A 288,358-nucleotide genomic window follows, 5' to 3' on the forward strand; every position below is an offset into this window, starting at 1 on the left:
CAAAAAAGGAGAAAAAAAAGAAAATGGTATGTTGAAGTTAGTCAAATGTATTTTGTTAAGTGGATTTGATTAGACTTTATGAGTCTTGCAGTGAAGAAATGTACATTTTGCAGCAAATAAGTTTATGAAAGTAAGAGAAAAGGAAAGGAAGAAGTAGAAAAACAAAATACAGGACCTGCTGTAAAGGCAGCCTCTCTCGCGGTGCTACCTTGAAGTCAAACAATAAATAAATAAATAAATAAATAAATAAATAAATAAATAAATAAGGTGACACAACACAAAAGACACAGGCAATCTTCAATCCGAAGCATTTTCTACACTCTTTGTTGCATGAAGCAGTTCTAGATGAAAGAGGAGAGGATCAAAACGTCCTTTTCAACAGTGGATCAGGGACGTCATGGTGAAATGTGCATATCTGCTACAACTCAAGTTTTGAAAGCAAACACGAAGCTGTGTCATCCATTGATGAAAAGAGATGATCTGACATCTCCTGTCCCACGTAAATCCACTTCAATTCTGTGCTCTGTGCTGACGCTCCTTTCTTCTCATCGCAGGCTCCTAGAGTCATGCATTCATCCAGCCGCAGACTGTCCAACAGCACCGACCTTTCCGCTGAACAAAGCGGGGCTGTGAAAATGCGGCCCATTACAGGCGCAAAAAAAAGCACAATCGCCCCAGAGCTGTCCAGCGATGGCAGTCTAATGCAGGGGTGTCAAAGTCATTTTTTTGCCGCGGGCCACATTGTAGTTCCGGTTTCCTCTCTGGGGCCATTATGAATTTGTAGAAGCCATTAGAAGGTTTTATTCACTCATCATATCACATATGGAGCGCACAACAAATTGATAAAAGACTAGTTTTCAAATTTGAAGTAGAAAATAATGACTGTTATTCTGGTTGACATGGGACAATTTAAAATTTTGGTTGGGACTTTAGTTAGCAACATGAAATTTCACAAGTTAGATTTGCTTTCACGGGCTGAACAAAATGGTGTGGTGGGCCGGATCTGGACCCCGGGCCTTTACTTCACCTGTGGTCTAATGGCACCATCATTCCCCCCAATAAAAAACAGCGCTGGCATATTCGTGCTGCAGAGAAGGCGCAATGGCTCAGCGCGGTTTCCTCCTAAATGAAGGCCGTGGCCAAAAATGGTTTGACGTCTTCAGAAAACCACAGAACGCACTGAGATGAGCTGATTGCACAAAGTAATATCATCTGGTTACGGTTCCATTTTAGAGTATCGTAGATGTGTAGTCTGCTTCAGAAATGTATCTAGAGGCAGATGATTTAATTGTGTACAAGACAAAATATATCTGTCAATTCAACAAAAACCTTTTTCACGAAGCAGCAACTCAACTCAGTGGATATGAACCACTTTTTAAAATTGTGTTTGTCTAGGATTACCAACTTTATGCTGCTGGGTGAGTGAGTGCAAGCATAAGTCACATCATATTTCCGGTTTACCAATGGTCACACTGGGCTATCAATCCTTTTTTCCACAGTATGTTCCAAACCCAAGAGACAGCACATGAAAGACGACGTGAACAATCAAACCACATCCTGCGGCGGCCCTTAATCCTTCAACACCTGCGATTCCACGCCTGCTGCCTTGATGTGTCAGGGTCCGCGATGGGGGGGTTTAGGCTTGGCAGGGCTTCACGAAGGTTCACGTGGCAGGTGTTCAACCACAAAGCTTGATGATGATTGATCTTATTAATTTCTGGGATAATTTGTAATCTTTTTCATAAACAGCTGTTTTATAAAACTGTATAAAAATTGGTTGAACTTGTTCTCACTTGACACGGCGGGGTAGTGGATAGCTACTTTCATTCCTTTCATCACTTTGCTGCTGTGAAATGTAATTTCTCCACTGCGAGACTAATAAAGGCATATCCAATCCAATCCAATTAATCTAGCACGCATATTTTTGAAATGTGGGAAGAAACCAGAGTAACTGGAGAAAACCCACACAAGTACGGATGGGGACAACACGCAAATTCCACACAGGAAGCCCTGAGCTGAAAATTTGCTATCTTCAAGTGTGGGCCAATTGCAATTTACATTCAAATGACATCAACAGATGAGAGAAACATGTATTGTTCTGCAGTATCTATTGTTGTATTTTTTTACTATTGATGAAATAGCTCTTATTGTGCCCAATGAGATAGCTCTTATTGTGCACATTGTTCTCCCTGTTCGAGCATGCACGTGATTGCATAGAAACTTGAAGAGGGAATGTAACAATCTTACTTTAAATATTACAAATAAAATGTGCAGGAGTTGGACTTTATCAAGGGTAAAGATTTCCACGTTTATTTTCCCAGAGTAACACTGCAGCAATGAGGATTATGTCACCGTGGCTTAGTGACAAAGGACACCATAGGATTTTTGGATCATTTTAACTAGCACTCACTGACCATGTTGTCCTCTAGCAAGAAGCAAGCTTAGTGGACAAATTTGGCAGCAAAATAATGGAAACAAAGACCGGTCGAATCCCTTTTCCATGAGAGTGCGATATGAATCACTGTACTGCTTGATGGCAAAAGATCCAAATACAATACAGCATAGTGTCATAGAAGTAGATGTGCAGAATGCATGTAGGGGCAGTTAAAATCAGTGATTGGACCTGGAGTTAATTATTATTTAATTGATTAAATCAGAAGAAATTCAATACTAATAGTCCAAAGTGTCGTGTTGTCAAATAAGGCACACGTGAGTCCAGCTGTGCGTTAACGTGGGTAACTCTTTATTTCGCCTCCAATGCTGTGCTTCTTCCCAGTCACTCCCCCTGCTGGTCCTTGGCGCCTCCTGCTGACGTCATCGCCCAGCGCCACTGATCTTGTCAACAATCACACCACATCTCCCCTTTCTAGAATCATTGGATAGACTACCAATGATTCAACAGACCTTGAGGATTATTCTGCCTCGTGGTTGAAAGGTCTGCTCGTCCCTCAGACTGTGACAAGGGATCGCATAGGAAAAACAAACATATTTGAGACAATCCATTTGAGAACAATAACTTGATGGTCCATCATAACTGATCCTCCTCTATGCTCTGTAATGGGCTGAACATTGTATGGACAAACAGAACAGCATGTACAAGTACATCTCAATATTCGGAATACACCCACCCCCGTTGTTTTTTTTTTTTTTTTTTTTTAACGAACAACCCTGCAAGCAGAGCCTGAAAGTAGGGGGAAAATGGGTGAAAAAAAAGAAAATCACAAGTCCAACCTGGTTGGTTTCACCACGACTCTCCCAAACCTGGTCTTGGTAGTAGGAGTGGGTGGTGGTTCTGGAAGATTGTGCTGTAGTGGTCCCGCTGATGGACTTTCTGGATCGCTTCCCGAAGACTGCTCCGCTGCATCACAGCCACTCTGCTCAGGCGAGGACCTCATTGGGATGAGATGACGCCGGTTTCGTCTGATGGTCCCGTGAGGTCCCTCTACCAGATATGATCGTGGGGAAGCATGTCTTTCGATGATGGCTCCTTCCGCTCCTTGGTCCTTAATCCACACACACTGTCCCGGGTTGAGTCTGACGAGGTTCTGTGCACGATGTCGCGTGTTGTAGCGTTGTGCATCTTTTGTCCTCTTCTCATCTTCCTTCTGGATGATGGCTTCTCGGTCGGGGATGGCTGGGTTAAGCAGGACAGGAAGGATGGGAACCCTCGTGCGGAGTCTCCTCCCCATTAGAAGCTGAGCGGGGCTGTACCCGTTTTCAAGAGGGGTAGCCCTGTACGCAAGCAAGGCCAGATAGGGGTCATCTGCTTTTTTCAAGAGGCTTTTGATCGTTTGAACTGCACGTTCTGCCTCGGCATTGCCTTGAGGGTATCGTGGGCTACTTGTAATGTGGCGGAACCCATACGACTCCGCAAACTCTGTGAAGACTGTTCCGGAGAACTGAGGCCCTCCATCCGAAACCAAAAGGTCCGGGATCCCATGGCGTGCATATATTGATTTGAGGTGGCGGATTACCTCGTTCGATTTTGTGGAGGCCAACAGAGCTATTTCCACATACCTTGACATGTAGTCTACAACCAGCAAGTAGGTCTTGTTTCCGAGCATGAACAAATCTGCTCCTAGCTTTTCCCATGGTCTTCCTGGGTACGGTGATGGAATCATTGGCTCTCTGTGGTTCAGTCTCTCCTTGCAGCATGTTCGGCAGTTGAGAACCAACTCGTTCAGCTGTTGGCTTAGCCCAGGCCACCACACCGCCCGCCGCACTCGTTCTCTACACTTTACCACGCCCTGGTGACCTTCATGCAGTTTAACGAGAACATCATTTCTCATGGTTGAAGGTATGACAATTCTCTGTCCCTTCAGTAGGATTCCGTCGTGGACTGTGAGGAATGCCTGCTCTGCTCTGTACAGCCTGAGTGCCGGTTCATTGGGGCCTTGTTCAGGCCAGCCTTCTTTGCACAACTGCATCACACGTGCACACACGCTGTCCCTCTGCAGCTGCTCTCTCAGCCTTTCGAGGTAATTGGTGGTTGCCGGGAGGTTCTCCATCACCATGTCGATGTAGATGTTCGTATCTTCGAGCAATTCTTTGTCATCTGGTGTCGCCTCCTTCTCCACTGGAGCTCGAGACAGTGTGTCAGCTGTCAACAGGCTTTTTCCTGGGACGTGAGAGATGGAGTAAGAGTAGCGCATGAGTCGCATTCTGAAGCGTTGTATCCGTGGAGGTAATGTATCCAGGGCTTGGGACCCCAGGAGACTCAGGAGAGGTTTGTGGTCCGTCTCCATCAAGAAATGCTTCCCGATGAGAAAGTTACGAAACCTCTCGCAGGCCCAGGTCAGCCCCAGAGCCTCCTTCTCCACTTGAGCATATCTCTGCTCCGTAGATGTGAGCGAGCGTGACACGTAAGCTATTGGTCTCCATTCTTCCTCCCACTTTTGGAGAAGAACTCCGCCCAACCCGTACGACGACGCATCTGCAGAGACTTTACTTTCTCTGTTGGGATCAAACATGGCCAGCACCGGTGTGGACGTCAGCGCGTCTTTTAAATCTTGAAAGGCTCGTGCCTGGTCGACGCCCCACACCCAGCAGTTCCGTTTGGACAGGAGGTCTCGGAGAGGCTTGTCTCGATCTGCCAACCCCGGCACAAACCTCCCCAGTTGGTTCATCATTCCGAGAAAACAAGTGCAAAATAAATAAACAAATAAATAAATAAATAAATAAATAAATAAAAGCACCCAACATCCATTATAAGTGAAAAAACAAACTATAACTCGATAGTGCCTCTTTCCAATGTTTTGTGATGATACGAGTGCTGCGTGTTCTACCGCAGACAAATTCCTTGTGTGTTCTACATACTTGGCAATAAAGATGATTCACATTCTGATTCTGATAAAACTACTGTGAAAATAAAATTTCCCATTAAATACACTACATGAATATCATACAATGGAAGGTTGACCCTCATTAAAATCAATGCTTCAACATTTCCATATAGCTTGCAAAGAGCAGTGACTTTTCTCCTTCTGTTTGTGTGTTGCCGTGTTTAACACAGCAAATTATGTACGCATTGTCTGCCTCTCACAATTTTAAAATCACGGTCAATCGAGTTACTTTCTGCGACGGGAGCAAATGATTCACTCCTAATTTGACAGTGTACATGGCGATATGAATCCCCATCCTTTGTTTAGTATGGAAGCAGTCAACTCAAATTAGCTTGGAATCAGACATGAGGGGAGGAAAAATAAAGAGCATGCAAACATTTTCAATCATCTTGAATACAGTAATTGTGTGGATCAAAATAAGACTTGCAGGCATATCTTTTGAATCACATTTTCTCATGTCTGCAGCACTGCTATCTAATAACAAATATAAAAATAGGATACAAGACCATAATGAAATAATATTTCATTTTATTTCATCCATTATTCGAAATGGGTGATTATCGACCAGGTTGTAGACACTTTCGAGGAGCGGCCATCACTCATTCACTTCCAAAAAGAGAACTGGATGATAGTAATCGAGGAAGGATGTAACATTCAAGTGTGTTCTGGTCATGAGCAGTCTTGGTGATCCGTTTGGATTGCTTCATGTATCATGACTTCTGTCTTCTGATATTTATCCACAACTATGTCAGGCTGGTTGACTATCACAATTTGTCAAGTTGGATCTGGAAATCCCGCGGGATTTTGGTTGTTCAGTGTCTTCTGGTATGTTTCTATACTTCAACAACTAGCTACAAAAAAGGAGAAAAAAAAGAAAATGGTATGTTGAAGTTAGTCAAATGTATTTTGTTAAGTGGATTTGATTAGACTTTATGAGTCTTGCAGTGAAGAAATGTACATTTTGCAGCAAATAAGTTTATGAAAGTAAGAGAAAAGGAAAGGAAGAAGTAGAAAAACAAAATACAGGACCTGCTGTAAAGGCAGCCTCTCTCGCGGTGCTACCTTGAAGTCAAACAATAAATAAATAAATAAATAAATAAATAAATAAATAAATAAATAAGGTGACACAACACAAAAGACACAGGCAATCTTCAATCCGAAGCATTTTCTACACTCTTTGTTGCATGAAGCAGTTCTAGATGAAAGAGGAGAGGATCAAAACGTCCTTTTCAACAGTGGATCAGGGACGTCATGGTGAAATGTGCATATCTGCTACAACTCAAGTTTTGAAAGCAAACACGAAGCTGTGTCATCCATTGATGAAAAGAGATGATCTGACATCTCCTGTCCCACGTAAATCCACTTCAATTCTGTGCTCTGTGCTGACGCTCCTTTCTTCTCATCGCAGGCTCCTAGAGTCATGCATTCATCCAGCCGCAGACTGTCCAACAGCACCGACCTTTCCGCTGAACAAAGCGGGGCTGTGAAAATGCGGCCCATTACAGGCGCAAAAAAAAGCACAATCGCCCCAGAGCTGTCCAGCGATGGCAGTCTAATGCAGGGGTGTCAAAGTCATTTTTTTGCCGCGGGCCACATTGTAGTTCCGGTTTCCTCTCTGGGGCCATTATGAATTTGTAGAAGCCATTAGAAGGTTTTATTCACTCATCATATCACATATGGAGCGCACAACAAATTGATAAAAGACTAGTTTTCAAATTTGAAGTAGAAAATAATGACTGTTATTCTGGTTGACATGGGACAATTTAAAATTTTGGTTGGGACTTTAGCTAGCAACATGAAATTTCACAAGTTAGATTTGCTTTCACGGGCTGAACAAAATGGTGTGGTGGGCCGGATCTGGACCCCGGGCCTTTACTTCACCTGTGGTCTAATGGCACCGTCATTCCTCCCAATAAAAAACAGCGCTGGCATATTCGTGCTGCAGAGAAGGCGCAATGGCTCAGCGCGGTTTCCTCCTAAATGAAGGCCGTGGCCAAAAATGGTTTGACGTCTTCAGAAAACCACAGAACGCACTGAGATGAGCTGATTGCACAAAGTAATATCATCTGGTTCCGGTTCCATTTTAGAGTATCGTAGATGTGTAGTCTGCTTCAGAAATGTATCTAGAGGCAGATGATTTAATTGTGTACAAGACAAAATATATCTGTCAATTCAACAAAAAACCTTTTTCACGAAGCAGCAACTCAGCTCAGTGGATATGAACCACTTTTTAAAATTGTGTTTGTCTAGGATTACCAACTTTATGCTGCTGGGTGAGTGAGTGCAAGCATAAGTCACATCATATTTCCGGTTTACCAATGGTCACACTGGGCTATCAATCCTTTTTTCCACAGTATGTTCCAAACCCAAGAGACAGCACATGAAAGACGACGTGAACAATCAAACCACATCCTGCGGCGGCCCTTAATCCTTCAACACCTGCGATTCCACGCCTGCTGCCTTGATGTGTCAGGGTCCGCGATGGGGGGGTTTAGGCTTGGCAGGGCTTCACGAAGGTTCACGTGGCAGGTGTTCAACCACAAAGCTTGATGATGATTGATCTTATTAATTTCTGGGATAATTTGTAATCTTTTTCATAAACAGCTGTTTTATAAAACTGTATAAAAATTGGTTGAACTTGTTCTCACTTGACACGGCGGGGTAGTGGATAGCTACTTTCATTCCTTTCATCACTTTGCTGCTGTGAAATGTAATTTCTCCACTGCGAGACTAATAAAGGCATATCCAATCCAATCCAATTAATCTAGCACGCATATTTTTGAAATGTGGGAAGAAACCAGAGTAACTGGAGAAAACCCACACAAGTACGGATGGGGACAACACGCAAATTCCACACAGGAAGCCCTGAGCTGAAAATTTGCTATCTTCAAGTGTGGGCCAATTGCAATTTACATTCAAATGACATCAACAGATGAGAGAAACATGTATTGTTCTGTAGTATCTATTGTTGTATTTTTTTACTATTGATGAAATAGCTCTTATTGTGCCCAATGAGATAGCTCTTATTGTGCACATTGTTCTCCCTGTTCGAGCATGCACGTGATTGCATAGAAACTTGAAGAGGGAATGTAACAATCTTACTTTAAATATTACAAATAAAATGTGCAGGAGTTGGACTTTATCAAGGGTAAAGATTTCCACGTTTATTTTCCCAGAGTAACACTGCAGCAATGAGGATTATGTCACCGTGGCTTAGTGACAAAGGACACCATAGGATTTTTGGATCATTTTAACTAGCACTCACTGACCATGTTGTCCTCTAGCAAGAAGCAAGCTTAGTGGACAAATTTGGCAGCAAAATAATGGAAACAAAGACCGGTCGAATCCCTTTTCCATGAGAGTGCGATATGAATCACTGTACTGCTTGATGGCAAAAGATCCAAATACAATACAGCATAGTGTCATAGAAGTAGATGTGCAGAATGCATGGAGGGGCAGTTAAAATCAGTGATTGGACCTGGAGTTAATTATTATTTAATTGATTAAATCAGAAGAAATTCAATACTAATAGTCCAAAGTTTCAATAGTTAATGTGTATGAGATCAAATCAGACAATAACTGAGATTTTAAAATATCCTAAATACGGTTTGATTGAAGTGTACTCTGTAGTATCCATTGAGCAATCGATTTTCTCTGTACGGCACGTAAAAATATGATATATTTCAACAGCATAAAGTAGATACATAGATTAATATGTTGTTTTGATCCAATAAAATCTTTTAAAATGGGAGATTGTCTTACGTTTAAGAAGTACAGCCAGCTCCTCAAAGAGCACACTGAACACGACATGATGGGTGGGCTTTGCATGGGGCCCACTGGGCGTGACTTCACTGTTGTCATGGCAACAGAGTTAACGCTGCTTTGAGTCGTTTGGACCAGTCATATAACTTGTGCACCGCAATTGCCCATAACATTCCGAGAAAGAGACGATTATATGGTGGCAGAGTGAGAGTGTCTCAAGCCCATCACTTGGATTGGAGCCATCCTGGCAGCACTCCTGCACTGCAATAACTGCTTTAATAGGCTGTCACTGTTATAAAACACAAGGCTAAATAATATTACTGGAATGGATATTCAGGGAGGCGATGTATGCTTTAGTGTGATTGCATCAAGCGTCTGAACGGAACACAACCCTCTGGAACCCTCGCTACTCTGGAGTGAGGTGATCTGCTCCACACAGTCACCTGTTATGAATAAATGGGAATTGAAAACATAACAGTTTGCGTTATAAGTACTTCAATGTCGTGGCAGCTGGAGCCCCCAGCATAATATCATCAAATAAAAGCTGAACGTTTCACTATTTTGAGTGGCTTTATGTAGGGCTCTTGTAGGGCGACAGACAGAAGCACTATAGTTTTGATTATACGTGAAATGTATTATTATTATTATTATTATTATTATTATTATTATTATTATTATTATTATTATTATTAATCCAAAAGTGATGCTTTAGCATTGCATGATTTTACCTGAAACCCATTGTAGAATAGTACTGTCTAAGAAAAACGTTTTTTGAGCCGTCAACGAGGACAGTGGTTGAAACGAACCTTATAAAATGCTACCATCTAGTGGTTCATTTCTGTATAGAAGGCATGAATCTAAGCACTGGAAACTTATATTTAACCCTCCACCCTGTTCATGTTTTGCATATTTATGATAAAAACATGCCAATTATATACCCAAAGTCAACGAGTAATTTAACCATACATAGGAAATAAAAATTCAAAGCGACAACAGAAGTGTTCAGGTTGGAGACATCTTGAAATTACAGTACAACGTTCAAAATGTAACAACGGGTTTTGTCACTGCATATGAATGAATAAAATGAAAAGTAATTATTAACGTGACCTTTCAAAAAAATGCATCAACAAGTTTAATTGAATACTTGCGTTGGTTGAGTCAAACAAACGAAATGCAACTTTTTTCTTCCTTCCTCGTTTAATAAATTAATGTAGGTTGTTGACCTGTGTATGATTTGCCTGAGGTATTTTCTCTCGGGAGCTAGTGCAATTTTGATTTCAAACGGGCGTTGCAATGCCCAGTCAATAAGTATTTCTCAACGACGTTCAGGAGTTAGGGGCGGCGTGTTCGGCAGTGAGGTAGGCGACCAGCCTGTAGCGCCTCAACTAACTGACAGACACCCGATTAATTTCAAGTCGTTGATGTAGATATGTTTGCAAATATGAAGGCCTGGTTTTCAAGCAGTGTTTCACAGTCACGTCGGGATTTTTGGCGTAAGTAAAACATTAAGAGTGGATATTTACACGCAAAAACGTTAGCACCGTAGCTAAAGGTTGTGTTGGTTATCCGTAGCTAAAGGTTGTGGTGGTTATCCATGTAACATCGATCCATCAGATGTTGGATCGATGTTTACTGGTATGTAATAAACTTTTTAAACAAAGGATAGAAACATTCAAATATGTAAGTTAATTTGGGGGTTTTGTGCCATTTCATTTCGGAAATTGTAATTATCACTACTTATCACTACTACTTACTTGTAATTATCACCTACTATTAGTGTGGACATAGATATTTGAGTGAACAAATAAAACAGTGCCATAACAACCATTAAACGCGCCATTTAAAACGCCATCGATAAATGTAAACATTTTCATTAGCGCGAACAAATTGGTGACATTTCATTTCCTTTTAGTCGTAGAAAATGGGATAATTACAGGTTGGAAAACAGCAGATTATCTTTTCAGTGATGATGCTCAACACCCCGACACACTCAGGTTTGTCACGTAATTGTTACAATATCGATTCCACCATGTTCGGTCGCATACTAAAGTTGTGCTCTTTTTGCAGGGTTTTTCAAAGCATGGAGTACGTTTTAGACAAGCTGACCGTTTTTCACAGCTTGTTCCTGAGTGTATGTGAAAAGCGACAGAGTACAAAGTCAGTGAGCATTGGTCACTATGTGATGCCCCCAGTCCCAGTGCAGGATGGTAAGGATTCTCACTCAGATGTTACTGTATGCCCTTTCAAGTCCCAAAATGAAGGAATAACCAAATCACACATTAAAACCACAGAAAAGAGCAATCAAAACAGTCCACTGGCTCAGTTATTTGAAGCCCCACCACCCCAAAAGAAAACAGTAATCCTTTTAGGATGTGGACCACATTGAATCAAGTCACCAAAACCCTTTGTTGATGAAATGCAATTCTACCACTTAAAGGACAACCGAGGTCTCCGAACAAGTTGTGTCCATAATTTGTAAAATGGCTTCAAATGACTTCTACTGGGTGTATTTTACAAAGAGTTGGTGATGTTTGGTGATGTTGGTGATTGTTTTTGAGTTGGTGATGAGTCCGTACGTGACGTCACTGAAGGAACAATGCCCCTGACCGAAAAAAAAGGACACATTGTAGCAGTCCTTCCATCACGTCAATGCTTGTTTGGTCTAAAAACCTCGTGTTGCGCCAGAAGAAGGCGTCCAAGCTTGATATAAGGAATTTATCAGCCGCTGGAAACGCAATACACTGTCATCTCTAGAAGAGGTCGTCATTTTCTGCCTCTTTTCTGGGAGGCTACATTGCAGTCCAGATGCCTCAAAATAACACGGAATAAATTCTTTAATCGATTGCAAATATGTATGCTTTCCTCTTCAGAACTATTTCAATCATATTCATAACTGGATGTGTAACAAGAAAGCATACTCTCCGAATCTGAAGCCATTGTTTTGATTCTCCAGCAAGATGTCTTGGCGTGATGTCACAAACTGGGGGCGGGACTTTCTAAAAATGCCCAATTCGCAGCTCATTTTTTTGCAGATTTTTGACACTAAGTCATTTTTATTGGTGTTTCGCATTTGAATAAAAATATACTGCGTGTTTTGGGTATTTTAGATGATATAAAACGTTTTTCTGACGTCAGTTAGGAAACAAAAAGTGACGTCGGGTGTCCTTTAAATGTGTGGTGCATTGGGTAGCACATCTGTCTCAGGTTGTGGTTTTGAACCGGTCCTGGTCGTCCTGTTTTCTCTGTGGCTTTGTTGTTTTTTCTCTGTTTCCTCTGACAGTCCAAAAACATGCATGGTTAATTGATTGAACACACAAAATTGTCTTTAGGTCTGATTGTGAGTGAACGGTTGCTTGTTGATGTGTGTCATCCAACATCCCTGCAGCCAGTTCAAGGTATATGCCATTTGATGCCCGAAGATAGTTGGCACCGTTTCCAGTACGCCCGCCACCCTTATGAGGAAAAGTTGATTCAAGGATAAGAATTTTCCGCCGATCGGCGGATTTCCGACTTTTTCAAAATGAACCTTCTTGAGACAAGCGCAAATCTGTTGAGAAAAATCAGGAGTGGGGAGGGGGTAGGGTATGGGCAGTGTTCCAATCGCCCGCCTTCCACGGAGTCTCGGTTGGCGTGTGTGTAGGAGGGGGGACTCTACGTTATAGTCTAAGTACTGGCACAAGCACAACTATCATATACTGTACTTGAGCTCATCGTAGTGTAAATATTGCGTTTTGTGACATAAACATGAAAACGTGTTTGCGGCAGATGACTCGATTGTACAACTGAGTTTTGCTGTATAATAATAATAATATATTTCATTCATAAGCGCCTTTCAAAACTCAAGGACACTTTACAGTCACATAATTTTTTTATGACACTGTCGGATTAGCAGTAAATCTTGCCATGCTTTCGGTTGCTATCGGTTTTCACAAGCCGTAGTGTAACTCAACAGTTAGCTGCTGGTAATGGTGCATGAGACATAGGTAGATAGCGCGAACTGCTCATACAATGGCGAAAGTCTTAGAAAAGAAGGATGAAGGTCGAGCGAGGGAAATTGACAAGAGTTTTAGATGGGTATGGTACTTTTATTGTTCTGAAACTTTGTGCTTTATCTGTACAGTTTTTTTTCCTCTTTCGAGCATTTACATCCTTGATCCTATGATACGTCTGTGTAAGCTCTCAGTCGTACAGGAGTGGTCCATCGATGAGAAGGTTTCTTCAGCCGTCATCTGTACAAAAGTGAAGGTTTCGGACGTTTCGCCTCCTATCCAAGAGGCTTCGTCAGCGAACTAAAGTCTGACTGGTCGTATCGGCCCTATTTATATATCCCTAATGTCCAGACATGGTGGCGCCGGACACAGCTATGATAGGTCCCTACTCTCAGGTTGGGGGGGCAGAGGACCCCTCCCTGTGGCCCCACTGATTGTTCCTACATTCAATGTAGAAACGTCCGAAACCTTCACTTTTGTACAGATGACGGCTGAAGAAACCTTCTCATCGATTGATCCTATGATACAATATTATGTTTAAATTGACAATATAATGATATATACATATTGAAGAATGAAAATTCATTCAGAAGTGTCGCAAATGGTGAAACTCTTACATAAACTTTACCATGAACAAATGCAATACAGTAAAGTCTCGTTATATCGATATCGGTTATATCGATAGTACTGCTTAGTACGATACTATTTCTATGAACGCAAGGAAAAAATTTACATGCCGCAGGATCGGATATATCGATAGTCCGGTTATATCGATATTTTTTCCGACTCCCGAGAATATCGATATAACGAGACTTTACTGTATTTGAAGCATGGCAAAAAATGAAACTGATATAACATTTTTGCCATACTGGTAGCCCACTAAACAAGGGACTTTATTTTCACAAATACAGTTGAATTTCAGTGATGAAATTAATGCCCCGAGAACCCCACCTTTTTTTCAGACTTTTTTTCTCATTTGACATTCTCATCCACATTGAGTCAAAGTCAGCTTTATTGTCAAATACGCTAATATGCATGAAATAGAGCACAGATGAAATTACTGTCCTCACGGACCCAGCATGCAAGGCACTTATAATGACTTTAACAAACATGAAAACGCCAATTTGCCAGGAGAGGGGAGCCGCTGCGTGTTCACGCGCCGCCATCTTGGGGGAAAAAAAAAGCAAAACAAATATGACAACACAAAAGAACATTTTGAATTTCATCAACAAAATATAAGTCAAAGTCAGCTTTATTGTCAAATATCCTAATATGTATGACATACAGCACAGATGAAATTACTGTCCTCTCGGACCCAGCATGCAAGGCACTTATTACTAATTACTTTAACAAACATAATAAACATGAAAACGGCAATTTGCCGGGAGAGGGGAGCCGCTGCGTGTTCACGCGCCGCCATCTTGGGGAAAAAAAAAAAAAAAAAAAACATAACAACTATGACAACACAAAGACACAGAGTCATTCATTATTCAGGACTTGCTGTACCCTCTTTGTGATGACATGAAGCAGTTCTAGATGAAAGAGGAGAGGATCAAAGCATCCATGTCAGTAATGGATCAGGGACGTCATGGTGGAATTTGCACGTCTACTACAACCTAACTGTTGAAAGCAAACACGAAGCTGTAGCATCCATTGACGAAAAGACATTGTCTCACATCTCCTGTCCCACATAAATCTGCTTCAATTCCAAGCCGCGACAGTTCCACATATGTATCGGCGCTCTGCGCTGACGCTGCTCTCTTCTTATTGCGGGCTCCTCAAGCCATGCATCCATCCAACCGCAGACTGTCCAACAGCACCGATCTTACCGCTGAACAAAGCGAGGCTGTGAAGATGCTGCCCATTACAGGCGCAAAAAAACCACAATGGCCCCAGAGCTGTCCAGCGATGACAGTCAAATGGCTCCGACATTCCTCCCATTCATATTGATTGGATAATGGATGAATTACTATAACATATTTAATTGTTTGTGTTTTCTGAAACAATGACGAATAACCATGATTAAAGTAAGGTGATATTGATCAGTGGATAACCCTCTGAACAGTCAGACATAACTAAGGGCTAATATGCACTACTTGGAAGAGCAAAATGTTATATAGCTTAGTTCTTCGCACGTCAGTGTACCTAATCTAGTGTGGCCATGATTTGCGGTTGTCACACATCTTTTCATTGTGGTGACAAAGTTGCAACATGTTCTGAGAAAAGTAAAACAAAAATATTTTGCTCAAATAGGGGGTGGTGGCTGATGCGTTAGCACGTCTGCGTCAAGTCAAAAGCATTGAGATGCAAGGGCGCATTCAAGGCTCTGATCTTTCTGTGTGGAGTTAGCATATTCCCATGCCTGCCTGTTTTTTTTTTCCCATACAGGCCTCTCATATTCCAAAAACATGCACGGCAGGCTAATGTTACATTTTGGGACGATCTTTCATGTGTTTTTTACCAAAAGTAAAATTAGTAATTCATTCAAAGGTATTTGATGGTTAAATGATTAACAAACAGAGATAAAGTACATATCTTTACATAACATTCCTTCAAAACACCAAATTTAGGAGCTGATGATGATATTGCATGTACATTTCAATATAATTAACCAGTTAAACAGTATTAAGGCTGTGACCCACTGTTTGTCCCAACTCACCAGCCACGTACAACAAAGGAACCACAAGCATAATGCTTATGAGTAATTGTTGTTTTTCCCTAAAGCAGTGAGAAATGTGATTGGAAGGCTTATTTGGGAGCATGACCAACCACCTATACTGGTATGACCTATGACACATAGTGATGATGTTTTTGATCTGTAAAACTCAGCCCACCTTAATTAATCCGATTTCTGCCTCTTTGTGTCCAGAAGAGTTTCGCCGATCAGGCTGCCAGCAACAGCGATTCCTCTTCTAGCTGGAATGACTCATTTAATACGTGTACATCCGGTATTGAACGGTGCATATGTATCGATTTAAAGGATGACCTAAACTGTGACACTGCTACAGGTGAATTATTTGTTTATCTTTTTTTGGATTGTGATTGCTGAGGTACGTATTGGACTTATTTTGTATCTTGTTCACTTAGGGATATGTCAGCATAAACACCCTGCAAACGTGTGCTGGTGAGACACCACCCAAGTTGTTTTTCCGTGTTCCAAGTATAACACCCACAGATGCACAACAAACTCATCAGACAGCAAATTAATGTAATTCCCTGAAAAGGAAATGCTTTTTTTTTAAAGCATCAGCATGTGATCGACTTTACACATTCACATGATATTCCTGTAACATGATTCTGATATGGATTCCACATTGTTTTGTGTCTCACTTAATATAATTGATTTTATAGTGACAATATAATGATAAAATAAAAGAGAGAAATGTTTATTGATGTGAACGGTGTTGAAAATGAACAGACAGAACATCTTTTGGTGAAACGACAGTTTAAATTAGACATTAGCTATCTCATTTCACCACTACTCAACAGACAAACATGGGATTTTGAAACACTTAAAAATTCCCCAGTATGGCCTGGGCGGGCAGCTCTGGGTGGTAAGAAAGTACTAAGACTACTATGTAGTGAAGTGTTCACCACACAGTAGTAGTCATGTGTGTGGATCTTCCAAAGCATATGCACCCAATTCAAGTGGGAGATGATGTCATAAAGTGTTACCCATGAAGACAACATAAAGTAGTCTGCAAAGGACTGGGGAAACGGACAACACCAGCAGCAATTTCTTCTGCTGTCTTAGGGTTTTGGCAGATCCACTGACCGGAGACTCTTCTACTTTCTTCACACTAGTAGTTGGTCGCTGTTGTTTCAACAGGCTTCCGTTTGGAATGACCTCAGCCCCAGAACACTTATTTACAGCTAAGGATGATACGAATTCTGGATGGCTGTGATGGCATGGTGTTGGCATGTAATGAAATTTTAGTTTAAGGCAAAGACCAGCTTTAACAAGATACCAGACTACACCAGTTGTTGAGGCTTCGTGGGGAGGGTCTAACTTTGAATAAAGAATAAAGTGTAATTTTGGAATGGAAAGGTCGGTGCTGTTGGACAGTCTGCGGCTGGATGGATGCATGGCTTGAGGAGCCCGCGATAAGAAGAAAGGAGCGTCGGCGCAGAGCGCCGATGCGGATGTGGAACTGTCGCGGCTTGGAGTTGAAGCAGATTTATGTGGGACAGGAAATATAAGACAATCTCTTTTTGTCAATGGATGCTACAGCTGCGTGTTTGCTTTCAACATTTAGCTTGTAGTCGACGTGCATATTCCACCATGATGTCCCTGATCCACTGGTGAAAAGATGCTTTGATCCTCTCCTCTTTCATCTAGAACTGCTTTATGTAACAAAGAGGGTACAGAAAGTGCTAAAGAATGAATGACTCTGTGTCTTTGTGTGTTATATTGTCTTTGTGTTGTCATATTTGTTTTTTTTTTGTTCTTTTGACTTCAAGACGGCGCCGCGAGAGTGGCTGCCTTACCAGCAGCTCATGTATTTTGTTTTCTACTTTCATTCCTTTTATCACTTTGCTGCTGTGAAATGTAAATTGCTCCACTGCGAGACTAATAAAGGCAAATCCAATCCAATCCAATCCAATCCAATCCAATTTTGCCATTAGCAAAATAATGTTTCTTAGACACATACTCTCGGCAGAATGTTAAGCCTAATTCAGGCAAAGTAAACCATGACATCAAACCCCCGTTTCCTTTCCATCCTTGTGCATTCAACTGTTTCTTCTTTTCATTACAAAGACCTGTAATAGTATGTGCAATACACACCTCTTGCATTTTTATCCTGCTGCATCCAAAAGTTGCTACATTTTCGATTTTATTTTAAAACCATGAATTAGCATCTCCCTTTTCACAAACCTTGGTATTTACTTGGCTATCATTGGACCTTGACGATCACATTTCGTGCTACATTATGTTGAAATCTGTTGGTATGACAGTGAAATTACTTGAATTGTTGCTAATATCGTGTCAATTTAGGAACACTTCAATGTATTTGTTCAGTTATTTCCATTTTCCACGGCCTTTTGAAATGTTGATTTATATAGCGCTTTAAGAACAGCTGTAGCTGTAACGGTCCTGAACATGGAAAACTGTCATACACAGGAAATAAACTAATCGCAAAGATAGGAGTAAACCTAAGATCAAGATCAACTCGACAGAGATGTTTAAAGGACAACCAACGTCACTGTTTTGTTTGTTAACTGACATCAGAAAAACATTTTATAGCATCTAAAATACCCAAAACTTGCAGTATGATATTTTTAGTCAAATGCAAAACACCAATAAAAATGACTTAAAGTGTCCAAAATCTGCAAAAAATTGAGCTGCGAATTGGGCATTTTCAGAAAGTCCCGCCCCCAGTTCGTGACGTCACGCCAAGACATCTTGCATCGCTAGTGAATCAAAACAATGGCTTCAGATTCGGAGAATGTTTTCTTGTTACACATCCAGTTATGAATATGATTCAAATAGTTCTGAAGAGGAAAACATACATGTTTGCAATCGATTAAAGAATTTATTTGTGCCATTTTGAGGCAACATTGGGGGGAAATCTCTTACCCAAAAAAGAGGCACAAAATGGCGACCTCCTGTGGCCACCTCCGTTTCCACAGGATGATAAATTCCTAATATGGCGCTTGGACGCCCTCTTCTGGCGGCTTTTGGGTGCAACACGAGGTCCCCAGACCAAACAAGTACAGCAAAATACATTGACGTGATGGAAGGACCGCTACAATGCATCTTTTTTACGGTCAGGGGCGGTCCTTTAGTGACCTCACATACGGACTCGTCACCAACTCAAAAACAGGACTTCCTCAATATTCAGAGTCTTAAAACGTCAAATATCGCTATATGCGGTGGAATCTTTGTAATATATGCTCAGTAGAAGTCATTTGAAGCCATTTTACAAATTATGGACACAACTTTTCCGGAGACGTCGGTTGTCCTTTAATTGGTTACATTTTGGCGGGCACTACGACCAGGCATCTCACCCAGCAGGTGCACAGCGGGAGCGTGTTTAGGATGAGAATATTTTACTGCATTTTCAATGTCCTATGTTAGATCCACTTGTTAGCAGTTGGAATAAAGACGGACTCCATGCAATCGTGTGTTCTCCTTCCTTGTCATGATCTGGTTGGCGACCAACGGGTGGCGCTGTCGGCCCCGCCTGCACCTGCACAGGTGCTGGTCGTCCCGATCAGTAGCGGACTGGCAACCAACGGGTAGTGACGTCAGCTCTACCTGCAGCCTAGCAGGTGCTGGTCGTTTTAATCAGTGACACCTAAAAGGACTCCCGGCACGACCATCCGGTGTCGGTTCATTGTTTGTTGCATGCTTTCTCTGCAATCACAGGCATTGTATGCTGTGCATGTGTTTGTTTAACCTTGGTGGACTTTTACACTTGGTTTTCTTTTGATACTTTTTTTCTGTTCAGATCATTTTGATGATTTACATTTTGTTCCTGCTGACCTTTATTTTAATACAATTTGTCAAACAACCTCCTGCCTGCTTTTTGGGATCAGCACCCGCCATCACCACCTTGCAAAACGTGACATTCCTCAACTGCTACATTTGAGTTTTAAGGGCTGTCATCAGCTGTAGTGCATTAATTAAAATAATATGTTCTTGATAATTTATAATGAATAACGTGTGCAAGATAGTTTGAAAATGATGCTTATCTTTTAATATGGCAGTCTCGTTTCTAGAAAATGTTTGTTCTTGTCCGCCATGTTAAACTGAACGAGTCTACCTGACTGCATTTTAAAGGGGTAATGTCTATAACCTAAGGTACTAAACCGCATTAAGAAAAAGCAGTCCCACTTGCACTATGTTTAATATCATGTTATTTAAACACGTGAGGATTAATAGCATCGATAGTCGCAAAAATGTGTCTGTTCTATTTACATAAATAAAGCCATCGACACCTTCACAGTGGACTGCGCTACTCAACGTCAACCAATCACGGATTTGTTGTCGTTCCAACCCCCAGAAACTGTACTTTAAACATTTCAGGTTATGATTGTAGTTTACACCTTGGGCTGTGTCACGACTTCTCTCCACGCGCGCGACAGGACTGAGTGTGTTTTGTCATGGAGCAAGATAATCTGTCCGTGGTGCTGCACTCCAAGGGAGACCTCAGACTGGTACATTCTCACAATAGAAATAGTTTTTACTTGTTTTTGAAAAGTGTGTGTGTGCATGCGTGCTTGTGTTTCTGTGTGTGTGCGCGTGTGTGTGTAGGTTGGGGGGGGGGGTGCGTACGTGCGTGTTCTTAACACCGGGTTGTTCTTGCCTGTCCCCCAGGAGCAACGCCCTACCCCGGAGCCAAGTCCGAATGGTACGAAATTTCATCGCTTGTGTCCTTTAACATGTCACTTAGCTGTACGTAACCCATTAAAATGACCACATTTACTTATGTGTTTGCATGACTCTGACAATAAATTATTCATTTGTGGCGGCACTAGAACCAGGCATCTCACCCAGCAGGTGCACGGGAGGGTGCGGGTTTATGTCTCATATTTTGCATTTTCTGTTTGAGTTAGATCCACTTGTTAGCCGTTGGAATAAACACGTCTCCACATTCAGTTGTGTGTGCTCCTTCCTCAACGGCTACACATGTTGATTTCATTTTTCGCGGTGTTGATCTTGATTTTTAAAAGTTGAACTGGCAATACCGAATTGAGGAACGTATTACATTCCACCCGTCGAATTAAACACATACAAAACACAACGTCAAGTTTCTGAGGGTCCTGACAGCAAGTCTAAAACAACAGGAAAAAATGGTTTTATATATACTGAAGTATTAAAATACAAAATACTTTTACACGCTAAAATGCCAGCCCCAAAAATGGCCATATTGAATATCAAAGAAAATGGTTAAAATGAAATGCAGATATCATTTTGTAGGTTTTTCCCTATTGAATACGTGCTTTCCTCAAAGTTGTGTCATCCTTTGCCCTCAGAGGTTTTGCTCCAGATACACTCCGTTGGTATCTGTGGTTCCGATGTCCACTACTGGCAGCACGGCAGCATTGGGGACTTTGTGCTGAAGAAGCCAATGATTTTAGGGCATGAAGCAGCCGGGCGGGTGGTCAAGGTTGGCTCTGCAGTCAAACACCTTCAAGCAGGTGAGTAAGCCAAAATGGGAAATACCACAAATAACATTTCCCACACTCTGAAGCAGTGGTTCTTTTACTCGTTGGAGGTTCCAAACCCAACCAGTTTGTCTGCACATTCACTGAACCCTTCGTTTGTGAAACATCAAAATATGATTCAATAATTGTTCCTTCAGCTGGTGGGAGACTAGTTTTGCTAAGGCAAATTATGCAGATAAGACGCGGAGCCCCATCATGTTCTGTGATGCATGTGAATCAATGTCGTACACATTTGTCCTATCACTTTCTTTTAGTTAGCATTTAGTACTTTCTTTTAATTAGCATGTATTAAAAAAATCATTACAGTCACACATTGATGACTGACTAATGACATTTCCCACAGCAATGATACAGCTTTCTTGTCACGATTGTTTTACTGAATATTGAGGTGGGTGTGTCTTAACCTCCAAGGCAGAGGCTCCATCGATTCACCGAACCAAGTTTGAGAATCATTGCATGGAATTTGATCCTAAAAAAATCCCAATTTCAAAAAGTATGACAAATAGATGCTTCCATATGAAAAATATATTCGTTTACAAAACTGTTTAGAACTGCTCGTAAAGTTTTTTTTTTTCTGAGCAAAGTTAAACCGATATTCAACATCAATATTCGCAATACGTTTCAATTTGAACAATATGTGACAGAAGCACTTCCATAATTCTTGATGTGACGTCAGAAGCAGAACCAGATGCCAAATTCACTGTTTAGTAATGTGGACAAATAAATGTTGTACACTGTTAAGTTTTGTTCAACTTGGATCCGGGGACATGCCATTGCATAATCGCATCAACACAACAACACTCAAAAACTATGCTGAATGGGTTACTTTATATCCTCAGTAATTGCTCATTTCAAAGTCAAAAGTCAAGTCAAAGTCAAAGTCAGCTTTATTGTCAAATATGCTAATATGCATGACATACAGCACAAATGAAATTACTGTCCTCTCGGATTTCTTACTCTGTCATTGATTAAAATGGTACAGTGCCGTGCTGGCTGGTGATTGGCATGTCACCAGCCATGAACATATTTTTCAAAAACAAATTTCCCAAATTGTTCTTTTTCCCTTTTAATTTCACAAATAATTGTCATATATGTATTGTTTGTTTTGTTCTAGTTTGTTTTGATTGTTTTGTTTCTTTCTTCTGAAATTTCTCTGACTTTAAGGCCTGGAAAACATTTAGAATGTGAAACCAAGAACAATGCGCGGGTTCATCTTCCACATTTCTTTGTTTGAATTACAGGTGACAGAGTGGCCATCGAGCCAACTGTGCCCCGAGAGATGGACGAGTTTTTCAAAAATGGACGCTACAATTTATCTCCGACTATCTTCTGTTGCGCCACCCCGCCCGATGATGGCAGCTTGTGCAGATACTACACACACAGTGCCAACTTCTGTTACAAGTAACGCATTCAGCTTTGCACCAATAATTACCAAACGCAATGCTCTTTCTCAATCTTTAGCCACATCTTCTTGACTTTGAAATGCGTTTCTCTTTCTAGGTTGCCTGATAATGTGACATTCGAGGAGGGGGCTCTGATTGAACCTCTGTCCGTGGGCATCCATGCCTGTCGCAGGGCCGGTGTGGCCCTTGGGAGCAATGTGCTCATCTGTGGTGCAGGTATTTGGATTGGATAGGATTGTATTGGATTTACCTTTATTAGTCTCGCAGTGGGCGGCCCGGTAGTCGCAGTGCATAAATTTACATTTCACAGCAGCAAAGTTATGAAAGAAAGATGAAAGTAAAGAAAGAAGTAAAAACAAAATAAATGAGCTGCTGGAAAGGCACCCACTATCGCGCTGTCATCTTGAAGTCAAAACAACAACAAAAACTAAATAACAAACCCTCTATAATAAGACAATAAGATAATACAATAATATTATAATCAGTGTTTGAAGTAGCGTCTGCCCAGTGGCCCGTCTACAACTTTTACGTCGGGCGTACAACTTTCAAAACGTCTCGGCCCTAGTGGCCAACAACTTCTTCTCTCAATCAAACGTTTGTTTTATTCAATAAAGCAAAGGCTACAAACAACCCGCTACAAGCCACATGGACTCCTCTTTCTAAGCGGCTTTCAAAACTCTCAAGTACACTTCTCAGTCATGGTGTGGTCCGAAGCACGAAACTTTTGATTGGCTGCCGGTGCCGAGTATGCAAATTGCCATACAAATGTTTATTTGGCAATTTGAGGAAGCTATGAAAACATCCACACTGCAATGTATTTAAGTCAAGCGCATTTTGTTTTGTGGTTCCACCATTTCAAAACTTGTTTCCGTCCATGTATCTTGAACAGTGGCAGCGGCATGTGACTTGTCGGACTTTGACCTCAAACCATCTCGACGATAACATGTTTCACTTCTCAAGCAATAAAATGTCCTTCATTATGAGAGTGACTAATATGACTGAATGAAGATTCAAAACAGACCGCTAAAATGTAAACTAAAGGTGTTTGTTGGTTTACTTTGAGACACATTTCCATTGGGACGCTGATTGAAATGTAATTTGCAAAAATTGTGTTACATTAAGTCTGTCTTGCAGGTCATTAATTTAATAGTCAAACATCAACTGAAGTGTTAACGTTTTATCACTCGTGATGGCGGTGGGTAATGTGGTTGTTGCTACTTCTTGTGTGCTCATTTTTTTTCTCCCAGGGCCAATTGGGTTGGTCTCTTTGCTTGTGGCCAAGGCAATGGGTGCTTCACAAGTTGTCATCACAGGTAACATGACTTTCATCAAAATATCCTTTTTACAATCCCGTCTACTTTTATCTCATCACCTTCCTGTCCCATTTAGATTTGTTCCCTGAGCGTTTGGCCATGGCCAAGGTTTTGGGTGCAGATTTCCAGCTCACTGTGAACCAAGGGGACGGACCTCAGCAGTTGGCCAAGAGGGTGGAGAACCTACTAGGTGCTCAGCCTCACATCTCTATCGAATGCAGTGGCGTTGAGAGCAGCATTCAAACATCTATCTATGTACGTGCCGTGCACCGGTTCGCACTGTGTTGATGTTTATGCAGTAGGCGCAGGGAATGATTCACTGTTCACCATAATTTACTACACACAAAAAAATATATAATACTGTATTTTCCAGTGTACAAGGCGCACTGGAGTGTAAGGCGCACCCCAAATGGATGCTGTATTTTCGAACATTTTCCATTTATAAGGCGCACCAGACGATGAGGTGCATCTTCAATGAATGAAAAAAAGTGATCTAAATACTGTCTAATAGAAAAATATGTGAAAGCTTTCCAAATACAAGGAAAACCACATTATAAGGCACTTGAGTAGAGGCTGGGGTAACACACAACTTCTCTACAGGGGCCAAAGAGTGTTGGTGGCTGCTTACAGTAGTTGCCAGATCTGTTGTTGCTCAATATTACGTCACATATAAGGCGCACCAGAGTATAAGGCGCATGGTCATCTTTTGAAGAAAATCAAGGCTTTTGGATGCGCCTTATACACCGGAAAATACGGTATGTTTATGTCTGCCAGAAAAATCTTAAGACTACAGGCCAAGCAACACTATCATATTTACATATTGAGAACACTTCATTGGATGAACACACCAATACTATGTCCCAGGCCACCCGATCGGGAGGTGTTGTAGTTGTGGTGGGTCTCGGATCAGAAATGGTCAACATTCCTCTCATTAACGCGTCTACCAGAGAAGTAGACATCAGAGGCGTCTTCCGCTACTGCAACACGTATGTAAAACATTTGATTTTGGATTGTCAATTTTCTCGTACTTTTATTCCCGAAACAAACACAATAATTAAAAGGAATGTTCATGTTAACTTTTTTTTTACAGTTGGCCCATGGCCATCGCCATGTTGGCATCAGGAAAAGTGAATGTGAAACCTTTGGTGACGCACCGCTTTCCTCTGGAGCAGGCCATCCAGGCATTTGAGACCACACGTCAGGGTCTTGGGATAAAGGTCATGTTAAAGTGTGACCAGAATGACCAGAATCCGTAAACCCTCATGCTCAAATATTAACAACATTGTGATTGTGCAATCATGTAAACACCTGCAAAAACCCAAACAAACCGTATGTAGGGTTTACCACACACAAAAAAAACAATAAGACCCTGAGTTAACCTGAGTATTTGGTTCCGTAAACATGTTTCGTAATATATACACACTTGCTACTTCACGGTTCAATTATTGCTGCTTCCCTTGATTGGTGCTTTTCATTTGCATCGGTTGTAGTTTTTTCTCTCCATAATTTGTGTGCATTCTTGATCTGTTTTTTTTTTTTACTTTTACATCGCAGTAGTCAATAACATTTGTATTTGTTTTTGTTTTTAAGGGAAATTTGGGTTAGAAAAAATTGAGACCATGAATTTAAAACAGTTCGTCGCCCCCTCAAATCCCTGATGCCCCATTGTGGGTGTGTTCGAAAACGGATGACTTTCAGGACATATGGTCCAGGAGAGTGACACAATAGTCCAAAAAATAAATGTAATCATAACCAGGTAAAGATAAATATGTAGTTTAAATCACTGCTATGAATAACCACAGATTGTGTATTCGCTCTTTGTTCAGAAGAACAAGCCCAATCACATCTCTGATACCCGCAGCATTTTGTCGTATTTGGTTGCAGAACACACTCCGATTAACTCTGTTTTGTCTGCATTTTGTAGTTCAACAATTTCATATATTGCACAGAGCTCGCGTTGAGTAACGTGGGAACAATGTGGATGGGCGGGTGGTGGATTAATGTTGGATGAATAGAGGCAAGACAAATTCCCCACCCAATGCTTAGAACTCACATATTGCAGATAATTTTGGGCACATAAACCCCACGATAAACAGGGACCATACATGGTATCACGACTTGAAAAAACCTACATAGATGTTTCCTCTTCTAATCAGCATATTTCATCACATAACACCACATCGGAATACCATTCAATGAAACTTTGTGATTTGTACTCCACATGCTGTATCCACACGGAATATTGGTCCTTTGAGCACAGGAAGCACAACAAAACATGAATACCTCAGCACAGCTCAACACATGTGGCAAAAATGAGATGCAGCACATAACCTCACTTTTGGAATGAGGGAGAAACAGACTACTTTATTAGGGTATTGAAAGACATGAATACCATTTTCTTCATTGATGCCTGTCAGTCAGAAGCGGTCATAACTTCTATTTGTAGTGATATATGAGTACACCCAAATGTCTACTCACAGCTGTAGCCAGCAGACAAACCATCATTCGTTGCCACTGTTACTGATCACAGTTATTATTTTGCTGAAAACACTTAGAAGTTCATGTTTTACACTAATCTCCTTGTATGGAGTATTGAGAGCCTCTCGAACAAATTTCAGTCTTTGCATTGATCATTTGTATATTTATCTCTGTATATTTGAGCAGTACTCTAGAGATGCTCATTTAAGAGGCAATTTATATTCATATTCATGGCAACTGTCTCCTCAAATGAGGTTTTTAACGTTTTTTTTAGAAATCAGAATGTTCACCTAATCCAAATATTAACATGTAACTGCAGTGACTGCAGCGTTGTCAAAAACATCCAATTGTAAAACTTTGAGTGGCATTCTGATATGATTTATCTTAGATATAATACAAACTGGTTTCACTCCCAATTTTTGACCGTTTAAACTTTTAAAAGCACTATGTATTTTTGACCTGTTAATATGCAACAACTTCACATGCATTTGTTAGTTACTGCCAGAAGGGGGAACCAGAGCACACATTTCAAAACGACATGAATGGGGGATGTTCTACCCTTCCCTGAAAGGCAACTAAGGCGAATTGAGCAAATAATAATGAAAAAAAAAAACAATATTTGGGATCATGAGTCCAAATATCAAATTAAAGTTAATCTCTTTGAGCATTAAAAATTCAGTCTGTTTTATTATATTGTTTTTTTAAGCAAACTGCACAAAAAATATTCACCTGCTATACACAAAACAATCCATTGAAAAGCAGCATGCACAGCGTGCCGATGTATTCCTATGGTGTAGTTTAACACTCGCCTACGTTAAAGTCAGTGGCGGGCCGTGCATGTCAACCCTCGACCTTCAATAGTGCTATGTCTGAATCACGACATGTCCACTAGAGGATTTGACTCGAAGTCTTCTTTTCCTTTCGGCTTTCCCTTCAAGGGGTCGCCACAGCGAATCAGTGTCCTCCATCTTCAGTGGTTTGATTGACAGGGTTGTTTTGGTCAAGCTTTTACATTGGATGCCCTTCCTGACACAACCCTCTGTATTTATCTGGGCTTGGGACCGGTCTCCTTGTGGCTACAGAATAAGTGTAGGGGGTTAGAAACGACCTCTGTTATTGTATGTTAGTCGATTAGACTACCAAGTCAGGAGAGGGCGCTACGCGCCTGTGAATGGAACAGAGGAAGGCGATGTAGGCTCAGCTCACGCATGCGCAGTTGTCATAAATGCCGTTGTGTGAAGCTGATTAACACGGTTGTCTCGTGTCGTCTTTCCTCGTCGTTCACAGGTATTCAAAATAAGTGTTAGACATTCTCAAGAACTTAAAGTAATTGGGGACTTATTGGGCGATGCTAGATATGAAACCTTGTTTGTGGCTTTGATGAATATTTTGTGGCTTTGACAAATTTGGATTTTTGGATGTCAATTGTAGTTCCCAGTACAACACACACGAGCGGGCAGACGTGCATAAGCATGTGCGAATGTGGAGGATATATACAATGTATAGATGTTGAATGTATAGATCTACACATGAATGTATTCTGATACTGAAATTGCTGAATTGATGTTTTGATGGGTTGTCATAAATGCCGTTGTGTGAAGCTGATTAACACGGTTGTCTCGTGTCGTCTTTCCTCGTCGTTCACAGTGCTACCTGCCTGTGACGCGTTTGAACCGACTCAGGTATCCCCTAGGCCTGAGGCCGGTTACATAAGCAACACTGTCATTAAACTGTTTGAACTTTTACTATGACTGTGTGGATTCATGATAACCTCATAAAATGTAAGGTAACTGTAAAGTGTCCTTGAGAGTTTTGAAAGGCGCCTATAAATGAAATATATATTATTATTATTATTATTATTATTATTATTATTATTATTATTAAAATTGCAATATTATTTGCTTTTTTGCAAGCTTCGGAGCTGTCCAACCTTTCTTAATGATGTCCATCTATTCTTGAGTCTGTCTTGAAAACGGCTTCAACAGTATACCTGCAACCAAATCAATTTCTTCTCATCCTTCAGCGATTTTGGGTTGACAAAACCGCTATTAAATGGACACATTAGATTTGCTGATGCAGCTCGCTACAGCTACAGTGTGCTAGCTCGGGCCAGTATGCTCTCATCACTAGCGATACTCTGATTGTGTAGTGACTAGCCAATCATAGTTTACGAAAACTGACGTTTCCAGCGCCTTCCAGCATGCCTTGGATTGCCAACTCGAACTCTGATTGGTTAAAGCAACAGTCTTTTTTTTCGTTGTCAAAGGTGGGTTGAGTTGAACAGGTCATCATAATCATTGCCGGACTCTGCAAAAGTGTTTGACATCTCTCTTTGGCAACCTGACTGTTGCTGTTGTTCTCATCATTGGATGGAAAATTGTCAGACTTCTGCTCCTATTCACCCCCCTCCAAAATAAGCGATCCATGCACACCGTAATTGTCACAAATAATCTGAAACAGAGGTGATTTATTCTTGTCTACTCTTAACATGTTCAAAAATACATGACATTATCTTCTAACAATTAAACACTAACAATAAACACTTCTCTAAACACCCTTTTTCGATCATAGCCCAGTCTATTTGGGTTTACAAATAAAATACAATAAAGGTATGTCTGTGTAAGTTCTCAGTCGTACAGGAGCGGTCCATCGATGAAAAGGTTTTTTCAGCCGTCATCTGTACTTCTTTGAAGGTGTCGGACGTTTTGCTTCTTATCCAAGAAACTTTGTCAGCAAACTAAAGTCTTACTGGTAGTTTAGGCCCTATATATATCCATACTGTCCAGACATGGCGGTGCCGGACTCTGCTATGATAGGTCCCTGCTCTCAGGTTGGGGGAGCAGAGGACTACTCCCTGCAGCTGCTCCACTGATAGTTCTTGTCGTTCTGACTAACGACTGGCCTGATTGCCCCACTTCGACCTGTATCACCTCACCGCCTAAACTACCAGTAAGACTTTCATTTGCTGACGAAGTTTCTTGGATAAGAAGCGAAATGTCCGACACCTTCAAAGAAGTACAGATGACGACGGCTGAAGAAACCTTTTCATCAACAATAAAGGTATGGTACAGTATGGATGGAGACTGAACTTAAATGCACCAAAGGGGAAGATGAACAAAGAAATAAAAGAGCAAATCTCACTGTTTTTGTTAGAAAATGTTAATGGAGCGGTGCCTCCAAATATGGTATGGGATGCAGGCAAAGTGCTTTTAAGATGGAAAATTGTCATAAAACTGGCTCACAAAAAAACCCACAGTGGTTCATGAAATTAAGGACTTGCAGGCACCGACAGCCCACCACTGACTAAAGTAGATTAGAGGAACCCTAAAAGTAAATATAAGCATGAGAACACCTTAGAGACCATAAATCCAAATCATTCAGTGACGTGCGCTGAGGTTCATGACTGGTGAGGCACTGACATCATCATAGTCAGATTTACAAACATATAAACTCCACAGAGTAGCGTATTCACCATTTGATTGGCAACAGTTAACGTGTTTTGTTTAAAATGTCATGTCAGCATTCTTTATATATACAAACTGTAGCATCGAAAAAAATAATTTAAACAAACGTTATAGTGTTACCTTTTCTTGTAAATGAAGTCCATGCGCCGCTCCTTCTCAAGAAAGGCATTGATAACATCTTTGTAGAAGCCTTCCTTATCTTTCTTCAGTTTTAAAAGTCTCTCTGTCTCAATGGAGATCACTGCCAGTGAAGAAAGTCGTCCTTGACCAGTCCTGTTGCGACTGTATGTTTCAGTCTTTTCAGTGCTGAGATTGACAATCTCATCTACTTCTACAGCAACAAATGGGGCTGCACCAATCTCCTTTTGAATGTCATTTCTAATGACATCACCAACTGCTTCAATTAAATCGTTTGTATTCTGTTTCACAGGCTAGAAAATACAGTAGATGTCCCAAAATGACTCGCTAGCCTGTCATCTTTCTCAGCGAAAGCATGTAATAGTTCAACATAGTTGCCACGATGAGCAGAGCCTTTACTTTCATCATTTCCACGAAATGTCAGCTGTTGTTTGGCTAGGAAGCAGGTGGCATTGATGAGATCTTTTAAAATCTCCTGGCTCTCCTTTACCTTAGCATTGTGGATGCTGATGTTAAGTCTTCATCCAAAGCCAAGTCGAGCGTGGACATTCCGAATGTTTTTAGCGCGTTTTGACTTTGGATGTGCACGGTGTACCGCTCATGTTTGATGAGGCTCCGTTGTAATTTTTTTTAGGTCGCAATATCCCATTTGAGTCCAGACATTGTCATAAGTTGAGAACAGAAGGCAGGAAAAGCAGAAAAGGCGGTTTCTTGCTGGACATCCACACAGCCAGTCTTTTCGTGTGTACCAGTCTGTCTGAAAAGAGCGAGTATTCTGTCCCGTTGTCTGAAGCAAACCTTTTAGCTCCGGTGTTGGTATTCCTTTAATTACTATTTCCTGCTTCGATTGAAAGTCCAGTTTAGAAAATTCTTTCAATTTAGATATGTAATCCTCCATTCTGAAAATGAGGCCAAGCAACACGAAAAAATGACTGGAGGGTTTCACTTTACTTGCTAACTGTTTACTGTAGCTTGCTTGCTGTCACTAATTCTATTATTCTGCAGCCGTGGAGTCGCAAGTATCTCTGGAATCACATGCGCCCCCTGTCATGAGGCGGGAAAACTCTGTGCCTCACCTACGCACAGTTTTGACAAAAATAAAATAAAATAAACACTGTAGTACAGTGTTTATAATGTACAGTGACTGTACATTATATACACCAGCTAAACTGTAGAAATTTAGTTCATATACTAAACGTGTTTGAACGCTTTAATAGCGATATGCAGAGGGACAGCAATGTGGTCTCACCGCAGAGCAAGCCAACACAGTTAGCATAGTGATTGTTCAATCCATGGTGAGGCTCAGCCGGCTGCTGCCTCACCGCTCGTCTCTACTTAGTATTTGAACGGTAAATGTGAAAATTCAGCGATTTTGAAAAAAATCCAAAAACGGTGAAGTTAAATGGACAAGAACTTTAAAGTACAAATCACTAAATACATATAACTGTTTATTTTTTTTTTCATTTGATATTTCCATGACAGGTTTCCATGATGACAGGTGAGGCACTGCCTCACCTGCCTCCCCTGACTGCACGTCACTGAAAACATTCTAATGAATAACAATGAGCCTGTCTTCTTGGTTCACATATTTTCTCACGAGTGAGCAAAACGTATTAAGAGTGCTCATTTCATATTTTATTGTGATCTCAATGTTACATGTCAGAGCGCTGGCATTCATATGCCGCTGCTCACCCACAGAAAAACTTTATCCTGTGACTGTAAAGTGACCTTGAGAGTTTTGAAAGGCGCTTAGAAATGAAATATATTATTATTATTCTTATTATTATCTGGCTGGTTGGCTGGCTAGCTATCTAGCCAGCTAGCTCACCCACAGAAAAACTTTATCCTGTGACTGTAAAGTGACCTTGAGAGTTTTGAAAGGCGCTTAGAAATGAAATATATTATTATTATTCTTATTATTATCTGGCTGGTTGGCTGGCTAGCTATCTAGCCAGCTAGCTCACCCACAGAAAAACTTTATCCTGTGACTGTAAAGTGACCTTGAGAGTTTTGAAAGGCGCTTAGAAATGAAATATATTATTATTATTCTTATTATTATCTGGCTGGTTGGCTGGCTAGCTATCTAGCCAGCTATCTATTGGCTAGCTATCTAGGTACCTGTCTATTTGCTATGTAATAGCTCGCTAGCTTGCTTTTAAATGAAATGTATTATTCTATTATTATAAGCACCGAGGGGTAATTTGACAAGTTAGAAACGAAGAATTCGGTCTTGCCATCAGGGCGGCGGCGCGGCGTATCAACGTTATCGCTCCACTGCGAGACTAATAAAGGCAAATCTAATCCAATCCAATAATAAACATGAAATACACCTGTTTTATTTGATTTTATCATAGTTACCTATCTGTTCAAATACGAATGGCCTGGTTATCCAGTGGTTAACGCGTCAAGCTCACAGAGCAGAGATACCTGGTTTGCAGGTTCTCCAGGGGCTGCGTGGGTTTTCTCCGGGTACTCTGGTTTCCTCCCACATCCAACAACATGCACGGCAGTCTGATTGAACACTCCAAAGTCTCCAGAGGTGTGAGTGTGAGTACAGGCGGTTATTCATTTCTGTGTGCCCTGCAATTTGCTGTCAACCGGTTCAGGGTGTCCCCCACTTACTGCCCAAAGACAGCTGGGATAGGATCCAGCCCCCCCGTGACCCTTGTGAGGAGGAAGCAGTTTGGAAAATTTTTATTGGTGTTTTGCATTTGACTAAAAATATCATACTGCGTGTTTTGGGTATTTTAGATGCTATAAAACGTTTTTCTAATGTCAGTTAGGAAATAAAAAAGTGGTGTCGGTTGTCCTTTAAGTTTCCGTAACATGCAAGACAACAACATGCAAATGCCACACAATCAGGAGTCACCTCAGCGACCTCCGATTGTGAAGAACACACGTTGCGACGATCCACCTATCCATTTTGGAAAGTGCATCTCCCTGTCAGAATACCAGGTGAGTTGGCGAATGAGACTTTGGTAAAGACGCAAGATACTCCCTGGACTGGTCACCAGCCAATCAGCAGGCACATATAGGCAAAACAAATCATCACTTGATAATTAAATCTAGTCATCGAGCCCACACGTGCACAGATAGACTCAATATAAAAGATGCACATAATGGTATACACAGCACCACACTTTATTATGCGCCCCTGTCAGATACAACCAGCCAAGTTTACTTCTGATTTTATTATCTTGCCACAATGACATGAGACAACATTACGAGGCATGCACACCAATAATGTTCGTGTGGTTAAATGGAATACAGTGTGTTGTTGAAAGCGTCACTCTGTGGTAAAGCGCTTCCCGTCACAGTTCCATTCAGTTTGCTCTTTCCCTCCCAGGATCCTAAGCCAACATTCGAGTGGATGGGTGTAGGGTGGGGTCGATTGCAGTCGCTAAAATGGGGAGTTTCACTATTTTCTCTGCAGATGATGAGCACAATACTGTACAAAGCACATTTCTTTTTCAAGCCAAATCACACAAATCAATGCGACTTGACTTTTTTTATGTACAGACATTCTGATACTGTACTTGGTATGGCAATGGGGTAGCTCACACCACACGTTACATTCACAGTCCTCTCATTGTTTACATGAGTTTCTGTCAGGAACACCAAAAGATCAACATACAGAAGAGGAAGCAGACAGAAGAAACCGTTTTTTTCCCCATACAACTGATATCAAAAGCGTAATTGATTCATTTTGCTAGTCATGTTATTGTTATTTAAATATTGTGGGTTTGTCCATGAGATATAGAAAAGTCTTCAACCTTAGTGTGTATTGCCATCCAGTTAAAACCAAAGTACAGTAATATGGCATTGCTCCCTCCATTTGGAATGTACAAACCACGTTCATTCACATTTATAGATTAGATTCATTGGTCTTTTTTAAATCACAAACATCTCTGCTTTTGCTGGCAACCATTGCCATATTCTGTTCTTACCATGCATGCCTGTGAAAGCTCCTTATATATATCCTTCTGTCACATTTATAATGAGACGATTTACAGTATATGCGCAATACGTAAACAACGGAGTCGATACAAGATATACACAGTGTTACAAATGACGATGCAAACCATGTTTTTGTCCAATTTTTCCAGCTAATCTGTGCAAATTGCACTCAGAATGATTTCCAAGTCAAATCTCAGATAACTGGTTGTTTTGAAACAAAAACTGCCATTGACAACAGCATTTTTGTCAGAAATGAAAAAAAACTTGCATTTTGATCAACTTTTCAGTTCCAACTTATTATGCACAACAGTGTTCAAAACGTAAAAACAGAACAGGAGATCTGAGACAATCTCTTTTAGTCAATGAATGCTACAGCTTCGTGTTTGCTTTCAAAACTTAGCTTGTAGCAGATGTGCACATTTCACAATGACGTCCTTGATCCACTGGTGAAAAGAAGGCTTTGATCCTCTCTTTCATCTAGAACTGCTTCTTGCAACAAAGAGGGTGCAGAAAATGCTTAGGATTGAAGACTGTCTCTGTTTTTTGTGTTGTGTCACATTATTTGTTATGTCGTTTTATTCTGTTGTTTAGACTACAAGATGGTACCGCGAGAGTGTCTGCCTTTACAGCAGGTGCTGTATTTTGTTTTTCTACTTCTTTCTTTCCTTTCCTCTTACTTTGAATACGTTGCTGCTGTGAATTGTAAAATTCTCCACTCCACTCATGAAGTCTAATCCTCATGTGAAGTGAAGTTTTTATTTTAGAGAAAAAAATATCTGTTTCATTGGAAAGTGTGTTTAAAAAAAAACATCTAAATGATAATGTAATTCGAAAATCGTGCTGAGTGCCATTTGCATAAACTATCAACAACTCAATAAGAAAACAAGATTTGTGAACTATTTGGAACACGGTGTGTGGTCAAATATATTGCACTGTGCATGACTATAAAACCAAATTGGAACTTCACTCAGCACCTGGACATCTTTCCAACTCATGACACAACAGTACAGACCAGACAAATAAATAAATAATGAAAAAATTAAAAACATCACACCGTTTGTTCAGCTCTTCAAATGGGAAGCCAAAAAACAAAATGGCTGTCGAACAAACAATGAAAACATGGGGAAAAGAATCGGCTTTTGAATTTGAACAATTTTAGATTTTATCGACAAAAACAAGTGACAGTCCATTCCTCACTTTATAAGTACATTGGCGTCTCTTGTCCGGTGAGTAGTCGGAACATGGCTGCAGGCATAGTCTTCATGTGTATCTAAAAGTCAAACAAAGGAAACAAAAGGCTCAGCCATGTGACGCGTACACGCGCGCATGCACAGTATGTGTACGTGTGTGCGCATGTGTCACCTCGCCAACAGAGTTTGAGAGGGCCTGGACAATCTTCTCATGTGCTGTGGCTACAACACTCTGCCCGTTGATCTCGATTATCCTGTGGCCCACCCGAACACCCCCTCGCTCTGCGATGCCTCCTCGCATTAGACTGCAGATCTAATAGTCAGAGCAAAAACAAAAGAAAACATTTTATCGTTGCGCATTAAATATGTGCAACCACCTGGAAAAGCGTTTCCAGGCTAGCAAAGACTCGTTTTACGATGAACTGATGGCGCTTCAGAAGATGATGCAATTTTTTTGGACTGCCCATTTACATGCTGGCAGTATTTTGGCTGACAAGTCTGGGACGAGTGACAGAAAAGTCAAAACAAATGACAGTAAAGCTGTCGTTGGGACACCTACGATGCCATTCTGCACACTGAATCCCAGCTGGTACTTGAGGTCAGGTCTTTTGATTAGAACTGTCGTAACAGGAGGGCAGCTGACGATGTTCATTTTCACCTGAACTTGATTCTTTAAGCCCTTGAACACATAAAGGCATGCAATGAAACGTTGACAAAAACACTCTTGCTTTCATCGGTGAGTCAAGTGTTGTATCCGTGTACCTTGATGATTCCCTGACAAGTGGCGAGTGGCAGCCCCACAAGGCTGGTGTTGTTGATGGACATGATCTGGTCTCCTATACTGAGCTTGCCCGAGCGCGCCGCAGGACCGCCGTTCATCATGTTGGCCAAGATGACAGTGGGCAGGATGGAGCCCCAGCCGGACTCCACGATCACCACGCCGAGGATTTCGCCTTTGCTCTTCTCCAGCTGCAGCTGTGGAGGAGGATTCTCTTTTTAGTAGTCACACATTCAACACGAAACAACATGCCCTTAGACATTGTCCTGCTGGGACATTTATCCATTCACTCATAATCATCTTGAGTCTTATTCCCAGTGGTGGACCGACAAGGCCTGCAAAGCCTTCTCTGCTGGCCTAAAAAAACCACAATCACGGACTGATGTTAAGTATATTTTGTTGATGAAATTCAACATTTTATTTCAGCTTCCGTTCATTACTTTTCCTCTGTTGCGCTGCTTCCAGATGTATGTTTTTGTATTTAAGCCTTTAACCAGTGTTTGAAATAGCGTCTGTCCCGTGGCCCGGGTTGTACAACTTTTACGTCGGGCGTACAACTTTCAAAACGTCTCGGGCCGGAGTCATAAAGGGTAAATAAAATGGGGTAGAATCACTAAGTAATTTGGATATCATGTAAACAAGTTATCTATCATATTTGAAAAGCCAAAGTGAGGCCTTATATTTGCATCCTTATGCATCCACAAGAAATGAAACCTGCCCGCCAATTTATCGTAGTATTTATACAATACTTCGGGAAATGTAACAATGAAATTCTAAAGACGTTGAGCCCTATATACACATGTCCTGTGCGGTATGTGACTTCAGATTGCTCTAACCTAAATGATGTCGTCATCTGAGCGGAATGGTCACAATGTGCTCCTGCAGTTGTTTACAGCACTCGATCCATTGACCGGAAATGAAGCAAGTTATTGAAGGAGGCTTAATTGCTCGGCATATTGCCTGTGGCCTCAAAGAGAAATGCACATGTGACACATCAGGTGTTTGCAAAGTGTCTCTGCCCATACAGCAGAAAATGTATCACTGTCATGGAAAAAAAAGTGAGGAGATGACACACGTTGACCTGATTTGACTGAATCGTCTGAGATTTATAAAGAAGCATCTCCAACATCATTATACGAGTCTGATTGTATCTCTTTCACAAACTGTCAAACAATGAGAATGATGAGTACAGGAGCCAATAACAGTCATATTTTCCTCCTTCGCTTTTGGAAAAATGTTCAAACCTTACTCACCTCTTTGCAGTTGTCAGAGTTGGAAAAGTGGATGAGATCATCGTTGTACATCTCCTGAGTGTTTATGATGTCACTGTACTCCTTTTGACTCAGGTCCTCTGGGTTGATTCCGTTCGCTCTCAGGAACTCCTGATAAGCGACACTGAAAGCCTGGCCGATGGACTGCGCGATGAGCTGAGCCTGTATCCAACCACACAATAAAACATCGTCAACAAGGTCACCCGGCGGAACCGGCGATGCGGGAGACCGTTAAGCAGGTGCAGGTTCAAAGTGCTGTTGTGCGTTGTGGGGAACGGATTGTTTTTCAGCATTTTTGGCCACACCATTCATCAACGTCAATTCATTCAAGCACTGTGATGAGGGGTTGCGTCTTTTCAGCAGCAAGAATATGCCAGCACCGTCTGTCAGCGCTGAACAGCTCTGGGGTGATTGTGCTTTTTTTGCGCCTACAATGGGCAGTATTTTCACAGAGCTGTTTGTTCAGTGAAAAGGTCGGTGCTGTTGGACAGTCTGCGGCTGGATGAATGCATGGCTTGAGTAGCACTATGAGAAGAAAGGAGCGTCAGCGCACAGCGCGGATGCGTATGTGGAACTGTTGCAGCTTGAAATTGAAGCGGATTTATATGGGACAGGAGACGTGAGACAATTTCTTTTCATTAATGGATGCTACAGCTTAGCGTTTGCTTTCAACATTTCATCCTATCTATCTATCTATCTATCTATCTATCTATCTATCTATCTATCTATCTATCTATCTATCTATCTATCTATCTATCTATCTATCTATCTATCTATCTATCTATCTATCTGTAACGAAGCGCTTAACATGGACAACCATTATATACAAGAAAATAAAGCAGTCACAAAGATAGTAGGAAGCACCAGGGGGTGAAACCAAGATCAAGTTGGAATTATGCTGAGTCGAATGCCAAAGAGTACAAGTGAGTTTTGAGACAGGTTTTAAAGATGGGCAGCGGGGGGGCTTGCCGAATGTTTGGTGGCAGGTCATTCCAGAGAGTGGGACCAGCAACGGAAAAGGCTCGATCCCCTCTGACCCTCTGTTTAGTTTTTGGCCAATACGTCTGTGTAATGTAAGCTCTCAGTCATACAGGAGTGGTCCATCGATTCTTCAGTTTCTTCAGCTGTCATCTGTACTTCTTTGAAGGTGTCGGACGTTTCGCTTCTTATCCAAGAAACTTTGTATATATATATATATATATATACAGTAAAGTCTCGTTATATCGATATTCAAGGGAGTCCGAAAAAATATCGATATAACCGGGACTATCGATATATCCGACCCTGTTTGCATGTAATTTTCTCCGTGCGTGCATAGAAATAGCATCGATATAACCGGGAATATCGATATATCCGATATCGATATAACGAGACTTTACTGTATATATATAGTGCCGGACTGTGCTATAATAGGTCCCTGCTCTCAGGTTGGGGGGAGCAAAAGACTTTTGGCTAATAATAATAATGTCTGGTCAGCAGACCAAAGACGCCGGGAAGGTGTGTAGGGGTGGATGAGCTCAGAGAGGTAAGAAGGAGCGAGGCCATTTAAAGATTTGAAAACAAATAATAATGGATATATGCCGATGGGTATGTGGGGCCAACATGGCAATGACAATTATTCTTCAGATTGAACTGGCAAGGGAAACAATAACACTTACGTCTTCAGACTCAAAGACATGGCATATCATCTTGTACTGCTTCTTTGCCTCAGGTGCTCCCGGTGTAGTTTCAATGCAGTCTTGAGACGCTGTGCGTGACATTCGACGTCTTGCCATGAGTACCACAATGTTTCCAATGTCAGCGATGTAAGATATGGTGCGCAATGCATTGTCCATCATTGTTTCCTGTAGACACAGCCACAAAAATAAATAAATAAGACGGTGACGATGTATCTAATGCGCAGCAAATTATTCACACACACTCATTTTAGAAATCAATGGATGTATTTTATATGTAAACACAAATAAAGAGGTGGGATTTGAAAGATACGTATATGTATTTTTTTATACTAACTGATGCACATGAAGTATTCATTGTACTTACTCAGTTGAACACATGGCAACACACAATGAAAATGAGTATAAGTAGTTTTTTTTAAAAACCCATTTCAGAATCAGAATCAAAAAAACGTTATCCGTCCCACAATCGGGAAATGTGCAGTCCACAGCAGCAATTTGAAAGGGGATGGGGTGGGCGGTGAAAGGATAGAAAACAAGATATTCTAAGCATAGTGAAATAAAAATTTCAACTATATACTGTACATTTCAGTGATCTGTTAAATTGACAATGGCAGTTCCTGTAATCACCTACATCATTTCCATCACACTCATTTAATATATTGCCTGATTTGTATGATTTGTTTTGGAAATATTATCATTATGTGTAGGTCTCAGAAAGCCCATTTCATCTGCTATGTGACAGTTGGAATCCAAAGTGGATTTTAAAGTGCTCGGATAATTTCAGAATACATTGCGCTGGCTGAGGAGACACTGCATTGGAGCACGCTAAGCAGACACACGCAAAGCCTCACAGACAGGGCCTGAAAGATCAATTTTTCACCTTCATTTTATTGCGCTAAAAAACAAGAATATTGAAATACAATGTTCAGGGCTTTATTTATTCTTGAAATGGACAACCTCATAAAACTAAACGTCCTAACAGAAGAACTGAAACCGCAACCAGATTTCTGGCACAGGCCGTGTTGAGGCATCCTGCACGCACAGATGTTTGTAAAGCATTTGGGGTATTATGAAGTCTGCTCTAATCCTCTGTCACGTCATCTAAAATCTGCAGGGGGATTTGAGAAGGAGCTACGACGCAATCACTTACCCTCCACTTGTTTGAAAGGACACAATGTTCCCTCTTGAGGTGAAATGAAGCAGTCGGAGAAACGTACACACCTGTGAGTCCGCATTGAGGACTTTGATTCTCTGAGTGGAGATGAATAAATCAACTTCAGTGAGGGTTGGAGCATCTCCATCTTGGCTCTGCAGAAAGAAAAAAAAACGCTTTTCACATTTCACAACTTCTCTATGTGATCTTTGCCTCACAGTTTAGACCAGGGGTGTCAAAGTCATTTTTTGTCTCGGGCCACATTGTAGTTATGGTTTCCTCTCGAGGGCCGTTATGAATTTGGGGAAGCCATTAGAATGTTTAATCCCCTCCACATCTTACATATAGAGCGCACAACAAATTAATGAATAACTCATTTTCAAATCTGAAGTCAAGAATAATGACTAATTGTGGTTTACATCCAAAAATATGCAATTTTGCTTAGGTTTTAGCAAGCATCATGGAATTTCACAAGTATGATTTGCTTTCGCGGGCCGAAAAAAAAGTAATGTGGTGGGCCGGATTTGGCTCCCGGGCCTTGACTTTGACACCTGTGGTTTAGACAATGAAAATTGTAGCATGTAGTTGATAATGATGCACTTGTAAATAAGGAGCTTTGACAGGCAAGTCATCTCCTCTCATTCCTCCGACATAACAAAAATGAAACACAGCAACGAGGACAGCTAAAGCTGACTATTAGGTGACAATGACAGCAAAAATGTAAGATGGAAAATATGAACTATCCTGTCACAAAATTACACAGAAGTCCACTATATGGTGTTTTAACATTGGAATAATCTAATTGTGGTTGAAAGTTTCACACAGGACATAAATATCCCCTTTAACCCTTTCAGGGACAGTGATTACCACAGTCGACAGTTTATCATGTTTTCAGATTACAGAGTGAATGGAGGGTGAAAGAAAATTGGACACATTTAAAACCCAGTGAATAAAATAGTAGTCGGAATGTTCAACCTGCCCATGGGCGTGAAATGTCCATGTTAGAGCTTGCCCAGCATCATTTTACCCTTCTCAGGACCAACAAGATACGGATACTTTTGCTGTTATGTGACCGAAAAAGACCCCACCATAGGCTCGTGTTCAGCCGAAGAAGACACAAAATAAAATTACAGTCGAGGAGAAGAAGGAGATCATTGAGAAATACGAACGAGGTGTGCGTTTGTCTGATTTAACAGCCCGGTACTAAGTCCACCATTGCTTCCATCATTCGCAAGAAAAAAGCCATTAAAGGTGCGTGAATAAAGCAAATATATCCGAGAAAGCACGGCTAATTCAGTCTGATATCGTCATGCGGCAACCTGGTTTGTAGTTTTAAGGCTTATTTAGTTGAAAATTATATTTTATGGAGACTTGGGAACGGATTATTCTCATTTTAATGATTTCATATGAGAAATTATTTTTTAGGATACACACTTTTCGCCTTACACACTCTGTCTGGTAACCAATTAAGTGCGTAAGCCAAGGTCCAACTGTATTGAGTTTTCGGACTACATAAACTTTCAGCATAAAAAACCTTCAACTCTCTTCTGTCATCAGAAAAAAAGCTTCTCGTTTTCATTTGACTCTAGAGTTATCTGCAATGGAAATGGGGGCAGCTGTACAAAAAGCAAATGCTGCCCCCTCACGAGAGGGAAAAACATTGCCAGAGGTCCGACCGAAGTTTGAAATGCACCCCTGCCCCGCAAGAAAAACACAAAACCCGAACAAATTTGGGAATGGCGCTCCACGTCATGCTTTTCAATTCCCAAATACATTCGGGAATTGCAATGAATGAGTTTAATGCATCAACCAAAGAAAAATGTGTGGTGCTTTATTTTGAAGCATGCATTCCGTATTGTAGAAAAAAAAAAACATCAGAAAATGTTTGATTACAACAGAAATGATCATATAAACCATACACGGCATTGGTGGAAAGGCACCTCAGACCCCCTGAAGCTCCTCCCACCACCCAAAAGGGAAAAAGAATGGAAAAGGTGAAAGGAGATTGAAGTGTTGAAGACTTCTTTTTGCTGTATTTATTACACACCGCTTTTTTCTTGATTTTGGCAGCCTTCTGTACCCTCTTGCAGGCAGGTGGTCAAGCAGAAGTTTGGATGAGACAAGGTCAGCAGATATGGGAGCACAAAAACAGGGGGGAGGGGAATAAAGAATGTAAATAAAGGGTAAGACAGCAAAGTCCGAAACCAAAAACAGCCGTTCTTTTGCCTTTTTTCAGAATAGTTGACTGTGGAGATAGCCGAAGTGCATGCCTTTTTGGTTATCGAAGAACATGAATTAAAACAGTAATTGCAAAGTAGAGTAGAGTAGCTTATTCACAATTTGCCATCATTCTGAAGAATGGCATCAATAACTTTCAGTTATTGATGCAACAGTTTTAAAAGTCTCTCTATTTCTTTCAATTTAGATATGTAATCCTCCATTCTTAAAATAAGGCAAAGCAACACGAACAAAATGAGTGGATGGTTGCACTTCACTTGCTAACTGTTTACTGTAGCTTGCTCTCACTAATTCTATTATTCTGCAGCCAAGGAGGCACAAGAAAAATGTGTAATCACCAGTGCCCCCTGTCATGAGGCAGGAGAACTGTGTGCCTCACCTATGCACACAATTTTGATGAAAATAAAATAAAATAAACACTGTAGTAAGTGTTTATAATGTAAAGTGACTCTACATTATATACACCAGCTAAACTGTAGAAAATTAGATCACATACTAAAAGTGTTTGAACACTTTAATAGCGATATGCAGAGGGGGAGCAATGCGGTCTCGCAGCAGAGCAAGCCAGCACAGTTTGCATAGTGATTGTGCAATCCATGGTGAGTCTCAGCCGGCTGCTGCCTCACCGCTCGTCTCTACTTAGTATTTGAACGGTAAATGTGAAAATTCAGCGATTTTGAAAAAAAAGTTAAATGGAAAAGAACTTTAAAGTAGAAATCACTAAATACATCTAACTGTTTAATTTTTTTTTTTCATTTGATATTGCCATGATGACAGGTGTGGCACGGCCTCACCTGCCTCCCCTGACTGCACGTCATTTGCTCCCAGTCCATCATCAGGAGTCAGTCTTTGTTCCAACTGCAGAATTAACCACACTTGTGTCCCGACAGCACAAACTGTTTCCATGCTGCTTCTTTTGGATGTGTTCCCCATGAAGACCGTAAAAAGACATTTCATGTCCTCCACCAGCTTCACACTTTTTTACGTGGCATCGAAGAAAAGTAGTTAATTGTTTGGAAAAATAGATAATGGGAATCAAAGCACACTTCTTCACCCACACCGGCGTCAGTTTCAACGACACAGGTGCACATGCCCTGTTCGTGTTAAGAATAGAAACAGGGGGACAGTGAGAGAATTGAATTTCTTTCTTACAGCACATTTGAGCACTGGGAGTGAAAAAAAGAGAAATGAGGGCAATGTATTACAGTTCAAGGCATACTAATTAAGCTCAGCTAACTGCTCTATTTATGTTTTCTTTTAATATAGTATCAGTTCACTTATTTTTTTTAAACTAATTTATTTTCTTTGGTCTTGTAGACGTGATTGTAAATGCACTGAAGAACAAACTAAGTAAGACACATTTTTTGGAAGAGTGGATGAAATTTTATTTCTATACTTTTTTTAAAGCCTCAAAAATAAGAGCCCCAAATAGAAGATGAGTCAATATTTACTTTGGAAAAATTGACTTTTGAATATTTGGGTTGGTTGCTTTGAATGATTTCGGTCAGATCTATGCAGTGCAACAACATTCTGATGGCAAGAAAAAGAAAATAACTCTTAAAGGCACTGATAGAGTGTTTTTATACATATCCGTAAACATCATGTTATATCATGATTAGTCTAGTACATACTATGTTATTTGCATGTTAGTTTAGTATATATGGATGTATGTAGCTTATTAGTTAACTAGTTGCGTATGCAAAGTGTAACAAGTATCAACTTTCAGTCTAATGTTCTCCCAACACTTGTCCGTAGCTGATTGGACAACAGATCACTGCTGCGTGAGTTTAAACTAGTTTGAGGCGGCGGGCTTTGTTCTCTTGGCTTCCCGCTTCCGACGAGAGATGTTCTCCTTTTGTTTTACGAGAATAAAGTAGTTTTTTCTGTTCACCATATATCGTCCCCGCTGGTATTTCATCATAAAACTCCGTTGAACTCCGAACCAGAAGAGAAGCAGGAATTAGACTCCAACAGGCACATTATTTGTTGTTGTTGCTTTGATGATCTCTGATGTTTACCATTAAAAATCATTTTGTCTGGAATAATCTTATGTAATGATTTAGTTACTATTGTGATTTTTATATACACCTGCAGGAAACATGGAAGCTTTGTCTCCCCTGCCCACACGTCCCTGTTCAAGTTGACCTAATTATTCCTTTCAACATCTACCAATAACCAAAATTCCCTGTGAAAGTCACTTTTGCCCGGGGTTCAACTGGCAAATCTATATGAGCACAGCTAACATCATGAAGAAAGTCTTTTTAATCATGCTTTTTATCATATTTTAATTTTAATTTTTGTTTTTCATCATTTATTCTTTCCACAGCTTCTCTGCTTTGGAGATTTGAGCAAGGAGGAGACAGGCAGCTGGAAGGAATGAGTGAGGATAAAGCCACATAAATATTGCATCAAACGGTAAGTACCATACAGAGAAGAGCTGCATAAATAACCTACAAAGGCTTTGGTATGATTTACAGATGATTTATTTCTTGAAGCTCAGTGTGGCTTACCACACATACACACATGTGAATGTATGATATGGCATAGTGAAAAATATGCTTGTTGAATATACAAACACAAACGCCCAATTCTAACACAACACACTGTTGCGCTTTGCGTCACTCCGTCTCATGTCCAGAGAAGGCACCGCTATTTTTGGGTGCTGTTGATATATGGCTTTCACTGTTCACTGAAAAGTATTAACTAAGAACTGTGTTAACGGAGAAGGGCTGTCTGTGTTCCCGAGCATGTGTGGCAATATGTTTTCCACATTTTTTTTTAATGAAGAGCCTCCTGAGGACTCAAAGGTTACAGGCATACAATATTGCTTTTTAGGCTTGCAGAGATATTTCTCGAGTTTCTTGGACTATATGGTGAAAAGAACACTTTTATCCTCTCCTCTTTATTATAGAACTGCTCGATACAACAAAGAAGGGGAAGAAAGTGCCTCAGATTGAATGACTGTCTGTGTATTTTGTGTTATGTCACATTATATGTTATTTATTTTTGTTGTTGTTTTGACTTCAAGATGGCGCACGAAAGTGGCTGCCTTTACAGCTGTACTTTGTTTTTCTACTTCTTCCTTTCCTTTCCTCTTACTCTCATCACTTTGCTGGTGTGAAATGTAAATTTCTCCACTGTGACACTAATAAAGGCTAATCCAATCCAATCCTTTAATGGTATCATGCACATCACTAATGAAACACCAAGATAACTTTAAAATATTTGAAATGCTTTGGACTAGAATTTGCTCTCACGGTTGTTGACAAAGTGGCGAACCTCATCCTATCCTTGTTTGTGAGCAAATGAGCCTTTCGGGGATGCGACCATGACGACACTTACCTGTTTCTAGTTAACCGCTTCACCTGAGGGATTTTTCAAACAGGTGCTTTTTATCGCATAGATGCACTGATATCTTGCCCTGTCACAGCTTTTTGGGAAGGCTATATATATATATATATATATATATATATATATATATATATATATATATATATATATATATATATATATATATATATATATATGAAGACTGTCACACAAACGCCCAATTCTAACACAACACACTGTTGCGCTTTGCGTCACTCTGTGAGACTGTGTGACAGTCTCTCCTGTTGGCTTCCTATATATATATATATATATATATATATATATATATACACTAAAGTCTCGTTATATCGATATTCAAGGGAGTCCGAAAAAATATCGATATAACCGGGACTATCGATATATACGACCCTGTTTGCATGTAATTTTCTCCGTGCGTGCATAGAAATAGTATCGATATAACCGGGACTATCAATATATCCGATATCGATATAACGAGACTTTACTGTGTATATATATATATATATATATATAGCCTTCCCAAAAAGCTGTGACAGGGCAAGACATATATATATATATATATATATATATATATGTATATGTGTGTGTGTGTGTGTGTGTGTGTGTGTGTGTGTGTGTGTGTGTGTGTGTGTGTGTGTGTGTGGCGGGCCGGATTTGGCCCGCAGGCCTTGACTTTGACACTGTTAGGGTAATTCGCCATACAAACATCTCTAAACATCGCTCTGTAATCTTTGTTTACATTTTGAACTTCCTCGTATGTCATATCCTGCCTTCCTTTACACGATGTCGCACTTTTAGTACGTCACATCCTGTCGCGTCATTGCTATGCACCGCATAAATACTCCTGCAGCCCGTTCATCTCTCTCTCTCCATGCTCGCTCTTCCGTCCGCACCACAATGCCCGTGCTCTCCAAATTAAATCAACTTTCTGTTCAAGTCCTAGCTCCCTGATGATTTAACCATCGATCTCCATCAACACCCGTCAAAGCAATGAACCAAGGGCGAACGATAAAAAAATAACCCAACATTCTGGTGCCAAGAAACCCGCGCCGGTTGGGTCCGAAGCGCTTGAGGGGTGCGTGATGGGAGCGCCTCTTCATTCTGACCTGACCACACGGTTGAGTTTCACGGGTGAGTGCCGCTAGCATGCTGCTATGTTGGGTGAACGAATGTGGAATCCTTTGTGGCCAGAAGGATTTCTTTGCGCGAAATCCACGTATCGAGGCTACTAACGCGACTCTATTGGAAGATATCGTCCGATTATAGCCCATGTTCAAACTATGGGTTCTATTTCTGATGATCGGGCCAAGGCGGGTCCCCATTTGAGTCGAGCCTGGAGGTGTATTAAATATATACGCGACAAATCGATCCTAATATTTATCGAGATGTCTGGTTTACCGCGCCCTGGCTGCCGTACTGTAAGACCAGAATAATTGTAATTATAATATTCACAAGGGGTGAATTTTTGGAATTCACTGTGCGCGAGGGCCGTGAGTGAAATTGGGGAATTGAGAGATTTCACTCCGGACGTTTTTTGTTTTAAATAGCTGCAGCTATAATGGAGGTCGACAAGAGACAGAAGCTCTTAGCTTTTGGTGGTCGTCTGCTTGTATCCACAAGAGCGACGAGGGACCATTCCCTCGGCGAGGCCTGCTTGTTGACGCGATATTGTGGATTACCGTAATTTCATTTAATTCACCAACACTAGCACATGGTCAACAATGCTAGCCATTGCTACGGGGTTTCCCAGGGAGTTTCATTGTCCAGGGGGCAGAGGGTGGTCGGCTGGAGGAGGGGGGCGTTAGGGGGAGCAGTCCTTGTGTGTGTGTTCTTGTCTTCCCTTTTCGTGTTTTGTCTTTCGTCTTTTTGTGCATGCATTGTGTGTTTTTATGTATTGTTGTGTATGTACGCGCGTTGTGTACACTTCGCTGAGTTAAAAAAAAGAGGTAATGGGTGGTTTGCCAGCAACTGATGCAGACAGACCCCCCCCCCCATCCTTCTTTCCCTACCCGTGAGAGAGGGGTAAGGGGGTGAATTCACAACCACATTCTGAGATTGGCAAATTGATTCATTCGCGAATAAGTTAATAAAGGAAAATAAAATTAATAAAGGGCTGCGTTAACATTCACAAACATGTGTATAAAAGACATTCTTCCTGCCGAATTTGATTCTGCCGCGAGGCCTCTCTTCTCCACAGAACCGAGGCGCCCTTGTCATCACAAGAGAACTCGACCGGGTGCCATGGAGTGGGCTGTCCTGTCTCATCGGGAGACCTGTCCAACCATGCAGCGAGGAGACTTTCGTCTCCGCTCGACGTCCTCATGAATGACATAACACTGTTTCTTTTTCCATAGCTTATTGATGAATGCCGTCTACTTGGAAAAAAAAAAAACTGAATTAAATAATTAATTAGACTGAGTGAGCAAATAAATGAAGACAGCGGACAAATGAATAGACATAAGCCGAACTACAGTGAATTTGTAAAATTATCAGCGTTGAAATTGTGCCACATTGTTCTCAAGAGCGATTTGAACATTGGCCATTTGCGTTTTGGAGTTATTTATGACTGCTGGGATCTGGCCTGCTGTGTCTCAAAAACTGGGGGATGGTGTTTAAGCAGTGAGACCATTGCATTCCTTAGGATAACAATCATGTATGTTTTTGCTCAAGTTTTTCCTCTATCACGGTTCAATTGAGGAAATAAGGATGTTTATCTCAAATTGAACTGAAATCAGCAAGATAGATGTTGCTATATTCAATGATAAATGATTATGATTAATTCACTCTTTTGAAGCTACATGCCCTTTTCCATGTAAGACAAATCATTTTGAAATCCTGATTTGGGCAAATGCGAAATGAAATGGAAATTGTATAAAATGACAGAATCAAAGAGTGACTTTATAAAATTATGAGTTTAGTTTGTCAAACAGAGCTGAACCTTGTTCTGTACTTGTTCAAGCCATTTGAAACAAGCCAGAGTTATTTACGATGCCTCTTATCAAGGGTTTTTGTCAGCACAGAGCTTCAAAGAGGGGTTTAAAAGACCCAGAGAAAATTCGGAGGCCCTGCTGGCTCGTAAACGACGGTTCAATTGGAAAAAGTAAATAAAATGGTCAGTAAATTGGGCTGAATAACAGGAACATTTATCTTGAATTGGATGGAATTGGCAAGGTAAATGTAACTAAATTTGCTGGTGATTAAGTCCTTACAGAGATTCACCAGTTGATATTGTTGGACATTTCATAGAAGGAAAGTTATAGATTTATTAAGATAATGATTGTGACGTGATCATTACACTGGTTTTGACCTGACAATTGTCATCCCCTGAAATCAAAGAGCAGATGATTTGATTCATAAAAACGATAAATTGAATTTGATCGGATGCACCTTTATTAGTTTCTGAGCAGAGAAATTAATTTCAAAAGGAAAAGATGGAGTTGCAAAATTTGATGACTGAACTTTTTTCATTATGCTTTTTGTGCAGATGATGTGTAAAGCAACAATTCGCAAACAGAGCTGGGATGATGGTTGAGAAATTGTTCCATTTGCAGGATGAATTGATGAACTGTGGGGTGCACAAGCCATTTGCATCCACCCATCCTGTCATTTTCATCCGGACTATCATCCGAACCGAATTTGCATTCTTGGTGTTTTTGGAAACAAAGTTTAATCTCTGCTTCAGTTGTCATAGGACATCCAACAAAGGAGAGGCCGCAATGGCTGGTGGGATGCACCTGCAGAACTAGAGTTGGCACACCCACCTGATGATTTGGGATCGATGACAAAGTCCATATTGAGAATAGTTTTGTTTTCCAAAAGCATAATGTGTGGCATTTATTGTAATGCATGACAATTTTTATTGCACATATTTCTCATCCAACCATCTAGCGAGCAACGAATTGTTACAATTAGGCTTGATTGCATTGAAAGTATTCAATGTTGGAGATGCAATGGAGGAAATCCAACGTTTATTAAGACAGCATGCAGATGCTAATTTATCTTCTGGCTGCCTTTGCGTACAGTGATGACATTTGTCAGTTCAAAAGTAGTTTATAGTTACGACTAAAAGTGCAGGATAACCTGTCAAGATTGATTTGATTGTGAATTATTATTATTATTATGAATTGGATGCAGTGCACATTGGAGTAATTGACGGCAGTGCACATTAAAGGAATTTCTCGCCGGTAAGAATGAAATTGGCAAATGAGTTGAGTGGGCACCGATGTCAGCCAGAGATTCAGGCGAAATCAGATATATTGTGTAGGGCTTCCACGCTAACCAGCTTCTTTCAGAATTGAGAGAAAGAGATCCTTCAGAAGGGGAGGACTCCTGCGGAATCCGTGCCAGGGTGGCCGCAGATGAAGCTGGGTTGTGCGAATGGATGTCCTACGCAGAAGCGAAACTGACTGTCAACTGGTGCCCTCCAACTGAGTGACAAAAGGCGAGTACGAGATGACCATTTACACAGATCGCCATAATGTTGACGACCATGTCAACTTGTGCAAATTGTAGAAGGCTGTCCTCCACCCATACAATTTGGTGACATGCAAATGTCCACCAAAAACACATTTTTTGCAGAGATGATTTGCTTGGGTGCCAGAAAAGGAGTAACAGCAGAAGAAGCTGTGCTCAATGTACAAAAATTCCGTGGTACACGCTACATGAATTAGTTCTCATGCAGGTGTTGAGAGACATGCCAAAATTTGGACTCCAAATTTTTTGACCAATGATTGACAAGCAGTTTTATGCAACTTGATGTCTGTGTAAGCTCTCAGTCGTACAGGAGTGGTCCATCGATGAGAAAGTTTCTTCAGCCGTCATCTGTACAAATTTGAAGGTTTCGGACCTTTCGCCTCCTATCCAAGAGGCTTCGTCAGCGAACTAGGGTCTGACTGGTCGTATTGATGATCTGTGCAATGTCCAAGAGGGATCGTGTTCCGCGCAAACACGTTCCCAATTGGCAAATTGAGACTTTTCATGTCTCAACAGGGGGGAATGGCAATAGCCTAGGTCATCATTGCCAAAATTTTCACTTTTGGTGTTGAGTGATGTTAGCTGCAATATCATTCCCACAAGAAAGTGGTGCCCTCCAGAAATGCAGACTCACTAACAACTAACATACACTAACCAACTAAAATCTAACAATAACAATGTCTGCCATTTCTGTGAGAGAATACATTGCAGAGCCTAAACGATGAGACAGATTTTGATAGGGAAAGAAACACCAAGAAAGGGTCCCTGTGCAGAATGAAACCATCCCTTTGACATGTGACCTGGCACAAGTCTCCACAGGACAGAGATGCGGTATGAAGAAGATGACGTGGGCCACGCCAAAGTGGGATGGACCGGTTGCGGAGCTGCTAGCCGTCTTAGCAGCTACAAGCTTCGTCTGGACTCGCGAGGACACCACACCGTTCGTCAAGAAGATTCCCGATGCACAACTGGAGCCGAAGATCACACACCTTTTCCCATTCACCAGCTCGTCGTCTGTACCACACCCTTGGGCCTGCTTGCGACAAATGCTACAAACGATTTTGTTCCTACTCGTCATCCTGGTGATCACCATCCAGGATCCCATGAAGATTTGACTATTGTAGCTAGAGAATGACATGACTTTGATTTGAGAATGTTTCCATTATGATTTTCTTTTCTGTTCACCTCGACCGATGTTAAAAATGTTCGTCAGGGGGGAGATGTTAGGGTAATTCGCCATACAAACATCTCTAAACATTGCTCTGTAATCTTTGTTTACATTTTGAACTTCCTCGTATGTCATATCCTGCCTTCCTTTACACGATGTCGCACTTTTAGTACGTCACATCCTGTCGCGTCATTGCTATGCACCGCATAAATACTCCTGCAGCCCGTTCATCTCTCTCTCTCCATGCTCGCTCTTCCGTCCGCACCACAATGCCCGTGCTCTCCAAATTAAATCAACTTTCTGTTCAAGTCCTAGCTCCCTGATGATTTAACCATCGATCTCCATCAACACCCGTCGAAGCAATGAACCAAGGGCGAACGATAAAAAAATAACCCAACAGACACCTGTGGCATAGAGCAAGTAGTCCAATAACATTCCTTGGTCGATTTACAGCAGTGCGGATCTGTGTAGTGTGAGTCGCCGGTTTAAGAATTGTTCAGCAATGAACATACGTCTGTTTGACACCATTTAATCAGAGCATATCATACGGTGTGAAATGTTGTCATTCGCCATATGGACAAAATAGATATTTTTGATGCTGTTTTCTGCTTTCAGTACCTTAACTCTGCTGACTGCCTCCTGGGCTTGCATCATACGGATATTCTTGGAAGGGTTCCTCTCAGACAGCAGCTGAGTGGAGCCCAGGTAGTTAGCAGCAAAAATGATTCCATCAATGAGATCTTCTGGCTCGCAGGGACCCGGAACTATGGAGAGGAGAAAGGATGAGTGTTGGTAGGAAGCCAACAGAAGAGACTGTCAGGGTTTGGTGTCACTGTGGTGAAGCAGAGCCAAGCACCACAGCGAGAGAACAAGAACAGATTGTGTGAGCAATGAGATGGCTATTGGTTGGGAGCTGACGGAGGCGTGATGTGTAAGGAAGCTTGGTTTGGGAGTAATCTGTCTGTGAGATGTAAATGTAGACAAGCCAGCCACTCTGGGCTGTGTTTCACTGTCACAAGCCAAGGAAACAGACAGGCCGCTAAGCCCCTCACTCATCACTTCATTTGAAAGAGCACAGAGTGAGCTCAACCAGGCATTCCGTGCACTGTCAGAAAAAGGGGTACTTGTCGAGGTCCATTTATGTACGACAGAGCTCAATATTGAATCCCCAGGTACAAAAAAAGCCCAGTTTATGGTTAAAAAGGTATATCAATGGTCCAAACAATCAAATTGGTCGAAATTTGACCATATCGGTGCATGGTTGTTCAAATGGAAGCATACAGTGAGAAACCATTCCAGGATCTTGCTACGTAAAGAAAATCAACCTTTGTCACTGCTGAATATTGTTTAAAGAATGTTTTTTTCCAGAACTATGCTATAAAATATACTCTATAAAATATATTTCACTAATTTGGGCAGCCCTGTGGTCGATTGGATCATACGTCAGCCTCACAGTCTGGAGGTGGAGTGTGGAGTTTACATGTTCTCTTTGTGCCTGCGTGGGTTCAAAATTGTCCCTGGATATGAGTGTGAGCATGGATGGTTATTTGATTATGTGTACCTTGTCACTGTCTGCCAATTGTCCCTCGCCTACTGCCCGATGACAGCTAGGATTTGCTCTAGTATCCCCGTGACTCTCATGAGGGTAAGCAGATCAGAAAATGGATGGAAGGATGGACGGATTTCTCTCCTTTCATGTTTGACCAGTGAGCAAAAATGTGGCTAAATTTGTCCCTGTGTGGGTCCAATGGTTTGTGACTTTGCCAGTACCTTTAAATGAACACCATTGTATTCCTGAAACAGGGTACATATCACCGCCTTTACATATATCCACACGATTGTACCGTAACAAATTTTTTGGGCCCACCAAATATTGTAAAATCACTTCAAATGACTTCTCCTGAGCGTATTTTACAAAGATTCCACGGCATATCGCTATATTTTACGTTTTAAGACTCGCGCTGAATATTCAGGAAGTCTTGTTTTTGAGTTGGTGACGATAGCTATCGTGACGTCACGTCTGGAACGCCCCTGATCGAGAAAGCGACACACAATGCATTATGGGTACTTTGTTTGGTCTGAAAACTTCGTGTTGATCTGTGTTAATGGCGAAATTAGAAGGAAAACACATACATAACGCGATGGTGAATCGTGTGTTGCACCAAGACTAATGGAAGCCATTGGACCTGAAAAGGTACTAATTACAACAATTTTATTCTGACAGTGATGGACAGACTGGAGCGCAGCACCTCCCAACATACAGCAGATCATTTACAAACAGATGAACTTACCATCAACAAAGCTGGGGAACGCCGCAACTTTTTTGGTAGTCTAGAAAACATAAACATAGTGTTATGGCATGAAGAAAAGGTATATTGAGCAAAAACTGCTTTTCGTAAATTGTTGTGGTCACTGGGATGTCCACATCATGTAATAGTTCTGTTTAGCTAAAATAATGTTGTCGTCAGTCATGATCAGGCTTTCAATAGAAAATGGATAATTGATTCAAGAAATGGGCTTGCTACATGTTGCTCATTAGCACTGCAGAAGTGAGTGTAGCGACGCTATATATAAATAATGCTGCAGCAAATTCTGTAGAAGCTCAATAAAGATACTTGCTGTAAACAAGGAAGGAAGAAATATCGGGCTGTGACCTGTGACATCTATTCTTATAAACCTGCTCTGATAATCCAAGGACATAAGCGGTGTGTGGAAAATGATATGAAAATAACCATCGCATCTCGATATACACTATATGGCTTTCATAAAATCAGTCAAGTAGCTCACTTCAGAAAAAAAAATCATCAAAGGATAACCAGAGCACATGCTGAGGTGCAATTTCAAAAGGATCCCTTTGTGCAATCACACACACACATTCTATATCCAAACAGAAATAGCACTATTTAAAAGTGAACTAGAAGTACTATCAGACTATCAGAGAATACATAAATGGGGTACAAATCTTACATCTGTTGCGTTGTTGTTCTCCAGAGGAAGGTTCAGGTCAGAGCGTTGCTGTTTTCTAGGCTGCTCTGCACCATTTTTCACCTGGCAGGGCTACACATACAAACAGATGTGAAAAGAGCAGAGGAAAGCACACAGAAAGCTTTCAAGGAAATACCTGAACCTGGTAGAAAAAATCCTTAGACAATGGAAAACCGATGAAACAGATGGAAAAAAACAGAAGGACAACTGATGAAACTCTCCAAACTGGTCAAGAATATAACACAATTGCCTCGGGATGTGTCGAAAATTCCTACATTGTTCGGTTTGAAAAAAGTGACTCATGATGTTTTTCACTTGATTCAATTTTGTATTTTGTCTCAGCTGCCTATAAATAGTTGGTTAGCAGCAGGACAGCCAGCACACAACCACACTCCGAGGGGATTATCTTTACTCCCCGGGATCCATCTCGCTCGCTGCGCACAACTGCTCATTAGCATTCTGCCATTAGTGGCATTCTTGCCAATAAACGTCCTCCCTGAAGGGAGGGCAGAGATGAAAAGTGGAAACGTGACATTCAAAGGCATTATTATCCAGCAAATGTAGCTGGTATCAATAGCTATACTGTGTGACATTAGTGGCCTTCTTTGCAAAATGAGATCTAAAGGCCTGATTAGTATTCACGGTGTTCTGTAACTTGGTTGTGCAAACACTCCTTAATGAGATTTCTATTATTCAGTGGGGTTTGATGGGAAAATTCTTGTCGTGCCACAAAACTGGATATGACCAAAACACTGTTCTGTGCACGCTTCAGTAACATCGTCACCATTTGCATAATGAAGGCACCCATCTAAACAAATGCTTGCTTTATTAATCACAAATAATGTGAAAACTAAAAATCTGATGATAGTTATTACAGGCGCCATCTCACCACATTATTTTAGAACCCAAAACCCATATGAAGTACCCACAAGGCTCAACCTAAATGCTCAAATATACTGTATCATGCAAATACAAATGAAACTGGCAAATGTATGTACAATGCGATGTAAAAAGTAGAAATCAATATTTTACAATGTATAACTGTTATCCAGACCTTATAATGAAGCGAGCATTCCATTTAAAAATTGTTATTAATATGGCATCCATTCAAAACAATGCTACACATGCCAAAATGCTCGGTTTTATCGTCACGTTGCCTGTACTGGATTTTATGAGGTCAAACACCAAACGTTGTTGGACACTGTTCAACTGTTGAAGAAGCAATGCAGTCAAGATGCAACTTTATCCAGCGGACTGTGTTACTTCAACATAAAGCAAGATGAATTGCAACCTAATACATGCACAACCAAGTACAGTATTGTACAATCATTTTATTGTACACTGAGGGGGGCAAGCTTTCTCTATAGCCACCCGCACCCTCTGGAATGCTCTATCACAACACATCCGCATCTATACCAACCTCGAATCCTTCAAATTAGCGTGAAAAAGTCTCCCATTCCGCAATGCTTTTAAAACATTTTAGTCTGTTTTACCAATGCTTCCTTTTAGATCAATTTTGATGTCAATTATGTATGCTGGTCTTCAGGCGTACATTTTATTTTGCATTTTACGCTTTGTAAAGCATCTTTGTGATGAAAAGCAAATTAAATGTATTATTATTATTATTATTATTATTATTATTATTATTATTATTATTATTATTATTATTATTATTATTATTATTGTGTTGGGGAATATGCATGTATGTGCGTTACTGCGTGCATATGTGTGTTCTTGCGTGTCCATATGTGTGTGTGATTGCCAGATATAGTATAACAATGCACTGTTGCTAAATCGTGTGTCCGTGCGTGTGTGCGTGTGCGTGTGCGTGTGTGTGTGTGTGTGTGTGTGTGTGTGTGTGTGTGTGTGTGTGTGTGTGTGTGTGTGTGTGTGTGTGTGTGTGTGTGCTTTATATGTGCATTTATTCTGCTCAAGGCAGACGGACAAGGACAAATGGAAGAACATGACGGGAGAAATGAGAAACATTTTTCGTGAGAAATGAGGAACATTTCCCCTGTATGTCACAGACTTCCTGCTATGCTCTCTTTCATTATATTGTGCCAGAAAGCCATCAAAAAGAGGGCTTATGGATATCATTTCTACAAAAGTACTTAGTGTACATGCTACGTGTTCAATCAGTTAAACCAGGCAAGTTGTTTTGTTATTTGAGACTGATGTGATAAAACCAGAAAGAAGCTGTTGCTTAATTGAGGTAAAAAGTCTTTCAGCTCACCTGTTCCTGTTGCCATCTCTGCCGATCTTCAGGGGAATGTGGTTGGATCTTGAGGCCTCTCTGGAGGTCTGGGTTGTTACGATGCACAGAAGGCAAGTTGAGGGATTTGGGTCTACTGTCATGGCGATGGTGAGCGAGCGGATACGTGGCCATGTTGGGCTTGGCGTGAAGGTAGTCACCTGTGGGCGGATCCTGGACCAGTTCTTCTGGACTTTGATCAGTGCCACTACTGAGGCTTCCCATGCTCATACTCATCTTGATTTCAGCAACTATTTGGTCAATGTCCTCCTCTGCTTCCTCACCCGTCTCCCCCTCAACCACTAACACCCTCCGGCCTCGGAAGGGAGACACGTGCACAGAGTTGCCATTGTCCTCTGAGGCATAGTAATCTCCAGTATAGGCCCTTTCACGTGTCTCGTGTTCATCTCCTTCCTCTTCTCCTTCCTCATTTGGACCATCCTCTTCGCTTTCTTCATCATCCTCCTCCTCTTCACCAGGTCGACAATTGTGGTGGGCATCCTGCATGGCAGGTAGTTGTTGATGGTGATTGTGGTGGTTATGGTCCAAAATGGGTTCTGGTCGTCCATTGTATATCTGTTCATCTGCATCTTGCTCCACCACCTCACAGCGTACCTCCCCTTCGCTCTCAGCCCACTCCTCGACTCTGTGCCTCTCATTACCGGCCCACTGCTCTTGCCTTCCTGGACCCTCCTCACGCCACTCCTCGTTACCCTCTTCATCGCCTTCCCTCCATGCCTCACTCATACCTTCCTCTTCTTCATTCCATTCTTCTTTGGCTGCATTGTCTTCTTCTACTTCGTCATCATCCACCCACTCCTCCTCTCTCACCTCTGCTGCTGCCTCCCCCTCATCAGCCCACCCTTCAACTGCCTCTTGGCACTCGGTGTGGCCTTCACCTGGCTGCGTAACACAAGCCCGCTCATGGCCATGTTTGCAGTCTCCCTGGCTGCTGCAGTCCATACCTTCCATGTAACTCTCATCCTCAGGACAATAGCGGATGTAGTAAGTTGCACCTTCATCCTCCTCTGCCAATCCTGGAAAGGTGAATGATCACAAACAATCATGTTTATCATCCATGGTGCATAAGAAACAGGTGAATGATACAAATTATGAAGGCACGGGGTAGCGCGATCTGCCAAGCATAATTTAGACCAACAATAAATCTGCACCTTTATACAAGGAAAATAAAATATAAAACTGGTGTTCAGGATGGGGCGGTTTGAGGGCAAAATACGTGGTGCAGGTGGAGGTAGCGGAGTGAAGGTGGACCCTGCCTCTTTGGTCGCAGCCAATTGGCCACGCTTCCTGCACAGCCTTGATTTTAAAAGTATGTTTTTCTAATGACCTCTCTCTATGAAAAAGGCTCACCTTTTGTGCACGGTCTGGATTGTATCCACAGAGATAATAATAATCATAACTTGGATTTATGTTGTGTCCTTCAAGGGACCAACTGACGCCTGTGGTTTAAAAAAAACCCGAAGCAAGAGAGTTGTAACATTTTAAAGCACATTTACTTGAAAGGAACTAAATGCAACAAATTAAATGCATATTCCTAGATGAAATATGAGTGAAAAAAAAAACAAACAAAACAAAAACAGCCTTATAAAGTCATACATTTCAGAATATGCCCACCTTTGGGAGAATAAATTATGAAATCAATCATTGAGGCAGAGCTTGGTGACAGCCCAGATGGGTGTGCAAATCGTAACTAAGATGTTATGGTTGAATGTCTAATAATCGCTTCAAAGACTTGCATGCCTGGGAGCAGAAAATATTAGACTATTGGCATGGGAGAAGAAAATAAATTACACCGGAGGTCATGGGAAGTCCGTAGATACAAATTCAAAGATGTTTGACTTTGGCCATGCCCCACTATCCTCCTAATTTTTCACAAACAATTGAAGTGTTTGTTGTTGTTGTTGTTTTTGGTCTGTTTTAATACAAAGACTCATTCTTGCTTGGAAGCCGGATCCCTCCAAATTATGCAAAACCCTTTTGAAATATTTCAATCAGGTTATTTGATGACGGAAAGGAAAATAAGGAGTTATGCAAAAGAAACCATCCCTGATTTTTTTTCTTGGCGTGTTATGTAGAAATGGGTGAAATACAAAACGATTAAAAGTTTATATCATTGATATCAGTATGTGAAGTTCAAACATAAAAAACAAAGCAACTGGAGATCTTTCTTGTAGTTCCCTAAGAGTCTGTGTGAGGCCCAAGACTATCCATAATGTATTTAAATTATATCTGCTGTGTCTCAAAACTACATTGAAGTGTTTTATTTATGATACAAATCCCTATGCTAGAGACAAACAGTTTCAGAGAACTGTGGAGAAAAAAAACAATTGAACATTATTTAAAAAAATGGTCTGACACAAATAAATTGTCACACCCCCCAGACAAGCTAAATACCAAGTCAAAATGACGGTAAATACAATTGTTTCCAAGCTACACAAAAGAAAAAATATACCAAAAACAAACGTGTGTTTAGGTGTTAGGTGTTATTTTGGGAAGTAATTTCAGAACTGACATCAAAAGGAATGTATGAAACACTTGCTGTGTTCAAAAACATCGTCAAAAGTAGCTTGTCTAGATAAGGGGTGGCCAAAGCTTTTTGACCGAAGATGGTCTTTTGAAGAGACTACCCTCATGTGATCGACCCGATCGTGTCGGCGCCCAACCATGTACACTCAGGCATATGCGTGCACGCGCAAGGAGCAACAGCCGTAACAGCTCCTTCAAACATGAACAAAAGCGAAAGGACCACACACAGAAACCTACAAAACTGTTTTTCCCCTAATTTCCTCCTCTTACATTTTATGCTCGACTTGGGACCAGTCTGCCGGCTTCCAGCAGATCGCAATCGACATATTGGGAACCCCTGGTCTAGATTGTCCACGAGTGTAATTTTAAGTGTGCATATTTTAAATCTCTTTACTTCATATGAAAATGTTTTTGTTATTAGTATGTTCAATAAAACAGACAAACTAATGAAACCACTCACCGCCATCATAGTCCTCCTCATCCTCTGAAGTGTTGTTCATGTAGTCAGAGCAGGAGTCATCATCCAGGCTATCATCGCCATCATGAAAGTCTGCCTGAATGTGGCTCTCTTGCTGATGCTCATGTTCTGGTGTTGGGGGTGTTTCAGGTCTCTGGTCCTCTAATTCTAAATCTGCTTGATTGGTATATCGCTTCAGTTCTGTATCAACATCCACTTCTGGACAGATGGGAACCTCATCTTCCCGCTTGAGAGATGAATAATGTCCCTTACAGGAACGGGAAAGGGGATTTGGCACATGTGATTCCTTGGGGTAGCGGGTGGGACGCTGGAGAGGATGGGTAGCTTTCAATTCACATGATTCTGGGTGATGAGCTGTGGGACAGGAGGTGGTGACTGGCGGAGCCACACCGCGGGTCCCTGGCCTCTTCCTTTGAGCCATGGTTGGTCGTTTACAGGCTTTGCATTGTTACCGTTTGCTCCTAAGCAACACAAAGACACAGAGATGCAAATATATGACCTAATTCCACTTGAGAGATGCAGAAAGGTTTTTAAATGAACATATAAACAGTTACTTGAGAACTATGTGTGCAACAGAAGCATGTGAAATCAATCTGTATCGAGAGAGAAAATGCGAAAGAGAGAGAGAGACAGAGAGAGAGAGGGAGAGAGAGGGAGAGAGAGAGAGAAAGAGAAACATTGAGAGAGAGTGTGAGAGACAGAGAGAGAGAGAGAGAGAGACAGAGAGAGAGAGAGAGAGAGAGAGAGAGAGAGAGAGAGAGAGAGAGAGAGAGAGAGAGAGAGAGAGAGAGAGAGAGAGAGAGAAAGACAGACACAGAGAGAGAGATTAATCCCATCAATTGTCTCACTAAAGTCTGCAATATTTTTTATGGAAGTTACCAGCAAAAAATCTTGAAGAAACTTGACATAATTGTCCCAGTTACAATAAAGATGACTGCTTGAGAAGTGACAATAATGACTAATGCCCTGTACAGTTTACCAGACACACAATTTAAGTTGCCTCAGAAAAGACAGCTGCAAACAGTTATTGAAGCTATAATGCACAAAAAAGTCATTTTTGTTTGGCTAATTTTGTGGGTCAGAGATTCTGTTTCAGATAAATTATGGAAAGGTTCCACGAGAAATAAGAGATTTGCATTGGAATGAAGGTGCATCCACAGCAGCATGAATCTTCATCAACTTATGATCCTGTCACCAATCACTCTTCAGCTTTCTGTCAATCACACCCTTCAGTGCCCCGGGATTTATTGTCAGGATCCTTTTGACAGCTTTCAATTCACGTATTTGCCTGTTGCAATCATTAGTGATTATAGGAATTCATTATCTATGAGCCAGCCAGTTCAAACAAATCACTCAGAAACACAAATACAAAAAGAACATACAGCAACACTCCTCAAGCTACGCAACATTGTGAGCATCAGTGACAGTGACTGAGTGGCTGCCGCATCGTGTACAAAGAATAACTCGTTATTACTCATTGGAGATGGACGTCTTTGCAAACTGAATCAACCTCTTACCTGGGGTCTTGAAATTGGATGTGGTGTACAATAGCAGTGGAGTGGCGGTAACAACAGTCCAGTATTTCCTCTCTTCGGTCTTCTGTGCTCCTCCCTTCCCCCTACCAGTCACTGCACAGCAAGCACCTCACTGACTCCACCTCGCCCCATTTTGATACATTATATTCTAACATCCGCTTGTTGAAGCACAGACCCTCCTGAGTGGAGAGTAAGGCTCAGTAACTATGGGTAACTGCATCCCAGGGGCGGGGAAAGCTCCACTTTGACCTCCTCATTGTTGAATTCCAATATTGAGAAGCTCTTGGATTTTGGTGTGGTTTTCCCTCATTAAAGTATGAGTGTAATCATATACGTATAACCATTTGAAATAGCAGTTACTCACAAATTGTGTATTAGATTAAATCAGCATTTTCAACAGCGTCAGGACACATTTAGAAGTTATGTTTAATAAATGCAGTGAACAAGGGCACCCTTGTCAGTACACAAGTCTTGTCTTCACTTGATGCATATCAAGAACTAACATATATATCCGCTCATGTATAACAATATATTGCTTTATTCCTCTCATCATTATGTTAAAGCATTTACCCCAGAGGGAACGGTCATTTTTAACCCATCAGCATCTAATTGTCATTCACCCAAATCTGCTCAAAAATATACTGTGGTTAAAACATTTAGTTTTAAGAAAGTAAAAATGCTTCAAAGAGAAGTCACATAACACAGCCAGGTATTAGCCAGCCGACAGAATCCCAACTGGTTGCTTTGAGTAGCACCTTGGCAACAATTGAACCAAGCTATCATCTCCAGCAAACCTGTTTCTGTCTGCCACAAAATGTTTTCACTCAAGTGAGATGATGTTTTAAATGATCATCAGACACTAGTGTAGTTTAGCAGGTACATGCAAGCAGTGTGTTGATGTAAGGTTGAGGAGGGGAGAACGAGTGAGAAACAGTCGGATCGCAGTAGATGACAGAGTGAATGTCCGTGGAATACTAATTTCTCGGCTTGAATTTTCAGGATGACCTCGAGTCACTCTTGTGAAAGAAACCACGATTTATTGGACAAAATCACTTTTTTTTCATAGTTGCCATTAGAATACCAATGCAATCTTTATTATATAGAAACTGACCTAATAATGTAACTGTATATAGTCTATACTGTTGTATTATAGAGTCTATACTGTTATATTATACCATATAAAGTATATGCTGTTATATTATAGTTCTGTTGTTTGGCCATTGCTGAAGCAAGTTTAAAAAAATAACATTGTGGCAAATAATTTATCAGAAATGTTGATACAGGTCAGTGTCTATATAATAAAGATTGCATTGATATTATATACTATTGCAAATTTCCTCATGGTTAGGCTTTCTGATTCTGATATACACCTTCACTGGTGCTTGGAGCAAAATTGGGCGGGGTAAAAAATGAGTTCCACGTTTGTTTTTGTCCAACTGTTCAACTAATTCTAGGGTGTGTGGACATTTCAACTCAAAATGAAAACAAGCAAAAGATGTTCTCAGCTGTCCTCTGTTTTCCTACGTAAAACATACAAAACAGTTCTTTTTTTGGGCGATTATGACTGCTTCATCATCACCGTGCAAACATGCTATGAAAAAATATTACAAGTTCATCAGTCTTTATTTTGGGGGTTTAATAAATTCCCAAATTAATTTTCATGGGGGTCAATGATACATAGATTTTGGTTAAAACTGACAAACGTTTTACTCATTTTGCATACAAAGCCATCAACACACGTTCCCAAATATTTTGGGATAGGAGGATGCTTAAATGTGTTATATCTCCTTTGCTTTCACACACACTGAATGAGCATTTGGGTAGGGAGTACACTAATTCTTTAACTTTTGTTTTGTGGGGATGGAGGGCGGATTCAGTCGCTCAATAGGGACTCCATTGTCACATACTGTCTTTGCAATGGGAAATAGAAAAATCTTCTGTAGCAGAGCTAGGGATTGGGTAGTTTTATTTACGTTTATCCATGTGCTCCCGGGAGGAGAGAGCTCAGGAGAGGGATGGTCATTGAGTGTGTGTGTAGTAAAAGGAAAATGGTGATATAACACAGAGGTAAGCATGCTCCAGCCGACGGGCCACATCCCATGTTCAAAGTGTGGTGGCGTCGGCAAAACTGGAGGCTGGAGGAAAAGAGCTGCACTGCATTTTTCACATCAAAAGTAGATTATCACTCGGCCGTCTTATTGCTTGGAATGACTACAATATCTGTAATACGTATCAGGATTCCGTTTTGTTACTTGCACATGAAGAAAACGGTCCCGAACAAAAACAGACTACGCTTGAAAATGAGTTTTTCCCGAACAGTCTCATTGAGATTCAGCATTTGTTCTCCTCAAAGCCTGCCACTCACTTCAAGACATCAACTAGGGAGCGTTGCGGGGTTCAGGAAGAGGAGAAAGACAGAGTTAGTTTGCAGTGGTAATGGCACGGGACCACAGAAAACCATTCCATGCTCGCCTGCCAATGTCCATCTTGCCACCTCAAGTTCAACTACCCCCTTGACCGTTTCCACAGCAACTCCTGTTTTTTTATATATTTTTTTTTAGCACAGACTCTCTGAGAAGATTCTAAGCCAAGTATCAAAAACACCCTTACTGAGAATGAAAACTTAGCATTCAAATAGAGTTATTGTGCTGACGTCAGCTATTTAGGCAAGTTTGCAGACTTGCAATCCCAACTGTCTTCCTTTTTATGTGTCAATGCCCAGTATCATTGACATACGATATTCAATCGAAAATGAAAAAAAGCAGATAAAACGCATGTCCACGTGTATATTGTATATTTTGTTATAATTGCATCCCTGCCAATGAAATCCAACATGGACAAAAGTGAAATTCTAACAGGCTGACAATAAGAACACAGACATTGACAAGCCTTTCATAGTCCCACGATGTGGAAATTTGCAATCTAAAGCAGCAAAATTGAAAGGAGTGGTGGGGGGGGGGGTCAAAAGATAAAAGAAAGTGTTCTATGCACAAAAGAAAATGTCAGAAGACTGAAATGTAAAACTGCAAAAAAAAGTTACCTGAAAAGAACTGTACATAGTGCATAGTATAAAAATACAGTATAGTATAAGTATAAAAATAGTATATATAGTATAAAAATACAGTATAAAAATGTAATGTAACTGTACAGACTCGACATAAGGTGGTTGTGCGATTTACAATGCATGAGTTTTTTTATGAGGAAAATTTCATTTTGGTCCAAAGACTAAGAGAAAAACTAAATTAAAATGTATTGTCAAAAGTAACACCGACATGCCCCTCTGGTCAATCTGGAGGTAAGAATATTAGGAGGTGTCAATTCATGTATCAAAGGACTATAGCCATGACTCGAGTTATTTGAGCAAATTAAAACACCAAATTCACAGGTTGCCTCTGATGTCTCATGAAGGTCAAACATTTGATTCCTTTTTGCATCACAACAATGTGACTGTACAATCAAACCCTTGCATGTCTGCTCATCCTCAGATGGAGTATGAATACAAGTACTGTTTTTGTTTGTGTCCCTATCACCATTGGCCAGATGACATGCAGGAGAGCAATTGTGCAGTCGTTGACTGCTCAGAGCACCGAGAGAAGGAGCTCCATACAAATGAAAGACGTGCACAAAGAGGCCTGCTGTTGTTTGTCAGTCCCGTCCAATGTTGTTGACATTTTCCTTTTCTGTGTGTGTGTGTGTGTGTGTGTGTGTGTGTGTGTGTGTGTGTGTGTGTATGTATTCCTGAACATTCTATTCTTTTCGTCATATCATGTGAAATTTAACCCTCTTGTATTTTTATTCTGTTACATCTATTTTTTTATGCATTGCGTCTTTTTACACATTCAAGCTTTTTACAAACATAGTGTGTGCCTTTGAGTATTGTTGTATTATCTGTCTGTAGGTGTTCCTGCAGTGTTTGTGTGTGCGAATATTAATTCTTGGCGGAATGTCACTGCTGCTGAAAGTTGATGCGAATTTCTATTAGCATGTTAATGAAATTTTACATTGATTTTAGCTTCAGCACGAGAAATATTTTTATAACAAAGCTTGTTGTACATAAAAAAAAGATTATGTGCAATAGTTTTGGTTGACTGTTTAGTTTACAGTAAATGCCACTCGGGGTATCCTTAAAAAGCTTAAAGCCTTCTCAGGGAGAGCCTAATCCCATACACGTAACAAGCAGCATGGTGCGTCCAGGGTTGTTTCACAACTTGTAAATACACCGAACCGTTAAACACAATGATCGTTTTTCTTTGATTGCAATGTTTTTCAGGTGAGCATTATAAGCCTTAACTGCCAAGCCAACTGAATATACACATCCTACGAATTTCGGCCAATTTGACACTGTGTTAACATCTAACAATGTCTCTCACTGTTGCATCCCAATGTAGTGTGTAGTGTATGTGCTTCTGTGTGTGTGTGCGTGTGTGCGTGCACGTGTATGTGTGTATGTATGCGTGTGTGTGCGTGTGGTGCGTGCGTGTGTGTGTGTGTGTGTGTATGTGCCCGCATGTGTGTGAATCTGTCACATCAATCCTTGTGAAGCAGTGGCAGGTTAAGCAGGAGTTGCAACCTCCAAGCATCCTTCATGCTTTACTGAACCCGAGGGAAACACACAGTCAGACTGACACATACTTGAGAAACAGTACTCCATGTTGTATGTTTTTATTTTTCATTCCACGCCAACTGCTGTGTAATTTAAATATCAAAACACAATGTACCATTATGTGCTGTGTGTGATGTTGTCTATCCTGACAAGGTTTTTTTTTCCTTTAACAGCATTTGCTTTTGAGAGACACAGATGCCGAAACGTAGTCCCACAATGTAACTTTAAAGGACAACCGACATCACTTTTTGTTTTTTTAATTGACACCAGAAAAACGTTTTATAGCATCTAAAATACCCAAAACACACAGTATGATATTTTTAGTCAAATGCAAAACACCAATAAAAATGACTTAAAGTGTCCAAAATATGCAAAAAATTGAGCTGCGAATTGGGCATTTTCAGAAAGTCCCGCCTCCAGTTCGTGACGTCACGCCAAGACGTCTTGCATTGCTAGTGAATCAAAACAATGGCTTCAGATTCGGACAATATGCTTACTTGTTACACATCCAGTTATGAATATGATTCAAATAGTTCTGAAGAGGAAAGCATACATGTTTGCAATCGATTAAATAATTTATTTGGGCCATTTTGAGGCAACATTGGGAAGAAATCTCTGACACAAAAAGAGGCACAAAATGGCGACCTCTTGTGGCCACCTCCGTTTCCACAGGCTGATAAATTCCTTATATGGCGCTTGGACGGCCTCTTCTGGCCTTCTGGCGGCTTTTGGGTGACACACGAGGTCCCCAGACCAAACAAGTACAGCAAAATACATTGACGTGATGGAAGGACCGCTACAATGAGTCTTTTTTACGGTCATGGGGCGGTCCTTTAGTGACGTCACGTACGGACTCGTCACCAACTCAAAAACAAGACTTACTCAATATTCAGAGTCTTAAAACGTCAAATATAGCTATATGCGGTGGAATCTTTGTAATATACGCTCAGCAGAAGTCATTTGAAGCCATTTTACAAATTATGGACACAACTTTTCCGGAGACGTCGGTTGTCCTTTAAAGGTATGCTGATGAAATCAGCATCAACATGACCTGTTCCACAACTTCATCGACTTTAAGAAAGCCTTTGACAGGGTGTGCCATGAGGGGATGTGGCAGGTGCTCCGAAACTACAACTTCAACAAGAATCTAATCCAGGTCATTCAGTCACTCTACATCAACTCAAGCAGTGCAGTTCTCATGAACAACACCATGGGGGAACTTTTCAAAACATCTATCGGTGTCCGACAAGGCTGTCTTCTGTCCCCCGTCCTATTCAACATCTTTCTGGAAAACATCATGGATGAGGCCCTGGAAGAGTTTCACACCTCCATATCCATCGGAGGAAGACCCATCTGTAACCTCCGGTTCGCTGATCACATAGATCTGATGGGAAAAAGTGAAGCCGAACTCCAGGAGCTTACCACCAGACTGGAAAAGGTAGCGAGGGGTTACGGTATGCAAATAAGCGCAGAGAAAAGCAAGATACTGGTCAATAGCTACAATAAAACAACACCACCAAAAATCACAATGAACGGGCAAACCCTAGAAGTGGTGAAGGATTTCAAATACCTTGGGTCCTTTGTGAGTGAGGATGGCAGCTCCACAAAGGAGATTAAATAACGAATTGCAATAGCAACATCAGCCATGACAAGACTGGCCCGAATTTGGAGGAGCAATACCATCGGCTTTGCAGTGAAGGTCAGGCTGTACAAGTCTCTAGTACTCTCCACCTTGTTATACGGCTGTGAGAGCTGGACACTTACAGCAGACACAGAGCGCAGGATCAAGGCGTTTGAGCATAAGAGCTACAGAAGGATGCTCAATATATCTTACAGGGAACACCGGACAAATGACTACGTCAGACAGCTAGTTACCACCCTTTCTGGAGAACAAGAGCCTGTACTCTCTATGGTGAAACGTCGTAAAATGGCCTGGTTTGGCCACGTTATAAGGCATAACTCACTATCCAAAACCATCCTGGAGGGGACAGTGGAAGGGAAGCGGAGAAGGGGAAGACAGAGGAAGTGCTGGATGGACAACATTAAGGAATGGACAGGCTGCAGCTTCCACACCCTGCTACGAACTGCTGAAGACCGAGAGCGCTGGAGATCTCTGACTGCCCAGACGTCCATCATGGCACCCCTACGGCCTTCTAGACCATGGGATGAGTGAGTGTGAGTGAGTGAGTGAGTGAGTGAGTGAGTGAGTGAGTGAGTGAGTGAGTGAGTGAGTGAGTGAGTGAGTGAGTGAGTGAGTGAGTGAGTGAGTGAGTGATGAAATCAGGGCATCTTGCCAGATGTAAGTTTGGTGAAAACAAGTACACAATCACAACAGCAAGTGAGGGCCGGTCTGTGAAGTGATTTCTGATGCAAAATCAATGGATCAAGAGCCGATACAGATGTATGATGCAAAAGCTATTTTAACAGTTTTGTGCTAACCCTCCTTCACAATACATTATAGAAACAGCAAATCGGCAGGATTGTAAGCATCGATAGCATAATAGGATCCTTCTCTTTTCAATGAGAAAATAATATTATCTCCAGTGCAGCACGGTGTTAGCACATCCGCTTTACAATGCCGAGGTGAAGGGTATCCTGTGTGGCATTTCATGATGAATAGCTTTATGCTTCAAAACAACTTGCATGTGCTCAATACTGGAGACATGATAGTGAATTTCACCAATCATCCTTCAGCAGAATGGCCCCTTACAATGGACAATTGCCCTGTGTTCGTCAGAGAGGCTTTCAATTCCGTGGAAATTCCAGTATGGACATTCACTTGGAGACCAACTCCATCTTGAAAAAGACCCAGCAATGGATGCTCGTTTTGCTACTTCTGGGGCTAGCTGTTGAGACAGTTCGATGCAGAAATCAGTCCGGTGTTCCGATGCTACATTATAGTCCGGTTTGCTACTTCCAAAAACAAACAAACAAACAAACAAACACATTTAGGACAGACCAAAATATCATCAGTACCCTCTTACGCTCCTCTCGGACCCTCCACACCTGGGTCATCACCTCTTTAAGCCCCGTACCTGAAGTAGGTGTTTTTGAGCGATGCACCCAAAATAACATATTTCGTTTTGCTTCCAGTGTTCAGTGTTACTGTTAATTTAAACCTCTGTGTCACACTATTGTCATAATTGCTTGATTGTTTTAGCAATGTCTGCGTCACTCATAAAACTCAAGACTAATTACTTGCGTGTTGCATGTTTTTTTTTAACTTGGCCAAGAAAGACGACTGAATTGAAACAACATTGACTTGTCAAATGTATTCACTCCAAGGTCAATTCTGAGGAGAAATAAATCAATGACAAAGATGCTCGTCAACAAATACAACACGGTGTGTTGAATTCTAATTTAACAATGCTGAGGATTGGAGCAGATGGGATAGAAAGGACATAGAATGAGAAGTGAAAGGCCTCAAAAGGCCTATCCCACCAGACCAAACTGAGCCGACAATGGAGCCAATCCTTTGAAGACAGAAATCAGGATTATCAGATCTGTCGTTGAATCACCTTACATCACAGCACTGTCACTTTGCTCTAAATACACACCTTAGACCTTTGCATCGTTCATGATACGCCACTATTGAGGCGAGGTAACCAATCACATACATGTAGTACTACTATAGCATCAACCTCTGGAAAGCTACAATGAAAATAAGGACACATTATCCCAAATTTTGTAGCGTTTTTGAAAAACGTCAACAATAAAATTACATGTCTCTTCATGCAGGCACAGCCAAGGTCTATGATCACAATAAATGGTATATTTAGCTATTTTAGACCTTGGAGAATGGGAATAATATCAGTTTCCATATGTTTGAAGAAAATTGTCAATTTTGAAGAGGTCTAATCAGAATCAGAATCAGAATCAGAATCAGAATCATCTTTATTGCCAAGTATGTAGAGCAAAATTGTCACTAGTATCGTTGTCAAAAAAAACTGCTAAGTGGCACTATACAGTACTAATGTAGTAGTGTCAATAGAAAGTAGATGTTTGGCTGCTAAAAAAACATCATGTCATTGAAGACCAGACTGTCCTTCATTTCTATGATATGCTGCTATCAGTTGTATTAACAGAAAGCAGTTGGATATTGAAAAAGAATCACAGCAATGAGCCAGGTCATGTTTCAATAGAAATGTAAAATATTCTGCAATGTTGTATTTATTGACAAAACCAAAAAAAGTGAAAAAATGAAAGGTTAGAACATGAATCTCCATGAGTGTCATGGCGATCCCACCCCGACGTGAGCAAATGCATGAATGCAATTTCCTGAAGGTGCATCATATTGTGGAGCCTTGAACAAAATATGCTGCTCCCACTCACTACAATATCATTGCCACGAGCAAAATTAACAAGAACCAACAACTAACGTAGGAAGTGGCTGAAGTGGTTTATGATGGATGCTATTCAAGCCACTCAAGTTATGAAGGTTGTGGTGAAGTGCGAGGATGAGAGAAAACTCTATTAATTTCTCCCCCACTCAAGAAGAAAGAATATTATTACAAATTAATAAAATCTGAGTGCAGAAAGAATTGAGAAGCTGGCTTCTGTGGGTTTCCCTTGTCAGTCACAAGTTTCTTTACTCAAGCCCTTGCCTACGACACAGAAGCTTTTGGAGATATGTCTTTATTTCACACATTTGTTTGATCTAAAAATGAATTATGTGCATTTAAATTGAATTAGTTTGTATTACATTTGACCTTAAAATTCCGAGTAATAGGGTAAATGATACTTACGACATGAGTCAGAGTTCAGCATCTAATGCAAAAAAAAAACCAAGAGGGAAATGTGCAAGGAAAGAAAAAACAATGAGATTTGTACTTCACTGGAAAATCATAAGGGATTTGGGGTGTTGGTGTGGTGGCAAAAGGTGGAGCCAAGTACAGGGATAAAGGGAGGCTAAGCGAGGTATTTTATTGTTAGATACAGTATTTGTCTTTGTTTCATGTAAGCAGTATTTTGGTTTCTAATTGTAGTCTCGTGTTGTGTCGCATGTAATTAGGTGTTTTTCATGACAAGCATCCATCCGCCAATCTATTAACTGATCTGCTTGTATTAATTTGTTAATCAAATCATTCAATTCCAAACTGTTACTAGTGTACACCCATTGTTTTGAGTGGAATGCATCCTGCCTCGATGGCAGCAGATGAATTCCTCCGCTCATTTCTTTTATTTGCTCCACATATTGGATGTTAACCTTGACATTTAGCTTCTCACGATGAGCGTTCTTGTTACCCAGTCCATCCTGTTCATTTTTCAATTATAAGGAGAAGCAACAAGCAACAAGACTGTGCACCGTGATGCTGTTATGTTGGGTTGTATATGTATTTATGTTTGTCTACTGTATCTTGAGGTTCAATTATATTTTTGGGAAAAATGTGTCCTGTGTAACAATATTGACTTCACTACATTAATGCATCACAATTTTGATCATGTGCTTGGATGAACTCAAATTGTGAAGTTGTTAATTCAACAGTTTTTATTAAATTGTTTTTTTAAGTAGAAGATGTGACTGTTGTGGCGCTGAAGAGGATGAAGGGTGGAAAGGCACTCGGGCCTGATGGTATACCAATCGAGGTATGGAAGTGTCTAGGAGAGGTGTCAGTTGTGTTCCTGACTGGTTTGTTCAACAAGATATTAGATGGTGAGCAGCTGCCTGAAGAATGGAGACAAAGTGTACTGGTGCCCATTTTTAAGTACAAGGGAGATGTGCAGAGTTGTACTAACTAGAGATGAATAAAGTTGATGAGCCATATAATAAAACTATGGGAGAGAGTAGTTGAAGCTAGACTAAGAGCAGAAGTGAACATTTGTGAGCAGCAGTATGGGTTCATGCCAAAAAAGAGTACGACAGATGCAGTGTTTGCTTACAGAGAAGGTCAGAAGGAATTGCATTGTGTCTTTGTAGATCTGGAGAAAGCATATGACAGGGTGCCCAGAGAAGAGTTGTGGTATTGCATGAGGAAGTCTGGAGTGACAGAAAAGTATGTCAGAGCGGTGCAAGACATGTATCATGACTGTAAGACAGTTATGAGGTGTGCTGTCGGTGTGACAGAGGAATTTAAAGTCGAGGTGGGACTCCACCAGGGGTCAGCTCTGAGACTATTCTTGTTTGCGATGGTGATGGGCAGGCTGACAGACGATGTTAGACAAGAATCTGCTGGACCATGATGTTTGCAGATGACATTGTGATCTGTCGCGAGAGCAGAGGTGGGCGAGAAACTAGAGAGGTGGAGATATGCCCTGGAAAGGAGATGAATGAAGATCAGTCAGAGAAAGATAGAATATATGCCTGTGAATGAGAGGGATCCAAGTACAAGAGTGATGCTACAGGGAGAAGAGATAAAGGTGGAGGATTTTAAGTACTAGGGGTCAACTGTCCAGAGCAATGGAGAGTGTGGAAAAGAGGTGAAGAAGCGTGTCCAGGCAGGATGGAACGGTTGGAGAAAAATGTCAGGTGTGATGTGTGATAGAAGGGTTTCAGCTAGGATGAAAGGAAAGGTATGTAAAACGGTGGTGAGACCAGACTGGTGAGACTGGTGAGACTACTCACCGTCCCTCCAATGTGAACACGAGTCTTGGAAAATATCTGACAAAAACAAATGACTGCCAGAGAAGTATAATTAAAGTAACATTTTGACCAGTTTGCATTCACCATGCTTGAACAATAAGTAGCACTGAAAATACAGACATTTAATGTATTTATTCACACGCAAAGTGTCCCGCCTGAGCAGGACATTTCCATGACGCAAATTCCCCTGAGCAGCACAGCAATAAAAAGCAGCAGGTGAGGTTCTCAGCACATCTAAATGCTAATGTTTCTTCCTCCTAAAACAAATGCTGGCACTAATCAACAGCATTGCCAAGCTCAGCGTCAGCAATGGAGATAGCATCCCGAAGGAGAAACGGAAATACATCAGAACCGAACATGTCAATGTACCGTCGTGTTTTGCAAACTAAATTGGAGGTTGCAAATGTTTAATCGATTAACTGACTAATTCATTGTCTAATTGACATTGATAATCGATTATTAATTTAGAGACATTATTTAACTCATTTGCCATACACAAATTTATTCGGGTATTGAAAATATGATGTAGAGTGCCATTCCCGAATTAGTTTGGGTTTTGTTTTTTTTTCTGGGTTTTGAATGGCGATAAAGCGCTGGTCAGATCTCTGACAATGTTTTTTCCTTCCACAATGGGGGTAGCATTTCTTTTTTTTTTTTTTTTTGTTCCATGTTAGCGCTTTGTTCCAGCTTCAGCTGTTGTTAACGCTATAAAATCCAATATGTAAGTATTGCATTGTATTTTGGTCAGCCACCCTCATTTCAAGTTCACATAGATGTCCAGACCCATATAATTTCGGACTTAACTATTTTTTTTCCCATGAAAGTAGGAAGTATAAGGTTTCTTACACTGCATGGAATGTTTATGTAGTCCTAAATCTCAATATTCTGTGGGTCCTGGAATTCAAGTGACAATGACAAAAACCCTGGCAATGCAGTGGAAACATTTTTGCAAGTCTGGCAGTGAATGAGTTAATTTAAAATTGTCCAAGTCATTGACATTTAAGCCTTCCATTATTAACTAATTACTGGCCAAATTTCTGTTCCATTAAAGAAGATGGGATGCGTCCTGTTTCCATGCTCAACACAATTCTAACGAAAACCACGAAAATCTGTTAAATAGTCCTCAATTAATTCAAGTATGTCACTTCATCACAGCCGCAGCAGCGATTAAAATACATAGTGAGAAGGTCAACTTTAAAGGAAAACCTACCGTGACAAATAATATGTGGACGTCAATGCCTTAGTACTTTAATTACTTACGATATTCCGAGTAGCGTGGCGGTCGTAACGGCTGAATGTGATGATATCATGGTATACCAGACTGTGGTTGCTATCAGAAACTATTGCTATCCATGTCAACAACACAACCTTCTGAAATAACGTCTGTGTAAGCTCTCAGTCGTACAGGAGTGGTCCATCAATGAGAAGGTTTCTTCAGCCGTCATCTGTACTTTTTGAAGGTGTCGGACGTTTCGTTTCCTATCCAAGAGGCTTCGTCAGCGAACTAAAGTCTTACTGGTCGTATCGGCCCTATTTATATATCCCTAATGTCCAGACATGGCGGCGCCGGACACAGCTATGATAGGTCCCTGCTCTCAGGTTGGGGGGAGCAGAGGACCACTCCCACTGGCCCCACTGATTGTTCCTACATTCCTGATTAACGACTGGCCTGATCGCCCCACTCCCTCCGGTATCCCCTCATCAGCATTACGAAAGTTGCCTAACCTGTGTTACCTAAGCAGGCTATTGTATGAACGATCCAAATTGAACCTCACCCCACCAGACCGGTTTAATGAAGGATTTAGTTGTTTTATGAGAATCGCTTCTTTTACTCCCCTTTCAAACCATCTATGTTCTTTCGCTAAGATTTTGACCTCATTGTCTTCTGAAATAATGAATTAAATGACATTGAATTGTAAATTAGGGGTGCTACAAAAATGAATGTATTACACTGACATTATCGAGTACGGCATCTTTAGCGGCAAGCAGCACTCAAATGTTGACGAGAGCCATCGGATTACTTCTCAAAGGTAATCGAATGGACATGAATGACCTCACAATGTAGAAATACAGCGTTCAATTGCATGCTCCGGCCTGGGCTTTGTATGTTGCTTCCATCCCTGCATAGGTTTTCTCTGGGATTTCACCCACATTCCAAATACACGCGAGGCAGGTTGATGAAACACTAAATTGTCCCGAGGTGTGATTGTAAGCATGACTGGGTGTTTGTATATGTGTGCCCAACAATTAGCTGTAAAGTAGTTCAGGATGTAACACGTCTACTAACAAAAGAGAGCCTGGGATTGCCTCCAGCATGTCAGTGACCTTTGCGAAGACAAAGAAGACCGGACAATGGATGGATGGATAACGTGACAAACCTGGCTTGATAAAGTGTGTAGTTTTAGTTGGTAAAATTGATTGTAACTTCTAAACTTTTATTATTTCAATCTCGATGACCAAATTCTGCGAGAAGAGATTTGTCTAAAATGTCATTCATGTTTGAAGAGAAATGTTATGGTTGTCTCTATTTCAACTTTTTGATAAGAAGTAAGACAATAAATAAATGTGAGCCAAGCTTTGGTCAGAAATCTGCCTGTATGCAATAATCATTATAATAATAATTTGCTCTGAAACATCTAAAATACTGCAAGTTTGCCTTGCCATTGCATTGCTCTTGATTGGCTGAAGATTGCCCAAGTTTATGGCGCAAGGAATCTAACAATAATTTCAAGCGACGAAACATTTCTGAAGACTTGACTTATTTCATGTAAATAGTTCCGAAGCACTGTCAGGGAAGGAGAGGAGATGTTATAAATAATGAAGTGCAAAATCACATTCAAATATTGAGTGGATTTCAACAAGGGTCTGGTGAAAAATGCAAATTTACATGGGCATGTAATGCTTTCAGAGGAGCCCCTTCAAATAAATAGCCGGTGGAATTTTCTGAGCCACGGTTGACGGAAGCGACGAGAAAACATCATACTTTGTTTGCCTTTTCTGGGTTGTTTACTGCTTTTTCATTGTATAACAATTGCTTCTTTAACCATGAGATTAGCATATAACCTACGGTACACACACTGGACCCGTTACTGAATTAAAAAGTCAGATAAAAAAATGAACACAATGTCACATATGCTATGTACTTTGCAAGGTAACAAATGTCTAAGCGATTTCCCCTCTCTTGTTTGGACTTCATAATCTGACCTTAATTCTTGCATGTTCTCAGGTCATACCTGCTTGTAATAATAACTAGCCATATTTCGGAGCAGAGTGCTTTGAGTGAAAAAACAGCATCCTCATCCTCATTCACCAGCTCTCAAACATGCCACTTTCTCTCTATATTTTTTTACAAAGTTAGCCATGGAAATACTGTTCCCAAAGCAATCCAGAACCTTCCTCAATTGCTTTTGAAGATCTGTGCATAAAATGGTTGACTTAAATCTCTCAAGATTTCTGAATTGTTTCATTTTGAAATAGGTTTTTGTAATTGGAATACTGCCTTTCATTTTGCATGGGCATTCGGAAGGGAAATGTCAAATCAAACAGCTTGCGTCTGACCAGGTTCTTCCCAGGCAGAGTTTAATGCATGATAAAGTACAATGTCCAGATCAAACAAATTAATCTGTGTGCTTTTCCAACACAAATCATGAGCAAAGTCAAATTATTGTTATTATTATTATTTTATTTTTCACTCTGACAATACTAACTCTGACCGGTAATTGCATTGAGTGTTTCGAGTCTCGCAACATCAGACACCCTCATCCAGGCGACCCAGCCAGTGTCAATCAAGTCCCGGCTTGTGTCCCTGTTAACACCCACGGATCGGCCCTCTTTAGCCACAACCACCTTGTGGCTTTCTCTGCTGCTTCACCTGCAGACTGAATGGCCCTCTTCTTGGCCAGCCCTGTGATTCCCAGGCGGCCAAAGACTTTACAGAGGGAGCGTCCTGCGAAGCCACGACAGCCAACTTCTAGGGGCTCATAGAAAGCCCTCCAGCATGGTCAGGTGTTTAGAAACCTCTGAGAGGATGATTATGTCGCGCTATGTGTTGGGGAAACCTCAGTTGTTTTCCCACGTCAATGGATGGATGGATGGATGGATGGATGGATGGATGGATGGATGGATGGATGGAGACGTATATTACAAATTGCTCATCATGTTTCATTTGGATATCAGAGTTGGCCGTTTGCCTCCTCGCCTGGAGTCCAATTTAGCATTCCTCGGCAGCAGTCGGGATAAAATCCCTGCAGCCTGCTGGTGTTTGTGTTTGAGTGCAGGTACTGAAAACTATCGACTTAGTCGGCGAGTCACAGATTCTCAAAGGGATGCTTTAGTGGAAGTGAGGAACACTATTAGCAGAAAATGTGGGAAGATGTGAGAATGACCCGATGGGATCCAGGTGGAGGATATAACCTCACAATCCACTCTATAGCCGCACATCAACATGTGTCTATACCTCCTCCCTTATTGGCACACACCTCAGGTCTCCAAACACATCACTTTCTCACGCTCCCCCTCTTGTACTCTCACTTGAGCAATGCACCACCATTTTCACCCAAATCATGTGGACCGACTCCTTGTGACATACACCAATGTTCAGATTTCTTAAACAAGCATACCAACAGCGGTCTTCATGTTTAGCTTTCATTTAACAGATAGGAATGCGTCAATTGGGTGTTACTGATGTACAGTAGGCGCAAGTCTTGGCTCATGTATTGTCTTTCAGGAAACAATGAAGATTTTATTTTTTTGCCAAGTCTACACAGACAGAATTTGTTGCCTATCACTGGGGCCTGAAATATAATAGGCAAGGACAAAAAGGGTAGACAAAACTTCTTGAAATTGCCCTGTGAGGTACTGATGTGCGTGGTGGGTTATTTTTTTTTTTTCTCACATAAGTGGCTTTTCATTTTGATTTCATTTTACTGTTAGCGGTGGATCTGTGTAAGCAGTGGTATTTTTACTCTTGCGGCGACCGCCCAACTTGGGGACTGAAGCAACACCATCGGCTCAATAGTACACTGCAGTAATAAGCCCTTCCAGTTCACAGTCAAATATAGAATCAACTTTTAAATTCTTCTTTATACATTTAAAGCTATCCATAATTTTGCACCCCCATACCTATCTGACCTTCTATTCCCTCTCCTTCCCTCAGATCCTCTTCCCCCCCTCCACCTTTGTGTGCCCCCTGCCCATCTCAGCACGATGGGGGACAGAGCTTTCAGCAGCTCAGCCCCCAAACTCTGTAACTCACTTCCTCAACATTCGTAACATTGATTGTCTTCATTCCTTCAAATCCCATCTCAAAACCCACCCCATTTTCTGGTTTTATTTATTATTGTATCTGTTGTATTCTTTCTATGTTTGTCTGTGACTGTAAAGGGTCCATGAGAGCTTTGAAAGGCACTTGAAAATAAAAGTTATTATTATTATTATTATTATTATTATTATTATTATTATTATTATTATTATTATTATTTATAATACCTTCTTATTAGGATGGTAAGAAAAATCTTTATTTGCAAAAAGTACCCATATGTTATACATTGTATCCAGTGTCTGTGTGTCTGTGACTTCAATATAACGTCGCGAGAGTGGATGCCTTTACAGCAGCTTCTGTATTTTTTCTACTTCTTGCTTTCCTTTCCTCTTCCTTTCATAACTTTGCTGCTGTGAAATGCACATTTGTCCACTGTGAGATTAATAAAGGTTAATCGAATCAAATCTACTCTCATGCAATTATCTGTAATATGTTCATATTCACCCTTGTGAGGGTAAATTGACTGGAAAATGGATGGATGCATGGATGGATGGATGGATGGATGGATGGATGGATGGATGGATGGATGGATGGATGGATGGATGGATGGACGCACAGATGGATGGATTGATGGATATTATTAGTGCGCATCCAATATAATCGCAGTCAAAATAGTGTGTGAGAAAATGTATAATTTGTTACAATATCACATCTGCTCTTTCTTTGCGAATTGGTTATTTCGACTGTCTGTTTACTCAGGTCTGCCCCTCCTCAGAAGTGCCATTGACCAGACTCGTAACTGGGACAGCGGTGACTCGGAATTTCCAAGCTGCCGTCTACATTTGACAGAAATTGTCTCACTTGAATGACCATTTGAACATGCAAGGATGGCAAATACGATCACAATTATCCTTCTGGGAAGAGACCACGTCAATTTATGTACTGTATATATTTGCCATGACCAAAGCAGCGTGAAAAAAATCCAGTTTCCACAGCTTTATCCTCAACACATTTTAATGACCCAGGTGCAAGATTGCATAAACAAGATAATGTTTTTGTCGTAATCGTTCTAAACGGTTGTCCTATTTATTGTAATATTTGCTCTTCACTGTAATACAAAAACAGAATATTGTTGCCTTATACCTTTGCTAATACTGTATCTCTGTATGAATTCAACCAAATATTAGCTTGCAGCTTTAGAACAAGAATTATTGTAAACCTCGATGTACGAAACTCATGTTGCCTCTGACTCACTGTCCTCACACAGATTGGGGTGGAAACATGCTCTGAAAATAAAGATGAGGACAAACACCCTGGATGTCACAACTCATGATGCAAGACAGACTCTGCGTCTGCCTCCCATCCCAAGAACACTGAAGATCAAGCCCGAAAGTGCCTCCCATCCCCATGTTCCCAAGGGAGCTGACTCACTGAGTGACACCAACAGCCAGTGGTAAACACTAATTTATGATTTTTTTTTTAATATGCAAAGACAAGTCTCTCCATATTTCTGTTTACATATCTGTCTGTCTATCTGTCTATCTGTCCATCCATCCATCTATATATCCATTCATCCAAACCCACCCGTCTGTCCATCCATCCATCATCTATTTATCCATCCATCCATCCATCCATCCATCCATCCATCCATCCATCCATCAGTCGTGAGGGAAGTGTGTGGGAGTGTGACAAATGAAAGGAAGCCAAATGGAGGGAGGTGAATGAGCTCATTATGAAAAAGAACTCATGAAACAGTCGTTTGATTACGATGTTACAGGAAAAGGGTTATCTATATAAAAACGAATTTGATCGACATCGGGCCGTCGGAAAATAACGCGTGCGTTTACCCCACAGGGAGACGCTCACGATTGGATCAACGTAAAGAATCGAGCTTGATGGGAGCATCCAAAAGCATATTTTTTCCGGAGTTTGACTGGTGCTTTGATAGCAGTGAGGCCAGCCTCCCCATTGTTAGCGCAGATGCAGAACACTTATTCACTGGTTTAGCAGATCAGCATCCACCGTACCCCGGGATGCCCCGGAGAAGAAACGCAGATGCCTCAATCTGCAGAGCGCTTCTCAACGCTTGGACACGTTTAAACTCTCTACAATCGACGCGGCTCATTAAAACTCGGTCCTACCTGGGTAAGGTTGATGGTGCCGAACAATTCAACTGCCTTCGAGAGCAGCGAGAGCTGGTGTTGGCAGGCCGATCATCCCCCCAGCATGTCTCAGCGACAGAAAACGTACCGAGTCTGTCAGAAGCGACGCCCCGGAACCAGTATAGCAGCAGACGAGTCCACTGCGGCTGTCTGGATGGCCGCGCGAGGGCTCATTTTCACGCCCCAACATCGGCTGGCAAATACGATTGCAACGGGCAAAATAAATAAATAAATAAATAAATAAATAAATAAATAAATATTTTGAGAGAGTACATGAAGTCTAATGGTCATGCTAGACCAACAAATGGACTCCTGTATTTTTTTCCATTTATATTTAGCACACACACACACACACACACACACACACACACACAGTCTTGGCTCATGTATTGTCTTTCAGGAAACAATGAAGATTTTATTTTTTTGCCAAGTCTACACAGACAGAATTTGTTGCCTATCACTGGGGCCTGAAATATAATAGGCAAGGACAAAAAGGGTAGACAAAACTTCTTGAAATTGCCCTGTGAGGTACTGATGTGCGTGGTGGGTTATTTTTTTTTTTTCTCACATAAGTGGCTTTTCATTTTGATTTCATTTTACTGTTAGCGGTGGATCTGTGTAAGCAGTGGTATTTTTACTCTTGCGGCGACCGCCCAACTTGGGGACTGAAGCAACACCATCGGCTCAATAGTACACTGCAGTAATAAGCCCTTCCAGTTCACAGTCAAATATAGAATCAACTTTTAAATTCTTCTTTATACATTTAAAGCTATCCATAATTTTGCACCCCCATACCTATCTGACCTTCTATTCCCTCTCCTTCCCTCAGATCCTCTTCCCCCCCTCCACCTTTGTGTGCCCCCTGCCCATCTCAGCACGATGGGGGACAGAGCTTTCAGCAGCTCAGCCCCCAAACTCTGTAACTCACTTCCTCAACATTTGTAACATTGATTGTCTTCATTCCTTCAAATCCCATCTCAAAACCCACCGATTTAAAATTGCATTTTCTGGTTTTATTTATTATTGTATCTGTTGTATTCTTTCTATGTTTGTCTGTGACTGTAAAGGGTCCATGAGAGCTTTGAAAGGCACTTGAAAATAAAAGTTATTATTATTATTATTATTATTATTATTATTATTATTATTATTATTATTATTATTATTATTATTATTATTATTATTATTTATAATACCTTCTTATTAGGATGGTAAGAAAAATCTTTATTTGCAAAAAGTACCCATATGTTATACATTGTATCCAGTGTCTGTGTGTCTGTGACTTCAATATAACGTCGCGAGAGTGGATGCCTTTACAGCAGCTTCTGTATTTTTTCTACTTCTTGCTTTCCTTTCCTCTTCCTTTCATAACTTTGCTGCTGTGAAATGCACATTTGTCCACTGTGAGATTAATAAAGGTTAATCGAATCAAATCTACTCTCATGCAATTATCTGTAATATGTTCATATTCACCCTTGTGAGGGTAAATTGACTGGAAAATGGATGGATGCATGGATGGATGGATGGATGGATGGATGGATGGATGGATGGATGGATGGATGGATGGATGGATGGATGGATGGACGCACAGATGGATGGATTGATGGATATTATTAGTGCGCATCCAATATAATCGCAGTCAAAATAGTGTGTGAGAAAATGTATAATTTGTTACAATATCACATCTGCTCTTTCTTTGCGAATTGGTTATTTCGACTGTCTGTTTACTCAGGTCTGCCCCTCCTCAGAAGTGCCATTGACCAGACTCGTAACTGGGACAGCGGTGACTCGGAATTTCCAAGCTGCCGTCTACATTTGACAGAAATTGTCTCACTTGAATGACCATTTGAACATGCAAGGATGGCAAATACGATCACAATTATCCTTCTGGGAAGAGACCACGTCAATTTATGTACTGTATATATTTGCCATGACCAAAGCAGCGTGAAAAAAATCCAGTTTCCACAGCTTTATCCTCAACACATTTTAATGACCCAGGTGCAAGATTGCATAAACAAGATAATGTTTTTGTCGTAATCGTTCTAAACGGTTGTCCTATTTATTGTAATATTTGCTCTTCACTGTAATACAAAAACAGAATATTGTTGCCTTATACCTTTGCTAATACTGTATCTCTGTATGAATTCAACCAAATATTAGCTTGCAGCTTTAGAACAAGAATTATTGTAAACCTCGATGTACGAAACTCATGTTGCCTCTGACTCACTGTCCTCACACAGATTGGGGTGGAAACATGCTCTGAAAATAAAGATGAGGACAAACACCCTGGATGTCACAACTCATGATGCAAGACAGACTCTGCGTCTGCCTCCCATCCCAAGAACACTGAAGATCAAGCCCGAAAGTGCCTCCCATCCCCATGTTCCCAAGGGAGCTGACTCACTGAGTGACACCAACAGCCAGTGGTAAACACTAATTTATGATTTTTTTTAATATGCAAAGACAAGTCTCTCCATATTTCTGTTTACATATCTGTCTGTCCATCTGTCCATCCATTCATCCAAACCCACCCGTCTGTCCATCCATCCATCATCTATTTATCCATCCATCCATCCATCCATCCATCCATCCATCCATCAGTCGTGAGGGAAGTGTGTGGGAGTGTGACAAATGAAAGGAAGCCAAATGGAGGGAGGTGAATGAGCTCATTATGAAAAAGAACTCATGAAACAGTCGTTTGATTACGATGTTACAGGAAAAGGGTTATCTATATAAAAACGAATTTGATCGACATCGGGCCGTCGGAAAATAACGCGTGCGTTTACCCCACAGGGAGACGCTCACGATTGGATCACCGTAAAGAATCGAGCTTGATGGGAGCATCCAAAAGCATATTTTTTCCGGAGTTTGACTGGTGCTTTGATAGCAGTGAGGCCAGCCTCCCCATTGTTAGCGCAGATGCAGAACACTTATTCACTGGTTTAGCAGATCAGCATCCACCGTACCCCGGGATGCCCCGGAGAAGAAACGCAGATGCCTCAATCTGCAGAGCGCTTCTCAACGCTTGGACACGTTTAAACTCTCTACAATCCACGCGGCTCATTAAAACTCGGTCCTACCTGGGTAAGGTTGATGGTGCCGAACAATTCAACTGCCTTCGAGAGCAGCGAGAGCTGGTGTTGGCAGGCCGATCATCCCCCCAGCATGTCTCAGCGACAGAAAACGTACCGAGTCTGTCAGAAGCGACGCCCCGGAACCAGTATAGCAGCAGACGAGTCCACTGCGGCTGTCTGGATGGCCGCGCGAGGGCTCATTTTCACGCCCCAACATCGGCTGGCAAATACGATTGCAACGGGCAAAATAAATAAATAAATAAATAAATAAATAAATAAATAAATAAATAAATAAATAAATAAATATTTTGAGAGAGTACATGAAGTCTAATGGTCATGCTAGACCAACAAATGGACTCCTGTATTTTTTTCCATTTATATTTAGCACACACACACACACACACACACACACACACACACACACACACACACACACACACACACACACACACACACACACACACACACACACACAATTATTAGGTCCAATCCATATTTACATGAATCATTTCTTTACATTTATTCCACCAGACAATACTCCACTTTCTGTCCTGCTACTGTCACTGTATTTAAATTGTTGCACTGTTCTCCTCGGGCCCGTTTGGGTTTCCTCCCACATTCAAAAAACATCCATGCCTGGTGGATCGACCACTCATAATTGGCTGTAGATGGTTCGTCTGTGTGTGCTTTGCAATTAGTTGGCAACTGGTGTAGTGTGTGATGGTAGCTTTACGGTATTTGGTTGTTATACAGATGGATAGCTGACTACACCCTGAATTGTCACCAGTCACTCGCAAGGCACATGTACAAACCATAAACTGATTGTCATGTTCTGCTCTGTCTTTGTTTTCCGGAGAAGCTGAAATGTAGGGTGAGCCATTTCATCAGTGCACCTGTTTCTTGTTCCTCATCAAGCCTTGCCAAATATCTAAGGACTACCAATGTTCAGGATTATTGAACTTGCTTGCTGTTATCCTCCAGGGATAGTTTGAGACTTCACACTCACCACTTTTCTAATGGGGCCTTGTTTTCCAGGTACAGTATTTTGATTTTCCAACTATTCTTATGTATTTGGGCCTTTGCTACTTCATTCTGTATTTTGGAGTGTCAAGCAAGCGCATATGTAGTTTTCCTGGCTCTTTGTGGCCAGCGATTTCTGTATATACTCTGTCAGTCCTTTTTATCCTAAACACAATCTTGTTAGTTTCTGAACATTTTCTTGATCCACAAAAAAAATAACTTGCCAGTGGGTCTGTGTGAGCTCTCAGTCGTACAGGAGTGGTAAGTCACTGGTAAATCACTTATTGCTGCCAACTATGGGAGAGACATTCTTAGCTTAGAAAAAGGTCACTTTTAAATTAGTTAACTATGACCGATGTCGATCAGATTCGTTTTTATATAGATAACCCTTTTCCTGTAACATCGTAATCAAACGACTGTTTCATGAGTTCCTTTTCATAATGAGCTCATTCACCTCCCTCCATTTGGCTTCCTTTCATTTGTCACACTCCCACACACTTCCCTCACGACTAATGGATGGATGGATGGATGGATGGATGGATGGATGGATGGATGGATGGATGGATGGATGGATGGATAGATGATGGATGTATGGACAGACGGGTGGGTTTGGATGAATGGATATATAGATGGATGGATGGATGGACGGATGGACAGATAGAAAATACAAAAATACAGCAAATATGTATGACTTTTATTTTTTAGTCTAACCAAATATATTGTGTTCTCTATTTCTGTAAATTTCACCTGCAGTCATCAGTGAGCCTGTATTTTGACAGAATAAGTTGAAAATAATTTTCAGATGTCATTTTTAAACTGTCCGTAACAATAGTAAGACGTTATCAATGAAATACTGTAAATACAGTACTCTAGTAAAGTACAGGAACAATTTCCTAACTAAAGAAGTATATTTGCTCTTATTTTCCACTATTCGGATTCTTTAAATGGTTTATACAAGAAAAATACATCTTTGAAGAGTTAAAATGGCTTTCTGTTAAAAAAAAAAAAAAAAAAAAAAAAAAAAAAAAACAGTGTACAGTAACAGTAACAGCTAGTCTCACCAAGTGTTCCCCACACTCGGCAAAGTTCAGCTCAGAAATTACATTATCCAATATTAAAAAAGATATTTGTCTCCAAAACGTTTGTTTCACCCACATACATTTAAAACAAATACTGCAATGTTTAAAGTTAAGTTTTAAGTCAATATATTATGTTTTAGATGACACCTTCGTCTTCCCTATTACATTAATTTAACCCGTTTCAAAGTAAATTAGAAGAGACATGAACGTGAGAAATAGGCGACATTTTCAACTGCTTTAACTTTGTATAAAAACATCAATACTTCCACCTCGTGGACACATCTTAGCATGACGGCCAAGGGACTGCTAAAAGACAAACAACTAATGGGAAAAAAAGCCAAGAAAAAAATACAATTTACTTTACGTAGTATCATTCAGTGCCAGAAAGTCTGCACTGAAGAACAAATTTCGTGCTAATTTCATCTTTATACTATTTGTTTTGTCTCGAATTCATCTTCAAAGGGCGCTGCCATGTATATTATACAGTCCATTTGACTGGGTAATACAATGGAATGGGGGGAAACAATTATGTTCAGTTAATATACAATACAATAGATATTGATTTATATTGTGCTTTAAAAACAGCTGAAGCTGTAACAAAATGCTTAATATGGAAAACAATGATATACAGGGAATAAAGCAGTCACAAGGATAATAGAAAGCACCAAGGAGTGATCCTGGTCTGTATCAATGACACTGAGAAAAGACATAGCAATGACAGGTTTGGTGTCACATAGCCCCATACTAGCAGGTGTTGCGCTCTCCACTATAGTAAGGGAGATGCGGTGTTGTGGGATCCAGAAAAAACCACAAGACAAGCAATGTGATACGTCTTGACTCAACAGTGGTTTACTTCGAATGCCCCGATCTAATGCAAACGTAGCCGCACAACAATTTCCGGTCCAACGATCTAAATCGGTCCGACACGAAACACTAACCGAAGCAGGCGTTCCATGTTTAAATAAACATTTTCGATATATATCATTTGTAGACCAATAGAACTACGCGAATGTAACCAAAATAGGAAATACGATAATTTACAACCTGTCACATACTCCCCCTCAAAATAGATGTTGTCCCCAACATATGTACTAGTAAATACATAAATGCGCTGGACGACGTGCCCAAAACAATGACGCACGGTATTATGAACTGCATCCAAATATGAACTATAATAATGAACAGTTTACAGACTGGAACTCTTTTCATACATTCTGTTTACATTATAACAATCAACAATTCACAGACTGGAACTCTTTTCATACATTCCGTTTTACTTATACAGGGCTCATCGGGGTCTTCTTGTTTCCATCTCACTGTTCTATTAAACCGAAGTGTCGATTAACCATTTCTGTAGTATTTCGTGGCATAATAGGGGTGTGCGCCATACATCCAAGGCATTGTCTGTTCACCATGATATGGTACTGTCCCTACATTGTAGCAAGATGGCGAACCAAGGCGATCATACGTGAATACCCTGTGTTCTCGTCGTGGCCGTTGATTTCCCCCAATATCAGGATTACTGGGGGGTGGCTGGGGAAAAGGGGGACACACTGTCACAGGCGAATCATTTTCCGGACCAATGTTGCCCTCCTGAGATTGGTCAACTTCCGCAGCTCCCGGCTCTGTCCCCGGCAGTTCATTCCCCAGTTGATTGTCATCATGGTGGGTTGTCTCCACAAAGCTCACGTCCCGCGGTTCTGGTGAGTCTGGTCGGGTGCTCTGGCGATGCAACACTGGATAATACTCATCCTCCTCATCATCCTCTTCCGGATCCATTTCCGGCATCTTGTTCGGTCGTTGCCGAGTGGACTTTTCCTTGGACTGGGACTGTAGTGAAGTCTCTAATGGCAAATGATCACATGGCAGCAAGAGATTGCGGTGGAGTATCCTAGATCTGCCCTTCCCCCTCTCAGGTTTCAGCTCATAAACTGGAATGTCTTGGCTGACTTGACGAACCACTGTATGAACAACATCCTCCCAGTGGTTTCTCAGTTTGCCTGAACCTCCGCGTGGGGTTAAGTTTCGAACCAGAACACGATCACCGGGCAACAGGGTAGAATACTTTAGTTTACTGTCATATAGTCTCTTACTCCTGGCAGCAGCTTTGTTGTTATTTTCTTGCGTGATCACATACGCTTCCTCCATGCCCTGTTTCCACTTCTTCACATAGTCCTTCTGGTTGGTGTCACCCTGGTTAGAGTCTGGATTCAAACTAAACAACATATCAACTGGCAAACGTGGTGAACGTCCATAAAGTAAGTAAAAAGGTGAAAACCATGTCACCTCACTTTTGGTACAGTTGTAAGCATAAACGAGTTTGTTTAGTGAGTCTTTCCAGTTACTCTTTTGTTTCTCTGTCAGTGTCTTTAACATCTGGATCAGTGTTCGATTAAATCGTTCAACCTGTCCATTTCCCTGTGAATGGTAGGGGGTTGTCCTTGAACCCGCAACCCCACAATATTCCTTCAGTTGAGCAAAAAGTTGATTTTCTAATTCACCACCCTGATCATGGTGAATTCGAAGGGGGAACCCAAACTTTAAAGCATAGTCATTAAAGATTTTGTTTGCCGCTGTTTTGCCAGATTTGGACGTTGTAGCATAAACTTGAGCAAAACGTGTAAAATGGTCCACTAGCACAATCACGTATTCATAACCACCCTTACATTTGTCAAGATGCAAAAAGTCAACGGAGACAAGTTCAAAAGGCTGAGTAGTCACAATATTAGTGAGAGGGGCTCTGGTCTCACGGTTGGGCTTTTTGTGTTTTAGGCACACACACTCTCTCAGTACATAGTCCTGTATTTCTTTTTGCATAAAGGGCCAGTAAAAACGATCCCTTACAAGGGAAAGAGTCCTTTCTACACCATGGTGGCCCATTTCATCATGCAGCTCTTTTAACACTGTCACCTTGTGTTTTTCAGGAAGCAGTAGTTGGGTTCTGTTTGCCGTTTTTCTGTACAAAACACCTCTGCACAAGACAAACAACTTGAGGACAATGCTTTCTTAGTTCAGTACCTAGCGGTTTCGTCTCCGCCAGTTTGTATCTAATAATATGTCCTATAATGGGGTCAGTCTCTTGATCTAGCTTGATCTGTCCAACAGTCAATGGGGCTATCGATGTGTTTAGTGACACCTCGGCACACGTAGCTGAGATTCCCATAGACCAAGCTGCACTAGACTCGTTCTGTTGGTCAACCGCTTGTACGGCAGCACTCACAGCATCATATGACATTTCTTTTGTACATCCTTCCATATATGTTACCATATCAAGGGGCATTCTAGATAAACTGTCTGCATCAACATTTTCCTTACCGGGACGATATTTAACAGTAAAATTAAAATCAGAAAGTTCTGCGACCCACCTGCACCCAGTTGCATTTAACTTAGCAGTCGACAGTACAGGATGTGCCATGCCCTAGCATGGCACATCCTGTAGCATGCTTGCCACTACAAGATGCAGGAATCATCTCATTTCCTCTTAACATCCTCAGGAACGAAGCACGACAAACGGGAAGTGATTACCCTCATGGTTCTTGGTACGCTCGTATCAAGTCAGGGAAGACTTGGACCACTGGTTGGGACTCAGTTGTGGTCCATTCTGAGCCCAAAACAAAATGGGTTCAAAATAGCTGTGCCCAAGAAGCAAAACGAATTGTCAGAAAGATAACTCAAGGGAACTGGTTAGGAACTGGAACTGGCACAATGACAGATATCCAACTCGTTATCGTAACCCACAAGGTTGCGGGATGCATGGACTTGAGACTCTGTCCTGATTTTCGTGAACATCACACTGGTTTTCCTGTAACTATATGCATGTTGTCATCTTTGACAACACCAGTCGTGACATCGCCTTTCCAGCGCAAACCGCACATCAAACCGACAGCCTGGATGGAAACACCTGACAAAAAAGCCCAAAATTCAGATGTCATGGACGCATTATATCAACCATTTGCAGGAGAAAAACATGACTGGAATCCGTTGTTATCAAACACGTGGTATCGTTATGCTACATTAATTGCTAAACAAAATAGGAAAAGTAATTGCTTTGTTTGTTCTTTTATGCCACATTCTGTAACGCAACAAAGAGTGCATTCAAAGGTATTTGGAGATAAAATGGCTCGAGCTGCGTATATGTTAATATCTTCGCATAAACCTGATCAACATTTTCCAGTTCTTCGCAATGCTTCGAGAGGAGAGATTGTTCCAAGTTTGGATACCATTTTGGAAACTGAAAATCAGGTTATGACCGAGAGCGGATTGCGATTACCAGTATGCGTTGCAATGTACGGTACAGGTCAAAATCTAGGTTTTATAGATGAGAATAGATGTTTATACGTGCTACCGTTAAACACCAATGTCACCATTTTACCTGTATCTTCACATCTTTGGTGGTTATGTGGTTGGAAAGTATATTCTTTTATTCCTCCGAAAGCCTACGGTATGTGCGCACCTGTTACTGTGACTGACAATACTTTCATCATTACCAGTCGTCCAGCACACCATCATGTGAAAAGAAGAGTGTCGTTTAAGCCCCACGATTCGATCTGGGGAACTGATGTTCCAGAACAATTCAAACACCATAGCACGGGAAGTAAGGTAATGTTAGCTCTTTTTCCACAAATTGGAGTAGCTAAAAACATGCTACGAATTGAAACAATTGACTACAGGTTTCAAGTGTTTGTAAACGCCAGTTTGGAAGTAGATGAAATGCAAAACACTGAAATTGCAGCAATTAGACAAATGGTGCTGCAAAATAGAATGGTTTTGGACCTTTTGACCGCGCCACAAGGGGGCGTCTGTGCTATGGTGGGTGATACTTGTTGTACGTACATACCCGAAGAAGCGAATTCCATAAACATGACTGATGCTCTGTCTGTTGTCAGGGATCTCAGAGATGCCATGGCCAAAGATCACCGGCCTGATCAACCGTGGATCTTTGACGGGCTCTTTGGGGGCTCTTGGTATAAGACTTTGCTCAGACTGTTTATCCCATTCGCAATTGTGATTGTACTTATTTTCTTAGTCATTGGTTGTATTATTCCATGCTTAAGAACAATGCTAATGAATATGATAACTAATTCTCAGGTAAATTACGCAAAGGTTTTGTATCAACAAATGCGTGAAGGGGACCCAGTGTTGTAGCTAGGGATAGTACACCATGGCCAGAGAGTGGTTGCTCCAAAGAACAAAAGCAAAAAAAGAAAACGGAGAGCCGAGAAGGAGTTTTCCTCATTAAAAACCCTCAAAAATGGAGAGGTTATATATCACAGCAGCAAAATTGTGATAGAGGTTTTTCGCCTTCTCCATGGTAAGTTAAATAATATTAGACGTTGGATAGATGAGATTAGAATGGTTCCCTGTGCAATTAGTATGACGTGCATGCATGAAATCTTTTGGAAATGTATGAACTGATGTTTAAATGTACAACAGGAGGGAATGATAGAGTGTTTATGCACATTAGTAAACATATTACGTTATTTCATGTTTATATTAGTAAACATATGTTTTTTCATGTTTAGCTTAGTATATATTATGAATTGTGCACGTTTAATTTCAGTCTAATTTAGTTAAATAAAACTATCAGTTTTATTAGTACAATAGCCGTGGAAGGAAAAAGCAACAGCTCCAACTTCCACTCTCTCAGTACATAGTCCTGTATTTCTTTTTGCATAAAGGGCCAGTAAAAACGATCCCTTACAAGGGAAAGAGTCCTTTCTACACCATGGTGGCCCATTTCATCATGCAGCTCTTTTAACAGTCACCTTGTGTTTTTCAGGAAGCAGTAGTTGGGTTCTGTTTGCCGTTTTTCTGTACAAAACACCTCTGCACAAGACAAACAACTTGAGGACAATGCTTTCTTAGTTCAGTACCTAGCGGTTTCGTCTCCGCCAGTTTGTATCTAATAATATGTCCTATAATGGGGTCAGTCTCTTGATCTAGCTTGATCTGTCCAACAGTCAATGGGGCTATCGGTGTGTTTAGTGACACCTCGGCACACGTAGCTGAGATTCCCATAGACCAAGCTGCACTAGACTCGTTCTGTTGGTCAACCGCTTGTACAGCAGCACTCACAGCATCATATGACATTTCTTTTGTACATCCTTCCATATATGTTACCATATCAAGGGGCATTAATCTAAGACCCGCCCAACACTGAGTTGCTCGTAACCGATTGGACGGGAAAGGTCGACTTGTTCGCAACTGATTGGACAACAGATCGCCACTCTGTATGTTTAAAAACTTGGAGCGGGAGCTCGTTCTCTCTCTTGCCTTCTCTTTGCTTCTTTGTGCTCTTGTGCTCATGTCTTCGTCCCACCGAGAGGAGAAGTGCTTTCTCTGCCTCATTAGAATAAAGTAGATGTTTGTCCACCATCTATTGTACTTGCTGATATTTTTATCAAGTGAACTCCAGACAATGCGCGAACCAGGAGAGAAAACGAAGTTTTAACCGGACAGTAGGGTCACTATGCCTGGCTATAGTGAATCTCTCATTTGTTGTTTTTACACGGTACTCATGTGCTTGTCCCAGACTAACTGCTTTTATGAAAGTGGCAGCTTTATTGCGCTTAAGGTGGGGAAAAGCTAGTCTAACCGATTTCAAGAGCTTTTCTGTATCCCCTGTTTGTGACTCATTAGAGAGGCTATCTAACACAAGACGCTCAATGACATTAAACCCTATGATAGGACACTGTTGCTGGTCACCTTTTAGTACTAATACTGGTACAAGTAGCCCTGGATCATTAGCACCAAGTTTAAATGGTATCTCAAGCCATCCTACATAAGGCATATCCGTTCCATTAGCTGCCACAATATTGAGAGTGTTATCAGGGTCAATAAGCTCATTCACATTTTTCAATGACACGTCAGGTAAGTTTGTTTGTTTCCATAACTCATCTACAGCACACACCTGGGACCCCGAGTCCCAGAGTGCTTCAACCCTTTTGTTACCCAAAAAGCACAGAATAAGACATTTCTTCCCCACTAACTCCCTGACCGAAGGTAATTTGCCACACTGTTTCTTATCTGTACGCTCGACAAATGACTGCTTATGTCTCTTCTGAACGGGGCCACATGTGTGGGGCTTACATTCCATTTTCATAGCACCACTGTAACGCTGGGACTATCTGTCTCTGTGGTCACACCATGTCCCACTGGGGTAACCCTTTCTAGTTTAAAGCATGGTTCCTAGCCGAGTTCTGTGCTTTGCAGCCTGCTCTGAAATGTTCACTACTTCCACATTTAAAACAGTGCTGACAATATTCTTCACCTGTCTGAATACAAGAATAATACCTGGGCTGAGGGCGACGGGGCATGTAGTACTGCTGAGGGGCGAACCGCTGCTGGAACTGTGCTGCCCCCCTCATCGGCCTGGGGCCTGGTGCTGGGTGGTACTGCTGAAGAGCTGATGGGGAGTGCTGGGTGTAGTAGTGCCTGGCTGGTGGATCTACCTGATATTGTGAAGGTGGAGTGAAGGCGACCTGTTCAGGGTAGTGGTCAGGCAGGCGTTCAGGTGAGCTCAGCTGAGAAGTGGCTGTTGGTTTCTGAATAGTCTCTTTGATCTGGGACACTTCTGCACGCAGCTCTTTTAACAGCATCATCTCTGACCTCATCTCTTTGATCTCTGAAAGGAGTTCATTCGGCACAGTAACAGTATTCTGCTTTAAGACTGTCTTCTTCCCAATCGGGACTGGTGTGTCATCTAACTGGACAGTGTTCAGCGTTGTCACCCGTGCAGCAGCATTTTTCTTTTTTTCCTGTCGCTCTTTTTCATTTGCACATGCCATGTTTAATTTTTCTAACAGTACTTCATTTGATGTGGTGGTTAGCAGGAGGAAAGGTTGCATGTCACTCTTTACATTGTCACTCTGTAACCCCGTCAGAACTGTGTGCAGGAATAAACTCTGGACCAACGTGGGATCATACTTCACCCCTGATTCGGCTTCTTGAGATGCAAAAAGAATCCTTTGACGAAGATCCATTGCACGCAGTAGAAATTTCTGTGGGGACTCTTTATTAGTCTGCACTTCCGATGAGAGCTGCTTGTACAACTCAGTGGCTCCTCTCTCTTGACAGTGAGATCGGAGAATCCGTAAAGAAGGTAGGCTAAGATTTTCTTTCCCTTCGAGGTAGCTTCTCAACTGCAGACCTGGTGTTATGGCACGAACCACTGCATCGATGATCTCATCCCCCTGGTAGCCTTTACTGAGCCCACTTTCTATCTGTCTGACCAAATTAGGAAATGTGAGTTTATCTTTTTGTCCGAGTTCACCTATTTGTCCAGATATTATGAAATCTTTGCGCCAGGGGACAGTGTCTGGGGGCACTATGCTTCTCTTTCGCACTGCATCCCGACCTTTTCACTTGGTTTGGCTATTCCTAGTTCAAAATCTTTTATACTTTCAATCAAGTCCTTTACACGTAGCAAATCTGACATTCCTCCATCTTCTAGCTCTAATTCAGCTCTTTCAATGTAGGTTGACACAATATTAATTAGTTGGCCTTGAGTCTTTCCTGTAAGTTGCTCTCTTTCCAGTCCAGATATTTGGATTTCAGCACATAACTCTGACAACTGTTGAAAATTCAGTCTAAATAACTTGCCTTTGATGTCCAACTGTAATTCCTCTAACGCCATTTTCGAGAGGGTAGACCAGTAATGGGCAAACTACGGACCGCGGGCCACATACGGCCCGTTAGGCTTTTCAATCCGGCCCGCCGAACTTGCCCAAATTATAGTACAGTGTCTAAAACTCATGACAAAAAGCTAGCGAACAACAGGGCAGATAACTGAAAAGTTGCCTGCCCCATTTTTCCCAACTTGAAGCAAAATGAGACCAATCCCAATAAGAAACATTGTCACAAAGTATAAAGTTTTTTTTAAAATCAAGAATGCACCAACTACAAATGTTGCCTTGCTTAATTTACGTCAAATGCGCATGGCTGTAAATTTTGCTACAGTAGTCGATTGTCATTGTGGTGCACAATGCAACGTTTGCATTGATTCCTACGAGCCACTAAGCCCCTTTCATAAGTCTCACGTACACTTTACAGTCACGGTTTAATGTAAATTTACGTTTTGTAGCGTCACATATGTTGTTAGCTTCTTTTGAATCTTTCTTCTAGTTTGAGGTTCTGTGCATCTATTTTGGAAAATGACATGCAATTGCACGACTTTGTAACGCTTGCGAAAGTCCGGAAGAAAGAAGCAGGCTTCTGATTGGCTGCCGAGCCGAGTATGCAAATTTCAACTGCAGGTAGTCTATGTTTGTGTGCTCGGCGACGGTACACGTGTATGGTGTATATTGCCTGTGAAGGCGAGAGCGTCAGTGAGGAGTTTGTTGAGCGCGCGGTCAGGACAAACCATCTATGATTTGGCGGAATTTAACACAAGTAGGTATTATTGAGCTTGAATATTTCGTTGTGTAATAATATGTTTTGAATGTTGAAAGTGATTCCATTTATCAATAAATGTTGATTTCTTTGCCCCTTCGATGGAAACTTAAAAACAGACGCAATCTTGATAAATCACAGTGCATATGTTATTTTAATCTATTTCCATTTCCTCCTCCAAGTATCTGCGAAATAGTCTGTAAATGCCATATCTTGCATATTCCTTGAGACAAATTTATTAACTGATCAGGGATATTTTTCACATTTGAAAGACAGTTAATAAATTGGGTTGTAGTGTTCTTACTGTGCTTGTACACACTACATTTAAAGGACAACCGGCACCATTTTTTGTTTTTGTTTCCCACTGACATCAGAAAAACGATTTATAGCATCTAAAATACCCAAATCAGGCAGGCTGATATTTTTAGTTAAATGAAAAACACCAATAAAAATGACTTCAAAATGAATCCGGAAATGGTCAGTTTCAGAAGGTCCCACCCCCCTGTTCGTGACGTCACGCCAAGACGTCTTGCCTTGCTCGAGAATCAAAACAATGGCTTCAGATTCGGAGAAGATGTTTTCTTGTTCTTGTTCTTCTGAAGAGGAAAGCATAAATGTTTGCAATTGATTCTAGGAGTCCTCCCATATCAATTCGAGCCGTCAATGACAGCAATGTAGCACCCAGAAAAAGCAGAAGATGGCGCCCAAGCGCCGTTGGAAATGGGCTGATTTGTATGCTGGGAATTTGTGTCAGCGAATATCAAATAGTTGTCTTGGTGCAACTCACAACGATTCACCATGGCGTTATTTATGTGTTTTCCTTCTAATTTCGCCATCAACACGGATCAACACGGATTAACACGAAGTTTTCAGACCAAACAAAGTACCCAAAATGCATTGTATGTCGCTTTCTCGGTCAGGGGCGGTCTTAACGTGACGTCACATGGGGATCGTCATCAACTCGAAAACAAGACTTCATATATTCAGCGCAAGTCTTAAAACGTAAACTATAGCTATATGCTGTGGAATCTTTGTAAAATACGCTCAGTCGAAGTCATTTGAAGTGATTTTATAAATTATGGACATAACTTGTTCGGAGTATTTCCGGCCCAAACACTCCCTCCAAATGCTCCTGGCCCGGCCCCTCTGTCAAATTTTAGAACCCAATGCGGCCCGCGAGTCAAAAAGTTTGCCCACCCCTGGGGTAGACGCAGTTCAACTGGCCGGATTCACTTCAAAGTCTTCCAGTGCCCTCTAGTGGTGGCTGTACGCACAGAGATGCAACCAGAGCACATGTAGAAACAAACCAGTAAACGGCGACGCCTCTCCGACTGGGTTGATTGGGGATATTCGGCGCGAGCTTCTACGCAAATATCCCAGCTGTGCCTCCAAAATGTTGCGCTCTCCACTATAGTAAGGGAGATACGGTGTTGTGGGATCCAGAAAAAACCACAAGACAAGCAATGTGATACGTCTTGACTCAACAGTGGTTTACTTCGAATGCCCCGATCTAACGCAAACGTATGCGCACAACAATTTCCGGTCCAACGATCTAAATCGGTCCGACACGAAACACTAACCGAAGCAGGCGTTCCATGTTTAAATAAACATTTTCGATATATATCATTTGTAAACCAATAGAACTACGCGAATGTAACCAAAATAGGAAATACGATAATTTACAACCTGTCACACAGGCTTGTTGAAAAGGCACTCCAATACATGCCAATTTATATAGTGGTTTCACAACAGGTCAAGTTGTAAAAAACTCCATAACAAAACAGCTCAACATCAAATAAAACAAGAAACAGAACACAACAGAAAACAGACAGTCAAGCAATCCGAACCTTTTCCCGAACACTTTTCCCTCATGCGCTTTGTTGATTAAAGCAGTTTGAGATGAACGGGGAGAGGATCAAAGTGACAGAGACATCATGATCAAAATGTGCACACGTCGGCTACAAGCTAAGTTTCAAAGTCAACAAGAAGCTGTAGCATCCATTGACAAAAAATGGTGGCAAGTGTATGTTGCATATGAAAATTGGTACTGTGTGCTAGTCACAGAATATGTTTGAATATGTTTCAACAGGATTTTTGTTCCCTTATAAACCTTGCAGCAAAAAGTTATTCTGCCAATGGTAATTTACCTTCGCACAGTAATGCATTTGGGGCCAAATTGAGGAATAGAGTTAAGCTGCATGGCAAATACCTACGGAAGACTCAGGTATAATGACAAAAAATATTGGATTGGATGTATCTTTATTCGTCTCGCTGTGGAGATATTTACATTTCACAGCAAAAGATAATTCACTTTTAGGGTCTATTGGGAACAATTGAAATTGTAAGAACGTCAGTGCAATTCCTATGACGTTGCTGCATGACAGACGATTGAGTTTGGATGATGTCGGTTTGCTGTGTTGAATTGGACACTAGAGGCCGCCGATAACCTGCATAAATGTAGACAAGCCTTGAACGTGAACAGTGAGTTGATGTACTACAATGTCAACAGGGCAGGCCTAAATTGTAATTTACACGAAGATTGTAAAGAGACCAAGGCGAATTGCTCGCGAGACTCACACTTTTGTTTAAGGTGGTGGGTTCTCCAGAGCCAAGCAAAGAATTGAAAATGCGCAGGTCAGAACGCGTTGCTTTGTGCGTAAAAACATTCTGCGTTTTAGAGATTAGAGGCACTTGAAGACAAAGTGTCCGATAAAGGTATTGTTATTATTATTATTATTATTATTATTATTGTTATTATTATTATTATTATTATTAAAAGCAATACTATACCTGAACAGACTAGAAATTGCTCACGACACGAAGGTATTCGTTGTTATTCTGGCATCTATGTCTTGTCTCGTAAAAAAAAATAATATATTTTGATATTATAGTTTTCGGTACAATTTTTTCCGTCTAAACAAAACGTGAATTCAAAACGAATCAACATGTTAGAGAAGCAACATTTTGAATGAGGAACAGCTCACATCTTGTGCAAGAAACGCGTGTATGGATAAGAACAGTGTTGTATTTTTGTTCCTTAGGGTTATTTGTTCGTTGCGTGCCAAGACGTATGAGAATGCAGCGATGAGGAGCAAAGCAGATGAAAAGAGCAACATATGCAGGGATGTGCATATGCGCGGATCCCGTCGCCTCAGCCTCGACCTCCTCCCGACTTTCTCGACGTCATCCCGCCCGCCCGCCCGTCTGTCTGTCGGATCCTCCCTCAATCCCCCGGAATCATCCCCAACAGCCACTCGGAGCAGGGAAAAGAGAGACGGAAGGGGAAAGTGAGAGAGCCAAAAATACACGCAGACACCCCACATCACCTAGACTACCTGCTCCGGCTCAGCAAGGGGGGAGGAGGACGCACAGGTGCTGGAGCGTCCATGCGTGCCGACCGAGCGATAATATAAAAAGGACAACACAACGAAAACTGCAATGAGAGTTGAGCTTTGACACTCTTAGGGGTGAAGAGCTCATCTTAGCGGCGAGAATTCGCCTCAATGATTACACACTAAGAAGAGTCATGCATCTCAACAGAGAAGACGAGAACACCAGTGGTGAGTGAAATATTGCTCTATTTCTATTATTCAATATTATATAGTTTCGACGTCTTGCTTTGGTTAGCAGATGCCCTTGAGTGTGTCACGTTTATGTCAGGCAGTGATGCTGGGGGTCATTGCAACAAGCTGCCAACTGCCATCTCCTATTGCTCGTCTTCCCCCGCCCCCCAAAACACACTCACGAAACGTGCATAGCAGTCAGATGGGATGTTACAACACACCCGAGGTGTCAAATCATTGAGGCGGCCACTGGAGCACTTGTGCTCAATGTGGCGTCCACCAGAGGTGGCCCAAGCAAAACATCACAAGGTCAACCACTCGCTCATATTAATGAGCTGTCTGCATGTTTGTGTGTCTCCCAAGTGCTCGTGTTTGTGACGTGTGTTTGTGTGTGGCTGCAAGGATGTGGGTCTATCATGGAACAATTACGGTGTTGAGTGAGTCAAATATTTCCATTTGGATTTGTTATCACGGAGTAAATAGATTACTGTGTATCCTCCTGGGATTTACACTATGTGGTAAGGTTAATGTCACAAACACCTGCTGCTTATTGTTTTTTTAAGAGAAAGACCAGGCACCTTTAATTTAATATCCACATACAAATGGCGCTGAACATAAACAGATTCTCAATCAGTAGCACATGGACTTGCAGATGTGTTAAAGCATATATAGGTCAGAGGATGTGCACCCTGAGCACTTCAGGATTCGGTGTCAACGAAAAAAAAACAAAAAAAAACTGGGATATGTCGAGTATAATTTTACACTCAGTCCATACATACATGTTAGTTTTATTTTGGTGGTTACTGGAATAAGGGCACTTGTGAAGTAATCCCATCATAACAAACATGGGAAATATCTGTCACGATTTGCAAGTTGGTGGTGGTGGTGGACCCCAAAAAGTAGCAATAAAGTCGGAAGGAACAAAATCTCAAACAACAAAGTCATCAGAACAAAAAGGTCCAAAGTAGCAAACAAAACCACGAGTAAAACATGAAAGGATGAAACAAACCTGACAGGGTGAAACAAACAATGACCCAACACTGAATGGTCATCCCGGGAGTCCTTTTAACTGCCACGGATAAAAACGATCCACATCTCTGCAGCTGGAGGCAGGGCCACCCATTGGCCGCAAACTGTGATTATTGGCCAAACACGTGTGTGTGTGTGTGTGTGTGTGTGTGTGTGTGTGTGTGTGTGTGTGTGTGTGTGTGTGTGTGTGTGTGTGTGTGTGTGTGTGTGCGCGTGTGTGTGTGTGTGTGTGTGTGTGTGTGTGTGTGTGTGTGTGTGTGTGCGTGTGTGTGTGCGTGTGTGTGTGTGTGTGTGTGTGCTAAATATACATGAAAAAATACAGGAGTCCATTTGTTGCTACATAAGCATAAACACCACATTTCTCACATCTGAGCGTCTTGCTAATTATAATATTATGATTCTGGCAAGGGATTTCTCATTTTTTAGTACTTACTTCATCGATGCTGCCAAGGTTTAGGAGAGTTAATATCTTGTTTGATGAAAACTTTTCAATGTAGAGAGCCCTGGTACGCTAATGATATAGATATAGAAAGACTTGATTAAATTGACAGTTAAACTGGCAATTAATGGCACTTAAAGTGTTCCCATTTCAAGCAATGGCTTGTTTTCTTGACAAATATTCACAACTGATGATTTGGGTTTAATTCTCAAACAGTTGTGAAAAATGACAGCCATATTTAAATGTTCTCTCGGTCATCTACTTTAGGACTAATTAACATGTGAGGCATTTATACAACAAAAACACAAATCCAATCTTGTTCTATGAAGTCAAAATATATTTATTATAGTTCTAACCCATATTCATAATCTCCTTCCATTACTGAGCGAGGGCAGCTATATACATTTTCACCTCCGAATGAATTGGAGTTCAAATTTAATGGGTCTTTTAATGTCTTAATTATTCATATTTTTTATCAATGTGCCCAGGTGGTCCATTTCCCCCTGTAGAAGAAGTCGTGCGTAACCCCAGCCTCTACTGTAGCACCTTATAATGTGATGGGCCATATATTTAGAAAATGTTTATATATTTATATATACAGTAAAGTCTCGTTATATCGATATCGGATATATCGATAGTCCCGGTTATATCGATACTATTTCTATGCACGCGCGGAGAAAATTACATGAAAACAGGGTCGGATATATCGATAGTCCCGGTTATATCGATATTTTTTTGGACTCCCTTGAATATCGATATAACGAGACTTTACTGTATTTAGAAACTTTTCATTCATTGAAGTTTCGCCTTTTAGTCAGGCGTGCCTCATATATGGAAAAAGTTTGAAAACACAGCATTCATTGAGGGTCCGCGTTATACTCCGGTGCGCCTTATACACCGGAAAATACAATAGATGTAGTACTTGTCTTTGGACAGTTTTCATCAATGTTGTTGTAATCGCCATCATTGCCAAGGACTAAGAAAATCCTTGCGAAATTATTAAACATATAGCATGGAATAGTAACTATTTCATTCATATCAGAATGCTCCTTCCACAAATAATATATGGAATAATAAACCACTGTATTTTCCAAACTACAAGGGCACTTGGTAGTATCAGGCGCACCTTCAACGAATGACCTATTTTAGAACTGTGTGTTCATACAGTGAAACTCCTATACAAAGAAACCTACATGTGCAAAAATATCCCCTAGTGTAAAAACACTTATTGTTCGGAAAATATGGTACATGAATTACAAAAAAAGTGGTTTCAACGAAAACATTAGAAGACGCTGATGTGAGCGTATATATATATATATATATATATATATATATATATATATATATATATATATATATATATAGTGGAAAAAAAGAAGTCCTTTAACACTATTGTGTTGTTTGGGATAGGCACCATTCTGCCCTACAATGACTGTGCCTCAGTGCACAAAGCAAGGTTTGGCTTGGATGGATGAGTTTACTGCAAATGAATATGTCTTACCCACAGATATTCCTGTCATGAACTCCATCAAACACCTTTTAGATTTACTAGAATTGAGGTTGTGTGACAAGGCCTTGACTTGATTCCAGCTCACTCGAGGAGCAATGGGAATTACACTGTAATTACAATTGCGCCTTAAGTTATGACCTATATCCTCTATCTTCTTCCATCCTTAACTAATTGCCAAATAATGGGTTAGATGGAGAGTATGAACTCCGCCATGATAACAAAAATCAAATGCAGTGGTCCCTGTTCCTGCAGTTAGGAACCACTGTCATAGATTATTATGTACTTGTCTCATACCCGGAATCTCAAGTTTCACAGAAATTACGAGCAAAGGCCAACCTATAATTAACAATATAGAGGGAGGGAGAACGGGGCAAGGGGGCTCGCTGTGACCTTGAGCCACAGCATTAGTGGGCAAGACCCCGAGCTTTATAGATTTTAGATGTGTGAGATGAAATACTCATTTGTTCTGCTGTTAGTTGTGTATTTTACAACAGAAGAGCAATATGATGAAAAACATCACATCAAAACAATGGCCAGAGTGGACAAGTCAGCAAACATTGAAGCTATAACAAGGCAATGAAAAGTACCATCCGAATTTAGGATTAAACAAAACTAGTTTCTTTCTCATCTTCAGACATTGCCTGCCATTTTGTTGAAAATAATTATTTTACATATCATATCTATCATATCTATTGCTGTGCCGATGACCATGTTGTCTTTGGGAGCCTTTTACTGAGCGAGTTGCTTGTTCTGTAGCCACAAAGGGATGCAAGTCTTCTTGTGCTGGTCCCAAGCCCGGATAAATACAGAGGGTTGTGTCAGGAAGGGCATCCGACGTAAAAGCTTGGCCAAAGCAAACCTGCGGATCAAACCTCTAAAGATGGAGGACACTGATTTGCTGTGGCGACCCCTTGAAGGGAAAAGCCGAAAGGAAAAGAAGAAGAAGATCTATGATATCTATGTGAAAGAACTGTAGTTTACGACCATCTTCTTTATTTACAACGCATGGAAGAAAATATAGGCAGAGAGGGACCATTTCATTTCTTATTCATATTTGTCTTAGAAAAACAACAGGTATTAAAAATGGGTCGAAAGCGCCATTAGTGTCTTCACTGGATAATGAGTATGTATTCGAGTGAGAACACGATAAAGCATGCAAGATCAAAACGATGCGCTGATGCAAGCTGGACGGACGCCTTTTTCCTGAAATTCAAAAAGGGAAAACCACATGGATAAAGCAGCACAGCATACCTTTGTCGTGGCGACAGGATGTGGCAGAGTTGCTGTAAATATGCTGTTGCCAGCATAGATAAATGTTGCAATCCATTTTCTTCAACAGGCCAAAAGATGAAGATTGTATGTCATGTATTGGTGTGAAATGATTGAAATAAAAGGCACAATACTGTTAAGAGAGGTGGTGTTATAATCACATCCATTCTTGACCCGTCCGTGATACATCCTCAGAAAACATCGCTTGCAGTCAGCAGCTTGACTGGTGTAAAAGTCATCCCTGTTTCATCAACACTGGATGCATTGCGCAAGGTCATGCAGTTTAGCGAATATCTACACTAGGCTGATCACGGGTCAATCACAGAGCTGACATGTAGACAGGCTGCTATTTCAGTCACCAAAATCTTGTCTGTTTTGGTGATAAAGCCCAAATAGATATATTTGTGTTTGTGTGGGGAATGCATATTTGCTCCGTGCCTGTGTGGGTTTTCTCTGGCTACTCCGGTTTCCTCCCGTTTTCTAAAAACATGCACGTTGGGCTGATTGAACACTCCAAATTAACCCTTAGTCTGAGTATGTCCGCGGATGGTTGTTTGTCTCCGCAATTGGCTGGCAAACGGTTCAGGGTGTCCCCCTCCTACTGCCTGGTGACAGCTGGAATGGGCCTTTAGAAATGTCCCATCTGTGGATCATCCTTTTAAAGTGATGACATGAAAGGAAGGATAGAAATTGCAATCATTTAAATTGAGTGTATCAACCCCAAATTTTAATCACTTTATCGTCAAATTGTGTATGTCGACACATGGCATCAGTAGATGCAATCTAAATGGAATTCTATGGAAATTCCTCTTGCGTAACTCTGTGGAAACACAGCACAGTCGTGCTCAAGAGTCCAAGATGGCCCCCCCGAGTAGGCCGCCGTCAGCAAGTGCTCTCATGAGCCTTGCTTTTTTAGTTGTTTTTGTTTTGATTTTGTGTTTTCTTTTGTCACTGTGTTGTTGTGCGTCGTGTGGAACAGATACAGATTGTTTTTTAGCATTTTTGGCCATAACATTCATCAAGAAGGAGACTGTCACATCTCGTCGCCGTCCTGGGCGCGCCCCGCCCCTCCTGTCACCTCCTCCGCTGCTCCCGGGAGACGGCCCCTCCCATCATCACGCACCTGGGTCCCCACAGCTGATTGTCATTCCCTTGATTGTGCCTTCTGACTATATCTACCGATCGCGCCATTCTGGCGCCGTCGGAGTATTCTGAAAGCCATCCTGGACTTCCGTGCCGTCAGATCAGCTGTCACCGATCTCCCTCACTCACCTCATCCTGCTGTCCTTTTTTATGCGTGCCTCAGTAAAGACTTTTGTATACGAGTATCTGTCTCGCCGTGTATTTCGGATCCACACCCCCCGCTTTCCTTTCGTCACTCGAGCCCAGCCCTCGAGCCTCAAGTGACGTGACATAATACTCCGACCAACCATGGATCCCGCCGGCGAAGACAGATATCTCGCCGCCCTCACCGAGCAAGCGGAGCGTTCAAGCCAGCTGGCCCGAGCCATCGCGGAAATCAGCCAAATTACCACCATGCTGGCTCAACGCTTCGAGGCGGCTGAGGCACGCATTTCCGCTCTCACGATCAAGTCTTCCCCGCCCGTGAGTAGGCACGCTCCTCAATTTCCCCTTCCCTCCCGCTACGCAGGCGAGACCGGGCGTTGCGCTCAGTTTTTAATGCAGTGCACGCTCGTGTTTGAGCAACATCCATACGCCTGCGTTAGCGATGAGGCGAAGGTAGCCTTCATCACCAGCCTGCTCACGGGAGAAGCCGAGACGTGGGTGCTGGCCATCCGAGAATCCCGACCGGAGCTGCGCACCTCGTATCCGGACTTCGTCGCCGAGTTACGCCGGGTTTTCCATCACCCGGTGACGGAGTCCGAAGCGGAGGGGAGATTACTGGACTGCGTCCAAGGGGCCCGTTCAGCCGCGGAATACTCCGTCGACTTCCGCATCCGGGCCGCTGGCAGCGGCTACGGCGACCGAGCGTTGAGGGGGGTGTTTCGTCGCGGATTGAACACCGACCTCAAGGACGAGTTGGCTACCCGCGACGCGGGCACCACCTTCGACGACCTGGTCGCCATCGTCATCGGCCTGGATCACCGCCTTCGGGAGCGACAGAGGGAGCAGCGCGGCCGACGGCCCACACAGCCACGCAGCCGGTCCAGATCTCCCACACCCGGCAGCGAGCGTGTGCGGCGCCTGGAGGAATCCCCCGAACCCATGATCGTAGGGGGGGGGAACGACCACACCACCCCCGGGGCTCGTCGCACCCAAGGCCCCCAGGCGAAGACCTCAGGTCCACGCAAGTCCCCGGCAAGACGGCGACCACAGCGACCTCTGGAGGTCAAATCCACTACCCCCGTTACGCGGTTGGAGCTGGACAGCGAATTAATCGGCCCGTCCAGCTCCCAAACCGTGCGGGCCCTAGTGGACTCTGGGGCCGACGGGTGCATCATTGACCCCCAGCTGGCGGACTCGTTGGGCTGCCAGCTGATCAATCTCCACCCCCCTAAGGAGATGGTCGACCTGGACGGCAGACTGTTAGCCCGAGTCACCCACCTCACGGCCCCGCTCAAACTCCGGGTGGCGGGGAACCACGTCGAGCACCGCCAATTTTTAGTTATGCCCTCCCGGATTGCGCCGTTGGTATTGGGTCTCCCCTGGCTCAATACCCACGACCCGTCAATCTCCTGGGAGGGTCCCACCATTCAGGGCTGGAGCCCCTACTGCTACGCCAACTGCCTACGGTCGGCTACGGCAGGGCGAGACGCCTCCCGCGGTGGACCGCCGGAGGCCATCTGCCTCAAGGGCGTGCCACACTGCTACCACGACCTGCGGGAGGTGTTCAGCAAGGACAACGCCCAATCCCTGCCGCCCCACCGACCGTATGACTGTGCTATTGACTTGCAGCCAGGGGCTCCATTACCGGACTCCAGACTTTTCCACATCTCACAACCGGAACGGGAAGCCCTGAGCACTTACATAGACTCCTCCCTCGCGGCGGGACTCATTCGGCCGTCTCGGTCTCCGCTGGGCGCAGGGTTCTTCTTTATTGACAAGAAGGACGGAACCCTGCGTCCATGTGTCGATTATCGGAGTCTGAACGACATCACCATCCGTAACAAATACCCCCTCCCCCTCATGGACTCAGCCTTCACGCCCCTTCAGTCCGCAACCATTTTTTCTAAATTAGACCTCCGCAGTGCGTACCACTTGGTCCGCATCCGGGAGGGGGACGAATGGAAAACTGCATTTAAAACACCATTAGGACATTTTGAATATCTGGTGATGCCGTTCGGACTCACGAACGCTCCCGCCGTATTCCAAAATCTGATCAACGATGTGCTCAGGGACTTCCTCAATGTTTTTGTTTTCGTTTATCTGGATGACATTCTTATTTTCTCTCGTTCTGCAGAGGAGCACCGGCAACACGTCCGACGGGTCCTGGCGCGGCTCCTGCAAAACCGGCTCTACGTGAAGGCAGAGAAGTGCGAGTTCCATGTCCGCTCTCTGTCCTTCCTAGGGTTTGTCGTGGAGCGGGGGCAGCTCAGGGCCGACCCTACTAAGACTAAAGCGGTGGTGGAATGGCCGATCCCGAAGACGCGCAAACAGCTTCAGCGGTTTTTGGGGTTTGCCAACTTCTACCGCCGCTTCATCCGCGGGTATAGTCAGAAGGCACTCCCCCTCACTAACCTCACGTCCTCTAAGATCCCCTTCAGGTGGACGCCCGACGCTGAGGGGGCATTCAACCGCCTCCGTCTTGCCTTCACTAACCCCCCAGTTCTGCGTCATCCCGACCCGGATCTCCCGTTCACGGTCGAGGTTGACGCATCCGAATCCGGAGTAGGGGCCGTCCTATCCCAGCGCTCTCCCATGGACCAGAAGCTACGCCCATGCGCCTTCTTCTCCCGCCGGCTCAGCCCCGCCGAGGCCAACTATGACGTCGGCAACCGGGAACTGCTGGCGGTCGTCCTGGCCCTTCAGGAATGGAGACACTGGCTTGAGGGAGCGAAACACCCCTTCACCGTCTTCACGGACCATAAAAACCTGGCGGCCATCCGGTCGGCCAAGAGACTAAACTCAAGACAGGCCCGATGGTCACTCTTCCTCACCCGGTTTAACTTTTCTCTCACCTACTGCCCAGGGTCACAGAACACCAAGCCCGATGCCCTATCCCGCATCCATGAGCCGGCAGAAAGGGAGGAGACCACCACCAACATCCTGCCGGCCCAACGCATCCTGGGTGCCCTGAGGTGGGAGGTTGAGAGAAAAGTACAGCAAGCCCAGGGGACGACCCCCATCCCCAGGGGCTGTCCTAAGGATCGCCTGTTCGTCCCCCCCCCTCTTCGCACGGAGGTGCTCGTCTGGGGGCACACCTCCAAGATAGCTTGTCACCCGGGGGTCAACAGGACGATCCAACTCATCGCCCAACGGTTCTGGTGGCCGGGGTTCCGGAGGGACATCACCCTCTTCGTGAAGGCCTGCCCGACCTGTGCCTGTGGGAAAGCCTCCCATCAGCCCCCGGCAGGACTCCTCCGGCCGCTACCGGTACCGTCCAGACCCTGGTCCCACATCTCCGTTGACTTCGTGACAGGCCTCCCCCCCTCCCGTGGCAAGACGGTCGTCCTTACCGTTGTGGACCGATTCTCCAAGTCGGCCCACTTCGTCCCGTTAACCAGGTTGCCGTCCGCCATCGAGACGGCTCAACTCCTGGTTAACCACGTCGTCCGTCTCCACGGGATTCCGACGGACATCGTGTCGGACCGGGGACCGCAGATCGTGTCCAAGGTATGGAAACGTTTCTGTCGGTCCCTAGGGGCGTCGGCGAGCCTGTCGTCTGGATACCATCCCCAGACCAACGGACAGACGGAGAGGAAGAACCAGGACCTGGAGGCGGCCCTCCGGTGCGTGTGCCTCCACAACCCGGCGTCGTGGGCCCTGCACCTACCCTGGGTGGAGTACGCCCACAACTCCCTGGTCTCCGCAGCCACAGGTCGGTTCCCATTTATGTCCGCCTGTGGCTATCAGCCGCCCTTGTTTCCCACTCAGGAGGGCCAGGTGGAGGTCCCGTCTATTGAACATCACCTCAGACGGGCCCACCGAGTCTGGAAGGAAACCAGGGACGCCCTGACACGCACCGCATCCCGGAACCAGCGGGTGGCGGACCGTCACCGGAGACAGGCACCCAACTACCAGGTCGGGCAGGAGGTGTGGCTGTCGACGAGGGAACTTCGGCTGGCAGGGTCTTCAGCCAAGCTGGGCCCACGCTTCACGGGTCCCTTCCCCATCGAGGCCATCCTCAGCCCGGTCTCGGTGAGGCTCCGGCTGCCACCCACCATGAGGATCCACCCCGTTTTCCATGTTTCCCTCCTCAAGCCAGTGGAAACCTGCTCCTTAGCCCCCACGCCCACCCCCCCACCTCCCCCCCGGATGTTGGCCGACGGACCGGTCTACACCGTGCGGGAGATAATGGACTCCAGGCGCATGGGCAGAGGAGTGCAGTACCTGGTCGACTGGGAGGGCTATGGACCGGAGGAACGACAGTGGGTCCCACGTGCCTGGATCCTCGACCCATCTCTCATCCGGGCGTTCCATGCGGCTCACCCCTCCAAACCTGGTGGGCCGCCAAGAGGCGTCCGTTGAGGGGGGGGGCACTGTCACATCTCGTCGCCGTCCTGGGCGCGCCCCGCCCCTCCTGTCACCTCCTCCGCTGCTCCCGGGAGACGGCCCCTCCCATCATCACGCACCTGGGTCCCCACAGCTGATTGTCATTCCCTTGATTGTGCCTTCTGACTATATCTACCGATCGCGCCATTCTGGCGCCGTCGGAGTATTCTGAAAGCCATCCTGGACTTCCGTGCCGTCAGATCAGCTGTCACCGATCTCCCTCACTCACCTCATCCTGCTGTCCTTTTTTATGCGTGCCTCAGTAAAGACTTTTGTATACGAGTATCTGTCTCGCCGTGTATTTCGGATCCACACCCCCCGCTTTCCTTTCGTCACTCGAGCCCAGCCCTCGAGCCTCAAGTGACGTGACAGAGACTGTGCTGAGTGTTGCGCCTTTTCGGCAGCATGAATATTCCAGTACTGTTTTCAATGGAAGTAATATCTGTGCCATTTGAAAGGAGTGTCAGCGAGGAGGAGAAAGGAGTGTCAGCGCAACCCGATGAATATGTGGAATTGAAGCAGATTTATGTGGGACTTTTGTCAATGGAGGCAACAGCTGTGTGATTGCTTTCAACATTTAGCTTGTAGTTGACGTGCACCATGACGTCCCTGATCCACTGGTGAAAAGATGCTTTGATCCTCTCCTCTTTCATCTAGAACTGCTTCATGTCATCACAAAGAGGGTAGAGAAAGTGCTTAAGAATGAATGACTCTCTGTGTCCTTGTGTTGTTTTTCTACTTTCATTGTTTTCATAACTTTGCTGCTGTGAAATGTAAATTTCTCCACTGCGAGACTAAATCCAAATCCAAATCCAAGACAAGAAACTGCTTGATTGTCTCTTGTCTTTGTTGTGCCTCCTCTCACTTGACCCGATTTGGCTGCTTGTACTTTTTGCTTTGCAATTATTGATAAGTGGTCACAAAAAGTAAATAAAATAATAACACGGTGCCAGAGATGAGAAGGTTTTATAATCTGGATGTGCATCAAGGAAATAGCCCACTTAGAGTGTGGGATGAAAGAGGTACTGACAAATATTGGGAGCTGGTGGACAGAAATAGATAACTAGAGGCATAGACAGAGAGAAGAAGAGCGGCAGACTCTCGATTTTGAGAGGAGAACTTTGTAACAGCTCCTGAAACTAAGTGCTTTTGAAGAAGAGGCAAAGGGGGAAGGAGACACACACTCTGCCTTTTAATTTGTGAACTCATTGAAGCAACGCTGGTCTCCAGACACTGCAGAGAGATGGTGATGATGAGACAAAGGAAAGAAAGGATACAACTACAAGTGGGGTGCCCTTTATTTCTACTACTGATGGTTTGAAAACATACTGCAGAAATGTAGACCAACGGCTCTATGCAGCTGCACTCAAGGCTGTTTTATTTGTTCGGAATTTAGGCCAGACCCCTCTTTGTCCTGGTAGGTCTTCTGGCATTCTGACGGTATTTCTCTTGACCCATGCCCGGCAAAGCTGACAATGTGATGACTGCACAAATCCCCCCCCCCCCCCCCCCCCAAAAAAAAAAAAAAAAGAAAAAGAAAATCGGCAATATTTCTTCAAAATTGGTCAGATTTGTTTTAAAATTAACCGACCAGTAGAGTAATAAAAATTTACTTGGCATGACTTCATCAAACGATCTCATAAAGCTAGCCCCTTAAAGACAGTAATGGTCTTAAAATGAGAAAAAGTGTGCCAGAATTCTGTAATTTTCCTTTTACAAGCGAAGAATTCCGTTATATAGGAAATATGTCTTGAAAACAAGTGATTATATACTCATTTTTTAAAAAAAAATTACAATCCTTCTAACAGGAGCAATAAAAAAACTTCCTTCATTGAAGTGCAATTGATGTACATGATGGACATCATACTGCAAGGAACTTAAATCAACATTATCCACATGGCTAAATGTCTGCAATCATCACTCAACTGCCATGACGCCAGGTAACAATATAAACAAAATAGTTAAGGTGACCGGAAGGCCGATGATGAACACACAACGCACAGTCACAGTCATGCTCCATGTGTGCCAATCCATGATTGGCAATAAGAGAACTTCATGTTGATGCTCACAATGATGCAAAACACCTGTTTTTGACTGCCAAGGGGCGAGGGTTCTGTGAAAATGCCAAAACCTGATCTGCACAGATTTAAACGCTAGACTTGCACTGGGCATGGAACTGGAGCCTTAAGTGTCTGGTGTTATGTGCATTTCTCAAAGGCAACAGCGACGGTCATTTTTCAGGGAAATTCAGGGAATATGGAATTCAGAATTTAGGACTTTAAATATAAGCATTTTGTGGTGCAAAGAATGACAACATCAAATAAACCAAGTTGAGTGACACTCCCAAGTACCCCCAAAAAAGAGGTTCACGATCATGTGCTGTATGTTATGAAAATATGTATTGTTTCAGTTACTGGTATTATTTCTGTATTTAACGCAAACATAAGGTGCACTGTATTATTGGACACAAGCATGGTAAAATGTACGTTATCTTAGAAAATACGGTCGCATGCATGCACACTAACGTATGTTTTTTAAAAAAGCAGTGATAGTGAAACTGAGTTTGGTTGAATTTTATGAAAGTATATAATAATGTATACTGTATAATGTATAATAACTCTGACGAAGGCGGAAGTATACGGCGAAACATGTCAGGTATTTGAACACCTACAATACACTGTCTGTAAGTAAAGAATCTGCTTTAAATTATATAATAATGTATTCCCATTCTGTTTTTAAGTAATCGTTTCACTCACAATTCACAATTCACTCAAATTCCTCATCTTCTGTAATCCGCTACAAAAGTAATATATCGGCAATAGTCAATAAAGTGGAGTACTGATTTTGGAGCTCGGTGCATACACAAGGATCCACATTACTAGGGACCACGTCCATTTTGGAGTAAATTGATGACTCCAGTGTGCTTCATGGTTAAGAAAATACAGCATTGAAAGTGTCACGTCACTTGAGGCTCGAGTGCTGGGCTCGAGTGACGAAAGGAAAGCGGGGTGTGTGGATCCGAAATACACGGCGAGACAGATACTCGTATACAAAAGTCTTTACTGAGGCACGCATAAAAAAGGACAGCAGGATGAGGTGAGTGAGGGAGATCGGTGACAGCTGATCTGACGGCGCGGAAGTCCAGGATGGCTTTCAGAATACTCCGACGGCGCCAGAATGGCGCGATCGGTAGATATAGTCAGAAGGCACAATCAAGGGAATGACAGTCAGCTGTGGGGACCCAGGTGCGTGATGATGGGAGGGGCCGTCTCCCGGGAGCAGCGGAGGAGGTGACAGGAGGGGCGGGGCGCGCCCAGGACGGCGACGAGATGTGACAGTGCCCCCCCCTCAACGGACGCCTCTTGGCGGCCCACCAGGTTTGGAGGGGTGAGCCGCATGGAACGCCCGGATGAGAGATGGGTCGAGGATCCAGGCACGTGGGACCCACTGTCGTTCCTCCGGTCCATAGCCCTCCCAGTCGACCAGGTACTGCACTCCTCTGCCCATGCGCCTGGAGTCCATTATCTCCCGCACGGTGTAGACCGGTCCGTCGGCCAACATCCGGGGGGGAGGTGGGGGGGTGGGCGTGGGGGCTAAGGAGCAGGTTTCCACTGGCTTGAGGAGGGAAACATGGAAAACGGGGTGGATCCTCATGGTGGGTGGCAGCCGGAGCCTCACCGAGACCGGGCTGAGGATGGCCTCGATGGGGAAGGGACCCGTGAAGCGTGGGCCCAGCTTGGCTGAAGACCCTGCCAGCCGAAGGTCCCTCGTCGACAGCCACACCTCCTGCCCGACCTGGTAGTTGGGTGCCTGTCTCCGGTGACGGTCCGCCACCCGCTGGTTCCGGGATGCGGTGCGTGTCAGGGCGTCCCTGGTTTCCTTCCAGACTCGGTGGGCCCGTCTGAGGTGATGTTCAATAGACGGGACCTCCACCTGGCCCTCCTGAGTGGGAAACAAGGGCGGCTGATAGCCACAGGCGGACATAAATGGGGACCGACCTGTGGCTGCGGAGACCAGGGAGTTGTGGGCGTACTCCACCCAGGGTAGGTGCAGGGCCCACGACGCCGGGTTGTGGAGGCACACGCACCGGAGGGCCGCCTCCAGGTCCTGGTTCTTCCTCTCCGTCTGTCCGTTGGTCTGGGGATGGTATCCAGACGACAGGCTCGCCGACGCCCCTAGGGACCGACAGAAACGTTTCCATACCTTGGACACGAACTGCGGTCCCCGGTCCGACACGATGTCCGTCGGAATCCCGTGGAGACGGACGACGTGGTTAACCAGGAGTTGAGCCGTCTTGATGGCGGACGGCAACCTGGTTAACGGGACGAAGTGGGCCGACTTGGAGAATCGGTCCACAACGGTAAGGACGACCGTCTTGCCACGGGAGGGGGGGAGGCCTGTCACGAAGTCAACGGAGATGTGGGACCAGGGTCTGGACGGTACCGGTAGCGGCCGGAGGAGTCCTGCCGGGGGCTGATGGGAGGCTTTCCCACAGGCACAGGTCGGGCAGGCCTTCACGAAGAGGGTGATGTCCCTCCGGAACCCCGGCCACCAGAACCGTTGGGCGATGAGTTGGATCGTCCTGTTGACCCCCGGGTGACAAGCTATCTTGGAGGTGTGCCCCCAGACGAGCACCTCCGTGCGAAGAGGGGGGGGGACGAACAGGCGATCCTTAGGACAGCCCCTGGGGATGGGGGTCGTCCCCTGGGCTTGCTGTACTTTTCTCTCAACCTCCCACCTCAGGGCACCCAGGATGCGTTGGGCCGGCAGGATGTTGGTGGTGGTCTCCTCCCTTTCTGCCGGCTCATGGATGCGGGATAGGGCATCGGGCTTGGTGTTCTGTGACCCTGGGCAGTAGGTGAGAGAAAAGTTAAACCGGGTGAGGAAGAGTGACCATCGGGCCTGTCTTGAGTTTAGTCTCTTGGCCGACCGGATGGCCGCCAGGTTTTTATGGTCCGTGAAGACGGTGAAGGGGTGTTTCGCTCCCTCAAGCCAGTGTCTCCATTCCTGAAGGGCCAGGACGACCGCCAGCAGTTCCCGGTTGCCGACGTCATAGTTGGCCTCGGCGGGGCTGAGCCGGCGGGAGAAGAAGGCGCATGGGCGTAGCTTCTGGTCCATGGGAGAGCGCTGGGATAGGACGGCCCCTACTCCGGATTCGGATGCGTCAACCTCGACCGTGAACGGGAGATCCGGGTCGGGATGACGCAGAACTGGGGGGTTAGTGAAGGCAAGACGGAGGCGGTTGAATGCCCCCTCTGCGTCGGGCGTCCACCTGAAGGGGATCTTAGAGGACGTGAGGTTAGTGAGGGGGAGTGCCTTCTGACTATACCCGCGGATGAAGCGGCGGTAGAAGTTGGCAAACCCCAAAAACCGCTGAAGCTGTTTGCGCGTCTTCGGGATCGGCCATTCCACCACCGCTTTAGTCTTAGTAGGGTCGGCCCTGAGCTGCCCCCGCTCCACGACAAACCCTAGGAAGGACAGAGAGCGGACATGGAACTCGCACTTCTCTGCCTTCACGTAGAGCCGGTTTTGCAGGAGCCGCGCCAGGACCCGTCGGACGTGTTGCCGGTGCTCCTCTGCAGAACGAGAGAAAATAAGAATGTCATCCAGATAAACGAAAACAAAAACATTGAGGAAGTCCCTGAGCACATCGTTGATCAGATTTTGGAATACGGCGGGAGCGTTCGTGAGTCCGAACGGCATCACCAGATATTCAAAATGTCCTAATGGTGTTTTAAATGCAGTTTTCCATTCGTCCCCCTCCCGGATGCGGACCAAGTGGTACGCACTGCGGAGGTCTAATTTAGAAAAAATGGTTGCGGACTGAAGGGGCGTGAAGGCTGAGTCCATGAGGGGGAGGGGGTATTTGTTACGGATGGTGATGTCGTTCAGACTCCGATAATCGACACATGGACGCAGGGTTCCGTCCTTCTTGTCAATAAAGAAGAACCCTGCGCCCAGCGGAGACCGAGACGGCCTAATGAGTCCCGCCGCGAGGGAGGAGTCTATGTAAGTGCTCAGGGCTTCCCGTTCCGGTTGTGAGATGTGGAAAAGTCTGGAGTCCGGTAATGGAGCCCCTGGCTGCAAGTCAATAGCACAGTCATACGGTCGGTGGGGCGGCAGGGATTGGGCGTTGTCCTTGCTGAACACCTCCCGCAGGTCGTGGTAGCAGTGTGGCACGCCCTTGAGGCAGATGGCCTCCGGCGGTCCACCGCGGGAGGCGTCTCGCCCTGCCGTAGCCGACCGTAGGCAGTTGGCGTAGCAGTAGGGGCTCCAGCCCTGAATGGTGGGGCCCTCCCAGGAGATTGACGGGTCGTGGGTATTGAGCCAGGGGAGACCCAATACCAATGGCGCATTCCGGGAGGGCATAACTAAAAATTGGCGGTGCTCGACGTGGTTCCCCGCCACCCGGAGTTTGAGCGGGGCCGTGAGGTGGGTGACTCGGGCCAACAGTCTGCCGTCCAGGTCGACCATCTCCTTAGGGGGGTGGAGATTGATCAGCTGGCAGCCCAACGAGTCCGCCAGCTGGGGGTCAATGATGCACCCGTCGGCCCCAGAGTCCACTAGGGCCCGCACGGTTTGGGAGCTGGACGGGGATGGGGGTCGGGGCTCCAACTCTTTTGAGCTTGCGGAGGAAGTACAGGCGCTGGTGGGATCTCTTGGCCATTGATGCCGTGTTGTGGCTCCAGGACAGGTCTTCGGATATGTGCACTCCCAGGAACTTGGTGCTGCTCACTCTCTCCACTGCAGCACAGTCGATGGTTAGTGGAGCATGCTGGGGGCGCACTCTCCTGAAGTCCACAACAATCTCCTTCGTCTTCTCCACATTCAGACGGAGATTGTTGTCCTTGCACCACGTGGCCAGGCGGCTGACCTCGTCCCTGTAGGCTGTCTCCTCATCGTTGTTGATGAGGCCCACCACAGTCGTGTCATCCGCAAACTTTATGAAGAGGTTGGAGCTGGGTGATGATGGTGAGCAGTCGTGCGTGAGCAGAGTGAAGAGGAGGGGGCTCAGCACACACCCCTGGGGGGCCCCTGTGTTCAGCGTGATGGTGCTGGAAGTGTTGTCGCCAACTCTGACTGCCTGTGGTCTCCCCGTCAGGAAGTCCAGCAGCCAGTTGCACAGGGAGGTGCTGATCCCCAGTTTGCTCAGTTTATTGGTGAGCTGTTGGGGGATGATTGTGTTGAATGCTGAGCGGAAGTCGATGAACAGCATTCTGACGTAGGAGTCTCTGGTCTCCAGGTGGGTGAGCGCTGTGTGGAGATCAGTGGAGATGGCATCATCGGTCGAGCGGTTGGGCCGATATGCAAATTGGACTCTCGAAGCATTGCGAAGAACTGGAAAATGTTGATCAGGTTTATGCGAAGATATTAACATATACGCAGCTCGAGCCATTTTATCTCCAAATACCTTTGAATGCACTCTTTGTTGCGTTACAGAATGTGGCATAAAAGAACAAACAAAGCAATTACTTTTCCTATTTTGTTTAGCAATTAATGTAGCATAACGATACCACGTGTTTGATAACAACTGATTCCAGTCATGTTTTTCTCCTGCAAATGGTTGATATAATGCGTCCATGACATCTGAATTTTGGGCTTTTTTGTCAGGTGTTTCCATCCAGGCTGTCGGTTTGATGTGCGGTTTGCGCTGGAAAGGCGATGTCACGACTGGTGTTGTCAAAGATGACAACATGCATATAGTTACAGGAAAACCAGTGTGATGTTCACGAAAATCAGGACAGAGTTCGTCAAGTCCATGCATCCCGCAACCTTGTGGGTTACGATAACGAGTTGGATATCTGTCATTGTGCCAGAGGGGTCATGGGTGGGGGGGAGGGCAGCCTTGATGTGGTTCATCACTAGCCGCTCGAAGCACTTCATGAGGATGGGAGTGAGTGCGACCGGGCGGTAGTCATTGTGGCAGGTGGGGGACGACTTCTTCGGGACCGGGATAATGGTGGTGGCTTTGAGGCACGTGGTCTCGGCGATTTTGATGGCAGTTGGCGTGGTTATCAGCACGGTGAATGGCCCCTCCCACTTTGGCGCCGACCAGGATTTCCGTTTAATCGCTCTGATCAGCACGCGGTCTCCGGGGCGAAGCAGCTTCTGCTCCTGTGGATACAACAGGGCAGACTGCGGCAGTACACAGGCTGACTGAACCTCTTTTGTTGTAAACATTTCACACAACCATTTTGCCAACAAAGCACCTGGATCTGATTCATTTTCTTGCCAGGGCACACCTTCCCATAATGGGAGGATGAAAGGTCTGCCATGCAAGATCTCAAAAGGCGTTAAGCCATTATTCGTGGGTGTTATTCTCATATATAATTTAACCAAAAACAGACATTCAGGCCAAGGTTTGCCTGTTGCCTCCATGGTTTTTCTGAGTCGATTTTTTATTGTGCCATTCGTTCTTTCAACCAATCCTGCACTCTGTGGATGATATGCACAGTGGTTTTTTAATTTAATACCTAAATGTTCAGAAATTTTGGTGATTACGTCATTAACAAAATGTGGTCCATTGTCACTCCAAATTATTCTTGGTATGCCATGTTCTGGAATAATATGTTTGCATAATGCTTTTGCAACGGATAATGCATCGGATTTCTTTGAAGGCACAATTTCCACCCATTTGGTGAATGAATCAATTAACACCAAACAGTATTTATAAGAATTACTTGTGCTTAGTTCAATGAAATCCATGTGGACCACTTCAAAGGGGTGTGACCCTTGTGGAAATGTTCCTCTTTTTGGTCGCATGTTACCTTGTGGATTGTGTTTACAGCAAATCAAACAACTCCGACAAAAGTTTTTTGCATACGAATTGAAACCTTTGCTTAAATGGAATACTTTCCCTGCTATAAACACCATGCCCCCTGTTGATATATGTGAACTACCATGGCTCAATCGAGCCACCATAGGGAACATGTTTCTTGGTAAACATGGTTTGTTGTCTATTTTATACAACTCATCAACGAGGCACAACAGCCTGGCTCAGAGAGGTGTTGAAGATGTCCGTGAAGACATCTGTGAGCTCCACAGCGCAGTCTCTCAGAATACGGCCAGGAATGCCGTCGGGACCCGGGGCTTTTCGTGCGTTGGTCCCTGTGAGGGATCGCCTCACGCTGTCCTGGGACAGTGTCAGCACCTGTTCGCCAGGAGGTGGTGGGGTCTTCTGTGCTGGAGTGCTGTTGTCTGCCTCGAAGCGGGCGAAGAAGTCGTTCAGCTGGTTCAGCAGAGTGGTGGAGTTCTCGCAGGTCTGTGGAGTGGGCTTGTAGTCTGTGATGGTCTGTATCCCACGCCACAGGTTCCTGGTGTCACTGCTGTCTTTGTGAACAAAAGGTTTGTCATAGTCAGGTAAAGCTAAGACGCTAGTGTTTGCTATCAAATTTTTTAATTCTGTAAATGCTTTACTGCCCTCTTCGGTCCACTGAATAGAGTCTTTCAGTGCCATTTCGTCTTGGTATATAAGTGTCAATAATGGTTGGGTAACTTGTGCATAATGCGGAATCCAAGTTCTGCAATAATTGCACAGTCCCAAAAACGTCATCATCTGTTTTTTCGTCTTAGGTCGAGGAACCTGCAAAATTGTCTGTTTTCTCTTAGTTGTCAACTCTCTTCCCTTTCTTGACAAAAGATGTCCTAAGAAAACTACTTCTTGTTGACAGAACTGCAATTTATCCAAAGAAGCTTTGTTACCTGTATTCGCTAAATATTGGAACAAAGCTATTGATACAGTCTTGTTCTCATCTTCAGTCGGTGAAGCAATTAAGATGTCGTCAACATACAAAAGAATCTGAGAAGATTCAGGATGTTTAAAATCAGCAATACACGAAGACATTTCCTGTGAAAAAATTGTAGGACTATCTGTAAACCCTTGTGGTAATCTTGTATATGTATATTTTTTCCCATTAAAGGTAAATCCGAACCAATGACGTGAATTTTTGTGTAATGGAATGGAGAAAAAGGCATTGCTCAAATCAATCACTGTAAACCATTTTTTGTCAGGTTTTAAACTGTTCAATAATGTGTGCGGGTCTGGCACACACGGAGCACGTGATTGTATGGATTTATTTACCTGTCGTAAATCATGCACCATTCTCCAAACTCCAGATTCCACTTTTTTAACAGGAAATATCGGTGTATTACATTCACAAGTTGGGTCTTCAATCAAAATACCAGCTTTCACCATATCCCGTATTACAGGGGTGATGCCAATAATAGCGTCCTGTTTCAATGGATATTGTTTAAGTCTTGGTCGATAAGTCGTTTTAGGCAATACTTCAACTGGTTTCGCTGTTTTAAGTAAGCCCACATCAGTTTTTCCCGATGAAGTGGTTGGCGATCCTCCTGGAGTGCTGTCTCTTGGTTTTATTGATTCCCATTTCTCACTGTTGTGATTGTTGTCATCAGTGTTGAAATGGGGTTCCTCGCGTCAATCTGAATGTTTTGTTTTATGTCCTTCACCATATCGCGTATTATATGGTGGAGGTCTGTAAGATTTCCCATGTTTCCTTTTCGGTATAGGTTTCTTTTTGCAGTGGCGAGCCATATGCCCTACACTGCCACAACTGTAGCATCGATCATTGTGCTGGCCATCCTGATGCCACGTGACAGGTTGGCCCTGGCTGTCCTCAGGCCCAGCTCATCGCCAGCTTTGTAGGCAGCGTTCCGAGCCCTGAGGAGCCTGTGGACTTCACCCGTCAGCCATGGCTTCTGGTTGGCCAGGATGGTGACAGATCTGGTGACAGTCACGTCATCCATGCACTTCCTCATGTAGGAGGTAACAGAGTCTGTGTACTCTTGGAGGTCGGTGTTGTTGTTGTAGGTGGCCGCTTGTCTGAACATGTTCCAGTCGGTGTTGGAGAAGCAGTCTTTGAGTGCCTCTGACGACCCATCAGGCCACACCCTTATCTGCTTCTTCACTGGTTTGACGACTTTGACAAGTGGCCTATATGCGGGCATTAACATGATAGTGGAGTGGTCCGAAGCTCCTAGGTGGGGGAGGGGGTAGGCTTTGTAGGCTCCTTTGTGTGTGGTGAAAACATTGTCCAGAATGTTGTTACCTCTCGTCGGAAAGTTAATGTGTCCATGGAGATGTGGAAAAACACTTTTCGGGTTGGCGTGGTTGAAATCGCCAGCCAGGATAAGGAAAGCATCTGGGTGGGCTGTCTGTTGCTCGCTGATGTGCTGGTAGAGTTCATTCAATGCCGCGCTCCTGTTGTTAATTGAGCTTGGGGGGATGTAAACTGCTACCAGCAGTATGGCACTAAATTCCCTCGGCAGGTAGAATGGCCGACATTTTATGACCATAAGTTCCATCAGTGGCGAACAGTGTTTGCATACCACAACAGCGTTGCGGCACCAGGCATCACTGATGTAAACACAGAGTCCCCCGCCGCGAGTCTTCCCCCCCTCGACGAGCGCTCTGTCTGCCCGGAAGCTAGTTAGCTGGGCTAGCTGGATGGCACTGTCCGGTATGCTGTCGGTCAGCCATGTTTCCGCAAACACAAAGGCACAACATTCACCCACGGTCTTGGAAGTTGAGCGGAGAAGTCTGATGTAGTCCATTTTATTGTCCAGCGAGCGCACGTTAGCCAGCGTGATGGTAGGAATGCAAGGCCGGTGGCGGCTAGCCGCGAGCCTAATGCGAATACCTCCACGCTTTCCCCTCTTTTGTTTCCTATATATATATATATATATATATATATATATATATATATATATATATATATATCACCACATCCATTATCTGAATCTCTTGCGTTTTCACTGGGAGCGCAGGTGTGTGTGTGTGTGTAATGTGATGTGAACTTGACCCTTTACGATGACTTGGAGGCGGCGTCGGTCGAGTTACGCCACGCTTTGTGAATGGATTGTTGTCCTCACATGTCACATGTCTGCTTGTCAGCAAAACTAAAGTCAGCATCATTTCTGAGGAGACGTACAGCAATTAGTTTGACTGTCAATGACATGATGAGCATGCTCAGCTGTTCATTTCAGATACAGAAAATTGGGACTTTGATGGATTTTAGGATGAGGATTTGAACCAAAAATAATTATTAAATCCTTGAATAATGGGCAACCAAACTCAGTTCCTCCTCCCTTTTTAAAAATTCACGCCCAATATGCTAGCCTGCATGCATGCTTCCATATTTTTTCACCTAGCAAACTTTGTAACCATGCTTGCGTCCAATAATGCAATGTATCTTAAGTACGTGTTAAATACAGAGATATCACACATAAATAACTTTAAAACTCTTAAAAATGACTATGGATTAATGTAAACAATTAAATAAATAATGAGCTATACATTAAATCTTGAATTCCATCATTTTTCTTTGTTTTCTATGTTTTTTCTATGTCTTTGTTTTCTACACGTCATTATAGTGAAACATTTCAGTCATCTCCTTGTGATATTGGCCTGCATTCTAGCCACTTGGATCACAAATATCTCAAAAACAAAAACACAAAAATTCAAGTCAGTGACCAAAATACTTTGGGAAAAATAAAGCCATCTCTGTTTAAAATTTGTTGTTGACCATTGTAATTAATTTGAAAAAAAGTACCCGTAATAATGACAAGAAGCTGGATGAATTTTTCTTTTCACATTGGAATGAATTGTACCAGTGTACGTGTTTGGTATATTTGTTTAAACTCTCAAATGTTCCACTGTTGGGGCATTCAATTAAATTTTTGTTGTTGTGACATTGTTTTTGTCGGTGAGAAAGAGCATTGGGTTTCACGCTTCTTTTATGTTTTCCATGACTGTCAGTGTGGAGAAAGCATTCACCTATGTTGCCTCTGAAACTGCTGGAAAGAATACATTATGTAGCATTGTATGTCACTTACATATTCACTGGCTTGTTAAATTGCTTCAGTGAGCAGACATGTATTTGTATTTCTCCTCAAACAAGTTGAATATGTTTTATGTCTTATTATGATTGTTGTGTTTTAGCCTCTGTGCTATTTTCAACTTATATTTACACGTGTTGGAAAGATTTTATTTAAAATATTTTCAAACTGTTCAGGTTTTATGGGACAAACTTGGTAATACAATACAATACAATAGAATACAATACGTCTGAATTTATATACAGTGAGACCTCAACTTACGTACTTAATTGGTTCCCAGACAGAGTGTGTAAGACGAAAAGTGTGTATCTCAAAAAAATATTTCCCATAGGAAACCATTAAAATGGGAATAATCCGTTCCCGGGTTTCCATAAAATATAATTTTCAACTAAATAAGCCTTAAAACTACACACAACATACCTTATTCTATGTATAATAAATGTGCAATTGTATTGTAATGAAGATATACACTGCATTGTATCATAAAGTCACTTTATTTACATTTGTGATGGTCATTGATGGCTTTATGGAATGGCATTGGAGGTCGAAGGTCAAAGGGAATTACATGACGAATGTAAATAAAGAAATAAACTGTGCTGTAAAATAAAGTTTTATTTACCTTTTTGATGGTCGTTGATGGCTTATGGAAGGAGAGTCACCTTCCATGAGGACTGTTGGTAACTTAACCTCTGGTGCTATTCGGTCGTGTGCTTCCGCCGAAGATCACTCCACCAGCCGTGGTGGGTGTGTATTATGAAAATAGTGCTTATTATAAGGTTTAATTTTCATAAATTTGACGTTTGTAAGACAAAAAGTTTGTAAGTTGAGGTGTTTGTAAATTGAGGTCTCACTGTAGTACTTTCACAACTGCTGCAGCTGGAACAAAGCGCTTCACATAAAAGTCAACACAAAGCAAAATAATAAACACAACAGGAACATAAAAACATGGACAGTATATATATAAGGATAACGCCTTGACATCTCATGTTTTCCGTATTTGTATGTTATGAAAAATTCATTTTGCTTTCCAATTCTTCCCCATGTTGTTCACTCAACCTTTTGTCTCTTTCGTCAGCTCACTTCTTCTCTTATCTCTTGCGGTGATTCACCTTGCACCTTGCATGTCTGCGTAATTATACACTACCCGCACGCGATTCAAATACAAACAAGTACTCATGGGAGTTTTATCTATTTATGTATATCTTTAAATAAATAAAGATAATAATATAATCTAATAAAATAATAAATAAATATTATTTTTATTCATGTGGTGGGTGAGAGGACATGAGAAAAAAAATCAAAGATCGAGTAATGTTCACTCGTGCCACTTCCTCATATATCAATAGTGTTAAAAAACGGTAGCCTTATACATAACAAATCAAAGTGTGTAAGGAAAAGATGTTAGAAATGTGTTTGTGTAGCGAATTGCCCTCACAGTTTGAAGTGCAACAATTTCCATAAAATGAGAAACTCATCGTTGACTGTATCATTGATTCTAATTTCATTCCCGCTGCATATGATATATAGTTGGATATCTACATTGTTAATTTTTTTTCTTGATTATTTTCCTAGAGAAAGCCTTTACAAAGTTGCGACGACAGTATATCAAATCCAGAATCTTGACAATATCATATCTGGAGTAGATGATTTCCATTAAAAATCCATCAGTGACATCTTCATCAGTTATCAAACTGGATGAAAAAAAGTCAATTCCAAATACGAATTTCCCCAGAAATTAACCATCGTGGTACCGAGAGGCACCAAATCAGCCCTCCAAGCACCACATGATGAGAGAGCTGGCCTGTTTGGAAAATAGTTTGGTTCTCTGTCATTTAATGTGAAGATGAACATGAAAAGTTGTCCATTTCTATCGGCATGTGCCGACCCACTGTTAACCATTTCAGATTGTTGTCCACTTGTTTTTGCCACAAATGTGTTTGGATAGTGTTCAACTCATTGTGACCCGGAATAAAATGAATGTGTGTGTCACGGAAAGATCGCAAATGTTTTATTTCTGAAATGTGAGTTAAACTCATAGCCCTTTTGCATTAATCACTACCCAAGAAGAAGCTCTGATCTTTAAAACGTTTAATGACCCCTGCAATATAGTATTACGTATTGAACTGTATGTGCGCGTGTGTGTGCGTGCGTGCGTGTGTGTGAGGTATAAGACTGGCCTTAATTGGATGAATACATTTGGCTGGGGAGGAGCTCACACGAACAGAGCCGCTTACTCTACAGCGGTGCTCCTAATTCTATTTACTCTGTGTGTGCTTTGCATTCTTAAATATCCTTTCACCTCTGCAAAAGTGGATGTGACTGTATGTATAGTAGCACGAGATTAAATCAGATCTCTTTTGTGAGCAAAGGACTGCACATACTTGTGCTGTGAATACTAAGTAGATATTTTTAGGATTTTCATTATTTGCACCAATCCGGATTAGATACAGATATTCTGTATTTAACGGGTTTATATAATGAAAGGATACCAAAAGGATTACTAACCAGGAAGAATTTTTGTATCCATGCTGGGTGTATGAATGAGAACCTGTTCAGTGCTGAACATGAGAAACGATTTGAAGGTGGGATGGCAATTTTCAAGGGGCTTTGCGAAATTGGTTGTTCGTATGAAAAGTCCGAGTGCCAATGTGACATTACATTGCCATTCATGACAGCTTCTGGTACAGTTTAGAACTTTCTGGAGGCAAGACAAGATGTAATCATCAATGCCTTTGCCTGACAAGTAGGTGTGATGCATGCATTTTTTTAATTGTAATTCTCTTGACGTGGCCAGTGTTTACAGATGTGGCCAGTATAATCAGAAATTGGCTAGACGTGACTCAATAAATGCTTTATGCCCTATTAAAGGATGAAAGTCAGTAACTAGCTGGCACCAAAGGTGCACATTGAATGTGCGTGCCTACATTGATGTCAAGGTTTTCTGATTCTGATTAAACAGAAGTAGAGTACACTAAGTTATCAATTTCTAAGACATCTATCACTGTACCCAGGGGTCATGAAATGAACCAGCTATAATTCTGAGACTGAGACTCACAGCAGTATTTGATCAATGCATAACTCTCAGGGCTCCATTTTCATGTCTAGCATGACGCGCAGTCTAAATCTGCGTTGGTCCAGACTGGATTTTGGCATTTCCACGTGCATCTTGGTATTTTGTGCCTTTGTCGGCATCAACACGGCCAACTTCGGTCTCTGCCAATCGAACCACTCCTGTTATTCCCATTAAAATCAACGCATTACAGGTGCAGTCCTTGACAGACAGGAATAAGAAACTGATTTGTTGGAGTCCACGTAGGAGTGCAAAACCAGGGACATGGAACAACTGCAAAGCGGGCATTTGATATCTGCCTTTTAGCCCAATTGTTTTTATCTGGAATGTCATTCATTCATTCATTCATTCATTCATTCATTCATTCATTCAATCATTACCTGGGCCACTTTATCATCACTCGTGTTGCGAGGGGTGCTGGAGCCTATCCCAGCTATCTTCGGGCAGTCGGTGGGGAAACACCCTGAACCAGTTGCCAGCCTATCGCAGGGAACTTAGAGACAAAGAACCATCCACGCTCACACTCACACTTAGGGACAATTTAGAGTGTTACATTCACCTGCCATGTGGGTTTTTAGAATGTGGGAGCAAACCAGAGGACACCTTGAAAACCCACGCGAGCCCGGGGAGAACATGCAAACTCCACAAAGGGAGGCCGGACCGGGGATTTAACCCACAAACTCTGCACTGTGACGTAGATGCACCTGACCCTCTGTAGTTTAATAATGATGTAATAATTTGATTGCGTTGGTTTTGCCTTTATTAGTCTCGCAGTAGAGAAATTTACATTTACAGCAGCAACGTGATGAAAGGAATGAAAGTAGAAAAACAAAATGCATGAGCAGCTGGAAAGGCAGCCACTCTCGCGGCGCCGTCTTGAAGTCAAAAGAACAAAAAAACTTAACATAATATGACAACACAAAGACACATAGAGGCATTCCTTCTTCAGCACTTTCTGTACCCTCTTTGTTACATGAAGCAGTTCTAGATGAAAGAGGAGAGGATCAAAGCATCTTTTCACCAGTGGATCAGGGACGTCATGGTGGAATGTGCACGTCGACTTCAAGCTAAATGTTGAAAGCAAACACGCAGCTGTCGCATCCATTGACGAAAAGAGATTGTCTCGCATGTCCTGTTCCGTCCCACATACATCCGCTTCAATTCCAAGCCGCGACAGTTCCACTTCCGCATCGGCGCACTGCGCTGACGCTCCTTTCGTCTTATCGCGGACTCCTCAAGCCATGCATCCATCCAGCCGCAGATTGTCCAACAGCACTGACCTTTCAGCTGAACAAAGCGGGTCTGTGAAGATGCTGCCCATTTCGAGCACAATGGCCCTGGAGCTTTCCAGCAATGACAGTCAAATGGCACCGACATTCCTCCCATTCAAAACAGTACTGGCATATTCATGCTGCCGAAAAGGTCCAACTGCTCAGCACAGTCTCCTCCTTGATGAATGTCATGGCCAAAAATGCTGAAAAACAATCCGTATCCGTTTCACACGACGCAAAACAACACAAAGTGACAAAAGAAAACACAAAACAAGACAAAAAAAAAACAACAAAAAAAGCAAGGCTCATGAGAGGACTTGCTGACGGCTGCCTACTTGGGTGCCATATTGGACTAATAATAATAATGATGATAATAATAATAATAATAATAATAATAATAATAATAATAATAATAATAATAATAATAATGAATTACATTCTACAATGCCTTAGAGGGTGAATGAGATATGATGACATCCACCACACAGAATTCCAAATCTATCTGCCTGATCTGTTTGATAAAATTCACAAAAACTATGTTACACTACACACTACCTGCACTACGGTCATCGTAGTTCCGGTGAGCTTGAAATGTAGTCGACTTTCAACCATCAGATTCTCAGATGTGCTGGGTACATGTTAACTCATACGCTGCCATTCCCGAATTTATTCGGAAATTGAAAAGTGTGGTGTGGAGTGCCATTCCCGAATCTGTTTGGATTTTCTTTTTTCGTGTGGGGGTGCGATAATGTGCTGGTCAGACCTGTAGCAATGTTTTTTTTTCCTTCCATGAGGGGGCAGCATTTGCCTTTTGTCTATGTTCGATTTGTTACAGCCTTAGCTGTTGTGAAAGCGCTATAAAAATCAATATGTATGCGTTGTATTGTATTTTGTACAGCCGCCACTATTTCAAGCTCAGATAACTCCAGACCCATATAACTTGGGAATTAACTCTTTTTGTCTGAAGAGAGTCTAAGGTTTCATACGCTGCATTGAATGTTTATGTTGTCCTAAAACTCAATATTCTGTGGGTCCTGCAATTTGAGTGAAAACGACAAAAACCCTGGCACTGGAATGGACACATTTTTGCATGGCGTTTGGCAGTGAATGAGCTAAAGTCGGTTACCGTCGGTTAGCCAGGATGCCCACGATGGTACCAAATGGTCTGCTAAACTCCCAGACAAAGCTTACACCAGCATGAAAATCAAGCTGCAATAGTTTTCACACTGGACCCTCTACCACCTCTTGAGATCTCAGTCTTCCACCTGTGAGGACCTTTACTCCTGTACTTAGCAGTCGGTAACAACACATAGCACCTTGGAGCAGTCAGCAGCAAAATAACATTTTTTGAGAAATAAATAAACATGTGTGGCTACTTCCCACATTTCAATTGCGTCTTCCTTGGTTCATGAGGCACTCCTGCAATAACTCCATGAAATTAGTTTAACCTTCTGCAAGCCAAACAGATGGCTATGTAAATGGAAAAATATTAGCAAAATCCCCTGTGAACATGAGGGCATCCAATCAATAAACAGCGCCTCCGTCCTTATGTGACTTTGTTCGACTCCATGTACTGCACTATATAATCTATCTGTGACCTGGTGGAATCTATTGATGAGTATTTCAGTTTTCTCACTTTGTATAAGCTTATATTTGGTTTTGTGTTTCAGAAATGTGTATTTTCAAATTGTCATTTATAATATCTTGCCTTCACGACATGATTGAATTGTTTCACAAAATACAGAACGGTCAGGGTGTTACAATAGTTTTCAGCTTGAAAGATTGGCTGCATTTGAAAGATTTTCTAATGAAAAAAATGTCATATTTTTAAAAATAGACTAGAACTACCAAAAATAGAATAACCTCACTTAAAAACCAGGACTGTTTAATGCCGTCAACAACCCTATTTGACGAGGACCGACATTGAAATCACCAGCATTGCAGAATCACCTGAACATCATGGACATTACTGGATTTTTAGTAATTGTCACGTTTTGCGAGGTGGTGATGGCGGGTTCGGATCCCAAAAAGCAGGCAGGAGGGAGCAAGAGGTTGTTTGACAAATTGTATTAAAATAAAGTCAGCAGGAACAAAATGTAAAACATCAAAATCATCTGAATGGAAAAAATACAAAATAGCAAAAGAAGACCAAAAGTAAAAGTCCGCCAAGGTTAAACAAACACGTACACAATGCATGCAGCAACCAAGCAGCAAACAAACAATGAACCGGCACCGGATGGTCGTGCCGGGTGTCCTTTTAAATGTCAATGATTAAACGACCAGCACCTGCGAGGCTGCAGGCAGGGCTGACGTCGCTACCCGCTGGTCGCCAATCGGATCGGTACGACCAGCACCTGTGCAGGTGTAGGCGGGGACGACAGCGCCCCCCATTGGTCGCCAACCAGATCGTGACAGTAAATAATTTTAATTTCAAGATCATTTCACACTGATATTGTGAAAACCGAGGTGCGGTTCTACAAATTTCCACTTTTTAAACCGATCCTTGCCTGGTTTATATTATACGAGGAAAAATGCTGTATTTGCAGCACAGAATAAACTATTCCCCCTTTGTGCATATTCCAGGTTTAAAGTTGCTGTATTTTATGCACTATAAGGAACTTGTGACTATACGGTGCACCTTCAATAACAACCGCCTTATAAGCCGCATGAAATGGAAACTACAATAGTGTCTGCGGTTGCCTCAGGCATCCTGTACATAGAGCTACGCTAAAGGAAATACAATACAGCTCTTTGTGTACAAGCTGTAGCAAAGCACTTTACAGATCATTTGAATCCATATATGATGCCCATTGGATTATAATTGCAATTTCGGCTTTTGAAAAAAAATAGATGATTTTCGAAGTGCTATATTATGTGGTAAATATGGTATATTAGAGTTTATCCATATACCATGTTCACCCATTCCAAAAGAGGTACAGCCATTAATTTATACCTGATATAATGCATTGTCCTCGACTACTAGCACAAATTTAGGAATTTAGCTGACATTTTTAATGCGAAATCCTCATTCCTGCAGATCCCGCTTGGGTCCACCTGTTAATCTTGCGTTCTGTCCTTCCTTCATTCACAAACAAGTTTTAACGAGGCTTGGATTCCTGACCCGCAGAGAATAATGCACTTCTTTTGCACAAGCCGTACCTGTGGGCACTATGTTACTCACATATCTAGACTGTAGATTCTCATTCCAGCCCTTCTCACTCAGCTTCAAACCAAGTACAGTTGGATTTATAAGGCATATCCAGAAGCAGAAATCATCATTTGTAAAAGGCCGTGCTGCTATACTGATGTCACGAAACCGGATACTTCAGCGCCTTGGCTGCGCCCATAAATTCTTTCAACAGGACAGACTTGTTGGATCCCAACCTTGACTAAAAATAAAAACAATTTACTGCTGGCAACAGGGGGCACCGTACTCATAGATGGCACACAAAAACCCGACTGATGGAGTGGAGAGGGTCCACTGTTCCATGGCTAGGATGAAAAAACACAGATGCTTCCCGACAGACCCTCCTCTCAAGAACACCCAAATCAATATTACCTACCTTACGCAATTTTCAGGACACAAATGAGGACCTGTGGATTTATTATGTCATTGGATGAACCAGTAAAGGGGTGGGAGTCAAACCTTCATTAAAATATTGGGGGAAAAATAGTATTTAGTAAACTTTAGTATCGGGCTTTTCATATGCTGGAAATGTGGACATTATTTTACAATACAGTGGGACCTTGGTTTATGAACTTAAATTGGTTCCCAGACAGAGTGTGTAAGGCGAAAAGTGTGTATTCCAAAAAATAATTTCCCATAGGAAACCATTAAAATGACAATAATCCATTCCCAGGTCCCCATAAAACATAAAACAACTATAGTATTATGATTAAAGAAATAAACTGTACTATACAATAAAGTCATTTTATTTACCTTTGTGATGGTCGTTAATGGCTTGATGGAATGGAGTGTCCGGTTTTCACAGCATTAAACACTTGCAACATAGGTTTCTTTCACCATCTTGAGGAATGATCCCTTGTAGGTGCTTTCTCTGTGATAACTGTATCTAGTTCTTCATCAATTGTGATCTGTTTACCTGGGTTGGTAGCTTTTTGCATCAAGTGTACAGATGACTTGTGCAGGTTATTTGTGGAGCCTGATTGATGGGATATTTAACCTCCCAGTGTACACTCTGCTTTAGAACTATCAAAGTTTAAATGGGTCCAAATGTCACTGTTTTCTATCGATTTTCTCACCATTTTACTTGTTTTTCTTTCGTTTCAAGCTCTGTCCTCTCCCTTTCGTGTTTGTGTTTTCTCACTGCCTCTCTGTCTGCCTGTCTCTTTAATGTTTAACCCCCCCCTCCCTCACCCCCCACTGCTGGGTTCTTGACCAATTACGTGGCTTTAACCGAAGACACCATTTTGTTTTTTTGGAGAACGGCTGTAACCCGATTCCCCCACTGCTGCGTTCTTGACCAATCACGTGGCTTTAACCGAAGACTGGGGGCGGAGAATAGGAGGACAAAAAAAAGTCCGCTGCCCTTTCCTTGTTAGGAGAATGGGCTCGTTCACGAACGACACATCACTTATTGTGGCAGCTCTGTGTGTATCCCGAAAAATAGTTTGTATGCTAAGGTAAAACTTTCATAAATGTAACGTTCGTAAACCAAAAAGTAAGCCAAGGGGCTTGTAAACCGACGTCCCACTGTATTATATTTAATTTTCAAACTGCCCGGCCAAGCCAGTTAGACATGCCGTTAATACATCGACACCCGTGTTGAAAAATTAAAAAGGCACTTTTATAGTTGATCTCGTAGCGCAATAATAATAAAATAAATAAAATAAACCACATGAAAATACAAAACGTGAGATGAATGAAATGTAATCAAATACCAACAAATATTGTGAGAATCATTGTTACAGACGCATTGTTACATGTGTATTTCATCTGCCAATTCTACGGAATATACTTTACCTTTACACGGCAGTCAAGCTGAAATTGTTTTGGGTAAGCATACACTGCAGACATCCATACCTTCCAAGCGATGCTGGTGTCCAACATTTTCAGACATGCACAGTGAAGACCTTCATTTATCAACATTTCGTTTCTGTCCTAACTTGTGTATTCTTTTTTCCCCGTTTTTTTTATTATTATTTTTTTTTTTTTTTTTTGTATTAATCAGTATTGTTATTAGCCCCCTGCAGAACTGACTGATAAGATGACCATTTGAATCAAGTGTGTTCAAAGTCGGTAAGATCTTAAAACATAAAGGATTGTGGCACTCGAGAATTGGAATTGGACGTCTGTTATTTAGCAGCATAGTACTATACTGTGCTCACAATTGTGCTACTTTTGCAGAGCTGAAAAAGATCTGTTTAATTATCTGACTGCATTGCAGTTACTGGTTTTTTTTTTGGGGTGGGGGGGGGGGGGGGCGGGGTTTGTTACAGATTTGCTTTTATGACCGTCCATCCATTATCTGAACTATTTTATCCTCACAAGGGTCGCGGGCAAACAGATAGGGCACACCTTGAACTGTTTGCCAACCAATCACAGGGGACAAATGCAAACCACCATTTGAGCTCACAATCTCACCCAAGGACAATTGGGAGGGTCGTATTAACCTGCCATGCATGTTTTAGGAATGTGGGAGGAAACCTGAGTACCCAGAGAAAATTCACACAGGAAAAACATGCAAACTGCACACATAAGGCCTTCGTCTGAATCAAACCCTGCACCTCTGCAATGTGAGGCTGACGCGCTAACCATTTGCCCGCCATCAATACTTCAAAATTAGTAACTGCATTTAATATAAATTAAGGCAGTGCTGGGCTCGAAGGATATCATTGTAGAACCGAAGTAATCTGGTCTTTGCACTCAGCATTGCTTGGGATTCAAATGTTAAATGGGCTGTCACATGTAGCTTTCCTGCCTTTGGTATTCAAAGTACTTCACACTGTTAGCTCATTTACCCACTGACGATGCAGTATCAGGAGCAATGGGGGGTTCAGTGTCTTGCTTCAAGGCATTTCGACATGGTCACAAAAGGCAGGCGATTGCATCCCCAGTCACTGGGTTGAGAGACAACCACTCTACCACTGAGCCATGAGAGCCCAGTCAGACATTATTCTTAAAATTTAATCTCAATCAGATGTGTTCCAGCAGTAGAGCATCTAAAACATTGCACAGTTAATGGATTATAAATCACTGATCAAGGAGAGCTTTGGCGGACTCATAGTTAGAGCAAATTAAGTTGATGTGCCAGTTGGTTGGCACAGAAAAGTAACTCAATTACCTCATTCAATGTGTTCTGTAAGCAAATAATCAGTGCCATATGTTTGAGATCTTTTGGTAAAAAATAGCTGAAGGTATTATTTTTTTACAAAAGAAAAACAAACAAACTTGTGGCTGTAGTTCACCTTTTACAGTGCGAGAACTGCAACACATACAAAATATTTGTATGGCACCAATTTTAAGTGTTTGATTGGCTTGCATTCAAGACACGTTAGACATTTTGGCTGACAATTCTGACCTGAGCTGAATCACAATAAAAAATTATAGCCCAGTTAATGCATTCGGTCATGAATAACTCAAAACAAAAGCAATAAATAAACAGATTGTTTTTGTCTATTTGTGCCAATGTCAATGAACGAAATGAGCATTTGGGCCAAGCTTCCAATCAATATATTTAGGATTTCCTTTTGTTCTTTTTTAAATATTTTTTTTTCTATTAAACATATTAGACCAGCTACTAGCGTGGCGGGCTAATAGCGGACTAGCGGCCGCCGCACCAGACATCCCCGATGAATTGAAGAGGAGGAAACGAGGATGTCGGGCCGGGAAAGATCGCCGCAAAAGAACGAGGAAATACCGACACGTTCTCCCGTCCGTCATCATGGGGAACGTGAGATCGCTCCCAAATAAAATGGACGAGCTGGCGGCGCTAACGCGACATCAGAGGGAGTACCGGGAAGCCAGCTTGCTACTCGTCACGGAGACATGGCTTTCGGCAATCACTCCGGACAACCACGCAGAGTTGGAGGGCTTCCAACTCGTACGAGCGGACAGAAATGAAGGCAGCGGTAAGCAGAAAGGAGGGGGGATTGCTGTATTTGTGAATGACAAATGGTGCAATCCTGGGCACATCACGGTGAAGGAAAAACTTTGCACTCGGGACATCGAGCTGCTAGCCGTTAGCCTCCGGCCGCATTACCTGCCACGGGAATTCTCACACGTCATAGCCGTGACGACGTATATTCCCGCTACGGCAAATGGCGGCGCTGCCTCCGATGCCCTCATATCTGTTGTAAACAAGCTGCAAACCCAGTCCCCCAACGCCTTGTTTATCATCTCAGGGGACTTCAATCACATTTCCCTGAAATTCTCCCTCCCAACATTCACACAGTATGTAACTTGTGCCACCAGAGACAATAACATATTGGACCTATTTTATTCAAACGCCAAGGATGCATACAAACCCTCCCCCCTCCCCCCTCTCGGAAGAGCAGACCACAATATGGTTTATCTCCAGCCTGTGTACAAACCCTTGTCCAGAGGCAACCAGCTGTGACCCGCACGATCAAAAGATGGTCCACAGAAGCTGAAGAAGCTCTGCGGGACTGTTTTGATTCAACCAGGTGGGAGCTCTTTACTGAGATTCATGGGGAAGACATTGACTCACTCACCAACACCATCACAGACTACATTAACTTTTGTGAACAAAACACCGTACCCACCAGGACTGTGCGGTGTTTTGCCAACAACAAACCATGGATTAATCCCGACATAAAAGTCCTCCTGAAGGAGAAGAAAAGGGCTTTTGTGTCGGGCAACAGAGAGGAACTGAAGGCCGTGCAGATCCAACTGAGGAGGAAGATCAGAGAGGGGAAGAAGGCCTACAGGATGAAAATGGAGGAGCAGCTGCAAGCCAGCAATGTCGCTGGTGTCTGGAAGGGCCTGAAAAACATCTCAGGCCACAAAAGCCCAGTGACATTGAACGAAAAAGACAAGGACTGGGCAGATGAACTCAACCGCTTTTTCAATCGGTTTGACAAGACGCCAGCCGCCCCCGGCCCACCGTCAAACTCCCCTGTAGCTGCACCTGCACCAACTCTCACTGTGGCCTTACCCTCCCTGCCCCCTCTCACGACCAGCTTTCTGCAACCAACATCTGCCCTCCCAACCGTTGCCACACCCTCAGCCGCCACTCTGCCTCCTGGTTCCTGCCTGTCTGTCACAACTGCGCAGGTGAGGAACCAACTGAGGAGGATGCAGGTGAGGAAGGCAGCAGGTCCGGATGACATCAGTTCCCGACTCCTCAAGACCTGCTCCGACCAGCTGTGTGACATTGTCCAGCACTTGTTCAACCTGAGCCTGAAGCTGGGCAGAGTTCCACAGCTGTGGAAAACGTCATGCCTGGTCCCAGTGCCCAAGATTGCCAACCCCAAAGAGCTCAACAGCTACAGACCGGTGGCGCTGACGTCTCACCTGATGAAGACGCTGGAGAGACTCGTCCTCGCCCACCTGCGACCGCTGGCAAGCTCATCGCTGGACCCGCTTCAGTTTGCCTACCAGCCCAGCATCGGTGTGGAGGATGCCGTCATCTACCTCCTCCATACGGCGTTGCTGCACCTGGAGAATGCTGGGAGCACGGTGAGGATCACATTCTTCGATTTCTCCAGTGCCTTCAACACCATCCAGCCAAGTCTACTGGGGGACAAGCTGCAGCATGCCGGAGTCGACCATCACCTCACATCCTGGATTACAGACTACCTCACAAACAGGCCACAGTACGTGAGGGTAAAGAACTGTGAGTCGGACAGGCTTCTCTGCAGCACCGGAGCGCCGCAGGGAACAGTCCTGGCTCCATTCCTCTTCACCCTCTACACCTCGGACTTCAACTACAACACCCCAACCTGCCACCTTCAGAAGTTCTCTGACGACTCAGCTATTGTCGGCCTCATTACAGAGGGAGACGATAGGGAGTACAGGGGACTGACAAAGGACTTTGTGGACTGGTGCCAGCAGAATCACCTCCAGATCAACACCGGCAAAACCAAGGAGCTGGTGGTGGATTTCTGCAGGAAACAATCGTCACCTGCACCATTGAACATCCAGGGTTCGGACATTGAGAGGGTGACCTCCTACAAGTACCTGGGTGTTACTCTCAACAATAAACTGGACTGGACAACAAACACGGATGCCCTAATCAAAAAGGGACAGAATCGCCTCTTCCTACTCAGGAAACTGAGGTCTTTTGGAGTTCAGGGGTCACTCCTAAAGACTTTCTATGACTCTGTGGTGGCATCAGCCATCCACTATGGCATTGTCTGCTGGTCAGGCAGCATCACCACCCGGGACAGAAAAAGACTGGAGCGCTTTGTCAAGCGGGCCAGTTCTGTCGTGGGCTGCTCGCTGGACTCTCTAGAGGAGGTGGGCAACAGACGGACGCTAGCTAAACTAAAAGCTATGACGGACAGCCCCTCCCACCCCCTCCTGCCCATCCTGACAGCTCTGGGTAGCTCCTTTAGCCAGAGACTATTACACCCGCGCTGCAAGAAGGAGAGGTACCGCCGCTCGTTCCTACCGACTGCTGTCAGGCTTCACAATTCCCAATGATCACATGTGAAAAAAAAAACAAAAAAAAAACTGGACACTTGTAAATATGGGTTGTTGCAATATATCTAAATGCATTTCTTGATTCTGCACTATGTACAGTCTTGTTTATAGAACGGTTTTTGCACATCTACATTTGCACAGTATACAGTTGACATTTTTATTTTTGTTATGCTTAGAATATCTTGTTTTCTATCCTTTCACTCCCACCCCAACCCCATCCCTCTTCAATTGCTGCTGTGGACTGCAAATTTCCCCATTGCGGGACGAATAAAGGTATTCTGATTCTGATTCTGATTCTGATTCTGATTATACACATATATTGTATGCACAACCATATAAAAACAGTATTACCAATCAATAGAAATATATTCAAAACTGTCAAAAACGGCAAAACACACACACACACACACACACACACACACACACACACACACACACACACACACACACACACGCACACGCACACACACACACACACACACACACACACACACACACACACACACACACACACACACACATATGACTTGTATACTAAAGTGCTTATATTTGAATAGGTCATCCATACAACCATACCCAATAATCTGAAAATACAACCCAGTGGCTTCATTCTCTGAGTGACAAGGCACATTCTTTTATCATGCTCATGTCCCTAGACTGATGTAAAATAAAGCTCAGTGAGCAGAATTTGACTTATTTTATGAATTAGAAATTACATATTACGTGAGAGCATTAAATTAATCATGACAATGAATTCCAGTGCGGCTGTACCTTGCCTAATAACAAATTATTTACGGCAGTGCTACATGATGACTTCACAAAAGATTGGTTTTGCCCCGTTCTCATAATTCCTCTTCGTATGATCTCAACATCATGCCTTATCTACCCGTCTTAACGCGACCAAATCTAACCTTGCGCTGGGAAATTATTCCCGATGTTTAGCTGTACAAGAAGAACTGTTTCCGAAGTAAAAATAGCAAGAGCTATATTGAGTATTTACATTAAATTGTATGAATACATTTCTTAAAGATGCAACTGTGTGTATCTATCGACCGACCAACCGACTGACCAACCTATCGACTGATCAACCGATCGACCGACCGGATGACCTACCCACCAATCTATCTACCTACCTACTATCTATATGTATAAAAAGAGAGCGAGCGAGAGAGATAAAAACACACCGTCAAAAATGAGCAGAAAGTCATGTTATTCTATTGAATAAATGCTAAAAGGTGGAATGAATGAATTGTGGTACCGGCATAGATAGATGAACAGTGATATATATTTGCAATTCTAAATAATCATGAATAATAATTTTGCCTAAATGACATACATTTTGATATTTCCGTAGCAACCCTGATGATATTGCATAGCATATTCGGATGCCATGACATTCTGGCTTGGAATCACTGTCTTGTCATGAGTAAAAAGCCACATTATTGACTGACGTGGGACAGTAAATGGAGGCTCCTATGTCATGAGTGAAATCCACAAATGATGCAGATGCTCATTTTCCATAGAGGGACGATTGATCCTTTGTAAAGTCTGTTTATCAAAAGTGTCGGTGCAAGCGTTTGGCATGACCTAGTCGTTTTGGTGTTGTACAGTACATCCCTCGGCTTGGATCTGTTTATGTCCGGCTGTACCTTGGAGGTGTGTGGCCCGATAAGAATTAAAAATGAATGAATGAATGAATGAATGAATGAATGAATGAATGAATTTGAAAGCTGGCGCAACACAAAAAAAAAAGTAAGGTGACATTGCAAACAACTGCTGACACCGTTTACCTGACACCCTACCCATTGTAAATGTTGCAGTCGGTGATTGATTGCAATTTATTACAGAAAAGCCACAGCGAAAGAGGTTTGTGGGTATGAGGCTCGCATGTATTTTATCACACTGAGTAATACATAATAGGATTGGAAATTAATCATTCAAATGTATCTTGGGATTAGAAAGGTATATTTTAATTCCTGTAGTAAAATAGGAGCAGGCATATTACTGATGCTGGGTTGGCTAAATTACATGCTGTCAAGCTAATTAATTAGAGAGAACCACCGCAGTCACCGATGTCTCCGATGCCTCAGCATTTACTTAATTGTGTTCCTATTCAGGCATCTTGAAAGAGATATATATGTTTCAGTGCAGAAGGTTAACAATTAATTTCAGTTCTGTCAAAAACTTGCCCGTTTGGTGTAAGCTCAGGCTTAACATAGAGCATAAGATGTATGAGAGGAGATGACAAAGGAACTGGTGGATAATATTGTGAGTGGGTTGTCAGGAATACTCTGCTCCTAAATATACAGTACATAAATAGAACACTTTCAGAAGCAGAAGGACCGTGAGAGATACAATAAGTCATCCGGTAGTGAGGCCAATGAAATATCATGCTGAAAATGCTTGCAAGCTGTCAAGCAGAAAGCTGCAAAGGCCAGCGTGGATGCTCTCTGCAAGAAAAGCACGACACCTACAGCTCAAACACAATTATTCGGATTAAATGGTCTTCAGATCATAGTCCGTGGTTTGTTTTTCCAGCGTTTTGCAAGACTTTTTTTCAAATGAATTTCAAATTGTCCAACACAAAACTACAAGGACTCAAACTGCCAGTTAAAATTTGGATGTGGACCCAAGGACACTTTACAATAAAAACAAAGCACACAACAATAAAACCATAGTAAAATGATCAATAATAAAATAGCAGATTGAACTACACATTGAAAGCAATTTTAAACAGATGGGTTTTGAGGTGGGATTTGAAAATAGGGAGCGAGTCAATATTACGGATGTTAGGTAGAAGTGAATTCCAGATTTTGGGAGAAGAGCGGCTGAAAGCTCTGCATGCCATCGTGGTGAGACGGGCAGAGGGTACATAGAGGTGAAGGGAGGAGGAGGATCTGAGGGACCGAGAGGGAACGGTCAGACAGATAGGGAGGGGCAAGTATTTTGAATTTGATCCGATGTTTAACAGGGAGCCAGTGGAGCTGCTGGAGGACAGGGGTGATGTGGTGAAAGGAGGGGCTTTTAGTGATGAGCCGGGCTGAAGAATTTTTGACTCGTTGGAGTTGGAGAAGGGTTCCAGTGCTGCTTTATAGTTGGCTGATTAGCTGATCACCTGAATCAGGTGCGTTGCAGGGCTCGAAAACAATTAAGACAATAGTGGAAAGCCTCATCATTATTACATCACAAATGTTTGTCAAAAGTGTGCCTTGTGCACTCTATTCCACAGCCTCGCTCTAACATTTACACCTACAAATTAGGATCCTTTTTTTTCTTGTGTCTCTGTGTTCCTCTCACCACCGACTAAATTCATCTGTCCAGACTTACGACCTCATTTCCCTGTGCAATATTTACAACATATAATAAAATAGAGCCCAGGCCAGCTGCTCCATTCTGCAATTGTCTTTCGTTTGTTGTCTAAGCTTTCATCATAATGTGTATTTAGGAGCCTGTCTGCTGTAGTGATGACTGCTTCTACCGCAGAGCTTTTGCGGAACAGAACATGTTGAACATGCAAACAGCAACTTCCTAATGACATGAGTTGAAAGCCTGACTTGTTTCAATAAAAGCAGGAAAGGCGATTGAATCAACGTAGAAAGTGACTTGCTCGACGTTGTCCATGCAATGATAGCCACCGAAAGTCATCGCCAGTGAATGCATCTGTTCATTTGTAAAATCAAATGAAGACATTTTTAAAACAATAAAAACGATATATATATACTAAGATTAAAGATTTGTTTTCTTAAATATATGACAACAATCATTTCTGAGGGTGAAAAGATAATGTGCTCTGGATTGCATCTCTGAATCTGACCTTGACGCCGTCTAAATCTCTGTGATGAGCAGGCCAGTGCAAGGTAATTTGTTTCACACGTCTGCATGATAAAATGTTAAAAAGATGAGCAACGCCAGCCCCACAATATTTTTTAAATAAATAAATCAAATACATTTGTAAAAATATGATTACATTACACATATTTAAGACTCCTCTCGAACATTCACTGAAGTCAAATGCCAAGACAATATTTTTTAGACATGGTGTGATGATATTGTTTTAAATTTGTCTGCTTGTTGGCTATTATCAGCAGAGTCAATTGTTTAACCTTTTCAAGAATGTTCATCATCTGGATTGAGAGTGTTGTTGAGGAAGTATCAGATATTGAAGGTCATTGATCCGTTCCCACTCAGAGCGCTATTGCTACAGCCCAATCAATTCATTTTTCCATCCTCAAAATATTGTGACCTTTCCAAGGACTTTATTGATCCCTTGACCAAGCAAGTTATTGTTTGTCTCAGTTAAATTCCTGAGTGAGGACATTAGCACTTTTCATCCCTCCAAACAGTTCAGATTTATAAGGCCATTGTGAAACCGTGCTCATTAAACAACAAAATTCTTCTTCAAACTTGACTTTCCCACCCACAAATTTTACCCCGAAATAAGTTTTGCGATATATATATATACAGTAAAGTCTCGTTATATCGATATTCAAGGGAGTCCGAAAAAATATCGATATAACCGGGACTATCGATATATCCGACCCTGTTTGCATGTAATTTTCTCCGTGCGTGCATAGACATAGTATCGATATAACCGGGACTATCGATATATCCGATATCGATATAACGAGACTTTACTGTATATATATATATATATATATATATATATATATATATATATATATATATATATATATATATATATATATATATATATATATATATATATATATATATATATATATATATACTGTATGTGCACAAAACCGAGATAGATGGAGGACATTGATTCGCTGTGGTGACCCTTGAGGGGAAAAGCCGAAAGGAAAAGAAGAAGAAGAAGATATATATACACTGTATATATACAGTATATGCAGGAAATGTGGTTAAGATTGATTGACATGTGTCAATCAACATGTCGTGTGTCATATTACCATATTTATTTCTTGATTTTTGTGTAGAAGGTGCACTATATATTTGTGTATAAGGTGCACTATACGTGTGTGTGTGTGTGTGTGTGTGAGTGTGTGTGTGTGTGTGTGTGCGTGTGCCTGCGTGTGTCTGTGTGTGTGCGTGCGTGTGTGTGTCTGTGTGTGCCTGTGTGTGTCTGTATGTATCTCTGTGTGCCTGTGTGTCTGTGTGTGTGTGCATGCTTTTACGTGTGTATGTGCGTGTGTGTGTGTGTGTGTGTGTGTGTGTGTCTGTGTGTGTGTGCGAGCGTGTGTGTCTGTGTGTGTGTGCATGTGCGTGTGTGTGTGAAGGTCACACGGTAATCTGCCTCACGATATAAAGGTGCAGGGTTCCATTTCGGCTACAGCCTTTCTGTGTGGCGTTTGCATGTAATCCCCGAGCCTGTGAGGAGTTTTAGTTGTGCCAAATGGTGGTCTTAATGACCAGAACCTGCTCTGAAATACACTGGACGCTCTGGAAAATTAACACAGTCTGTGTAAATTCTCGATGGCAACCCCTTTCCTGGCTCTACTGTTATTGCAACCTATATTCATGGATGCTGTTGTTATTACTAATAATAGTAATAATACAACACATCACTGCTGGGCCAATATGAACTGTAAAAAACAAACAACACAGTTCCCAACACAGTGTTTTATGATCTTAAACATGTCTTTGGTCTTCAATAGCTCCGATAGGTGGGAATACAACATGTGATTCAAAATACATATGTATCTGCTAAGAGGTTTTATATTGATTCATGTTCTGTCATTCTTGTCCTCATTTGTTTTCATTTATAACTCAAATAAGACATTGAGTTATTTTCAAACGTACTCGAGGCTGAAAAAGTACCCGGAGCAACAACAGCAGTTGCCAGAACAATCTCCCCATCCAGTTGCTCAAGAGGAGCTGCTCCATTTGACCTTTCGTGAGCATGAACCATTTGTCTTATTAGATGGAGTTAAGCCACTTGTTCAGAAACAGAGATGCCACAGCCAACATTTACCTTATTACATCACAAGAACAAGAACAAAAAAGTCAAACCGGTGCGTGTCACTTCATCCAAATTTGCCTTAGGAAGGTTTTCATCTCTGCTGCTCCTCAACATATGTGTGTGAGTCATCATGATCTTTCAGCATTCCACTCACCCGTAGCCTGCCTTGTCACACAGAGTAAACTTCGATATCCTCCTCATTATAAGCAACAGATCACAGCCCTGCCAGAAGCACATCTTACGGTGCTGCCTGCAGACTGTAAAAAACACACCTGTCGTTCAAGTATATTAGCTTTTGAGACTGTATGGCAAAACCGCACTGTTTGCAACGCTTCAGGTGTACAGAATCAAACCTCATGAACATCTGTGTTTTGCCAAAGATGCAGCAGGTGATACAAATCATCCGTCTCACTTGCTGTACTCACATCATTTACTGAGAACCTGTCATTAATGTCGATGGCCATCTCTTGAACCGCTTGCCTCGAGCAGAAAAGTGAAAGTTTGTGTCATTTTGATGAGGAGTCACAGAGGCACACACTTACCGGACACTCCAGTATGTACACCCATACATACACTTGTGGAATCTTGTGGAAGCCAAAGAAGACTTTCTTTTTTACTTTGCGCAACGTCACAACATATTGTAATTGTATTTTGGATTATTTTTGTTTTGTTTTTTTTTTGTTTTTTGAGCAATTATTTCCAAAGAATGTGGCCCGGTGGTCTTTAGGTAAGCGCATCCACCTGACAGTGCAGGGTTCGATCACCGGTTTCGATCACCGGGCTCGAACACCGGGTTCAATCCCAACTCTGGTCTCCCTGTGTGTAGTTTGCATGTTCTCCTTGGGCATGCGTGGGTTTTCTCGGGCAACTTTGGTTTCCTTCAAAATTCTCAAAACATACTTGGCAGCCTGATGGAACACTCTCAATCACAGGTGTCAGAGTCAACGCCCGGGGACCAAATCTGTTCCGCTATATCTTTTTTTTTTGGCCCACGAAAGCAAATCACGCATATCAAATGACATGCTGCTTGCGAAGGTCCAAACCAAAATTTGAAATTGTCTTATGTAAACCACAATAACTGTCATTATTCTTACCTTCAGATTTGAAAACTAGTTATTCATTAATTTATTGTGTCTGTTCTTTATGTAACATGTGGAGTAGATGAAACATTCTCATGGCCTCCCCAAATTCGAAATTGTTAGATGTGAGTGTGAACGCAAATGGTTGTTTGCCTCTGTGAGGCCTGCCTCTGGTTGGCTGGCAATTGGTTCAATGTGTCTCTGCCTACTTCCCAAAGATAGCTGGGAGAGGCTAAAGCACCCTTCCTTGTAATCCTGAAAAACGTCTTCTCTTCAACACTTTGGCGAATGATACAAGAGTCACTCTCATTTTTTTTAACCCGTTTGCACATTATCCTGACCTACAGCAAGAGAGGTTGCAAATGATTGAAGGGGCATTTTCTATCAGTTACAAAAGACTCCAACATCAGTTTGAATGAACCGAGCCTAAGCTCATGAGCACAGCAGTCGGAAGGAGAGGGGTGAAATGCATGGACAGATATCAGAAAGGACTGTGTGGAGAAATGTGACGCTCTGGCATGATGGAAGTTGAGACTGTTGGGCACTCACTTTTGCTAGATCCATATTGAATTCACAGGCAAAGTTACTAGATTATGTCAAAATATTAATGTTGAAAAGGGCATTTTTGGCAGAAACAAACTGCAGATATTCTGTTTGTATTTTTATCCCATCATTACAGTTGTGACATTGAGATGGAGAAATATCATGGCCCACTTGCGCTCAGTGTCCTCATTAGCTCTCAATGGTGCAGACGGTGGTGCTTGAGCGCTCTCTGAGGCGAGCTGTGAATTTCCACCCAATTCAAACAAATAACACAAGTATGTCGTTGCTGATGTCCCTCTCGGACATAGAATTATTTTCATAGGAAAATAATTTTCAAGGAGTTCATTTGTTTCAGAAATCAATGCATTACCACAAATGGAAATATTGCCCAGACAAAATTGGCTGTAGGCAGGGAGACAAGAATAACAATGAGAGAACAAACGGTGTAGGGGGGAAAACAATGTGCAGCAGTTTTGCTTCAAATGAAAAATCATTGCATCACATTCCAAGATTATCCAGTGAATGATCCTTAGTGATTTGTCATCAGTAGTGGCTATAAAAGGCACAGTTCGTGTGAATGAGAGCATTTGAGCTGTTGCAGCTTAACTGCAAAAAGCCTCTTGTTTACACTTGAAGCCACAGGAGGGACCAGTATGATACCGAACACTACGCAGCAGGTGCCCCATCTTCAAGTAATCCGCAATGAATATTTCACAGCCATGGCCCACTGATTATCTGCAATGTGCCAGATTTCTATCTCTCTCTCTCTCTCTCTCTCTCTCTCTCTCTCTCTCTCTCTCTCTCTCTCTCTCTCTCTCTCTCTCTCTCTCTCTCTCTCTCTCTCACACACACACACGCATTTACGCACACACGCAATGACTGTATATATAAAAACTCTAGACCTTCTCCAGTCGCCCAAAGAGGTACATGAAAGAGAATGAGACAGACAAATAAACAAGCAGTTCGCACCACATCTGAACGTGTATGCTCAGTGGCAGGGTTCTAACAACAGAGCAGATCCACCAAGACTGGAAATTGAAAGGTAGTGGAAAGGCATTTCAGAGAAGGAAATTGCAAAGAACTGCAGTGCACAATGACTGGTGACTCTGATAGAAGAGCACAGCAACCTCCCTGTACAAAACTCAGTTACCATAACAAAAGCAGACATATAGGAATGAGTCTCACATATGAAAAACTGTACAGCACCACTCCATCTGCAAATAGCAAACAACAAACCACACTCATGCATCGGCACAATTTAGAGTGTTCAATCAGCCTGCCATGCATGGTTTTGGAATCTGAGAGGAAACCAGAGGACCCGGAGAAAGCCCACACTGGTCATGCAAACTCCACACACGGAGGCCGGAGGTGGACTTGAACTCACGACCCCTGTGAAGCCAGCGTGCTAACCACTCGACTACCGGGCCACCTGAAATTCCAACGATTCTAAAAAATATATACAAACGCTCCCCACTTTACGAACGAGAGATGTTTGGAGCGGTCGTTCGTGAGGTGAATTTGTTCGTAAATTGTTTCAGTGCTATATTTTGTATGGAATATACATATGTTTAAGTCAAACACTGAACGGGGAAGTATAAAACACAGATGCTCTAACAGTCTTAAAATAAATTGATTACTGTAGTACGACTACATATATCCTTGGGTCTTCAGTAATCCATTACGGAAGCTGCTGGCACGTAATTACTGAATTACGTGCCAGCAGCCATTACTTTTTGTTATGCATCGCCATTCGCCTACTCCGGGGCCTCAAACGTGAAGAGGGATTTCCTCCACGCCCACATACTCTACATAACCAATCGTGAACGAGCTTGGCGGCTCTTCTTCAGAGCGTCTACTGGGAGAAGGGATTTTCTCCTCGCCCACATACTCTACGCAGCGAATCGTAAGCGAGCTCGGCGGGTCGGGGCCTGAACTCGTTGGCAACACTTCGGCACAGCCTGGCGCTGATTGGACAGCCTTGGTGTCCGTCATGCAACCATCCAGCCCTTGAAACCTCGAATGTGTCTCTGTGCATGCGTGTGCGTAAATCACAGTACGCAGCCAATCGCAAGCGAACTCGGTCGGAAAAAGGCATGCAATACAAAATCTCATTTACAGCATCTCTGTCTGAGCATTTTTCGACATCCGCAAAAATGTATCCGCAAAAATTTTCATATGTACCGTTATTCATACCTCGAATGTTCGTAAGTTGTGGACCGTCGAAACTGTATTTAATGCTTTGCGTCTTTGTAAGTTCTCAGTCGTACAGGAGTGGTTCATCGATGAAAAGGTTACTTCAGCCGTCATCTGTACTTCTTTTAAGGTGCCGGATGTTTCGCTTCTCATCCAAGAGGCTTTACATCTGTCTCTACCTCAGAAGCAGTCTTAGTGGTGATGCCGAGACTGCTGGAGGACTCTTCTCTGCATGAAAGAACCAAACTTAAACCGGACCACTTCTCCCAATTATTGGAAATTTGCCTCAATACTTTAGGGAAATATTTTACAAATTCATGGTTGTGCTATGGGCTCACCAGTTTCATCCATAGTGGCAAATCTGTACATGGAAGAGAGGGAGAAACAGGCCCTCACATTTCCCGGGGACAAAACCTAGGCACTGGTTTAGATATGTGGATGACCCTTTTGTCATAATTAAAAAACAAGAAATTCAATCCTTCACAGATCACCTCAACCAGAACCAACTAACCTTTTTTTGGATTGTAAAGTAATTATAAAAGAGGACAGTTGCCCACCTCCTCTAGGTCTAGGTGGGCAACAGACGGACGCTAGCTAAACTAAAAGCTATGATGGACAGCCCCTCCCACCCCGACATCACTGGGTAGCTCTTTCATCCGGAGACTTTTACACCCACGCTGGAAGAAGGAGAGGTACCGCCGTTCGTTCCTACCGACTGCTGTCAGGCTTCACAATAACCACATGAGAAAAAAAACTGGACACTTGACACTTGTACTGTAAATATGGGTTGATGCAATACAGCTACATATATCAATATGCTTTTATTGATACTTGCACTATGTACAGTTTTTTATGAAACAGGTTTGCACATTTACAGTATACAATTGACATTTTTATCATCTGTACAAAAGTGAAGGTTTCGGACGTTTCGCCTCCTATCCAAGAGGCTTCGTCAGCGAACTAAAGTCTGACTGGTCGTATCGGCCCCATTTATATATCCCTATCGATGAGAAGGTTTCTTCAGCCGTCATCTGTACAAAAGTGAAGGTTTCGGACGTTTCGCCTCCTATCCAAGAGGCTTCGTCAGCGAACTAAAGTCTGACTGGTCGTATCGGCCCCATTTATATATCCCTTTATCCCTTTAGGGATATATAAATGGGGCCGATACGACCAGTCAGACTTTAGTTCGCTGACGAAGCCTCTTGGATAGGAGGCGAAACGTCCGAAACCTTCACTTTTGTACATTTACTATGCTTAGAATATCTTGTTTTCTATCCTTTCACCCCCCCACCCCATGCCCCTTTCAAATTGCTGCTGTGGACTGCAAATTTCCCCATTGTGGGACGAATAAAGGTTTTCTATATTTTGTTCTATATGAACAAAAAATGTTGCGCTGATATATATATATATATATATATAGTAATGTCATGAGAGGCTAGCTCTCAGCGGGACAGGACAAGGAGCGCAATGGGCGACAGGTTTGAATACAAACAAAGGTTTTAATAAAGGGTTTCAGGGGGAACTCACAAGTAACAAAGGCAAGAATAGTGTCTCTTCCTATATTTAAATCATAATAAAGTCTCTTCTGAGGTGAAACTGAAGACGGAGTTCTTTTCCATGAGTTTCTAGGCCTCACCCCTCTTGATGTCCTCCTCATGTAGACTAGCCACCTTTAGCAAGGTCCGAATCCAGTGTCCTGTCGTATGGTCCCAACTGGCAATGAGTTCCACGCAGCAATCAGTTTCTCCACAGAGCACAGCAACGGCGCTTGTCTCCCCCGGGCTCACACTCAGAGGCTCTCCGTCTTAAAAGCCTTGCCTGCCAATCAAGCCGTGATCAGCCACAGGTGTGGTGTTTGAATTGCTGCCTTCCACCAAATGGGGCCAAAACCCTCTCTGGGTGAAGCCATCTTAGGGGGATGTATTTGCCATCCAGAATCCAGCCTCTCGTGACATCACAATATATATATATATATCTATCAGCGCACATTTTTTTGTTTACTGACGAAGCCTTTTGGATGAAAAGTGAAACCTTCAGAGAGGTACAGATGACGGCTGAAGAAACATTTTCTTCGATTTAATGCTTTGACAAATTTCTGTGTTTGCGTGGCAAACCGGTTCAGGGTGTCCCCTACCTACTGCCCGAAGACAGTTGGGATAGGTTCCAGCCCACTGCACCCCATGTGAGAATAAGCAGATCAGAAAAATAATGGATGAAAGGGGTTCACAAATTTGTGACGGCATGGTTTTTGTCAAAGGTTGCTGAAACTAACTTGCTTTTTATTGTACATTTCTTCATCTTCTTTATACGTACTGGTAGGTGAGTCATCTAAATGAATATGGTGCAAGTAAGGCACAATTAAAGTTGCTTGGAGTAATCCAGTGTTTCCTCATTGAAATGCCAGCTGTTTATTATTTGGGAGACTCCACCATGGGCATTTTTCATGCAAGTAAAGGTCGGAGATTAAAGCTTTGTGAGAAAAAAGCAAAATGTATGTTTTAATTTTGTTTAAAATGTCTCCCTAAATGCAGTGTCTTTATCTGGCTGAAAACATTCAACCAGGATGAAAAAAAATGATTTGTAGAGGATAAAAGAGTCATTCGTTAGTTTGATTAATTTTACAAGCGGAACGAATTTGGCACTTGTGAAGTCTTTGTTGCCAGTGTCTCTAATTGAAAGAATTACAGAAATAAGTTTTCATCTATCAAGTCGGAAACTAACTTGCTGAAAGGGTAGAGTAGCGGCGAGACAAAATGGAAGTGAGTAATTGCATGGCTTGTGGCCCTTGATATGATCTCTTCCTGACATGTGCACATCATCTATTTATAAACAGAGCACAAGCATGAAACAGTTCTCTTGCTTTTCAACACTTCTCGGTCTTGCTGATAACAACTATCGGGATGATGATGAACATCATTGGGTTTTATCTCCAATTGCGGCCATGCGTTCTAATAATTTGGACTTCAGTCACACTTCTGTTAGTTTGGCAACTCAGAACAAAGACCATAAGAGTGAGAACACAACTAATGTTGTCTTTTTGTGTCCCCCACACCCACTCTCTTTCCTCTGACTCCCTCATGTAGGTTCAGTGTCTCTCGGTGTATTCCTGGTGTCTTTGGCATTCCTAGTATGTACCCTTTGGCTGGTAGCTCTATGTGGTGTTTGCACATGGTGTCAGCATAAACTGGTGAGTCAGAATTTATTCCTGTCAGTCAATCAATCATTGTAATCCAAAAACTAAGCAAGCATGCATACCACTAATAAGGTAACGTTTCTTCTTGTGCACAAAAATGTCAATCAAATATGTGTCAATAATTTTGAATCATCGAAAAGCAGACTTGGATCCAGTCACAAGACGGAGTCATACCATTTCAAATTTGGATTTCCATGCAATTGGGTCATTTCAAAGTGTTCTGGCATTTGGTGCCTCTGCCAGTCATTTCCCAAAAGTTTAAAATAATAGGTAAAGGTGTGATGAACAACAAATGTCGTTCTTCACTTAAAGATCAGGAACAATTCTTCAGAATCACATTCACAAAAAGTCCATGCTGATGCACGCTACCCACAGGTTAGAAAAAATTCCCTCCAATGCCATCCATCCATCCAACCATCCATCCATCTTTTGCCGCGTATCCGGGGTCGGGTCGCGAGGGCAGCCACTTCTTCCATCTTGTCCCAGCAGATTCCGAGCCGTTCCCATGAGTGCTGGGAGACATAGTCTCTCCAGCGTGTCCGAGGTCATCCTCGGGGTCTTCTGCCAGTGGGGCATGCCCGGAACACCTCACCAAGGAGGGGTCCAGGAGGCATCCCGATCAGATGCCTGAGCCACCTCATCTGGCTCCTCTCTATGTGGAGGAGAAGCGGCTCGACTCTGAGACCCTCCGGGATGACCGCGCGTCTCACCTTATCTCGAAGGGAGAGCCCGACGGACACCCGACGGAGAAAGCTCTTTTCGGCCGCTTGTATCCGGAATCTCGTTCTTTCGGTCACGACCCATAGCTCGTGACCATAGATGAGAGTTGGGACCTAGACCGACCGGTAAATTGAGAGCTTCGCCTTTTGGCTCAGCTCCTTCTTCACCATGACAGATCGGTACCAAGTCCGCACAGATCCGCCTGTCGATCTCTCACTCCCTCCTACCCTCATTCATGAACAAAACTCACTCCTCCACTTAGGGCAAGATCTCCTCCCCCGACCTCTCCTCCAATACTAAGTCACGATTGGTACAGAATCTATGCCAGAGACAAACAACCATTCACACTCATGATCTCGCCATGTGTCAGTTGAGAGCAGGAGTGTCCAAGGTGGGCCGCTGTCCCGCATGTTTTCCACCCCTCTCAGGAGCAATGCACCTGATTCAAATCATCAGGATGGTTTTGATGCTCCCCCACAGCTAGCTGATCAGCTCATCATCTGAATCAGGTGTGTTGCGGCCGGGAGAGATGGGAAAACAGACAGGACAGAGCCCTCCAAGCTTGCAGCTGGACATGCCTGGTTTAGTGTGTTGCATTAACCTACCGGCATACTGGGAGAAAACCCACACAGGCAAACGGAGAATATGAAAATTCATTACAGGAAACCAAGATTTGAACTTGTACCTGTACTCTGACGGAGATGTGCTCACCAGGCGTGTTCATCAGTCACCCAGCGTGTTACCGCTCTATATTCACCCGCGAATGGAATGGATGTAATCCTGCAGTAGTTTGTAAACTGGTGTTGTGTCACAGTGCTTGTTGTCAACAGTGGGTAGTTAACAACGTCAAAATTAGACACACTTGGTCAAACCTTATTGTCCGGCAAAGTCAGCCCAGAATAGTGTGTATTCCTCCCACAGAATACTTTTTCCTTGCAAGTGATCATATATCAAATACTGTGAAGGTGCCATAATAAGATGATCAATGTGGATGTGTGTGTGTGTGTGTGTGTGTGTGTGTGTGTGTGTGTGTGTGTGTGTGTGTGTGTGTGTGTGTGTGTGTGTGTGTGTGTGTGTGTGTGTGTGTGTGTGTGTGTGTGTGTGTGTGTGTGTGTGTGTGTGTGTGTGTGTGTGTGTGTGTGTGTGTGTGTGTGTGTGTGTGTGTGTGTGTGTGTGTGTGTGTGTGTGTGTGTGTGTGTGTGTGTGTGTGTGCGTGTGTTTGTGCGTGTGCGCGCGTGTGTGTGTGTGCGCGCGTGCATGTGTCAAGCATGCCGTGAGCATATTTAGATTTTTATAAAAATGGACATTTGACCTGGCCTGGAGATACAGAAATGCTACTCAAAGATGCAATATTAGAAATGTGCTGTATGCGATATGCATCTTACATTATTATAATATCAATATCGTTGTGATATTTAACATGTACTGAAAAAAAATATCTCATATTTAATATCAAATGAAGTAAATATGTTTTCATGTATAAAAACCTGAATGTAGTCTTATCTATAAAGTGTTCTAAATGTCCCTAAATACTGTTCTCCTGTTGAATAGCCATGCACCTTTAAAGGACAACCGACACCATTTTTTTGTTTCCTAACTGACATCAGAAAAACGTTTTATAGCATCTAAAATACCCAAAACACGCAGGCTGATATTTTTAGTCAAATGAAAAACACCAATAAACATGACTTAAAGTGTCACCAAACTACTTCAAAATGACCTCGTGATGGCGAGTTTGAGAATATCCCGCCCCCTTGTTCGTGACCTCATGCCAAGACGTCTTGCCTTTCTTGTTACTCATCCCGTTATGAATATGATTCAAATAGTTCTGAAGAGGAAAGCAAAAATGTTTGCAATCGATTAAATAAGTCCTGCCGTATCATTTTGAGGCGTCTGGACGCCAATGTAGCTCCCAGAAAATGCACAAGATGGCACCCAAGCTCCGTTGGGAATGGGCTGATTTGTCTGCTGGGAATTTGTGTCAACTAGTATCAAATAGTAGTCTTGGTGCAACACATAACGATTTACCATCGCATTATTTGTGTTTTCCTTCGAATTTCGCCATCAACATGAAGTTTTCAGACCAAACAAAGTACCCAAAATGCATTGTGTGTCGCTTTCTCGGTCAGTGACGATACCTACCGTGATGTCACGGTAGGTATCGTCACCAACCCAAAAAAACTTTAATGCTGCATTTGATTGGTCGAAGTTACATCAAACGATACAATTCAAAATGAATTTATAGCACGTCTTTGGCATTCTCCATTATGTACAGGACGTGCCATTATCATCATGACAATTTTTAAAATATATTCTGCTGCTTTAATTTAAATAATGCTTTCTCTGTATAGGGAAAAAATTAAACCAAAACATAATAGTATGTTTACTTTCATGTGAACACCCACCGCAGTTGTATTTGGATTGTTCATAATATATACCGGGGAACGTAACTCAACTCTCGATCCAGTGACTTCAACCACAACTGCGAAACGCAAAAGAATAAACGGGACGTAGTATTGCTTGCTTATTCAACTGTGGCTTCATTCCATCCCATTTCAGCAGCAACCAGTTGTCAGTCAGGCTTTTAACTGAGCACACCTGCTTCACACACTTGCCCAAACTGCAGCAGTTTGCCTTCTTTTCCGCATAATATATGTTCATGGCATCTAGGATGCAATCAGTGGACTTTGTCTCTCACAAAATGAAAGAAAGAAAGAAAGAAAGAAAGAAAGAAAGAAAGAAAGAAAGAAAGAAAGAAAGAAAGAAAGAAAGAAAGAAAGAAAGAAAGAAAGAAAGAAAGAAAGAAAGAGGTGCATGTCATCTGACGAATCCAGGTGTGGTTGGATGATTGAATAGCCTTTAGAGGTGATTCTATAGACTTTCTCCAGCGTACATGTTTAGCTTTCCTCCTTGTTGCACATTTACTTGTAATATGATGTAAAGTCTGGGGATTTTAAATTAGCATGATTGAAATCCGCACGTATAATGTGTGCAGCATCACGTTAAGAACTCTGTTGGCCGCTTACTGCTTTGTGCAACTGATCCATGGCAATAACACCATTAGCAACAGTAGCCAAAATGGAACTGTATAGTGCCACTTAGCAGTTTTTTTTGACGATGATACTAGTGCAGCGTGTTCTACCGGAAACAAATTCCTTGTGTGTTCTACATATTTGGCAATAAAGATGATTCTGATTCTGATTCTGATTCTGATTCTGATTCTGAGCAATGTATGGCACACAGATGATGCATGATTTAAGAATATGCAATCTAATCGTCATATTCCAACTCGAGAGAACAGTGGTTGTCGACTGCCTTTTTTTTTTTTTGCACCAACTATCGTTGACATACATAATGCATAATGCATCCTGGTGGTGGCTGCCTCCCACATTTGAGGTCTTTCAGTTCTGATTCCCGCCACCTTGGGAATTGATTACAATATTCAACAGAATCATGTTTCAGTATTGTAGTGTGTGTGTTTGTGAGAATAAAGGTTTCAACGTACAGTATTAAACAAAATCATAAAACAGCATCATGAATTCTAACAAGCAGGACCAAAAATAAGTGAAGGTCTAACATTTTATGAATACACACAGTAAATACAACAAATTATACGTTCGTATTACAAAATACATCGGTGAAACATAGTTCATATAAAGGGCCAAATCCATCTTGGATGGAAACGCTGAAAAATTATGTGTATGAGAATAACTGTTGAAATTATTTGAGCCATAATATGCATGGAGAGTTGCATTTCTCGAGCATAGGAAACCAGTGCCATAAATGCAGCCATTCCTGCAATTCAACCCCTATCTGTTGTTTTCTTTGCCGACCATCTCCTGCCATTGCTGGAAATAGAGAACCAGACATAAAGTCCAGATATGGAGCTATATACCGTGACCGACATATTATGTAAGTCTTTGCCTCCTTTGTGTCTACCCAGCAGGTAACAAAGTGGTCAATATATGCAGACATTTTTTTTTTTAATTTGGCTGTTGTGTTTTGTAATCAGGTGTGTTTTGTATTCGGGAAATCATGATAGATCAATCAAAAATAAATACATTGTTATGTGTTTGTTTAGATTTCATTTGGTTTTGTTCCTCGATGTGCCCTCGTTGTCTGCACCTGTTGTCATCATCCCGTCAGCCGTGTCCATTGTGTTGAACCAACCAGCTTCTTCAACCCTTTGTGCCTTGTCCAGGTGTTTCTCGTTGTTTCGTCACTTTGCTTGTATTTAGTCCACCGGGTTCTGTCAGTCTTTATTGGATTATTGTGAGTGAGTCTTTACTGGACTTTTGTTTTGTTTTGTTCACTCTACCCTCCTCCTCTCTGCTTTTTGGGATACTCCAACTCCCATTACTCAAAATGGGACATAAAGTCCATCACACCACATGTCTTTCTTGTCTCCCTCAAGCAATCTCTCTCTATCTGTCTCATAACATTCAGCATACGTGAACCAAACATCGAGTATTTGCTCAGAAAGTGTTCTCCAAATCGATCACTTGGCCAAAATTTAACAGAAAACCATAACGAAAGGTTTATGCACAAAATTTATAGATGTCTGTTATCATGGCAACAACTTGAAGGTAATGTGACCTCTGGCGCATCTGCAAAGCTGTGAAGTTGAAAACCGTTGACTTTAATTTGATCCCATTTGAAACATTAAGCATAAAGTGGACATTTCCAGTGATGATTCTGACATGCACATGGAAGTATTTATGATGTGCATCTCCATCAAATGTCAAGGAGACTGTTATTTTTCTAGGCTGTTTATTTACCTTGGGTTAGTCACAACAGCTGATGTTATATTAGTGTGGAATTGACATCAGGTGCCCACTGGGGAGTTTGAAAGGTGGATCTCTGCATCTTGATGGCTTCATACAGCTGCAACTACTCGGGTCAACGTGATTGCTCAACATGTCAGTTAAAACATTTCCAGCTCCTTCCTCCTCGGGGGAATTTCTGCTGGAAGGTACTAGCATGTCAACAAAGAGGCGACGACTGAAGCTCAGGCCCATTGAAATCCAAAATGGTGCCCGAAAGTACGGCAGCATTCTGGACCAGCTGGAGATGCTTCATTGGATTGGATTGGATTGGATTTGCCTTTATTAGTCTCGCAGTGGAGAAATTTACATTTCACAGCAGCAAAGTTATGAAAGAAATGAAAGTCGAAAAGCAAAACACAGGAGCTGCTGGAAAGGCAGCCACTCTCGCAGCGCCGTCTTGAAGTCAAAAGAACAAAAAAAAACTCAATAACAAATAACATGACAACACAAAGACACAGAGAGACATTAATTCTTAAGCACTTTCTGTACCCTCTTTGTTACATAAAGCAGTTCCAGATGAAAGAGGAGAGGATCATAGCGTCTCTTCACCAGTGGATCAGGGACATCATGGTGGAATGTGCACGTGGACTACAAGTTAATGTTGTAAGCAAACAAGCAGCTGTAGCATCCATTGACGAAAAGAGATTGTCTCACATCTCCTGTCCCCCATAAATCAGCTTCAATTCCATCCCGCGACTGTTCCATATACTCATCGGCGCTCTGCGCTGACGCTCCTTCCTTCTTATCGCGGGCTCCTCAAGCTATGTATCCATCCAGCCGCAGACTGTCCAACAGCACCGATCTTACCGCCGAACAAAGCGAGGCTGTGAAGATGCTGCCCATTACAGGCGCAAAAAAGCACAATGGTCCCAGAGCTGTCCAGCGATGACAGTCGAATGGCACCGACATTCCTCCCATTCAAAAACCGTACTGGCATATCCATGCTGCCGAAAAGGCGCAACCACTCAGCACAGTCTCCTCCTTGATGAATGTCGTGTTCAAAAATGCTGAAAAACAATCCGTATCCGTTCCACACGACGCACAACAACACAAAGTGACAAAAGAAAACACAAAAACAAGACAAAAACAACAAAAAAGCAAGGCTCATCAGAGCACTTGCTGACGGCTGCCTACTCGGGCGCCATCTTGGACTTCATGGAGGATTGGCTGACTCCAAAGTAAAGCACATTGCAGTAGTCGAGCCGGGATGTGGCAAAGGAATGAATTACTGCTTCTATGTGCTCATGAGAAAGGAGAGGTTTTATTTTAGCCAGCTGCCCAAGATGAAAGAAGCTGGATTTAACAACCGCACCAATTTGTCAGTCAAGTTGAAAGTCACTGTCCAGTGTAAGACCCAGGTTTGAGACTGTTAGATTCAGATAAGGAGCCAGGGGGCTCAAGTCCACAGGATAAGATTTACATGGGCCACCGGGACCAAACAGTATCACTTCTGTCCTATTTTCATTGAAGTTCAAGAAGTTTTGTGCCATCCAGGTTTTGATATTCTCCAGGCAGGGATAAAAGTGGGCTTACCGAAAAAGTGTCTTTTTTGTTCAGCGGAAAGGTCGATGCTGTAGGACAGTCTGAGGCTGGATGGATGCATGGCATGAAGAGCCTGCGATGAGAAAAAGGCGCAGTGCGCCGATGCGTATGTGGAACTGTCGCGGCTTGGAATTTAAGCGTTTTTACGTAGCGCAGTAGATGTGAGACAGTCTCTCTTCGGCATTGGATGCTACAACTTCATTTTTGCTTTCGACATTTAGCTTGTAGAGGACGTGCACATTCCACCATGCGGTCCCTGATCCACTGGTGAAAAGGATGCTTTGATCCTCGTCTTTCATCTAGAACTGCTTCATACAACAAAGAGGGAACAGAAAGTGCTTAAGATTGAATGACTTTCTGTGTCTTTTGCGTTGTGTCACATTATTTGTTATTTTGTTTATTTTTGTTGTTCTAATTTCAAGATGGCACCGCCAGAGTGGCTGCCTTTACAGCAACTCTATATTTTGTTTTCTACTTCTTCCTTTCCTTTCCTCCTCCTTTCATAACTTTGCTGCCGTGAAATTTCTCAACTGCGAGACGAATAGAGGCTAATACAATCCAATTTTCAATGCAGGCCGCTTAAAGCAACGATGATGGATATTAGTCCCCGTGAGACAAACGGCATGCTTCTCAATCATTCGTGAAATGAGTCTTGTCAGTAAAAGACAAAGAAGATTGGTCGGTACTGATCCGGTTAGTGACAATTCCAGTGACGAATGAAAATCCACTGTCCGTAGGTGTGTGTTTTTCTTTCCTGCCATTCGTCAACTAAACAGCTGTCTGTCAGTGGATTGAGAGACATTTGATCGTAACTGAAAAAAAATGTCCAACACTGCGAGACAGACTGTTGAACATTTTCCGCATGTGCGAATAGAAAGACGAACAGCAGTCTCTTGTGAGAGGACTTGTGCCATTAACCATCTGGAGCAAGGTGTTCATAATTGCTTGAGCCTCAATGGGGAGGAGCAACGCTGCTTTTTTCATGGTTAAATCATTGACAGTCTTGGAAGGAAAAAGAAAATCACTGTAGTACAGACCACAGAACTAAAATGGAAAATAATTTCAAGTGATATTTTTCCCCCCACCTACATAAACAATTGAAATAAAGAGTCACTTATATATCATTAATTTACCTAAACTGTTAGGTAATTGTCATGATGAATTATCAATGGAAGTGAAAACTAGAAAAATAGCAGGAGTGGATAACTCTATGGCCTTGAACGTCTCTGTTGCACACCAACAACTCTAGTCATGATAATCCGTCTCTCTCTGTATCTTTGTGTTGTCATGTTATTTGTTGTTTAGTTTTTTTTGTTCTTTTGACTTCAAGACGGCGCCGCGAGAGTGGCTGCCTTTCCAGCAGCTCCTGTGTTTTGCTTTTCTACTTTCATTTCTTTCATAACTTTGCTGCTGTAAAATGTAAATTTCTCCACTGCGAGACTAATAAAGGCAAATCCAATCCAATCCAATCCATGAAGGAGCACTCAGTTTCAAAAAGCTTGTTTTCAAAAACCCTAGTGCGTGCCAGCTTAGGCAAGCCGTTTCCGTTCCCGCATTGACGCAAGTTCTTCTCACATAAATTTAATTTTAGCTACTGGTGTTTAGTGGTGAAGTTTAAAAGTACGGCATGACATCTATGTCTAGAACTATAAAAAGTTGGCTTTCATGACAAACACATTTCACATTTTGTTGGCCTGCAATGTTGGAGCTCGAAACATTTGCTCGTTGAAAGAGAACTGCACTCTCGTGTGCAGTCACGCTTTAGTTTTCATAATTCTGACCTTGGACACAATGTGTTCTGTTAGTGTTGACTTCATGTTGAGCAAGCACATTCGGAAAGTTTACGGCACTCTCTAATCATGGCTTTGTGGGCCACAAGCTTTGTGTATAGTGACTGCATGCCTTATGCCTCCAGCACCACACTAATGATTCATATGTTCATAAGAATCACTCGGAGCAACAGGTTCTGATTCTACCTATAAAGTTCAAGCCAATTCACATCACGTATGCTTTGTGTGGTAGTATAAAACCGAGATAGAAAAAGTATACATACTGCTTTCAGTGTACACATATTTATGACATTTTCATGATGACAATGATTTGAAGAAATTATCTTTTTTTAAAAAATATGTATATACAGTAAAGTCTCGTTATGTCGATATTCAAGGGAGTCCGAAAAAATATTGATATAACCGGGACTATCGATATATCCGACCCTGTTTGCATGTAATTTTCTCCGTGCGTGCATAGAAATAGTATCGATATAACCGGGACTATCGATATATCCGATATCGATATAACGAGACTTTACTGTATATTCTCCCCAAACCTTGGGAATCATATTCCTGTTATAGCATGCATGACATCATCTGAGACGTAAAGACCCTTTTCCTCCCCACTCCTCATTCTCCTAAATATTGATAATGGTACAACTCAGACAATCATCATTAGTTAATATACTACCTTCCCCATTTCTATCCAATATCAGTGGACTTTGACGCTCACATCCTTTACGATGAGTCACCTCATATTATTGAGTTAATCTCAGTACACTCCAAAAATGAAGTCCAGAGCCGAGATTCGATTCTATGCAAACAAGTACTCCTCCGTTCTCTGAGCATTATTTAAAGGACAACCGACGTCTCCGGACAAGTTGTGTCCATAATTTGTAAAATGGCTTTAAATGACTTCTACTGAGCGTATTTTACTAAGATTCCACCGCATATAGCTATATTTTATGGTTTAAGACTCGCTCTGAATATTCAGGAAGTCTTGTTTTTGAGTTGGTGACGAGTCCGTACGTGACGTCATGAAAGGACCGCCCCCTGACCGTAAAAAAACGCATTATAGCGTCCTTCCATCACGTCAATGTATTTTGATGTACATGTTTCGTCTGAGGACCGTTTTGCACCCAAAAGCCGACGGAAGAGGGAGTCCAAGCTCCATATAAGGAATTTATCAGCCTGTGGAAGCAGAGGTGGCCACTGGAGGTCGCCATTTTGTGCCTCTTTTCTGATGATCCATTGTTGCCCCAATGTTGCCTCAAAATTGCATGGAATACATTATTTAATCGATTGCAAACATGTATGCTTTCCTCTTCAGAACTATTTGAATCATATTCATAACGGGATGTGTAACAAAAAAGCATATTCTCCGAATCTGAAACCATTGTTTGTATTCTCCAGCAATGCAAGACGTCTTGGCGTGACGTCACGAACTGGGGGCGTAACTTTCTGAAAATGCCCAATTCGCAGCTCAATTTTTTGTAGATTTTGGACACTAAGTCATTTTTATTGGTGTTTTGCATTTGACTAAAAATATCATGCTGCGTGTTTTGGGTATTTTAGATGCTATCAAACGTGTTTCTGATGTCAGTTAAAAAAACAAAAAAGTGACGTTGGTTGGCCTTTAAGACTATTTTGTTCAATCATTTGCACTGTCTTCATTATTTTTCATCAAAAAAAAAGAGCATTTCTGCCACGGAGGAATGAAAGAAATGCCGCGAGAATGGTCAACTCGTAGTTGTAAATTGCCCTTCTTTTCACAGTGTGAGCACCAAACGGTAAATTGTTCACTTAGACTTTATATGGAAGGCAATTTAACTGCGTATCGCTGTAATCGAAGTTGAGGGTGGGGGGGCTTCTAAAATTGGTCGTGTGTCAATTTTAAATTAATCTGAGCTGAGCTGGATGGATGTGTCATGGTTCGAGAACCCCACTAGCAAGTGGAGAAAATGTAGGATAAATGTTAATATTTTATTCAAATGTCAAATTTGAAATCTTGATTATATCCATGGGCTTTGGTAACCACACAGAACCACTTTTGGATATTCTCAGTGGTTTTACACAATGTTACCTTTATCATGTTTATCATCTTTCTCCACTGTGAAATGTAAATTTCTCCACTGCGAGACTAATAAAGGCAAATCCAATCCAATCCAATCCAATCTTAGCAGAATTTGAGGAAAACTTAAAGTCAAAGTCAAATTAGGCTTTATTGTCAAATATGCTAATACACATGACATACAGCACAGATGAAATTACTGTCCTCTCGGACCCAGCATGCAAGGCACTTTTGACTTTAACAAACATAATAAACATGAAAGCGCCAATTTGCCGGGAGAAGGGAGCCGCTGCGTGTTCACGCGCCGCTAAAGAGTTTGATGTTTCTCTTTATTTGTAAGTAGGTTCGTTGTCAGATCTCCCAGGCAGGTGACGCGCAGGGCTTGATCGTGGCAAGTCGGGTCGTGATGTCCGTCCGACGCCCGGCCTGAGCCGGGCGTGAGTCTGAGATGATTCGGCCCTGTGGTTCGCCTAATCTCTCTGTCCCCCGACAGCTTCTTTTATACAATTTGCAAGTGTGTGCTATGCGTCAGGGTGATACGCACATCAAGGAGATCAAGGAATTGAAAGACATGAAAGTGTTGAAAGGTGCACTTCAAAATCATACACAAGTGTGACGCAACAGGGCTCCCCTCCTGGATCCGAAGTCGGTGAAAGCGATGAAGGAAAAACAAATAAAAACAAAAGTCATTCTGCGACATGGTGAGGCCAGGCAAGATGACGGTCACCGGGCATGGCAGGCGTCGGTGGGGTGGTTTCCGAGGAGGTTTCGTGGTGCCTGAAGTCGTTGTACGGGAGCACGGCAAAGAGTGCCCTACGACTGCCAGTTTGAGTCGATCGATGGAAACTTTCCTCGCGGCCGTCGAGTCGATGCCGGAAGGTCTTCTCACCGTGAGTTGTTCGGCTGGGATCGGTCAAGTCGGAGAATCGATGAGGGATTGTGAGGACGAAGGTGCGTGGGGTTGGCCATGCTGCCGGGCACGGACAGGTGGGTCATCGGCGACGGTGGCGATGATCGCGCTGCCATGGCGCTCTGCAGGACGCTGAGGAAGAACGCTGACGTCGGCGGCCGTGTCGGCCATGAAGCGTCTTCCCGAAGTCCGATCGTGGACATAAGCGATGTCCGACGATGTGCGATCGTGGACATATACGATGCAGCTAGTTGCAGAGTCGCCAGGCGAATTGGACGATGTCAGCCATCAGGGTGCGGCAGGTTTCACGGTGGGGTCGGGGCGCCCACGGGTGGTGGCGGTCCATCGGGAGCTCGGCTTGAGGGGTCTTGCTGTGAAGATGCCGGGTTCACGGGCGGCTGGGAAATCTGGGTGTTTCCATTTGGAGAGTTGATTGGGCTGAGGAGGAGGGAAAAAATCCTCCTGGCTGGCTCGCCAATAAAGAGTTTGATGTTTCTCTTTATTTGTAAGTAGGTTCGTTGTCAGATCTCCCAGGCAGGTGACGCGCAGGGCTTGATCGTGGCGTGGAGTTGAGCAAGTCGGGCCGTGATGTCCGTCCGACGCCCGGCCTGAGCCGGGCGTGAGTCTGAGATGATTCGGCCCCGTGGTTCGCCCAATCTCTCTGTCCCGCGACAGCTTCTTTTATACAATTTGCAAGCGTGTGCTATGCGTCAGGGTGATACGCACATCAAGGAGATCAAGGAATTGAAAGACATGAAAGTGTTGAAAGGTGCACTTCAAAATCATACACAAGTGTGACGCAACACCGCCATCTTGGGAAAAAAAAATAACAAATATGACAACACAAAGACACAGTCATTTATTCTTCAGGACTTGCTGTACCCTCTTTGTGGTGACATGAAGCAGTTCTAGATGAAAGAGGAAAAAAGGTCTAAAAGGAGGCTAAAGGTCTTTGTAAAGTTACCTTTCCTTGAGAATGTTCCCATTTAGTGCAAAAACAAATGCAATGTACTCAGAGGCCAATTGGTGTTTGGTGACCAATGATATGAAAAGGGTTATAAACTGATCCGACCCATTTGGACCACTTTTGCAAGCACGGGCTGGCAAAGGCACAATGTACCATCGACCCTTTCAAAAAAGATAAGTACTGTCATTAAGTCAAGTTATAAGCAAAAACTCGACCTTGCAGTTGAAGTTATGAAGATGTCATCAACAAAATAATTCAACGGTTCAGATACAGCACAATAGGCATGTCCATATTATTGCATCGAACATAGTTTGTCTCACTGCAGTTGGTGGGGAATTTGGTTCATCTTTTTGTGCTTTTGCTGCGCACCAAGTGTGCTAACATTGCTTACAAAACTCAATTCTGGTGTGTCTGGTGGTTGATGACATGTTTTTGGTCGGAAGCTCACTAATAAAAGGCTGTTGAAGGATGGAAGCTTAATTATTTGTGAAAATAAAAGTCATATTGCAAGTAGAACTCTATGCACTAAAATTTCTCCGTGAAATGCAAAACATACAAAAAAAATCTAATTAGGTTCATGTGGGTGTGATTTTGATAAACTTGTATGTAAATGAATATCCAATTAAACTTGATGCTCTGTGAAACAATCTCCTGTTGTGTTTTCACACATATGGTTTTGTGGCTATGGAGAAACATTAATTAAGATTCATTTAAGAGTTTTGTTTCTCGCTTTTTGAAGCATTACATCGATATTTATTTGTATTGAATAGAGGGTGACATGATGAGTCAACTTTAGCTTTTCATCACGGTGGTACTGTATAAGAAAATAACACAAGCAAATTGGAAAGGGATTATTCAGTGGGGCGGGGGGGGTGAAGCTCATCTCCAAAATGGGAGAAGCATAGTTGTTAGTCGTTTTTAATGGGAGTAGGACAGGATGAATGTTGTTTTCACAGAGATGGGGCAGGACATGATTTTTTTTTCCTTATGGTGCAGGATCTGTACAGGACGGTGCCTGTCAACCCCATAAATATCCTTTTGAGAGTTTATCTGTACCATGTTTACAAAAAAAATACAATTTGATGGCAAGCTCTTGATGCACTTTGACCTTGCTGAGTTTAAAATGTAAGAAGAGTGTGAGCGGCCCGGTAGTCTAGTGCTTAGCGCATTTTCTCTGGGTCCTCCGGTTTCCTCCCACACTCCATTAACATGCATAGCAGGCTAATTGAGCACTCTAAATTGTCCCGAGGTGTGAATGTGAGCATGGAATGTTGTTCGCTTTGTGTCCCCTGCAATTGGCTGGCAACCAGTTCAGGTTGTCCCTTGATGATTGCCCGATGAAGGCTGCGATAGGCTCCAGCACCCCCCACCCCCAAGCAACCCTGGTCAGGATTAAGCGGAATCAGTGAATGAAAGAAGAAAGTCTTTGTAGGTCAGTTGAGTCGAGTGTTGTATTTACCACCCTCAAAGTCGATTAGATATTTTGATAAAATTCCAGGTCAATCTCATTAACCACTGAATCCATCCATTAGCATGAAGTGGATAAAGAATTGAGCATACATGTGCATTTTACTGTATTAAAGTACAGATGTATTGTGTGCATTGAAAAGTCTCATAAACTCTAATAGCCACTGTCCGCCCTCAGCCCTTAACATATCCGAAATGTAATCTTTTAAACATCACCAAAAGTCTTGCATTGGGATTTTGACATCTCACAGTGCTTGAATATATCCCATAGCTAACTGTTTGCTCCATTGTGTATGCTGAACATGTTATTTACAGATAAGCAAAGTTGCTTGCTCACGCACCAGGCAGACGTGATTCTTTTAGCCGAAGAAGTCGCTGTCCAAGGTGCTGACTGTGCTGCATGATCTGCACTTTAGCGCCTCCCAAGAAGAGTATAAAAAAGAGAGCCCGACTGCTTGGGAGAGAAGGGTCCCTGGCTTAATCTCCCTCTGTAGTGTGATAAAGCCCGTCTTTAAGAATTTACAAGATTTGTTTTCACTGGCAAACGGTCATTTGGCACAACATAATTTACTATACGGCATCGATCAATCAATTCAGATGATGTTCTGCCAGGAATTTTCCAGCGCTGGTGTCTCGAAATAAACATGTGTCTCAAAATCAATAAAAATTCCTAATCAAAATTAAAAACGACAAGTTTTCATTTTAAAAGTTATCCTTCAAGAACCAAAGTACTTTCACAGCCATGTTTTCAACACCTTCAAACGTTCCTGGAAGATTTTGAATAGGATTCAATGCGGCCCACTTGTCATTGCCATCTTGATGCTGTCAATGTTATCAAAATTGGTTCCCTTGTCAGACACTGGATGGAAAAAGTCACATATCACCAGGACAGAAGAAAACCATGTCATTCAGGCATTGTGAGTAGAGATGGCATGAGGACGCTTTTTCACAACAATTGCAGATGTCAATGCTGCAGCCAATACAGTTCTGATTCTTAAACGTTTTGAATATGTGCATGAAATAAAATTGATTATTACTATTCTGCTCCCCTAAAGAAAGAGGAAAAACACCCAGAACCTACACCTATCATATTTTACAAAGTCAAAGTCAAGTCAAAGTCAACTTTATTGTCAAATATGCTAATATGCATGACATACAGCACAAATGAAATTACTGTCCTCTCGGACCCAGCATGCAAGGAGTTTATAATGACTTTAACAAACATAAACAAACCGTTAGGAACAACACCACTGGTCTCACTATGTACATTGATCAAGTGCTAATGAGCAGGTATATATCGTCTGATAATGTTGGGCTTAATTGATGATAATACACACCCTGTAATTTACAACACACTGACCTCTGTGCTTTGTCATGTCACATGTGGAGTCTTGCATGGATTGGTATTTGGCCCACTACTACTGTTGATGACAAGCTGATTGAATACTCTAAATTGTTCCTGTTGGATTCACACTCTATCAGTTCCTAGATGTTAATGTGAGCGTGGATGGTTGTCCATCTGTGCCCTGCGATTGGTTGGCAACTGGTTCATGGTGCCTACTGCCCGAAAACGGCTGGGATTGTGAGGATAATGGGTGGATGGCTGGATGAATATTCTACATTATTTATAATTGTTCCAGGTTGACAAAGGCATCCTAGAATGACATTAAAGATCCTGTGAGCTGCTGAAATTATTTTACATGCATTCAGTGTAGATGATCCGAATAATGTTTTACCCAATCAAACTATTCAATGAAAACAAGCGACCCTTTGACAGAACAGTAACTGTACATGTACAGTAATATATCATCCAAACTATCCCACATCACTCGCTGCCTTGTCTGTGCACAGGGGAAGAGGAATAAGGCCGGAGTGGAAGCTGCCAATTCTCCAGAGTCTGTGAGAGGTCGAGGGGAAAATAAAGCCATCAAGTAGGTGACGGGAAACGGGAACATGGAAATGATTTATGGCACTGTGAGAAAATTAGCGTGCTATCTGGTACTGCAAGCCTGTATTTTTTCCCAAAGGCATACAGTACTTATGGAAAATTTGTGAACAATGCATTGTATTGCAGTAAGATCTGACTGTGTACCTTGATGTGTTTATGTGACATGCCGTGTGTTGTTTAACTGCCTTGAACACTCTCTCCGACTGCAGCAATCTTGACAGAGACTTTTGGAATAACAATGATAGCAGCAATGTCCAACAGAGGTGGAGCTCCTACCCACCAAAGGAGTTTCTCTTAAACATGTCCCCCTACGCGCCCTATGGAGACCCTCGCCTCACATCCAAGTGAGTCTCAGTCAGCGCAAGATGTCTCTATTAGGTTGAAGCTGGATGGAAATGGCCAATTTAGCACTTTTTAGTTTATAGTTGATTGAAGTTTAGCACCACTGTACTTAGAATCCATAATCATCGATTAACATATATGAAAAGATCATATCTGACCGCCTATAACAACTCGGGTTGTATTCATCCTGGTGCACATGCTATATTTTGCTATATCTCCCCTCATCCCTGGTAATCCTCATGTTTTTCATTCATGCATGACCACGGTATGGTGGTGTTTTGTATGCGCTGCCGGCCATGCAGCTCCTGATAAAGATGTGTACTGGCTTCTCCCACGCTTCAATATTTCTGTCAATTTCAGAACCACACGGATGTGGGTTAAAATTACAACCACTGTGCTGAATTATGCCTGAAGATTATGATTTTTTTTTCAGGTAAAGCTCAAAAATTAAACACTGGTGTACATTATTGATGTCAATATTCTATTTGATAGTGGCCATCAAGTCTCGGAATGAATTTTGCATACAAGGTGGTAAATTTGATTACATCATTCCCTTTTGCTGCACTTTTCTCATCAGACTTGCATCATCTTTCATGTGCAGCCTGTGTGAAGGGTTACATGGGGTCCCTCTCAGAATAAATCCCAATTTTTTAGCAACTGCTCCAATTGTTTGACTCTGCGGTCAATTATTGTTTTTGAACGGATATGTCAATAAGTGCTTGTGTCGGACTGACTCTTATTTACTATACTAAAATCTACAAACCGGGGGGAAATACTGCTTAAGAATGCTTCCTTTATTATTTATAGCGCAAAAACATGGTTTATTGACACATTTATTTAGATATCAGCAGCATATTCTGATGTTGACCAAGGACACTATCAGTACAAATCTGCTGGCATTTTACAACACTAAAAGTTACACTGTCTAAACTACCCGGAGTCGGTTTATTTTACCCTGAGTCTTCACTTGTCTGATTGTTGTCACAGAGAATGTCCTGGTTTAGTTTTGTGGTTCATCTTCACTCTGTGGAAAGTCCCTGTGCTGATGTTCTGTCTCCTTAAATTGGTGGTTCAACTTTGGTGCAAGGGTAGTTCTCGTCGTAGAACTTTTATTCCAGAGAACATTTTACATCACCTCTTGGAAAATGAGTTTGTTTTTTTTTAATCATGATTTGTGGTGTTGACGGGAAACGACTGTTCTTTTTTTGTGCCCTCAAAATGCATTCACGCTAATAGAATTGGTCCGCTGCTTTCAGTCCTTTGACAGTTCTACAAATTTTATTGATGAATTGTCATCAATGAAAAGTTACAGCCATTGCCAAACTTGTATTATTTATTTTATTAATTTTTGATACCATCACTGGTACTATTCTTCTAAATTCCCCTCGAAGAAAATGATGTGTTGTCCAAAGTCAGTGTGACTAATCACCTGCCGGTAAACAGTTGTGGTTGTATTTTGCCTTGGACAATGCCGGACACGACATTTACTGGTCTCCAATTTTGTCTTTATGCCGTTCGTCCATATTTTGTCTTCGTTTGTATCCTCTCTTGATCCTTCCCTCGTGTTTGTCCGTCTCAGTGGGGCTGTGGATAAGAGTGGGCAGGGCGGAGCTGGACCCTCGCCGGGGGCCAGTGACAGCAGGGTCGGTGCTTGCTCTGGGGCTGGGGCAGGGCCCAGTCGCAGTGACAGCATTCGAAGCATGCTGACTGGGGTCAGCAGGGCTGGACGTTGGCACACGGTCCAGAGCCACATGCACGCAGGAGGCCTGCGCTTTAGCAAGTAAGTCCCGATGGGTGGTGGTGAAAGTGGAAACTGAAGGGGGGCTTGAGGATTTGATTTAACTTGTGAGCTCTTCCGCAATGTGGATTTTTTTATGGATCTTTCTGGTGTTCAGCGCCAGATTCTCATAGCAGAGCATTGCTCATGAAAGCTACTTTTTATTTTGTTTTCAGTGTTTTTATGTTTTTTTTTTTTTTGTAAAATTCAATGGTTATATTTTCAGTGCTTCTGTTATTTTTTTTGTGTGTATTTTTATGGTCCATTTATGTTGAGTTTTTGTTAGTTTTCGTATTAGCTTTTCTTTAACTATAAGGAGTATTTGAGTATTGCAAAATAGGGAAAAAAACAGGTCCACGTTTACGAAGTAAACACGATTTCAAAAGCAACTGTTCAGATTTTCTTCTCCCATATTTGAAATAATCATCCCTACAGGGAACAATACAACGGATTTGTAATATCTAATAGGTTTGTGAATTAAATTTGTAAAAAGGAAAGTGTCAGCTGTATTGCACTGTAGGGCACTGATGTTCCAGTCGCCATTTGGTTAAAGCCACTGAAAGTGTGGTAAGTATAGCACGCTGTCTGTCCAGCCCAGTCAAACTATTACTCAGCAGGCTCTAATTTGAGGCTATTTCATATCTATCAATGAAAACACTGGCATGGGAGAAATCTCCCTCATCCTCTCTTTTTTTTATTCCATATGGGCTGCTGCATAAAACGGCAAGGGAGATATTTTATTAGGTCATTTTCACAAATGAAACACAAGTTTCCCTGTTTATCAGGGTGAAGCAGTGAATGTGCTTTTTATTTTATTTTTCTTGTAATTTAGTCTTCTAAGAGCCACTCCATTTGCCGGTAGCCACCGTGTCATCTTTCTTCTGCATTTGACTATATATTGCAGGCATCAAAACGAGTTTATTGGCAACATGTGTAGATGAGTCTTATCCTGCTTGTTTAAATTATATTTTGGGAAATTGGACACATTGCAAAGTCATTGAAGCTGTCTCACTCAGACTTGTAACCCGGTGCTCCTTAATGTTGACACTTTTGTGTTTGCTTTTACTCAGATGGGAGCAGAAACTGCCCAAGCTTGGAGAATTCCCCTCATAACAAATATGTAACTTGTATAAATCTCAGAGCAGGGTCACTATTATTACAGCAGTAAATATTCTATGGCCAACAATGTGACTCATAATGGCTACATGTTTATTGCTTATTGTGCAGGACTCTAGGATCATGCCTTACATATTAAAACAACATTAAGAGTTAAAGCTGGCCTCGCACAAAAACCCAGATTGTCTCCACCATACAAAGTACAGGTACAATAAAGGCCCATCAATATTCAATTTATCATTCTGAAAATGCTCACAAGCAGCACAAAGATAGGTACATGGGTACGAGTCAAAACCTAGAGTCGATCACTAGCTCACTAGCCTGCTTTTCCCAAGTCAAGCGGCAACGTCTTCAGGACATCAAATGACATACATACAAGATATTGTATTTAATTTCAATATAGCTGGATCAGTATACGCTGAGTCAGTTATCATTTGCTAATGTTCAAACAGCCCATGACACAAAAACTAAATCTGATAACTCAAGAAATAACTTCTCTCTTTTTTTTGATAATATTGTTATGTACTCAGCCAGAAGGTGTTTCTATTTAGTGGCTCTTGCTTCTCCTCTATTTCCTACCGCATCGTTGTATATTTCACTCTGTCTGGTTTTCACACTCTTCACATTCCCTTAATTACAAAATCAATCAAGGTTTACAGTTACCCTAATTGACTTTCAGGCAAGAAAAAAAGTGGATAGTGTCGTAAGAATTGGCTTTATTTATGCTTAATGTGCTGCAGTTCTAGAAGCCAAAATAAGACTTTCAAAGTTGGGCATTCACTGAGTATTTACTATGTGACCTCATACACCTCTGATTTACATCATCACGTTGAAAAATAATGATTGAAAAAAAAACACCGCACAACTACGCGTGACATTAAAGACGTCACAAAGGTTGATGTAACACTACCCAGGACAACGGACCACACTACTGGATTTACTCAGTCTAAGATGTGTCTGTGAAAGCTCTCAGTCGTACAGGAGTGGTCCACCAGAAGCTATTTTTATAAAATAGCAAAACCCTTCACTAAATCCGGGTAAACTGAAACAGAGACAATGTCAACTGGAGAAAGATTAAAAATGTAAGATAGACATTGAACACTTCATTTGCAATAATTTAAGTTTCTTTTGCCACTACCCTGAGTTAATGGAGGGCATGCAGCAGCGAGATGGAGAGTCGCAGTGCAAGCAAGGCAGCATTGAAATACATATAGACAATCTAGGTTACACTCAACTTGAAATCTAACAGAACTAAACAGCAGAAGTGCTTACTTTTCTGAAGACGGGGGGAAAAAGCTGGCTTAGTAAAGTCCCCAAAGTCTGAACTTTGAACAGCCATAACTACTTTGTAGAATGGGAAATGATGGCAAGAAAAGCAATACTGTATATGCACTAACTACCTTCTTCTTCTGTTGTGCAAATGAACCTGGCTGTTTGTAGCAGAAATATACAGGCAGAGAAATCGAATCATGACATTAACCCTCAAAGCTGTCAATACATGTGAGTGTGAAACATTGTGAGCGCAGGAGGGTATTCCATCAGTCCTGATGGAAGGTCCATCTGTCCATCACTGATGGAATCCCATTTAGCTGATGACCGGTGGAAATACATGCTGCTTATCTAGCGTGTGCTCTTTCACAGGGGTGACTACACGTTGGATTGCTTCAAACGGATTGCATTGATGGTGTTTCCAGAAACTCTAATTTTTGACCGAAAGTAAAGGATTATTGTATCACCGTTCAATTATTCATACGGCATCAGTCCACACAACAATATGCTATGAATTATTCTCACTAGAATCTGACAATTCTGATTTGACATTTCTGTTTTAAATGGCAAATTTGCATCACAAGTTGAGTCACCATGATCCATCCATGTCGTTTCTATACAGTCTCACTGTGTTATCATTCCACACAGATGTGAGCTGAGCTGTCACTAATTACTACTACAGAAAGAGTCACATGTTCTTTTGGTCACCGATGCTTTTGTTGATATTTTTCAAAATGCTTTTTTTGTGGCACCATCATAAATTCAATCAACCTTCTTTTACTCATCATTTGTCTCTTTTGTTTCCGCTCAGTTTTGGAGACGCCTCCCTCTCAACTACCTCCACACTGGAGCACATCCCATCCTCGGCGGCGGCGCGCCCCCGGCCTCTAGTCCGACAACAAAGCCTCCAACAGCCCCTCACCCACCAGCCCCCTCCAGGTCCAAACGACCCCCCAGTCACCTCACAGAGCCTGGGTCAACTGCACACAGGCCCAGGGGCTGGGGGCCACCGTGGTGGCCCTCGAGGGGTCCGGGGTAGTACGGCTGGAGCCTCCCGATACAGAGGGGGTGGGGCGGGCCGCTCCAGGTCAAATCCAGGCAGTTGGGACCACATGATGGAACAGATCCGCAACAGAGGTCTGGACGTCAAATCCTTCTTGTAAGTTCAGTTGTGACAGTCCGGTGAACTCCAGACCTCAAAAGTCATTCAATACAATATCACTGTTATTGTACAAGTTCAAAATGTCGAGCACTGAAACTCTCCATTCCCTCACACTGATAGATAGAAAAAAGCAGCATTACATAAATGCCGTTCCTCCACTAACAACGAATAGAAGAATAAACATGCAAATGACCTTGATCTGTGCTGCTGTCCCTCCTGAAAATCGGATATGAGCAGTGTCTTGCGGCCAGTGACCTCCCTGCCTCTGTAAATCATTCTTCAAATAATGTCGGCCAAATATACAGCGTATATGGAGGTGGCACATCCCTCTATTCCTTACTCTCGTTTGGTCTAACATCAGTTTTAGCCCGAGGAGCAGATGCACCGTGTGTGACTAACCAAAAGTGGCAGTACACGCAAGTGACTCCAGGTCTGAAAAGCAACAGTGAACCTCACAATTTCTTTTTTAATCAATAGAATTGATGTCGTGGTCATGATTGCCGCACCTCCGGTTGGATTGCACGAGCCATTTCTGGTGAACTGTACAGATTCATTTCCGTTATTGATAGTGGCGCGCTGGTACTGTTTACAACTCCCCAGTGACCCACTGTGTCTCGAGTGCTAATGTGTTTTGTCATTGTCAATATTTTCCCAACAAAAGGCCTCCTGTTCAGCAAGGAGTTTGAATAACGTAAATGGGCTGGTGATAAATACATAAATAAACTTCACAATACCACAACTAATACATACATCTGATATTCTATTCAACGTTTGGGAGAGTTAAAGGAAGGCCCAATTCTGTTGCTACATGATCGTGCTTGTCTACACACTGTAAAGTCTATAAATGTGCACTTCACAGGTGTAAAGAAAATTGTCAAAAGGGTTTATTAGTCTTAGTCTATTGCGTAGAAGTCTATTCTAAAATCTGTGCAGGATATTCAAATTATGATGTCACCCTACTTCAGGCAGACTATTGATTTCAGTGATCTCTCGACGCTTCACATTTTTAGACAGGATGAAAAACTGAAAATGTCTATTCATACCCAAATGTGATCTGGCTCACGGAGCATCTTTGAGGAATCAGAAATAAATCAAGCAAATCATTTAACCACTAAAACTACTTTTTCAGGGACTCAAGTCATTTATAATGAATAAAACTTGTTATTAAATGGATAATGTGCTGCACCATTTCAGGTCTCTGCCAAATAGGAAAATGTACATTTACAAGCATTTGAAGCATTGTTGCTGTAATAATAATAATAATAATAATAATAATAATAATAATAATAATAATAATAATAATAATAATACATTTCATTTATAAGCGCCTTTCAAAACTCTCAAGGACACTTTACAGTCACAGGATATTTATATAACGAGACTATATATATATATATATATATATATATATATATATATATATATATATATATATATATATATATACAGTAAAGTCTCGTTATATCGATATCGGATATATCGATAGTCCCGGTTATATCGATACTATTTCTATGCACGCACGGAGGAAATTACATGCTAACAGGGTCGGATATATCGATAGTCCCGGTTATATCGATATTTTTTCGGACTCCCTTGAATATCGATATAACGAGACTTTACTGTATATATATATATATATATATATATATATATATATATATATATATATATATATATATATATATATATATATATATATATATATATATAATAAGGTTTTTTCCAGAAGGTTGAGGAACGATCAACTGCCCTGCGACCTAAAAAGAACAAACTTGCTTTCATCAGTTCATAAGTTATTGAGCCACTGTTATCTTCTTGTCGATAGCTTGGCTTCACATAGGCATCTTAATAAAATAAAATAAAGAAAATGATGAAATGTCGTCCAATCTTCTAATTTAGTTTGGAAGAAAATGCATACATTTGCATAGAAATGTATACTTATACAAGATATTGTTGTAGTTTTAACATTAATTATTTTATAAAGACAGTGCTCTTATTACAAACAAAACTTTAGTAGTGCTTCACACTCCCCCCCAGTCACTTCTTCCACAATATGCAGAAATGACAGTGCTCTAAAATCCAAAAATTACAATCAGTCTCTCAACATTCTGTAACCTAAAATGGCATTTGGTTGTGTTTTTATGTTGGTTTATGTGGTGTCTATGTCCAGTGAGGGGAAGATGGTTGTTCTGTCCCTAGCGATTGGACTGGCGGAACAAGATGACTTTGCAAACCTCCCTGATCTACAGGAAGCGCCAGCAAGCAAAGAGAATGAAACCACACCAGAGAAGAGGTAAATGGAACGTAATTAGAAAGTCATCCATTGGGCCGAAAGAGTTGCTGAGGTGGCCGTGTGTCATAAAAGACTGAATGAGGTCATGCCATAATTGATATTCACTCAGCTCAGGGAGCAAGCGACTCTTGTGCTGAAACCTTCAGAGGTACCTTCAACAAATTTGTCTTTCATGTTATCAGACAAAGACCATCTGCATTTATTTGACATTATCGCCCTTTGATGAAGTGACTCCATGAAGTCACCTCTGCACAAGAACAAGAGTAGAGCAGCAATTCTGGAAATAAACCACTAAACAAAATAGTCCCCCAAAATATTGACATGCATAAAAGTACTTTACTCGATGTTAAGTCGTGACCAGTTGACGGCAACATATTTATTGATCTGTTGTATGAATAACAAGAGATTGAGATACTGATTCATTGCACCCCGTACCAATTTTGGGACCCTTTGCCCATTTTAACAATTCATGTTCTCATACTTGTTCAAGCAAACACTCATTGTGAGCTTATCAGCAGACTATTGCAAATTAGTTTTGTGATGAAATGTCATATGAATTTCGCTGAAGGGGGTGGCAATCTATTTCATAATGATACAATCCTCAGTGTAATATTGGGTGTCTTCATTATAACGTGAACTAAAGTGGGCCATGAAAATCAATTGTGATATTCATGAACAGGAAATTGGGCTTGTATTAAGTTTTCATCCCAAAGGAGATTTTCCAAAGTACCACAGGAGTTCTTTGCCACTTTGGGATCATACAGATGAAACTTAACAATTCATTTTGGCTTTTCAGAAAATCACTAAGAATGATAATTTTGCCCAAGACCAGATGTTGCCTCTTGTGAATGCAAGCAAACTATAAACACTAATAGTCCATGTCATTGAAAAGCATTTCGGATTTTTCTATGATGTAATAAATAAGGTTTATGAGTTTTTTATTTTTCCTTCAAGTCATGAGCATGTGATTCAATGCAGGGGTTGACTCCAGACACATTTTAATCTGATGTGTGTATGTATGGGTGTGCGCGTTGGTGTGTGCGTGCATGTGTATGTGTTTGTGTGCTGTCCCTCATTGAGAGCAAGAAACAGAAAAGACACCAAATAATGCTCCCGAATGTACAGAATGCAGTACATCAGGAAGTCAGTTAACAGGAACAGTTGAATAGACACTTGGGCCATAGCTGATAAGAACACAGATGTCCAGCTTCATTATGACTGTGACCTGTGTGCTGTGTAAGAAAAGAAACAAAGTGAACAAGACAGATTTTCTGACTAAAAAATGTTATAAAATGAAATACATTTTTTTAAACTCAATTTTGTGTGTTGAGTTCTTGTTTTGCTACTTTGAGGGGATATACTACAAATTTGCATCCCGGGATGTTTCTCAAACAAGGTCAGCTGTAAATTTTGGATCCATTATTTCTCAGCTGTATCAAACTGTAGCCACGAAGATCGGTGCCTGTTTTTTTTTTTTTTTTTTTTTTTTTTTCAAACGGCCAAGGGTCATGGGAGAGGGAGCACCAAATCCTTTCTTGTTCCCCCCTCATTGTCTTTCCCTTTCATTGAGTCAAGGTCTGTCAGGGAGCAAACTCTAATCACAGACCACCAAAAAAGCAGCAGCTGGAGGGCCAAGTCGTCTAATGTTTTTTCACAAGTAATAACAGCTCTCCATCTTCATCACTGCCCTCCTTCTCAGCGCTTGGTCTCTGCATGAGCTTAGCTCCTCATTACGGTCTGCTACAGTGGCTTGCTGATGGCAGTTTTAGTGGTGGCCTGTAGCTTGAAAACAAGGGATCCAGATTAAGACTAAACAGTCTGAGTCAGTTGAGACACAGTGACATAGAAAATAAGAGCATTATTTCATGTTTTCTACTGAAATAAGCTTTCAGTTATATATATATATATATATATATATATATATATATATATATATATATATATATATATATATATATATATATATATATATATATATATATATATATATATATATATATATATATATATATATATATAGCACAGCTGGATGTTTGGTGTTTTACCAGAGTATTTGAAACCGGTACACACATGGTCACCCTAAATAAAAATGAAATTAAATGAAATTAAATACTTGTCTCATCCCTGGGGGGGGTGATATATTTGAAAATAAAAGATGAATTTTAGTCTTTTAACACTTCATCTTTTGATATTAAATGTCTCAGCTAGAGACCTCACTTGACCAAGTATCAGCTCCATTTTCTTTTCCCAAAACCCATACTACTGGTCAGTCCCACGTGGGTCTGATATTTTTTGTCACCATTGACCAATCTCAAGTGTTGAAAATGGGTTCCTCTTATTGCTGAAGTAGCCTTAAAGTCTTGGCTAGCTTTTCTTGTTGTTGTTTACCTGAAAAGTAACAATTGTGGAGATGAAATCCGTCTGACTCGTGCAATATAGGGTCCATGTATTTTTTTTATTGGGCTCCTTTTTACAATCCATCTCAACGTAGTTCAACTACATTTCTGGTGCAAATGAAAACATTTACTAAACCTTTACTCTTATAAAATAAAATAATTTAAATACAAATTTGAAATCTTGTACATTGGACCTGGAGCTCAAGTACTCTATATCGCCACAGCACTTATTGAACTCTATTTATGTGTAGCTGTGAATACCATTGCCACATGTGCAATTTCTTTGTTGTATTAATGAATACATAAATTCTTCACACAAAAACTATAAATATTTCCAAGAATAAATAAGTAGAGCCAGGTGCACCATGGCTGCACCCGTGGCAACATCCCTTTGTATAGTCATAGCCCCTTTGAGGCGAGTCTTTGTAAGTGATGAATTCCAAAGAATTCCAGTCAAATGAGTACTCAACGTAATCCTTTTCATTTCTTCCAGTCCCCATTTAACCCTTCATTTTTTTCCTTTGCATGTGGTGCACCTGAAAAATGATTGAAAAAATAAATGGTGTTATAACAGCCGTGGCAGCAGAGTTCAATGATGAAATCAGGTCATTTCTCACTGATCCTTCTTTCACAACTATCAGCTGTTCTTTCAAGTGTCTTTGTACAACCAAATAGCTCAATATGGTTAAAAAAAATCACAATGGAAATCACATGATGTGATCTCAGACATTGTTTGGCTTATTATCAGCACTGAAAGCCGTTGTTGCGCGGCAAAGCTGAATCTTAATGAGCTCAGACCTCCACCACACAGAGAGCACAACTGGGAACTAAATATGAATAGATGTCAAAGAATGCATTGGCCCTGGATCGCATCCAAACTCAACTCTGTATTTGTAAAAGCAGTCAAACGAGACAATCAAATAGATGGCCCTTTCAAACAGAGAACTGCGTGTTTGCATGGAGTGATGTGTATTGTATAGTACCTCGATGGAAATTATTGGACACTGTCAAATAATAACAAGGTTTGCACGTCCGTGATTTTTATTTACCACCATTTTTTATACATTCAATTGTTCACACGCAAGTCTGAAAATCGGTTTGGTTTTCTATTTAGAAATTGATGATGGATGGATGGATGGATGGATGGATGGATGGATGGATGGATGGATGGATGGATGCACACATGGATGGATGGATGGATGGATGCACACATGGATGGATGGATGGATGCACACATGGATGGATGGATGGATGGATGGATGGATGGATGGATGGATGGATGGATGGATGGATGCACACATGGATGGATGGATGGATGCACACATGGATGGGATACAATCAAGGACCAAGGATGAAAATGTTTCTTCATCCGTCATCTGTACTTCTCATATATATATATATATATACAGTAAAGTCTCGTTATATCGATATCGGATATATCGATAGTCCCGGTTATATCGATACTACTTCTATGCACGCACAGAGAAAATTACATGCAAACAGGGTCGGATATATCGATAGTCCCGGTTATATCGATATTTTTTCGGACTCCGTTGAATATCGATATAAAGAGACTTTACTGTATATATATATATATATATATATATATATATATATATATATATATATATATATATATATATATATATATATATATATATATATATATATATATATATATATGCCACGATACCAGAGCGAATGGGGCAATCAGAGCCAGTCATAGACCATAATCATTCAGGACAATAGAGGTAATCAGTGTAGCCTCAGGGAATAGCCTCCATTTCCCCATTTGTGACTATGACTGGGAAATAATCAAAGGAGCCAACCAATGATAGTGTTGGGAAGAAGTGTTTCTTCTTTAATTGGTTAAACTGTTTGATTTCCATCCTGATGCATGAATACAAACAGTTTTTTAAACAACCAGATATCTTAAAAGAGCCAGACAAACACTATAGAAGACTCCATTAGTTGTATTAGCTTGCGTATTGAGGCGACAGCCACTGCGTGAGCTGACATGGGAGCATCCATCTCATCCATCATGGGACATGGGGGTGTTATTGTGTTCATGGTCTCCCAGGGGGAGTCACTGATCAACATGATCTTTGTATGCATATGGAGATCCACTTTGCAAAGAGTGACTTCCTGGAACATTTTTCTCTCATGTCCATCCTCTTTACCAGCCGCTTCTTATTCTGTTCTTGGCTGTGGCTGACATTTTTGTTCTTTTATGAGATTTCATTATAAATATCAAAGCTCTTGAGCATTAACAGTACAAATACAAATGTTTTCAACTTATTCTTTGGATGCTACATGTTTACATTCATGCTAGGTTTCACAATATTTTACATAAAAACGGTGTCATATTCTTTCAGTGGCTCTTTGGGAAGTACCACAACCAAACCCTTTGGGAATTCAGTCTTCAAATATTTTGCAGCAAAGCACAAACATCCAGTGACCTTTCGTTGTTTCATTGCATTCTTGAAGCTTTTCAGAGCAGTAACCTTCTTTTTACTTGAGAGGGTATTATTAGCTGACTTGTACCTCCTCCAAACTCTTCTCAGTGTAGGTTTAGCATTTATTTGTACAAAGACAATTCTGTCATTGCAGTGCAAAATACACATTAGAGAAAATCTGTCGTATGTATGGTTTATTTACATTAATGTCTCTTATTCTACTTGTGTTATTATTTCGCCGGCTCACCCGTGTCCTTCACTCTTTTTTATGTTTGTCTATCTTTTTATTCATACTCTACCCTTAGCTCCGGATGGTGAAGCTTTTGATTGGTTGCTTTCACAGCACAACTCTCCATGTCAGCGTAGATGACTGTCACTTTTGTCAATGATGAATGTGCCCTATTGCTGCATTCTCATAAAGAAACCAATACTCCTCCATGGATGGTTGCCGTGCTTGAATTTAGAGTATGTTTACAAAAATGACTGCATGAGAATTTTGCAACATTGCATCCACTCACAGAGATTATGCTGCGATTATATGGAGCAGTGGCACCCAGAGAGCTTTGGATGGCTGGAATGGTCAAATTTAAATAGTGGACATGGAACTTTTTGTAATCATTAGTATTTTTTTGTGTTTTTGTTATGAAAAGGAGACATGGAACTTTATGTGATAATGTAGTTTTTTTTTAACTCATCTAACTCACAGGTGTCAAAGTCAAAGCCCGGGGGCCAAATGCGGCCTGCCACATCATTTTTTTGGCCCACAAAAGCAAATCAAACTTGTGAAATTCCATCCATGATGCTTGCTAAAATCCAAACAAAAATGTCATATTTTTGGATGTAAACCACAATAACAGTCATTATTCTTGACTTCAGATTTGAAAACTAATTAGTCATTAATTTGTTGTGCGCAATATATGTGGAGGGTATTAAACATTCTAATTGCTTCCCCAAATTTATAACGGCCCTTGAGACGAAACCTTAACTACAATGTGGCCAGCGGCAAAAAATGACTTTGACACCCCTGATCTAACTCATTCAATCAACAAAAACGATTTTCTTTTTCTTATTATTATTATTTACCATACATGCAATTACATTTTTCATGTTTTTACTGCATACATGTAAAAAAAATCACTCAACACCTTTTGTGTTGAGTAATTGGTTGAGCTTCTTTATTAGCTATAATCTCAACCACACGTACCCTTAAATTGCAGACCAGAGCGACACAAACGATAAGGAGGTAATGTGCTGAGAGCCATTCCTCTTGACGAGACCGTTTCAGCTCGGCAGGTATTTAGAACACGCTTTTGGGGCAGTTCTTCAAAAGTGACAAGTGTGAAACCAATAGAGAGCAGGACAGCTTTTACCAACACTTCCCATCCTATAATAGTGATCATACAGTGAAACCTCGGTTTACGAACCCCTTGGCTTACGAACTTTTCAGTTTAGGAACGTTACATTTATGAAAATTTTACCTTGGCATACAAACTATTTTTCGGGATACACACGGAGCCGCCACAATGAGTGATGTGTCGTTCGCGAACGAGCCCGTTCTCCGAACAAGAAAATTGTTGCCACTGTTTTTGTCCTCTATTCCCCGCCCACAATCTTCGGTTAAACCCACGTGATTGGTCAAGAACGCAGCAGTGGGGGATGGGGTTACACACAGAGAGAGAAAAAAAAACAAAAAAACAAGATGGCTTCTTCGGTTAAAGCCACGTGATTGGTCAAGAACCCAGCAGTGGGGGGGGGGGGGTTAAACATTAAAGAGACAGGCAGACATAAAACACACACACACACAATAGGGAGATGACAGAGCTTGAAACAAAAAAAAACACAAAAAAACAAGTGTGAGAGTGTGAGAATAGTGAGAAAATGCATAGAAAAGTTAAAATATCCCATCAATCAGGCTCCATAAATAACCCGCACAAGTCATCTGTACACTTGATTCAAAAAGCTATCAACCCAGCTAAACAGATCACAATTGACGAACTAGATAAAATTATCACAGAGAAAGCACCTACAAGGGATCATTCCTCAAGATGGTGAAAGAAGCCTATGTTCCTCATCAAGTGTTTAACGCTGAGGAAATTGTACAGTCGATTCCATCAAGCCATTAACGACCATCACAAAGGTAAATAAAATGACTTTATTGTATAGTACAGTTTATTTCTTTAATCATAATACTACAGCACATTTATTATACATAAAATAAGGTATATTTTGTGTAGTTTTAAGTCTTAGAAATTAGAAAGTAGAAAATTGTGTTTTATGAGGACCTGGAAACGGATTATTCTCATTTTAATGGTTTCCTATGGGAAATTAATTTTTGGGATACACACTTTTCGCCTTATAAACATGGAAGCCTATACAATACATAACATCATTCTTTGTGTGGTTTTAGTTGAGTTACTTTTTTTTGTCTTTGTGCATATTGACTGTTCCACAAGTACCACTAGAAAGTTATTGTTCAATTGTAAACAAGATATCCAAGGTTGGATTCTTGATCTCACACATTTATGAATCAATTAAAACATTACATTAGGGTAGCTGTGTTGATAGTTCCAAGGTCAGCTGAAGTTCAAAAGTACGTATGAGTAGAGTCAAGCAAATCTTTCAAAGTTTTTTTTTACTCCTCTGTGGACTAGTGCTTCTCTGCTGAGTATACTTTACCTCTTACCGCTCTCCTTTAATGGGTCTGGTCACCATGGTTACTCCAACCTTGTGTAAAATGCATGATGGTAGTGGGTACACTTATAAGTTGCTGTACACATTTCAGTTGTCAAGGTTACAACAACCTCAAAGGATGAATTATGTAACTAGTGTTTTTTTTTTCTTGCCCAGATAGTCACAAGCAAGCAGAAAGGGGCCAACACACAGCCACACATGTGTAACATTCTGTTTGAAGAACAACAGAGATTCTTTCTTTTACAGCAAATACTACAAAAGGTACAATTGATTGAATGAAGGTAACAATTTTACATTCACAGTTATGAAACTTCATTAACGAAATTAAACTAAATCTGTGTTTACTGACCAGTGGTTGTTTGTAATTTTGCAGACAGTGTGCTATTATATGTTGGGTGATGAAAAAAACGACTATTTGGACAGGGTGCTTTTACTCCCAAAGAATGACTACATGCTACAACTGTGGTTGTTTTGAAAGCACTACTTTGTAAATAAAGATGAGTTGAGTGAGAATCCACATGGATTCATTCAAGCACATTCATCAATGAATGTGCTTGTCCTTGGCTTACCTTACAGAATTATAATGAATGCCAAAATATGTTTTATTCTTATCTGTGTCATTGTGTGTGACGTACATGACATCGACTTCTGACTCAAAATCCCCACCCCACTTAGTAACTGCCTTGTTAGGTGATTATTTCTATTTTCATATTTATTGCTCACTACATGGAGACGTTTATTTTTGATAATGTTTGTCTTCTGGATAGCTATTTACAATGTCTTTTTCACTGCAAATTGAATTACAAATTATGCACAATTAATTAAATTACTAAATTATTATTATTATATTACAGAAAGTGTTATTTTTTGCAAGATTGCATTTCGTATGGATGGCCTCTAACAACAGGAACACACTTCTAACCAATTTCACATTTCTTATACCTTACTGTACTTCATTTGCTGGAGTTTCGGGTACAAAGGACAGGTGGTTTAATATTTTGTCCATGTACAGTACTACATTGTAATTTACATTTTCCATTTGGGACCTCACGTTGTCTATGGTATGACCTCCATTCCATCGAATGATAAGTAGTGTATTTGTCTCCGCTTTACATATTAATCCATAGTGTGTCCTGAGAGATCAAGAGGGGCATCATTGGAAAATTTCTCAATTTCACTTTTGTCCAAAATCTGATACAAGCATAACATTTCTCTTTCTTCATCTATTTATGACAGCACATAATTTAACAATAAATTAAATCACATGTCAGACGTTGTGGCTCATTTGTAGTGCAACGGAAAATCTCCAGACTTTCTGCAAGTACTGTGTATAAGTGTAGGGCTTTGGGAAGTCCCAGACAATATTTGAGTTAATTGAAATGAGACCAATATTAATTCCATATTCATACTTGACATTTTTTGTTTAGTGCTATTGTGCTGTGAAATTTTGGGGGAAAGCTGGTCTGGTAAATTGGAGAGTCAAGTGGAAGATTGCCTACATGAAGGCATGTGCCCATCTGATTGGCTAAATGACGCGTGTGTGTGTGTGTGTGTGTGTGTGTGCGTGTGCGTGTGTGTGCGCGTGCACGTGTGTGTGTGTGTGTGTGTGTGTGTGTGTGTGTGTGTGTGTGTGTGTGTGTGTGTGTGTGTGTGTGTGTGTGTGTGTGTGTGTGTGTGTGTGCGCGTGCACGTGTGTGTGTGTGTGTGTGTGTGTGTGTGTGTGTGTGTGTGTGTGTGTGTGTGTGTGTGTGTGTGCGTGCGTGTGTGTGCGTGTGTGTGTGTGTGTGTGCGTGTGTGTGTGTGTTTATGTAAACATGGTTGTCCTTGTGGTCTCTGATGTGTATGCTTGGTGCTGATTTAATGGGGTTTTGTGACTTCTCATTGATCTTAGCCCTCCTACAAGGAGGAAATTATTGACTCTTGGACTACCGATCCAGTTGTCAGGCATATACGGTGTCCTCGATGTGAAGAGCTCCTCCAGCCCTGAGACTAAAGCCAAAGTGTTTTGACAGGAAGGTGTTTTATCATGAGGAGGTGTGATGTGAAGCACTTTATGTCTTGTGTGTCTCATTGCAGTTCAAATTTGTTTGAACGTCTTATCATATGTGCATATCAGAAAAAAAGCCCATTGCAAAGATGTACGTATATGTTTTTCAGGCATATTGAGCATTTTTCATGTTTTGAATAATACAAATGACATTGTATTTTGAAAGTTATTTTGTAGATTAAGTTTTCTTGTAAATGAAAGATAATCAAAACATGCTACTCACTTTCTTTTGAAACCATGGCTGATTGCTTGCTTTGGTGATGCATCAGGTGCCATACAACACATAGTGTCACACAATGTCATTCCTAGGCCTTCAATAGGGCTATGTCTGAATCAAACAGCTGCGGGTCTGGTGTAATATTACTATACATCCACTGGAGGGTACTGTTGTCCAGGAAATAACTTGTGACTTGAAGAAATTTAAGAAATACTGTCATTAAACTGTTCAAATTTTTACTATGAACGCCTGGATTCATGATAACCTCATAAAATTCCAATAATTTTCGCTATTTTTCGCTAGCTTCGGAGCTGTCCAACCTTAATGACACTATTCTTGAAAAGTCTGTCTTGAAAATGACTTTCGCAGTATATTTTCAACCAAATCCATTTCTTCTTCTTCAGCCATTGTGGGTTGACACTGCCATTACTGTGAATCAACACAACAATATATTTGCTTATGCATCTCGCTAGAGATAGAGTGTGCTAGCTCTGACCAGTATGCGCTTATCACTAGCGGCTAGTGATACTGTTATTGGCTAGTGACTAGCCAATCATGTGACTAGCCAATCATAATTTGCCAAAACTCTGACATTGCCAGCGCCTTCGAGCAGGCCTTGGGTGGCCAACTCGAAATGTGATTCGTAAAATGCTTGAATACAAAAACACGTCTGGAAGCAACACAACAGCGGCAAAGAAATGAAAGGAAGCTGAAAGACAATTTGGAATTATTTAATAAGAATTAATGGACAAAATACTGTATAATTCACATTAGTCTGTGAATCCGATATTTTTAGGCCAGCAGAGAAGGCCTTGCAGGCCCTGATGGCCCACCACTGGTCGTACACGACTGTACACCACAACATTAAGATTCATTGTTTTTTTTATTTTGGTTTTGTATTAATTCATCCCAACAGTATACAGGTAATTCGGGTGTTTGGGCCTTCACTGTACTCATCTTTCCAGAAGCAGATTTTTGTGTCTGCCTTTAGTAGTGGAACATAACATGAATGGATATTTTACAGCTGCATATAATCCCCACCATATTAAAAATGTCACCCAATGATCGCTAAGCTACCTCATGCATCTCATAAAACACAAGTCAACACACATGTCAAAGGTCAGAAGACAGTCACTGGACCAGTGTGTCAGCTGGCTAGTATATTTGGACATGGCTCTCAAAGAGACAATAATACATTTTGGATTCACTTTGAGCTAAATTGTAGCTGCTCTGACCTAGAGATCGTAATGAAGAAACACAGCGTGATAAATCAATTGTTTCTCCTCGACACCAGGTCAGCATTGTCTCCTCTGTGTTTCTGTATTTGCCCACACTCGCTTTTACTTGTTTCCTTGTGGTACAATCCTGTCTATCTTGCACCACGGCCTCTTCAGTTTTCTCCTATTGGTCTTGCCTAATATAGCATGGCTCCCGCTGTTTAACTTTTCACCGGAAGACAATCTGGACTCTTTTATCCCCTGGGCTCTCATGCTGAATCCCATCACTGCTAAATATATTTCCCTCTCAGGTGATTTGCAAGTGTAAATGTGTTTGTGGCACTCTAATTCATTAGATTCATCTTGCAGCTTTTTGGCTTTACTTTTAGAATGATGTTAACCAAGAGGCCAACTGAACGTTGTGCACTTTTGCAGTGTTTTGTTACGAACATTTACAGTGAAAAAATTAAAACTACTACCGGTATTGTTCTGAACCATACTTAGTTATTCCTAATCATATTTGAACCTGAATTATTCACCAAAATTTTAAAAATGGTTTGCTCTTGTTGACGATGTAATGTTATTGTTGTTGTTGACGATGTAATGTTCTCCAATTCACTTATCTTCACTGGGGTCGCAAGGGGTGCTGGAGTCTATCCTAGTTGTCTGCGGGCAGTGGCCAAGGGACACCCTGAACCATTTGGCTGCCACTGGCAGGGCATACAAAGACAAACATTTATTCATGGTCACACTCACACCAAGGGACAATTTTGAGTGTTCAATTTGCCTGCCATGCATGTTTTTGGAATGTGGGAGGAAACCAAAAGACCCAGAGAAAACCCACACGGGCCTGGGGAGAACATGAAAGCTCCACAAAGGGAGGCCAGAGTTGGAATTGAACTTATGCACAGTAGAGTTAACACCGGAACGGCTTCTATGTTATTTTTCGTAATAAGGCATACAATATAGAGAATACATCTGAAAACTTACCTGCTATTTCCCAAAATGATGGTCTTCTCTTTGACTAGAAGAATAGAAAGGAGAGAGCTGTGGAAGAGCTTTGGATTCAGGCGACACATGGTGACACTATTGTGAACAGAGTTCGCCATGAAGTACACACACTCTCTTTACTTTCCCCCTTGGTCATTCTGTCCAGTCACCTCTCTGTCACCTAGTGGGCCAGGTCACTTTGCTCCTCTCACGGGCACGGCCTCCCACATCTTGGTGCGACAGTGTTACAGTATCTGTCACTCCAAATAAATCAGTCAGGTTGGCACACTCAGTGGCTTCTACCTTAGGAGTTGAAAACTTTTTGACTAGTGTTCATTCTATGCGCAAACGAAGAGGCATGTTTTCTTTTCAGGTCAAGTGAGGTCTGCCCAATGGTCACACAAAGGTTTATAAGCAGGCGACACGGTGGGAGACTGATTAGCACATTCACCTCGTGGTGCAGAGGTGCAGTGTTTGATTCCTGTGTGGAATCTACTTAATTAATCAGAGCATGATTCTTTTGTTTGCCTATTCTCTGATTACACAGACCATGAGAACATTTGCTCATTTCCCTGATCTTGATCAACGATTGCCGTTGCCTTTACCATTGACAGTCAATCCAAGAAGTCCTATAGCCACGGCGCATGTATTTTTATAACACTCTGGGTTACGCTTCTTCCAGTTGTTTAACGTTGACCCTTTCACAGCCAGAAAGACTGAAGCTAGGGTCCGCGATTATGGTTTTCATGTCTATTTTCCATTCCATTATTCTACATTGACTGCTACTAATCACAATTGTGCAACGTAGTATTGTATTCTACCACTGCACTGTATGTTGTCACAACAGCTGTCATTGGGTGGTGTTGCATTACGCAGACTTTCTATACTCGTAGGTCACATCCTTGTTTATCGTAGTTTCTTGTTATTGATAATACTAGTGCAGCCTGTATTACCGGAGACAAATTCCTTGTGTGTTCTTCATACTTGGTCATTAAAGGTGATTCTGATTCTGATTCCACCTGTTAGTCTTCCTTTCAGGAAACGGTTTACCAACAAAGCCACAAAAAGTCAAGGAAAGAGCTTAACACACCTTTTGAGTCAATCATTTGTCATTCGCAGCTCTGAAGTATGCTCAGGCCAGGTCTAAATTATTAAATTTGTTGGCTGAGTGCTATAGTCAAGAAGAACAGCACTCGTCAGAAAGCAGCGGTTGTGTTCCATTAATGTTGCATGTTAAGTGCATATGCCCATCGTGTGTTTTCCTATCTGTTGCATCCAGGACTCCGGGTAACAAACCAAGCAGCAGTCCCAGAGGCCACACCCCAGATGAGAGTGGCCGCCGCCAGGGCTCGGCCCACGATGCCAACTCATCCGTCCCCAATTTAGCCAACTCGGTCACCAGTGAAATGCTCATGGTAACACGCTACACCTTGATTGATACATTGCTTTCTTGTTTCTCTGTAACTCAAGTCACCCATGATGGCTGCTATCAGCAAAGCCTTCTCAAATTGAACTGAATAAGATGGCTATGGTGATACTATTACAGGGCACTTGTACATCATCTCCTCTAATCCAGTATGAAAGTGACATGCAAGCAAAGTAGTGCAAGAATATAGAAATATTAGAGTCAGTCAAAATAATTCTAGTGTTTCGTGCATTTCTGCGTTAATTTCTTTCATCACTTTGCTGCTGTGAAATGTAAATTTCTCCACTGTGAGACTAATAAAGGCATATCCAATCCAATCCAATCCAATCCAATCCAATCCAATCCAATCCAATCCAATCCAATAATGTTCAACAACTGTCAACCCATTACATTATTACTATTATTTTATATTATAATTGCAAATTTCCCCACTGTGGGACGAATACAGGTTTTCTGACTCTGATTATTATTAGAGAACATAACATAAAATGTGTCAATTTAAAGGAGACATCTGCATTCCCCCATAGTTGAACATGTTTCCTTGTATCTGAATAATATGCCTGTGACATGCTTTTGTCAAATTTGTGTCATCTTGAAAAAAAATAATCAGACCCCTCACAAACCCATTTTTTTAACTTGCTGATATCAGTCCCTCTCAACCCATACATCGCTGAGCCAATGGCAAGTCAAACTTTCATTACCATTACAACCGAAGGCACAAGCTCGAACTTTGCGATTACAGAGTCTTGGTGAGCTGTCTTTCGTTATCTTGACAAAAAGTGTCGGCATAACAATGGGATGGAGCTCACTTGTGAGTGTGCATGTGTCAGCTGATGTTGGGCCATCTCTTCCATGTTGCACTGCGGGCTGCTTCTCCTCGTGTGTGGAAAAGCAAGCACCCATTAAAAAATAAAATAAAGTGAGCTCAGGCAAAAATTTGAGCACACTACCTCACCCAGCATTAGGATAAATGCAACTTATCTGCAGCGAACATTTTGCTAACATTACTGTGTACATTTAAATTAACTCAATGCAGCTGTGCTTACCTTTTGACTTTGACAAAATGGCAGGATTGTTTCACCCCAAGGCTGGAAATAAAGCCGTTTTTCAGATAAGTGAGTTGTCGAGACGGTCTCAAAAAGCTTCACTGGATTGGAAACACCTAAGTCACATCGTCTGAACTGGAGGAAAGCTTGGTGCTATTTATGCCGCATCAGCTAGCCAGCAATGAGCTTCAGCTGACCACTATTGTAGCTAAATGTAATATCAAATTAATAAGAGTCTTCGTGGGGGCGATAAAGATCCTTTTCTGACAAGTATTGTTCTCACAAAAGAATGATGAGGAAAGATGGAGATGCCATGCTCATTTCAAAGAATATCTCAGATGGAAACACATTGGAGGGAGCTAAAAAAAAGGATGAGGAGCATTTTAGGGATGAGAAGTAGCCATGTTAGCACCATAAACATTTTTTTAAACAAATGGTAAGTCGATGATTAAGGAAGCCTATTAAAATTAACAGTGGCTAGATGACATTTATGACATTTAGATCCGCCACTGGAAAATGATGCAATATTTTTGAAACGATTTTCAAGAAAACTATAATAGCGGGCCTTCAAGTTCATTAAAACATCACGATATAATTGTCTCTCTCGTTGGAATTTAACACCACAATGTACAGTAAATATTGAGCCACACCGAATGTATCTCTGTCGATCATCCTGAAACAGTAAAGCCATATTGTTTCGAGCCAATAAGACCAAATAGGTCTACTGAGTGAGATTTCACTTTTAATGTGAAAAATGCAACACCAGATGGTACAAAATATACTTTGGAGAAATAAGCGTAGCCTCATCTCTGACTCGTAAAAAAATACGCTGCATGGCATTGTCTTTTAATCTCCCCTGCATGGAGTGTCCCATCTCTTCACTGCAAAATATTCCTGCAAATGTTCCTGCCTGTCATTGTGCACACTGGGATCTCGACAAAATTTTCCTGTCGCTTTTTTTTTAAGTTGCACAATAACTGCTTGCCTTTTTTACTGTTTATCCTCAAAAACCTTTGCTCTGTGTTCCGGCATTGTTTTTATATTTCTGCTCTACTCGTTCAATGTTTTGCAACCATAAATCGCACGCATTATGGACATACATGTGTGATGAATATGTTGTCATAAAATGTAATATATCAATCATATAGCTGTATTTTTCATTTCTTATTCATTTTTCCAAGGTAAACCAATATTATATAACAAATATGGTTTCATATCAAAAAAACAGAACGAAACCCAATAATAACTCCATATATAACCATACATTATTCACGTGTAATAACTCTAAAATGCGGGCTTGGATTTTTAATATGAAGAATATGCAAGAACAATATTCTTCTAACAAACATAGGCAATATTAGCATCATGTTTAAAAGTGAAAAACAATCGCATCTTATTGTGCTTTGCTTTATTTTTTAGGTATTTTTTAATTGGTTTTACTGCATTTTTCTCATTTTGCCAATTTTTCACTGCACATTTTGATGATGATCATGATATTTGCTGTTGTCTTAATTCACTCCCAATCAATTGCACGTGTAGTCTCTCACAAAGAGCTTATGCAGGTTTAGTGGGAGGCTCTTTGCCGTATGAATGTATGCATGAGAAAAATGTCCATGTTTGGTACGGTCTCAACTACGTACATATCACACTTGCATGAGCAAATCTTCTCCATCTCTTAAAATTATATCTGTTTGATTAGCGACAACGCTTGTTGAGTTGGTCAATGTTTATGGCATCTTGGGACTCTTTCACATAAGAATTTAGACAAGGAGTGGAGTATTTTTCTGATAAGATGACCATAATGGGATCAAAATGGGCCAAGAAAAGAAATTCTCACAATTCACTTTGTTTTCAGCTCAACATGCATTGGCTATTAGGAGCAGTGCCTACACATCCAGGGAGTGTCTGCTCGACAGTTCTAAATTTATTTCATAACTTTTTTGAATAAACTTGTTCAACAAAACAAGCCATAACACTCAAATTATTGGCAATTCCCCATAGATGCCACCTATTCCACCCACACTAAACGATTTTAGTGTGTTACAAACTACAATGTCATGCGAGGAAAACTCGCTTCACGAATGCATTATTTCAAATGAAGGCATTCAAGACAGCAGTCTTTAATATGCTAGCACAAATCTAATCTTAACTTATTCACTGCCAGACAATGTGCAAAAATGTGTCCATTCCATGCCAGAGTTTTTGTCATTTTCACTCAAATTGCTGGACCCACATAATATTGAGTTTTGAGACTACATAAACATTCAATTCAGCGTAAGAAAGCTTAGACCCACTTCTTTCATCATTTACGGTGTATATAAATATAAATATAAATAAAAATATATAAATATATATTTTAAAAATATATAAAAAAAGCTCATGGCAATCTTATTGGCTCAAGATTTATCTACAATGGAATTCCGGGCGGCTGTACAAAAGGCACATGCTGCCCCCTCACGGGAGGGAAAAACATTTCCAGAGGTCTGCTTGATTCGCACCCCCTCACAAGAAAAAACAAAACCCGAACAAATTTGGATATGGCCTTCCACGTCATGCTTTTCAATTCCCAAATAAATTTGGGAATGGCTGTGAATAAGTTAAAGGACAACCAACGTCACTTTTTTGTTTTTTAATTGACACCAGAAAAACGTTTTATAGCATCTAAAATACCCAAAACACACAGTATGATATTTTAGTCAAATGCAAAACACCAATAAAAATGACTTAAAGTGTCCAAAATCTGCAAAAAATTGAGCTGCGAATTGGGCATTTTCAGAGAGTCCCGCCCCCAGTTCGTGACGTCACGCCAAGACGTCTTGCATTGCTAGTGAATCAAAACAATGGCTTCAGATTCAGAGAATATGCTTTCTTGTTCCACATCCAGTGATGAATATGATTCAAATAGTTCTGAAGAGGAAAGCATACATGTTTGCAATCGATTAAAGAATTTATTTGTGCCATTTTGAGACAACATTGGGGGAAAATCTCTCACCCAAAAAAAGAGGCACAAAATGGCGACCTCCTGTGGCCACCTCCGTTTCCACAGGGTGATAAATTCCTTATATGGCGCTTGAATGCCCTCTTCTGGCCTTCTGGCGGCTTTTGGGTGCAACACGGTCCTCAGACCAAACATGTACAGCAAAATACATTGACGTGATGGAAGGACCGCTACAATGCGTCTTTTTTTACGGCAAGGGGCGGTCCTTTAGTGACGTCACATACGGACTTGTCACCAACTCAAAAACAAGACTTCCTGAATATTCAGCGCGAGTCTTAAAACGTAAAATATAACTATATGCGGTGGAATCTTTGTAAAATACGCTCAGTAGAAGTCATTTGAAGCCATTTTACAAATTATGGACACAACTTGTCCGGAGACGTCGGTTGTCCTTTAAATAGCAACCGGCTGAGGTAGGAAATTAACTGTCATACATAATCTAACTAAGCCCCCCCCCCCCCCCCCCCCCTGTGTGCCTCAATTGTACGTTGTGGGTGCAAGTCTGTAGTGCGTCCCAATTCTCCAAAGCTCAATGATGCCCTGCCCCTACAGTATGCCTCTTCCGTCAAAGGCTCTTACCCATTTTTCATTGCAGATTTCCCCAAAATAGCGTAAACATGTATGGTGAAATGCCTGAGGCAAACATACATGCATCAAATTGTTAATACTTTAAAATATTTTATACAATCAACTTCAAATGATGCATTAAAGTTTTGTGTGTATTTTGTCAACGAAAACTCGATAAAAACATTTTTGTCATTGCATATGTTTTCACCAGATGAAAAGAAGGCTCGATGAAACAAACCCCCGCCCCATTAATAAGCAACAATTGGGATGAAAGTAGCGTACATTTTTATCGACCAATGAAGACGAAACAAAAATATAATTCACAATATAAACACAAGGCTAAAATCGATGGATATTTTAGTGAGCATAGAGCATAGATGAGACAAAATGTGATTATTTTGTGAAATCTTGTCTCCTTTGCCTCCTCCTCAGCCACCAACACGACACACACCCCTTCAAATCTGATGCGAGGCAGCACAGTGTGCACAAACACATGGCCTAGGGTGGGTTCACGGTGAAAGGTTCAGAGTAAAGCAGTAATGGCCACATGTTTTTCAAGGAAAGACATAATTTAGAGGGCCCAACCTTTGCGCTAAAAATAGTAACAAATCTCACAATTACATGGGGCTGACCACGTTGGTAGTCAGCTCCGCATTTCCCATTTGCTGGTCAGTTGGATTCATTTGCAAAACTACACATTTATAGTGGATATTAACCATCTGTAACGTACACAGAGACTTTGACCAAGCGGCAAGTGGTCCGTTTCTTCCAATCCAAGCTTGCATCGTGCTTTACATTTTGCTGACGGTTGTAGCCGTGCAAGGCTCCTCGGATTGGCAAATAACGTGTAGGCAGCATACACTGTTTCCCCCCTGCAGTGAAAATATTTATCTTATGCTAATTTTGTCTTCAATTGAAGACAATTTTGTTGATGTTTCAGTAGATTTGTCACAGTATTCGTCAGAACATTTTGGCCATATGTGAAGCCAAATGTGCAAAATTGGGTGACTGTGGTTCGTAAAGTGGGTTCGGAGATCATCCTCATAGTGCAGAGGTGCAGGGTTAAATCCGAGCTCCTCTGTGCTGTGCTCCTGTTCTCCCTTTTCATGTGTAGAATTTCTCAGAGTTCTTGAATTTCCTCCTTGTCCGGTATTCCAAAAACATGCATGGCAGTTTGATGGAACAATCTAAATTATCCCGAAATGTGAAGGCAAATTGTTGTTTTGTCTCCATTTTTCCAACAATTGTTGCCCGGAGACAACGACCATGCATGCGGCCCTTGTAAACATTGTAGAAAATGGATGGATGGATGGATGGATGGATGGATGGATGGATGGATGGATGGATGGATGGATGGATGGAACCGCTGCATATTTATGGTAAGCGTTTTTCAAATTCCCTTGCAAAATTGGAACCTATCCTTTGTTGTTCCATTAAAAAATATACTTATTTTATTATTATTCTACTGAGGAAAATCCCTTTATGATATGACATTTGTGCCATTTTGTGATATATTAGCGCCAAAGAAGTGAATTGAAGAATTTCATTTCAACATATTGCATCCTTTGTCACCATTTTATGTCATTTCCAAAGCTATTTTGGGGGGCGTGAGTTGTGAATTTTCACTCTTGGCAGCAGCGAGTAGTCCAATTCTACAGGGAAATGTTACATTTTAGGTCTTGAAGCCTTTTCACACTGTATTTAGAAATCGATGAGGAGCACACCACCATTGAAACCATTCATTATGTGATATGAGGGTGCAAGAATGGAATGCCCCACCACGGCGCGACATGGAATCCACACATTTCTTTTTTTGATAAGATGAATGTTATTGCTCTGTGAAGTCATCGACACAGTTTTTGGTGATGTGTCTGCTGCTACATGCGTTTCACAGTAATTCAGTTGCAGGGGAAAACCGAACAAGTGCTGTCTTGTCGAGGTGTGCGTGTCTCCTGAGAAATGCTTTAAAAGTCTTGTTCATTATTTTATGATTAACATATTGAAATAAGATGAGTATTCAGGATAAATCAACTGTCTTTTTTTAAATGTTCTAAATTTTAATTGCACCTCATTAGGCATTTGAAAAACTGGTGATTATGTCAGTTGAGGATGACTTAGTTTTGTGAAAAAAAGATATAGACATCATAAATGTATTCTCTTACCTGGACCTTGATTTCTGCACACAGATTAAAATAGAGATTATGGTTGTGTATCACAGTATCACACTGTCGCACCACCTCTCTGACTTTTTGTATGGAATGAAGATTTAACAATTTGTTTTCGATTTTTGCGGAAGGGTGGTTTTGTTATTGTTACAAAAATGCGAAATATGACATTTTACTTCAGTCACGTACTACAGAAGAGGATTAGGGCCACTGAAGAAAAAAAAAATACGGTTGGCAAAATTCTGACTTTATTCTCAGAATTCTGACTTTAAAGTCAGAATTATTTTCGTTGCGACTTTAAAGTCAGAATTCTACGCAAGAGGATTAGGGCCACTGAAGAAGAAAAAAATACGGTTGGTGGCCCTAATCCTCTTCCGTAGAATTCTGACTCTAAAGTCACAACCAAAATAATTCTGACTTTAAAGTCAGAATTCTGAGATTAAAGTCAGAATTTTGCCAACCGTATTTTTTTTTCTTCAGTGGCCCTAATCCTCTTCCGTAAATCACCCAGTGAAATTGCTGGGATATTTTTTCTGCGTGTGGCTGCCGCTGCTCACCCGCAGAAAAAATATCCTGTGACTGTAAAGTGTCCTTGAGAGTTTTGAAACGCGCTTATAAATGAAATTATATAATTATAGAATATTATAGAATTATAGAATATTATTATTATTATTATTATTATTATTATTATTATACTACACATAGTTGAACAATAATTTTATGGGATGTACCAGGCTATCTTGGGGAAAGGAAAGTGAAGACTGACGCTGATGAAAAGAGCAGAGGTAATGCTAAAATATTTCAGTCCGCGCATTTAGAGGTACTTTTAGATCGTCAAAAAAATTAAAAGTGATCATATTCGGCACAGAAGAGAGAGATCAAGAATCAACAGCTGAGGTGTGTGTGCAAAGTATAGAATCGAATCTGAAATTCGTAGGATTGCTTCTTCGGTGATTCTCCCAGCTTTTTTTCCCAACAGATTACACATTTTAACTGGATTTCTTCACCTCCCTCCAGGCTGCGCCTCTGTCAGTCATAGGGTCAGTCAACTAACAGATAATCGGCCTGTCATACAGCAGCAGTCATGCATACTCACCCTACAGCGCTATGGCCATGTGACAGCACGGGAAGCTCGTTTGCATTTTGGATCAATAGATATTTTCAAGAGCTGGGCCTTTATCCTAATCTTATTGGACACTCAATTCCAATCAAGGAACATGACTGTCCCTTGTCGCCTTGAATCCGAGTTAAGACATGCCTTCAGTTTGTGTCCTTTTTGTGTCTGAGTACAGTAATCTTCGCTTTAAAAACCATCAGTTCAAATGTGAAAAGCAAGCAAGGAATGCATCTGGCAGAGAAGCCATCGTGTATACTGTATAAAGTGGTATAACTTAGTAGGAATAACAGCGTACTAAAAAATATAGAGCAAAAAATCGTCTATTTCAGTTTTCAGAGTCAAAAAGGCAGACATCATTGAAGGTGGTTGAGATCAACCAGGTTAAGAGCGACTCCCAGACACAGACTGACCAACTGATCATGACCAACCAGCGTGACTTAGTGGTGATGGGATGATGAGTAAAAGGGAAGTGTACATAAATGATCCCAAAAAAGACTGAACAATGTGTACATGTGGATGGATGGATGGATGGATGGATGGATGGATGGATGGATGGATGGATGGATGGATGGATGGATGGATGGATGGATGGAGTAAGAATAAGAGAAGGAGAGAGATGGGGAGAGAGACAGAAAGAGACAGATAGACAGACAGACAGTCAGACAGATTGTGACAGAGACACAGAGAGAGACACAGACAGAGACTGTGACAGAGAGAGACAGAGATTGTGACAGAGACAGACAGACAGAGACTGGCAGACAGAGAGATTGTGACAGAGACAGAGAGACAGGCAGAGAATGTGACAGAGACAAAGATTGTGTCAGAGACAGAGAGACAGACAGAAAGACAGTGACAGAGAGAGCAGGGGGGGGGGGTCCCTCATGTTTTCTATTATAGCGCAACAGCAAATGGGATGTGGAGGCTCCTTGTGTAACCTCTTCAATGCATGTGGGCTATAATGTGGCCCTCCCCTCCCTGACAGTTCTCCACCCCACCTCTACATGCGCTAGTCTGGTTGACGTGTATTAATGTGTGCCCGTTTCCTGAGGCTATTTTCCAACTCCATACCGCTCCGACTCTTAAATGAGCTTTATCTCTCGCTGTTCTTTCCCCTGCTCTCTTTTATGTTTGTTTTTTTTTTTTTCATTTCATCTGTGAGAACTGTTTAGTATCTATCTGTCTGTCCCAGTAGGTCATTGTTTTTTCAGTGTCTTTTAGATGGCATTTGTCTGTTCCATTTTGTTGCATTCAATGACAATAAAGTTATTCTACTTCATCATGGTTCCTTGCAAAAAGGGGGGTTTGTTAAGATGTCACTTTTTCTAAATTTATAAAACAGCATGAAGTCACAATTTTCTGGTGTTATCTCTTTTACTCTGCCCAACATTTCTTGTTTTTGAACAAGGGTAATTTATCCATCCTGACAAAATTTCAAACATCATGGACTGTATTTCCCTTCATGTATTGAGGCTTGAAAATTCATTGTCATCGCCTCTCCTAGTTGTCTCCAGGCTCAGAAGAAGATGAACACGAGGGTCACGTATGTGAGAAGTTGGGTCGCATTCAATTCAGCGTGGGATACAGCTTCCAGGACTCTACCCTCACTGTAAAAATCCTCAAGGGCCAGGAATTGCCTGCCAAGGACTTTTCCGGCACTTCTGACCCCTTTGTCAAACTCTACCTGCTGCCTGACAAGAAGCACAAACTGGAGACCAAAGTGAAGAGGAAGAATCTTAATCCACATTGGAATGAAACCTTTTTGTTTGAAGGTTTGAATTCCAAACTTATTTAATTGATCAAACACATTGCATAGAGTCTTTTAAGCAATACTTCCAGAAATTGTATGTTTTCTGCATGAATGAATTTCATACAGCACAGCATGGTGTGTAGGAAAGCCTCACAATTCTGAGGTTTCAAATATTAGCTCTGTGGCATGTTCTTCCCTTGCGTGTTTTCTGCAGACACATCAAACATGTAGTTTCTTTTGATATACAAAAAATTCAATACTCCCTCCCAAGGTCTGAAACGATAGGCTGTAGCTCACCTAACCAGAATGAATGTTGTAGAAAATGAACATGTCTCTCATTTAACTCATTCACTGCCATTCACAAATTTATTTGGGAATTGAAAATATGACGTGGAGCACCGTTCCCGAAATAGATCGGGTTTTGTTTATTCTTGCTTGGGTACTGATAAAGCGCTGGCCAGACCTCTGGCAATGTTTTTCCCTTCCACGAGGGGGCAGCATTTCCCTTTTTTCCATGTTAGCGCTTTGTTCCAGCTTCAGCTGTTGTTAAAGCGCAATAAAAACCCATTAGAAATCAAATGTATTATTATTATTATATGTATGTATTGCACTGTATTCTGGACAGCTCGCCTCATTTCAAGCTCATATATCTCTAGACTTATATAATTTAGGAAATATCTCTTTTTTCTGATGAAAGAAGAGAGTCTAACACTGCCTTGAATGTTTAAGTAGTCCAAAAACTCAATATTGTGTGGGTTCTGGAGTTCAAGTGACAATGACAAAAACCCTGGCACTGGAGTGGACACATTTTTGTACATGTCTGACAGTGAATGAGTTGAAATGAAAACAATTTGCAATAATTACAAAAGTAAAAAAAGAAACACGGACCTTAAATTAGTTATTCATCCGTCCGTTATTATCTAAACGGCTCACTGATTGTTTTCTTAACTGCATGAATGAAAATGTTTACATTTTTAAGTTTGTGTTATTTCTTTAGTTTTCATGAAGTGAAATGATCTTGATTGGAATAGATACTGTTGATCTTTCAACCACTGAGAACATTTTGCAATGAGTTTTCTATTTCCCGCTTATCATTTGAACATTGGAGTATGGATTATACTGTACTTGTCTGCATTTCTATTTCAGGGTTCCCATTTGAGAAAGTGGTCCAGAGAACTCTATACCTGCAGGTTCTCGATTATGACCGCTTCAGTAGGAATGACCCCATCGGAGAGGTATCCATCCCCCTCAACAAATTGGATCTGGCCAACACGCAGACTTTCTGGAAGGAATTGAAACCATGTAGCGACGGCAGTGTGAGTAAAAGGGAGAAAAGAGGTGGGAGAAAGGATACAGTGGGAGGAGGGGAGATGGCACAGAATGTAATGCGTGATGTCATTGCTGGCTGCTGTAACAGTCCCAGGGGAGAAGTGGTAGTGGGCTGCTGGGAGAGGATAAAAGTGGATACAGAGTGTCTGACAGGTTGCTGGATTGAACACATACTGCTTGAGGAAAATACAGTCAGAAAAAGGGAGGACAATCGGAAAAAGCATTCAGAAGAAAAAAAACGATGTGCTGTTGTTTGTCATTTCTCCAGGGAAGTCGAGGGGATCTGTTGGTGTCTCTGTGCTACAACCCCACCGCCAACATTATCACTGTGAGCATTGTCAAAGCCCGCAACCTCAAAGCCATGGACATTGGAGGCACTTCTGGTACACACGCTCCTTTAATTGGTTCCTTTGCGCGTCATTGTTGTGTGCACTCGGAATACATTGAAATATTAACAACTCGAGAGAGGAATTAAGTCCATTACGTCACACACAGCCAGCTGAGTAACTAACAGTTGATCTCCTATTCCCAGACCCCTATGTGAAGGTGTGGTTGATGAACAAGGACAAGCGTGTGGAGAAGAAAAAGACGGTGGTAATGAAGCGTTGTCTAAACCCTGTTTTCAACGAGTCCTTTCCCTTCGACGTGCCTGCCCACGTACTGAGGGAGACCACCATAATTATCACTGTCATGGACAAGGACAGGCTTAGTCGCAATGATGTCATTGGAAAGGTATCTCCTTGCCTCTTCTTTGCATCTTCCGGCCTCTTCCTTTTCCGATGTGTATTTTTGACTCCATGACAGGCCAGCTTCATTTAAACATTTACATAAAGTAGTCTCTACTGACCCCTACAGGTTTATGTCATGCAACCTTTCAGCTATTTCATCAATCCATCCATTTTTCTAATCTGTTTATCCTCACAGGCGCTGCTACATGCCTATCTTCTTGTCTTCTATCTGTCTTCAAACTGCAGTCATTGCAAGCCAATCTCAGAATTCACATTTATTCACACACTCATACTCAGAGGCAAATTACATTGCTCCGTGAACCTGCGATGTATGTTTTTGGAATGTGGGAGGAAACCAGAGTACCAAGAGAAAACCCACACAAGCACGGGGAGAACATGCAAACTCCACACATGAAGCTGGAATTGCACCCTGCACCTTTGGAGTGAGGCAGACGTGCTCAGCATTTGCCCATTGTGACTCCATCTCTGTTTCAAAATGTGCATTCTAGAATACATAAAGTAACTCCCCAGGCACGTAGACGCCATATATGTACAGTATTTTTCGGTGTATAAGGCGCACCAGACTGACTATCAGGGACACCTTCAATGAATGAAAAAAGTGTTCCAAATATAATACTGTATATGACTATATAAATGTTTTCCAAATATAAGGCACACCACATTATAAGGCGCTACAGTGGAGGCTGGGGTTACGCTCTACTTCTTCTACAGGCTCAATATTACTTCATATATAAGGTGCACCTGCGTATAATGCACAGGATCATCTTTTGAAGAAAATCAAGGCTTTCGGGTGCACCTTATACACCTGAAAATATGGTACATTAGCTGATTGAAGATATTGCTTCAACTAGTTTCTAGTGCTTACCCGAGTCTTTAAGACAGGGGTCGCCAAAGTCGGTCCTCGAGGGCCGATGTCCTGCCTGTTTTCCAGCTCTCCCTGGAGCAACACACCTGACTCAAATGATCAGCTCATCAACCAGCTCTGAAGCAGCATCAAAATGGTCCTGATGGTTTGAATCAGGTGCATTGCTCCTGGGAGAGCTGGGAAACAGGCAGGACAGCAGCCCTTGAGGACTGACTTTGGAGACCCCTGCTTTAAGAGGTCCTACACATAATTTCATTTGAGGGCTGCACTCTCAAACCATGGCGAGACCTTTTATAGCCATACAAGTACTGTATTAAACTCGTTTTATGGTTTTGATTTTTGTGTTGCCTTTCAAGAACACGATACACTACAAAATTGAACACAGTGGATTGGTTCAATTTTGTCACAGTGAGGCAGTGGTGTTTATTATGATTTTTTTTTTTCAGATGAAGCCGAAGGAAGGTACCTAGATTGATATAATGACAAAAAATAAATACCGTATTTTCCTGTGCCCACTGTGACACTAAGTTGTTTACATTTACTGAGAAAAAAAAAGTCACAAATATTAATTTCTTTCCAATGACACATTTCTGGCTTTCACAAACACATAAAGAGTGAAAGGAAAAAATGTGGTAGTCAGTTTGGGACTGAATGGGATTGTGCTGTAAATTTCCATTGTTAAAATTAACACCATCAGATTTGATCTGGTGATTAAGCTGTTTTTGAACAGGAGTGATCACACCTCAGAGAGCTGTTGCACCAAGTGGACTGACAAGGATCATGGTTCCAAGAGCAAAAATGTCATTTAAAATAAAATGGGGGATTTCAGACACATTTTAAAGAAGACAAATCAAGCAATATTGCAAAAAAAATGTTGGTTGTTCACTAGGGCTGAACTTGTCCATCAAATCGGCGATTGCTGTTTGTTCACCGTCAAACCACTGAATCCGGTCTATTACCACATCTTCATTGACCAATAAACACATCAGAGATAGTCCCCCAAAACGTATCATCCAATTTTAGTATTGTGATTAATAGAGTGCACTGTTGTTGTGGTGTTCTACACAAGTAATTTCATCTGTTTCAGCCATAAGTAGATTGGTGGATGTCTGATTTGGATTTGTGTTCTCAGCCGGCCGGGCTCAGCGTGACTTTTATCATGTCTATATTTACTCCTTCGTCAGGCTCTTCATGAAAAGCCAATTCACTCTTGATAACACAATACGTGAGCTACTATTGTCTCTTCTCCTCACAGATTTATCTCTCATGGAAGAGTGGCCCCGCAGAGGTCAAACATTGGAAAGACATGATGGGTCACCCGCGCACCGCCGTGGCCCAGTGGCATGCACTCAAGGCCTGAGGGAGCGAGCCGGCTCTGCTCCCCGTGCCCTCAGCACACATCTCCTGCTCTCGAGCTGCAGTCTTGAACTGCAGACAGTGTGTGTCACCTCTTTGTTCTCAGGCCTCTTTGAAATCCTGTACCTCTTAAATTTCACCCCTTGTCAAACAGTGATGCCCACCTGACCCGCTCTCATTCCTCTGACCCTTAAATGTATTTGATGTCCAGCCACTTTCCTCTCGTATTGTCTTTTTATGAGATGATTCTTTTTTGGTCATGATACCGCTGTGTCTTTCTTGTCATCCACTCCTGGTGTTAAACCCGATAGCAGTACTTCTTGCCACACAAGAATACAAACTGTTAACCAAAAACGGATGAAACCTGGATCAAGAATCCACTGTGGTGATAACCATACAGATCAGACGCACTGCCCCATCTGATGTTGATGTCACTTGCTCGACTCTGCTGTTGCTGTCACTGCCACTCCTTGTCCTGATGATGCCCCAAGGGTCAAGAAGCTGATGAATGCAATAGGCTCCATTTAAAATCGAATAGACGTCAAGTAGACTTTTTCTTTTTGGCTCCGGCAGCTGTGTAATTATTCACCTTGACTGCAACCCCTTGTTGTCTGTGTGTGTCGTGGGTGATGTGCTGTGCCCCCAAATGAAGTTAATAAAAAAGTGGAGGATTCAATGAGAGAATCTCCAGTACGTGGCCACAAAGCTACAGTGTTCAAACCCCACTCTGTCTTCTCAAACAGAAAAACAAGAGTAGAAGTGATTGTTGTTATCTTTTATTGACAAAAAAAGACGAATCAAGGTGTTCCTCCAGACAGAGAAAATAAGCAAAAGCCAGCTTCACAATGTGGTGGTTGTAATGTATTTGTGTGTATCATTGGATGAATGAGTGAACATTTTGGGCTTGGTAGGCCTTGATGACGGATGACATGAATTAAATGTGCCATTTTAATTAATTCCAAAGAAATCACATGCAATTTCAGAGTTACTATTTTCTTTTGGCAGGGGTCTCGGGGTGGATCACCTTTGGCAATTGTATTACGATTGCATGTCAAAATGACAGCTTTTTGGTCAGGTGATTTAAAATAAATTCATCAAGGTTAAGGTTTGCCTTCTTTTCAGATTCAAAGTTCAAGTGGAGTTTTGTCTTCCAGTTATTTGCATCAATTGGTTCAAGAACAACAAAATACTTTTCAATGTACTTTGTGAAGGAATAAAACAAAGTAATATATTTGTGTGTGTGTGTGTGTGTGTGTGTGTGTGTGTGTGTGTGCGTGCACGCGCGTGCGTGTGAGCGCATGTGGGTGTATACATGACTATGGTTAATTAACCATTGCTGTTCTTTAGGTTTGTGTGCAATACGAGATTAAAAAAGACACTATTTTTGGTTTTCATATGTTGATTTGTATTCTGTGACATCTGCGCTTTAAGATGTCAATGCTGGAGCAAAACTTTCAAAGCAATAAATAACAGGGTTATTTTTATTTCATTAGGGTGGCAGCTGCAAGCCTAAGCTTACAAAGAAATCAATGCCAGGTTTTAGGTTTAGACCAAAACAACTACCGCCATAGCCAACACCCCCCCGATGCACACATGCTACCTGACACAACACTCTCCACGTCCAGATCCCACCACGCTTCGATGCTCAGCATATGCACGCATGTTGCAAGAGCCAGGAAAAAGAGGAAAGGAGAGATAGGACAGTCGTAGCCTTTCTGCATCACAACAAGATCCCCGGAGCGAGCCAGGTCATCCTGAAATAACCAACAACATATGTAGTTGTTGGTTTGTACTGATAGCCATGTGTGATAAACAAGGCGTGCATTATTGATGATACCAATGACAGAGAATTACATTCCAGAGGCATATGTAAAGTCGTTTTAATAAATGCAGCTACAAATTCTTGTTGGCTAACTGTCAGGGTTTGGTGTATTCTATTCCCCAGGTACAAATGTATTTTCTATAATAGCCACTTTCATCAAAATTACAACAGAAATACTGTTGAAAGAGAGGTAATCTAATGTGTATACATTGCGATGAACATTCCAGTGCGGGCAGTATTAATTGGGTATCTCCATCGTTTTTCGGCTCATGTAACTCATTCATAAGGTGTTCAATGTGAAATACTGACTGATTGTTTCTTTTTTTTTGTTTTACTGATTGTACAGTGTATATAAAAGATAAATGTGTACATACATAAAAGCACATCTCATATTGATTTCATATCTAAACTTTGCACCACTCATACATCAAGACCCGGTAAGAAGAGGCAAATATAGAATACAATACAATGCAATACAGAATAGCACCTTTCCTAAGTGTGCTGGAAGTGAAAATATCTTGTAGTTTTGCTGAAATATGCTTTTTACAGTTTGCACTTTGCAATGGCAAACACGAGGACTGGCAGTCTACTGTGTCAGCATTGCAATGGGCTAATTACAACTACAGGTCTTCTTTCTTCTTTTCCTTTCGGCTTTTCCCTTCAAGGGGTCGCCACAGCGAATCAATAAACTCCATCTTCAGAGGTATGATACGCATGTTTGTTTTGGCCCAGCTTTTACATCGGATGCCCTTCCTGACACAACCCCCGGTTTTTATCCGGACTTGGGACCGGCACAAGAAGACTTATGTCCCTTTGTGGCTACAGAACAAGCAACTCGCTCAGTAAAAGGCTCCCAAACACAAAATGGTCATCAGCACAGCAACAATCAAAAAAGCAAGACTATACTCACATTACAACTACAGGTACTTGTATGTAAATATAATGTGCCAAAGAATCACAACACCATGAACTCATTTTATTCATGTACAATGTATTTATTAGTTAAAAAAAACAGTAATCAAACGATTAAACGATTAAATGGAACTGTATAGTGCCACTTAGCAGTTTTTTTTTGACAACGATACTAGTGCAGCGTGTTCTACCGGAAACAAATTCCTTGTGTGTTCTACATACTTGGCAATAAAGATGATTCTGATTCTGATTCTGATTGGGTTAAAAATAACAAAATGTGGGTCGAAAATAGGACCAACCTGTTACTTGAATCAATCTGACCCAACATTTGATTGTTTGGTAATAATGTCATCAATTCCAAGCCGCGGCAGTTCCACATACGCATCGGCATGCTTACCTCCTGCTCGGTTCTTCTCATCGTGGGGCGCTCAAGCCATGCATCCATCCAGCCGTCCAACAGCATCGACCTTTCCGCTGAACAAAGCGGCGCTGTGAAGATGCTGCCCATTACAGGCGCAAAAAAAGAGTACAATCGCCCCAGAGCTGTCCAGTGATGACAGTCAAATAGCACCGACATTCCTCCCAAATCAAAAACAGTGCTGGTATATTCAGGCTGCCAAAAAGGTGCAACTGCTCATCAATGTATTGTCGTGAAGGTTAAGTCAAACATGAGCTGAATGCTGGGGATGTGGAAGTCGTCGGGGTAAATGGAGCAGGAGAATGAACTATTGAAATTCCTGGTGAGCAAAGGGTGGCGACACAGCTGAGGATCAACCGCGGAGCTGTCACAACAGGAAGTAGTGCTGGGGGATGACAACAAAGCTGGGCCACAGATAGGTACATTGGGTGTGCGTAGGAAAATGAGAAATGTACACTCTAAACATGCCTAATTTCTGCAGGAATCTGATTTCTGGCCCTAGTATGGGTGGGTTCCATAAGTGATATATTATAAGAGGGGTGTTTGGCCTTACAAACAAACCATCTTGGAGTAAGGCCTCAACATCGGAACGAACCCCCCTCTTCCTAGCTGAACGTGTCCGACAATGTCGCTGTGCCTTAGGGCTGCTGTGGACTGCTGCACTGCGATGGATGGCGTCCATTTCTGTCCAGTTGATAGGGGGGGGGGGGGGTGCAGCTTGACTGATCTTCCGGTCTCTGGAGTCTGTAAGGGTCATCTGAAGTCTCACTTTAGAGCACTTGTACTCTTCGGTGAGGCTTGTGATTGGAAGCTCAAGGACCCCTTTGCCATAGATATAGAGGCTGATGTTGGACATACAGCGTGGAACACCAAGCCATCGTTTCACATATCTAGTGATGGCTCGCTCCATCTTCTCCACAGTTGAGAGTTGGACCTCATAGACTGTGAGTGGCCACGTTACTCGAGGGAGAAGTCCAAACTGCAGACACCATAGCTTGAGCTTCCCTGGCAGTGGAGTCGTGTTGTTCCAAACTATTGGTGATGTCCTGCTTTAGTTGCTGCGCTTGATCTTTGTCTCTGAGGCTTGCATTGTACCACCTGCCCAGGCTTTTGACTGGTTCCTCAGACACCGTTGGTATTGGGTCATCACCAATGCAGAACTTCACGTTTGTTTAGCTATCCATTGACTATTGAGATGCGACTTGTTCGGCTTGATTTTCATCCGGGCCCATTTGATGTTTTCCTGCAGTTTAGTAGCCGACTGGTGCAAGCTGCAATTGTGGTCAAGGCGGTCATGTCATCCATGTATGCCCGGATAGGTGGGAAGTGGATCCCATTCCTGGTTCACTCACCCCCCACCACACACCCTGAGGCCCTGATAATGACCTCCATGGCCATTGTGAAGGCCAGGGGTACAACCTGCCATGATGCCGACTTCTACACGCTGTCATGATGTTTGAATAATACTGTACAGCAATGTTGTTGTGAAGCAATTTAAAATGGCTGCAAGCCAAAGTGAAGGTTATTGTCTATGTGAAGATGATTCATCACATCAATCAGAATTTAAGATTGTTTGCTTGTTGAATCATGATCATTTTTATTATGTTTTTTAGGCACTTATGCTATGTAGCCAATAATTGTAGATTTTTTTCAACTTTTTCAACATCATCACCAACCTCTGCAATTTCAAGGTCGGACAGAATATCTCTCGACCAATTGAACCTTCTCGTGACCTATTATTTGCATGAATCTTGATTTGAGACAGTCGGACCTGTTACACAGTCTTAAGTGAGTGTCCGAAAAAATCTGAAACCTCACACATAGGAGCTGACAATTGTGTCAGCAGAATAAACATTCCAACTTATTATAAGATACTGTTCATAAAAAATGTGGTCAACGTGCGCTGTTTATTGTCATGGATTAAAACGCCTTGTTTGATTTATGTAGACATTATAATGTATGACATGCAGTCACGGGAAGTCGAGATTGAATTTAATAACTGCGCATATTTGGCCAGAGGGGCTCTTCTCCTCTCGTCTGCAGTTGAGGATTACAAAGAAAAACTGAGTGGGAAGCCATATTTAAATTCCCCAGAGCGAACATTTATGAGCTTTAAAGAGAAAGACAATTTCAGTGGTGCTTGAGATGCAATAAAAAGATTGGCTACGGGTAATTCTCTTGGAAACCCAATGGCATCATGCCTCATATGAGCACCATCACATGTGTAATAGCTTTGAAGATGTTCATCCAGATTAATCAAATATGGGAGCTTTGGATAATTCATAATTGCCGGCTTCGCTTGAAGACATGGCAGATGGATATGGTTTACATTTGTGCCCATATTATCCATTTCTAGTTCAGCGACGTTTGCATTACATCCCCGTCGGTTGTACTGGATCGTATCTTGTCGCCATCTGCTGAACGTAAAGTGAATCTGCAAGCGTGCAAAAATACATTACGTAATGAATGTTGAACTTGCTCTGAAATCATAGTGCTTTAAGTATTCATACGTTATTTGGAATGTCGTTGAATGTGCCGGGTTTGTTTTTGTTTTACTTTTTTTACATTTTGTTCAGTTGCTCGAGAGAATGTTAACTGAACTGTGAATTTAAAACCAAGGCGCAGTGGAGATAAAAACACTCTTCAAATGCCACATTTTGTTTGTGATTAAAAAAAGAACAAGGTCAAACATGCCAAACTTTCTTCCACCGCTAATTTCACCTGTAAAAAAAAATCAATTGGGGTGGGGGTATTCTTTTTCAAAGGGAAAGTACTAATCAACACCTGAGGTAATGAGTGCACACCCAGTGGGCCTGTGGCCTTATTTTCAAGTTCCAAACGCAGGTCAAATGGGAGAAATTACACTTGGGCTACCATTTATCGTGCCTCTTACAAAGTCCCTATACAGTTCAGATCTTCTCAGTTTTTCCTTGCAATTGGTTTTTTAAAGATTATTTAATTTATTTCCAACAAGACCCTGAAGGATATGTTCTAGCACAGGGGTGCTCACACTTTTTCAGCATACGAGCTACTTACAAAAACTACCAAGTCAAAATCTACCCACGACAAAAGTGCAAAACAATTATTTTCAAATGTTTTAAGGATTCTTTGTATGTACAATGTATGTTGATGTACCTTGCATAACCGAATAAGCCAATATTGCACTACACATATAATAACTACATATACATAACATAATAAATAACTATTAACATTTTTTTTGTAATTACCTGAGTTTACTTTGATGACTTTCACTGAATTGAATCCGCCTGGGATGCATAGTCCGGACAGTAGCTGCTGAGAGCCAGCCTCAAGCACATTTCCAAATGTTCATCATTCATGGTGGAACGGTATTTGGACTTAATGATCTTCATGTAGGAAAAGGCTGACTCACATAAATAAGTGGAGCCGAATAATGCAATCAAGGAGGTAGCACATTTCCTCAAGTTGGGGTACTTTTCCTGTGTGAGTAAGTTACAGAACTGTCCAAATCTCTGAACAAGGAGTCAGCTGCTTCAACGAATGCTTCTTTTACCATCTCTCTGTCTTGGAAGGACTTATTGTTTTTAATGATGGTGTGACTCACAGGGAACGCTGCTTCGGTGGCGACTTTCGCTTTTGAAGTATGTTGAGTGAAAAGTGACTGCTGTCCGGACAACTGGGATTTTAGTTCGTCCACCGTTCTCTTTCTCAGCTGGCTTTTCAGCGTGAAGTCAATGTCGTATTTTCCATGAACAGTCCGAAAATGGTGCTCCACATTTTCCCATTCCGTATGAAAGTAATATGTTTTGCCCCCTTACTTGGTCCTGCTTTCTACTCATTTTGATCACCATATGTTTTAGCAAGGGCTTAAAATATGAGGTAATTCGCTGACTAGCTTGTAAATTTTGCTGCGTTTAGCGCCGTTGTTTACTCATGCACGGCGACCTAAAGGTAAAAATTCAGTTGTCAAAATATCTTTGAATATTCATCCATCCATTTTCTGATCAGTTTATCTTCAAAAGGGTCACAGAGGTTGGTGGAGCCTATCCCAGCTGTCTTCAGGAAGTAAGTGGGGGGCACCTTGAACTGGTTGCCAGCCAATCGCAGGACACACATCAAACAAACAACCACACGAGTCCACACTCACACCTAGGGGACATTTGGGAGTGCTCAATCAGCCTGCCATGCATGTTTTTGGAATGTGGGAGGAAACCGGACGACATGGAGAAAACCCACACGGGCCCAGGGAGAACATGCAAACTCCGCTAAACACTTAATATTCGTGACTTTCTATTAACTCTTGAAATAGAATAGAAAATAGGCCTTTGAATTGTTTTTCTACTTATTCTTTTTCCTTTCCTCTTCCTTTCATTACTTTGTTGCTGTGAATTGGGAATTTCTCCAATGTGAGAGTACTAAAGGTTAGCTATTCTCATCTCAATTCAAAGCAATGCCAAAATATTGGAAAATTAAAACAAAAAAACCTTCAAAATAAATCTAGGTGATGACTCATTAAAGCTCCGACCCACTTATAAACATACCTTTTGGAATTAGGGCTAAACATTCATTATTAGTCTTAATCACACATTCTCATGTGCACCCATGGGCAGATTTCAAATGTGTTTTATGTATCTATTGATTTATTTTTCATGGCCTTGTCAGCAGTACCACAGACAAACTTCAAAGGTAGGACTCATATTATAATTTTGTCATCTTTCATCAATTTGGAAAGGTTGGAAACGTGGCAATTTATAAATAATGGTACCAAGTCATAAATCGTGAATTCCGACAAAAACAAAAAAAGCACTAATGATTACAAAAAATTAATAATGTCATATGGGTCGCTGTTGGTGTCATGGTACACTCGCCAGACTTTTGTCCAGGCAGCGTGGGAATGGTGTGACAGTGACAATGTGAATGGTTGTTTGTCTCGATATGTGCCTTGCAATTGACTGGCGACCAGTCCACGGTGTTGTCTGCCTTTCGCTCAAAGTCAGCTGGGATATATTCCAGCAACTCCCCACGACCCTCTTCAGGTTATTAAGCAGTGTTGAAATAGATGAATTGATAAATATCACTGCTGGGTATTTCTGGACGCGACTACGGCATGCAGTTACATCCAATACTTATTGCAACTGGAAAATAGTCATGAAAAAAACAAGAGATGATGAAAATGTATGAAATAACATTCTTGTGGTGGACACATCGTAACGGCAGCAAATAGTCAAGATTGTGTCAATCCTTGGCAAAATGAATATTGTTTGATCATTAGCTTCGATTTCTTTTTACTATATGTACAGTATTTCACACACTGATGCTTTTTCAGCCATGCTTTTATATTACAAGAATAAAAGGTTACCACTGTATTGTGTGTGTACAGACCACAATACATTGCAGGCAACCGACCTGATAAAATCATTTATGTGACCATCATTTTCACCCCATTAAGTCTGTTGAATCGGGAGTTCTGGGAGTGGGTTTCGTTGCTCATCCATGTTACCCTTCCTTTTCTAAGTATTCCAAGCTGGGGGCATCCAACCGCTGCTCCTGATTGCGATTCTTTGTGAACTCCTTGAGCATCTCCATGACCTCTCCTTGGTAAATGTCTGGGGTGGGCTGAGCCTCTGCAAGCAAAACGGAAAGTGAGAGGATTCTTTTCAAAATATTACAACAAAAAATAACTCATAATCTTCTGATAATCGGTCAGATGTTTTCAAGATTCAAGTTGTATTGTAATGGAATAAAGATGTACTTTTCTTAAAGAAAAAAGAAGTCATGTTTAAACAGGAGCTTCAGAACCAATCCAGCAGATCCCAGTACATGCACCTGAGACAAGTATCTCAGTGTCTTCTTCTTTTCCTTTCGGCTTTCCCCTTCAGGGGTCGCTACAGCAAATCAGTGTACTCCATCTAACCCGGTTTTGTGAATCCTCTTCTCTCATACCAGCTACCTTCATGTCCTCTTTGACAACATCCATAAACCTCCTCTTCGGTCCCCCTCTCGGTCTCCTGCCTGGCAGTTCAAGGCTCAGCATCCTTCTCCCGATATATTCACTCTCTTTCCTCTGGACATGTCCAAACCATCTCAGTCTGGCCTCTCTGACTTTCGCTCCAAAGCCTCTAATATGATCTGTCCCTCTGATATACTCATTCCTGATCCTATCCAACCTGGTCACTCCCAAAGAAAACCTCAACATCTTCATCCTTGCTACCTCCAGCTCTGCTTCTTGACTTCAGTGGCACTCTCTCCAGTCCAAATACCGTGACTGGTCTCATCACCGATGTATACGCCCTTCCTTTCATCCGAGCTGAAACTCTTCTATCACACATCACATCTGATCTTTTTCTCCAGCCGCTTCAGCCTGCCTGTACACGCTTCTTCACCTCTTTTCCACACTCTCCATTACTTAAAATCCACCACCTTCTTTATGGCTTGTCATTGTAGCATCACTCTTGTACTTGGGTCCCTATCATTCACACACATATATTCCATCTTGCTGCAACTGATATTCATTCCTCTCCTTTACAGGGCATACCTCCACCGCTCCAGTTTCTCTGTCACATGTTCCATGCTCTCGCTACAGATCACAATGTCGTCTGCAAACATCATGGTCCAAGGAGATACTTGTCTAACATGGTCTGTCAGCCATCACAATTGCGAGTAAGAAGATTCTCAGAGCTGACCCCTGGTGGAGTCCCACCTCCACTTTGAATTCCTCCGTCACACCGACAACAAACCTCACAACTGTCTTACAGTCATGATACATGTCTTGCACCGCTCTGACACTTTTCCGTCACTCCAGACTTCCTCATGCAATACCACAGCTCTTCTCTGGCTACCATGTTATACGCTTTCTCCAGATCTACAAAGACAGTGCAATTCCTTCTGACCTTCTCTGTACTTCTCTACCAGCATTCATAAATCAAACACTGCATCTCGTACACTTTTTTGGTATGAAGCCATACTGCTGCTCACAAATGTTGACTTCTGCTTCTGCTCTTAGTCTAGCTTCAACTACTCAGTTTAGTGATTTTTAACCTAATGTCTGTATGTTCAAATACTGACTACTGTAATGAAGTCTTTGGACAACTACCGTATCACAAATTATGATTTGACAAGATTCTCTTCAGAGGCACTATGGACAAATGGTGAGCACGACTGTCTCACAATTTTGAGATTCAAGGTTTGAATCTGGCCGCTGGCTTTCCTGTTTGGACTCTTCATGTTCTCTTTGTGCTTATGTTGATTTCCTCTACAGTAAGTATTATGCCTAAATCGGTTGGTGTGAATGGCTGGTGACAGATTCAGGGTATATTCTGCCTCTCGCCCGAAGAGAGCTGGGTTTGGCGCCAGCTCATTGGTTAACATTATGTGAAAACACTCGCCAGAGTGTGGGGAGTTACTACATTACTAATTGTTACACAGATAATATATTGTGCTTCATTCGACAGAGCCTGTTGTAATACATCCCTATATTTTGTCACTTACATTTCAGGGGAAAAATGTGAATACAAAACTTTTTGCAAAACCAAAAAAATAAATAAAACAATTGATGAGGTATAAATATCCCCCCCAATGAGAATACTTCTATGAGAAAATAAAGAGGTCCGATCATACTCCCACAAAAGCTAAAACGGCCATGGCAGAACATGCAAACTTCATCAAAAAAGGCACCAAATGTGGGTGTTCAGAGCATTATAAGCCCATAAAATATCATAACTTTGGAAATAAAGACAGCAATGAAATAATTATTTCACCTGTTGCCCAGTAGTAGATGTCCCAGTCGTTGCTGGGTTCATTGATTAGTCTGTCATACTGCTGCAGCTGGGTCTCACTCATCGTATTCAGGTATCGCTTGGCAAAAAGGCTGCAGGTGGAGTAGACAAAGTGAAAACATTTGAAAGCATGCCAGAGAGAACCAGAATTGCACAGCTCTGATTTAAAGACACAATGTTTGACCACCTGCACAATGTAGGATTAAATAAACTGTTTGTTCCAACAATGCTGAAATTGAATTAACAAGATGCACTGCATCAGATAAACTCTGCACGAATATTGTTGTATTGTTACCTCTCTGACTGTGAGATTGTAAATGCAGCTTTTTCATAGTTGTAAAGTCTGAAATTTTGTGAGGGGCTAAATAATGGAGGTGGACATACGGTACTTGTTCGACTTTTGGATGTACCATATACAGAATATCTCGTTTGTGGTGTAAAGCTACTTTATCAATGGCTACATTTTTTTGAGCGGAGCCCCGTGAGTGACAGATAAATACACCTGCCTCACAGTGCAGATGTTTTAGTTTGAAATCCGAGCTTCGGCACTGAGGTATGTGTGGAATTTATCAAGGTACTCTGCTTGCTTCCCACAATTCACAAACATGATCAGTCGGTTGATTGAAGACTCTAAATTATACATAGCTGTACATACGACAGCAAGAAGTATAGTAAGTGGATGGATGAATTATTTAATAACCTGAGCAGTATGCAGTTCTCCAACATTCCCCTTTTACGGCTCTCGTACAACAGGCGCCGCCTCTTGATGTATATTGACTCTCCAGGCTTTTCCTCCCAGGGGGGCAATGGGATCTCAATTAGGTCGGTCCTGGTATCATCGGGTGCATCACCACGGTAACAACGAGTTGGTACCAGTCCAGTGAATACAGGTCTCCATGCTGTCTGGGAGATCCCTGTCATCAGCTGGTGTGAAATCACATATATATCAAATTAAATTAAACCCTAAATTCCTCAAGCAAAAGGTTTACATTCCTGTAATCTTTTGGGAGGTGTGTGGGGGTGTGAAGGGCTTGGCAATTGATTGTACGCAAGTATTTTCATGAACTACAGTCACCCTAAGGAAGGGCATGGGTCACAATATGTTTTACCTGTACTACAATTACACATATTCGAATTAAGAAATTATAAAAAAAAAAAATCCTGAAAGACAGTGTTGGTTGTCAAATATGACCTTCAAATCATACAGCCTATATTTATTTGTGATTCTAATAGCATAGTGCACTAAGCGAGTTGCTTGTTCTGTAGCCACAAAGGGACATAAGTCTTCTTGTGTCTGTCCCAAGCCCGGATAAATACGGAGGGTTGTGTTGGAAAGGGCATTTGACGTAAAAGTTTGGCCAAAACAAACATGGGATCAAACCTCTGAAGATGGAGGACACTGATTCGCTGTGGCGACCCCTAGAAAGGAAAATCCGAAAGGAAAAGAATAGCATTGTGCACTGGTACGAAACAACATCTTAACACCTGTTGGGGAATTGAAACCCAATAAATGCCACTGCCAAACAAATAAATTCATCTTCAGTCAACTACTAAATTGTGGTCTTTGGCTGGGGCAGGTTAATAACTTTGCAAGGAGGTCAGCCATTCAAGGTGATGTCATAAAATATTTCGTCATACATCAAAGGAGATCAAAGAATATTCGAATGTAAATAGTTCAAAACAACAACGCATATTATAGCGACCACAGCCAATTGGTCAAAAAGTGGGAGAAGCATAAGGGCATACAGCAGATACCCAACTCTCTCTTCCAAAAGCATGCCGCATTACACATCATTGTGCTGCCAGTTGCGACGCAAATGAGCAAATATAGCAGTGTGATATGGCACTAAAGCAGCTTGGTCTTTACATACTGGTGGAATATTTTGTGCTTCCAATTGGGAAAACAATCCAATGATTTTTTTTTCTTGGTTGAGAATACAAATGTCTTTGACAGAGCACGGCGGAGGAGTTGCAAAATGTCTCCTGCTTGCATGTTGTACAACTTGACTGTTGTTCCACTATGCTAACGCTAACAAGAAACATATTAGTGCAATACATAAAAATATGAATAAGTACATAAAATATACTACTGATATCATGGACAATAATACAACAGGGAAAATACTTTTAGGGTTAACATAGGGTACAGTATGTCGATTCAAATTAAACTAGCCCAAAAATAAATAGCAGATCACAAAACAGAATTTCTTCAAAATACATAAATACAATACTCACTCTTTTTGCAATTACGGAGGACAACATTGGGCTTCGCTGCGACCTTAACCTCCACAGTTAAATGGCAAAACGTCAGAAACAATATACGGCCCCTGACGTCGTCAGAACCGTGTGATTGGTCTACGATATGCACGTGACGCGATATTGGTGATATAACAGATGAGTTTGTCTCAGACAAAGTTGGCATTTCAAAGTCACTTTAGAAGTAGCAAAGCTGTTAGTACACAACAGCGTTTGTATCAGATCCGTTCATACTTTATATTAGTTAATACTCTAACCCCCTCCCACATACACATCGATCAAGGAGTAGGAACCAATATTTCTTACGTTGCAAACCGGTAGTATTTAGCAGATACATATGACCAGGCAAGTACGTTAGCAACACCACCGTCAGTCGCCCAATGCGAAACTATCAATATAAATCATCCGTGGGACGACGTGTGCATTGTTGATATTACATTTTATTTTATCCGGCATCGTTCTGTCGTACTATGCTATGACACAAATGCATATTGATTGTTATATATCAGATCCTAACGCTTGCCAACGTTTGCTTATGTACAACGTCAACAAAAGTATAAATCTGTTCCAGCATCACGTTTCGCTTTTCGTTGATGCTGCATCGAGCATAAATGTGCATGTCTATAAACTACATAGCTGAAGAAACAATATTGGAAACAGCATCACGGGCATCTTCATTCTTTGAATGATCTCTGGCCCTCGTGATGGCTGCAGCCGGACCGAGTGAATCCAAAACGGCGACCGTAGACTTGTACTGTGACCAGAATCCAAAGGGCGAGGTGAGCCTTGTCTTGCTTGAATTTGAATGATACGATGCCGATTTTGGTTTGTATGAAATTTTCTCAGTGTGGAAAATATCTTAATTTGTAGTTTTGTTTCCTTTTTGTCTTGTCTCGTCACATTGTATTCCCAAATTCACGACTATAATAAAGTTCGTTTAAAAAATTATATTTTTATGACCATTCATAGTATTTACTTTGCAAGCATTTCTTCAAATATGGTGATCCCTCAGCAATGGTATATAGTACAAATGTTGCGGAGGAGTGTATTGTAGTTTTGTTGAGTTGATACTGCACAGGATAAAATGTGTGTTTTAATCTCACAACAGGATTTGGACAGAATCGATGAGGCAAATGACCTTTTTGATGATGCTGTACTTTCTGGCTCCATTGATCAAGATACGAAAAACACTTTGAATTCAGACCCTGGTGGGATAACGCCAACTAAAGTGGAAGAGAATGTGGTGAAAGCAAATGAAAAAGAATCAAACCAGCCACGAAGATTCTCATTATATGTTGGGAACTTCTCCTGGGTGAGTTGTGTGTCATACATATAGCATATTAAGATGAGAAAAATGTCAACGTTATAACAATATTGATGGTATACACATTTTAAAGTATGTCAGACACATCCATGCATCCAGATTATGAAGAATTGGATTTGGATTTGCCTTTATTCGTCTCGCAGTGGAGAAATTTACATTTCACAGCAGCAAAGTTATGAAAGTTGTTGAACAGAAATATAAGTTTGAACCCTGCTTGTAAATTAATCAGTACCAATGTCCTTCTTATCCTCTCATATCATGACCGTTTAGTGGGTATCTGACCAGGACCTTCAACGCCTGGCCCAGAAATTAGGGGTAAGGGATATTGATGAAGTCAAATTTGCAGAGAACAAAGCAAATGGCCAATCAAGAGGGTATGTGACTTTTCTTTAAAAATGTGAAAAAAGTCAATTATCTAGTGAATGCTGATGTTGGTTAGGAACATGACGTCGGGTTGATGTTAATGCACATATTCATGTCTTGACTACAGCTTTGCAAAGGTGGTGGTGACTTCTGAAGCTTCATTAAAAACATTGTTGGAGAAAATTCCCCAATGTACTCTAGATGGAGAAAGGCTAGACTGCCGTTATGCCACTTATCAAAACATCAGTATGTTTGAGAATGTCGCGAATAAACGTAAGACCGATTTCACACATTAGCCACATTGATTGTGTTGCAAGTGTTCCTTGACTGACCCAAAACATATTCACAGGATTTCCAATGCGCAGTCACTCCAAGGACGCCGATTCGCAGATCTGTGCATTTTCGGAGGATGCCAATCCTCCCAGTACACCCGCTCATTTTCCATCACATCCAGTCAGAAATATCTTTCCCCCAACTTCCCGCCCTTACCCCAGCCAGCCACCCCCTCCCTTCCCTCCTCTGCCACTCAACATCCCTCCACCACATCTTTTTCTCCCTCCACCTTTCAATGTGCAGGCCCAGCCCCCTCCCAGTCTACATATAAACCCAGCTTACTTCCCCCCAGCACATGCTTATGGTCACCAAAAGTGAGGATATGTGCATTTTCTTATTCGAATGATAATTCAATACTCATAGATATAAAACAATTTTCGTTTGTTATTGATCTACTTGAGAAGCTCTCATCTGCCGGCATCAAACTATCTTTGTACTTTGCAAACATTTCAGGGGGGAGAGAGAATATGAAGAATTGTTTAACAGAAATAAAGCTGTAGCTAGCAGCGCCATTACCAAGGCTGTGACAGGTGCGACAGCTGGTAAGTGCACCTGATCCCATTGTGTTGTTCTGAAAAAAGAATGGCATCTGGATGCCTGTATGAATCCTGGGGTACCTTACTGCAATTTTAGTACTTAAACTAGCTGTTGGTGACCCTCTGATAAAAATCAACTTTCCCATCATCTCTCTGAATTAAATATGTGTGTGTCATCATTTAGCCTCTGTTTGCTGCATATTCATTTTCAAGACTCTTTGGAAACTGCACAAATGTTTGTAATTACAGGAGATCAGAGAGTGGCTATGGAAACCCTGCTTACGGCCATTGCCATCATCAAGCAATCCAGCGTGTACAGGGATGAACGCTGCCAAGCTCTCGTCACCTCCCTCAAAGACTGCCTGGTGTCCATCCAGGGAAACTGTGGCTACAGGTATGCTCTCATAGGCTAGCTTCATTCCACACATGGAAATTACACGGGGTCTTGGGGTAAAGTCACCATTAATAAATAACATTAGGGATGTTGGATAGTAATTTGATAACAGTATGAGAACTCAAATCTTGTGGACTCACCAGTACCGATACCACTTGTGGTTTTGGATACATAAAATTTTGATCTATATATTTTTTTAAGACTTACATACCTCACAATTGTTCAACTCATTTTTGTCCAGAGCTCCATGTTCGTACCTGTTCCCCTTAGAGGCCCGTTTTGACTGAAACCATAAAAGAGGGTCAAGAATCGCACTTAATTCATTGTTTCAGTTACTGTAATGTGGGGTTTGGTAACAAAAAAATGCTAACATTTATCCATCTTATCGTTTACATGTGAGAATGTGAAAATTTTAATAGAGATTTTATCAAGCATCATGGAAGTTGACATGCTTTCGGGGGCTACATGAAATGATGTGGTGTGCCAGATTTGGCACTCGGGCCTTAAATTTGATATTGGTTTTCAGATCGAGTATCCCTGAAGTTTGCATGCAAATAATGGCAATTTGTGATTATATTCTTCCATTTCTTCATAAAATACACATTTTGTGTAGGACGTACAATAAAATGAACATAAACAGATAAAATGACACAAGTTGGCCAGAAAGAGTCCCAATAAAAAATTGTGCATTTCGTATAAATGATCCAGCGACTTGAAAAATGTAACTTATTAAAACAGTGCTCCAAATAACATGCCGCAATATCTACCATTTAATAATAATAATAATACATTTAATTTTAAGTGCCTTTCAAAACTCTCAAGGACACTTTACAGTCACTGAATTATTTTTTTTTTGTACGGGTGAGCAGTGTCAGTCATTCGCACCATTTATCATTCACTCATTTAACAAGCAACACACATTTGTCATGTTGTTCTGAAGGAAAAGTTTACCGTAATTAAGTTGTGGTGTCAGAACACACGGTGAGCACCAACATAATGACATAACATGGCTCATAAAAAGTAAGGCACAAAGAAAAAATGTGAGTCCAATTCACCGCTTGCTGAGCTGCAAATAAAATGAATAAATAACATCCAATGCTGATTTTTGAAAATATTACACTGACCAAACGCAAAGATTTGTAAAGGTAATCCTTCTCATACACAGTATGTTTGTGCTACTCGTATTGAACATGTGTCCAGTTTAACTGTCACATAAATTGGATTTATGTTGCACTTTTTAAACCAACCGAGACTTAAGGTTCCGTGTCAAATTGTGGTATCCGAGTCGGTTTGTACTCTGCATCAATATGAACCGGATTAACAACATACATATAGTGTTACCTCATTTTACAAACTTAATTGGTTCCCAGAAAGTGTGTGTAAGGTGAAAAGTGTGCCTTTCAAGCATTAATTTCCCATAAAAAAAACATTAAAAATGAGAATGATCTGTTTCCAGGTCCCCATAAAACATAATTTTCGACTAAATAAGCCTTAAAACTACACAAAATAGTCCTTATTTTATGTATAATAAATTGTATTGTAATTAAAGAAATAAACTGTACTGTACTATAGTACTTTTATTTACCTTTGTGATGGTTGTTGATGTAGTTGCCTCTTGATGATATCCGAGTGAAGTTGCCGTGCTTTCTCAGTGATAATACGCCCACTCAGACGGTCCCCTGATCACTGCTTTTCGTTATTCCAAATCAAAAGAAGTTTTTCCACCGCTTCTATAGGTGATGCCAGCGTGTCTTCATTTGTTATGGATTGGATTGGATTGGATTGGATTTGCCTTTATTAGTCTCACAGTGGAGAAATTTACATTTCACAGCAGCAAAGTGATGAAAGGAATGAAAGTAGAAAAAAGAAATACATGAGCTATGATCACGTGATCGTCCGCAAACCTCCGGTAGGCAGAAAGCCAAATGAACACAACAGCTGTCAGCGAGTGCAATCATTGTTTTGTAAGCTTACGTGTTTCATTTTCGGTTTTGATGAATGAAAGTCTTTGCATTTTAATGCGATGGTGATATCGTGTGTGGTTGTTGGCTGTATGAACCGTTTTGTGAAAGGATCCAGGTTAAAATTTCACTGAATACCGATCGCTGAGGGAAGAAAACAGCTATGGCTTCAGGCCATCAATCGAAAGAATCGGGCACTTCTTCTATTGCCTGAGACCGTTGCTTAGACAACACAATCACCCTGAGCCACACGTAGCAATGGTCAACTTGGCATACTGGTAATGGGACGCTAAGTCACAGAAACACACACCCCGTTCATGTTTCTCGACGATCTCCTTCTTCTGCTCGATTGTAATTTTGTTTTGTGTCCTCTTCGGCTGAACACTAGCCTGTGGTGGGGTCTTTTTCAGTCCCAAAAAAGCAAAAGTATACACTCGATAGGAAACCACGTATACGCTCAGAGAAAGGATCCGGCAGCCACGGTGGCGCTGTTCGGCCGTGTGGTTTGGTGTTCTTCCGCCGAAAACTAGTCCGCCAGCCATTGTGGCGCTCCGTGTGTTTGCCGAGAACTAGTTCATATGCCAAGATTATATTCTCACGAATTTAATGTTCGTAAGGCGAAAGGTCCGTTAGCTAAAGCGTGTGTAAGCCGAGGTATCACTGTACTTAGAACATAATGCCCAAGTCGTGGCCTGGGGGTCAGATCCGGCCCCCTGTCATTTCATGTGACCTGCGGGTACAAATCAAATGTGTCAACTGTTATGATTCTTGCTGAAATGTGTACCGAAATGTCAAATTTTCACGGGTAATAAAATAGAGGGATTTTCCACTGCCTGTCGTAGGGTAGCTGTGACTCTGAAGTGGCCCATGACAAAAAAAAATAGGTTGGCACCACTGACTGAGAGAAATTGCATCTTCATGTGAATATGATAGAGTTGACAGGAATAGAGCTCAACAAGAGAAAAAAAAACATTGTCTCAGTCATTTCAGTTCAGTCAGTTCAAAATAGTAAAATGGGCCCTCTCTTGAAACAGTTCTGATTTGCTTGTTTGATGCATTAAGTTCAGAAAGTCGGATCATAGCGTTCGACCTTGAACATACAGTTAATATTTGGACATACACAATTTTCACAAGTGCAACACATGCACATGCAACCACACTGGACTTGAAATGAAGTGGGGACTGTAATGTTTAATTCAAGTGGTTGGACAACAACATCTGACTGAAAATGAAGTAATTGTAGCCATTGCGGCGCTCCGTGTGTTTACCGAAACACTGTGTTTTTTCTCCCAAAGATGTCACATTTTAGGTGCTCAAAAGTAATTGGACAATTAAAGGACAACCGACGTCACTTTTTTGTTTTTCTAACTGACATCAGAAAAACGTTTTATAGCATTTAAAATACCCAAAACACGCAGTATGATATTTTTATTCAAATGCAAAACACCAATAAAAATGACTTAAAGTGTCCAAAATCTGCAAAAAATTGAGCTGCGAATTGGGCATTTTCAGAAAGTCCTAGCGTGACTTCACGCTAAGACGTCTTGCATTGCTGGAGAATCAAAACAATGGCTTCAGATTCGGATTTCTTGTTACACATCCAGTTATGAATATGATTCAAATACTTCTGAAGAGGAAAGCATACATGTTTGCAATCGATTAAAGAATTTATTCTGTGTCATTTTGAGGCATCTGGACTGCAATGTAGCTTTCCAGAAAAGAGGCAGAAAATGGCGACCTCTTGTAGACATGACAGTGTATTGCGTTTCCACAGGCTGATAAATTCCTTATATGGAGCATGAACGCCCTCTTCTGGCGCAACACGAGGTTGTCAGACCAAACAAGCATTGACGTGATGGAAGGACTGCTACAATGTGTCCTTTTTTTTTCGGTCAGGGGCGTTCCTTCAGTGACGTCACGTACGGACTCGTCACCAACTCAACTTCCGGAATATTCAGTCGAGTCTTAAAACGTGAAATAGCTATATGCGGTGGGATTTTTGTAAAATACGCTCAGTAGAAGTCATTTGAAGCCATTTTACAGATTATGGACACAACTTGTCCGGAGACGTCGGTTGTCCTTTAAGTATAATCTAACCAACAAGGTTTGTTGTCAATATTTTGTTTTAAAACGTTTTGAGGAAATCACCGCCTGAAGTTTGGAACCCATGGACAACACCAAACACTGGCTTTTTTCCTCATTGATGCTTTGGCAGGCCTGTACAGTCGCAGCCTTGAGTTGTTGCTTGTTTGCGGGTCTTACCGCCTTAAACCTTATCTTGAGCAAGCGAAATGCACGCTCAATTGGGCTGAGATCTGGAAATTGACTTGAACATTGCAGATATTCCACTTCTTTGCCCAAATAAACTCCTGGGTAGCTTTGGCTGTATTTCTCGGGTCTTTGTTTATCTGCACTGTGAAGCGCCGTCCGATTCTGCAGCATTTGGCTGAATCTGAGCAGAAAGTAGTTCAGAATTCATCCAGCTACTTTTATCTGTTGTAACGTCATGCCCTCGGAAGCTATGCATGCCTAGTCCTTCACGCTGCCTCCACCATGTTTCATAGATGATGTGGTGTGCTTTGGATCATGTGCTGTTCCATTCTTTCTCCAAACTTTTTTCTTTCCATCATTCTGGTAGAGGTTTTATCTTTGTCTCATTTTTCCAGAGAACACTTTTCCAGAAGTGAGGTGGCTTGTTGAGGTGTTTTTAGCAAGACAAGTCTGGCCTATCTATTTTTGGGACTGATGAATGGCTTGCACCAAGTGGTGAACCCTCTGGATTTACTTTCATGAAGTCTTTTTATTGTCGACTTAGAAAAAGATCCAACAACTTCCTGGAGACTGTTCACTTCAGTAGATGTTGTAAATGGGTTTTTCTTTACCATGGAGACTATTCAATGATCATCTTTTTGTCAATGGATGCTACAGCTGCATGTTTGCTTTCAATATTTTACTAGACGTGCACATTCCACCATGACGTCCCTGATCCACTGCTGAAAAGGACGCTTTGATCCTCTCCTCTTTCATCTAGAACTGCTTCATGCCCAAAGAGGGTACAGCAAGTGCTGAAGAATGAATGACTCCCTGTCTTTGTGTTGTCATATTTGTTATTTTATTTTATTTTTTTTTACTTCAAGATGGCGCCGTGAGAGAGGCTGCCTTTCCAGCAGCTCCTGTATTTTTTTTTCTACTTGTTTCTTTCCTTTCACAACTTTGCTGCTGTCAAATGTAAATTTCTCCACTGCGAGGTGAATAAACGTACATCCAATCCAATCCATCACTGTTGTCCAGCGTTGGACGCCCAGGCCTTTTTGAATTGCCAACCTCACCAGTGCATTGTTTTTTTTTTTCTTCTTCGAATGTACAAACCTGTTGATTTGGCTTCTCCAAGCATTTCAGCTATCTCTCTTATGTATTTCTTTTTATTTTTTAGTCTCAGGATCTTCTGTTTACCCCCATTGAGAGCTCGTTTGATCGCATGATGTGTGGTCACAACAACTTCCAAATGCAAAATCATACACCTACAATCAACTACAGACCTTCCCACTACTTAACAGGTTAACACAAAAGGGGGGCTTTGTGAGGCAATTTCAGCCCTCTGATCAATTGTCCAATTACTTTTGGTCCCTTGTCACTGCCCAAATATTTTCAGGCCTGACTGTATGAACTGACAATGTTAGTAGTAAGAGTGATCACACCGGAGTTGATTTTTAGTGAACCAAACATCATGTCATGTGGTTTCTCTAGGAGTGGTAGTCATTATGGAGATCGTGACCGAGAGCGGGAAAGGGAGCGTCACAGAGAGAGTTCCTCGCCTCGTTGGGAAGTTGCTGGAACATCTCGGAGGCACAGAGAACGTTCTTGGAGTCGAGAAAAGGACAGGGAGCGTTCACGGGAGAGGCACAGAGATTACAGAGAACGCTATCGCTGACTTGGTAAGATTGTACCCAACAAATCCTTGTGGGTCACTTTCACACTTGGATCGCCATCAAAACCAACAATGACCAACTGCTACGCCCGTCTGAACAGTGACTGCGTGGTTTATTGATGATTCTGCCACCAAAACAATTGCATTTTATTTTATGTCAAGATGTCACTTAGAATTGCAACTTGCAACATGTAATGAAATGCCACGAAGTGTTAGCGTTTTTCAGGTGATTTCAGAAAATATTTAGACCCCTTCAATTGTTTGTCTTGATGCTTAAACGGTTTTATTTTCTTCCCGAAATTATTTCAACACTGTTCAGTTTAAAAAAAGCAGAAGCCGAGTTTGAAAATTTTGGTTTTTTTTCCCATGAAACTTGAATTGTCATTGAATTAAGATAATTTGCTTTGTCTTGAAATTGAACTCTGGTCCATCTCCTTCTTGGTCACCCTTGAAATGGCTGTAAACCTTAATGAGAGTCCATCTTAAAAAAAATTACCAAATATGATTAGCCTGTCTACATGGTGGCATCACAGCTGACCAAATACCTGATCTGAATGATCTGAAGATGTTTTGTCTCAAAGTTCCTTCTACCCCATTGTTTGGGTTTGTTTCTGAAATGCTTCGTCAAGTGAAACGCTTGATATTGTGCCTTTGAGAATCAAATGTATCAAGATATGGAAGAACCTGAGTTAAGTTTCGTTCATTTGAAAAACGGGGAATGTGGAATTTTGAGAAAAAAATGTTTCTAGCATACTGCTAAAACAATTTCGAAGGGGGCGGAATACTCTACCCTTATTTTATTTTTTTTATGCCTTTTTTTTAACGAAAGTTTGACAGTTTTCTTTACACTCCTGTTGTCATACACGAATGGATAAGCCTTTAAGATGTATCTCCTGAAGTCTGTATTCTTCCATTCTCTTAACAGGCTTTTGAAGTGTTCAAAGAAAATACTGTGTGTAGTCATTCAGATTGGAAACCTTGCATGCGCAAGACACCTCTATGTATTTAACACAGTGTCATCATCGTCTTTTGTAATATAAAACAATCCCCCTAAACATCTGAATGGGTTTGTCAGGCTTTTTCCCTCTCCCCATTTTGACCAAGGTCAAAAGGGACAAATATATAAATCAGGAAATTGAAAAAAAATGCAGCATTGGAAGCTGTGGACTCAAAAGTAAAACATATATAGGCCAACTGCAAGAAAATTAATTCTAACCAATAGATTCTTGGTGAGAAATTTCAGCATGTCAGCATGTAAAAGCAGATTCATAACATGTCGCGTGCTTAAAATGATAAAACAAAATTGCCTTTAGTTTTGACCGTGATTTGATTTTGCAATATTAACAGCAAACTGAACATTGCCCATCTTTTGGTTTACAAAGGACATAAGAGTACAACAGAACAAAAGGCAATGCAACATTTATCAGTTTTATTGAAAGAAAAAAAAATCTGAAGTATTGTGTTCAAAATAACATTGTTTTCCCTGCCGGATCAACATCAAGGAGAAGGAACCAAACAAAAACACTAATTAAAAGAGGCCAGTTGCAGTTACTTCTCCAAGGGGGCATAATTTAACAACTTCTCAATAAGGTCCACATGTGACAGGAGCATCCTTCGACAGCAGTATCTCTTCAGGCCCAATGCATCAAGAGCATCGCTGAATAGGTGAACAGAAAGGGGTAGATTGAATCAACTTCATAACATACTCCTAACATAGCTGTCTGGAAATAATTCTGTCACAGAATTACTTTACATATCATTTTAGAACTAATAATTCAAGTTTGACTTCTGAGATATTTGCAAAGAAAATAAAATACTTTGAATAACTTTCTTTGGATGTGTTTTTCTTACCCCTCAGTATACTCGGCCTGCAGCAAGCCAAGGTACATCTCCCACTTGTTACCTACAATCTTTCCGCATGTGAAGCACCGCACTGGGATGATCATTTTGAAGACACCTATAGACATCCACAAAAACAGAGTTTTAACAGTGGAGTGGAAGTTCAACATTGAACACATCATTGGGTTTCATTACCATCCCCTCCCTTCGAGAAAAAAACACGACACGCAAAAACAGTATTGTAGCTTTAAGTTAAGAAAACCTATATTTCTCTCAATAGAGTAATTCACAATACACAGCAGCAACATTTTGAAGGGAAGAAAGTACAACAACAAAGTACGTATTTGAATGCACAAAGTGACATAAAAAAACAACTGCACAGTACAGAATATAATAAAAAAACGTTTTGAATACTTGAGTTATTTTAACGATTACATTTGTTTAATCTTCAACATTAAAGTGGGTAACCTAAACAAGAAAAAAAACCAATCATTTGAGAATACCACAAACCATGATCAAGAGGTCATTAATTCATACTGTCCTGGCATATGAAAATGGCACTTTCGATGTTTAGACAAAACAAATACCGTCTTTTTATGGTCAACCATATTAGAATCATACAAATTATGTTCTCATAATGTCCGAACATTATTGCGCCAGCTACTGGGTCTGGTTAAATCATGTTAAGCTAACAACAAATATCCGTAGTTTACCCACGAGGTTAGCGCAAACGCCACTGGCTGACTTGGTCTGGTATCTATATGATAATTGACGGAATACTAACAAAATTTAAGATCAACGGCTATAATTGGATTTAACTCACCCTTAGTGGTTGATATAGACTATGAGCAAAAACTAAAAATTTGACACAAGAGCTACACAGTATCTCGTCTACAGAACTCGTCGCTCGTTTTACATAGTTACTTCCGGGATGCAAAAGTAAAAGTGATAACTTCCGTTACTATGCTTCAACTTAAAAGAATCATCTGAGGCCTTGCTCCAATACAATAATGGAGACGTAATACGCGTCTCATTGATATACAGTACAATACATATTGATTCACATGCAAGGTTATTTATTGATCTCTCTCATATATATATATATATATATATATATATATATATATATATATATATATATATATATATATATATATATATATATATATATAGCTATATATATATATACATCAGTGGCGGTCCGTGCATTTCACACCTAGGCCTTCAGTGAAGTCCTGCTTAGTCCGACTTGAACAAATATCCCTCGTAATACCATAATTTATGACACAACGGCTGGAGATATCATTTACAAAAGCACACGCATGCAGTACTGGGCGTGGCATAACCTTAATCGTCTACAACACAGGCTATTTTCCGGAGCAATTACACATCAATAAATCTGCATCAGCAATTAGAACTTGTCACTATACGTGATACTGCAAACATTTAAAAATACAAGGAAATTTAAAATCATTTGTCCACAAAGTTTTATGAAGTCCACCAAGAATATGCAATATTTAACAAGATTTTACGCTAAATTACAAAATGTCAGTTTAATATATGAAAAACAACAAGACGTTCACAAAACGAACTATTTGTTGAAAATAAAAGTAAAAAAATATAAAAGTAAACAAATCTTTTTCATTTGTTCTTGAGGCTTGGAGTCTTACCTACATGTGACAGCGAGTTGTCCTCTCCTTCAGCCATTGTGGGTTAAAAAAGCGAGTAGATATACTTGGTTTTTCTGCTAAAGTTTCCGGGTCTGATCTGTTGTCAGCTTGGTTGATTTGCATAGCGCTGCCTCCGCTGAGGGCTGAGGTAAAGTGAGTATCCAATCACAGGACACGTCCGTCATGTTCAACGCGAGTCAAAGTCAAGTCAAGTCAAAGTCAGCTTTATTGTCAAATATGCTAATATGCATGACATACAGCACAGATGAAATTAATGTCCTCTCGGACCCAGCGTGCAAGACATGCAAGGCACTTATAACGTGGCTAAAAAGACATACAATTGACAACAGACAATACATGTAATTTCTGTATGTAAAGTGAGGTAGTGTCGTCTGGAAAGTGAGGCAGTGACGTATGTAAAGTGAGGTAGTGACATATGTAAAGTGAGGAAGTGACGTATATAAAGTGACGTAATGTAGTAATGCAAAAACAAACAACAAGCAAGGGTTGAAGTGAGGTCTTGCAGAAAAAAAAATGAGAAAGAACAAAAAATAGAGTTCAGGGTGATCGTACAGCATGTAGCGTGTACTCAGAGTTCGGTGAGTGTGGCAGTGGGAAGGGGCAGGCCGGGCAGGGCTGGGAGGGAGTTGAGTCTCCGAATTGCCTGGTGGCAGAAACTGTCCTTGAGCCTGCTGGTCTTGGCTCAGAGACTCCGCAGTCTCCTACCCGATGGCAGCAGGCTGAAGAGGCTGTGGGAGGGGTGTGTGGGATCGCCAGCGATCCGGATGGCTCTGCGGGTGAGGCGGATGTTGGATGTCTGCGGGAGAGACACCGATGATCTTCTCAGCTGTCCTCACGATGCGCTGCAGAGTCTTACGGCAGGACACGGTGCAGGCGCCGTACCACACGTTGATACAGCTGGTCAGAATGCTCTCTATGGTACCGCGGTAGAAGGAGGTCGTGATGGGGGTCGGGGCTCCAACTCTTTTGAGCTTGCGGAGGAAGTACAGGCGCTGGTGGGATCTCTTGGCCATTGATGCCGTGTTGTGGCTCCAGGACAGGTCTTGCACCGATATGTGCACTCCCAGGAACTTGGTGCTGCTCACTCTCTCCACTGCAGCACCGTCGATGGTTAGTGGAGCATGCTGGGGGCACACTCTCCTGAAGTCCACAACAATCTCCTTCGTCTTCTCCACATTCAGACGAAGATTGTTGTCCTTGCACCACGTGGCCAGGCGGCTGACCTCGTCCCTGTAGGCTGTCTCCTCGTCATTGTTGATGAGGCCCACCACAGTCGTGTCATCCGCAAACTTTATGAAGAGGTTGGAGCTGGGTGATGCTGGTGAGCAGTCGTGCGTGAGCAGAGTGAAGAGGAGGGGGCTCAGCACACACCTCTGGGGGGCCCCTGTGTTCAGCGTGATGGTGCTGGAAGTGTTGTCGCCAACTCTGACTGCCTGTGGTCTCCCCGTCAGGAAGTCCAGCAGCCAATTGCACAGGGAGGTGCTGATCCCCAGTTTGCTCAGTTTATCAGTGAGTTGTTGGGGGATGATTGTGTTGAATGCTGAGCTGAAGTCGATGAACAGCATTCTGACGTAGGAGTCTCTGGTCTCCAGGTGGGTGAGCGCTGTGTGGAGAGCAGTGGAGATGGCATCATCGGTCGAGCGGTTAGGCCGAAATGCAAATTGGAAGGGGTCATGGTTGGGGGGGAGGGCAGCCTTGATGTGGTTCATAACTAGCCGCTCGAAGCACTTCATGAGGATGGGAGTGAGTGCGACCGGGCGGTAGTCATTGTGGCAGGTGGGGGACGACTTCTTAGGGACTGGGATAATGGTGGTGGCTTTGAGGCACATGGGCACAACAGCCTGGCTCAGAGAGGTGTTGAAGATGTCTGTGAAGACATCTGTGAGCTCCACAGCGCAGTCTCTCAGAACACGGCCAGGAATGCCGTCGGGACCCAGGTCTTTTCGTGCGTTGGTCCCTCTAAGGGATCGCCTCACGTTGTCCTGGGACAGTGTCAGCACCTGTTCGCCGGGAGGTGGTGGGGTGTTCTGTGCTGGAGTGCTGTTGTCTGCCTCGAAGCGGGCGAAGAAGTCGTTCAGCTGGTTCAGCAGAGTGGTGGAGTTCTCGCAGGTCTGTGGAGTGGGCTTGTAGTCTGTGATGGTCTCTATCCCACGCCACAGGTTCCTGGTGTCTCTGCTGTCTTTGAAGTGGTTGCCTATCCTCCTGGAGTGCTGTGTCTTGGCCATTCTGATGCCACGTGACAGGTTGGCCCTGGCTGTCCTCAGGCCCAGCTCATCGCCAGCTTTGTAGGCAGCGTTCCGAGCCCTGGGGAGCCTGTGGACTTCACCGGTCAGCCATGGCTTCTGGTTGGCCAGGATGTTGACAGATCTGGTGACAGTCACGTCATCCACGCACTTCCTCATGTAGGAGGTAACAGAGTCTGTGTACTCTTGGAGGTCGGTGTGGTTGTTGTAGGTGGCCGCTTGTCTGAACATGTTCCAGTCAGTGTTGGAGAAGCAGTCTTTGAGTGCCTCTGACGACCCATCAGGCCACACCCTTATCTGCTTCTTGACTGGTTTGACGACTTTGACAAGTGGCCTGTATGTGGGCATTAACATGATAGTGGAGTGGTCCGAAGCTCCTAGGTGGGGGAGGGGGTAGGCTTTGTAGGCTCCTTTGTGTGTGGTGAAAACATTGTCCAGCGAGGCCCTCTAGCTGGCCTTACTGTGCCAACTCGTGATCTGATTGGCTAACGCAACTGTATATCAACTACATGTGCCCGTTCATGTACAGCGCACAGATGCCCTCACTCGATAAGAAGGTTTCTTCAGCCGTCATCTGTACAAAAGTGAAGGTTTCGGACGTTTCGCCTCCTATCCAAGAGGCTTCGTCAGTGAACTAAAGTCTGACTGGTCGTATCGGCCCCATTTATATATCCCTAATGTCCAAACATGGTGGCGCCGGACACAGCTATGATAGGTCCCTACTCTCAGGTTGGGGGGGCAGGGGACCCCTCCCTGTTGCCCCACTGATTGTTCCTACATTCCTGACTAACGACTGGCCTATTACCCCCACTCCCCCCGGTATCACCTCATCAGCATAACGACCCTCATCAGCAATACGAAAGTTGCCTAACCTGTTTTGCCTAAGCAGGCTATTGTATGAACGATCCAAATTGAACCTCACCCCACCAGACCAGTTTAATGAAGGATTTTGTTGTTTTATAAGAATCACTTCTTTTACCCCCCTTTCAAACCATCTATGTTCTTTCGCTAAGATTTTAACCTCATTGTCGTCAAATGAGTGGTTGCTAGCTTTTAGGTGCAAATGTACTGCCGATTGAGGCCCACTAGTATTATCCCTGCGATGTTGATAAAGTCTTTTTTTGAGAATTTGTTGAGTCTCCCCAATGTACTGCTCTTTACAATTTTCATTCTTACAATGTATGGAATAAACTACGTTACTTTGTTTTTCATTTGGTAGCCTATCTTTTGGATGCACTAATTTTTGCCTTAACGTGTTTATCGGTTTGAAATAAGTAGGAATTTTATGTTGCCAAAGGACTCTTTGTAATTTTTCAGAAACTCCTGCAATGTACGGTACTGCTACTCCTCTCCTTTTTGAATCTTGAGAATTATTGGTTTCGTTCGCTATTCTTTCTTTCTGACATTTGTTGAATGACCACTGAGGGTACCCACAGTTAGTGAGTGCTCTCCTGATATGTTTTGACTCCTTTTCTCTACCTTCAGTGCTAGTTGGTATTAGTTTAGCCCTATGCTGGAGGGTTCTGATAACTCCTAGTTTATGTTGTAAAGGGTGGTTAGAGTCAAAAAGTAAGTATTGGTCAGTGTGCGTAGCCTTCCTAAAGACTTCTGTTTTTAGCGCTCTGTCCTCTTTTATAATTACTTTACAATCCAAGAAGGCTAGTTGGTTCTCTTGAATGTCCTCACGAGTAAATTTAATGTTGAAGTCTACAGAGTTGAGGTTATCTGTGAAGGATTGAATTTCTTGTTTCTTAATTATGACAAAAGTATCGTCCACATATCTAAACCAGTGTCTAGGTTTTGTCCCCGGGAAGGATGTGAGGGCCTGTTTCTCCATCTCTTCGATGTAAAGATTAGCCACTATGGGTGAAACTGGTGAGCCCATAGCACAACCATGAATTTGTTTATAAAATTTTTCCCGAAATTGAAAATACGTAGTATTAAGGCAGATTTCTAATAATTGGCAGATGTGATCTGGTTTAAGTTTGGTTCTTTCATGCAGAGAAACATCCGCCAGCAGCCTCGTCCTCACCACTGAGACTGCTGCTGGGGTTGGGACAGATGTAAAGAGAGAAGTCACATCGTATGATGCCAAAGTTTCCTCAGGTTCCAATATGAGGTCTTTGATCCTCTCTACAAACCCTGTGGTGTTCTCTACGTGATATTCTGTGTAACCAACCAACGGAGCTAAAATAGTTTTTAAATATTTGGCTACATTGTATGTAGAGGAGTCAATGCTACAAACAATGGGTCTGAGGGGGAACCCTTCTTTATGTATTTTTGGCAGGCCATAGATACATGGCGTGGCCTCTCCCGGGTATAATCTAAAATACATCTGTTTGTCTATATGTTTTCCTTTCTCTAACTTTTGGAGACAGTCAATCATTTCTTTCTTGTATCTATTGGAAGGGTCCCTTTTTAGTTGCTCATACGTGTTAGAATCACTGATTAACCTATTTATTTTGTCTTCATAATCCAATGTGTTGAGAAGCACTGTGCATCTGCCCTTGTCTGCTGGCAAAATAGTAATATTTTTGTCTTTTTGTAGAGTAGTTAACGCCTTTCTCTCTTCTAATGTTATGTTGGACGGAGGAAGTTTGGCACTACTGAGAAGAGCTGATATTTTAATGCGTAGATCATCTGCCTCTGCATACGAAAGTTTGTTATTTTTAATAGCCGATTCAGTAGCTGTGATATAATCTATTGTAGGTATAGTTTTAGGAGTCACTGAGAAATTTAAACCTTTGGTAAGTACCGCCTTTTCTGTCTCTGAGAGATCTCTGTCTGACAAATTTTTGATCCAATTCTCCCTTGCAAACTGTTCATACCTAATTTTTCGCTTGTTTACCAGTAGCTGAGATTGTTTCAGTACAAGTAATTTTTTAAATTTACCCTTTTGTCTTTCTTTGGTTTTGCTGTGGTGCCTCATATAACCGGATTTAGTAAATTCACACACTTCCTGATAGATTTTGTGGGTAAGTTTAGTTTGTAATCGCTGATAATGAGTTTCTATTTCTGACTGTTTGTTTTTATCTCTATGTTAAGTCTCCTAATTCGCAAATTTAGAATTTTCCGAGTATAATTTTGTTGCATTTTGCCCTCACTGTTGATTCTGAAGGCGTCGGTCAGATTTCATACAGCCTGGCGACACAAATTAGCTGAATTCTGATTGGATTAAAAACTCTGCCTGGAGCATAACAAAATGGATATAATATAACATCAAGAAAACAGTATGTCGAATAATTATATATATATTAAAAAAAAAAATGTTTAATGAAATTGACTTTTATTATAATTATGATAATGATGTCTGATTATGTTAGGCCAGCAGAGAAGGCCTTGCTGGCCCCGACGGCCCACCACTGATATAGAGTAAAGTCTTGTTATATCGATATTCTCGGGAGTCGGAAAAAATATCGATATAACTGGATTATCGATATATCCGATCCTGCGGCATGTAAAGTTTCTCCTTGCGTTAATAGAAAATACCCCTCCATGAGTCGTCACCTTACCGTGGTGGAGGGGTTTGTGTGTCCCAATGATCCTAGGAGCGAGGTTGTCTGGGGCTTCATGCCCCTGGTAGGGTCACCCATGGCAAACAGGTCCTGGGTGAGGGACCAGACAAAGTACGACTCAGAAGACCTCATATGATGAAAAAGAGAAATGGATTCAGTTTTCCCTTGCCCGGACGCGGGTCACCGGGGCCTCTCTCTGGAGCCAGGCCTGGAGATGGGGCTCGTTGGCGAGCGCCTGGTGGCCGGGCCTACACCCATGGGGCCCGGTCGGGCTCAGCCCGAAGAGGAAACGTGGGTCCCCCTTCTCAAGGGCTCACCACCCATGGGAGGGGCCAGAGGGGTCGGGTGCAATGTGAGCTGGGCAGCAGCCAAAGGCGGGGACCCTGGCGGTCCGACCCTCGACTACAGAAGCTAGCTCTGGGGACGTGGAATGTCACCTCTCTTACAGGGAAGGAGCCTGAGCTGGTGGACGAGGTTGAAAAGTTCCGACTAGACATAGTTGGGCTTGCCTCCCCTCACAGCCTGGGTTCCGGTACCAGCCCTCTCGAGAGGGGTTGGACTCTCTTCCACTCTGGAGTTGCCCACGGTGAGAGGCGTAGAGCAGGTGTCGGCATACTTATTGCCCCCCGACTCGCCGCCTGTACATTGGGATTCACCCCAGTAGACGAAAGGGTTGCTTCCCTCCGCCTTCAGGTGGGGGGACGGGTTCTGACTGTTGTCTGTGCATATGCACCAAACAGCAGTTCAGTGTACCCATCCTTTTTGGAGACCTTAGGGGGTGTGCTGGAGAGCACTCCCCCTGGGGACTCCCTTGTTCTGCTGGGCGATTTCAATGCTCATGTGGGCAATGACAGTGGGACCAGGAAGGGCGTGATTGGGAGGAATGGCCCCCCCGATCAGAACAGGAGTGGTGTCTTGTTATTAGACTTCTGTGCTCAACACGGATTGTCTATAACAAACACTTTATTCAAACATAAGGGTATCCATATGTGCACGTGGCACCAGGACACCCTTGGTCGCAGTTCGATGATTGACTTTATAGTTGTATCATCGGATTTGCGGCCTCATGTTTTGGACACTTGAGTGAAGAGAGGGGCGGAGCTGTCAACTGATCACCACCTGGTGGTGAGTAGGCTCCGTTGGTGGGGGAAGATGCCAGTCCGACCTGGAAGACCCAAACGTGTTGTGAGGGTTTGTTGGGAACGTCTGGCAGAATCCCCTGTCAGAAGGAGTTTCAACTCCCACCTCCGGCAGAACTATACACATGTCCCGGGGGAGGTGGGGGACATTGAGTCCGAATGGACCATGTTCCGTACCTCCCTTGCTGAGGTGGCAAATCAGAGTTGCGACCGTAAGGTGGTTGGTGCCTGTCGTGGAGGCAATCCCCGTACTCGCTGGTGGACACCAGTAGTAAGGGATGCCGTAAAGCTGAAGAAGGAGTCCTACCGGGCTTATATAGCCTGTGGGACTCCTGAGACAGCTGACACGTATCGACTAGCCAAGCGGAATGCAGCCTCGGTGGTCGCCGAGGCAAAAACACGGGCATGGGAAGAGTTCGGTGAGGCCATGGAAGCCGACTTCCGGACCGCTTCGAGGAAATTCTGGTCCACCATCCGGCGTCTCGGGCGGGGAAAGCAGTGCACCACTAACACTGTGTACAGTGAGGGTGGGGTGCTGCCGACTTCGACTCGAGACGTCGTGAACCGGTGGGCAGAGTACTTCGAAGACCTCCTCAACTCCACCAACACGCCTTCCTTGGAGGAAGCAGTGTCTGGGGACTCCGAGGTGGGCCCTCCGATCCTTGTGACTGAAGTCACCGAGGTGGTTAAAAAGCTCCTCGGTAGCAAGGCCCCGGGGGTGGATGAGATCCGACCGGAGTTCCTAAAGGCTCTGGATGTTGTGGGGCTGTCCTGGCTGACACGCCTCTGCAACATTGCATGGTCATCGGGGAGAGTGCCTCTGGATTGGCAGACCGGGGTGGTGGTCCCCCTTTTTAAAAAGGGGGACCAGAGGGTGTGTTCCAACTACAGAGGGATCACACTCCTCAGCCTCCCTGGAAAGGTCTATTCAGGGGTCCTAGAGGGGCGGGTCCGTCGGAAAGTCGAGCCTCAGATTGAGGAGGAACAGTGTGGTTTTCGTCCCAGCCGCGGAACAGTGGACCAGCTCTACACCCTTAGCAGGGTCCTCGAGGGCGCATGGGAATTCGCCCAACCACTCTACATGTGTTTTGTGGACTTGGAGAAAGCGTTTGACCGTGTCCCGCGTGGAGTTCTGTGGAGGGTACTTCGGGAGTATGGGGTACAGGAGCGGCTGATACGGGCCGTTCGGTCCCTATATGACCGATGTCAGAGTCTGGTTCGCATTGCCGGCAGTAAGTCGGAATCGTTTCCAGTGAGGGTTGGGCTCCGCCAAGGCTGCCCTTTGTCACCGATTCTGTTCATAACCTTTATGGACAGAATTTCTAGGCGCAGCCGAAGCGTTGAAGGTTTCCGTTTTGGTAGCCTCAGTATAGCATCTCTGCTTTTTGCAGATGATGTTGTACTGTTCGGGCCTTCAAGTGGAGCTCTCCAACTCTCGCTGGAGCGTTTCGCAGCCGAATGTGAAGCGGCTGGGATGAGAATCAGCACCTCCAAATCTGAGACAATGGTTCTCAGTCGGAAAAGGGTGGAGTGCCCTCTCCGGGTCGGGGAGGAGATTTTGCCTCAAGTGGAGGAGTTTAAGTATCTGGGTGTCTTGTTCACGAGTGAGGGTGAAAGGGATCGAGAGGTCGACAGGCGGATCGGTGTGGCGTCTGCCGTGATGCGGACTTTGTACCGATCTGTCGTGGTGAAGAAGGAGCTGAGCCAAAAAGCAAAGCTCTCAATCTACCGGTCGATCTACGTTCCAACCCTCATCTATGGTCACGAGCTATGGGTTGTGTCCGAAAGAACGAGATCCCGGATGCAAGTGGCCGAAATGAGCTTTCTCCGTCGGGTGTCCGGGCTCTCCCTTAGAGATAAGGTGAGAAGCTCGGTCATCCGGGAGGGGCTCAAAGTCGAGCCGCTTCTCCTCCACATCGAGAGGAGCCAGATGAGGTGGCTCGGGCATCTGATTAGGATGCCCCCGGGACGTCTCCCTCGTGAGGTGTTCCGGGCATGCCCCACTGGCAGGAGACTCCGGGGACGACCCAGAACACGCTGGAGAGACTATGTCTCCCAGCTGGCATGGGAACGCCTCGGGATCCGCCAGGAAGCGGCAGAAGATGGATGGATGGATGAATGGATGGTTCATAGAAATAGTATCGTAATAAGCAGTACTATCCATATAACCGATATCGATATAACGAGACTTTACTGTATATATTCATATATATATATATATATATATATATATATATATATATATATATATATATATATATATATATATATATATATATATATATATATATATATATAGATAGATAGATAGATAGATAGATAGATAGATAGATAGATAGATAGATAGATAGATAGATAGATAGATAGATAGATAGATAGATAGATAGATGGATGGATAGATGGATAGTGTCACATCTCGTTGCCATCCGGGGCGCGCCCCGCCCCTCCTGTCACCTCCTCCGCCAATCTTGGGAGACGGCCCCTCCAATCATCATTCACCTGGGTTCCCACAGCTGGTATAGTGCCACTTAGCAGTTTTTTTGACAACGATACTAGTGCAGCGTGTTCTACCGGAAACAAATTCCTTGTGTGTTCTACATACTTGGCAATAAAGATGATTCTGATTCTGATTCTGATTCTGATTGTCATTCACTGATTGTGCCTTCTGCCTATATCTGTCTGTCGCTCACTATCGTCTCCGTCGGAGTATTTTTGGACATTGCCGTTTCCACTTCCGTGTTGCCAGGTCTGCTGTCATTTAGTTATCTTCCTCCACTCTTCCCTGTTTGTTATTTTTTCATGCGTGCCTCAGTAAAGACTTTTGTATCCGAGTATCTGTCTCGCCGTGTATTTTGGATCCACACTCCCCGCTTTCCTTTCGTCACTCGAGCCCAGCCCTCGAGCCTCGAGTGACGTGACAGATAGATAGATAGATAGATAGATAGATAGATAGATAGATAGATAGATAGATAGATAGATAGATAGATAGATAGATAGATAGATAGATAGATAGATAGACAACCTTCCGCACTCACACTTATACCTTGGGACAATTTGCTGTTCAATCAGCATGCATGTTTTTAGAATGTGAGAGGAAACCGGAAGACCCCGAGAAAACCCATGCGGGGAGAACATGCAAACATCTGCACTGTGAAGTTTTTGACAGCTAACTGCTGGAACGCCAGCCAGAAATATCCACACTTATTACTCTCAGGGAGCTGCCAATTTACTATGTACTGCCACTTGCTGCGGCCTGAGAATGACATCATAATGGCTCAGAGATCAGGTCACGACTGGCACTGTTCATCTGTTTTGGTTTTTTTTTTTGCGTTTGGTGTTGTGATGTTTGCAATTAGACTAATGGAAGCACACGGAATATACTGTAGACATGGTTGGTACTTACTTCTTTAAAGGACAACCATTTTTTTGTTTCCTAACTGACATCAGAAAAACGTTTTATAGCATCTAAAATACCCAAAACAAGCAGGCTGATATTTTTAGTCAAATTTAAAACACCAATAAAAATGACTTAGCTTCCCAAAACTACTTCAAAATGACCTCAGAAAGTTTCAGTTTCAGAAGGTCCCGTCCCCTTGTTCATGACGTTACGCCAGTACGTCGTGCCTTGCTCTAGAATCAAAACAATGGCTTTAGATTCGGATAAGATGCTTTATTGTTACTCATCCAGTTATGCATATGATTCAAATAGTTCTGAAGAGGAAAGCATAAATGTTTGCAATCGATTAAAGAAGTACTTCCGTATCGATTGAGCCGTAAGGACTCCAATGTAGCGTCCCGGAAAATGCACAAGATGGCGCCCAAGCTCCGTTGGAAATGGGCTGATTTGTCTGCTGGGAATTTGTGTCAGCTCGTATCAACTAGTAGTCTTTGTGCAACATGTAACGATTCACCATCGCGTTATTTATGTGTTTTCCTTCTAATTTCGCCATCAACACGGATCAACATGAAGTTTTCAGACCAAACAAAGTACCCAAAATGCATTGCGTGTCACTTTCTCGGTCAGGGGCGTTCCAGACGTGACGTCAGGTCAGGCATAGTCATCAACTCGAAAACAAGACTTCCTGAATATTCAGCAAGAGTCTTAAAACGTAAAATATCGCTATATGCGGTGGAATCTGAGTAGAAGTCATTTGAAGTCCTTTTACAAATTATGGACACAACTTGTCCGGAGGCGTTGGTTGTCCTTTAAGGTCGGGAAACAAGACACAATGTTGAAGAAGGTTTTGCAATAACTCTCATAGAAAAAAATAACAGTCTGGAGTTGGTTCACTGCCTTTAATAAATGTTGCATTTCAACCACATTATTTGTGTACATTTGGTGGAGAGGTTTTTAATATATATAAAAATATATCATAACCATCATTACAGTCACCATAAATATTTTCTATCATTTCTAACATCATTGTCATTTCATCCAACATCATATTTGACCTACTACACCATCATGATTTATGTGAAATAACTTGCTACAGCACGACATAATGTGCTAACTAAGGACTGCTATCTGAATTATTGCATTTATACGCTGCTGTTATTAAGTTTTTTAAAGAATACTTTTTTTGGTACACTGTTTTATACAATGTCAGGTGAAGTTAGTTTGAGTTTTGGCATTGTATTGTTTGGATGAGTTAGGGGTGTATAATGCATCAATGTACACACGTACAACATTCATGATGACAAAAATGTTTCAAACATGTTGACTTGCAACCAGAGAAATGTGGTGAGTTCATTTTAAACAGTGAATTTACTGTGTGAAGAGGCAATGCCGGGAACACATGCAAGGGAATAACGACTACTTGACTAATCCACTTCCTTTACATGAGCACTCTAAATGTGCCTATCTATACTTAGTTATTAATAAGATAGTGCAAACAAGGGTTGTACTTGATGGAATACAAAGAGAGCAAAGCACAGTGTAATGAAGCCTGATTCAACTGCAGGCACTGAACTTGATCCCAGACCACTAATGACTGGTCTGTCAATGAAGGATTTACGATCAGAAGTGGACATATTGATGTGGAGCATTTGCAGATGCAGTTTTATCCATTAAAGACTATAGATTTGTCACATTGTTTGATAGTTACATAGAAACCATTCGGATTATACAATCTACTTCAAGAAATAACATTGCAACACTCGTCTTCTGTGTAGGCAGTCACGCAAATATTCTCCCAGATGCCGTTCATAAGCATTCTGATATGAACCTTACTCATTTGTCAAATGATCAAAAAAAATTGTATATTTTTTAAAGAAAGCGAAACCCTCGAATCGATGACAATTGAATTATTGTATATCACTTTTCACTGCAGGAGCTCTTTGAAACGTTGGTCATATAGAGTGCAAATACTGTTTCTTTCGGTCAACGTTTCAGCAAATTATATAAAACAGATAGAAAAGCAACCTTTAACAATTTTGTCTTGTATGTTTCAGCACCCCAGCTTCAACAGATTGTAAATTATAACGTCATGCATATGTTTTTAATCAGCTTCATACATTTCAGTTATTATATCGATGTTTATGTTAGCTAGCCAAAAAAGCAACACCCCATCTTCAATATCAACCACAGTTATTTGTGAACCAATTTTACATTGAGTTAAGTCTTAAAGATTATTATTTTAATTTCTTCTTGCCAGCAGCATCGCCCCGAGCAAAATGGCTCCAACTGCAATTACAGCACCACCAATGAGGAAAGGTTTCAGGTGGTCCAGAGAGTCTCTGCAACCGCCCGCAGACCCTTCACCTGCATCACCTTCCGCAGACCCATCATGGGGAGGAGGAATATCTGGCTCTGGAGTTGCAGGAGCGGGTTCAGCTTTACGTGGGCCTGCTGGCTCCTTTTTCTCAACTTTCGGTGGCCCTTTTGCCGCAGGAGCTGACTTAGCTTTAGCTTCCATGGATTCTGGGACAGCAGTGTGGGCTTGTCTGTGCAGCTGCTAGCTCGATGATGCTTCACTAATTAAAAATAGCAAACAGACACAGGTTGATAACTCTCGCTAATCTGGGCTCAGACTTCACATGATATCTGATAAATGAGGAAACAGATACAGTATGAACACACCTTTAAAGTGACTGTAGAGCAGTGACAGCTCTGTGGTAAAAGGGCCTTAAATATGACCTTGAAGGACTATCAATGTGATAGGCACATTATGAGCCGAAATACATTGTTAGCATTTTGGTTAAAGCAGTTATGAATTCAAATTGCGTCACTACTGCCTTCTTTTGAAACCACTACCACAATAACTAGCATAGGTGAATACTGCTGCAGCTCTGCAGAACCTATTCATCATCTCTGGCTGAATATTTATTTGGTCCACTATGAAGAAATGTAATTTAGATGCAATGCAGATTCTTGTTTAATGTGCCAAAATTCATGAATCATAGGGCCTATATATGGAGGGCAAGAGAGAGGTGGAACATATGCGTGGTTTCTGAGCTATCAATGAAAGTGACACAGCCTATTAAACAAACATATACACGTTAACTAAAAATACACGAAGCTTGCACTTGAAATTGGAGACGTGTTACAAAAATACATATTAATATATGCCTCTTTCTGATTAAAAAAAAAACAGGTATTACGTACCTCCCCCGCTGCTCCACAGTGGTTACGAGAACCGAAAGATGGGAGGTGCACAGCAGATACTGGATGTCAGAATGACCTTAATTTAAGGAAATGACAGAACAGAGGGAGATGGAGGGCATTGAAGGCAGAAGGGAGGAGAAAAGAAGCAGAACCGGAATGTACCATTTGGCACAAAATATAGGGGACATTTTTCTTTGAACAGGTTCTCTCCTTTGGTTATAAAACAAATAAATAAAATATGTCACCACTGTTGTTTTCAGTTTTAGCACTTAAATATGTTTGGTGTTCAGATTTTTCAAGACTAGACATCCTTAAAACGATTCCCAAGTAAGAAGGCTATTTAAAAACCCTCAACATAAAAGACGAACATCCTCACGGTATTTAGTCACCAAACTACGTATTAGCACAACTCCGAAAAATAATAAAATAAATAAAAAGACAAGGTTGGCTTAATCATCATTTTCACTTCACTCTATTTTTAGATCCTGACTTTAAAGTGAGAATGTAAAGAAATCCGACTTCAACGACCGAAGTATGATAAGTACAGGTATATGCTACCAGTGACGTGCAGTGAGGTTCATGGATGGTGAGGCCTGACGTAATCACAGTAAGATTTACAAACATGAACTCCACAGAGTAGCTTATTAATCATTTGATTGGCAACAGTTAACGTGGTTTTTTTTAATGTCATGTCAGCATTCTTTATATACTGTATACAAACTGTAGCATAGAAAAAAATAATGAAAAAAAAACGTTATTATCGTGTTACCTTTACTTATAAATGAAGTCCAAGTCTCTGTCTCAATGGAGATCACTGCCAGTGAAGAAAGTCATCCTTGATCAGTCCTGTTCCAACTGTATGCTTTCAGTCTTTTGTACTGAGAATGACCGCTCCATTGATGCTGTAGTAGCTGGAACAGTGAGCACGAGCTGGAGCAACTTTGTCGCTTCAGGAATAGTTTCAATGAGACCATTCTTGGCCAAAAATCTGAGAAGCTGTCCAGGAGATTTACATTCATCTCTCACCGTTTGTGAGCTATACAGTCCAGTGTTGGTCTTCCTTTAATTATCTCCTGCTTCGATTGAAAGTCCAGTTTAGAAAATTCTTTCAATTTAGATATGTAATCCAGCATTCTGAAAATAAGGCCAAGCAACATGAAAAAATGACTGGATGGTTGCACTTAACTTGCTAACTATTTACTGTAGCTTGCTGTCACTAATTCTATTATTCTGCAGCCGAAGAGTCGCAAGAAGAATCTGTAATCACCAGTGCCCCCTGTCATGAGGCAGGAGAACTGTGTGATTCGCCTATGCACTCAGTTGTGATAAAAAAAAATAAAATAAAATAAACACTGTAGCACAGTGTTTATAATGTACAGTGACTGTACATTATATAAACCAGCTAAACTGTAGAAATTTAGTTCATATACTAAAAGCTTTTGAACACTTTAATAGCGATATGCAGAAGGACATCAATGCGGTCTCCCTGCAGAGCAAGGCAGCACAGTTAGCATAGTGATTGCGCAATCCATGATGAGGCTCAGCTGGCCGCTGCCTCACCACTCGTCTCCACTTAGTATTTGAACCATAAATGTAAAAATTCAGCGATTTTGAAAAAAAAAATCCAAAAAAGGTGCAGTTAAATGGAAAAGAACGTTAAAGTACAAATCACTAAATATATATAACTGTTTAATTTATTTTGTTATTTGATATTTCAATGATGACAGGTGAGGCACAGCCTCACCTGCCTCCCCTGACTGCACGTCACTGATGCTAACTCCACACCCAGGTAGAACCCACGACCTCTGAACTTTGTGGTCAATAATCCGACACCTTGCCCACTGGGCTGCCTACATGTATGACGTACTATCACAACAAGGATGGCCCGGAAGTTCAGATGTCACCATCACAGTGCAGAGGTCATGGGTTAAATCCCCACTGTGGCCACCGTAGTTGGCATTTGCATGTTTCCCCCGAGTCTGCGTGGGTTTTATCTTGGTCCTACGGTTCTCTCCTGCATTCCAAAAAAATGCATGGCAGTCTGAATGAACACTCGAAATTGTCCCAAAGTGTGAGTGTGAAAGTGAATGTTTGTTTGTCTTTGTGTGCCCTGTGATTGGTTGGCAACCAATTCAGTGTGTCCCCCACCTTGTGCCGGACAACGACTGGGATAGGCTCCAGCACCCCTGCGACCCTCGTGAAGACAAAGCGGTCAGGAAGATGTATGAATGAATGAATGAATGAATGAATGAATGAATGAATGAATGAAATGCAAGGTAATGTAATGTAATGTAATGTAATGTAATGTAATGTAATGTGATAATCTGCAGAAAGCAATGGCATGAAATAACTAAATCTTGAGTCAGGTCTGTCTTAACCTCAATGTTCCCAAGAGTCAAGACATTTTTCGGTCCCGGTGAATAAAAGCTGAGCGTAGACACAGGGAGAGCGACAGAAGGATCTTCAACCATTGTTGATTCATTGTTGCCATGGTAAAATTGCTGTGGGAATAATATTACTGGAAAGAGTGCTCCAATAAAATGAATGTAATTGCAGAACACAATGGTCAGCACACAACGGAGGTTGCTATGCAATCATTTTTAAAAGGTAAATCAAGCCAGAAATGTTCTTCACAATGAACCAAATTCACATGCTGTCACTTCCGGCACGAGTTGACCGCACATGGTTTCCAAATCTCACAAAACAATTCACTGGCAGGGTCCTGCAATGCCTTCAAAGGCCTCTCCTTATCTATGAAATTGGATAAGCTTAGTGTGGATTTGGCATTAGGTGCGGTCGACTCTTGCCAGAAATTATGTCAAACCCATAAAATGTTTTCACAGACCAAGGAATAAAAATCCCACCTCACTTTTCCCCACGAAATATGTGTTTAATTCTGTGGTCGCGGTGCAAATGACACTTGTATGCAGGTACAGTGGGGCCTCGGTTTACGAACACCTTGCCTGATGAAATTTTCGGTTTACGAACGTTAAATTTATGAAAATTAAACCTTGGCATAAGCACTACTTTTTGGGATACACATGGAGCGCCCCCCCAACACGGCTGGAAGAACACCAAAGCACACGACCGAACAGCGCCCCAGCCGGCCTACCTTTCCACACCCCCTTTATCTGAATGCACACGTCGATCGTCTTCAACAATACTTTTGTTCTTATGGGACCGAAAAAGACCCCAACACAGGCTTGTGTTCAGCCGAAGAAGACACAAAACAAAATTGCAGTCGAGGCAAAGAAGGACATCATTGAGAAACACGAACGAGGTGTGCGTTTGTCTGATTTATCGGCTTAGCTGATGTGCTAAGTCCACCATTGCTACCATACTTCGCAACAAAGCTTTACAGAAAGGCTTTATTTACTCGATGCTTTCACGTGACTAATGACACCGAACTACCCCTTAGGGATTATTGGAAGGGCCATTTCAATGTGTATCATTGTGTTCAGCTGATAGAAAAGGCTTGGCATGATGTTACCCTTCGATCCTTGAAAGCAGCATGGAAGAATTTGTAGCCCGCGTACATCCTTGAGAGGGACTTTGAAGGATTTGATCCTCATGACTCTGTTGTTTTGGACGACATTGTTTCCATTGGACAGAACATGTGACTCAAGGTGGATGCATATGCATATGCTTGTTGCTGACCATAATGAGGTCCTCAACACACAGGATTTAATTTGCTAAGTGGAATGATGTGCTGGCTTTTATTGAACAGTTCCATCCAGAAAAGACTGTGGCTATGAGAATCATCAACATGATGAATGATAATGTGATGCCTCAGTTTCGTAAGACCTTACAAGTCAGAAAGCAACATGTGTCAATTAAGAGCCATCAACGACCATCACAAATGTAAATAAAGTGACTTTATTATACAGTGCAGTGTGTTTCTTTCAATACAATACAATATCACATTTATTATATGTAGAATAAGGTATGTTGTGTGTAGTTTTAAGGCTTATTTAGTTGAAAATTATATTTTATGGAGACCTGGGACCAGATTATTCTCATTTTAATGGTTTCCTATGGGAAAAAAAATCGGGATACACACTTTTCGCCTTACACACTCTGTCTCGGATCCAATTAAGTTCGTAAGCCAAGGTATCACTGTATTTGCTTCTTTTCTTCGCCTCACCCCCTCCAAAAATCACAAAGAAAAAAGAAAAACGGAATGAGGCTTTGGGGTGCTATGTTTCAAAAGCCCAAGAAATTTGTTTCATGGGCTGCCAGCAATATTGTTTACGGTTGCATGACAGTATGTTGTTATATTACCGTATTTTATTTCATTTTTTTGGAAAGCGATTTGTTCTAGCTGCATCTGTTGTGAAAGCACCATATAAATAACAATATACGTATTACATTGTACGGATCCACGCCCAATTTACGTCGCACCGAAGGAGAGTTATGTGTTAAGAGAATTATTTTCGGGTTTCTTTTTGGTACATGCCATGGATGTTTTGCTGCGTTGAAATGTTCGTGTGGACTTGCCACATAAATCAAGTCAATAAACTGCGTTTTTTTTAATTGTGGTATCGCGTGTAATTATAAATAAATACGTTTCGGATGTAACGACAAAAAACAACGATCCTATATTTCCTTGGTGTTGATACGCGGTATGTTGGCTGGTATTATCTCGTCCAAGCTGTCTCATCTTTGGAGCAGTAGCGGATTTCTTGATATTCACAAACCACCAGTGGCGCCCTTTCTCTGCAACATTTCACGAGTGCCTTCCGTGAAGAACCGAGTCAGGTATGCGTAATCAAAACGCCATACGTGATATGCGCAGCGGAACGCGGAAGGGTGATTGCATCCTCGTACGCAATTCGGTGTAGATGTGTATGGGCCGGGCAAAGCGCCCGTTTTTCGTGGAATACTGCCTTATTTTGTCAGCTGTCGTTGCTGGGGTTCGGGAGTTGTCCCGCGACCGATAGCGCTTACTCGCCACTGAGTACAACGTGACATGGGTTCATCCTTTTGCGAATGTCTTGTTCCGTGGATTGTATCCCAAATCATCCCAAGTTGGCCAGGAGGAGCACGGGAAAGGGAGTCGCGGCGAGTGGGCTGCCACAGCTGAAGACGTGTTGCTTTGATAATCATCGCCGTAGACGACTGCAGACCCCTTGGACCCAATTCCTTGACGTTACCAGTTAAATTCATCTATGAGCTCGAATGGCAGCTGGTCGTTTGTCAGAAAACCTTTCACTGAGGCATTTGCTGACTTTCCCCTTCATCCGGCGTCTTTTGAGTCGTTGTCGGGGAGAACAAATCTAACAAGGCTTGTCTCCTGTTGGGGGGAGATGGGCGAGCAAGCAGAACCGATGCAGTGGTTCGTGGCAAGGCAGCGTCAAAATTCAGGTAAGAAGCAACGGTTATCGGACGAACACATCTAAATAAACAGGCATCCACCATTTCTGCCATCAGTCGCAGCGTGATTTTTCAATTTATTTAGCATATACAATATCTACAGGCCATATCACAATTAGCTTGGGCCGCAGGATTGTCCCATCATCGCAACGCGAATGCTTGTGATCATACACGTGTTTGTTGGATGCTGACACGCACGCAGACTGATCCTCGCGCCCGAATTCTTCTCGTCAATTACAAAACCGCATAGCTTAAAAATTGCCGTATCTAACATGGCATGGAGAATGACGCCGTCTTCATGATCTCTCCACTAACGGGTCACTGTTTTTCTAATAGAAGGGGGCTTCTAAACTCACTTTACTGTACCTGGTGTAGACCTCTTCAAAATTGACCTTTTTCTTCAAACATATGGAAACTGATATGATTCCCATTCTCCAAGGTCTGAATTAGCTAAATATACCAGTTATTGTGATCTTGGAACTTGGCTATGCCTGTCTCAAGAGCCATGTAATCTTATTGTTGACGTTTTTCAAAAACGCTGCAAAATTTGGGATAGTATGTCCTTATTTTCATTGTAGCTTTCCAGAGGTTGATGCTATAGCATTGAAAGTGGTACCAACTGAAAGCCAATAAAATGTTCTTGCATATAGAAGTAAACACATGAACACCTGTGTTAATTTTAATTATTATTTTTTGTTCTTTTTACTTCAAGACGGCGCCGCGAGAGTGGCTGCCTTTCCAGCAGCTCATGCATTTTGTTTTTCTACTTTCATTCCTTTCATCACTTCAGTCAATTAATTTTGATACCACAGCAAGCAACAGTGGCATCAACGAGGGTGCAGCGAAGCTTATTGAAGAAAAACTAGGCAAAAAGTTATTCTACTTCGCTTGTCGCCATCACATATCAGAGGTAATAATTGGAAGTGTATTGGAGGCTGTGTTTAGCAAGGTCAAGAGTCCTGACAACCCAATGTTCAGCAATGTGAAAAAGAAGTGGGACAAGTTGGTTAAGGACTGCCCAAGAGTTCTGGGCCTAGCTGAACAAGACGTGAAACAGAAGACAATCACAATTGCAGTCTTAAGCAATTTCCTTGAGGAAGCAAGTCCGAGGGCAGATTACAGAGAGGTGTCAGAGCTGTGCCTGATCCTGCTTGGTGAGGAACCACCTCGAGGTATCCACTGGGCCAAGCCAGGTGCCATTCACCAAGCCTGCTGGATGGCCAGGAACATTTGCTGTATGAAGATGCTCATGTTTTCCAAGGAACTAAAATACAACACAGACACTATCTTCAAGCTGGAGAGGATGAACAAGTTCCTGGCCTTATTCTACACCAGCCACTGGGTGACTACCACATCTGCAGCTGATGCACCTATCCATGACCTCCAGCTTATGAAGAACATGCTGCAATACAGGCAGTATGACTATGAACTGGCAACCTCTGTTCTCAAGAAAACGAGCAACCACCACTGGTATCTGACCCAGTAACTCGTCCCATTCACCTGGTTCAGTTCACATGCCAGCATGACCACGTCTGCAAAGAGTAGCTCGCAGTTAAGCTGTCAGAAACAGAGAAACCTGAGAGTTACAGGAAAGGCAAGCCAGTGTTTCTTGTCATCAAGGCAGCTACAGTTCTCACAGACCTGGTAGGGCCAGAGTCTCACTTTCTGTTTGATGCTCTTCGAGTGAAATGTGACTGGCTCACTACTGCTGCTGCTGACACCTGGGAAGACAATGACAGCTACAGGAATGCACATAAGTTTGTGAGGTCAGTGAAAGTGACCAATGATGCGGCTGAAAGAGGTGTGAAACTAATGAGTGACTTTGCAACTCAGATCACAACTGACCCAGAGCAAAGAAGCTGCTTACTACAAGTTGTGGAGTACCACAGGAAAATATTTGACAGTTTCAAAAAAGCCACATTGAACAAGTCATAATACATGTATTAGTAACATCCTATCTGACAGTTTCTATAATAATCTATATATGTGTCAGTGCAATGCTATCATACTACCAAACTTATTGTTTTTTTTTTGTAGCGTCCCAGCTGTTTGTGCATTAAAATTAGCTAAAATTTACACAGGTGTTCATATGTTTTATTGTGCTTACCACCATATTCAAGAAAATTTTATTAGCCTTCATTTACCACTTTCAATGCTATAGCATCAACCTCTGAAAAGCTACAATGAAAATAAGGACATAATATCCCAAAGTTTGCAGCGTTTTTGAAAAACGTCAACAATAAAATTACATGGCTCTTGAGGCAGGCATATCCAAGGTCCAAGATCACAATAAAAGGTATATTTAGTTAATTCAGACCTTGGAGAATGGGAATAATATCAGTTTCCATATGTTTGAAGAAAAATTTCAATTTTGAAGAGGTCTAACCTGGTGGCAACTAGGCGGCATCAAGTATTTGATCCCCCCGCCCCCCCAAAACTGATCCAACCTTCTCAATCTATCAATATCACTTAAGAAAATAAACCTGCTCTGAAATGTTTGTCTTGCCTATGGCAACCTTTACCTTCTCAGCAGGTTTTGAAAATAAACATGTCTGAGGCTGGGTTAATTTATATATTTTCCGTCCTCACATTGTCACTTTGGAATAACATTTCAACCAAGTGACTAACATCTTCAATTTGCATCGGCTAAGCTTTTGACAACAATCATCAAAAGTTGTCAAAATCCTCAGCTACGGTACATACAGTAACTGCTAAAATACTGTACACAACTCCGCAAAATTGTGTATTTGATAAAACATGTAGCTTACATGATCAGTAAACTTTGATATGTGGGGGTGAGGCCACAAAATTTCATGCTTTGGTCCTCAATTGGCCCAGTGTGTTATAGTGAACAGTAATTTTTGATAGAACTTTGAGAGGCTACACACAGGAACTTTTATGTTCATTTACTCATTAATTTTCCAATGGCCACAACTAGAGAGTTTTGTATTTGTTTCTTTCAACTGTTTTTTTATAATTAAATGTGCATGAAACACACCTGGATATGACAAACTCAAACAGTTTGTATTGACACATACTTTGATATATACAACACAATGAACCACTTCGGCATTTATAATTACCACTGCAGGAAGATAGTTTCCAACATTAGACGAAAAAAATGTGTAAATTCAAATTCATCATTTCAAATGCTGTATGTACTATGAACACATGAAGAACCAAAGTGTCAATTGTTGAGCAAATTGATGGTCTCAGGCTATCCGTGCCATTTACTATAGGTCTGAATAGTGTGTGTACGCTTTGGTCAATGCTGTCGCCACAGTCTTTAATCCTTAAGGATAACAGACATACACTGTGACTCAACAAATAAGTTTGTCTTTTGGAAAAACAGTGCCTATTCACTACCTCTTTATTTTGTTATACCAATGCAACTGTTTGCTTTGTTCCACCCTGATGACTTTTGAAAAGGAGTAATTGTACGTGTATCCTTTCCATTAATTTGTAAATGGGTTTTGTGGGATATTCTGGCTAATTTTTTTTCAACATTCCTTTTAAGCATCACAAGTGCCCTAAAAGGGAGAACTGATTTTTTTTGTACTGTACTGTGTGTAGCTCTACATGTAGGTTGTGCCACTGTGGTTGGTACCCAAATGAAAAGGGCACAAAAAAGTAATTGTTGCGGCATTCGGTGGATTCTAATTGTATATTTGTATTTTTAAAAGAAATATCACATTCTTACTATTTTGCATTGGTATTTTAACAGAAACTCAACAAATGTATTGAAAGTAATCCGGGAATACAGAGGGAGGATTTATTGCAGGCCTTGGAAATTCTGAAGATTTACAACAGTTTAATATTTGAGTTGGTACGCGAAAAGTAGCAATGACTTAATCTTCCCGAAATCCCTAGACATTTGCAGTTAAGTGGTTTAGTCCGCTAAAAGATTTCAAATACCTGACGGCACTGTTATTAAAACTATGATATGTTACTCCCTTAAGTTTTATTGTCTGTTATTGGTTGTAAAAGAAATGTAGAACTTGCTATATTTAATAATTGTACAGTGAGATCTGTTCCTATTTTTAGAATCATAGATAAATTATGTTATTGATCACATTCCGGACACATTCAGAATCAGAATCAGAAAACCTTTATTCGTCCCACAATAGGGAAATTTGCAAATTGAGAGTTTTTTTGATTGGTTAACATGATGGAAATTGACATTAAACTTCCTCCTTGGGGCTTATGTTTGTTTTTTAATTGTGGATCCACTGGCTCAATTAAGTGGTTAGTATCTCTTAAGGATGTGTTTTCATTACCATGCATTAAAGGTTAGAATATTGCCACGCTTTACGCTGTAAGTAACACTGACTACATGACTAGAGCTCTGTGGTACGAGAATTGGTCCAGTGTTGTTCTCTGCATGTGAGGTGCAGGTGTGCGATCCCACCCTGCCCAATAACCCTTGCAGAAAGTCTTATTGACTCCTTTACAATGACATTATATTTAATGTTATGTTTGCTTTTGATGTTCAATGTAAAAAAGGTCCGTGGCTACAGCCGTTGTGTCGGCACATTTTCAGTATCTAACCAGATACACATGATTTCCCATGGTTCGTGGTTGACCACGACAGACAGGTTGGCAGTTCACATTTGCACCCCAGCTTTGGCAAGCATCCGGATACACAAGCAGGCACATACGAAACACGAATGCATCGCCTGAAACACGAGAAAATGGAGAGGAAGGAGGTGAAAAGGATTGAGTGGGTGGCACTGGGAGAAAAAGATGGAGAAAGAGGCAGAGGGAGAGTAGGAGTGAGTGGCACATGGCTTTCAGTCTAAAAAAAGATGAGCAGTGGTAAACCAAAACCAAAATTCAGCTTAGTTAGATAAGGAAGAGCGAGGGGAGAAGAGAACATTTAGGTTTCTTCTGTGCCGAAAATGGTGCCGATGCAGTCACTTGTGTCCATGCTCACAAATGTCCTCTAAAATATGAATAGTCAATGAGTGTGTGGGTAGGAAGGAGAAGGAGAGAGCATTAGGACAGGAACAAGTGAAGAATGGGAGGGAGGAGTGGAGAAGATTGCAGTTTGGAGAGGGAGGGTTTCCTTTGGATGGACAGCATGCTGCTGTCTTGTGATGGGTTGTGGAGAGACAGGCTGATTAGAAACAGCCAGAAGTGGATGTGAAATTGACAAAAGCTGAAGGGACTCTTAAAGTGTTGTCATTTTCTCGCCTCACTCAACCCGAGATGAAAGTGAACATAGAGGAGATTGAAATTGGAAACTGCATTGTGACCCGTCATGCCCGTTCAGTGCAGCCTCACCACTCGAGCTCGACATTCTCTATGACGTCAGTGCACACATGGAGATGTGACTTTTACATTTGTATTCCGGCTTCTGACATTGCATGTTAGAACACTAATGATTAAAAACAAGGCTCATGCCTCTTTCAACAATATTTCATCTGAATATGTTGATCAATTCTTAAATTGAACACAACATCGCAGTTGGATTTTTTTATTTGTCACCTCTGTTTGTTGGTAGGTACAGCCATCCATACATCTTAGACCACCCACCCACCCAAGCCCCACCCAATCCGTCCCTCCACACATCCACCCAAGCAACACCCATCCATCCATCCATCCATCCATCCATCCATCCATCCATCCATCCATCCATCTAACAACTATAGTCGATTATTATCATCTTTTCCACCCAGTTTGTTTTTTTAGTCCTTTTTCTTTTTGATAATTTCCAAGTTTGAACTGACTCGGGTCCAAGTCTAACACAAAGGAAGAACAAAGTTAGATTATTTGTATCTCAAATTTGTTCAAAATTGAAAACCAGAATGTTGTTTTTCTATGCAGAAAAAGTAAGGAAAGCCTACAGTCTCCTCAGATTATTTGTATTTGCGGAACAGCAGCGACATAATTTATCAGGTTGACTCGGCATTTATCTTTCCCCAGTTAAGCGATAAGGTTTTTCATCTACTTGTTGTCCAACCAGTTCGTACGGTCTCTGAAGAGTGGATGTGTTTGCATGACAAACAAAATGTTTTCTTTTGCCTCTGTTACTTGAGCAATTGCGAGAGGAGAAATGATAGAGAGTAAGAGCCGAGGAGGCCTTTGTGCTACAGCTTGGTTTATTGCAAAGTTACAGTGGTGGGGAAGAACACCAGCTGCAAGTCATCCCAGATCAACCGACTGTTTGTCAATTGGGCTGCCCTGGTATGGTGACATTGTGTGGCTTATATCAGAGCTGCTATTAAGTTTGATATTGTGATATGTATTAAGTAATTTCACTGATTTAAATTGCAGACTTTACTACTGAACAATTGTAACCTTTTAATCGATGTGCATAATTTGAACTTTCTCGAACAGAGAAATAACATGCACCTTTGCTTTTGCTGTTTGCTTCAATGTACATGTCAAAGGGAAAGCTAGAAAGACAGACTGGGAGCCCTGCCATTGTTGTTGGGTCATGTGGTAGGGTTCAGGGCCTGGCACACGTCCATTCCATACACCATGTTGCACAAAGGCAGTGATCACGTGCAGGATTGTATACGTCTTTTCACAAAATGTGTGCATGCCCTTTTGATAATCCACGACTCAGATGATACTAACCCAGGCAGCATTGTTCCTGAGAAAGTAAGTGTATGTCAGATTTAATATAGTTTTTTAAATCTCAGGGTTCAAGTTTAGCATGGCATAAACCATGCAAAAGCAGCTTCGTTTCAAGTACAGTAAAGAAACACAATTATTTCCTAAGCGGGTCTTTGCTAATGAAACCTCCCTTACCATAATAAAATATTCGAGTAACAGTAGTACCCGTGTAGTGGCCGTGTGCTTTTTTGTCTCCTGATAAAATGGCATGGCTTCTGAATGAGACTGGCCCCTCTTAGGTTATCCGTCGCTTTGACCTAGAACAGTACTTGAACCGGGCAACATCTGGTCCCTTAGTCAAATTCAAAATGGCAGATGTGAAAGCCCTTGAACACCTAAATACCCTTAGTTTTCTTGAGACATACCACTATGAATATTATTCTTCTGCCCCCCTCGACCCCCATCTTCACCCAGAGGTCAGGGCTGAATAGCTCTCCTCTGATGAAAACTATAATTAGTAATGGACCAGAGCCTCTCTATGCTTGTGTAGTTCAATTGATTGTGATGAGATTAAAGTAGTGTGCCTTTTATGGCGACCTGTCACAGTTGTAGCAGGTTGAATTCATTTGGTGGTTAGTTTGTTACAAATACATACGTATATATTACTGAAATTCCTTTCAACAGGATGTTGATATTTTGTGCCCTGCTGACAGATAAAGATTAATTTTAGAGCCATATGAAAAAAAAAACGATTAACCTAACTGCATGTGATTATCGTATTATGTCAAGCTATTGTGGTAACTTTTATTACATATCCTCTTATGTGATTTGCAATTACAGGACTGTGTGTGATTAAATAAATAATGCCAGCTGAGGATAGCCCCTCAAACAATAACTTTCCTATAGCCCATAGAATGGACCAGCTTGTTGTTATACCCACACACAGGTAAGACTACGGTTTATTAGATTTGTCTTAAAATGATTATGGCAGAAAGTGTAAGAAGTTACTTCGAGTTAGGGATAAAAGGATGAAGACTAAAATGTCACATTTGACATGCATTGGTAACACTGTTAAAAAATGCTGCATTTGTGGTGGTGGTGGGAGGTTGGTCCCAACGCTTGCTCACCTCATGCGTCAATTACCACAATGACCGTGGATGGTGCAAGAACATTACACCATGGGGACCGACTAATGTTCTTCGGCTGCCTAGACCGCTGAAAACAAAGTCAGCAGCTATAAAATGATGACATAAAAGCATAATTTTTATTTTCACTCCTCGAGTCCATGTTCCCAAGATGGTCAATTTCACTGGTCCTAACAGTGTGTCTTGATGTGCAAGTAACACATGCAGTATAGACATTGCCAAATACTCCTCTCCCCCAAGTCATTCACCCCTCTCCTTTTGATCAGGTCAACTCACCTTACATCGTGTGTGTGTGTGTGTGTGTGTGTGTGTGTGTGTGTGTGTGTGTGTGTGTGTGTGTGTGTGTGTGCGTGTGCGTGTGCGTGTGCGTGTGCGTGTGCGTGTGCGTGTGCGTATGTGTATGTGTATGTGTGTGTGTGTGTGTGTGTGTGTTTTTTTTATTCTGTTGACTGTGGTTGTAGGCATGCTCTACCCTCTATCAGCCTTTGAGTTTTATGTATTTGCCGTTTGTCTGACTATTCAATATTTATTGGCTTTGTGAAGCACCATTAATCATCGTAACTGTCTGGTCACTTATTAATTTGAATTAAGTTTGGGTCTCAGTATCTCAGGGAGTTTTTGTGTTGGGTATCGGCTCATTTCTTTTTTTTTCACGAATCAAGTCTGTCTGGTCCTCTGGTATGAGCAAGACCAGTTTTTCTTATCAAGAAATGGAAGAAAATAACATAGCTTTACAGTGACAACGTGTTATGCTTGCAACACAGTCATCCAATGAGAAATGTTCATTCATAAATGTATTGACAAAATGCAGTAGAATAGCAGACGTTAATACCTGCCAATATATCAATAATGTGGGCTTTCTATTTATTCTGTAAACACTGGCATATACGCCAGCAAATCAATTTTATCTTTTATTGTAGATGTTCTGATGTCAAAAAGTTAAATATTCAATGACATGTTATATTACCCAAAGGCTTAACTGGGTTATATCATACAAAATCAACTTTCTTAAGGCATTCTCTGTGTTCAAATGCTAATTGCGCACCAAAAATCCCCACAGTCGAGATCTCCTCCACCCCAATTATCCATGGCTGAGCATTCCTGCTTGTGCCTGCACTCCCAGCACCAATCTAAGAAAATGATTGGTCTTACCCATTTAAGATTGAGTGCTTCTTTACTGGCCCCCTCGCTTCATATTAAACACACAAAACTTTCTCAGAAGCGTTGGGGAGAGGAGCCGTAAATAAATCAAACCACTTCCCAAATGAAGACATAACATTATCATTGATTAATACCTTAATGTCAGCTTCGTTGACAAATGCTATCTGACGTATTTTGTTGGATAAAGAAAAAAATAACAATCTTCTTTAACTTTTGGCTGTTCCCTTCAGGGGTCGCCACAGCGAATCAATGTCCTCCATCTTCAGAGGATTGAATCACGTTTGTTTTGGCCAAGCTTTTACGTCAGATGCTCTTCCTGACACATCCTTATAATAATAATAATAATAATAATAATAATAATAATAATAATAATACATTTTATTTGAAGCACCTTTCAAAGCTCTCAAGGACACTCTACAGTCACAGACAAGCATAGGTACTAATATAAATAAAATACAATCACAAATAGAATACAATAAATAAAATGCAATTATAAATCGGTGCCGGTGTGAGTTTGTGGAAGCCTGGGGTGTCAAAGTAATTTTTTGCCGGCTCCTGGCATAGGCGATATAGGTGGTCGCCTAGGGCGCCATCTGCTGGAGGGGCGCCGCCAGTCCCTCTTGGCTGTTGTCATTGAATTGTATTGGGGGCGCCGGGATGTAATCTCGCCTAGGGCACCAAATTGGGTAGAGCCGGCCCTGCCGTTATGAACTAGTTTTCAAATCTGAAGTCAAGAATAATGACTGTCATTGTGGTTCACATCCAAAAATATGACATTTTGGTTAGGATTTTAGCAAGCATAATGGAATTTCACAAGTTTGATTTGCTTTCGCAGGCCGAAAAAAGTGATGTGGCGGGCGGGATTTGCCCCCCGGGCCTTGACTTTGACCCTTGTGGTGTAAGCCATTGAAATGAACCATATGACACTTAATATTTGCGACAATGGAGATGAAAGACTATTAATAACTGTGATTAAGGTGCTATTTATGTTTGGTACAAACCGGGTGCTGGTGCTCTCTTAAGACTGACAAATCATTGGGAGAGATGGAATAATCAATCTAAGGCTTTATATTCATTGTAAAACAAATAGGCATGATAGGTTTTGTTGGCTTTCACAAAGTACATTTCTTAAGATATTCTGGAGTCACTACCCATAAAGGCTAGATCAGCCGGTGTCTGCATCATTAGGCCTGCATCAGCATCTCTGTGGCTCCTTTCTTCCCTCCCTCCACCGCTTGTGGCTTTGCCATTTCAGTTTGTTTCAGCCCAGAGGCAACTCCAACAAACTGTGCTGTGCTTTTCAACAAGAAAATGATTAGGGTGATGTTCAGGAATCTTTTTTTATAACATGATACCTTCTAAAATCAAAACCTTTGACCTTCCATTGTGTTTGTTCTGATTTTTCTACCCCAAATCAACACCATTTCTTTACAATGTTAGGTAATTGAAGCATAACCTTTTCTCCCCCTACCAGACCATTAGTTTTAAGTTGTCATTATACTGTTCAACACTAGTTGGCACATCTTTTCCTTTCGGCTTTTCCCTTCAGGGGTCACCACAGCGAATCAATGTCCTCCATCTAACCCGGTTTTGTGCATCCTCTTCTCTCACACCAGCTACCTTCATGTCCTCTTTGACCACATCCATAAACCTCCTCTTCGGTCTCCCTCTCGGTCTCCTGCCTGGCAGTTCAAGGCTCAGCATCCTTCTCCCGATATAGTCACTCTCTCTCCTCTGGACATGTTCAAACCATCTCAGTCTGGCCTCTAATATGAGTTGTCCTCAGAGGTTTGATTCGCATATTTGTTTTGGCATTTTTTTTTTAACGTCGGATGCCCTTCCTGACACAACCCTCCCTCCGTATTTATCCGGGCTTGGGACCGGCACAATAAGACACTGGCTTGTGCCCCCTTGTGGCTACATTTGGCACATAAGAGATGAAAAAATAATGAAATGTTGCCAATCACGATTGATTTTGTGGCGTTTTAGTGTCACTCAAAGTAATGGGCACTCGTTCAAAACACAGCAGAAAGCAGGCCGTTCATGTCGGTCAAGAAAAGGCACACACATGCACTGGTGAGACACCAGGTCGTGGTCACCTTACCTGCGTTGCTAAAACAGTATTCAAAGCAACTAACCATGATGTCAATGTTTCACACACAAGGCACCTTCACAGTTTCATGTTGACAACACGCAACTTAAAATTAATGTGACAATTAAGACACACATTCAACAAACTAAGTGTGACATAAACCCACCTAAATGGTATTACCGGTCGACAAATGTTTCCATTTTTTTTCAATCAGCTATTCAAGTTTTCTCAATTAATATTCTTTATTGATTCGGAATCTGCCAACCATTTTTTCTAACACATTAGGCTTTTCCTATTGATTACAACAAATGGTAAAATCTACATTGTGAAAGACTTACTCGGTCAAACTTAAAATAAATAAAAATAAAAGATATGCAAAAATCTGATGGCCATAAAATATTATATATTTGGAAAGTGTGATGTAAAATTCATTTTCAGTTATGTATTAATTTTCCCTCTTCTCATAAGCAAGACTGCAAACTTGTATTTCTTCCACCCCTCTCCCCCCACAGGGCAGTGATGCCTGGCATGGTGATGTTTCGGCGGCGCTGGTCAGTCGGCAGTGATGACCTGGTGCTACCTGCCCTCTTTCTGTTTTTGTTACACTGCATCTGGTGAGTCACTTAAAAATGAGTGTTTTTACTTTTGCTGTTCTAGTGTTCTGTTTTGCTGTTTGCAGGTCAAAATGTGGACTTTGCGCCTCATAAATACACATACTAACTAGCAAAACGGAGAATCAAACTGAGCAAACAGTTAAAAGTTGTGTTGCACTCTGTCCGTCGTCGCATATGAAAAGAAATTGTAGGATTGTCAATTAGTCCTGCCAGCACAGAGCCGCAGTGACTGGTGGCTGTTAGAGCACACGGGAGGATGATAGATGACAGATTGATAACAACGGGAAAAGGATACATACTGTACATGGACAGATTCAAACCTGAATGATAATACAATGGCAAGGACAGGTCTGCAAGGACAAAAACAAGTCAAGAAAAAATATATTGAATTTAAGAAATAAATGAAGTTGACTCCATAAAAAAACACAACTGATTTATTCAACAAATTGTCATATTTTATTGTCTAATAAAAACCTGTGCTTCATGTCTTTGAGATTAACCTACAAAAGAAAAGCAGCCACAAAGAAAGTTGCTCCTCCGGTGAAGTCATTGATTTGCAAAATAACACTGCAATGCGGGAAAAAAATTCCACAATTCCAGTCTTGTAATTATTATGTTTTTTTTCTTCTGACACGGTGTTCCTTCTACACTTCACGATTTTACTGTGTTGTTATGTTCAGGCTGGTAGTTCTCTCCGTGGTTTTATTCGGCCTTCCCTATGGCTCTGACCAGTCCTGTTCTATAACACTGGTGGACCATGGCCGAGGGTACATGGGCATCTTAGTCAGCTGTCTTATCTGTGAGAGTGCCATCATGTGGTTAAGTATGAGAGGTAGCATCCTGTACACACAGCCCAGGGAGGCTGTGCAATACGTCATCTATATCCGACTAGGTAAGCTGCCGCCTCACTTTTAATCAATTATGTATTTGTACATGATTTATTTACTTTCTGGTTCTGTGGTATAGTTTCGGTTTCAAGAATTCAAGAAAAATGGGGAAGTAATGCTTTTTTTTCTCATATTGATTATCCTCCTGAACCTTTTTTTCCAGCCATTCTTCTAGTTGAGCTTGTGTATGCAGTTGTTGGTATTGCCTGGCTTGTTCAGTATTACCAACCATGCTCTGATGTGACGGCCAAAAACCTAGCTTTGGGTGAGTCAAACACAGGCTTTAGGTAAATCAGAATGTTAAAATGGTGTTATCACAGCAATGAATACTATGTAGAGTCATTTACCATCTGCTGCAGTCATAAACGTATATCTTATGATTTTAAAAATGTTTCATGCAAGTGCATAAACACGTTTGGACAACCCCAAAAACCATGAACTGTTTTAATTCTAACATTCAGGATTTTTGGGGGATTGTGAACAGCTGTTATACACCTGAAGTTGATAACTCAACTGTATTTGATTTGTGTTTCTTTCCACTTGAATGAATGACAATTCATAAAGTGCCCGGTGATATAAATCAGAATCAGAAAACCTTTATTTGTCCCACAATGGGGAAATTTGCAAATCATGCTCCTCCACAACTGTGCAATTCTAGTTTAGTTTGAAATGTAATTATTGTTCTATTGTGTTTTAGGGATTGTTGCATGCAACTGGCTAGTGATATTCAGCGTCTGCATTACGCTTATGTGCACTTTTGATCCTACTGGTCGGACGTTTGTCAAACTGAAAGCAACTCGCCGGCGTCAACGAAACCTTACAACATACACATTAAGGTACAAAAAAAATTTGGGGGTACACCAATGAACACATGAATGATGGTAATTTTTTTCCTGAATAACACATTTCCTGCACATCTAGACACAGACTTGAAGAAGGCCAGGCCAGCAGCTGGAGCAGAAGACTGAAATTCTTTATGTGTTGCACAAGAGCCCAGGACACACAATCAGTGAGCCACCTTAATTCATCTTCCTGAAACTGAACTGCTTTTGAAATATGCTATATAATATGCAACATAATATAATATGAGGTCATGCTATACCTTGTTTCAAGGTTACAAATGAAATGCAATGAGGTCCAGTGGTTATTGCATCGTCGTCACAGGGCAAAAGTTGTGGATTCAATACCCACTATGGCCGCCCTGTGTGGAGTTTGCATGTTCTCCCCGTGCCTGTGTGGGATTTCTCTGGGTACTCTGGTTTCCTCCCACATTCCAAAAACCTACATTGCAGGCTGATTGAACAATCCGCGTTTTCCCTAGATGTGAGTGTGTGTGTGAGCGCAAATTGTTGTTCATCTCTGTGTGCCCTTCAATTGACTGGCAAACGGTTCAGGGTGTACCCTGCCTACTGCACAAAGATGACTCGGATAGGCTCCATTTATATATTTAACCATGTTCAAGACACAATAAACTGTGAGAAACCAAGGCTAACCCCCACCCCTGCGCGTGCACACACACACACACGCACGCACGCATACACACACAATGTCCGTTAAGTTTGTCATCTGCCGCTGTCCTCTGCAGGATGCATATTCAGAGGTGGCAAGCCTTTTTGCAGAGTTCTTCAGAGACCTGGACATTGTGCCAAGTGATATAATTGCTGGCTTGGTACTCCTCCGTCAGACACAGAGGTCTAAACGATCATCTATCTTGGACCAGGTATTAAATTTTTGATGAATATGTTACTTTTAAGACGAAAGGTCTGCATTTTTGATGTGTGATCATCAACTCATAAACACTGTTAAAAAAAAATAAAAAACATTGTATTTTCACAACTGGAAACAGCATTTCATCACTGAGCCGCCAAATTCTGCTCATCATGTAGTAAGTCTGTATGTAAATGGATCATGCAACAGACACATTGGCAAACGAGAAAATAAAGAGTTACTTTTCCAAGCTGTCAATGTTCATTTGAAACAAGATTGTTAAGCGTTTTGTTTTTCCTCCCTTCACAGGGCAACAACAACATTTTGGCCTTCCTGTCCGGAATCCCTGTCACTCGGAACACTAGATATCTTGACCTTAAGAACTCGGTGAGTCCTTTACGATGTATATGATGAATAGATCAAGCCAAAGCTCAAAACCTATTTTCATTTACACTGTCCATTAATGGAACAACCTTGACATTTTCCCCCTTTTTCACTATCCTATGTGAAAGGAACCAATGTCAAATGTTTCAGACAACTCAGCAATTTGATGACTTCTGATGTAATATCCGAGGTCTAACATAGACAAAATATCACGTACCGCGACCCGAGTCTGAACACAGCAGAGTCACAGTCCTTGCTCCTTTATGTTGAAAGTGCTGTGTTGCAGACATTATACCATCTTTTTAATGATACAAGTGTGAGTGACACTGAGACATTGTGGCACTAGTCAATGTTGAACTAATCACATGTTCTTACACAGTATCCAGTGGGATTATGTATTTTATCTTTTGTCGAGTTTTGTCCAAAAGCCACGAGTGAATCAACAGCTCCGCTGTTACGCTTCTGATGCTCAAATTTACTTGGCATGCATTTTTTCCAAGTGATGAATTGACTTTCACTGGTTACATTCAAAAAGAGAGTGAAATCTTAAACAAGGATGCAATCCAAAATGGTTCCTTAATTATTATACTAAAACAAACATAGTTGTCTTTCTGAGAATGTATTTGGTCGGGCTAGACCACTCCTAAAAAAACTGAGATATATAAAACGTTTTTTTCCCCAGATTTATTCACTTGGTACTTGTCTGTGATATTTTTATTTGCTTGGGTATTGTGGCTTACATATGTATGTGTGTCCTTCTCTCCCAGACTGAAATGGGCATGTATAAGGATGTATGCTACTACATGCTCTTTGCTCTGGCTGCGTATGGTTGGCCCATGTACCTGATGAGAAAGCCAGCCTGTGGACTGTGCCGCCTTGTTAGCACCTGCCCGTAAGCATTGCAACATAGTCGCTGTCATGATGCCAAAAGAAATGTTAAATAATTTCATGTTTTCTGGATTTTGGATGGGAGAAAGGTGCGCATTTCTCCCCATCCAAAACAGTAGAGTCGGGCGACCACTAATTGTCTCTGAGAAGGTGATTGCAACCACCTGGGAATGGCGAATTGCCGCAGGGCCCTAATTGGCCGGAAGCTCAGGTGAACCACCTTTAAAACCAGACTGAGGAAGTTACTCATAGAGGAAGTTACTCAGAGGAGGAAGACGAGAGAGAAAGGACAGCCTGGAGAGCAGTGTTACCTGTGGTCTGCCGAAAACTGATATCCACCACGACTTCAAATAAAGAAAACTCAAAATATCATTCCTGGATCTGGCTGAGTGAACTTTTATCATCTTTCCACCTGCTTGTTGTCTCGCCGCATAACAATTGGTGGCAGTGGTGGGATCGGTTCGCCCTGCATTAAGAAGGTGGGATCGCTACGCCTTGCTGAAGTGGAAAAGATAAGAGGAGGCAGAGATGAAGAAGGTGGGACGAGGAAGAAGTCGGGCAGCACGGGCTAACCAAACTGGACTGAAGAGTTCTGAAGGGGACCAATGAAACCAGGAGCTCGAGTTGCCCCAAGAAGATGTCGTTCTTCTTTCCCATGAGGCGTCTGACAGTTGCCAAGGCTGGAACTGAGCAGAGTGAGATGGAAGCAGTGGTGAAGCCTAAGACTCAGACAGTGAGTACAAGCAGAGCTCAACTTGATGAGCAATTGGTGAAAGAAATCAGAAATGTCATGCAATATTGTCAACATAGAGAGAGGATGTTGATTGAACAGATCAACCAATTAAGAGATCAGATGCACCACAACAAGCAAGAATGGACATTTGATAGTCATCGAGTCAACATTATCCTCCTCTAAAACCACAGCCCCAAAATGCTGACCCTCGAACATCCAGGCCAACAAACCTTCCTCCAGCACAAGAAGCACCCATGTTGGGTTACCTAACATATGCCCAACCTCCACAGTGTCCTCGTCCAAGACAAGCTGCAATTCCCATGGTTTCTGAACCCAGAATTCCAGAAAGAAACGGAAGATGCAGAACGTCAGAATCTGGAACAGGATCTCCAGTGAGAATAACGGCAAGAATTTATCAGAGAGAGATTGGCACCCTGGACAGAAAGTGTTAAAATTGTTACCTACGGGACCAAGTAAGCTACTGGAAAAGTGGCAGGGCCCATACACTGTGACTAGGAGAATTGGACCTGTCACATGAGACATGTGTAGACATGTACCTGATGAGAAAGCCAGCCTGTGGACTGTGCCGCCTTGTTAGCACCTGCCCGTAAGCATTCCAACATAGTCGATGTCATGATGCCAAAAGAAATGTTAAATCATTTCATGTTTTCTGGATTTTGGATGGCAGAAAGGTGCGCATTTCTCCCCATCCAAAACAGTAGAGTCGGGCGACCACTAATTGTTTCTGAGAAGGTGATTGCACCCACCTGGGAATGGCCAATTGCCGCTGGGACCTGATTGGCCAAAAGCTCAGGTGAACAACCTTTAAACCCAGACTGAGGAAGTCACTTCAAGGAGGAAGAAGAGGGAGAAAGGACAGCCTGGAGAGCAGTGTTACCTGTGGTCTGCCGAAAACGCATATCCACCACGACTTCAAATAAAGAAAACTCAAAATATCCTTCCTGGATCTGACTGAATGAACTCTTATCTTTCCACCTGCTTGCTGTCCCGCCGCATAACAGTCGCTCAGAGTTTTGATCACAGTTTGTGTTATGAGTCTCATGTGGCACTACAGAAAGGATCACATTTTCTCATGCATCAGCACTTGCTAAATGGGAAATCCGTTGGTTGAGATTGTGGCACTAGTCAATGTTGAACTAATCACATGTTCTTACACAGTATCCAGTGGGATTATGTATTTTACATATGCTAAACAACAGTTCCTTTTGGGTCTACTTAATGTTTTATTGTGCTTTTATGTCCATTTCCCTAGGTGCACATCAATGTCTGGTTCACGTTTGTCCCAGTCAGTGACAGTGGAGGACGACAATTGTTGCGGTTGTAATGTTTTAGCCATACGCAGACAATTCCTGGACCGGGATCTGAAGCAGGTTCACATAGTCTACACTTCCTGCCATGATGCTGTGAGTAGTCTACCGTCAAAGCAGTTGCAGATGTCGGAGGATATATTTCCTCAGCTATGCCAAAGGTTCACCAAATTTGAGTGCCGTGCTTGTTGTAAATTGAACATTTTGACATATTCAAGTAAAATACAGTTGAGGACCCATACCAACTTGGGCATGGAAAGCACATGGCACACATTAAGACCAGGGTCGCTGACGTCTACGAGGGAAAATGTGTAATACTTTCCAATGTTCTGCTGACTCAATTGCACAGTTCCAAACGCCATCTGGCATGAACATCACCCCTAAAACTGTGCTGCGTTTTCATGGCAGGTTCTGTGGCCAAGCAGCTGCATAAGCGCCTTACATCACCTAACACAAGGTCACGCATTGGATGGAATAATGTAAATTATGCTATCACTAGACGCTGTCACAGCGGAAACAAATTATGTAGAGTGACACATCAGACCTTGCTAGAAGAAGGATAAAAACTGGATTTGCTTTTATTAGTCTCGCAGTGGAGAAATTTACATTTCACAGCAGCAAAGTGATGAAAGAGGAAAAGAAGTAGAAAAACAAAATACAGTACCTGGTGTAAATGGAGCCACTCTTGCAGTGTCATCTTGAAGTAAAAACAAAACAACTAAATAACACATAATGTGACACAAAAGACAGTCATTCATTCTTAAGCACTTTCTGCTCCCTCTTTTTTGTATGAAGCAGTTCTAAGCATCCTTTTCACCAAAGGATCGAGGACATCATGCTGAAATGTGCACATCTGCTACATGCTAAATTATGAATGCAAACATGAAGCTGTAGCATACAGTGACGAAAAGAGATTGTCTCACATCTCCTGTCTGTCCCACGTAAATCTGCTTCAATTCCAAGCCGCGACAGTTCCACATATGCATCAGCGCTAATTTCCGGTGATGTTTACAAAGATCATGATTGCATAAATGTGTCTTACTTCTTCTCAACTTATGTCCATCTCCTATTCTGAACTCTTACCGTAACTAGTACTTTAAGATATGACAAACAATAGCTTGTCAACAGTAACATGAATCGCAAATCTTGATTTCCTGTTATAATTCTGAGGGCGGCCCGGTAGTCGAGTGGTTAGCACGCCCACCTCACAGTGCAGAGGTCGTGAGTTCAAGACCCGGTCCGGCCTCCCTGTGTGGAGTTTGCATGTTCTCCCGCATGGGTTTCCTCCAGGTCCTCCGCTTTCCACCCACAGTCCAAAAACAAGCATGTCAGGCTGATTGAACACTTTAAATTGTCCCTAGGTGTTAGTGTGACAGTGACTGTTGTATGTCTGTGTGTGCCCTGCGATTGGCTGACAACCAATTCAGGGTGTCCCCCGCCTCGTGCCCAAAGACGGCAGGGATAGGATCCAGCACTCCCCGCGACCCTAACGAGGATTAAGCGGTCTGGAAAATGGATGTTATTGTCCTTACTGTCACTACAGTGAGGCATGGTGTAATAACAATTGCAGTTTAAATGACACCCAACTAGTTGAAATGTGTGTGATGTCAGAGGTTTTATAGCCTGAGGCAGCCTAAAATTAGGCATCCAAATTTTATATGCAGGAAAAATGCTGGTAATTTTTGTGATCATACTACTCTGCTGTTAAAGCAGTGCAACATTTGCTTCACCATCTCTTGCAATATTATCTGTTATTTGTATCTGTTTGGATGACACTTTGCTCACTTGTTTAGTTGCTGAGGGATGGAAGAGTTGTACAGTCTCAGTGGGTGTCACGGTCCTCTGAGAATGTGTTTAATCACACTTTTGTTGATGAATTGTCATGAACTGTGTCTGAAGCTGTTCAGAAAACACACACACACACACACACACACGTTTAGACTGTAAATGCAAATATTTTTTCATTCAGATTTTAGCCTGAAGGTCAGTCTGGCTAAAGGGTGGAAAATCAATTATGTTCTTCCGATGTGTTCTAGTCATGTGACACTTTACATTGCATGACATGTTTGATTGAAGCTAAACTTCCTTCAAACTCTCACATGACACATTCAAATCTTGCTAATGGCCCAGTTTCATTCATCCTTGCGACTATTGTCATCTATTATTGATGTATACAGTACATTCTGCACTCTTCTATCCATTTCACATTTAGGTTTATGAGACTCCATTTTTTGTGGCAGTGGATCATGAAAAGAAGAAGGTGGTCATCAGTATCAGAGGGACATTATCGCTAAAGGTGAATTTCGTCTTTGCACAGCAAGACTCTCTACTTTTACCTCCGCTAAATCTATGCTGGGCCCCACCTTCTCTCATTGCTTCAACCGCACTGAGGTTCAAGGCAGTGTTCACAAACTCCTACGCTGTGCGGGCATAGTACCAAAGAAGCACTCAGATATAAATGTCCTGTCTATTGTTTACGTAACACTGAAAGGAAGCTTGCATTGCAGTATTTAAGGCTATGATTGAAACGTCAGAGACCCTTAAATTCTAGAAAAGTCTTAATTTTCATTTGAGAATAGAGTATTTAGTTGTGTGTTTTAAATGAATGTCTTGATTTTTAGTTTTCTGTGTTATAATAAACAGATTTAGTCAAGATACTGTACTGTAGACCAGTTGTCTTGTGTGTGGCAACAGGATGCCTTGACTGATTTGTCGGGTGATTCTGAACGTTTACCTGTGGAGGAACAGCACGGGACCTGGCTTGGTCATAAGGTCAGATGATTAAATAGTAAATTGGTTCTGCAGTCGTTACTTTTAATTCCCGTCGTTACTCGTTAATTCTTGTTGCTAAACATACCACTTTTAATGCTTCTGTCGCTTTTCTTTTAGGGGATGGTTTACTCAGCAGAGTACATTAAGAAGAAACTGGAGCAGGAAATGATATTGTCACAAGCTTTTGGAAGAGACTTGGTACATTGACACATTCACCCTCTCTTTCTAGATCAGGGGCACTCTGGGATGTCAATGTCCTATCGTTACAAAATGGTGACTCACTTTGATTGAGGTTAAAAATAATATTTTGTTTGGTTCAAGTATATCCTTGGAAACCACGTACAATAATATTTTTAAACACCATTTAAAATTAGTTTGATGTACCTTAAAAAGATTTGCGATAGCTGGAATGCAAGCCAAAGGCGAGATTGAACGGTATTTGTTCATAGAGTTAATTAGTTGCTAGAAAACACAAGTAAAATTTCCTGTCCCTCCCTTATGATACTCTGAGGGATCTCTGTATTGTACCTTGAGAAAAAAAAACTTTATGCCAGTGTAATGATATAGAACATCTTTCAACAGAACAAGGGCACCATGCACTACGGACTGGTGATAGTCGGCCATTCTCTTGGTGCTGGGACTGCTGCTATTCTTTCCTTCCTGCTGAGACCTCAGTATCCCACACTTCACTGCTACTCTTACTCCCCACCTGGTGGCCTTTTAAGGTAAAATTCTATCTCTCACATACACAGATTTTTTTTTACCACTCTATGAACGAAAGACAAAATAATCTAAATAATAGTCCTAACAGAAAGATGTTGATATTAACTCATTAGCTGCCATTCCCAAATTTATTCAGGAATTAAAACGTGTGATGTGGTGCAGCCTTTCCTGAATTTGTTCGGGTTTTGTTTTTTCTTGCGGGTGAGTGGGTGCGTTTGAAGCTTCGGTCAGACCTCAGGCAATGTTTTTCCATCCCACGAGGGGGCAGCATTTACCTTTTGTACAGCCGCCCCCACTTTCTATGCAGATAACTTGGCAACCAAGTAAGCTCAAAATAAACTTTTTTTTTTTTCGAAGGAAGGTTTCTTATGCTACATTGAATATTTATCTAGTTCTAGAACTCAATATTCTGTGGGTCCTGCAATTGAAGTGAAAATGACAAAAACCCTGGCACTGCAGCGGACACATTTTTGCATATCGTCTGGCAGTGAATGAGTTAGTTATAATTAAACTTAACTAATGAAAAGCACATGTTATTTTTGGAAAGTGATTCAACACTATAATTAAAAAAAATCATGCTTGTGATTCATGAAGGAGGCCTGGATAAAAATAATGGTTCTTTTCACTTCATATTTTGTCATGCTATATTTAGAGGCAAGTACTTGGCTGCTTACTTTCAGTGAGACGTTCGTACCTTTCAGCAGGTGTTTTGGCCCACTCTTCATAAGCCACCTGCTCCAGTTGTCATTCTCAGGTTTGAAAGGTCAAATGTTTCTTTTCCTTTAATAGTTGTTCAATAGAATTTAGATCCAGTCCTGTAGAAGACCACATCAGAGTATTCCACTGTTTGCTCTTAGCCATTGGTGTCTCCTTTTAGTTGTGTGCTCACGTCAATCAGGTCCTGGTTAAGAAACAAGAGGAACAAAGTAGTTCTATAGTGTTATCCATTCAACTTTATTTATAGGGCACTTTAAAAATAATGACAACCACATTCAAATATCTGTATTTAAATTAAAAATCAATTATAGAACACTGAAGATTGATCAACTCCCAGAGTAGTCTTTGATATGGTATGTGGCTTGCAAAAATCTATCAACATTTTCCATTTGGAAGATGTGTTTTAGCACCCTAATAATAAACATTAGAAAGTAAACAAAAAATGATACATTAGAAAGTTCAAAATAACAGTTTCTGTCAGTACATATACATTAATTTTGAAAATTCAGTCTCTTGTGAAGATGGAGTCCGAAATGGATTGCTTTTTTTTAAGTGCTAATAATTTTAGATGTGCATTGATATACGGTATTCCAATCTTTTCTTTTTTTTTTTTTGGGGGGGGGGGTGCAAATCACTCCAATATCCATACAAGATTGTGATACCCCCAAATAATGCTATTTTTCGAAATCAAGTGAATCCCAGAAGAAACTTGTCCTCTTCCTCACGATCGTATTGTTAATATTCAGCCTTACTGAAATATTTTACATGTGACACAACGTAAAAGCCTTGCTAGAAGTCTGTCATTTTGAAGCGGATTTGATTCAATTTGATAATTGTTGATTCGGAGTACACATTGTGTCCACCCAATTTCTCCTGTATTTTTCAACCTGCTTGACCCTTCTTTTCAACTAGTGAGGATGCCATGGAATACTCCAAAGAGTTTGTCACCTCTGTAGTATTAGGAAAGGATCTGGTACCAAGGTATCTCCTTCACTTGTACATTGTTAATGCCTTCATTCGAATACTGAACTTGTCACAGACTCATCTATTGCTGTCGTCTTCTAGGCTGGGCCTGTCTCAGCTGGAGGGGTTCCGTCGCCATTTGCTAGAAGTTCTACAAAAAAGTAACAAGCCAAAAGTAAGCCTCTTCCTGTAACACCTGTACATGACCTTAAATCAGGGGTGGGCAAACTTTTTGACTCGCAGGCCACAATGGGTTCTAAAATTTGACAGAGGGGCCGGCTGGGCCAGGAGCATTTGGAGGGAGTGTTTGGGCCGGATATACTAAAACATTAAAGGACAACCGACGTCTCCGGACAAGGTGTGTCCATAATTTGTAAAATGGCTTCAAATGACTTCTACTGAGTGTGTTTTAATAAGATTCCACCACAAGTCCGTACGTGACGTCACTAAAGGAACGCTCCTGACCGAAAAAAAAGACACATTGTAGCAGTCCTTCCATCACGTCAATGTATTTTGCTGTACTTGTTTGGTCTGAAAACCGTGTTGCACCCAAAAGCCGCCAGAAGAGAAGCGTCCAAGCTCCATATAAGGAATTTATCAGCCTGTGGAAACAGAGGTGGCCACAGGAGGTCGCCATTTTGTGCCTCTTTTTTTTGGGTGAGACATTTCCCCCCAATGTTGCCTCAAAATGGCACGGAATAAATTCTTTAATCGATTGCAAACATGTATGCTTTCCTCTTCAGAACTATTTGAATCATATTCATAACTGGATGTGTAACAAGAAAGCATATTCTCCGAATCTGAAGCCATTGTTTTGATTCTCCAGCAATGCAAGACGTCTTGGCATGACGTCACGAACTGGGGGCGGGACTTTCTGAAAATGTCCAATTCGCAGCTCAATTTTTTGCAGATTTTGGACACTTTAAGTCATTTTTATTGGTGTTTTGCATTTGAATAAAAATGTCATACTGCGTGTTTTGGGTATTTTAGATGCTATAAAACGTTTTTCTGATGTCAGTTAGGAAACAAAAAAGTGACGTCGGTTGTCCTTTAAATGTAGTGTGTGCAAACCTCATAGAGTAAGAACACTACAACCCAATTTATTAACTGTCTTTCAAACGTGAAAAATAGCCCTTATCAGTTAATACATTTGTGTCAAGGAATATGCAAGATATGGCATTTACATGGAATATGGTCAACTTTATGGCCGGGCAGGCAACTTTTCAGAGTTGTCTGCCCTGAGGTCCGCGGACTTTTTGTCATAAGTTTCAAACACTGTTTTTACTATAATTTGGACAAGTTCGGTGGGCCGGATTAAAAAGCCTAGCGTATGTGGCCCGCGGGCCGTAGTTTGCCCATGGCTGCACCCAGGATAATTCTTCTGCCTAAAACAAAACAAAGCATTATGCATCAAAGCAGAGATCATGTGATTTCATTGCCACAGTGGCGAATCATTGTGGGAGGCACCAAATGCATCCCAAAGTCGGAGCTTCCACTTGAGGAGGATCCTCCATCTCAGCAAGCAGCACCCCCCAGCAGTCGTCTGTGGCTCCACCCCAGTGACCTCAGCATCGCCCTCTCAGCCTCGACCCCACTCTACCCGCCTGGCCGGATCATCCATGTGGTGCACAACCATCCTCCAGAGACCTGGTGAAAAGGCTGATTCTAGAGCTGCACACTTTTTCTTTTTTTTTTTGTGTCAAAATGAAGGCCACCCAGTTCGTTTTTTCTTCTTTTTCTCCACCCCCTTTCTCCAAACTGGTGGTAAACCACCACTGCAATTCGCTTACCAGAGAATTGACACTCACACAATCTGTGCGTTTAAGAAGCCAGTGTGAGATTTTCCCTGGTAATTTACTGGATACTTGATTGCATTTAGAGTCATGTGTACTTGTATGTTCCTTTCTATTCATATAATCCTTTTTTTTCTAAGTGACCTCTACTTCTTCACATTTTAATATTGTTTAGCTTCATTAATACATTCCCTGTGTTGACTGGGAAAACAATGAGGTGGTTGGTAAATCGATTTTTTTATTTTTTCTTATTGATTAAAAGGGTTTCCTACAATCTCACTCTCTCTTTTAGTTGTGGGCAGGAAGAGCCAACATACTCGGCTCTTTGGGGGGACAACAAGGCCTTCAATGAGGTCATCATTTCACCCGCCATGCTTAATGAGCACATGCCCCTCATGGTGATGGAAGGTCTCAACAAGGTCTGTTTTCCTCATGTGCATGCCGATTGTTCTGTCTTCATTAATGTAGTGCTGGGATGTCATTCTCATCATTTTTAAACTGTTGCGTGAAGAGGATGTTTGAATAATATGCACCTATGTGAAAACATATTTTAATTAATTACTAATGGGGTATATTAACTGTTCAAAGTTCGAATGAATACAAAAAGACACATCCTGATTCATTAACTTAAACTGAAATACAATGTTTTTTTTAACTCCAGAAGTTCTCCATAGTTTAGAATGCTAATTTCAATTTAATAAGAAACAAAAAACACATTGACATGTGAAATGTAGGTCTCAAATTAAATGGAGAAATATATTGTACATTTACTAGATACTTAATATCTAATCTTAGAAATTGATTGTCTCAGCAATCAATCGATCGTAATCAGAAATAAACCATACCAAACAGGGGATCAAAATGTTCATTGATATACCCCACAATTGTTGTTACTGATTTGAATTGAATGTGTGGATTATTCATCTTTAATTTTAATCTTTCCTGTCATTTCATTTTATTCACATTGCTCTACTAGCAAAGCATGGGGAACCCTCTGTCTATTTTTGGTGGTTCTATGGTGTCATGTCAGGGTGTTGAAGTTTACAGTATGTTTGCATGGGAAGAAACAACTTTGAGGATTGCCTTTCGCCGTGCCTGTGGAGATAAATAGGTGATGTTTGGTTTGGGTGACGGTGCATCTTTGTAAAGATGTTTTCTCCGATTGAAATGTCACACTATGTGATTTTACGTGGAACCTCTGGTGTGTCCACAGGTGCTGGAACCATGTTATCCTCTATCTGAACAGTGGGCTCTGGAAGTGGAGATGCTTGAGGTCTTTCAGCCTACCAGTGGCACCATTGTGTAATAACCTTGAACACAAAATCCCATTCGAACAGTATTGCCCCTGACATGTCCTTCTACCAACCCATAAAGAGATGCTTCACAATGCCTACCTTGCAGAGACCAGATTGCTCTCTGTCCCCGCCATCTTTTCGACCCCATTTATGGAAACTATTCATCCCTTTAACCACCAGTGAGCAACTCTTTTAGTTGCAGACAATATCCGCATTCCACCACAAATCCAAACAGACGTAACCATCCTTCACCCTCCTGATATCTTACCCAATCAGTCCCCCCCTCCCAAATCTAGCTATCAGGATGGGCATATCACATAACTCCTGACAACAAGAGGAAGTCTATAGTTTGGAGACTACGTATGTTATGTGTTGTTGTTTGATGATGTTATGGCACATTAAGAGTTTTCATTTAACGTGTGTAAAGCAGTGGATGTCGCCACACAGAGAGCTGCCTGTACAAATTATCTTACACATCATTTCAATGAAACATTTTTCTCCTAACTCCACCTCCACGAAAATTGTGAAATTCCTCACTGAGATTGTGGTTCTTAGATTGAAGGGTACACGATCTCGTGAGATATCCTGACTTGAAAAGCCTTCATTGTGGTTCTCTTGCACATACAAAGCTGTGGCTGAAGGCAAAAACAAGTCCAGGCAAGGATCCCGGAGGAAATTAAAAATCACAGCTACATTCCAGGGAAGAAATGGCTCTTATGTTACTTTTACTGAAATGAGTTTGTGATACCACATCAGACTAATGTAGAAAGTAAAATGCACTAAATTGTCTTTTTTTTTGCACAAATTCTGATCCAAAACCCACATTCAGCATTTTGCTGCTGTCTTTGCCAGTGCACGTTTGCGCAAGTGCTGGGACATGATATTCCCCCAATTCTTTGTTCCATTTTTTCCTGTTCACTAAGCCTCCACGGTGATGCCTTTCACACCAACTAAGTCTTCATTCCTTGTCGCTTACGTTTTCCCTGAAAGAGCATTTCCTTCCAGGAAGCTAAAAATGTCATTTCAAAATGACATTTTCAAAATTAGGAGTAACAAGGACAGTATCATTCTTGTTTATGCTGCTGCTGCTGGGCCATTACATTCTGCGTTGTTATTGAGGCAATTTGAGTCATTTTAAACAGGAATGAAAGGAAGATCGATTTCCTCATGCATATGCTTTAAGAATCCTTTCATCATGTGCAACTAAATTATTGAAGCACATATAGCTGGACCAATTTCAGATACTGCATGTCTTACGCTGCATCAAGTTGCCATTTCAATTGTGTGAGTTTTCAAGCTGTGATTGTGCCTTGTTCTATATCTGACTGTTGTGCCACATACCTGAATATTGTCACTTACAGGAGTCTTATGTGAGCAAGCCACGGGCAACACCCAGTTGTGAAATGATTCTATTTATTTGCTATCATGCTCTTTGACCGATATTTTACTTCGCTGAACAATTCCATTTCAAGACTTTATTTACATAATTTTTCATTTTGTTTTCTTTTGTTCTCACATTTCCATGTCCAGTCTTTTTTGCATAATGTGCCTGTGGCTTGTGTTGGATTTTATTAAAACTAACCACAAATGTCAGCTTAAATGTGCATTCATGTGATTGTCTATTTTCTGTGCTAAGTTGTGGACACACAGCAATTATATGGACTGCTATTTCCTCAAATACTGTCGGACTTGTGTGAATCTCCCTCTGGCATCCATGACTCCAGTGTGGGCGTTTTATGTCGGTCGGAGTAGGTGGAAGCTCACCTTTCGCTTGCACTTACCTCTATCTTCACCACCATGTACTATCACGATACATCTTTTACAGTATCTGCAGTTAAATATAGACATTGTGTGCTAACTATACTGTTCCGTTAAAATGGAAATGACAACAACACGCATGCCATGTTTGGTATATATGTATACTGTACTTTGTACAATCACCTCTCAGATGAGCCTTTACTTATTCCAGGCTTACTGTTCCCCGGAAAAAATACTGTCTTCATGAATAGTTCGTTTTAACAATGCTTGATCATTTTAATGAGTCTTGTTACACATTAACTGCATCGATGAACAAAAAATTGTGATGCGAGAGCTGGTGATTCTGCACACTTTCACAAGGTGCATACTTTATATTTATCCACCCTTTTCTCTGACTGAAGCAGCTCTGCCATGCCCCAAGTGACATGGACTTTGTTATTGTGACAGGTCTTGGAGAACTACAACAAAGGCAAAACAGCTTTGCTATCTGCCGCCAAGATCATGGTGAGCCCGACAGAAGTGGACTTGAACCCCGAGAGTGTGTTCATGGCTGCATCTGCAACAGCCAAGCAGCCGATGCCTGTCACTCACCATGGCAGGACCAGTAGTGTTCGGTCAGTATTGAGTGTCAATGTGTTGTGTTCTAAAATATTCAGTTTCCCCTGTAACCTGTTATGAGTCAACTAAAACAATTAAGGTACTCAAACACAGTTTTCCCAGGTCACATGGTAGGGCTAAATTGTTTTACAGAACAAGAATTTGTAATTTTAAAAATGGTTATAATGTTACTTATTGAATCAGAATTTAAATCTTTTATTGTGATGCTAAAGAAATCACAATTAAACTTTTGATTTAAGGGGGGAAGCAGGTCGCCTTGAAATTAAATCATCTCTTGATCTTTTAGTTGTTTGCCCAACTTTGTTGTCAAACTGTTTCTAATGCAATTGACTTGACATACAATGGTACCTCAACTTACGGACATGTCAAGTTAGGAAACGCCTAAACAGCAAAACATTGCTTCTTGTTACAGAAGAAATTTCTGACGAATGCTAAACGAATGCTAAAAATGCAGTATAACTTTGAGTTTCTAGAAACACATGTACTTATAGCGGCTCTTCCATTGACTATTTCCAAACATCATCCTGGCATCCCATTGTCTTAAGAGGGACCTCAACATAATGTGTTCATGTGTGCAGATAGATAAATATGTCTATTCAGCATCCTCATCTTTCACCCCTGAAGCTATGAAGCGTTCTCATAGTCGTACAGAAATGTGAATCACCCTGGAAAATTATTCACCAGTCAAGTGACTGCCACCTATGTTGATATTTACCTTGGACATGTTCAAAGTGGAAAAAAAACATTTTTTTTACATAACGTCAATCAAAAGCCACTCCTGATATACATAGTTAAAACTTAAATGACTGTCACTTTTATTTTTTATTCTATTCTCGCATTATGCACAACTCACATTTAGTGTCCGATAATCTAATAACATGTATTTGTCACATATTTTGATGCAGTTTTTGAACTTTTGAACTTTTCTAGTTTAAAACAAAATTCTTCCTGATTCACTAAATTTTGCAAGTAGAGGTACCACTGTAGTACTTGTGAAAGGTCTCATAGCTGACAACATATGTGGGACCAAAAATGGGAGCTACAAATAACTATGCTTTCATAACTATGCTGCTGTGAAATGTAAATTTCTCCACTGTGAGGTAAATCCAGTCCAATCTAAATATTTTTTCCAGTATATTGCATTTTTCCGAAACATTTTTACAAACTTTGGTGTCCTCAAGTCATCAGACCTTTGAGAAAAACACTCATTTTATGCATTATATTGTAACGTGGATTTTAACTCATTCACTGCCACATGTGCAAAAATGTGTCCACTCCAGAGCAAGGGTTTTCATCACTTTCACTCAAATTTCAGGACCCACAGAATATTGAGTTTTAGGACTAGAGAAGCATTCAATGCAGCACAAAAAAAAATTAAATTATCTTTTTTCATCAGAAAAGAGAGTTAATTCCTAAATTACATGGGTCTGGAGTCATATGAGCTTCAAATGAGGGTGGCCGTGCAAAATACAAGGCTACATATTGGTTTATATAGCACTTTAACAACAGCTGAAGCTGGAACAAAGCGCTAACATGAAAAAAAGGGAAATGCTGTCCCCTTGTGGAAGGGAATGAACATTGCCAGAGTTCTTCCAGCGCTTTATTGGCACTCCCGCAAGAAAAACCAAGACTCAAACAAATTCGGGAATGGCGCACTGCGTCATATTTTCAGTTCCCAAATAAATTCGAGAATGGCAGTGAATGACTTAAATAGTTTCTGGAAGCACCACAAAACACAGTGTCTAATTTTCAAACCAACATTACAACTGCTACTAAAATATGTTCTTGTTTTCTCAAACTTGTAATTCCTGTTTGTTTGGGTTACAAAAAAGACAAAAAACCCTGCTACGGTAAGGAAAGCATGTGATCATTCACTTTACATGATATGCACCATTTTGTCATGCACGCTTGCACACTGTCTGACCACAGTGCAGTGACCACATACATTAGTATTCAGTTCTCTCCACGTCCCTCTCTGGTTCAGTCCCTGTCCAAAGTCTGCGTTCTGATAGAAGTAGTCGGTGTTACCTTTCCTACTTTAGAAGCACCCACTGAGATGATGACCTTCCACTCTCCTGTCAGTGTTTCTCCCTGGTACTGATTTAATTTTAAGTATGTAAACATGTCATATGTACAAATGTACTGGGACAATTTTACATGACACTAATAGAAAGTGAAAATAGAAACAAACATTTTTTTCCCCTCCCATGCAGCTACTTAAAATTCCTGTATCCTGTGCAAATTGTTGAAATTTCTCTCAGAATTCCCATTTATTCAGAAAAGCATAAGCGAGAGCCTGGCTCACAATCTGTCCTAATTCATCATGTTCCCTCAAGGAAACTTTGCTGGAAGCATGGAAAGGTCCCAACTTTCTCACGTATGCTGTAACATTTGAAATTCATTGTCAATTAGGCGTGTCCCACCCTGACTTGACCAAGAGGTTTGTCCCAAGACCTTTGTGCATATTTTGTACGTTGTACACACAAACCATTGCCCCCTTTGCCTTCTTCTTCCCTTGTCGAGTTGATATTTTAATTAATGGCAATCTCGCCATGTGAGTCTTGCTTCCCTGTCACTCCTGTCCTTTCTCTTCCTCTCCTCTAGTTCCTGTGCCCAGTCTGAATTATCTCTGGATGGTTTCTCTGAGTGTCCTCCTCCAGTACCTGTAGTGTTACGCGGAGCACAGGAGCGCCTGACTGTGGAGGTTAAGGACCGCAAAGCTCCGTTGGCTGTCATGGAAAGCCTGTCAGATGCTGAATCTGTCTATAGCCTGGATTCTAGGCGCTCCTCTGCTGCGCTGAGAGGTTCTCCAATGCTTAGTAGCCTCCCGTTTCCTTTGGATGCACCAATTCCTGAAGAAAATCCATCCCTCAGCTCACGCACTGAGCTGCTGGCTGCTGACTGCCTCTGCCTGACCACACCAGAACACCTGGGTGAAATTGGGCCTTTCTTCACGCCATTGGATGCTGTCTCTAATCCAGAGTGCTCCAGGCAGCTTTCCCCTGCCACACCTAGATACAGTGGACATTATTCCCCTCAGCCTTTTAACGCAGAGCCGAACATCTACTCTGAAATTGACCCTGATGTGGAACAAATTCCTGGCGTCTACAGTCCAGTTAGCACTCCTGACGCTCCTCTGAGTCCACAAATTGCTTCAAGAGCAATGGATGAATATGAAGACAAATGGGAGTTCAGCACGGAGACAGGACGGGAAACTTCGCCGCTGCCCGCTCAGCTGTCAAATGGAAACCCAAGCCGAACAGTGCTGGAATTTGCCCAGTACTTGGACTCTCTATTTCGACTAGACGGCAGCAGCTCACCTCCAATGGATCTTTCTGATGGGGAGTCTGAGTCAGGACGTGGCTCACTTGGCCACGTTGAGTGTTTGGGGGATGAACCAGATGACAAACATCTTCAAGCCAGGGCAACACTGGAACCGAACTTGGTCCCTAAGCCCCCGCGCACTTTTGCTGGATCTGCTGACCCGTCTTCTGGCATCTCCTTGTCACCGTCCTTCCCCCTCTCATCATCTGAGGAACTCAATGACCTTTCACCTGGTGAGGGTGCCCCACCTGCCAATGACTCACTACGAACATCTCTCCCAATGCACTGTTCCAAGGAGAACACTCTGTCCTCTATGGTGTAGTCCGCTTCAAACAACTGTTTACCAAATGAAGGACGCAGTCATGCTAGATTAAAAAAACAAAACCTGAACACAAAAGAAACATATCACATTATGTGCATGCGATGGAATGTAGTCACTTATCAGAGTCCTTAGAACAAACTCACAAATAATGTCCATTCTTCAGGTGTCCCTTCCCTTCACTTTAATGACATTTTCACACTATTGCAATGACTACAAAGAAGATACCTCTCTGCATGCCAGGGGGCTGTGCTGCTTTTGGGTGGAAATCAACAACTGTAGCTTCACCAATACTGTTCCAAAACAATGTCTTGATACACTTCAACATATGTTCATCCCCTGACTTAACTCAAGGAAGGAGAGAGTCGTTAATTCAGCAGGGATTCAAAAGCTAACACTGTAGAAGCTAATTTGCATTGGCACGTCACCTTGAGCTGACATCCTCTACTACTTCCTGCATCCTCAGCAACATATTTTCTTCCTGCTCTTTATTTTTCATTGTTCATTCAGGAATGTGAAGATGGACGTATATGTCAGTCGGTAGAAGTGTGAAGACGTGACACAATGTTCCTCAGGTCTATCTATAATGAGTTGGTGTCGAGGAAGAGAAGGTGTGCGTGGGGGCGGGAGTGCGCGTGTGTGTGTGGTTATAGTCGTGTCTTAAACATTTTGTGATTGTGGCAAAGTTATTACAGACGCATATGGATGTTTTTAAGCTTTTTGGTTCCTCTTGATAGTGCATGATAGTTATTTTGTCTTTCTTTGCAAAGAGATTTAGTTACTCAGTCAGTTAATTGACAATTGAGTACTGTTGTTCACATCAAGTTTGCTTGATACCCTCCTTGCCAGATAATTGAATACCTTGACATTGCCAAATTGATTTCTCAAATGTGCTTTTGTATATGTTTACGGCTTTATTTGAACACAATGCGTTATGTTTATGACATCCCACTCTTGTAAATCCCATGGAGACTGTTACACACACACGCCATAAGATAGACACCACCTGATCACCATGGCTTTCATGTAACCACTGCGGATTTGTGTCAGCCTTCAGGCCGCAATAATGACCAAGCTCATAGCTTTCTTACTTTTCTAGTGACGCTACCGCTCTCGTGGTGAGATTCTTTGCAGTGGGGCTAGTTTCTGTGTTGTTACAAATGTTGCCATCATGTCAAAGAAATCCTGTTTTTTTTAAGATGAGTTTAATTTAAATGCGGGATTCCAGACAGAACCAAACCATGCTTCTTTAAATCGTCCCAGATACGTTTACTCTTGTACTCAAGGTGCTCTCGGACATGATGGACATCAGGTGTTTGCTTCCCTTTAATCTGGTTCACCTCGCTCTTCCTCGAGGTTGGACTCCATGGATAAATGAGCTGGTGTCGATTCTACATGTACATACAATTTTCATGTCACCATGGGTCCAACAAATGAACAGGTGGTTTGTTATTTGCATTATTTATGAAGATAAGTTTTCACTAGTTTTTCTGTATTTGATGGTAATAACCTTATTGCACTTGCAACAGATTGATGGCGGTGTATTTTTTTTAACTTCAATGTTTTGTTTTGTTTTTGTATTTTTAAACACTTCCCAGAAGTGTGTCCATCTTTTTTCCTGCTCATGTGGAAAAGTATTTAACATTTGGCACATTACGAATGTTCCATTGTGGTGAGACATTCTGCAGGATGACCGTTGGTGGAATGCCTGGACTGGAGTACTCACGTGATCTGCTTAGTTTCTGTTTGGACCAAGAGTTGTGACTCACAGCACATCCCACATCTTGCCAAGTTACAGCCTGTCACCGCACAGATCATTTTGCCAGTCCCACGTCTCTCTCACAAATACTCCTGGGTTGTAAACCCATTAAATTGCTTGTCTTGCAACCAGTCCAAGCACTGATTTGGCAATGATGTGTACAGCACCGTCCTATGTGTGTATTATTTATGCAGATATCTACTAATAAGGTAATAATAATTCCAATAACCAATGAAAAAAAAACTTTATGACAAAAATAAGGTGACTATTTAAGATATAAATATTGATATACAACACAAGAAATATTGCATCTTAAAGTTATTTATTGGAACTATTGGAACATTTTGAAAAATGGTCTTGTAAAGAAAGAGAAATATTTGCATATGTGTCGACTCCATGTTTATCTGGTTTGCTTATTTTCCCTCCTTGTCTGACTCGGAATGTATGTGATCCCTTTCTGACTGAATTTGACCATTACAAAATAAATGAAAAACAATGGTGTCTTGGTTTATTTCATGCTAAATTATTTTCCCATTTTAATACATTACTCTATTAAACTATGGGAGAAAATTCAACTGCCTGCATTTCAGTGAGTGCTAAGCGTTTGCACGCAGGGCGATTTTTTTTTTTTTTTTTTTGGGGGGGGGGGGTCATATTTGTGAAGGTTCCAGAGATATCCCTCAGATGTTAACATACAGTTGTCTTGGTCCCAAACTGAAGGAATATTTATGTATTTTAGGCCAGGTTATCTTACATTTGAGTAGTAGTGAACAGATTTTGCTTGCAATGAAAAATGATTATGCTCTTAATTAAGATATATTTATAGTCTTAAATATATATACTCATACTTAAAATACAGAATGCTTAGTGCACTGTGTGACGGTTTGGTGTCACAACCACCTTTCTGAGAATGTGATGTGATGGTAAGAGAAAAGTAACATGACATATTAACTTTCAAATGTAAGAAATTACAATACAAAAATGTTGATTCTTAAAGTATATGTAGATACGTAATCAAAGCAGGTGTTTTACACCCTGAAATGAAACGATGTACAGGTGTGAACTTTTATGGATTTGTTTTATTTGGCCACCTTAAAATCCTTGGATTAGGTTATTTTCCTTTAATGGGTCTAAAGAGTTTGATGTTTCTCTTTATTTGTAAGTAGGTTCGTTGTCAGATCTCCCAGGCAGGTGACGCGCAGAGCTTGATCGTGGCGTGGAGTTGAGCAAGTCGTGCCGTGATGTCCGTCCGACGCCCGGCGTTAGCCGGGCGTGAGTCTGAGATGATTCTGCCCCGTGGTTCGCCCAATCCCTCTGTCCCGCGACAGCTCCTTTTATACAATTTGCAAGCGTGTGCTATGCGTCAGGGTGATACGCACATCAAGGAGATCAAGGAATTGAAAGACATGAAAGTGTTGAAAAACGCACTTCAAAATCAGACACGCGTGTGACGCAACAGGGCTCCCCTCCTGGATCCGAAGTCGGTGAAAGCGATGAAGGAAAAAGAAATAAAAACAAAAGTCATTCTGCGACATGGTGAGGCCAGGCAAGATGACGGTCACCGGGCGTGGCAGGCGTCGGTGGGGAGGTTGCCGAGGAGGTTTCGTGGTGCCTGAAGTCGTTGTACGGGAGCACGGCAAAGAGTGCTCACGACTGCCAGTTTGAGTCGATCGATGGAAACTTGTGACGCAACAGGTCTTTATTTTGATACAGTACACTAATACTAGGTCGCTAAAACCACTGTACAGTATTGAGAAGACCGTAGCAATAGACAGGGACATGGGAATATAAAATGAAAGTCAACAAAGACTACTAATGATTAAGAATTATTTGTACTCAAACCCGCATAAAACATATCATGTAAAGTATCCTTGTGAGTTTTTAAGGCGCTTATAAATACAATTATTATAATATAAGTACGTATTATTGTCAGAGATATGACAGACAGACACCGTGGACAGAGACTCAGAACCAGAAAGATTGTCCCCACTGCCGGCAGGAGACGCAGTCATCAGATGACATACGTCTGAATTGTGCGCCCCTCTGCCAAGCTATTTATTGAGAGTATATGCAAATTACAGTGATATATTAGTAAAACACAGTTTTCTTGATTATAATGCCACGCCTCTGGGCGTTCTGAGCACCAACAGCTGCAAGCAGTAAAACATAAGACATTTTAATTGGTTGTCTTTTCCAAGAACTGATAAATTTGTAATCTGGCGCTTGTGCAGGATGTTTAAGCCGTAAATAACTTCGGTGGAAAAGGAGTATCTCAAGCCCCAAATTCTGTGCAAGGCCGGACCCTCTAGAATCCTGATGGAGACGACAGTTCACCTTGCCGCGCCCGTTTCACTCAGATTTACTGTGGCCATCTGCGCTTTAACTGTAGGCCCATTGTTTAGTTGGTCAGCAAAGCACGGCACTTTTAAACATGATAAATTATTATTCTCCATCATTCCCACCTCTTAATCATTTTTAAAAGTGATAGCAAACATTATCTTGACAGTGATCGTGGAGTGTAAAAAATGTGGAAAAAAACAAAATAGTAAATATAATGGCATATATGTGTCTATACTATTGGGATATATGTATATAGGTAAAATACAAGACAGAAGACATTCCCCGCAATAGCCTAACAATCAATGGGAAGCATGTATGTATATATATACCCCCCAGTCCCACCTCTTAATCATATATTTCAAAGTTGTATTTTCATTAGTCTGATTATATGACTGGAGTGTCATTTTAAATTACTGTTCAAGACACCAGATAATAACCAATATATCTAAAAAACATATTTTTCTTTTTCATTAAAAACAAATTTGGGAACATCTCTCATTTCATCCCCGCCCCTTTTTTTTTCTTGGGAAAAGAACAACGATATTGGGAAAATCCAGATCGGTCCCTCCGTCCAAAGGCCGTGAGATACGAGTTCCACATCGCTTGACTCCACACCCCTAGATAGGCTGCGTGACTGGTCCCTCTGGTCATCTGGTGGCCCCTTCCGTCACCAGCCTCGACGCGTCTGTGGTAGCAGCCTGGTATATCATGGTCCAGTCTGCTCCTGAAAATAATGGACGAGAACACAAAATGAGCGTATGTCTCCTCAATGAACCATTCTTTGAGGAGCGCCCGGATCCATGCATTTACATGGAGCGGGGAGCCCTCGGCCATGTTCCACCTCGAAAGGCGTGGAACCCCTGGCACAATTTACGGTGACCCTCGAGGCTGAGTAGCGCAATTGGCGCAGCCTCACCCATTTAAAATATCTCTCGAGGTCACCACCATATAATTTCCAGATTCTAGACACTGTATTGTATTTCGATCTTACCATGGTTTTCTGATGAACCCCATTTCCCCCGTCTGTAGTCTCCAACCGTTGATACAAACCTTCCGTCTCTGGCCACTCCGTCTGCAGTCCCCCTACTCAGGAATTCACCCGAACGGTCTGAAAGAAGGTGGTTGACGTGGAAAAAACAAAAACAAAACAAACAAAAAACAAATATACTATCTTTCCCCTTAAACGAACAGTGGAGAAATGTAAATTTGTAAATTTCTCCACTGTGAGACTAATAAAGGCATATCCAATCCAATCCAATCCAAACATTAAAAATCTCCAACTACATTGCCTGAATCAGCATAGGAGTTGATCTCCCATCAACTGCTTTCTCTAGCACCTTCAAAAACCCTTACCATCTCTTTGGCTAACCCGTTTCCTCCTAATATTCTAATCAGGAAACAATTCATACACAACATCAACAACTGTTCATCCTACTTGAATATCATCAACAACTGCACCCAATCCCCACTCTAACTGTTGAAACTTTAGAGTTCATATTGATGAGCACCTCTCTTTCTACCATTCCACCCAACACCCAAATTACCAAAACCGCATTCTTCTACCTTAAAAAAAAAAGTTTCTCGTCTCCGCTCCGTTTCCACACACTGCTGCACACACCTACATAAATACCCCCACAATCAAGGCCTCATCTGATCTTTCTTGACCCCCACCAAAACACTCCGTCCCGCAGCCCCCAATCCTCTAACACAAATCTCCTTGACATCCCCGCAGCCAGACTCAGAACTGGGGGGCACCCAGCCTTCAGATAGATAGCCGCCCTCGCCCATGGGACGCAACCTCAAAAACTAAATTGTTCCATAATGCTTTTTTTCATGTTTTAATCTCGTTACTCATGCTTCCTTTTAGATCGATTTTGGCGTCAATTAAGTATGCTTGTCTTCAGGCGTACATTTAATTTAGCATTTTTAGCTCTTGTGAAGCATCTATGAGTGCAATAAAAAGCTTTCAAATTACATTTATTAATATTATCATCATTAATCTATGAGTCACTTGGTGTGGCATATAAACCATCTTTTCTTTTTATTCTTATTTCCTGTTCGCTTCGCTGATATTGTAAAAATTTTCAAACAAAGTAGCCACTGTGACAATCGGGATCATTCTAACAAAAACAATGTGGACATTTTTTTTCTCTTTGAAACCATTTGCCGAATGCTGCCGCACATCTGACGCATGCTAGATATATTTGTTCGATTGGGTTCAATTGCATGCTGGTGTCGGTCAAAATGTTGTTGATCTCTCCCCCCACTCCTTTCTGAAAAAGAACAGAAGTTGAGGCATTTTAACAAAACTACCAAAATCAAGCACCTCCAATTAGTCAGTTTGCACGAGGGTATCATGTAAACCCCCCAAAAACCATGCAAATTGGAATGTTTCTTTCCATTTGGGATCGTAAAATAAAGAAAGGTCAAATTGGCCACAGAGTGGCTTCCAAGCAACAAAATCTCCTATCATGCAGCGAGAAAAATCCCATCTTCACACCAAGATAAGTGAAAGGGAAATGTCCACGTATGAACGTATAATGTCTGAAATTGTCAGTCAAAATTTCACTTCAGGAAAATTTGATTTAAACTAACAATTTTTTCCCAAAACGTTTGCGAAAAACAGCTTTTCATACTACTGAGACACAGCTCACGAGGCATTTCTAACAATTAACATTACCAACCAATGAGCTTCCTGATAGGTCCACACAGCTGCCACATCCTCCACACACCTTTGGAAATTAGAATAGGGATCAATGTCGTTTTCGAATGTGTCAAAGGCATTGTGAAGTGGGGGGATTATCATGAGGTCGGTCGGGTCATGTGGAGGAAATCAAGGGATCAAAGCCAGTACTGTTGCAGGAGTTCAGTGGTTGCAGTGGAGTTGCATTGTGAGAGATTGTTCATTCAGAGTCCTTTTCTGCAGCAAATCATGCTTCAGCTTTCTGAGGTTCAGGTCTGTGATGCCAGCAGCAAGCACTTTCAGTTGAGTTTCCATCCCAGGGAGCAGGTGGGATGTCTCTTGGCTTTGTGGCTTGATCGCTGAACGGGTGGCAGCAAATGTGTTTCAGCTTTCTCAAGTTCATTTCTGTGAGGCCAGCAGCAAGCATTTGGAGTTCAGTTTCTATCCCAGGGAGCAGGTGGGATGTCTTGGCTTTGCGGCTTGACAGTGCTGTGGACATCGTGGAGCTTGTCTGAACGGGTGGATGCAAGTGGCTGTGCATTCAGAGTCCATTTCTTTCACGTCACCACAATTTGAACAGCCAGCTTGATTTCAGAGATTTCCTCGCACACGCCCTCAGGCACTCATCCTACCGCCCCACAGCCATGCCGCCTTGGTCAAGCCTTTGCGGCCAGCCGGCCATATTTTCGAAGTGGAGCTAGAGGGATGGGCCAGCCGTGCTGAAACCTGGACGCATTAATTTACATTCGGTCAGATTATTTGTTTGTTAGTTTTTTCTTAATTAGAGGAGCATAGCTTCCCGCAAATTCCCTGAATGTGTGCGGCGCAACCAAAGACGTTTCTATCTTGTCTTCTCAAAAATGTGACAAGTCGATTTGTAGCCTGGACATTCCCACAGTCACCTTCTCGGCCTTGATTCGGGATCGCTGCACATAAAATAACATTCAAAAATGAATTTGTCAGGTAGCGCCATCTGAGGTGGAGGAGAGATAGAATTGAGTTGGTATTTCTCAAACATCACTTTGCACTTTACAGATCAAGTACGGTGGCCACACATTAACTATTTCCATAATTTAAATAATTTAAATAATTGAATCAAGTTTATAAAGGCTGAATCTGATCCCACAGTCGCATAGCAGTTACCAGTTCGAAAATATAATTGGTATCATTATTAATTCTTCCTTACTTTTTTCTTTCTTTTTATCAATCGCCGAGCCAGTTCCATCTGTTACAGTACAAAGGATCATGCTTTTATCACGTTTATATTGTATTAATTTACTCAAATTAATCAAGCTTTAATTGTTTCCTTCATCAGTGTCTTAGCTCAGTCAGATAGTTTCAAACTAACATACTGCATGGGAATGCACACTGTTTGTTTCACTTTCACCCCACAATGGGGAGTCTTGTACTCTTGACAGTTGCATCGTGAAATTTGAACAGAGTGACAGGCCGCCCTGATAAGGAACCACTCACAGAGAAAACCAAATCTTGCTCTTTTGCCATAAAAGACAACTTCCTGATTTAATGTGAAGGAAATAACTACGGCATCTTAGTTTTCTCATCTGAATACTTGTATGTTTAATATCTGTTGAACATATCTTGTCACCTCTTAAAACATTTTGATCTTCTTTTTCAATTTGTGCACTTTCAATTTGGTCAATTTTTGGTGAACAGCTTGTCGCGCTTGAATGTTTGTTATCCTCCCCTTCTTGTGATTTATGCCTGCATGAGGAGTCCCTCACACATTGATTAGACTATTTTGATAAACTCACATTTCCTAATTTGGTTAACAAACGCCGTGTAAATTCTTCTTTTCTTAATCCAATCAATATCCTCAACCCTCACAACAGTGTTAACAATTGTGCTAAACCTTATATCACATTTTTGGTGAGCTCAGGTATTCTTGCTCCATGTCCTGAATACCACCATCGCTCTCAGTGAGCAGTGGGACCCCCCAATTGACCTTTCTCATTTGGACGAAGATAAAAGAAAGACCGTTCAGCAGATGTTGAGAGAGGAATCGGCATCATTTTCAAAATCGGACGACGACATAGGGTGTGTGGAAAACCTACAAATGGACATTTTGTTGAAAGACACTGAGCCCGTTTCAAAGACATATATGTCTGTCCCAAAGCCAATGTACAGATAGGTGAAAGATTATTTACAGGACTTGATAGCGCAGGGGTGGGTGGAAAAGTCCACTTCCTCCTACTCATCCCCTGTCGTCTGTGTCAGGAAAAAAGATGGTACACTGCGCTTATGTATTGATTACAGAGAGCTGAACCGGAAAACACACCCTGACCGGCACCCCATCCCACGGGTACAGGACGTGGTGGATAGCCTTGGGGGTAACACCATCTTCTCGCTGCTGGACCAAGGCAAAGCATACCACCAGGGGTTCATGTCCAAAGGGAGCCGACACCTGACTGCCTTCGTGACCCCTTGGGGCCTTTATGAATGGATTCGAATTCCGTTGGACTCATGAATGCACCAGCAGCGTTCCAGCGGTGTATGGAACAATGTCTGGAGGGGTTACGGGACGAAATATGTGTCCCCTATCTTGATGACATTCTTGTTTTCAGCGGGACATTTGACAACCACGTTGAGGACGTCAGACGAGTGTTGCGACGTCTCAGGGAAAATGGAATAAAACTCAAAGCCCGAAAGTGTGACCTCTTCAAGCCGGAAGTGAGATACCTCGGCAGGATTGTCTCTGCTGAGGGGAGCCGAATGGACCCGGCAGATACAGCAGCAGTGCGTGCCCTGAAAAACAAGCAGCCAGGCACTGTCGGTGAGCTTCGAGCCATTTTGGGACTATTAAGCTATTATAGGCAATACATCAAAGATTTCTCTTGTATCGCTAGTCCCTTGTATGCTTTGCTTAAAGCCCCTCTGAATGTTGAGACTCAGCAGCATCAAAGACAAAAATGGAAAGTGAGACATAACAGTGTGTCTTCCAACACACGTATTGAGTGGAGTGATGAGCATCAGTCAGTGTTAGAGCAGCTAATAGACTGTTTAGTTCAACCACCAGTTTTAGGTTTTCCTGACTTCGCGCATCCTTTCATTTTGCATACAGATGCCTCTAACCGGGGTTTAGGCGCTGTGTTGTACCAAAGACAAAATGGCAAACTTCGCGTGATAGCCTATGGCTCTCGGACATTAACTGCAGCTGAGAAGAATTATAACTTACACTCGGGCAAGTTGGAATTTTTGGCGCTTAAGTGGGCGATCACAGACAAGTTTCGTGATTATTTGTACTATGCACCATTCTTCACTGTGTATAGTGACAATAATCCACTCACTTATGTACTGTCGACTGCTAAGTTAAATGCAACTGGGTGCAGGTGGGTCGCAGAACTTTCTGATTTTAATTTTACTGTTAAATATCGTCCCGGTAAGGAAAATGTTGATGCAGACAGTTTATCTAGGATGCCCCTTGATATGGTAACATATATGGAAGGATGTACAAAAGAAATGTCATATGATGCTGTGAGTGCTGCCGTACAAGCGGTTGACCAACAGAACGAGTCTAGTGCAGCTTGGTCTATGGGAATTTCAGCTACGTGTGCCGAGGTGTCACTAAACACACCGATAGCCCCATTGACTGTTGGACAGATCAAGCTAGATCAAGAGACTGACCCCATTATAGGACATATTATTAGATACAAACTGGCGGAGACGAAACCGCTAGGTACTGAACTAAGAAAGCATTGTCCTCAAGTTGTTTGTCTTGTGAGGGAATGGGACAAGCTACACTTTAATGACAGAGGTGTTTTGTACAGAAAAACGGCAAACAGAACCCAACTACTGCTTCCTGAAAAACACAAGGTGACAGTGTTAAAAGAGCTGCATGATGAAATGGGCCACCATGGTGTAGAAAGGACTCTTTCCCTTGTAAGGGATCGTTTTTACTGGCCCTTTATGCAAAAAGAAATAGAGGACTATGTACTGAGAGAGTGTGTGTGCCTAAAACACAAAAAGCCCAACCGTGAGACCAGAGCCCCTCTCACTAATATTGTGACTACTCAGCCTTTTGAACTTGTCTCCGTTGACTTTTTGCATCTCGACAAATGTAAGGGTGGTTATGAATACGTGCTTGTGCTAGTAGACCATTTTACACGTTTCGCTCAAGTTTATGCTACGACGTCCAAATCTGGCAAAACAGCGGCAAACAAAATCTTTAATGACTATGCTTTAAAGTTTGGGTTCCCCCTTCGAATTCACCATGATCAGGGTGGTGAATTTGAAAATCAACTTTTTGCTCAACTGAAGGAATATTGTGGGGTTGCGGGTTCAAGGACAACCCCCTACCATCCACAGGGAAATGGACAGGTTGAACGATTTAATCGAACACTGATCCAGATGTTAAAGACACTGACAGAGAAACAAAAGAGTAACTGGAAAGACTCACTAAACAAACTCGTTTATGCTTACAACTGTACCAAAAGTGAGGTGACAGGGTTCTCACCTTTTTACTTACTTTATGGACGTTCACCACGTTTGCCAGTTGATATGTTGTTTAGTTTGAATCCAGACTCTAACCAGGGTGAAACCAACCAGAAGGACTATGTGAAGAAGTGGAAACAGGGCATGGAGGAAGCGTATGCGATCACGCAAGAAAATAACAACAAAGCTGCTGCCAGGAGTAAGAGACTATATGACAGTAAACTAAAGTATTCTACCCTGTTGCCCGGTGATCGTGTTCTGGTTCGAAACTTAACCCCACGTGGAGGTTCAGGCAAACTGAGAAACCACTGGGAGGATGTTGTTCATACAGTGGTTCGTCAAGTCAGCCAAGACATTCCAGTTTATGAGCTGAAACCTGAGAGGGGGAAGGGCAGATCTAGGATACTCCACCGCAATCTCTTGCTGCCATGTGATCATTTGCCATTAGAGACTTCACTACAGTCCCAGTCCAAGGAAAAGTCCACTCGGCAACGACCGAACAAGATGCCGGAAATGGATCCGGAAGAGGATGATGAGGAGGATGAGTATTATCCAGTGTTGCATCGCCAGAGCACCCGACCAGACTCACCAGAACCGCGGGACGTGAGCTTCGTGGAGACAACCCACCATGATGACAATCAACTGGGGAATGAACTGCCGGGGACAGAGCCGGGAGCTGCGGAAGTTGACCAACCTCAGGAGGGCAACATTGGTCCGGAAAATGATGCACCTGTGACGGTGTGTCCCCCTTTTCCCCAGCCAACCCCCAGTAATCCTGATATTGGGGGAAATCAACGGCCACGACGAGAACACAGGAGACCCAAGGTATTCACGTATGATCGCCTTGGTTCGCCATCTTGTTACAATGTAGGGACAGTACCATATCATGGTGAACAGACAATGCCTTGGATGTATGGCGCACACCCCTATCATGCCACGAAATACTACAGAAATGGTTCTACAGGTTTAACCCATCAACTCCTTATTTCTAATCTAATTCCGTTCAGTCTAGATGTACGCACGTATTATATCGTCGACACAGCTCACCTTTTATTTCCAGAACCATCAGTACTCACCACTCGAGAACAAATGCTATCTCATAACTGCCTCAAAACAAAACATATGCGGAAAAAGTGGTCAACACCGCTTCTCTCTATCCCCTGTGATCGAAAGGGGAAAAATGCAACAAGTTAATTCAAACCTCAAAACATCATTGTTTTTAAACTTTCACTCTACCAAAGCATACCGTCCTCACATTTCTTCCCACTGAGGCAATGATGAATTATAGACCTTGTCTTTTTTGCTATATTAGCTGCCCAAGCGAGGCAGTCGAAAATCAACAGTACACAAAAACATTCCAGATTAAACGAGCAAAATAACATGCCTTCCCGCATACCCAAAACTAATTTCTAGCTATTCATCGTATTGTTTACTTCATATTAGAGCATATTTTCTCGAACCATCATAATCCTTCTAAATGTATCAATATCAATCACAATTCCATACAACACGTATTCCAATAGAATGCCATCCATCACTAATATGATTTTTGTCTCTCTCTTTCCTGAGGTAAAATGTAAAATTGTAACTCACGTTACCCTCTGAAATCTGAAACCAAATACTTTAGGACTTTTTTAGACCCAACTCGCATTTTTCTCTGTGCGAAAATGCGGTCCGTGTCCGTTTCAAAATAATTTTGGCAGTTTTCTTGCCTTCGGACACTTCTCTTTGCTTACAACCATACGGCCATAATATGCTAAATTTTGTTTTTGCCCAAACTTTATATTTTAATAACGTTTTAGTTCCGCCAACATCTCTTTCAGAGTAAAGTTACTCTCTT

General features: G+C 41.9%; 8 protein-coding genes and 2 long non-coding RNA genes across 19 annotated transcripts in view; 5 read left to right on the forward strand and 5 right to left on the reverse strand.

Annotated features, from left to right (window-relative positions):
* The first annotated feature begins 9,837 nt into the window (after nt 1-9,837).
* terb2 (telomere repeat binding bouquet formation protein 2) lies at nt 9,838-19,871 on the forward strand. Of its 2 annotated transcripts, XM_088993232.1 has the most exons (6): nt 9,838-10,597; nt 11,017-11,098; nt 11,172-11,311; nt 15,818-15,873; nt 15,966-16,101; nt 16,181-19,871. In XM_088993232.1, exons 1-6 carry the CDS (start codon nt 10,534-10,536, stop codon nt 16,219-16,221), a joined length of 519 nt encoding a protein of 172 aa, XP_088849358.1. In that variant the 5' UTR covers nt 9,838-10,533; the 3' UTR covers nt 16,222-19,871. The 2 variants fall into 2 exon arrangements, with proteins under 2 accessions (XP_088849358.1, XP_088849357.1); XM_088993231.1 differs by having other exon boundaries at nt 9,838-11,098; nt 15,963-16,101.
* Nucleotides 19,872-20,124: 253 nt separating this feature from the next.
* On the forward strand, nt 20,125-26,136 carry sord (sorbitol dehydrogenase). Its single transcript, XM_088992008.1, has 9 exons — nt 20,125-20,254; nt 20,415-20,448; nt 21,074-21,238; nt 22,507-22,666; nt 22,766-22,884; nt 23,916-23,981; nt 24,058-24,236; nt 24,846-24,967; nt 25,072-26,136. Exons 1-9 carry the CDS (start codon nt 20,201-20,203, stop codon nt 25,235-25,237), a joined length of 1,065 nt encoding a protein of 354 aa, XP_088848134.1. The 5' UTR covers nt 20,125-20,200; the 3' UTR covers nt 25,238-26,136.
* Nucleotides 26,137-33,190: 7,054 nt separating this feature from the next.
* Nucleotides 33,191-79,906, reverse strand: apba2b (amyloid beta precursor protein binding family A member 2b). Of its 2 annotated transcripts, XM_088992010.1 has the most exons (14): nt 79,697-79,906; nt 59,560-60,038; nt 56,535-57,589; nt 54,284-54,373; nt 53,608-53,647; nt 51,935-52,080; nt 42,137-42,172; nt 40,158-40,244; nt 38,916-39,101; nt 37,240-37,419; nt 35,971-36,183; nt 35,768-35,887; nt 35,381-35,521; nt 33,191-35,288 (listed from the first exon to the last, which is right to left on the reverse strand). In XM_088992010.1, the coding sequence occupies exons 2-14, from the start codon at nt 59,996-59,998 to the stop codon at nt 35,217-35,219; spliced, it is 2,805 nt and encodes a 934-aa protein (XP_088848136.1). In that variant the 5' UTR covers nt 59,999-60,038; nt 79,697-79,906; the 3' UTR covers nt 33,191-35,216. The 2 variants fall into 2 exon arrangements, with proteins under 2 accessions (XP_088848136.1, XP_088848137.1); XM_088992011.1 differs by lacking the exon at nt 42,137-42,172.
* Nucleotides 79,907-97,526: 17,620 nt separating this feature from the next.
* syt7b (synaptotagmin VIIb) lies at nt 97,527-206,701 on the forward strand. 3 transcript variants are annotated; one of them, XM_088992012.1, is made up of 13 exons: nt 97,527-97,837; nt 147,427-147,530; nt 163,663-163,742; nt 163,969-164,103; nt 165,681-165,881; nt 169,075-169,422; nt 171,596-171,718; nt 185,012-185,147; nt 194,553-194,820; nt 195,945-196,114; nt 196,396-196,510; nt 196,660-196,859; nt 198,997-206,701. In XM_088992012.1, the coding sequence occupies exons 1-13, from the start codon at nt 97,804-97,806 to the stop codon at nt 199,099-199,101; spliced, it is 2,019 nt and encodes a 672-aa protein (XP_088848138.1). In that variant the 5' UTR covers nt 97,527-97,803; the 3' UTR covers nt 199,102-206,701. The 3 variants fall into 3 exon arrangements, with proteins under 3 accessions (XP_088848138.1, XP_088848139.1, XP_088848140.1); XM_088992013.1 differs by lacking the exon at nt 165,681-165,881; XM_088992014.1 differs by lacking the exon at nt 147,427-147,530.
* A 698-nt stretch (nt 206,702-207,399) lies between these two features.
* sdhaf2 (succinate dehydrogenase complex assembly factor 2) lies at nt 207,400-212,386 on the reverse strand. The gene is made up of 4 exons (XM_088992016.1): nt 212,242-212,386; nt 210,707-210,930; nt 209,989-210,098; nt 207,400-207,855 (listed from the first exon to the last, which is right to left on the reverse strand). The coding sequence occupies exons 1-4, from the start codon at nt 212,266-212,268 to the stop codon at nt 207,728-207,730; spliced, it is 489 nt and encodes a 162-aa protein (XP_088848142.1). The 5' UTR covers nt 212,269-212,386; the 3' UTR covers nt 207,400-207,727.
* Nucleotides 212,387-212,473: 87 nt separating this feature from the next.
* On the forward strand, nt 212,474-222,160 carry LOC148900374 (cleavage and polyadenylation specificity factor subunit 7-like). Its single transcript, XM_088992015.1, has 8 exons — nt 212,474-213,041; nt 213,371-213,574; nt 213,857-213,960; nt 214,077-214,222; nt 214,299-214,596; nt 214,736-214,824; nt 215,068-215,212; nt 220,921-222,160. Exons 1-8 carry the CDS (start codon nt 212,967-212,969, stop codon nt 221,102-221,104), a joined length of 1,245 nt encoding a protein of 414 aa, XP_088848141.1. The 5' UTR covers nt 212,474-212,966; the 3' UTR covers nt 221,105-222,160.
* A 356-nt stretch (nt 222,161-222,516) lies between these two features.
* On the reverse strand, nt 222,517-223,878 carry polr2l (RNA polymerase II, I and III subunit L). The gene is made up of 3 exons (XM_088992017.1): nt 223,764-223,878; nt 222,953-223,058; nt 222,517-222,758 (listed from the first exon to the last, which is right to left on the reverse strand). The coding sequence occupies exons 2-3, from the start codon at nt 223,045-223,047 to the stop codon at nt 222,650-222,652; spliced, it is 204 nt and encodes a 67-aa protein (XP_088848143.1). The 5' UTR covers nt 223,048-223,058; nt 223,764-223,878; the 3' UTR covers nt 222,517-222,649.
* Nucleotides 223,879-235,810: 11,932 nt separating this feature from the next.
* Nucleotides 235,811-238,269, reverse strand: LOC148900376 (uncharacterized). Its single transcript, XR_016114594.1, has 2 exons — nt 238,133-238,269; nt 235,811-237,501 (listed from the first exon to the last, which is right to left on the reverse strand). It is a non-coding gene; the product is annotated as an uncharacterized LOC148900376 (long non-coding RNA).
* A 4,572-nt stretch (nt 238,270-242,841) lies between these two features.
* Nucleotides 242,842-277,547, forward strand: dagla (diacylglycerol lipase, alpha). 6 transcript variants are annotated; one of them, XM_088992018.1, is made up of 22 exons: nt 242,842-243,496; nt 254,977-255,078; nt 255,759-255,970; nt 256,129-256,230; nt 256,663-256,801; nt 256,887-256,974; nt 257,551-257,685; nt 257,982-258,059; nt 258,824-258,948; nt 260,951-261,101; nt 263,218-263,301; nt 263,700-263,777; nt 263,895-263,975; nt 264,360-264,502; nt 266,130-266,198; nt 266,283-266,355; nt 267,625-267,830; nt 268,266-268,392; nt 269,187-269,246; nt 271,474-271,640; nt 273,477-273,494; nt 274,249-277,547. In XM_088992018.1, exons 2-22 carry the CDS (start codon nt 254,984-254,986, stop codon nt 275,288-275,290), a joined length of 3,273 nt encoding a protein of 1,090 aa, XP_088848144.1. In that variant the 5' UTR covers nt 242,842-243,496; nt 254,977-254,983; the 3' UTR covers nt 275,291-277,547. The 6 variants fall into 6 exon arrangements, with proteins under 6 accessions (XP_088848144.1, XP_088848146.1, XP_088848147.1 ...); XM_088992019.1 differs by lacking the exon at nt 242,842-243,496 and adding an exon at nt 249,562-249,691; XM_088992020.1 differs by lacking the exon at nt 273,477-273,494.
* A 1,477-nt stretch (nt 277,548-279,024) lies between these two features.
* The window catches only part of LOC148900378 (uncharacterized), a 10,972-nt gene continuing 1,638 nt past the window's right edge, over nt 279,025-288,358 (reverse strand). The window contains exon 2 of the long non-coding RNA XR_016114445.1: nt 279,025-280,494. This is a non-coding gene — a long non-coding RNA (uncharacterized LOC148900378). The remainder of the gene's footprint in view (nt 280,495-288,358) is intronic.

This window comes from Hippocampus bargibanti, linkage group LG03 (assembly GCF_051943395.1).
Source record: "Hippocampus bargibanti isolate YZ-2025 linkage group LG03, ASM5194339v1, whole genome shotgun sequence".
Classification (NCBI taxonomy): Eukaryota; Metazoa; Chordata; class Actinopteri; order Syngnathiformes; family Syngnathidae; genus Hippocampus; species Hippocampus bargibanti.

Coding starts and splice junctions, on each gene's coding strand:
- sdhaf2 (XM_088992016.1), bottom strand. CDS start 212,268: ATGTTGTCCTCCGTAATTGCAAAAAGA. Junction 210,099..210,706: donor GAGAACTGCATACTGCTCAG/GTTATTAAATAA, acceptor CTCCACCTGCAG/CCTTTTTGCCAAGCGATACC. Junction 207,856..209,988: donor CATCTACTACTGGGCAACAG/GTGAAATAATTA, acceptor TTTTGCTTGCAG/AGGCTCAGCCCACCCCAGAC.
- sord (XM_088992008.1), top strand. CDS start 20,201: ATGGAGCAAGATAATCTGTCCGTGGTGCTGCACTCCAAGGGAGACCTC. Junction 22,885..23,915: donor TGTGCTCATCTGTGGTGCAG/GTATTTGGATTG, acceptor TTTTTCTCCCAG/GGCCAATTGGGTTGGTCTCT. Junction 23,982..24,057: donor TTCACAAGTTGTCATCACAG/GTAACATGACTT, acceptor TGTCCCATTTAG/ATTTGTTCCCTGAGCGTTTG.
- apba2b (XM_088992010.1), bottom strand. CDS start 59,998: ATGGCTCAAAGGAAGAGGCCAGGGACCCGCGGTGTGGCTCCGCCAGTC. Junction 39,102..40,157: donor TCCTCAATGCGGACTCACAG/GTGTGTACGTTT, acceptor CTGTGTCTACAG/GAAACAATGATGGACAATGC. Junction 36,184..37,239: donor ACTCTGACAACTGCAAAGAG/GTGAGTAAGGTT, acceptor CCTCCTCCACAG/CTGCAGCTGGAGAAGAGCAA.
- LOC148900374 (XM_088992015.1), top strand. CDS start 212,967: ATGGCTGCAGCCGGACCGAGTGAATCCAAAACGGCGACCGTAGACTTG. Junction 213,961..214,076: donor GCAAATGGCCAATCAAGAGG/GTATGTGACTTT, acceptor TCTTGACTACAG/CTTTGCAAAGGTGGTGGTGA. Junction 214,825..215,067: donor TGTGACAGGTGCGACAGCTG/GTAAGTGCACCT, acceptor TTGTAATTACAG/GAGATCAGAGAGTGGCTATG.
- dagla (XM_088992018.1), top strand. CDS start 254,984: ATGCCTGGCATGGTGATGTTTCGGCGGCGCTGGTCAGTCGGCAGTGAT. Junction 267,831..268,265: donor AACCATCCTCCAGAGACCTG/GTGAAAAGGCTG, acceptor TCTCTCTTTTAG/TTGTGGGCAGGAAGAGCCAA. Junction 269,247..271,473: donor TGGAAGTGGAGATGCTTGAG/GTCTTTCAGCCT, acceptor TTATTGTGACAG/GTCTTGGAGAACTACAACAA.
- polr2l (XM_088992017.1), bottom strand. CDS start 223,047: ATGATCATCCCAGTGCGGTGCTTCACATGCGGAAAGATTGTAGGTAAC. Junction 222,759..222,952: donor CAGGCCGAGTATACTGAGGG/GTAAGAAAAACA, acceptor TCACCTATTCAG/CGATGCTCTTGATGCATTGG.
- terb2 (XM_088993232.1), top strand. CDS start 10,534: ATGTTTGCAAATATGAAGGCCTGGTTTTCAAGCAGTGTTTCACAGTCA. Junction 15,874..15,965: donor ATGACCAACCACCTATACTG/GTATGACCTATG, acceptor TGTGTCCAGAAG/AGTTTCGCCGATCAGGCTGC. Junction 16,102..16,180: donor AAACTGTGACACTGCTACAG/GTGAATTATTTG, acceptor TTGTTCACTTAG/GGATATGTCAGCATAAACAC.
- syt7b (XM_088992012.1), top strand. CDS start 97,804: ATGCATCTCAACAGAGAAGACGAGAACACCAGTG. Junction 147,531..163,662: donor CATGGTGTCAGCATAAACTG/GTGAGTCAGAAT, acceptor GTCTGTGCACAG/GGGAAGAGGAATAAGGCCGG. Junction 165,882..169,074: donor GGAGGCCTGCGCTTTAGCAA/GTAAGTCCCGAT, acceptor GTTTCCGCTCAG/TTTTGGAGACGCCTCCCTCT.